The sequence below is a fragment of the Neovison vison genome, chromosome 7, assembly GCF_020171115.1.
Source record: "Neovison vison isolate M4711 chromosome 7, ASM_NN_V1, whole genome shotgun sequence".
In the NCBI taxonomy this organism is placed as follows: Eukaryota; Metazoa; Chordata; class Mammalia; order Carnivora; family Mustelidae; genus Neogale; species Neogale vison.
In genome coordinates, this window is record NC_058097.1 from 96,668,639 (window position 1) to 96,956,996 (window position 288,358).

The 288,358-nt window shown below is 42.2% G+C and overlaps 1 protein-coding gene and 1 pseudogene across 2 annotated transcripts; one reads left to right on the plus strand and one right to left on the minus strand.

Annotated features, from left to right (window-relative positions):
• Nucleotides 1–38,408: 38,408 nt before the first annotated feature.
• CWF19L2 (CWF19 like cell cycle control factor 2) lies at nt 38,409–194,730 on the plus strand. Of its 2 annotated transcripts, none has more exons than XM_044257725.1 (18): nt 38,409–38,531; nt 40,070–40,180; nt 40,938–41,060; nt 53,375–53,485; nt 54,223–54,342; nt 61,023–61,116; nt 68,314–68,429; nt 71,696–72,348; nt 93,079–93,175; nt 94,740–94,832; nt 113,635–113,748; nt 115,612–115,749; nt 146,035–146,247; nt 149,995–150,111; nt 156,902–157,057; nt 159,729–159,809; nt 164,569–164,670; nt 194,345–194,730. In XM_044257725.1, the coding sequence occupies exons 1-18, from the start codon at nt 38,439–38,441 to the stop codon at nt 194,513–194,515; spliced, it is 2,703 nt and encodes a 900-aa protein (XP_044113660.1). In that variant the 5' UTR covers nt 38,409–38,438; the 3' UTR covers nt 194,516–194,730. The 2 variants fall into 2 exon arrangements, with proteins under 2 accessions (XP_044113660.1, XP_044113661.1); XM_044257726.1 differs by lacking the exon at nt 194,345–194,730 and adding an exon at nt 168,602–169,269.
• A 44,639-nt stretch (nt 194,731–239,369) lies between these two features.
• On the minus strand, nt 239,370–239,488 carry LOC122914651 (annotated as a pseudogene).
• Between the last annotated feature and the right edge of the window lie 48,870 nt (nt 239,489–288,358).

The following is a 288,358-nucleotide window of genomic DNA, read 5'->3' on the forward strand; positions in this document are numbered from 1 at the left end:
GAATGATGATGCCTAGACAATTGTATCTCTTGTTAGTGTTAGTGAGATTTGTTTTCAAACATCAGGCTTCCAGAAACTGGGGGTGACCAATAGGTCTTAGGTGAGGCCATGATTATTTTTGTCTTGGAATTTCACTGCAAGATTATAATTGTTCCCTCCAGATGAATTTATAAGGCTCATGATAATGGAAAGAAAAAAAACAGAGGGCCAAAAAGCAGTTTTAGGGGACGCCTGGGTGGCGCAGTTGGTTGGACGACTGCCTTCGGCTCAGGGCGTGATCCTGGAGTCCCGGGATCGAGTCCCACATCAGGCTCCCAGCTCCATGGGGAGTCTGCTTCGCTCTCTGACCTTCTCCTCGCTCATGCTCTCTCTCACACTCTCTCTCTCTCAAATAAATAAATAAAATCTTAAAAAAAAACAAAAAAACAAAAAACAGTTTTAGGGGCGCCTGGGTGGCTCAGTGGGTTGAAGCCTCTGCCTTCGGCTCAGGTCATGATCCCAGGCCTGGAATCGAGCCCCACATCGGGCTCTCTGCTCCGGCAGCGGGCAGTCTGCTTCCCTTCCTCTCCCTCTGCCTGCTTCTCTGCCTACTTGTGATCTCTGTCTGTCAAATAAATAAATAAAATCTTTAAAAATAAATAAATAAATAAATATAAATAAATAAAAAGCAGTTTTAATCTGATAGATATTCTAGGATTTAATGTCACAATTTGAGGTTCAGATCATGCTAATAATTTTTAAACTCTGGATGGCATTGATTTCCAGGGAAGACGCAAATATCAACATTACCTCAAGAAGAGGTAGAAAATAGAAAAGGAATTCAGAACTTGGCTCTTGAATCAGATCTGAAGTTGAACTCTCAATCTGCCTTTTTTTTTTTTTTTTTTTTTTTTTAGCTGTGAGACTCTGGACAAATTCTCTAACTTCTCTATGCTTCAGTGTCTCAGCTGTAAAGTTGGAAGATTTATTATGAAATTAGCTGAAATAATACTTACAGACTCTTACAGTGGTATAAGAACATAGTAAGCATTTGGGAAGAATGTTTATTACCGTTACTCCCAGAGAAAGCCCACAAGAGTTTTAGGTATTGAGTGATATCAAATCTAATTTATTATTATTTTTTTTAATTTATTTGTTTTCAGAAAAACAGTATTCATTATTTTTTCACCACACCCAGTGCTCCATGCAAGCCGTGCCCTCTATAATACCCACCACCTGGTACCCCAACCTCCCACCCCCCTGCCACTTCAAACCCCTCAGACTGTTTTTCAGAGTCCATAGTCTCTCATGGTTCACCTCCCCTTCCAATTTACCCAAATTCCCTACTCCTCTCTAACGCCCCTTGTTCTCCATGCTATTGGTTATACTCCACAAATAAGTGAAACCATATGATAATTGACTCTCTCTGCTTGACTTATTTCACTCAGCATAATCTCTTCCAGTCCCGTCCATGTTGCTACAAAAGTTGGATATTCATCCTTTCTGATGGAGGCATAATATTCCATAGTGTGTATGGACCACATCTTCCTTATCCATTCGTCCGTTGAAGGGCATCTTGGTTCTTTGTATAGTTTGGCGACTGTGGCCATTGCTGCTATAAACATTGGGGTACAGATGGCCCTTCTTTTCACGACATCTGTATCTTTGGGGTAAATACCCAGGAGTGCAATTGCAGGGTCGTAGGGAAGCTCTATTTTTAATTTCTTGAGGAATCTGCACACTGTTCTCCAAAGAGGCTGCACCAACTTGCATTCCCACCAACAGTGTAAGAGGGTTCCCCTTTCTCCACATCCTCTCCAACACATGTTGTTTCCTGTTTTGTTAATTTTGGCCATTCTAACTGGTGTAAGGTGATATCTCAATGTGGTTTTAATTTGAATCTCCCTGAGGGCTAATGATGATGAGCATTTTTTCATGTGTCTGATAGCCATTTGTATTTCTTGATTGGAGAAGTGTCTGTTCATATCTTCTGCCCATTTTTTGATGTGTTTGTCTGTTTCGTGTGGGTTGAGTTTGAGGAGTTCATTATAGATCCTGGATATCAACCTTTTGTCTGTACTGTCATTTGCAAATATCTTCTCCCATTCCGTGGGTTGCCTCTTTGTTTTTTTTTTAATATTTTATTTATTTCTTTGATAGACAGAGATGACAAGTAGGCAGAGAGGCAGGCAGAGAGAGAGAGGAGGAAGCAGGCTCCCTGCTGAGCAGAGAGCCTGATGCGGGGCTCGATCCCAGGACCCTGGGATCATGACCTGAGCCGAAAGCAGAGGCTTTAACCCACTGAGCCACCCAGGCGCCCCGACTCTTTGTTTTTTTGACTGTTTCCTTTGCTGTGCAGAAGCTTTTGATTTTGATGAAGTCCCAGAAGTTTATTTTCGCTTTTGTTTCCTTTGCCTTTGGAGACGTATCTTGAAAGAAGTTGCTGTGGCTGATATCAAAGAGATTACTGCCTATGTTCTCCTCTAAGATTCTGATAGATTCCTGTCTCACGTTGAGGTCTTTTAACCATTTTGAGTTGATCTTTGTGTACGGTGTAAGAGAATGGTCGAGTTTCATTCTTCTACATATAGCTGTCCAGTTTTCCCAGCACCATTTATTGAAGAGACTGTCTTTTTTCCACTGTATATTTTTTCCTGTTTTGTCGAAGATTAATTGACCATAGAGTTGAGGGTCCATATCAGGGCTCTCTACTCTGTTTCACTGGTCTATGTGTCTGTTTTTATGCCAGTACCATGCTGTCTTGGTGATCACAGCTTTGTAATAAAGCTTGAAATCAGGTAAGGTGATGCCGCCAGCTTTATTTTTGTTTTTCAACATTTCCTTAGCGATTCGGGGTCTCTTCTGATTCCATACAAATTTTAGGATTATTTGCTCCAGCTCTTTGAAGAATGCCGGTGGAATTTTGATCGGAATGGCATTAAAAGTATAGATTGCTCTAGGCAGTATAGACATTTTAACAATGTTTATTCTTCCGATCCAAGAGCATGGAATGGTCTTCCATCTTTTTGTGTCTTCTTCAATTTCTTTCATGAGTGTTCTATAGTTCCTCAAGTATAGATCCTTTACCTCTTTAGTTAGGTTTATTCCCAGGTATCTTATGGTTCTTGGTGCTATAGTAAATGGAATCGATTCTCTAATTTCCCTTTCTGTATTTTCATTGTTAGTGTATAAGAAAGCCACTGATTTCTGCACATTAACTTTGTATCCTGCCACGCTGCTGAATTGCTGTATGAGTTCTAGTAGTTTGGGGGTGGAGTCTTTTGGGTTTTCCATATAAAGAATCATGTCATCTGCGAAGAGAGAGAGTTTGACTTCTTCATTACCAATTTGGATACCTTTTATTTCTCTCTGTTGTCTGATTGCTGTTGCTAGGACTTCTAATACTATGTTGAACAAGAGTGGTGAAAGTGGGCATCCTTGTCTTGTTCCTGATCTCAACGGGAAGGCTGCAAGCTTTTTCCCATTGAGGATGATATTTGCTGTGGGTCTTTCATAGATAGATTTGATGAGGTTCAGGAATGTTCCCTCTATCCCTATACTTTGAAGCGTTTTAATCAGGAACGGATGTTGGATTTTGTCAAATGCTTTTTCTGCATCAATTGAGAGGACCATGTGGTTCTTCTCTCTTCTCATATTAATTTGTTGTATCACATTGATTGATTTACGAATGTTGAACCATCCTTGTAGCCCAGGGATGAATCCCACCTGATCATGGTGGATAATCTTTTTAATGTGTTGTTGGATCCTGTTGGCTAGGATCTTGTTGAGAATCTTAGCATCCATATTCATCAGTGATATTGGTCTGAAATTCTCCTTTTTGGTATGGTCCTTGCCTGGTTTGGGGATCAGGGTAATGCTTGCTTCATAGAAAGATTCTGGAAGTTTTCCTTCTGCTTCAATTTTTTGAAACAGCTTCAGGAGAATAGGTGTTATTTCTTCTTGGAAGGTTTGGTAGAATTCCCCAGGGAATCCGTCAGGTCCTGGGCTCTTGTTTTTTGGGAGGTTTTTGATCACTGCTTCAATCTCGTTATTAGATATCGGTCTATTCAGGTTGTTGATTTCTTCCTGGTTCAATTTTGGTAGTTTATATTTTTCCAGGAATGCATCCATTTCATCTAGGTTGCTAAGCTTATTGGCATATAACTGTTCGTAATAACTTCTGATGATTGTTTCTACTTCCTTGGCGTTAGTTGTGATCTCTCCCTTTTCATTCATAATTTTATGAATTTGGGATTTCTCTCTTTTCTTTCGGATTAGTGTAGCCAGTGGCTTATCGATCTTATTGATTCTTTCAAAAAACCAGCTTCTAGTTTCATTGATACGTTCTACTGTATCTCTGGTTTCTCCCTCATTGATCTCAGCTCTAATCTTGATGATTTCCCTTCTTATGTGTGGAGTTGGTTTGATTTGTTGTTGATCCTCCAGTTCTTTAAGGTGTAGAGACAGCTGGTGTGTTCTGGATTTTTCAGTTTTTTTGAGCAAGGCTTGGATGGCTATATATTTTCCCCTTAGGACCGCCTTTGCTGTATCCCATAGGATTTGGACCGAAGTGTCTTCATTCTCATTGGTTTCCATGAATTGTTTCAGTTCTTCTTTGATCTCCTGGTTGATCCAAGCATTCTTAAGCAAGGTGGTCTTTAGCTTCCAGGTGTTTGAGTTCCTTTGGAACTTTTCCTTGTGATTGAGCTCCAGTTTCAAAGCATTGTGATCTGAGAATATGCAGGGAATCATCTCAGTCTTTTGATATCGGCTGAGTCCTGATTTGTGACCCAGTATGTGGTCTCTTCTGGAGAAGGTTCCGTGTGCACTTGAGAAGAATGAGTATTCTGCTGTTTTAGGGTGGAATGTTCTGTATATATCTATGAGGTCCATCTGGTCCAATGTGTCATTCAATGCTCTTATTTCTTTATTGATTTTCTGCTTCAATGATCTGTCTAATTCTGAAAGAGGCATGTTAAGATCTCCTACGATTAGTGTATTCATATCAATATGACTCTTTATCTTGATTAACAGTTTTCTTAAGTAATTGGCTGCTCCCATATTGGGAGCATAAATATTTACAATTGTTAGATCATCTTGGTGGATAGTCCCTTTAAGGAGTATGTAGTGTCCTTCTGTATCTCTGACTACAGTCTTTAGTTTGAAGTCTAATTTATCTGATATGAGAATCGCTACCCCAGCCTTCTTTTGAGTCCCATTGGCATGAAAGATGCTTCTCCACCCCTTCACTTTCAGTCTGCGTGTATCTTTAGGTTCAAAATGGGTCTCTTGTAGACAGCATATGGATGGGTCCTGTCGTTTTATCCAATCTGCAACCCTGTGCCGTTTTTTTTTTTTTTAAAGATTTTATTACCCTGTGCCGTTTTATGGGTGCATTTAGGCCATTCACATTGAGAGTGATTATTGATAGATACGTTTTTATTGACATCGAGTTACCTTTGAAGTCTTTCTTTCTGTAGACTGTCTCTATATTTCTGTTCAATGCTATTCTTGGGATTTTTCCTCTTTTATAGAACCCCCCTTAATATTTCCTGCAATATCGGCTTGGTGGTTGCATAGTCTTTTAAGCCTTGCCGGTCTTGGAAACTCTTTATCTCTCCATCCATTTTGAATGTCAGTCTTGCTGGATAAAGTATTCTTGGCTGCATGTTCTTCTCATTTAGTGCCCTGAATATATCTTGCCAGCCTCTTCTGGCTTGCCAGGTCTCTGTGGACAGGTCTGACGTTATTCTGATGGGCTTCCCTCTGTAAGTAAGGAGCCTCTTTGCCCTGGCGGCTTTCAAGAGATTATACCTACAATTATAATTTCTCAATTTGACTATCAGGTGTCGTGATGTTTTTTTGGAGTGTATAATCTTGGGTGGAGACCGTTCAGCCTCTAGTACATGAACGCTGGTTTCATTCGTGAGATTTGGAAAATTTTCATGAAGGACTTGTTCCAAGATATCTTCTAGGCTTCTTTCTTTCTCCTCCCCTTCAGGAATTCCAATAATTCTTACGTTGGAACGCTTCATGGCATCATTTATTTCCCTGATTCTGCTTTCCTGGGATCTAAGCTGTTTGTTCCAGGCTTCCTCCTGATCCTTTCTCTCTATCTGTTTGTCTTCCAGATCACTAATTCTATCTTCTGTCTCAGTTACCCTAGCTTTGAGAGAGTTTAGATTGGATTGGAACTCATTGAGAGCATTGTGGACCTCCTCCCTGGTAGCTTTAAGCTCCGCCCTAACATTGTGAACATCCTGTCTGGTCGCTTTCAGTTCGGCCCTAATCAATTCTGTTTGGTCATCCATGGCTTTCTCCAACCTAGCTATTGCCTGGATAATTGTTAGCCTGAATTCTCTTTCCGACATATTGTCTATGTTGATAGCCGTTAGCTCTGTTGCAGAAGGTCCATCCTCTGTATTTTTCTTCTGTTGGGCATTCCTCCTCCTAGTCATTTTGGTGGGAGAAGACTGAACAGATGTAGCTGGATGTATCAACTCTGGTGCAGTCAAGGTGCACCCTGGAAAACTTCCTGATCTCCGTCTCAGAGAGAAGCCTCAGTCTGGGTGCAGAAGCTGAATAAATTCCCCCTTGGACGCTGGCAGTGCAGGTTCCAAGTTAAAGACCCTGGGGGCGCAGGATCTTTTGCTCGTCCCCAAAGCCAAGGCAGTGGCGGCTGTCTGGGAGCTCCTGACCGCCAGAGAGGTTCCAAGCAGCGATCGCACACTGAGATTTTGCCGCCCGCCCTGGCTGGGAGCGCCCGGCTTGCGCTCACCTCTTTTCAGAGGCGGCTGTGGGTCGGGCGTGCGTCTGGGGCACTGAGAACAGGGCGCTGGTCCGTAAGCCGCAGGCTGGGCTTTTGCACGCCTCTGTCCAGTGAAGAGTTTCGCGCGCGCGCGGCTTAGACTTTGAAACAATGACGCAGGTCAAGAAGCGCCCCCGGGCCTTAGAAACCCAGGAGAGCTGGAGGGACGTGCGCGCGCATCTCAAGCTTTGTGGTAGGGCTAGCGCGCGTTCTGCAGACCGGCGCAGCTCCCATCCCCTCACAGGAGCCGGAACCCACGCGCTCTGGGGCACGCTGGCGGCTTAGGGACCAGGAGCTGGTTTCTCCGCCGCACTCTCTCTGCCTCCACGCCGGGGAGGCCGTCTGGGACCGGGGACTTAAGCCCCTGTCCCTAGCCGCCCCGATTCCCACAATTTCCCCCCCGCAATCCTTTGCTCTTTTGGAGTGCTTTCAACCAGTCTCCAAGTTAATGCTGGTCCCCAGACGCAGGGCACTCTCGCTCGTGTCGGGGTATACTTTCGCACCGGTCGCCTCTGGTGGCTCCCTCCCCCTTTTATCTTCTGATATCAGTCCGCTGTTCCCATTCCGCTTTACCTGCTCACTGGCGTCTTCTGCCCCTGTAGAGATCCAGACGTGTATAATTCTGATCTCAGGCTGATTTCATGGGTGATCGGAGTTCTTTGGTAGGTAATCAGCTCACTTTGGGGTACCAGCTGAAAAGACGCCTCTTCCTAGTACCCCGCCATCTTGTCCCCCCTCTCAAATCTAATTTATTAAAGATACAATCAAAACCTATGTTTTTACTGATTTTTTTTATCTGCTTTGTTCTTAACAGGTAAAACATATGTATCAAAAGTTCCCTCTATGATTATGAATCTCTCTATTTGTCCTTCTAGGTCTATCAATAATAAGGCAAAAAGTCCCTATGTCCATCAGCAGTAGTGAGTAAATGACGTTCAATTCATTGTTACTGCATGAGTGACGACAATGAATAAACTGTCTTACAAGGTGCATTAAGCTGAGTCAAAGAAGTAATAACGGTATGACTTCTGCAGAGTTCAGGTGTATCTTTTAAGACCGCCTTCACTTCTGACACCAACTGCCAGTTCGGGGGCTCCCACGAGCCCCCTCGGGTTTGAGAATTTGCTAGAAGGGCTCACAGAACTCAACAGAGACTGTTACACTCATGATCATATTTGTTATAGCAAAAGGATACGGATTAAAATCAGCCCAGGGAAGGCGTTCTTGGTGCCAAATACAGGAGCCTTGCGCATGTGGAATTTCCAGCCGCCCTCTCCCAGTGAGATTTCAACAGAGTGACTTCCCCTGGTGGTGATAACTGACAGCACACCCGGGGGGGTTGCCAAGCAGGGAGGAGCTCTGGAGGCTGGGTGTTCAGATGTTTAATTGAGGGCCCAACTACACGGACATGGTTGACCACTCCTGCTGCTGACCTTTTATCGTGAGCTTCTCTGGAGGTCAGGCTGATAAGTGCTTGGCCCCCAGGGAAACAGATACTGATCAGGCAGGACATTGTGAGGGCTTAGAGATCGCTCCCAGGAGCCCAAGGCAAAGGCCAGACCTCTTTTTGCAGTCAAATGCTCTGCCACTGAGCTATACCCCCCAGACCTCTTTTTGAATAAGGTTAACTCTGCTGTACACTTTTCTTCAGGTGAAAGTTTAAAAAAAACCAGCAATATTCTACTTTTAAAAGACTTAGAGGGACGCCTGGGTGGCTCAGTGGGTTAAGTCACTGCCTTCGGCTCAGGTCATGATCCCAGGGTCCTGGGATCGAGTCCCACGTCAGGCTCTCTGCTCAGCGGGGAGCCTGCTTCCTCCCCCCTCTCTCTGCCTGCCTCTCTGTCTGCTTGTGATCTCTGTCTGTCAAATAAATAAATAAAATCTTAAAAAAAAAATAAAAATAAAAGACTTAGAGAACAGTGAACTTTTGAAAAGAGGAGTGAATGGGACTTCTGGGGTGTTCACGGTGTTCTTTCTCAGGGGAGGGCATTGACATGGCGCTTGCTTGGTGTTGACTCACTCACGTACTGAGTGTGTGACAAGACCCTTAACGATCTGTATTCCTTTTTGTGTACTACAGACTTCAAACTTCAAAACAGTTTGGGGGGCGCCTGGGTGACTCAGTCGGTTGAGTGTCAGGCTCTTGATTTTGGCTCAGGTCATGGCATCGAGCCGCGAGTTGGGCTCTGCGCTCACTGCAGAGTCTGCTGGTTCCTCTCCCACTGCTCCTCCCCCCGTTCATGCTCTCCTTTCTCAGGTTTATTTATTTATCTGAGTTAATTTTTTTTAAAGATTTTATTTATTTTATTTGACAGAGAGAGAGAGATCACAAGTAGGCAGAGAGGCAGGCAGAGACAGAGGGGGAAGCAGGCTCCCTGCTGAGCAGAGAGCCCGATGCGGGGCTCGATCCCAGGACCCTGAGATCATGACCTGAGCGGAAGGCATCGGCTTAATCCACTGAGCCACCCAGGCGCCCTGAGTTAATTTTTTTTTCAAGATTTTATTTATTTTTTTGACAGAGATCACAAGTAGGCAGAGAGGCAGGCAGAGAGAGAGGCGGGTAGCAGGCTCCCTGCTGAGCAGAGAGCCCAATGCAGGACTCAATCCCAGGACCCTGGGATCACGACCTGGGCCGAAGGCAGAGACTTTAACCCACTGAGCCACCCAGTGGGTTAAATGTTAAATGTTTTAAATAGATTTTTATGTCAGCTTCTATGAGGTATAAGTTACATATAACATTCACCCATTTTTAGTGTATACTTTGATGAGTTTTGACTCCTTGAAACAGATACTCATGTTATCATTCCCACAATCAAGATAGAGAACATTTCCATCACCACGTAAAGTTCCTTCTTGCCCGTTTGCATTCAGTTCCTTCCTCTTATGGTCAAGACTGATCTGCTTTCCATTGCTCTACTTTTGCCTTTTCTAGAATTTCTGGAATCATAGACTTTTATGTGTGGTTTTTTTTTTTTCCCACTCAAGACAGTACTTTTGAGATTCATCTTTGTTCTTGAGTATATCAGTAGTATGTTCCTTTCATTGCTGAGTAGTAGTCTGCTGTAAAGATTTATCACAGTCTGGTTGTCCATTCATCAGATGATAGGCATTTGGACTATTTCCAGTTCAGAACTTGTGTTTGTTTTGTTTGGTTTTAAGCCTGCTCTGAACGCTTAGGAGTGCATTTTTGTGTCTGTATGTTTTCATTTCTCTTGGGTAAATACCTCAGAGATGAACGAATCCTGGGTTATATAGTAAGTTTATGTTTAACTTGACACCAGCAAACTGTTCTCCAGAGTGGCTGTTCCAGTTTGAAATCGCATGAGCCGTGTTAGAGGGTTCAGTTACTCCACATCCTTGCCAACACTTGTATTATCAGTCGTTTTAGTGTTAGCCATTCTACTCTGTATTTATAATAGTATTTTCTGTATTTTAAATTTGCATTTCCCTAAACACAAGTGATATGGAGTATTTTTATATTATTTGCTATTTGAATATATTCATATGTGAAGTGTTGGTTCAAATCTTCTGTCCCTTTTTAAAAATTGACTTGTCTTCTCTTTAATGAGTTATGTAAGTTACATATATTCTAGATAAAAGTGCTTTATCATACATATACTTTGCAAGTATTTTCTCCAAGTCTGTGGCTTACTTTTTATTTTCTTAGGGTTGTCTTTTGAAGAGCCAGCATATTTTGATGAAACCCAGTTTATCCATAATTTATTAATTTTTATAGATTGTGCTTTTTGTGTTCTATTTAAGAAATTTTTGCCCAACTCAGATCACTAAGATTTTCTCTTATGTTGTCATTTAGAAGTTTCACAGCCTCAGCCCTTACATTTCGGCCTATGATCTATTTCAAATTAATTTTGGTATACATGTCCTGAGGGTTGACTGACTTTTTTGCATGTTGCTATCCAGTTGTTCCAACATCATTTTGAAAAGATTATTTTTTTTCCCAAATGCATTGCTTGACACATTGTGGAAAAACCAGTTGGCCCTATAGATGTGGACATATTTCTGGTTAGTTGTTTGTTTTGTTTTGTTTTGTTCTATCTCTGTCTCTGTTTTTATGCCAGAACCTCAGTGTTTTGGCTATGATAGCTTCGTGAGAAATTTGGGTATCACGTTTCCAACCTTGTTCTTTTATGCACTTAATCACAGCTTCAGAATACACAAAGCAGAGACTGCTGTTAAGTAAGTACAGGAAACATAGACAAATCTATAATTTTAGGTGGAAGTTTCAGTGATCGACAGAACAGGAACTTAGAAAATTAGTAAGCGTAGAGCAGACATGAACAATGCAACCGGCTCACCCTTACTGACATTTATAGAACAATCCAGCCAACAACAGCAGAATATACCAGAGTATTTACTGAGAAAGACCATCTTCTAGGTCATAAAACAAGACTTGATAATTTAAAAGGATTAAAGTCATATAAAATATGCTTTCTGGCCACAGTGGAAATAAGCCATAGATTTCAGCAACAATTTAAAAGGGGAAATAGAAAGTATTTTGAACTGAATGAAAATACAATCATGATATATCAAAATTTGTGCAGAGAAACAACACAGCAGGCCTGACATTGCTCTCCTTAGAAAGACCTACTTAGAAAGTTAGCTGTTGGCTGCTGGTATCTCTGAATTTGGATTTGGTGGTGGGGGGGGAGTTCCCCACTGCCTTAACTGATAAGATCAGCTCCCTGAGACTAAAGTGTTTCTACAAACAATGGTTTGTGCTGAGCACCTGCTTTCCTTCTGGAAGTCTAGAATTTGGGTACAGCCCAGGGAGAGAGTGCCTATGTGACAAGCTCTCAGTAAAAAAATGTGGGCACCGAGTCTCAAGCTTCTGTGGATGGCAGCATTTCGTGCTGGGGGAATCAGGCATGTCCTGTGTGACTTTACTGGGAGAAGACTCTTGGAAGCCTGTGCCTGCTTTCCTCAGGACTTCACCCCATGTGCCTTTCTCATTGCTAACTATGATATATTTTGCTACAATAAATCTTAGCTCTGAGTGCAATGATAGACTCAGTCCTGTGAGTCCTCCTCGAGAATCACTGAACCTGGGGATCCACCTGTATTGACCTGGGGACTCCCAATGCATTGCTGAAGTAGGCTTTAGGGGGAAATGTATAGCACTAAATGCCTATGTTAGAAAAGAAGAAAGGTCTCAAATACAAGAGCCTCAACTTTCTTCTTGTGAAACTAGAAAAAAGAAGAGATACAGATGAAAGGAGGCAATAAAGACGCCCAGGAATCCATGACACAGAAAACAAAACAATAAAGAAAATCAATGAAACCAAAGCATGTTGTTGTTGCCAATAGAATTGATAAACTTCTAGCCAGACCAAGTTGACCAGGGAGAGAATTCCACGAATCTGATAATTGGAAAATTCAATTAATAAACATAACTAAGACAGATTCTCATGAGCCCACTTTTTAAGACTAATAGTGGAAAAATTATTCCATGAATAAGGAATTCCCCACCCAAAACTATTTGCAGTAGGATTACTTCAAATGACAACCCAATTTCATAATGTAATTTTTCCATAATCCATTGAAGAAAACAAGACACTCTATATATATATGAAAGAAATACGATCTTAGCCTCTTCCTAAATATGTTTGAAGATTGCATTTGAGAATTTGAGATTCCAGGTAAAGCAAGTAAGGCATGTTCACTGACCATAGGGATGAAAATTCTTAAACTGTGTTATTTATATCTTTTTGCTACTTTGTTTCTTTATTCCTTGACATTAAAAAAAAAAAAAGGAAGAGAGAGTCTTTCTTTGCCTTATTCCCTTCATTGCTTTCCTGCTTTGGATTAGCGACCGTGGCTGTCCGTCAGGGGTTTACTAAGTGAGTCTATTGTTCTTTAAGTCAGCCCCCTGAATGTTTTCCACGCACAGTGGGCTGAGAATGTATGCCTTCTCTCTGCACTTCCAATGTTTGCTTCTTCTTGATTCCTAGTTTCAGCTGTGTATTTTGTCTTCCTCTGAAGATGAAGAGGAGTATTAGAGGTATAGTCTTGGTGGCCTTCTCCTAAAAGAACCTTCTTTAGTAGACGTCTTGATCTTCCCATAAAAGATTCCCATATAGAAAGAGAGAATGTACAACATGACTTCCAGTTAACGTTTCCAGTTAGGACCCCATCATTTTGAAGAATCATTCTTTAGATAATGAGAGAAAGAATCTAACGTTTTATCAGAGGGTGGGGGGGGGGACCAAGATATAGTGTGACTCATAATTCTTCCCTCTGCTGTTCATTTGTTCCGTTTTGAATGAAACTATCTGGGGGCTTGAGGGTACGGATTATTTGGTTAGAAATATTAACTCCCCACCTGTGGCTTCAAAACCTTACTTGTAGTAGGCAAGATACTCTATTCAAATCAGCACCGGATAACATAGGACAAACGTGTAAGAAATAATACTGGAGCTCTGCTCTGATCTGAATCCTGTTTTCTAAGCTCTGAGAATGATAGCCAGATCTTTGAAAATAGTGTGAAGAGCAGACTGTGGTGGCAACTCTGTGCCTGCTTTCCTTTTTAGGGTCCGCCTTGCTGAACTCTTTTCCCTGGTACCCTTCTGACCCGAGGCAGATTGGGTTAGTGGTTCTGGAAAGAAGAGTGTTTTTAAGGCAGACATGGATTTGAAACTGAACGCTACTGCTTACAGCTGTAGGTCTCAGGGGAGGTATGGATCTGTAGAGAGAGGATGATAACACCCACCTTGCAGGGTGATCGGGTGGCTGGTGTGAGATCACATGTACGATGCTCCGCCATAGACGGTCCGTCAGTGCCAGCTTGTTCCTTCCCCGTCTTCCGCCAGACTGCATCCCCGAGAGCAGAGCTGGGCCTTACCTTTTCTAATCTGTGTGTCTGTGTGTGTGTGTGTGTGTGTGTGTATGGTGGGGGTCAGTCTGACATAGGCGTTAATTAACTAATTAATCCAGTGCAGATTTATTGATCGCTTACTCCGTGCTGGGCGCTTGTTAAGTAGTGGATGCATCCGTGAACTGTAGGAGATCCTGAGCCTGCGGAACCTGAGGTGCAGCTGGAGGGAGACGTCCTGCACGGGAGGTGGGGGTAGGACAATGAGCAGTAAACACAAGTGAGGAAACCGTAGATCGTGTTCTAAAGGGCTGCTTTTTTTCCTCCGTAGAGAAAAGAGGGAGTAGAGTAGAAAAAGAGGTTAAGCGGGGAGGGCCACACGGATTCTGGGTTTTGTTTTGTTTCGTTTTTAAGATTTTAGTTATTTTTAAGTAATCTGTACACACCCAGTGTAGGGCTGGAACTCACGACCCCAAGATCAAGAACTACATGTTCCACAGACTGAGCCAGCGTGGTGCCCTGGGTTCCAGTTTTGTTTTGTTTTGTTTTTCCTTAAAGGGTGGCCAGGGTGGTTGTCTGTGAGAAGGGAGAGGAGCTAACCACGTACTGATCTGGGGAAGAACATTCCAGACAGAGGAAGAGACCCGTGCAAAGGCCCAAGACGCAGGAGCTGCCGGCGGCCCCGTGTGGCTGGAGTAGATGCGGGAGAGCTGCTGGACGTGAGGTCAGAGGGTCATCCGGGCAGCGAGGCAGGCCACGCGGGACGTGCCGGAAGACTTCGGTGTTTCCTCTTGTTGGTTTTGAGCGGACAGGCGACGTGATCTCAGTTCCATGTCAGCTCGTCCGGCTGCCTCGTGGAGATGAGACAGGATGAGGACGGTGGGAGCAGGGAGCCCAGTAGAGGGCGGCGGCCAGAACACGGTGGGAGACGACGACCGGCCTGTCACAGCGGGTAGCAGCGCAGGTGGCGGCCAGCATAATGGGCTCTGGGATGTGCAATCCAAAGGTAGAACCCTCAGCACTGGGGACAGGTTTGCGGCGGGGGGCGGGGGAGCAGGAGACGCTGGCGATGCCCCCACACTCAGGAGAGTTCTCACAGTTCTCTGCATCTGTCCTCCAGATGCGATTTTGCTGTGTCCTTCTCTTCCCCTCCTGGCTCGCAGGCAGCGGTCCATTGTGGTGCCGCCCTGGGCACATCTTCCCGGTAATCCATCTGCAAATAAACCGGCAGGTGCTTTCGGCTCAGACCGTGCACGCTCCGAGCAGCTAGAGTTCAGTCATGAGACAGAAATAGAAAGCAGCGCGAGACTGTGATCACAAATTCCTTTAGGGGCCATTCGCCTGAGATAAACACACACATCCAGGGACTCCAAATTAGTGTAAGCTGGAGAAAGGCGGGTGATTGATGGCCCTTTATTTTTAGCAAATCACTCGAGAGAAAATGCTTCCTCAAGAAGAGCCAGGCGTGTCTGAGCATAACCTCCAAATGCCCTTTGCAGAAGGGGGGAATAAATAGTGATGAAAAGAGGGAGCGAAGGGCTTTATTCTTGCCTTGGCTTCGGTTGGACCTCTATTTACAGGTCCCGAAAAAGCCCTGGAAAGCAAGTGTGAAAGAAAAAGCAGGAGGAGATACTCATCTGAGCGCAGTCTCGTTGCCTTCCCCCTCGCAAAAGCACTTGGAGTTTGTTATTGATTAATGAGAAATGGCGATTAAGCCTCTAATGCAATGTTAAAGAATGTCCATCCTGGCCTTTGTAGTTGCCAGCAAGGAAAATAGGGCCGTTGAGGAAATGAAAGCCTTTAGAAGCTGTTTTAAAGGTCCAGCATAAAAAGCTAGAGAGGTTGTAGAGTTAGGGAAGGAATCCTTCACCTGTGGCCAGTGAATAAGCTTCAGAGTGTTCGTGGGTGACTCACCTGGTATCCAGAACTGTGGGCAGTGCCTGTGGACAGCTTTCTTGGAGCAGGGTCAGGGTCCATATTCCGCCCCACAACCCAAAAGTTAAAATATACAAGCTTTAGATTCTAGGCAGTAGCCTTCCCTTGCTTGTGCTCATGAGATTTAAAGACAGCCCAGAGTCTAAGCACTAGAAATCCTGGTCAACTGGGATGTAAAAGTACTCCCAGGTTGTGTGTGTGTGTGTGTGTGCATGTGCGTTGGGGATTTTATGTTTCTTTGATTCTTACTTGAATGGGCCCTTGGTCCAGCCTTTGGAATACCCGTTTGGGTCCTATGTGGGGAAAAGACTATCAGTAAAAATGAAGTGCACTCATGGTATATTCCTTAGTTTATGATTATGCTGGGGGCAGGAGTAGGAAAGGCATGATAGGTAGTAACCAGGACAGAGGGGCTTTTTCCTACAGAAAACTCCCTTGTCTCTTGGTCACTACACAAAACAAGCCAGACTAGCCCATCTCCTTGTTAAACAGAGCTGTTGAATGCATAGTAGTGGAGGCCCCCCTCTTTCAGGCAGAGACCAGTGGAGACGTGAGTCAGTTCAAGGGAAAAACAAAACTATTTCCCTACAGATTGTGACCAGTTACCAGACTGTATAGTCATGAGCCTGGTGATTCTCTCCGATGTGCTATACCATCCTTGTGACCAGGAGAATGAAGGGCTGGCTGGCTGGGGCCTGGGTTTGGTGCAATTCTCTACACCTAACGCCGCAGCGGGAGGAATGGGATTCCTTGAGTGGCTTAAGCCACCGGGGCCGTCTTGTGTATCTGGGTAGCACTGGTACTGCACCAGCCTCAGGGAGTCTGGCCCGCCCTCACCAGAATGGCCATAGAGGCTGCACTACAAACAAGGAGGGTTTTACGGTTGCTCTAGGTCCTTTCCACAAGAGGGTCCAAATGAAGCCATACAGGTTTGCAGCATTGGCATCATGAGGCAGAAACGAGGTGGTGGCATCTTCTGACCAGAACCGTTACAGCCGTGGGATTAAAGCAATGTCTATGGTGACAGGCAGAGCAATAGGGACTGTCTTGTTCCAAGTAGCAGCCGGAGAGACTTCAGTGCCATGCGGAGCAGTGACGGCTTCAGGAGGAGTGGGGGCAGCAGGGCATCTCCGAGGAGATCTCAGATTTGTGAGGAGACTCTAGAACCCTTAAACAGCTCTGTGCTCACTCTTCTCTGAAATTATAGCGAGATTTGCCCACAAACCAGGGTCCCCAAAGCAGTGGGGAATAATTGGATCCCTGGGGGGCAGGGGCTCAGTGGCTGCATCGAACCACCTAGGCAAGGTGGGCGTGGCTACCGCCAAGGACACCAGGTGGGCTGGCTACCACCAAGGACACCAGGTGGGCGTGGCTACCACCTGGCCTATGGCTCTGGCTGGGGGACTGTGGTGTCCCTGGAAGACAGATGAGAATCCACTAAATTCTTACTAGAATGTTGTAAGCAGTTAGTCTAACTTGAATCACCAACAGAAAGAGTCTCAGCCCCTCACTGCATTCCCAGACACGAGCCAGTTTGCATTCCCAGAACCCCTTGAAGTGTAAGAGGAGGCCCGCACCCCTTGGGGAAGGACGCTGGTCCACTGCTGAAAGGTCATACCCTGAACCTTCCTCTCAGCCTCAGGGTGTGGGAGCGCTCCCGAAATACATTTCCAACTCCCTTCACTTTTTCTCTGGTCACTCTAGCCGAATCCTGGATTGCTTGAGTAGCCAAACATATGCAGTGACTTTAGTCCTTTTAATAACGAGGCGCAAGCTGTGTTTTGGATTCCCAGGCTGCCCTTAAATGCCAAGCTTGGGGAAGCAGGCTCCCTGCTGAGCAGAGAGCCCGATGCGGGACTCGATCCCAGGACTCTGAGATCATGACCTGAGCCGAAGGCAGCGGCTTAACCCACTGAGCCACCCAGGCGCCCCAATATCTTTTCTCTTCTGATTTCCAGAGCCTTTTATCTGGGATGCTCTTGTTTATTCCTTTGTACCTCATCCTAGTAATTTACAAACATGAATGTAGCTCACTAATGATAAGAACATAGCAGGGAACCGGTACGTCTTTGTTGAAAGAAGTAAAGATATTTGAGCTAAATTTTGAGAAGGAACTATTGATAAATTTGATATCTGTTATACTTGTATCCAGTTTAATTCTCTCAAGAAGCTCACAGGTGTGGAAAAAACATCCGGTGTGATAGAGATATAGTAGTAGGATAAGAACTATATGCCATGCCATTAGGTTTTAAAAGAGGATACATTGTTACTTTTTTTTTTTTTTTACTTCTTTCTTAACTTTATTCCATTTCCTTGCTAGCAACCAAATCTATTCTATTCTTGTCTTATGTGCATTGTCACTCTTAGTGCATGATGCGTTTGTGGGTTTGTTTTGCGGGGAGTAATGATTGAGCACCGACTCTGTGCCAGGCACCGTGGCTGGTCCTGGGCCACACACGGGTCAGGGAAGCAGACCTGCGCTGGCCTTCTCAAGTCTTAAAGTTTCGTGAGAAGGACAAGCAATAAACAAGTTAATATGCAAGTCATGTAAGTTACAAATTCTGTAAGTGCTCTAAAGGCATAGCTTGGATTTGCTGCTAATGAATAAAAGCAGGAGGGCTCCTGCAGAATGATGAGACTGCCAAGAAAGTAAATGCATTTTTAATTTAATATCTTAAGTAATATATTCACATGGTTCAGAAGATTTTAAATACTAGAAGGTGTCGTTGCTTCACCACTGAGTACCCTTTCACTGATAACTTTTTTTTATTTAAAAATTTCCGAACCCTTCCCAACACCCTGTCCTCTCTATGCTCCAGTGTCTTCCCATTTCCGGAGGTGGCAAACAGCGTCGACGATGCTTCCTTATGGTACTCATGCCCTTCTCTGACCCCTAACTTTCATGTGAGCTAGACCTTGTGACTTGCTTCTGACAAACAGGACAGTAAGTGTGATGGGATGTCGCTTCCACGATTAGGCCAGAGGAAGTGACTTGCACTTCTGTCCTGCTAGCAGACTCTGTTTCCCTCAGGGCTGGCAGGCTTTGATGATGGAGCGCCGTACAGGAGAGGCCTTGGCAAGGAACTCCAGGCAAATGTTGGCCATCGGGCAGTGAGGAACTTAACCCAGCACCTTTGAGGAACCAGTGCTGCTAACAGCCACAAAACAAGCTTGGAAGCAGATTCTTCCCCATGTGTAGGTTCAGACGAGCCTGCCGATCCTGGGTTGGCATCTTGACGGCATCTTTGTGGGAGACGGTGAGGCAGAGGACCCAGCGAAGCTGAGCCCAGATTCCTGACACCCTGAAACTGAGATCGGAAATGTGTATTGTTTAAAGCTTCTACGTTTGGGGATAGCCAGAGGTAACTAATATGTCTCTTCTTAGCTATTATTAAAAATGTGCATGTATCCGTATACATTCACATATTCTTCCATAACGTAACTGTAGGAACAACTCCAAAGTGTGGGATTGTAGGCTCAAAGAGAAGGTGCATTTGTAAATCCGTTTGCTATTTTCAGTGACCCATCACATTCATACTGATTTATCATTCCACCAGCAATATACGAGAAGAACTCCCCATCTGAATTGGTTATGAAAATGTTGGATTTTGTCCCCTGATAGAGGGACATCATAGCTCTTGGCATTTAGTTTGCATTTCTCTCATGAGTGAGATTGAACACATTTTTGGGGATTAATTTTGTTATTCTCACATACCCAGCACATCATACACAAATATGTTAGTTTTAACCCTTCATTTATAATTTATAATTTTTTATGACTCTAATTTCCTTTTCTTATCTATTTGTGTTAGTATCTCCAGTACAATGTTAAATAATAACATAGTGATTATCTTTGTCTTGTTCTTAACCTGAGTGGAAATGATTCTCGTGATTTCCTTTAAGCATGCTACTTGTTTTGAGGCTGAAATGGCTGAAATTTTATTGAGGTATCAAGTCTAGCCCTATTTTATTGACTTTTGTTTAAATAAGGGTGTCATTAACTTTTTAAAATACTATTTTAACCCCCAAGGACATGAATATAATTATTTTTCCTTAAATCTATAATGTGATAAATAATATTTGTGGATGTTTTGATGTTGAATCATTGAAAATTTTTCAGGGGAACCTCACTTGCTCATGTATGTTTACTTTTAACAGCTTAATATTTTAATCAGGATTTTGGCATTGTTATTCATGAATGAGAATTGTTGGTAGTTTTCTTTGCAGTCTTTGTTGGGTTTTGGTGTCAATGTTACGTTCTTTTCATCGAACTAATACAGAAGTTTTCTTCTCCACCCACCCCTTTCCCTCCACCTCCCTCCTCAAGCTTTGACATGGCGGCATAGCTTGGAGGGATCTCCTTGAGGAGCTGGTCCAACCCTTTTATGAAACACTCTGGGACTTTCCGTTTTGTTTTATTTGTTTTGTTGGGTAGAGATAGCTCTTAAACAAATTCTCTGCTCAGTCTTAACTGACTGAGCCATCCAGGCGTCCCTAGGGCTACTTTTCTTATCATTTCTTACTTTGTGTTTCTGTGCTTTGCCCAGTTAGCACTTGAGTAGTGTGTCCAACTTTCTCTTTAAAGAATTACCTATTGGATTTATTCCTTAATACTGATTTTCTATTTTCTGATTCGCTGATATCCTTCCTTCTGCTTTTCTTTGGGAGACACATGCTTATTCATTTATTTCCATTTTCCTTTTGTATTGATGGAAGTCTTCCATTGTCCTTTAAACTCTTCGTTAGGTTCTGATAATGTCATGTTTCCATCATGGTTAATTTTAAGAAATCTGACAACTTCCATTTGTCAAAGAGTTAATTACATCAAAGACCTTTAAGTTTTCCTGGCACAGTGGAACTTTTCTTTTTTGGATTTTGTAACAAATTTTTTAAAGTTCCCTTATTATTCTCTCCTTACTGCATTTATGATTGGAGAATGACATCTAGGCTGTTTCTACGTCTCACTAATTTATGGAAGCTTGGTTTGCCTCCTAATGTATAGTTAGTTTTTGTCAATGTCTGAGCATCTGAAAAGAAGGTGTTTATTTTAGGGCTATAAAGTTAGATCTTTATCAGTCATATCTGCCTTATTTATCATCTTATTTAAGAACTCTTTTTCTTTACTGTACAAATTTGATGAAAGGCAGCCCTGGTTTCTTTGCACCAAGATGACTAGGAAGTTCAGTATTGTTAACGTGGCCTGTGTAAGGGCAGCTGTCTGTGTTAAGTCAGGCCCCAGCAGACAGCACAGTGACACAATCTAAGTACTAGGGGAAAGTTTACTGAAGGGATGGGTGACAAAAGTGTGGGGCGGATTAGGGTAAACCATCAGAGAAGAAGCACCTGGGGCTGCCAACATCTGGGAGCCATAAGTCTTCCTAGGCCTGAAGTCACAAGACCAGGGTTAGGGATAGTTTTTGGAGCTGGGAGAGGGTGGCTGTGGGAGACGGCTGCCCAACAGCAGCAGTGGCCTAAGATAGAGGAACACAGACTATTGCATCCACAGCCAAACAGCTAGGGAGTCGGGGAATCAATACCTCTACTTCTTCCTTGTCTCTCTCCAGTCTTCCGCCTGTGTCTCTCACTGGCTGAACCCAAGAGGAAGACAGAAAGCAAAGGAGCCCAGGGATGCAGTCCAGGAAAGTCAGCTTCCAGGGGCACAAAGTAGGGGTGAAAAAGCTGTGGAGTGCTTTTCCCCACACCCGACTAACCACTGCCTCCCCTTTGGCTTGAAACCCCCCCCCAATTAACTGTTTTTTTGCTTCTTTTTTGAAGGCACTAAAAGGCCTTGATATTGTTTTGAGAGTGGGGGAAATTCTTTTCAGAGAGAAAGGCACAGCTCTGGGTAATTTGCCAGAACCCTAAGTTTGTCCTTGGTATTATTGTTATAACTGGCCAGACCCTCCTGAGCTTCTTAAGAAACTGGAGGGTTGGGAAGGGCAAGAGACAGAATTGTTTTGAGCTCTAATGCTAAGGGGCGCTCAAGAGAATAGATAGCTTTATTTTATTTTATTAAAGGTTTTTATTTATTTATTTATTTGACAGAGAGAGATCACAAGTAGGCAGAGAGGCAGGCAGAGAGAGAGAGGAGGAAGCAGGCTCCCCGCTGAGCAGAAAGCCTGATGCGGGGCTCGATCCCAGGACCCTGAGATCATGACCTGGGCCGAAGGCAGAGGCTTTAACCCACTGAGCCACCCAGGTGCCCCAGAGAGCTTTATTTTAAAATTCAGTTTAAACTAGAAAAACAAGGACTCACCGGATACAGTGCTATGTCCTTTCTCTACACAATTCTACACAGGTGAGGGAAGATCCCCTCAAGGAATGGAGAATTTCTTGCCTCCAGTTAGAGAATAACCTTTATACAAGTCCTGCTTGAGAAGTGGATAGACCCAAGTAATCTTGGACTCCACAGAGTTCTCACACGGAAGTCAGGGTATTGTTGACATATTTGACTTCCATAAGACGACCAAATGTCAGTCTTTATTCTTGCCTAACCATTAAAAGATGTTTTCTTCAGCATGTCAAGATTTTTGTGAAATGGTATCATTTAAAATACTGAAAACTTTCCCCACAGAAGCAGGTGGTTCTGTTTCTAATCTAGGCAGAGGGTTGTTTTTGTTTTTGTTTCCAGGAAGCCATAGAACATTACCCAAGTCAGCTGAACAGAATGTCAGTGAAGAGTCTCTCATGAGGGAAACTCGGTTTGAAAGCTCTGAGCCAAATGAGCTTCTGCAAAGCCCTTCTGGAATGAGAGAGATTACAAGTGACTTCTGTGCTTCCCAGAGGGGAACTGTAAAGCCAGCACACCTGTCATAATTCAGAGGGAGGAGGTTTGCACTGGTCACCAGGCAGACATCTGGTTTACCCACTCTCTACCCAGGTCTAGAGGACTGACAGATGTGTTTTTTTTATTAATTATTTTTATTAACATATAATGTATTATTTGCCCCAGGGAGACAGGTCTGTGAACCGTCAAGCTTACACATTTCACAGCACTCACCATAGCACATACCCTCCCCAATGTCCATAATCTAACCACCCTCCCCACACCCCTCTTTCCCCCCAGCAAATAAATATATGTATAAATAAATATATATTAAATATATTTATATATAATATATATAAATATATATTAAATATAAATATATATTAAATAAATATAAATATATATGAACCACATCTTTATCCATTCATCTGTTGATGGACGTCTGGGCTCTTTCCATAGTTTGACTATTGTGGTCATTGCTGCGGTGAACATTCAGGAGCACGTGCCCCTTTGGACCACTACATTTGTATCTTTAGGGTAAATACCCAGTAGTGTGATTGCTCCAGAAAGGGTTTCTCTAATATCTTCCATGCCTTTTTTGAGCTAGCACCTTGAGAATCATCATTCTGAGCTCTAGTTCTGACATATTACCAATGTCTGTATTAATTAGGTCCCTAGCCATTGGTAATGCCTCTTCTTTTTTTTGTGGTGAGTTTTCCTGCCTTGTCATTTTATTCAGATAAGAATAAAATACTTATTTTATTATTGAATGAGAGAATAAAATACTAAAAGGGTGGCAAAGACCCCAGAAAAATGTACGCTAACCAAATCAGAAGAGACCCAAAACTGGGGAGAGAAGAAAGGGAAAAAAAAGAAATAAAAAAATAAAAAGTTATACATATATGTATAACTTTTTATTTATATATATATATATATAAATGACTGACTGGAATAGAACAGAGCCACCCAGTTGATTTTGGGTGTATTTTAGTCTCTTAGAAAAAATTACCTCCCAACATTTTAAAGAAAGAAAAACTTATATATTTACAAAATAAGGGTAAACATGATGAAGGGATGGAATATTACTGTAAAGATGAAAACTTTAAAAAATTCTAAGAAAGGAATTGATAAGTTCATTGGGAAAAAAAAAAGAGGAGGGAATGTGCTCAGGCTGGAGACTAGAAGAAACCCATGTGCTAGATTGGGGTATATTTTGATCTATTAGAAGTAATTGTATCCCGGGGCGCCTGGGTGGCTCAGTGGGTTAAGCCGCTGCCTGCTGCCTTCGGCTCAGGTCATAATCTCAGGGTCCTGGGATCGAGTCCCGCATCCGGCTCTCTGCTCAGCAGGGAGCTTGCTTCCCTCTCTCTCTGCCTGCCTCTCCATCTACTTGTGATTTCTCTCTGTCAAATAAATAAATAAATAAAATCTTTAAAAAAAAATAAAAAAAAAAGAAGTAATTGTATCCCAAAATTTTTTAGAAAAAAAAAAAAAGAAAATCTATATGTATATAAAAAAAATAAGGTTAAATACAATGAAGGGATAAAATATGACTATAATAATGAAGGTTTAAAAAGGTATTTTTAAGAAAGGTATTGTTAAGTTAAACTAGTTAAAAAATGCTAAAAGAGGAAAGAGGAAAAGTTAAAAAAATAGAATAAGAAAAAAACAAAATTAAAAAAAGTTTAACTTTGCAAGACTAAAGGATCATGGGGGAAAAGCCACGAATTCTGTGTTGCCTTCCCCTAGCTCTAGAATTCTGCTGTTCTCTTTGATCGGTGAGCTTGGTCTTGGCTGGATGTTCTTGCTGATCTGGGGGAGCGGCCTGTTGACGTGATTCCTAAATGTCTTTGCTGAAGGCGTAATTGCACCGTCCTCGCCAGGGCCAGGCTAAGTAATCTATTCCTTTCGCTCTCGGGAGCTTTTGTTCCCCGATCGCTTTCCTTACCGCTCTGGAGGCCGGGAATGAAGATGGCGGCCGCCCAGTGTCCAGCGGGAGGAGCCGAGAGATCTGCCCCGCTCCTCCGAGAAAAGCAGTCGGTCCCTCCCGTCTCCCTGGTCTCCCACGTCTCCCACTGCGCTCTGAGCTCACCCGGCCTGTGGCAGAGCATTTCTGTCTCTGGCGGAGGGCCCCGTTTGGAGTCTCCAAACCCAGCAGATTCCTGCCACGCGCTCCTTAAGGTGAGTCATCCCAGATCTGCCACTTGTGGGGTCTCTGCTTGAAGAGCAGTGGCCTGAATGTGCCTCGGATCGTGGTTTAAGGTAACCCTGAGCTGAGAGCTCGGCTTTGTCTCTGCCACCAGCTTCCCCACTCTGATCCCTGGCAGCTCTACCACACTCAGACACCCTGGTCTTTCTGTGGCCCCCCCGGAATCTGAGACCACACTGTGCCCTCCAGGGCTCCACCCCCGGCTTAGCCTCTGCAGCGATGTCCCTCCGCGGAACAGACTTCTTAAAGTTCCGATTTTGTGCTCCGCTGCTTGCTGGGAGCCGGCCCCTCCGGCTGCGGTCTGTCTTCCTGTCGCCTCGGAATCACGTCTCCACCCGTCCCACCTTCCAAAAAGTGGTCGATTTTCTGTTCCTAGAATTGCTGGTCTTCTCCTCTTCGCTCTCCTGGTGAGTTTGTAGGTGTTCGGAATGGTTTGATACCTATCTAGCCGAACTCCTGGGATCTGATGTCATTTCAGTCTGCTACTCCTCCGCCATCTTCCCTCTCCTGACAGATGTGGTTTTAAGAAAAAACTTTCACAATTACAGAGAAAATGCTCTTGGGCAAAAAGGCTGTGATCTCTACTGGCCCAAAACTGCTTTTCTCTCAATTAATTCTTAATTATTGTTGAATTATCATTTTACATGGGTAATACGGCCCTTTGGAGGTTTTCTCCACAATCTCCGTATGGTGTGTGTTCACCTAGAGCAATTTTTCTCAGAATGTGACCCCTGAACACCTGTGTGAGAACGATCTGGTGGTGCCCATTGCAAGTACAGTTTCCCGGTCCTGTGCTGGTGGATGAGCCCAAGTCGCCGAGGCTGGGACTCAGGTGTGTGTGCTTTGATGGGCTCCTAGAGTAACATTTGTGTGTTGCGATGGTAATGAGGGTTTGATTCTGCTCCTGTTTTGAATATTTCCAACCCAATCATTAGTCTCAGGATGTGGCTTTGTCATTTACCCACTCTGTGAGCTTGGGGGAAAAACTCACACTCTCTGAGCCAGAGTTTCTTCCTCCATACCTCGGGGAAGATACAGCTTCCATTATACAGTAAATAAAGAAGGTTAGAGGAGAAATTTGTGGAAGAACTTTGTGAACTGCCAAACCTGAAATCAGTTATAATTGATTAGTTATCACATAGGAGATTGTGCGAGTGGAAGGACCCGCGTAAGAATGCAGAGGGAGTCTGAGCTAGTGGAACGGGCAGGACATTCACGGGAAGGGTGGTGGTTTAGCTGCACTTCGAAGAACGGGGGAGGATTTCCATGGGTGTAAATGGGCTAATTACAGAGAGGTGAAAGCAGACGTGTGCACTCCACATTCAGAGTCTGCTTTGGCTTCTCTGCACATCAGGAGCCCTTGGGCAGCCTTTTAGAAGCACAGAGTTCTGAGCCATCCCTGCCCAGGCCAATTAAAGAAGGACCTCTGGGAACTGGGGCTCAGGCACCTCAGGGTTCTAACGGGAGTCCGTATTGAGAAGTGTTATCTAGACCCCATTGTCTGCATGGGGGCGAGGGGAGTGGGCAGCGAGGCTGGAGAGAGGCTGGGGTATGAGATACAAAGGGCTTCACATGCTGGTTAAGGGAAGGGGAACCTACATAATAGGAACAGGGTCCTAGTAGTTTTCTGAGTTGCAAGTGAGGAAGTTAAGGCAACAGTTCAGGAAGCTTATTCTGGTGGATGTGTTGAGATCGGGCTAGGCTGGGAGGAGGGAAGGCAGAACGGGATGCACGGAGACCAGGGAGGTGGCCAGTGGAGGCATCCATGAAGTATGGGAGGGAAAGACAAAATAAAAAAACGAAAGGCAAGATCAGAAAAACGAGTTTCTTCTTTAGGGAAGATGTGCAGCTTCACAGCACAGTGGTGTCTGACAGCCAGATTGAAGGTCAGAGGAAACGTGTGGACACCAATGTCGAGGTAGCTTTGGTACCTTTTCGCTATAATAATTGATCTGTAACCTCCTCCCTCAGGAGGTAAAGAAAATTCTTTTAGCATTCAGACACCTGACGGTTTGCTAGTTTTGTTTTTCCTCCTTCCCTCCAACAGATCAAAGACCTTTTATCTCTTGTGCCTTTTAAATGTTTCACAAGTTTCTTAAACATTGTTCAGGTTTCAGGTACTTATACTTCAGAAAACAGTTGTAAATGTGAAAATTAAAGGTGATTTTAAAGTGTATTTATTAAAATGTGTAAAAACGGGTGCCTGGATGGCTCAGCTGGTTAAGCCTCCGACTCTTGGTTTTGGTTCAGGTCATGATATCAGGGTGTGAGATTGAGCCCCGGCATCAGGCTCCTGGGTGAACAGGGAGTCGGCTTGAGATTCTCTCCCTCTGCCCCTCCCCTCACTTGTGCATGCACTCTCCCCTCTCCCCCAATAAATAAATCTTAATAAATTGTAAAAACTTACTAAGTTTTTCTTTAATAAGAAGCAGAGCAGTCAGAGCTTTTAAGAGTTTCATTTGTCCTTGTGGTATTCACTGAACAACTTATCACAGTGGAGGGAAACACTGATTTGAAAAGTCTTCCTGAATCTTAAAACAGTATGGAAAATTTTTATTTTGCCTAGTTGACTTTGGCAATGAGATGATGAGACAACGCAGTGTTTGGGTAGCAGGAATAGGAAGGAAAGGTTGTGAAAATCCTGTAAAAGAAAATGTAGCCACTACTTTGATGTGGGAGAGCAAGGGCAAAAGAGCACTGCCCTTGCTGGTGTCCCCGAGGGAAGTCCGGAGATCGGAAGGAGACCCTGCCACTTGGGAAAGGTGGATCCAGTGTCACTTGTGTGAGGTGCCAACTTCTGTTCCTTCTTTCCACCTCTCCCTCTTCTGCCTTCTTCAGGCGGGTAGAAGAGACAAAGCCCCAGAGATTACAATTTCATTGCCCTCCTTTTGTTGGGAAAACAGGTGAACATAGGGGAAGGGAAGGAAAAATAAAATAAGACAAAAACAGAGAGAGAGGCAAACCATAAGAGACTCTTAACTCTAGGAAACAAACTGAGGGTTACTTGGGGGAAGGGGGTGGGGATTGGGGTAACTAACTGGGTGACCGGTGTTACGGTCACCCGACGAAGTGAGCACTGGGTGTCATATGCAACTGGTGAATCACCAGATTTTAACCCTGAAACTAATAATAACACTATATGTTAACTAAGTTGAATTTAAATACAAAGTTAAAAACATAAAATAAAATACTTTCATCCCTCAAACCAGATTTCCAAAGAAGTGCTCCTGGGATTATGGTGTCCTGCTTTATTGTACATTTTCACCTAAGCTTGAAATTGCCTTTCCCAGCATGGTCCAACAGAGCTTTTTGTGATGATATAACGTTCTGTATCTATACCATCGAATAGAATAGCCACCACTAGCCACATGTGGCTACTGAGTACTTGAAATGTGACTGGCCCAACTGAGAAACTGAATGTTTAAGTTTTATTTCATTTCAGTTCATTTTAAGAACTATGTGGAGATGGGGCGCCTGGGTGGCTCAGTGGGTTAATCCGCTGCCTTCAGCTCAGGTCATGATCTCAGGGTCCTGGGATCGAGCCCCGCATCGGGCTCTCTGCTCAGCAGGGATCCTGCTTCCTCCTCTCTCTCTCTGCCTGCCTCTCTGCCTGCTTATAATCTCTGTCTATCTAATAGATAAATAAAATCTTAAAAAAGAAAAAAACTACGTGGAGTGAGTGGCTACCATGTTGGACACTGCAGTTCTAGAAGAAGGAAACGATTAAGACATTGTGCCAGCGAATTATTGAAAAGTCCTCTGGCTGCTTCCACTGGACTCAGCATTGGAGAACAATGACAATGTCACTCATGGTGATAGGAACAAGGGGGTGACCAATCGTAATTGTTTTCTACCATTCAGTAAACTTCCGGAGACCAACAGTTGCCAAAGGCCTAAGCGTGTTTATGACCCATGAATGTTGCTTCTTTTTTTTTTTTTTTTAGATTTTATTTATTCATTTGACAGATAGAGATCACAAGTAGGCAGAGAGGCAGGCAGAGAGAGAGAGAGGAAAGCAGGCTCCCCAGAGAGCCTGATGTGAGTCTCGATCCCAGGACCCCGAGATCACGACCTGAGCCGAAGGCAGAGGCTTAACCCACTGAGCCACCCAGGTGCCCCATGAATGTTGCTTCTTAAGCAACAGTTTGGCTCACGTAACACAGGTCTTCTAAATGTGATTATATTTACAGATTGGGGTTACCAGCAGTTAGAGAGAATACGATGTAATACACAACACAGTACAAAATACTCAAACCAGATGACTTTTAGCACAGCTCAAAGTTTTGCTCAGCCCAGTCATGGAAAAACCAGCAGCAAAACAAGATCACTGGCTTCAGGAGTGTGTGAACAACCAAAATACATAGTCCATTATAGAAGAAAAGCTGAAATAGCCTTGCTAAGTCAAGTAAAAAAATTGTTTAGTTTCCTGCAGGGCAATAAATTTTTTTAAAGGTTTTATTTAAGTTCTAGTTAGTTAACATACAGTGTAATGTTAGTTTCAGGTCTACAATGTGGTGATTCAGCACTTGCGTACATCACCCAGTGCTCATCACAACAGGTGGCCTCCTTCATCCCCATCACCTGTTCCCCCATCCCCCCTCCCCCACCTCCCCTCTGGTCACTGTCAGTGTGTGCTCTGGAGTTCAGAGTCTGGTTCTCGGTTTGCCTCTATCTTTTTCCCCCCTTGTGTTCATCTGTTTTGTTTCTTAGATCCCACATATGAATGAAATCACATGGTATTTGTCTTGCTCTGACTGACTGACTTCACTCGGCATAATACTCTTGTTCCATCCACAGATGGAAGTATTTTATTTTACTTTTATTTTAAAAAAATCGTATTCATTTATTTGACAGTGAGAGAGAGCACAAGCAGAGGGAGAAGCAGGCAGAGAGAGAGGGAGAAGCAGGTTCCCCGTAGAGCAAGGGATCCCGATGCGGGGCTCGATCCCAGGATCCTGGGACCATACCCGGAGCCTGAGACAGACACGCAACGATTGAGTCACCCACGTGCTCCAGATGAAAAGGCATCATTAAAAAGCATCATTACCCTATACTGTGCCATTTTGTACCTCTTAACACTTCTGCCCCGTCTTGCCTCCCCCCCACATTGGTGAACACTGCCTTCTGCAGTGACACTTGTGTACGAAAGCGCTTGGCTGTCAGCCTCGACACCAGCTCTTGGTCTGTGCTCTTAACTACCTCAGGTGGGCAGAGGCACCTTGAAGTTCCTTTCAAGGTGCTAAATCCTAACAAGTCGGATGGGGTTTTCAGAGCAGAATTGCAGAATCCCTCCTAATGGGTATGGTTATTCTTACTAAATTCACCCTATGTATTTTCTGGATATACATTGACACAATGGATTGTGCAAGTTTGGGGAACTGTGGGAAATAGTTCCGTAAGAAATTAGGCAAAAGGAAAACAATGCAGACCTTTGGAATTTCCTTTAAGAAGATCAGTCGTGATGGGAAGTAAGCTAGAGCTTGAGGAGAGAGGCAGAAGCTGTGGAGAAGTGACAGTACTTGAGGCTCCTAGCTCTCCTAGGACTGTGTCGCGCTGTGGGCTTCCTGTCCCTTGGAGAGTTGTCTCTTCAGATTACAGCCCTACTGGGGAATGGCCATGTTTACGTAGTGAGATATCTAGCGTGTACTCACTCAGGGCACTCAGGTCATATAAACTAGTGCAAGTGGGGAGTTACAAAAGTGGTTGCAGTGCTGAGTGATGAGGTGACTTGCTGCCCCCCAGACAGGGCCTGCTACTTGAGGTGGAGGGTGCGCTGGTGATCCTCACCGTCTAGGTTTTGGACTCAGGCTTGCAGGTCCGGACACTGAATTTTGCCTGGGAGGCCAGAGTTGGTCGGGAGCAGGTGACTGAGTCTCCATACCCGAGGTCCTAAGAGACTGACCAAGTCCCCTCTACTCCCTGTCTCATGGAAGACTTTTCTTTCTGGAAATTAGACTTCAACATGCTGTATGTTCTTACTTGAATTGGTTATATGTTCTCACTTGAATTTCCAGACACTCCCTTGTCAAACTTCAGGTTCTTAGGTGGCAGAGAGAGTCCTCAAAAGATGCGTGGGGAATCCATAGAATGCCCTGGAAGTGCTGTCCCCTGGATGTGTGCCACGTGACAGCGTGGGACCCACAGCCTGGATAATATCACAGCCATAGTAAGAACTGACAAAACATCGGCAGATCACATTGCTGTGATGATTGAAACGTCCAAGTCTACTCTGCTTTTTCCTCTTGTACAATGGTTGATGCTTGTTCTTAGCGTTTTCATTTTCTAGGCTCCCAAAGACTATTCCCTTTCTATCACGTGGTTTTTCCTCAGCTGTAGTTCACTCCCACTGATGCGGGACCTGTGACCTGCTGTGGTCCGCAATCAAGACTGGGCTAAAATGGAGGTGGAAGTAGAGATGTATTCTCCACTCTCTACCCCTAGTTGCCATTTAACACTCAGATCATCTTTTATCTCAGATGAAAAGGGCTCAGTACTGCGAGAAATGTTTTTTCTTCCTTGATGTTCTGTTAACCTTGCATTTAATACCGCTGCCTTTTCTACTGTGGAAGGCCGTAGAAGATAAGTCAGATTATCCTGGTTTCTTGGGGAACATCCCCTCTCTGAATGGCTCGCCTGGGAAATGCCTTCCTCCTGGGGTCGTTGCAAGGACACGGAGCTAACGCTCATAAGTTGCTTAGCCCAGTTCTTGGCGTGGACCACGCACTCAGCAAATGTGATCTTTGCCCTCTCCCAAAGTCTTGATTAACTCTTTTATTATAAAATTATTTTCAGTATGAGGTAAATAGCCGCAGTGCCTAAACATGTTAACATTGCAACAGAATGTCACTGAGTGTGTTCTCTCCTTTCTTTTCTGCCTGTGTCATTCTTCTATATTTCGTTAGAATAACTGTCCACATAGTCAATGCCTCACTCCAAGTTACACCCCACTTCCACCCCTAATTCCACCATGTGCTCTTGTTACGTGACCTCTAAAGAGGTCATGGCCAGCTCTTCCCAGGTGGATGGGATTTTCCTACAGTAAACATCTAATCTAAATATCTAAGCCAAGACTGACTGGCCTCTGACCCTGAAAAAGCTTTTGTGCTGTCTTCTCCTGTGATTTTAAGGCTCAGCGCTCAGGGAAAGCAGACTCATTTCAATAAAGTGACAAACACAGGATAACCAGCAAAGTACATCTGCTGCTGGGGCGACTAATTCTGTTCCAAAGCATATGTTATTCAGCGCAGTGCTGTGGGCGTATGTCATTACTCCCTCCCATTACTATGGATAATTAAAAGTTGATTGGTATTTAAAACACAATGAACTTGATGCATGGGAAATAGAAATTAATATTTTGTTATTCCATGCCTTTGTTGCTCCTCGCAGGATTAAAAATCTGCTGACTGTAGGCTCAGCCGACCCAGGGCTTGAACTCATGAAAGCCTCATGTGGCAAAACAGTGGAAGTCTGGAGTCCACTGGGATGGGTGAGATCAGTATCTTGACCCCTAGTCCCGCCATGCTGTTGAGTGCAGAGTACATGGGAACAGTAGCAGGTGCTGGGAGAAAGTATAACAGGGGCAGAAGATAGAGTCACTTCCTTGGAGAAAGAGCAGTCTTAAATCACCAAGATCAGGGGAATTAACCAGTTCTGCTCTGAGTAGGGCAAAGGTCAATATCTAAGAGGTTTGGGTCAAGGGGGAGCCGACCGCAAATCTTAGTCATCTGGTAGGGATCGGAATCTTTCAGGTTGGGAGATCCTTTCAACACAGTATGAGGTAATAAGAGCAGGGTCCAGCCCCAGGGAAGAGGCTGGCGGGAGAGGGAGCCCCCTTCAGCCGAGCTGCGGTGCAGAACCAGGTTCCCATCCTAGAATCCAGCCCCAGTTTTACCTCAAGAGAGGAAAACCAGAAACAGAAATACTGGGTGGAACCGAACTTTCAGGAGGGAGACTGCGAGTGTTCACGGCAGTCAGGACACTCAGACGGGGGGGAGAGTGAATATTTTCACAGCAGTTCTACTAAGACATCAGACACTAGTGAAAGAATTCATCATGGTGACATCTCTTCCTTCAAAATCAATTCTTAATTAAGAATTGTTCAATGTGGGCCAGGTGAGGTGAAGCTGACTGGGGTCCACATGGTCTGGTAGAAGCTGGCTGATCTGTCCGGGGCTCAGCAAGAGGAGCAGTGATCTGCCAGTTCTGGAGAAATCCTGGCATGGTGGACTCACTGGGAAGCAGTTTTCCTAGTTTCCTGTAGGACTTGTCAATACGAATGCGGTACGTCTAGTCAGCATCCGTGCCATGAAGATGAGAGGAAAAGAATGGTTTAGCGTGGCACCTGACAAAGATATGATGAAGTCTAAAACAATTATTGCTGACATGCACTGAGCACTCTTCTCAGGCTGAACGTATTCTATGTCTTAATGTTTTAACATGTTTAATTCTCACCGAAGTTCTCTGACGTATGTATCGACATCATTCCCATCAGGTGAAGAACCAACGCAGACAACGTCCCCTGACACAGCTAGTTAAGGGCCAGGGTTCATGTTTAACCCAGGAGACTGGCGTTAGAACCTGAGCATGCAACAGGCAGCTAACTCCACTAAATTATTACAGTTGTGGCTGGAAGACAGGGAGATTTAAGTCTGTTACAGACTTCGACACATTGTTCTAAAAGACTCTTCAACCCTACCTTCATCTGAAGATAGGCAGGCTTGTGTTGAAAAAGAATTAAGATCTTCACGGACGAGAGGCCGTATCATATATCATCCAAACTAGGGACACTTCCAAAAGGAAAAAGCTATTGGTAGCTTCACTATGAAAACTGAGACATATGGTCATCCTTCTTACAGGGTAAGTTTCAATCTTCAAGACCTACAGGGCTCTGGTGAAATCGTAGGTCGCCGTACCCGTTACGCATGAACGCATGTATATTACTGTTGTCTTCTCTAGACGAGCTGTCTGTGTTTGATGGGCGATTTGAAGGATTTTCCGAGGATAGTTTTGACTGTGCCTGCCTTACCCATGGGTGATAGAATGTAATCCCTATACCATAGAGACAGGTTAAGCATTTTCCAACAAGTTCTCTTTATGGAGCAGGTCAGCCAGTTTGTAGAAAAATGTTTTGGAGAGAGTCTGTATGAACTGATAACTTTTGATGTCCTTCAAGCATTAGTATGAATTCCAAACAAATGAAGTTTGTGAAGAGTGTTTTAACACCACAAGTGGATTAATACATTTCTTTAGATAAATTCCTCCATTCACTGAATCCGTTGAGCTGCCGTGTGACAGACTCTTTGCTAGATGCTGGGGATACAGTAGGAAACAAACAGGTTGGCAAAAACAAAGACAAAACAACGCCCAAACTGAACCAGTCAGGATAGTTGTGCGAGGAGGGAAGTGAGAGCATGAATGTACAATAGAGGGGTGTGTGGCGGAGTAATTGGGGAGTAGTGTCCGGATGGGAAAGGAGATTGTGTGGTCAGGGAAGGCGTCCTCAAGGAAGGGACGTTTGATCTGAGACATTGACGACAAGCAAGTGCAAAGGCCATCTGCGGGAAGGGGCCCAGAAACGAGGCTCCAGTGACTATGGCAGGGGGGCTGGGAGGTGTGGGGGGAGAGAAGGGAGGGAGCCATGCAGGTCTCGAGCCCTGGACATGTCTGTCACACACGCAGACACCAGATTTCACCATGCCATCTTCCATTGAGCATTGGCTGTGTTCAGCGAGGAATGGGAGCAGATAATGTTAGGATCTGGCCCGGCCAGGCCTCATGGGGCTGCATAACCTTCCAGAGTGGTGGGCCCTGGCCCTGTTTTTTTTTTCTCCACCATAAAATGACCTTTCAAAGCCCTTCTGACTTCCAGAGTTTCGAGGTCACTGCGTAAACCACCCCGGGACCACAAGAGGATGTTTGGTGGCGGACTCCTTGGATACCGATGGGATGGGGTGACCAGGTGCAGAGAGCCCTCTCATTGGCTCTGCCTTGGCTGGCTACCCTGACGTGAGATGCACCAGCTGCGAGGGGCACAGCCTCCTGGATCCAGCCAGTCAAATCAGACAGCTCCACAAACATGTATTGATGGCTGGCACCGTCTTAGTAAAATCCCTGCTCTAAGAGCACTTACTTTGGGGGAAAACAGGCCATAGATAAATGAATAAATTCTTGTGATAGGATGTTGCGCAGCTGTAAAAAGGAATCAGGAAGAGATCTCCAGGATGTAGTAAAATATTGGATTTGTTGGATCACTTCCGTATAATGTCACTTCATTTGTTTCTCTAGCTCCTGTGTTTTCAATAAACTAGTTATATCTAGAGGTTGGATTGAATTCATGGGCTTTTTTTGGGGGGGTAAAAATGCCTTGTCAGCAGTGTGTTTCCTATTATATCACATCACAAGGCACATAATATCTGGTATGCTTCATTTGTGCCTATAGTTTTAAAACGAAACTAAAGGTTAGCCAAAGCCTCATAAAAATGATTACTGATAGAGAAGTTAAGGGAGCAGTGATTTAAGTAAGACCTCTCTGAGTGTGTCTTGTTGACGCTATATGAATATTTACATAATTTAGAAACCGTAATCTAGGCTGAGGGACAAGTGTTTGCAAATGACCTGAGACAGGCATGTGCCTGGTTTATTCAAGAGAGGTCAAGGTCATTTACTCACTGACCTTGTTTACTTGTGGCTTACTTGTTTACTCTGGTTTACTTGTTTGCCTTCCCTGCTGGACTGTAAGCTTTTGAAGAAAGGACTGGCAGCTTTCATCTTTTTAAGTTTAGCTGTTTACAGTGCCTGCCATACAGTCTATGTTTGATGCATATTTGATGAATAAATGAGCATCAGTGCAGTACTCTTGGGATCTCGTTGCTGTAAAGTCACAAATCTGTAATTTTCATCAGTCTTCTCTGATGAATCAGAGGAAGGTTAGGAAGTTAAAACAGGATAACTGAGGCAAAATAAAAACATCAAATATTGGCAGGCGATTAGAGGTCTTCCGTGTTCGTGGAAACCCACAAACCACACCACTCCTCCAAGTGTAACACTTCACAGCCTGTCCTCCCTCCCTCCCTTCCTTCCTTCCTCTTTAAAAGATTTTATTTGCTTATTTGGCAGAGAGACCAAGCAAGAAGGGAACACAAGCAGGGGGCATCAGAGAGGGAGAAGCAGGTTTCCCCCTAAGCAGGGAGCCCAATGCGGGACTTGACCCCAGGACCCTTTGATCGTGACCTGAGCCGAAGACAAATGGTTAACTACTGAGCCACCAAGGGGCCCCCATGTTTCTTTCCAATTAGATATGCCCCTGTTTTGTTATTGCAACTGTTGAAAGGCAACAATGTAATAAAAGACAAAACATAAATACTTACCTTCTAAATAAGATAAAAGTAAACTAAACTTTTAAAATAAGTAAAATTAGAATTATAGATACATAATAAATCAATACTTTAAAGTAAGCAAATAATTAAGAACCATAATCAATTTAAATACATAAACTCATTTATTTCCTAGATGAGGGTAGAACGAAGATCTCAGTCCTCTGTTGTCTCTATCAATGTGTGTATCTATGTACTTTGTCCCTGTGTGGCTGTGTATTTTAGCGAGGATTCAGGTGGGACCCCCGAGTCATTGCTCTTCCCTCAGCTTATGTCTTCTTATGTTGAGGCACCCAACTGAACACGTGAAATATATGCAGAATAAAGTAAGGGAACATTTTATCGGCCTCTGAGGGGTTGGAGATGCATATTTAGAAGGCCTTGTTAGAGGGGCACCTGGGTGGCTCAGTGGGTTAAGCTGCTGCCTTCGGCTCAGGTCATGATCTCAGGGTCCTGGGATCGAGTCCCGCATCGGGTTCTCTGCTCAGCAGGGAGCCTTCTTCCTCCTCTCTCTCTCTGCCTGCCTCTCCATCTACTTGTGATTTCTCTCTGTCAAATAAATAAATAAAATCTTTAAAAAAAAAAAAGAAGGCCTTGTTAGAGTAAATAAGGAGGTCATGAACAAGTCTTATCTGAATCACTTGGGAAGGATGGTTCTTTACAGTAAGCCATTTCCTGGAACACAAAAGGATGGGCATATTCCTATCCCTGCCCCTAAAACAACTGTTTTCAGGAGCACAGGGCTCAGGTAAAGCTCAAAATTGTCAAAGCCAGCATCTGGGCCCTAGATACAGTCATTAACACCAGAGCATTGCTATTCCCAGGTCCTCTTAATGGACAGAGCTAGGAAGATGGATTATATAGATACAAAGATGCAGATACAGATAAACAGAAATATCTGCATTTCCGTATCTACTTGTGTATATTGAAGACATGAGTTCTTACCTCCAATTCCCATTCAACACCACAGGGTTCATTCGAGTTTGCTTCATTTCCATGTTTGAAACTCCATTCTTCAAAAAGTTTATCAGCCTAGTATATTAACTTCTTTGTGCAATCATCCAGGATATAACCAGCACCTGCTGCCCTCACAGCTCCCTCCTGGCATGGATGTTCTCCTCACCCTGTGCTAGGTTCTCCCACTCAGGCTCCCTCCGCCACGATGCACAGTCCGCCCTTCTTGGGTCCTGATGCCACGGTTCCAGCTGCTCCTCTGCCTCAGGAGCCCCCTTCTCAAACCTTTGTGCTCAGAGCACTCGTCCCCACTGCCCCTGCACACATGCACAGCTTGCTTGCACCCAACAGATGACTTCGGGCTAAATTGTACAGGAAGGGAATGAAAAGCAGAGGAATTGGAAGAGAAAGATGACCTAACAGGTCCAATGCCAATTTGATGTCCTTTCTCTTACAACTGAATCCATCTTCATTCATTCAATTTTTACATAACACACACATACAACATAAACTCATTTAGTTTATAAATGAAACTTTTATTTAATGGAATATATGAACAATTAATAGGTGAAAACGACTTAAAAACACTGCATATTGGGGAACCTGGGTGGCTCAGTGAGTTAAAGCCTCTGCCTTCGGCTCAGGTGATCTCAGGGTCCTGGGATCCAGCCCCGCATCGGGCTCTCTGCTCAGCAGGGACCCTGCTTCCCCATCTCTGTCTGCCTGCCTCCCTGCCTACTTGTGATCTATCAAATAAATAAATAAAATCTTTAAGAAACAAAACAAAAAAACCCCACTGCATATTTTAAGCCATACTGGATAAAATTTTTGTCCTAAGTAACCGATCTTTTAGAGATGAATCTCCATGTAGGATTACTGAGGCCACATTTATTTATATTTACGAAAAATAAATTTAAACAAAAATTAAACAACAACAGCAACAACTGAATCGATCTTTCTGCCTGTATGCTCCAGGTACTTTTTTCTCCCTTTAAAATCCGATAGTTTTACTAGAATAGGTCTCCATGTTGGCTGTCCTGGGATTTTCCCAAGTTCACGGTGCGTACTTTTACTAGTTTAGGCTGCTTTGTCTTTTGAGAAAGTTTTCCCGAATTGTAGCAAAGCACCGGAACTTCAGAGCAATTGGTCTCTCCCTCCCCCCTTCAGGAGATCCCTCCGGCACAGGAATTTCTTGGCTCAGAAGGGCAGTTTGGTGGAAAATTTCGAGACGTAGGGACCGAACTTCGACGAGACTCGAAGTTGTAGATTTTGAAAGGAAACAGAAGAGAATGCCGTTGGTATCGTGCAAAGCGCGCATGAATGTACAGTGACGCTACTCCTGCGGCGGGACAGTCCGGTTTACGAAAGGAGCACAGCACCTCAACTTACTCTGCAAGGTCTCATCAGGACCCTGAAGTTTGCGTCACCGCCGCCAACTTTAAGTGGCTCTCACACTCGCGCATGCTCCGTAGTTGGAGCAGCGCCCCTCCTACCCCCTCCAGGCGGAAGTCCCGTTTTGTTTATTAAATTACGACAGTCGTAAACTGAGACTTCTGTGCCGGCTTCCTAGTTTTACGACAACAAGGATGGCGGCTGCTAGTGGTAGATTTGAAAGTGCAAGGAGTATCGAAGAACGTAAAGAACAGACCAGGATTGCTAGGGCCGAAGTGTTGCGCCAGGTATCTCCGTTCTGGGGCTTTGGAGTCATTTAGAATCGTGGGAGTGGACGGTTCCTGGGAGCCAGGCCTCTGGCTCTCCTTCACCCCCTCTCCTCTCGCCACCTCAGTGTCTCACCTTATCTGGGTGAGGGCAGGGTCTCCCTTTGGGATGCCCGAAAACTCGTGGTTATTTCCTGCCTCCCTAGATGCGTTGGCAGTCTCCAGCTGCACATTCTCTTTTTAGGAGGTCCTGTTTCTTTATCGAGTTTCCTAACTTTTTAAGTTTACCCTTTTTGGTATTTCCATTATTTGATCGTCTGGGCTGCGCACTTTTGAGAGCCTCCGCCACTAACGCGACTCTGCCAGCGCATTTGACAGCCTCAGTCCTCCCTCCTTCTGCATCTGAAATAAGCGTTTCCGTTTTCAGAAACACACGTGAGGCACATTGGAATAGATTGTTCGACCGTTTCCGTCTCTTGTCTTATTATTGATATCGAATCCAGGGTTATTGTAAATCCTTACTGATCCATACAAGGGTTGACGGAAGAGACTCAGAAAATGTAGCCCCTCGAAAAAGGTTAAGAAACGTCGTATTTCTCACCAAGATTGAGATGTATAGAGGCAATTTATAAAGAATGGCGGAAGTGAACTGTATTATCTGACAAGATGTAGGAAGTGTGGCAATCAAGGGGAAAATTTGTAGCTTGAGATCAACATAGGGTACACGTGAAGGTTTTTGTTTTTTTTTTTTGGTTTTAAGACAGAAGAGTTAAATAAATGCAGAAGAAAAGGAGCTGGCGGGGGTGTGTGTGTATAATGACTATACCCAGATTTTAAGGTGAAGAGAGGGCAGTTAGTATTGGACAGATGAAAGATTGGTATTGTCCTATGATTTCAGCATATTTAACCTATATTCATAATAAATATTCTTCATTCTTGCCTTTTTGGTATTTTAGGTAGTTTTTGGAGTGAGTCAGATTTGTAAGTGAAAGGAAATTTTACAGTGGAGATATGCATAGAGTTTGGTAAGGACCAAAACCAGCTTTGGAATTTGGAGAGGGAATGAAAAGGCAGAAGCAACCTCCTGGGAAAAACTCATTTTATTTTACTTTTGTTGAAAGGTGAATATAAATTAGCAATATGATCATTTGTCTTTAGAAAGATAATTCTTCTTGAAGCATTTTGGGGACTGGATAGAAGGATATGGGCATTGCAGATTGTAGGCATGGTCAATCTCTTGACAGTTCTAGAAGTCTCAGGCAGTAGCAGTGGGATGGTGAAGGAAGGAGATTCATGTCCTGTTTAAGGTAGGGAGCTTGGGGGAGGGGGGGTCTGCTATAGGTCCCAGGATTCTACCCTTGATTTACTAGAGATTGGTGATGTGATTGGTAATATGGAAGGAGAGTTTTATTTTGTTTATGGAAGCAAATTCCTGGCAAGGGACAGACAGTGACTGATGAGACCTTATATGAAAGTGGAGAATGGTTTTGTTTTATTTTTTTAATTTCTCATGAAAAGCAATTGGTAAGTTGTTAATTTTTCGTTTTTCATTGTTTCAGGCTAAAGCCAATTTTGAAAAGGAAGAAAGGCGTAAAGAACTTAAACGACTTCGGGGTGAGGATACATGGATGCTACCTGATGTGAATGAGCGAATTGAACAGTTCTCCCAGGTGAATACTAACAGGTTCACTTGATGTAACAGATCTTCTTTTTTTGTATTTATTCAAGTTAATATTGGAATAGCAACTTTATTAGTATTTTCAAAAGTTACAGAATGACTATCACATAGTGGCATTACTGACTGATTTTATCTCTCTGACAGAAATAATATATATATATTTTCAGAAATAATATTTTTTAATATTTTGGACATTGTAACATTGGACAGATTTTGTTACTTGAGTTGACTGGTAGATTAGCAAATTTCTGGCCCACTTGTATCAAGCTTATGGTTCTAAAAAATTATGCATTTTAAAGTTTAATGTCATGGTTTTCTGTTTGAATTCTTATTTTCCATTTCCATAATTTTAATTTATGTTTTCTTGTTATATTTTATATGGCCTAATAATCTTTTATAAATTCTGTTGTGGCCACAGAGGATATATGTTTATGTATGTGTGTGTGTGCATACATTTAGGTAGAAATGTATTTATTTGATTATATCTGTCTGTCAGATGAATCTGCAAATAAAGACTAAAACTTCCCTCATATTTTTCTGAAAAGATACCTCAGCTATACGATTTATTAGCAGTGCATATATTACAGAATTGTGTTAAAGTTTCTTAGAAGATTTTATTTTGTCATGTGTACTGTCTCATTTCATGAAAATGTAGTTTTTGGAATGCAGATTTATTTTCCTCAAAATATTTGTTTTAATGTAAGATAAAACCAATTCCTTTCTTACTTCTTTAAAATGATTATTTATAGGAACACTCTGTTAAGAAAAAGAAGAAAAAAGACAAACACTCAAAAAAAGTAAAGAAAGAGAAGAAAAAAAAGAGTAAGAAACAGAAGTATGAAAAAAGCAATGAGTCAACAGATAGTTCATCAGTAAGTATGTGTTAAACCACAGCAGCTACTTGGGAAAATTGTATTGAAAGGAATAATGTATGGAAATGTAAAAATATATGAGAACTTAAAAAAGTATTACTAGTTAGGTTATGAAAATGCCTGGGAAACAGCTTCTGGGAGGTGTCCAGGAAATACTGGAAATATGGATCATTGGTTACAGAGAAAAGTAGGAGGATGGGAATAACGATATAGCTGTCATTGCTCGGTGAAGCTGTGCCAGTGGATTGTCCAGGGAAGTTACAAAGAAAGAGGAACACCCAATACTGAGGAACCAGACAGAAGTAAAGGCCATCAAGTAGAAGTAGTTGGAAAATTGGAAGAATGCAAGGAAAGAATAGTACTGTAAAAATAAGAGAGTTTTAAGATATTTATGAGTCAAGGATGCCTGGCTGGCTCTGTCGGTTGGGCGTCTGCCTTTGGCTCAGGTCATGATCCCAGGCTCCTTGCTCAGCAGGGAACCTACTTCTCCCTCTGTCTGCTCTGCCTGCTTGTGCTCTCTCTCTGTCTGACAAGTAAATCTATAAAATCTTCAAAAAAAAAAAAAAAGGACATTTGAGAGTTTATTACTCTTATTTTTTAATAGAAATTAACATTTAGTCTTTAAAATAGAACATGTTTTATATATTTATCTCAACAGGAAGAGCATGTGTCTCGGCTGTGTCTCTAGCCAGTTCAGGGATAAAAGGACTCATGGAGGAAGGGTAAACCTTTCACACTGATTTTCCGGAAGAAAGACGTACATGGTTTGGGCGCCTGGGTGGATCAGTTGGTTAAGCCTCTGACTCTTGATTTCGGCTCAGATCATGATCTCAGGATCATGAGATAGAGCCCACAGGCTCCATACTGGGCATAGAGTTTGCTCAAGATTCTATCCCTCTTCCCCTCTTTCTGCTTGCCTGCTCTCCCTTTCTCTTATATAAATCTTGGGGAAAAAAAAAAAAAAGAGGTACACTGTGGTTAGAGAGTGGTGAGCTAGAGATGTTGAGGCATAGTTGGTCTCCTAGGTATGATCTTCAGAGGGTTATATGTGTCGTTGAATCACCAGATTCCGAAGTCTGGTCCTCTTGTACTTCTAGGAACTTAGTTTTTGGCAGTACACCAAGATGATAAATGGCTCAATAAAGCCTCTCTTATATGAGAATGCAGTTTATGAATTCATAGCGAGAATACAACTGGATAGTTTTGTCAAGTAGCCAGCATATTTTTGTAATGGTAGGAATATTTAAGTTATATAGAAAAAAAATTAAGTGTAATTCAGGAGAAAGTCAGTTAGAAAATCTTAAAATATAAAAGAGGCAGAGGCACTGTTTCCACAATTGTGTATTGAGTTCCTGATCCCATTGAGATCCTGAAAAAACTACCCTTTTTCCAAAAAGAAAGTTATATTCAAAGTTGTTCATTTCAGTGGAATTTAGAAAACTCCCTAGAGTTCAGGCAGAGATCACGGGTTAAGAACCTCGGTCCTGTGGGGACAGATATGCTAGGCTGAGTAAACTATGTAATTTGATTAAGGGTCCTTGCTTTCCCTTCTTAGATACAGTGACCTGTTACTTTTTTTGTTCTTTCCTGGAAATACAGTTGACCTTGGAATGGCATGGGTTTGAACTTAATGGATTTTATTTTACTATTTATTTATTTGATAGAGAGAGAGATCGATCACAGGTAGGCAGAGAAGCAGGCAGAGAAAGGGGAAGCAGGTTCCCTGCCGAGCAGAGAGCCCGATGTGGGGCTTGATCCCAGGACCCTGAGATCATGACCTGAGCCAAAGGCAGAGGCTTAACCCACTGAGCCACCCAGGCCCCCCAATCAGATGGATTTTAGATAAATACAGTATAGTACTGTAAATGTATTTTCTCTTTCTAATGATTTTCTTAACATTTTCTTTTCTCTAGCTTACTTTATTGTAAGAATACAGTGTATAATACATACAACATACAAAATACATGTTTATCTTGTTAATGTTATTAGTGAGTTGTCTGGTCAACTTATAGGCTATGAGTAAAGTTTTTTGACTGTATGGGCAGTCAGCGCCCTTAACCACCTTGTTGTTCAAGGGTTATCTGTATGTATGGATTTTTTTTTTTTTTTTAAAGATTTCGTTTATTTATTTGACACACATACAGAGAGAGAGAACAAGCAGGCAGACGGGGAGGGAGAAGCAGGCTCCCGCTGAGCAGAGAGCCTGATGCGGGGCTTGAACCTAGGACCCTGGGATCATGACCTGAGCCAAAGGCAGACATTTAACCCACTGAGCCACCCAGACGCCCCACTTACCTGTTTACATTTTGAAAGTCATTTCGGGGGGACGCCTGGGTGGCTCAGTTGGTTGGACGACTGCCTTCGGCTCAGGTCATGATCCTGGAGTCTGGGATCGGGTCCCGCATCAGGCTCCCAGCTCCACGGGGAGTCTGCTTCTCTCTCTGACCTTCTTCTTACTCATGCTCTCTCTCACTGTCTCTCTCTCAAATAAATAAATTTAAAAAAATCTTAAAAAAAAAAAGAAAGTCGTTTGGGTTGTTTTAGTTTGGGGCTGTTACGAATAACAGTGCTATGAATGTATACAAGTTTTTTTGTGGACACGTTTTTATTTCTGTTGGGAAAATGCCATTATTTTCTGAAGGGGTTGGACTGTTTTATAATCCTGCCAGCTGTGTGTGAGAGTTCTAGTTATTCCCTGTCCTTGCTGCTCCTTGATCTTGTCAGTCTGTGTGCTCTTCAGCCATCCTACTCCGTGTATAGTAATCTCATGTGATGTTTAGATTTTTTGCTTATCAGTGAGCCATTTTGACTTAATTTTTGTTTATGGTATGTAGTAATTGTCTAAGTTAATTTATTTCTATATGGATTTCTAGTTGTTCCAGTATTGTTTGGTGAAATGATAGACCTTTCTCTGTTGAATTACTTGGGCTCCTTTGTTGAGAATTAACTGAGCAGTTATTATTTATTTTTTATTTATTTGTTTTTTTTAAAGATTTTATTTATTTATTTGACAGACAGAGATCACAAGTAGGCAGAAAGGCAGGTAGAGAGAGGAAGGGAAGCAGGCTCCCTGCCGAGCAGAGAGCTGGACGCGGGGCTCGATCCCACGACCCTGGGATCATGACCTGAGCCGAAGGCAGAGGCTTTAACCCACTGAGCCACCCAGGTGCCCTTGAGCAGTTATTTTTGAGTTAATATCTAGACTCTATATTCTAATCCATTGAGCTACACATCTCTCCTTGGCCAGTAAACACACTTTCTTAATTACTTAGCTTAAGGTTAAGTCTTGGAATAGGTAGTGTAAATTTGTTTTTTGAAAATTATTTTGGTTACTCTTAAGTTCTTTGTATTTTAAAAATAAATTTTAGAATTAGCCCATTACTTTAAGTAAAAATGTCTACTGGAATTGTTCTGCATCAACAGATCAATTTTGGAGAATTAATATAATACCTTAAAATAGCCAGTCTTCCCACCCATCATGCGTGTCGTATACTTCTCCATCTATTGAAGTCTTCTTCAGCTTCTCCCATATAGTTTTGGAGTTTTCAGTGGAGATGTTGTCCATATCTTTTGTTATATATATATATATGTATATATATATATATATATATATATTTTTAATTTATTTATTTGACGGACAGATCACAAGTGGGCAGAGAGGCAGGCAGAGAGACAGAGAGAAGGGGAAGCAGGCTCCTGAGCAGAGAGCCCGATGCGGGCTCGATCCCAGGACCCTGGGATCAAGACCTGAGCTGAAGGCAGAGGCTTTAACTCACTGAGCCACCTAGGTGCCCCTGTTATATTTTTTTCTATTTTATTTTCTTGAGTTACTACTGTAAATGAAATCTTTGAAAAATAAATGGCAGTTTCCGTGTATCTGTGACGAGTGTATACATTTACGGTTGGTTTTTGTGTACAGGTTTTTCCTCCTCTCTGCAAGTTTGTTTTATGCCACTTTGCTTATGAAAGTTCAAGTTAATACCTGTTTTTGCTAGCAAAAGAAATCTGAACATGATTTCAGTTTTATGAAACGGTAATTGCTTCTTTATTTTATGCCATTGTGGTTTACACAAGGTTTCATAGGAATGCTCTGCTTTTGGATAGTGGAGAAACCTGTATTTTCTTTGTATCTTTCACCTTGCTAAATTTAAGTACTAGTGTTAGTAGCTTTTTGTTGTTGTTGTTGATTTCTTGAGGGAGGGAGATGAGATGGAGGAGGGAGAGAGACTCTTAAGCAGGCTCCACACTGGGCTTGATCCCACAACCCTGAGATTATCATGATCTGAGCCAAAATCAAGAGTCAGACGCTTAACTGACTGAGCCACCCAGGTGCCCCCTTTTTGTTGATTTCTTAGTACTTTTTTATGGCATATATAAATGACATTTTCCCTCCAATCTCTGTTCCTTTTATTTCATTTGTTATTATTGTTTTATTTCACTAGTTAGGATTTCAGTATTATATTGAATCAAGTGGTAAGAGTGGATATCCTTGCTCCATTTCTTATCTTAGGCGGAAAGCATTTATCTGTCACTTTTAAGCTTGATGTTCCCTGTGGGTTTTTCTTGTATGCCCTTTTCAGAGTGAGGAAATTATCTTCAGTTTTTGTTTTTCTGAGAGTTGGTGTCTTGAATGAACATTGAATTGTGTTAAGTGCTTTTTCTGTGTTTATTAATATGAGCATTGATTGTTCTCCTTTACTCAGTCAACACAATTACATGGGTTGGGTTTTTTAAAAATTTAACTTATTTAATAATTTTTTAAAAGATCATTTATTTATTTGACAGAGATCACAAGTGGGCAGAGAGGCAGGCAGAGAAAAGTGGGGGAAGCACGCTCCCTGCTGAGCAGAGAGCCTGATGTGGGGCTTGATCCCAGGATCCTGAGATCATGACCTGGGCCAAAGACAGAGTCTTATTAACCCACTGAGCCACCCAGGCACCCCTAACTTATTTAATCATTTTTTACATTTTGGTTTTTGAGTGGTATACCACCTTGCTGTCCTGGGTAAAGTTCGTTTGGACATTGTTGTTTATTTATGGTATGTGGTGAATATGGTGTGTGTGGTATCATATATATCATGTTATCTATATATCTGTATTTCTATATCTATATATATATCCCCCCTTGTTGTATTTGCCAACAATTTGTTGAGAACTATTGGGTTTTGGTATAAGGATACTGTGGCCTTGTATATGAGTTAAAATTAATTCTTCTTCTGTTTTCTAGAAGGGTTTATGCAAAATTGGTGAAGATTTTTTTTCCTTAAATCTTTGCTAAAATTTATCAATGAACCTCTTTGTGCCTGGAGTTTTCTTTATGGGGTACTTTTAAAAAATTTATTTATTTCTAAAAATTTTTTAAAAGATTTTATTTATTTGACAGAGAGAAACAGCCAGAGAGAGAACACAAGCAGGGGGAGTGGGAGAGGGAGAAGCAGGATTCCCGCAGAGCAGGGAGCTCACCGCAGGGCTCCATGGCAGGACCCTGGGATCATGACCTGAGCCGAAGGCAGACGCTTAATGACTGAGCCACCAAGGTGCCCTTGTGGGGTGGTTTTTAAATCCCAAATTTAATTTATTTAGTATCTATATTAAGTATTTTCTGTTTATTCTTGAATTAGTGTTGGCAAGTTAAGTTTGCAAGGGATTTTCTTATTTCATCTAAATTGGTGAATTTTTTGTCATAAAGTTGTTTATGATATTTCCTTATTGTCCTTTTAATGTCTGTAGAATCTGGTTGTGTCCCCTCTTTTATTCCTGATTTTGCAATTCCTCTTTTCTCTTTGTTTTCTAGGTCAGTATAGTTTGAGGTTTATCAATTTTTATTAATTTTTTTCAATGAAGTGCCTTTTGGATTTATTGATTTTCTGTTTGTATACTTTCTCTTTCATTGATTTCCACTGTCTTTTTATTATTTCTTTCCTAACACTTACTTTGTGTTTAATTTGCTCTTTTCTTTCTAACATCCTAAGGTAGATATTGATTCTAAATCTTCAATTTTTCTAATGAATATTTAATCTATTAATGTTTCTTTTGGCACTGTTGTATCTCTAATTTTGATGTGTTAGGTTTTCATTGTCATGTTTTTCAAATATTTTCTAATTGATTTTGTTAATTTTTTAACCTGTACATTATATATATTTTAAAATTTCTAGATATTTTTGGATTTTACCAGTTTTTCTTAATTCATTTTTGGGTATGGATTTAATTCTGTTATTGTCATAAAACATACTCTATTTAATTTTGGTTTAAAAAAAAAATTACCAAGGGGCGCCTGGGTGGCTCAGTGGGTTAAGCCTCTACCTTTGGGCTCAGGTCGTGATCCCAGGGTTCTGGGATCAAGCCCCGCATCGGGCCTTCTGTTCAGTGGGGAGCCTGCTTCCCCCCTCCCCCAGCTCCCACCTGCCTCTCTGCCTACTTGTGATCTCTGTCTGTCAAATAAATAAAAAAATCTTAAAAAAAATTGCCAAGAGTTTCAGTTCAAGAAGGCAATGCAGGAAGACTTTTTTTTTTTTTTTTTTTAAGATTTTATTTATTTGACAGAGAGAAACACAGCGAGAGAGAAAACATAAGCAGGGGGAGTGGTAGAGGGGGAAGCAGGCCTCCCGCTGAGCAGGGAGCCCTATATGGGGCCCAGTCCCAGGACTGTGGGATCATGACTTGAGCTCAAGGCAGAATCTTAACGACTGAGGCACCCACGTACCCCAGGAAGACATTTTTCTTAATTTGTTTTTCTTAATCTGTTTTTGGGTGTGAATTTAATCCTATTATTGTCATAAAACTTACTTTATGTAATTTTGGCTTAAAAAATTATCTTTTTTTTTTTTTTAATTTATTTATTTGACAGAGAGAGATCACAAGTAGGCAGAGAGGCAGGCAGAGAGAGAGAGAGGAGGAAGCAGGCTCCCTGCCGAGCAGAGAGCCCGATGCGGGACTCAATCCCAGGACCCTGAGATCATGACCTGAGCCGAAGGCAGCGGCTTAATCCACTGAGCCACCCAGGCGCCCTAAAAAATTATCTTTAAAATAAGGACATAGAATGGTTGAAAATCAAGTTGGGAAAAAAAAAGATGTAGGGGCGCTTGGGTCACTCAGTCAGTTAAGTGTTTGCCTTTGGCTCAGGTCATGATCCTGGAGTCCTGGGATTGAGATCTGCCTTGGGCTTCCTGCTCAGCAGGGAGCCTGCTTACCTCTCTGCCTGCTGTTCCAACTGTTGGTGCTTTTTCTCTGTTTCTTTATGACAAATAAATAAATAAAATCTTTAAAACAAAATTACCGAGAGTTTCAGTTCAAGAAGGCAATATAGGCAAACTCTGAACTTACCTCCTTGGAACACACCAAGTTATACCTGTTTCCCTTCCTTGTGCCTTGGTCTGGGAGGTGTTTCAAGGCAAAATGCTGTAGCATTCACCCCATTTCTTTTCCTTTTCAGGGATCACAACCCTGTATTATTGAGAGTCAATGTTCTGAGAACAGTTCCAAATATTTTCTATTATTCTATTTCTATGTATTTTTAGTCTGATGCCATTTATTTTGTCCTGGCCAGAAGCAGAAGTCCTCAAGTTTCTTTGATACTTACTGCTAACACTTTGCTGTCTTGGTTCTATCTCCCAGATTTTTTTCTTATATGATTAGGGGTGTGGTTATTATGAGGACCACACAGGAGAGGAAGAGTTCTGGAAGCTGTGTTAGGTCAGGAGGCACATTAAGCTTGATGGCGTACGAGTCCTTTAAGATGAGGTGGAGGATTGAAACTAAAATCGGCAAAAGAAACGAGGTCATAGCATATTTGGGAGGGGGAACAGCAATTGTGTGAATTTGTGAGGAAATTGTATACTGGTGAAAATGAAAAACAAAATTAGTAGGAAGAGAATGAAGGCAGGCAAGTTCTACAGAATTGTTTCGGTTTCACTGTTCTGTGACTGAACAATAAGAGTACTAAGTGTATCACGATGCTTCTTTAATTCAGTGCCTGGTATTTAATGCTTGGATTCTGGCTGCTAATTAAAGTTTCTGACTAGGGCTATTGGAAGAGTAGAAAAAGAGGATTTAATTAATTTTAGTGCACCTTTACTGAACCCAACTCTTTATCAGACACTGGTATAGATATAGGGAATATAAAAAAAGAGGTTTTTGTTTTCAAGCCTTTGGGGAACTCATTTTCTAGTTAGATAAATAGATGCATAATTTCAGTATGTAATCTCATGATGCTGAGGCCAAACAATATAGTCATTGGTTAAACAAGATAGTTAACTTTTCTCTCCTATGAAAGAAACCAGGTAGGCAGTCTGGGACTAGTGTGGTCTTCTGGGACTGAGGCTAGTTCTACTGTTTTGCTACTCCATCATCATTACAGCCTTACTTCTTAGTCTAGATAACAAGAGGAGGATGCTCTCTGTTTCATAATTTGACTTCCAGGAAGTCCCACAGAATACCTTTATTTTCATGTCATTGGACAGTTGATCATAAGTCTTCACTTACCAGCAAGGGAGGCATTTATTATGTTAAATAAACATAAACATAATAATAATAATATACAGAATAATAATAATAATAAACAGAACAAATAAAATAGTGTTCTGTTGACAAGTAAGAAGAGGACTTTGTGACAGGGAACCATAGAAGAGGTCAGATGTGTTCTCTTTACATGACTCCTAGGTATATTTAGGGTGGGGTTGGAAAAAGGAAGGGGAGCAGGAATCACTGGAGTCCAGGAAACTAATTTGGTTATTACAGTTGTCTAGGTGAGAGATAAGATGTGATCTCGAATACTTTAAAGGAAGGGGCATGTATTAGTTGGGGCCCTGGGTTGCAGGGAACAGATATCAAACTTAAATTGGCTTATTCAGAAAAAGGGGCAATTCATTATTAGAGTACAAAAGTCTCCTAGGACATGTAGGTATGGGAATGTCGCTGGGTTTTAGGAATGGCTGGAATTAGAGTTTCAAATGCTTTTATCAATCATCTTGCCATCTTCCATGTTTGTTTTTCTCTGAGTTCAGTTTTTTTCTTGGTAACAGATCAGTTTTTTGCTGAATTCTATTCCTCATGACAAAAATAGCTTCTGCCAGTGCATTTTCAGTTCTCTTTAGTTTTAGCAGCCCCATTGAGTCTTGACTTCAAGTTCCTGGACAGTAACTCCGATTGATACGAATTGGGGTCAGATACCTACCTTGAACAAATCAGCCATGGCCAGAGATGGAAGCAGGATTCCCACGGTAGGCATGGTAGGGCTCCCATGGTGTTTGCTGTATGGTATATTTGAGAAATACTTTGGAAATGGAAATAGTAGGTTTAGATGGGAGGGCTAAGTTGATCCTGAGATTGTTGACTTGGGTAAGTAGATGGTTGGTAGTACCATGTAATTGAATTCCGTAGTAGAGGAGGAGGAACAGGTTTCATGGAAGAGATGATGGATTAACTTTTTGTTCTTACTGAGTTTGGCATGGCCTCCAAATATAGTAGGTAGTTGGTTAAATCACTGACTTTGGGTAGACAAATGTGAAAGATATCAGTACAGTTGGTAGTAGTTTGAGTCATGAGAGTGGATTTAAGGGCCAAAGGGGAATGTTTAGAGATTAGAAAATGTAGTGGGCAAAGAATGGAACCCCAAATAACATTGGTATTTAAGGGCTGAGCAAATGAGGAAAAGTCCATGGGAGACGTGAAGAAGAAACCAAGAATGGGAGGAGAACTGGGAAAGGCCATGGAGGTTGAGAAGGTGAGTTACCCAGAGTTGTATTCAGCAGAGGTCTAGGGAGCTAGAGATGGAAACATTCTGCTGCACTGGGCCAAGTGGAAACCAGTGGTAAGCTTTAAAGATGTTTTGGTAGGTTAATGGGAAGATAAGCCACATAGTAGAGTTTGAGAATTGGGTGAGGATGTGCAGACAGAGAGTGTAGACTTCTGTTTTAAGAATTTGGCTTAGAGTAGAAGTTGGAAGATAAATGGTTGGGCCAGAGGGAGACATAAGGGCAGTCAGTGTTCCCCTTCTTCCCTCATTCTCTCTCTCTCTCTCTCACACACACACACAGGATGGGGGAATACTTGAACATATTTCTAGGGCAATAGAGAGCTTTGGTTGAAGCTGTGAGACAAAGAGATGATTGATAGTGCAACCATCCTAGAGGACCAGGAGTCATTGGGGCCAAGATCTGTGGAGGAGGAGCAGCTTTAAAGAGGAAGAGTTAACAGGAGGTAAGGATAGGAACAGGCATAAATAGTTCTGTTGGAAGTTGGGTAGGAAGCTAAAGTGACTTCGTTCTTATTGATCAAGAAGGAGAGAACCATTTGCTGACTGTATGTGGAATGGAATTTGGTAAAAACGTGGGAGAGATCTTTAAGAAGATGATGAGCATCACCTCTCTGCCAGGGTATTAAGCAAGGTCTCTAGGCGAGAGCAGATGTGGTTGCTTTCCTCGTAGAACTTGCTGTGAGATTAATCAGTCACTCAAGTAAATGTAAAACTGATAAATGCTTCAAACGGGGGGGAGGAAGCTAAGGGAGTGGAAGAGAGGGTTGAGCAGGGACCAGGAAGAGGAATACTAGTTGTGATTAAGAGTCTAGCTCAACTGAAGTTGTAAAGGGCATGGTGATTGGGTTTATGCAGGAGTGGAGATGGTTTGCAGCTGTGGAGGGGAAGCAGCTTATGGCCCTGATCAGTGACTTTGAAGGGATGGGTTAGCATTTCAGAGGGTAGAGAAAACCTGTAGTTTCAGAAGAAGGCCTTCGGGGGGTGCCTGGACACTCAGGAGAGCGGAAGACTCGATCTCGTGGTTTGAAGTTCAAGCCCCACGTTGGATGTAGAGATTACTTAAAAATAAAATCTTAAAAAAAAAAAAAAAAAGACTTTCAACAGAATCCTGTGGAACACTAATGTAAACATTTTTTGTTTTCAGCATGATCTTAGCAGATTGGCTCTCCCCCAAGGAATGTGCTAAATCTTTCAGATTGTAGACTCCCTTTATAGTGGATAATACCAAGTGGTAGGAACCAGTTCTCTCAATTGCTTTTTTTAAAAAACAGTTTTTACTTCAAGTCCAGTTAGTTAGCACTTATTGTTATGTTAGTTTGAGGGGTGCAGTTCATTGACTCAAAACTTCCATAGGTCACCCTGTGCTCATCACAACACACGCAGCCCTTTCTGAATTGATTCGACAATGTAAATATGAGTAGGCCAGAAACATATTTATAGTGATTATCTTAAAAATTGTAACTGTATATGTAAATAGCTAGTTCTAATGTTTCTACAAATCCAAATCAAGGCCTGAATGAATGAAGGAATGAATGAAGTCTGCTCTGCATTGGAAAAATGCAGAGTTGGCACTTGAGATGCCAGAGCACAAATGTGTTTACTCCACGTGGATTATACCTTTCACCAGACATATTGTTGTTCTCCAGTTAGGTAATTATCGAGAACTTTGTGACATGAAGGAATATTGTTCTCATTCAGGAAATCCTTTTTCTTCCCTTGGCCTCCAAGTTTCTCTGCTTTGCATTAGCAAGTGTTGTGTACTGGGTGATTTCTAGGATCTTTCCTACACTTACTGTACAGCTCCAAAGAGTAGATGATAGAGCCAGACAGATCTAGATTTCTATTCTGGTTCTCCTTCTTGGATACCATGTAACTTGGGCAAGTTACCTAATTTGGGGAAGCTTTTCTTATCTCTAAAACCAAATAGTATTTTATGTAGGGTAGTTTTAAGGAGTCATCTTGAGAACATATGCGAAAGTACTTATTCCAGTACTTAACATAGAAGGAGTTGATTGATGTATTTGTAGAAAACAGAACCCAGAACTTGGCATAATGCTGAGCACATAGGGGATGTTGGCTAAATACTTTGTAGCTGATTTAATAATCTGGTATTTAAACACAGTAACAAAGTGCTTTACCAGCCTGGCTGTTAACTGAGATCTCTGCATTTTCAGACCCAGGGAAATTTAAAAATTTGAAACTTAGAAGACAAAGTCATTTACTTGAGTGTTGTTTCCCTTGTTCTAGTTAAACAAAGATGTCAGTATTGCTTAATGTTGGTAGGAACCAAAGCTCCGTGTTGAAGTGGGTTCTCTGTTGTCAGTTCTAATCTTTTGTTTTCCCTTTCCCTCAGCATGACAACAGTCGTGGTGTTTCATGGGCTTATCCCAAAAGAGTGGGTTTACATGTTCTTTGTTCATATTTTCAATGTGGCTTTTTAAAGGGGAAGTTGACTGTAAATTTTTTTTCTAGAAATCTGAGTTCACCATTTAACAACATAGAATTTTTATATGCAAGTCTGCAAGTTTGAGAATTTGACTTGTATGCTAAATATTCTTAGAGCTCTGAAGATGAGTGGGTTGAGGCTGTCCCATCCCAGACTTCTGGTGGAGAAAAGGCCTGGAAAGTGAAAGGGGAGAATTCAGAAAGAGAAGACAACCCATCTATCCAGGTAGGTCCACTGGTTTTAAAGAAAGAAGTGTGAACAGCTAAGAATAGATGAATGTTAAAATGACAGATGCTTCAAAAGAAAAATTAGACTTTGAAAACAGTATATACTTTGATGAATAATTCTGGCAGTGACGCTGTTTGCTTAGTCTTCAGACTTCCGTTCTTCTTCGTGAGAAAGGGAGTACTGACCCCTGTTCTGGTCCCACAGAGGGTTTCTTCCCTCTAGTTGTTGCTAGAAAAGCATCATGTTCCTCTCCTGTCCTGAAGCTCTGTACCGTTACGTGTATCTGAGTGAGTAGAGTTCACTCAGTTTTTATTTCTCTTCATCAGATCATGTCATAATTCCCGTTAGCAGTATTTAGAGTTGAAGAGTTCACAGATGTGAGGCTGTTGTTCATTCGCCGCTGTGAGAATGCAGCTTATACGCTGTCGGCCGCAGCGCAGAAAGGTGGAAGGAGCTAGTGTTTGAGTGCCTGTTCCGTGTCAGGCAGCAGACTGTGTGCCTTAAATCTTTTCTCTGCTTTACTCCTTAAAACAGTCCCAGAAGGGAGGAATTTATTCTGTTTTACAGGAGAGAGACTAAGGCGCAGAGGGACTAGAAAACTTGCATCAGGATAGGCAGATGTAGGATTTGAGCCAGGCGCGCATGCCTCCAGTGTGCCTGCTCTTGTTGCCAAGTGTTTATTTTTCACTTCTAATCAATGTAGATTGAAGTAACTTTTTTTTTTTTTTTTAAAGAGAGATGAGTGGATGACGGTTGATTTTATGTCCGTTAAAACTGTGTGCTCATCGTCACTCAGAGCTGACAAGGAGGCTATGAGGAAAATAGAGAGAGAGAAAACCCAAGCCCTGGAACAGGTAAGGTATTGAGAATGCTTTAACTTCTAATTTGCCTTTAATCAGCAATGAGATATTTATATTAATGCGGTTTTACTTGTGAAATATTATATTATCTTTTGCAGTACTTAATAGCATTAGTGGGGACAACTATGAAATGGGGCAGAAGTTCTTAAAGATGCATCTCCTGTAGGAAGCCATTTTAATGCTGAACTAGATTGACAGATCCAGGGCACATATAATTGGATGAATATTGAGTTTGGTTCACAGCTTGGATTCACAAGGGTTTTGGCTTGAACTGTGCTGCCTGTGTGGTCTGAAACTCTTCAAGGTGAGACTTCATCTGAAAATATTCTTGTGTTGAAGTACTTAGTTTTTCAAGTACTTTGAAGTGCTTGGTGGGAGTGAACGCCAATGCTGTCTGGAGGGTCCCATTGTCAGTTTCGGCATCACGGGTTTCCCAGAAGAACTCTTATGATCTAGAATCACAAAATACATGAAAATATAAGGATAGTCCGTCCATGCGTGGCAGTCATCTGAAATAATGAACAGTAGAATCAGACCCAAAGAGCCTTTATCTGTTGGGGTATTTAATAGCTTTATACAGTAACTGGAGGTATGGAAATATTAGTAAGCAATAAAAGATTATTATGAAGGCAGATCTGGGTAAGAGCCAACAAGAACTTATAGAAATAAAAATTCACAATTGGAATTAGAATGAGAAACTCAGTAAATGAGCAAACAACAGATTGAATATAGCTAAAGAGAAAATTAGTGAACAAGAAGATCATCTTTAAGAGTTTACCTTAACACACCATAGAGGGACCAATAAATGAAAAAGGTTAAGAGTGATCATAGTAAGCGTCCTGTGAGCAGTGTTGTTTTCTGTCTGCCACCCCCCATTTAATATTAATTCTGAAAATGGAGATTTGGTACATGGGATTGACTTATTAATTAAGCAGCTGTTCACATGGAGCATTGGAGGGCAGGGATTATGACTAAGTTCTTGACTAAGTTCTGGAACATATCTTTGTCTCTGAGACCTGACACAGTTGGAGTCTTATCTTCAGAGAAGAGAGGGAGAGTAAACGGAGCACTAGTGGGGATGACCAGTGTGTAGGGGAGCTGTGTGAGGTCTGGAAGTTGGGATTACCTAGGCTGGGACAAGCTTGCTTCTGAAATCCTGCCCTGCCATTGGTAGGCATTGATATTTTGGCATGTTAGGGTAACCCTGGGTTGTGGTCTTATGCTTTGTTTGTATCCTGGTCAGGCCTGTTCTCCATGTCAAACTACAGAACAGAGTAAAACCTTGAATACCTTCAATAGATTGAAGTAGTGACCAGATATTCTTAGAAAAACGATTACATAAAAACCATCTTCATTTTCCTAAGAAACAGTAATTATTTGTTCTTATCTCATCACCTTTCCAGCTTTGCATTCCAGGTTTTCTAATTAACATAATCTTTTCTTACAAACTCTTACATGAACTTCTGTGATTCATTGGAGCCGGCATCCATTGATCTGTATACTTTCCTATGGAGTTTTTGTCTTTTGCCTTTGTATCATCCTCTTCATTCCTGCTGGAGTGCTCTTGTTAGTGGTGTGTCTTCTCTGGGGGCCTCAGTCGTCCCATCTGTACTGGAGCGGAGTTCCTGTGTGTGATGAGCTGAGGACGGCCCGTGGAATGAAGAATCGTGTAAGGTATTAGTAAGGTTCAGGCCCTGATTTACTCTTGTGCGGGCAATTTCAGGAAGCTCTTCATTTCTTACCTAGCATCCTATGACGAATGTCAGATTAATCTTTTCAAAGTACAGCTCTGATCATGGTGTTACTCTCTTTAGAAGTCCTTGTGATTCAAGGGAAGGGGATTGTCTTAACCATTTCTGATGTTTCCTTTCTGGTGGAAGAAGCTCCACCAGGGTATTTTGGGTCATGCTTTTTCCTCATTCTGTCCTTGAGGACATGGAGTGAACTTTCTTTTGAAAATTTGGAAGGAATACACTGGGCATACCTGCACTCCCTGCTTATGGACCAGGCTGGCTCCAGAACCCATGTGGGGAGTGAGGGGAGGAGGGGTTGGAACGGCGCTGACTGTACTTGGGGAAGTCTGCCTTGTTGTGCTGTTCAGTTAATAGGCCCATTTGGTTTTTACTGAAAGAAAAAGTCTCTTCCAAATTAGTCTTCATCAGCAATAGAGCTAGTTTTTGTCTTGTATTTCCTTAAGGTTTAGTTGTATTTCTTAACTTGTTCAGAGCTTTCATGGAAAAGAAAGATGCCATATTTACTCTTCTCCTTTAATCCCCCCTTGCCCCCCCACCCCAATGCTGCCATGAATAGAGTCCAAACACATTGGTTTGGATTCGTTTTCTTGGGTAATTCATACTCCAACCAAACTAGTGTAATTACATTCCCTCATGTCTTTGAAAATTCCTGTCTCTGCATCTTTGTTCATCGGGTGCTTTCTAAGGGAATTTCCTTTCTCTTTGTAAGTCTGCATCTTATTTATCCTTCAAGGCCTAACTTGATATGCACTATGAAATTTTTCCTCTTTTACTGAAATAATGGACCTTGCCTTAGAATCATATGTTGAGTCTTGTTATGGAGGTGGGGATAAAATGAAGATAATGGGAAAAAGTCTGATGATGGTTTTTATTTTTTTAATTTCTAATTAATTAATTAATTAATTTTAAAAGATTTTATTTATTTATTTGTTAGAGAGAGAGCGCGCACGAGCACAGGCAGACAAAGTGGTAGGCAGAGGCAGAGGGAGAAGCAGGCTCCCTGCCGAGCAAGGAGCCCGATGTGGGACTCGATCCCAGGACACTGGGATCATGACCTGAGCCGAAGGCAGCCGCTTAACCAACTGAGCCAGGCATCCCTGATGATGGTTTTTAACTGAATCTTCAGTGTGAAGTTTGCTGATTTTATGTCTCTTCTGGTTTTTCAGGATATCATTTCTTTTGTGCTCTAGGCTGGTGTGTTTCAAAATGTAGGTCATGTAATTGATTTATTGCAGTTAACACTTAAAAATATAAAATCAGGGCACCTGGGTGGCTTAGTCGTTAAGTGTCTGCTTTTGGCTCAGGCCATGATCCCAGGATCCTGGGATCGAGCTCCTTGTTGGGCTCCCTGCTCAGCAGGAGCCTGTTCCTCCCTCTCCCACTCCCCCTGCTTGTATTCCTTCTCTTGCTGTCTCTTTCTCTCTCAAATAAGTAAATAAAATCTTAAAAAAAAATATAAGTTATCAGCATATATTACATGTAACAAAGATAAATTTTCTTTCTTTGTACATTTTAAAAAAGATTTTATTTATTTATTTGACAGATGTGGGGGTAGAGAGAGAGACAGACAGATAGACAAGCAGGGGTAGCATCAGACAGAGGGAGAGGGAGAAGCAGGCTGCCTGCTGAGGAAGGAGGCCCATGCAGTACTGGATTCCAGGATCCTGGGATCATAACCTGAGCTGAAGGCTACTGCTTAACTGACTGAGCCACCCAGGCACCGCACATTTTGTTTCCTAAAACCTTTGCTTTGGACACACACACACACAAACATACATGCATGCACGCACACACACACATATGCAAGCACACACATTCAATTTCTCTTTAGTTGAAAGTCACAGAAAGGTTTGTAAACACATGCTCAAGGCTGTGTTTTTGTTGTCTGGGCCTCTTCTGCCCGCACTGTTCTGTAATCTATGGGCGATAGCACGTATCTGTAGACTTAGTCTGTAGACCGTTTATAGAGATGCATATTGGTCTCTCAACCTTCTTTTGCACTCAGGAGGTGTCCCCACTGCAGTCTTTGGGTTCATGTGATGATCTGGCCCCATTCCTGTTTCACTGGGGCGCTGGTAGTGTTGATCATCTTACAGCAGTTGAACTAAGGGCTGTTACTTTCTGCTTGCACAGAGCCCAGTAAGGCCTGTGGTTTCAGGTCACTTTACCATTTTGCATTTCTGTTCTGTTCTGTCCACAAAGATGTTTATCTTGTTCTGAACCGAAGTATGTTTTATATATATTTTATTTTATTTTATTTTATTTGGCAGAGAGAGAGAGAGAGATCACAAGTAGGCAGAGAGGCAGGTAGAGAGAAAGGAAGGGAAGCAGGCTCCCTGCTGAGCAGTGAGCCCGATGCGGGGCTCGACCCCAGGATCCTGAGATCATGACCTGAGCCAAAGGCAGAGGCTTTAACCCACTGAGCCACCCGGGCGCCCTAGTATGTTTTATATTTTGTGTATCTTTTCTGTTTGTCCTGAGCAAGGAGATTGTGATGAATAGAAACTTTATAACCATTTTGACTAGAAACCATTTTGACTAGAATCATTTTGAGTGTGTTTTAGAGATTGATTTATATTGATATAGTTTATTTCTGGTTCATTGCTTTTAATCACTGTGTAGTCTTTAATCACCTAACTATGCCATATGGTAGATGTCCATTTCTTGTGCCAGTCTGTGAACATTGGCATTGTTTGCTGTTTTTCACAATTTATAAACAGTGCTAAATGAAGGTCCTTGTGCGCATTTCCTCGTTCACGTGTGTTTGGACTTCCCCCTAGTGCACATCTAGAAGTGGAATTGCTAAGTTGTAAGATATGCACCTATCTTCTTTTACAAATACTTGCAAAGAGATTTTAACAGCTTATCCTGCCTCAACAGTGTATGTTTCTTTCTTTCTTTTTAAGATTTATTTATTTGGGGGGTGGTGAGGAGGGGCAGAAGGAGAAGGGGAGAGAGCAGGCTCCCTGCTGAGTGTGGAGCCTGACGTGGGGCCCCATCCCAGGACCCTGAGATCATGACCTGAGCCAAAGGCAGACGCTTAACCTACTGAGCTACCCGGGTGCCCCAACCAACAGTGTATGTTTTTTTTACCATACTTAGTATCTGTATGATCAGACTTTTAAATTTCTGTCATGCTAATTAATGAGTGAGAAATGGCATTTCATTGTTTTTATATGCATTTGCCTGATTACTGTGAGAGATCTTTTCTTTTTTTTTTTTTGGTCCATATTTCTTAAAGTATGAATTGCTTATGTGCTTTACTGATTTGTTTTTAGGGTTGTCTTTTTCTTACTGATTGGTGTAGTTGTTTATACATCCAGCTCTTTTACTTTTGTATATTTTCACATAATATCTCACAGTTTGTCTAGACTCTTGTCAAGTATATCTCTTTGAATATCTGCACAAGACCACTGGAAGAAATTCCTTGATTATAGGCCCTTGGAGGTTTTGTGGTAGTCTAACAAGGGAGGTAATGGAATCGTTTTGGTATAAACTAAAAATCAAATCCTTATGGTTTTGCCTATTTTCTACATTAACCTTGAACTTAAATTTTGTACCTTGAAGATTCTGTACTGTTTTGTCAGCTCACGAATATCTTTTAAAAGCTTTTTAAAAAAATTTCTATCCGGGGCGCCTGGGTGGCTCAGTGGGTTGGGCCGCTGCCTTTGGCTCAGGTCATGATCTCAGGGTCCTGGGATCGAGTCCCGCATCGGGCTCTCTGCTCAGCAGGGAGCCTGCTTCCTCCTCTCTCTCTGCCTGCCTCTCTGCCTACTTGTGATCTCTCTCTGTCAAATAAATAAATAAAATCTTAAAAAAAAAAAAATTTCTATCCACCATTTTTGTTTCCAGTGGTAGGGTTGATACATAGTACTAGAAAATAATGTTTAACTCTCTTCAGTCTTCTCCATCTATTTGCTGTATTAGTTTGAAGAAGCATTTTCTGACTTCTGAGGTCAAGGCAGGTGCCCCAGTCTGTGGCTCTCCAGCGTGCTTTGCCGTAGCACTCAGCTGTTTTGGACTTGCTACATTGTCTTTCTCCTGGCTGCAGACCGCCTTTGCTCTGACGGGAAGACCACCTGGCTTACACCTTCGAGCCGCAGTGCCTGGCCCAGTGCCTGGGACACAGGAGGCCCTCGACTGGTGCTAAGGCTGCCATCAGCTCTTTTCTGGTCTGAGCAGATTTCTGCCTCTGATCTTGCTTGTCTTCTTTCTTTCTTCCACTCTGAGTCCACTTGTTCTTCGTGTAGTTCAGAGCCAGTCACTTTCATGATTTACCATTGCCCCAGCATGAAACCCCAGCAGCACTTGGCCCTCATCCCAGATGATTCTACAACCTCATCTCTTATGACTACTCACTCATACATCTAGGTTTTAGGACAGTCTGGATAATCTTAAATTCCTTGAAAGCTTTCTGTTTCCTCCTGGGTTTTTCCAAACATGCTGTTATTCATTCTCTCTGGAGCATTTCTATGCCTTCTTCCCTCACAAAAGAGAATTTGGCTGACTCCTGCTCCTCTTCAGGTCCAAGGCTGCACGTGTTACTTCCTCTAGGAGGTCCCTGATCTGTCAGTGTGAGAGGGGGTTAAATTGTGTGTGGCTTTAGCACTCCACACTTCCTCCTCTGAGCCCTTGTTTGTTGTCCCTGTTCCTCACTATCTCATAAGCTAACAAGAGCTGAGTTAGGCATATTGACTGTTCATTAGATCTTCTGCATCGAGAGCATTTCTGGCTCATAGTAGGCATCAATGTTAATTTAGATGTTACTTTTTTCAAGTTGCAGAAGAGCGTCTCTTAGGAGTGTTTAAAATATTTGTCCAAGGTTACAATTGTTAACTGAGTCTCAAATGTATTATTTATTAACGGATTTTATGGTGAGCTTACTTTTAAATTGTGATCTCTGAAAATGTTTCGTTCTAGTCCAAACTGCTGGAGAGAGAATTGAATCCATACTGGAAAGATGGCGGGACAGGTCTTCCCCCAGAAGACTGTAAGATGTCATCAGTTACCAAAGGTATCTCCGGATTTTGGTTGTAGCCACATAAGCATGTCTTATAACTTGGTATTCCTCAGGAAATGACCAAAGTTAGTAGACTGGCAAGATTTGGTTATTCAAATATTGATGATTTCTGCTTGGTGCTGTAGTTTTGATTATGTCCAGAATTCTCTGTGTTTGTTTCTGTATTTGCCAAACAGCTGTAAGTCTATTGATCTGATGGGGGATCCATACGGTTTCATGTTATGAGTGTCTATGGATTATTATTAAAGGTTCAGATAGCATAATGACAAAGCAGATAAAATATGTGCAGTCTTTTGAGGCCTTATTTAAATTTAGTACCTGGAAGGATTATTTTAACTATATATGTTTGGGAACAAATTGATTAACTGTATATATTTTGTGCTTGATAATGCTTCCATATTTGAGTTTTTTTTTTTTAATTTTTTTTTTTTTTTTTAAAGATTTCATTTATTTATTTGACAGAGAGAGATCACAAGGAGGCAGAGAGGCAGGCAGAGAGAGAGAGGAGGAAGCAGGCTCCCTGCTGAGCAGAGAGCCTGATGCGGGACTTGATCCCAGGACCCTGAGACCATGACCTGAGCCGAAGGCAGCGGCTTAACCCACTGAGCCACCCAGGCGCCCCCATATTTGAGTTTCTGTTTTGGATGGATTAATACAAAGTATGATTCTGTGAGAATATAATAATGCTTTGGTTTGTTACAAATTCTGTAACAAAATGTGAAAAAGCATAAGTCTGAGATTTAATGAAAATAATGCATAAATATTTAACATGTGATTTCATATCTTCAGAAACTCCTACTTTGCCAGCATTCATAAAATTTGTTATTTACTTTAGGATGGTGTTATTTTCCAGCAGATGGAGATAAAATACTTAAGTGTCACATAATCACACTTGATACCATAATTTAAAAAATATTTATATGCCAGTTACATGTTGCAATGACGAGTCCATGAAGAGTTTACTTAACTATAGCTAACGTGGTGCAGAGATCGTAGCGGTGTCCAGTATGGGGCTGTCTTTTTCTTTCAGTGGTTTATCAGAAGATTCTCATGCTTTTTGTTGTGTTCTTTATTTTTATTTTGGCCATTCATAGATATTCTTTTTGTGTTTTACGTGGAGATGTTTCTAAAGCCTATAAGTTTGTTTATAATTTTTCTTTAGCGATTTTGGTTGCTCTTAGTAATTGCAGCATTTTCTTTATTGCCTTTCAGCATAGATAGAAATGTCTTTGCTGGGTTGTAACTTAGTAACTGTAGTCACACAAGAATCTCTTTGAGATACTCTTTTTTGGTAATTTGAAAGCATAAGTTTAGGGCAGTAGGGTAGCTCACTGAACCATTACTATGTTGAGCTGATTTTTTGATCCAGGGTTTTGCTACCATTGTTGTCAGAGGACAGTTAGTAAATTAGCGTGTGGGGAACACTTAGAATTGACCAACTAAACCTTTGGGTGTTTGTAGCCAGTAGCTTCTTGGCTTCTTGAATGTAGAAGACTCAGTGTTGTACTATAGGTAGTATCTTTCAACTGGCCGAAACAGCATCATCTCAGATCTGACAATAAAAATGATCTAATAAAAAGTTTTTAGAGAGCCTTTTTTCTTTTCTCTTTCACAACCTCCCTTTCCCATTATTACTCTTATTTAGAAGGAGGAAGAATGATAGAGCCCGTCTGTCAGAGGTTTAGATCCCAGAGTTGACATTAAGTTTTATTATGATCTGCAGGCTGGACTGCATATGTGGGTAGTGTAGTCATTCTGTGTGGACCAGTGGTAGGGCTGAGCTGGTTAGGCCCCTGACAGTGGTACTACTTGAGTATGAAGGAGCTCTGTAGAGGGGACATAGTGGTAGTGTTAAGGACTCAGAATTTGGACTTAGGCTACTTGGGATTAGTACTTTTGGCATTTCCACTTAGTAGCTTTGTGATTTTGGGAAAGTTGCTTGACCTCTCTGAGTAGTTTACTTGATTTTTTAAACATTTTTATTTACATTCCAGTTAGTTAACATAGTGTAGTCTCAGTTAAAGGTGTACAAGTTAGTGATTCAACACTTCCACACAGTGCCGGGTGCTCGCCGCGGCAGGTCCCTCCTTCATCCCCATCCCCCCACCCCCTGCACCCTCCTTCTGGCCTTCATTGGTGTGTTCTCTGGAGTTAAGAGTTATAGCTCTATTTTTTTTTTATTTCTATTTTACAAGAAGAGTTGAAGTAAATTCTTCAAGTTCATGGTTAGCAAGTATCCAAACCAGCATTTGAATCCAAAGAGTTTGGCCCCAGAGCCTGCTTCCTTCCCAGCACACTCTTCTGTGCCTCTCAAAGATGCAAAGCAAAGTGTACTTTCACCCTTTATTTTGTCAAACATCTATGTCAGATTTTTTTCCAGAGTGAGCATGTAATTTGTATTTGAAAAAATCTATTTAAAGCCAGCCAGCTTAATTTGATGTCAAGTTCAAGCATTTAATTTTCTGCCAAATTGGCACATCAGAGGTTAAGGAAAATAGCTGCATAAGAACATACCCCGACTGAAAACCCCAGGATGGTTCAATATAGTATTAGCTTATTATCTCATTCTTTAGAGATAGAGAATAAGAGTTTTTCTGTTACTCTTTGCTGCCAGAGGTCTCAGCCTTGCTTATGGAAGCAGATTTTGCAACTCAAAAGCGTAAAGCAAATCAGAATTTTCTTGCTTAAAATAGTTTTAATGGGAAATGTCCTTTATGCAGCATTAAATGGAAAGAATGGAAAGAACAGAAAACGTCTGGTAGCTGCATCTGAACCAAGTCCCCTTTTCTGCGTACCACCCTGGGCCATGTCATCTCTTGATTCTGCCCTTTCCAGCCCCTCTGCAGTCTGCTTGCTGCCCCTCGAACCCATCCTCCACAAGACAACCATAATGAGGTTCTCAGAAAGTAAGACCAGTGCTGTCAGAGGCCTCCTCCTCTAAAATTCTTCAACGGTATCCCATGGTTCCTGGGATAAAAACAAATAGCCTTCAGGAGGCCAGGCAGCCCTGCACGCTCTGATCTCTGGCGGCTGGTGCTCTTCTTGCAGGCCTTTGTTTACAGGGCTCACAGGGCCTTTGCACAGGTTCCCCTCCATTACCTAGCTAACTCCTACTTGTCTTTCAGAGTGAGCTTCCTCGGAGGGGCCTTTTCTGACCCCCAGACCAGGGTCGTGAGCTGCTGCATGTGCTGGTAGCTGTGTCCCTTGACTTCCAGTAGTGATTGCACATTTATTTCCATGGTTATTGAAATGCCCATCTCTAATGAGATGATATGCTCTGGGCAGGTAGAGAGTGGCTGTTGCTGCTTACCTTTTATCCCCAGCAGCTAGTACAATACCTTTATTAAGTAAATAATATGATAAGCTACTGAATGAAAGTATGGGGTAAAGCAAAATATGAAAAAACAGCATTTTGATGAATGTTTGATGTTTTATCATCCTTTCATTATTACCTGGTTAAGCCCAGTTTAGAAATGAAAAAAGAAAGACAAATTTTATGCGATCCCATTCAGTTTCTGAATACTGTCTACAGAATATGTATGCACCTGTATTTTAAGGATGTATATTTAAGAAAAGGATGGTTTCTCAGTCTTCACCTAACACTTGCTCCATGTGGGAATAATAGTAGGCAACATTAAATGCTCTTGTATTTTCATAACAGCGTGCATCTTAATATCAGAGCATTCACGGGATATTGCCTCTTAACCTAAATTTACAGTAAAAGATGTTTTCAGAAATAAGTGCTTATGAAATTGACAAACTGCAACAGGGTTTTGAGGCAAATAGCTCTAAAACCTGGACAGAAGGCTCCTTAGTTTCACGTTGTCTAGAAATAGCTTCCCAGGTCATTTAGAAAATCAGCCCAGAGGTAGTCAGAGTAAATGCCATCTCCCATCCATTCCTGAAGGTGATCTCACCGAGGACCGAGGACATGGCCGCTGCTGTTGCAGCTGGCAGTAGGGCTGGACCCTGCTACAGAAGCTTTGATTCTCGATCCGTTTTCTACCCTTTAGAATCTTCCTTCATGAATTTCAGCAAGTAAGCATCAACGTGATCTTTTCCTTCGGCTCTGCAACCTTTCCTGAGAGACGATGACTATCCATCCCAGATGTGTTTACTGTGGCTTTGGTTTTTAAGAGTTAGCACACCATTTTGCCACGGAAAGGCAGAAGTGACCTCTGGAGGCAGTCAGGGCAGCCCAGGTAGAATATGAGTGGAGACCAGTGGGAATCCCGCGGGATGTACAGAATCAAAGGTGGTTGTAAGTGCTAGAAAGGGAGCTTCCCAAACTGTGCCTGCAGCCGGTCCCGGAGCCGGGCATGGCGGCACCATGTGCACTGGACTATGTTTTATTCATGTTTTTACTTCCTGTTATATTCAGCACATTTTCATATTCATAGTAAATATTTGCTAAATATTTGTTAGAGTGAATTTCATGGTGAATGGTGCTGTAAATTATTTTTTATTAGCTTTTAAAATATCTGATGATTTTCCTGTTAAAAATATTTTATTATTGTATCTCTAATGATAAGATTAATAAGACTATTGAAATAGAACATATAATCAACTAAAAATATGTTCTAAAGACTGTGAATTTTACTCATAATTGAATTCACTGAATATTTTTATTGTTTGATTTCCTTGATAAATGTTAACATAAGAGTAAAGGTCTTCCTATTTCTCTGAGATTTTTTTTTCTCTGAACTATGTTAATATATTGGTGATTTTTCTTTGAACTGTGTTAATATATTGGTGATTGTGCAGGAAATCTTCACTCTGCCCATCAGTATCTTAACAGTTTCTAGATAACTCTGAACTTATGTAGCTGGGACATTAACATAGGTATGAGTGACAGTGGGCTTCTCTTTGTATAAATTGAGGATTTAGACTAGCTTCCTTTACTAATTGCCTTGTTAAATTTGAACTCAAAGACTAGATAAAATAAAAAGATAGCAAGAGCAAAATAAACTTGAAAGAAAAGTGAATCATTGAGTTAACTAGAGATCTAGGGTTTTTTTTTTTTTTTAAAGATTTCACTTATTTATTTGACAGACAGAGATCACAAGTAGGCAGAGAGAGAGGAGGAAGCAGGGCTCCCTGCTGAGCAGAAAGCCCAATGTGGAGCTAGATCCCAGGACCCTGAGATCATGACCTGAGCTGAAGGCAGAGGCTTTACTGAGCCACCCAAGCGCCCCTAGAGATCTAGGTTTTGAAGTACAAAGTATTTTAGACCTAAAGAAAGACCCATTGTCTTAGAAGATTCTGAATGCTTAGCATAGACAAATTTTTGAGATTTGAGTGAGACTGGAATTGGAGGAATGAAAAATCTTTTTTTTTCTTTAAACTTTTTATTAAAATTTAACACATGCAAAAAAGTGTAGAAATCATTCACTGTACAGACTGATCATTTCCCCAAAGTGAATATCTATATCATCAGCATACTTTTTAAGAAACACAGTATTATTAGCATCCCAGAAAGCTCCCTGTGGCCCTTTTAGTCAACTGTGCTCTTATCAGAAGGCTGACCACTATTCTGGTTTCTAGCACCAGAGTCAGTGTTTCCTGGAATCAGATAGTAAGTACTCTCTGCTCCCTTTTTGGTGCCTGCTGCTTCTGGTCACATTTTCAGATGCATCCACGTTGTTATGTATAGGTGCAGTCATTGATTTTCATTGCTATATAATAGCCTGTTTTAGGAATATATCATAATTCATGCTATATATCCGTTTTACTGATGGTGAACATCTGGATTATTTTCTAAGCTGGTGTTACTGCAGACTTTTCCGTTATGAAGATTCTTACACATGTCTTTTGTCGTCTGTGTGTGTTTTTGTTGATTTTAGAACTGGAGTGATCCAAAGCAATCCTATTTTTTTTTTTGAAGATTTTTTTTTTATTTATTTGATAGAGATCACAAGTAGGCAGAGAGGCAGGCAGAGAGAGACAGGAGGAGGAGGCTGAGCAGAGAGCCCGATACGGGACTCCATCCCAGGACTCTGAGATCATGACCTGAGCCGAAGAAAGAGGCTTTAACCACTGAGCCACCCAGGTGCCCAAAAAGCAATCCTATTTTTGTACAGGGAAAATCAGGAACAAAGTTTTGACATAAGTAATTGATTAGATTTCTTTATGCATATCGAAAATGTGATATGTGTAGATGGAAATACAAGCGCTTAATAAAGTTTGTTGAAGGCATTCAGATTTTCATAGTTGGGGATCATGACTGCATAGAATAATTTGTTTTTTTTTTTAATTTCTTTTCAGCGTAACAGTATTCATTGGTTTTGCACCACACCCAGTGCTCCATGCAATCCGTGCCCTCTCTAGTACCCACCACCTGGTTTCCCCGACCTCCCCCGCCCCCCCGCCCCTTCAAAACCCTCGGATTGTTTTGATACACATTTCAGTATTACCATCTTTAACTTCCTTATTTGTTCTTCGTGCTGTATCTGAGGTAGCTTTTTCCCTGCTATGTGTGTACTTTTATTCTTTATTTCTGGGAATGCCCTGCTTATTCTTATCTTTGTTTATAGAAGTCCCACTCATTGTTTTAAGCCTGATCTGTAAATTGTTCCCTGACCTCCCATTTAGAAATAATTCATTGCTCTCATTTTTTCTATCATTACTTACACTTAAAAATTTTTTTTTGTTACATATTATCCTTATTGTTACTACTTACATATTCTTACACTCCAACTCCTAGATTGCAGTTTTTTTGAGGATAGCTTCATTTTTGCCTTTCTCAGTCCTTAAAATCTGTACCTTGCATAATAGGTTTATACATAATAAGTTGAGGGCACTGCACCTGGGAGGTGCAGTCAATTAAGCATCCAATTCTTGGTTTTGCCTCAGGTCGTGATCTCGGGGTTGTGAGATGGAGCCCTGCGTCGGGCTCTGTGCTTAGCATGGAGGCTGCTTGAGGTTCTCTCCTCTCTCTTTCTCTGTCCCTCCTGTTTGTCCTCTCTCTCTCTCTCAAATAAATCTTTTTAAAAAAACAAAAACAATAAATAATATGTTGAATTTTATTTTATTTTACTTTTTTAATATGTTGAGTTTTAAATGCCCTTATGTTTCTTATATGTTCTGGGAAAAATATCTCATTTATATTTTAGAAATTATTATAGAAGCAAAAATTTTGATTCTGTTATAACCACATGAAAAGTATGACTGACATTTAATATTGGGATTTAGTTTCAGTAGTAGAAGATGGTGGACTAAGCTGGCTCAGGAAGTCTTACCAAAGAATGAAGGAACAAGCTGAGAAGCAGAATAGAAATTTTGAAGATGTTGTGGCTGAAAGATACGGGGTGAGTACTGGTATCAATGAGATAGGTATTATATTTACACTTCATTGAGACGTAAGTGTCTTTAACTCTGTCAGTGATTTGTGCTCTTTTGAATTAAATGGATGTTAGATCTCTATCATCTGCTGAAGCCATCTTCTACCTTTTTTTAATCATATAAACTTTTGTAGCATATTTTTATTGACATGATAAATATAAAACTTAAGTATGTACAATTTAAGTGTGTGTGTTTAATGTAAAAATAACATTTTCTCATTGTGAGAAAATTTAAATAATGCAGGAAATCCTCAGTGGCATACCTCTTGAGATAACCAGTGTTGGAATTTTGATATATTTTAGAGTTTTTGTTTATTCCAGAGATGTTATATTCCAGAGTTTTCCAATATAACAGTTTTATTAAAAATATATTTTAAATATATATTTTGTAACATATATATTTAATATATAAAAATACATGTTTTATAACATATATTTAAATATATATCCACACACCCACACATACATGCACACACTTTTAAAACAATGGAACCATGATATTTTACATGACGCTTTAGAACCAGCTCCCCCAGAGACACCCAGGTGTTTTTCTTAAGATGAATTACTAAAAACAAAATTGTTAAAGGATATAGACACTTGAAGTGAAATATGTATTGCTGAATTTCTCTACAGAAAGATTAACAAGTTATATTTTCATTACAATGACTTTTCTATCACATGGTTTTCAACAGTAGGATTATCATTCCTTATAATCTGCTACCGTGTTTGATAAACAGATTTTTTTCATTGCTTTTTATACATTTGTTTTCTAGTGAATTGGTATTTTTTCATATATTTTTGGCCATTTATATATATATATGTAAATATATATATATATATTTATTTATTTATTTTAAGATTTTATTTATTTATTTGACAGACAGAGATCACAAGTAGGCAGAGAGGCAGGCGGAGCGGGGTGGGGAAGCAGGCTCCCTGCTGAGCAGAGAGCCTGATGCGGGGCTCGATCCCAAGACCCTGGGATCATGACCTGAGCCGAAGGCAGAGGCTTTAACCCACTGAGCCGCCCAGGCGCCCCATGGCCATTTATATTTTTAAGTGAACTGATTGTTGGCAGTATTTCCCATTTTTCTTTTGGGACATTGGTTTCTTTAAGATCTTTAAATTAGTCTTCACATTTTTCTCTTAGTTTCATAGTTTTTCCTTTTTCTCATTTTTCCTTTGTTTTCCCTTCCACATTTTTCATTTTTCCTTTGTGTATTTGCTGTGGGTAAGTTTTGAATATTGTTACCTAACAAAGTCCATCAGGTTTTCCTTTCCTAACTAATTATTCTTCCTGTAGTTCATTGTAAAACCTTCTTCACCCCAAAATCATAATAATGTATGTCTGTATTTACTTTGAGTACTGGCTCAGTTTTATTTTTATGCATATCTTTAATCTTCCTGGAATTTATATTTGTGTATGTTGTGAATAGGCTTCTAACTTTCCTAAAGACTTCACATAGTTGTGTATATTGACTAAATTAATCTTTTCCCACTGATTTGAAATGACACATTTATTATAAATTCATTATTATTATAAAATAAGTCTGTTCTTCTACTCTCAGATCTCTTCCATTGATTTTTCTGTTGTTTGTGGAATTAGTGTAGTACTCTTAAAATTATTGTAGTTTTCAGTTACTCTTGCAGATAGTAGGTAAGTAGTGAACACCTACTATGTGGCAGGGTAAGTCCTTTTTTTTAGTCACTAAAAAATTAGCTTTTCATTCTTACATTTCTTTGTTGTTAAATCTAGAATCATTTTGTTTAGTTCAGGCTCAGCAGAAACAAACATTTTCCCAGAATTCATCATAAGTTACAGATCTTTTTGGGAATTTTGATTTAAATTTAACTAAATGTATTGGTAAATCAGGTATGATTAATATCTTTATAATGTTGAGTCATCTCATCCTAAAATACTGGATATTTCTCTATTCAGGTTTAATTTATGCTTTTCAGTAAATTTCTCTGTGTAGTTGTTATGCGGGGTCCTTAAGGTTTAAAAAAATTTTCTTCCATTTGTGTATTGAATCTTTTTTCCTTTATGTTCTTGGGCTTTCTGTGGTGTTAACATGCCAATTTTCTAAACTCATGTCATTAAATCTAATTTTTTCATTGGGTCATCCTGGGAAGATAGTTATATACAAATGATGATTACTTTTGCTTTTTTGCCCTCGGTATTATAATATTAGATCTTATTTGTCCTCTTGAAATAGAATCTTAGAACCTTGATAAAAGCACTGGAAGCTAGTTTTCTTGTTTTTCCACTTAAAATGCTGTCAGTGCATTTCAGATGAAGATTATCATCTTTAGCAAGTATTCTTCCATTCAGAGTTTAGTCAGGGGTTCTCTCTTGTTTTTTGCTTTTATTTTTAAATTAGAAATGTAATAACTTTTTTGATCCTTTAAGGTTGATTTGATTTTTTTCTTTTACTTATTTAAGTATTAAGTATTTATTTAGACAGAGATCACAGGTAGGCAGAGAGGCAAGTAGAGAGAGAGGGGAAGCAGGCTCCCTGCTGAGCAGAGAGCCCGATGTGGGGATTATCTCTGCCTAGGCTAAGATAATAACTTCCAGTGTGTCGAAATAATTAATTTCCAGTTAGTTAACATACAGTGTAATATTAATTTCAAGTTACAATAGAGTGATTCAGCACTTGCATACATCACTTGGTGCTCATCACAAGAAGTGTGCTCCTTCATCCCCATTACCCGTGTCCCCCATTCCCCCTACACACATCCTCTCTGGTCACCATCAGTATATTCTCTGTAGTTAAGAGTCTGTTTCTTGTTTTGCCTCTCTCTATCTCTGTTTTCCTTCCTTTGCTCATTTGTTTTGTTTTTTAAATTCCACATATGAGTGAAATCATATGGTATTTGTCTTTCTTTGACTGATCTGTTTCACTTCATAATACTCTCTAGCTCCATTCATGTCATTGTAAATGGCAGGATTTCATTCTTTTTGATGGCCGAGTAATAGTCCAACACACACACACACACACACACACACACACACACACACACACATGAACTTTTTAACATACGAATTGGGAGTAGGCATAGTTAAGCCCTTATCAGTTACGATGATTGTATGGGTCTTTTCTTCTCTCCTTTGTTAGGTTTTTCTTTATTGTGCCACATGACAGTATATCATGGTACAGTGGCATATGGGGGTACAAGTCATTGAACCTTTTTAAATTTTATATATTTTGTTTAATTTCTCTCCTTTGTAGTCAATGGAAATATTTCAGTCGAAATTAGAAGAAGCTGAAAAAACTGCATCCACAAAAGAAGATTGTAAACGAGAACGGTGGAGGAAACCAACATACTCAGATAAAGCACAAAGTAATCAAGAAACTAGAAAATCAGACTTGGTAAAATATAATAAAAATTTAAGGGATAGATATAGTTCAACAGATACTGCAAACGACACCAATAAAGGTAAGTCTAGTGGTGGTGAAAAAGATAATAGGTTTGAAACCTGTAGAAGACAATCCAAACCAAGGCAAAATCAAGAGTTTTCTTCTCTGCAAAATTTGAAACCTAAATTTTTAAGACCCTCTGATGATGAAGAACTCTCATTTCATAGCAAGAACAGAAATTTTGAACCTTCTAGTTCCTCTTCAGCACTGGTTGCTCAGGATTCTGTGCATCGTGGTTTTCAAAAACCCACGGACAACAGTGAAGAAAGTTCTTCATCATGGAGCTGGTCGGACGCAAGAGCAGGAGACAGGACATGTTCATATGCAAGACCATTACAAACTAGGGGCGATGTGGACTGTGGGCACATTTCAGAAGACATGAGAGAAAAATCACCAGATGAAAGCCTGAGAGATGACTCTGTGAAGAAAGAGCATCTGCAGGACACGAAGTCTCCATTTGCCAGGTATTTTGTCATTTGTTTTTTAAACTGATGAATGAATAGTAAATTGCAAAGGATTTAAAGAAATGAGATGTATTTGCAGAGTATCAGCTATTAAGTTGATATGAGTTATGTTCTGTTTCTTAAGTTTTGTGGTTGAGATAAAATATGCACATTTAACAAATCAGTAGCTTTGTTTTATGGGTTGCATTGCATTTCACAGTTTTATTTAACAAATGGAAGAAGTATTTGGTAGCTGTATTAGCTCAAAATTTGTTGCCTTTTTGCGATCTAAAAAATGGAGTTCATAATCCCTTTAAGTGGATATGCTACAGGAAGTATTTTGGTAGACTGTGTTACTGCTACCATATTGCTTTCAGAGGAAATCGCTCCATTGTTAGGTGTAATCTTAATTGTAAATATTGCATGCCGAGTGGAGGTCTGGGAGGTTGAAGGAAAATATGTTGCCATAGCGCACGTATAAAGTGAATAGGCTATATGAAGGATCCTGCGGCGGGGAGCATGAATTATGGTGACTCTTCTTCAGAGAAAGAAATAATCCCCTTTTAACAGTTGACAGGTTTTGAAGATGTTAGCATTTTAAAAGGAAGATATGGATAGGGTAGTGGTTGTATCTGTGGTAATTAGGAAAATAGGTGATATTGATTGGTGTTATCTTGAACCTGTTCATCTTACGTACAGGCTGGGTCAGTAGAGCAGGAGGTTGAGTGGGATCAAACGTAGGAAAAATTGATTTAGCTATGGAGCTGGTCTTATTGGAGATAGCCATAAATGGAAAATAAGAGTTCAAAGAATAATGATCAACGTATACTAGAATGATCATCAAAATATGTTTAAAAATAACACCAAATGAATGGGACGCTAAAGGAAGAGGTTTTAGGAAATATTAGAATTCAGTAGTGGCAGTAATAGGTATCAGCATTGTAGTTTGGGGTCATGAGTCTGGTAAATTGTTTCTGTTAACAATTCTGTTTGATGCCATGGATTATAAAGCACCGTGTATAGCTTTCAGTGGCAGGAAGTTGGCAAAACCTGCACTGAGTGATGGGAGCTCCACTCACATGGGCTCTGGTTCAAGTCAGGGCTTTGTTCCCAGAAAACCAAAGGAGAGATCTAGTTGTATTGACTAGATAAACACGACAGGGATTAGAGAATGTCCAAGACTGTTTACATATGTAATTGCCCAGGCTTTACTCCAGGTACTCTGAAAGGTAGACTATTTCTTGTTGCCACCTGTTGGTAGGATGAGGCTCTTAATTTCTTTTATCGTCAGGGTTGTCCCAATATTTGGGCACTCTGCACGTCTTGACTTCTGTGACTGCAGCTGTATGTGAAATAGTCTTACAGTCAGTATTTCATCTAGTTCCATATTTGTAGGTTGTATTTAAGTTGTAAGCTTCCTGTAGAGCTACTATAATATAGGCACTCACTAGAAGATGTATATATATATATATATATATATATATATATATATATATAATTTATTTATTTTTCAAGACTAATTTATTTTTAGAGATAGAATGCAAGCAGGGAGAGGGGCAGTGGGAGAGAGAGAATCCCAAACAAACTTCCCATTGAGTGCAGAGCCTGATGTAGGGCTCCATCTTACGACCCTGAGATCATGACCTGAGCTGAAATCTAGAGTTGAATGCTTAAGTGTCTGAGACACCCAGACATCCCGGAAGGCAGTTTTTTTGTTAGGTGTGTTATTTTGATGTTTTGCATGGTGTGAAGCTTTCCATGAATTCCATGATTCCCTGGAGAAGGAAAGAACAGTCTAGAAATTGTCTACATATATGTGAAAGAAGAAAAATTCCTCAGCGTCTGTGAGTGTTGTGAAGTAAGAGACCAAGGAAGGATGTAAGAACGCCTATTTTCAGGGACTGGAAAGAGTCAGTGAAGGTTTGTGAGACGCTGTTAGTTTGTGGGAACATTATTGTAGGTATATTTGCTGAATTCTTTATAAAATGTTAGAATTCTAGGGAGCTTTGAACTAGTGAATTTTAGAAGTAGGGGGAAAAATCATAAAACTGCTTTTAGAACTAGAAGAAAGTAGTGTAAATCTTGCATTTTCCAGATGAGGAAACTGAAGCACTTGAGATTGTACCTTGTGGAGTGTTACCATACTTATCAGATTTCGTAAATAAAGGGAAGCATATCCCTGGCAGTATTTGCACAGAATTACACTAAAAAATTTTTTTTGTTTACCTGAAATTCAAGTTTGACTGAGTGCCATATTTTTAGTCTGGCAGTTGTAGGTAACACTTAGCCATTTTCTGGGATTGTGACGTTTTGTGAGAGATAATGCATATAATTATATATAAAAAATGTAATTAGATATTTAAGTTATGGAGCTTCACAATGTATATATTACTCTGAGTCTTCTTCCCCCTCCTGCATCAGTATATCTTAAAGATCTTTTTACTTCGGCTTTTATTTATGTACTTTTTATTTTTATTTATTTTTTTGAAAAGATTTTTATTTATTTATTTGGCAGACAGAGATCACCAGTAGGCACAGAGGCAGGCAGAGAGAGAGGAAGGGAAACGGGCTTCCCGCTGAGCAGAGACCCTGATGTGGGGCTCGATCCCAGGACCCTGGGATCATGACCTGAGCTGAAGGCAGAAGCTTTAACCCACTGAGCCACCCAGGTGCCCGTGTATGTACTTTGCTTTTTTTTTTTTTTTTTAAGTTTTTTTTAAAGATTTTTTTTTTTTTTTTTACTTATTTGACAGAGATCACAAGTAGGCAGAGAGTCAGGCAGAGAGAGAGGGTGAAACAGGCTCTCCGGTGAGCAGAGAGCCCAATGTGGGGCTCAATCCCAGGATCCTGGGATCATGACCTGAGCCGAAGGTAGAGGCTTTAACCCACTGAGCCACCCAGGCGCCCCCAGTGTATGTACTTCTAAAAGGCTCTTTAATATTCTGTTAAAAATGTAGATCGAAGTTAGTGTTTCTCCTTGGTCTCCTGTTGATGGACTTAGGTTGTTTCTAATCTGTCCTGCTTACAGTAATGCTGCAGTGAATAGTTGTATAATGTGTGTCTGTGCACACTAATTAAATCTAGCTGCAAAATAATTTCCAAGCAGTAGAATTTTTATTTATATATTTTGTTATATTAATCAGTTTACTCTTTTATCTGTCAAATATAAGAATGACTTTTCTTTTCCTTGCCAACAGCATTATTGAACTTTTTAATCTTTGTTGGGTACATACTTCAGAAACAGAGTTGTTCCTGATTTCCGTTTCTTAAATGTGGGTGAAGTTTGGCATATTTCTGTAACCTTATTTTTATTTTATTTTTGCTAACTAGTCATTTCTTGTGGTTACTTTTTCAGTTCTCTATGAGAGCTCTTTATAGTTTTCATGAAATACATAGTGTTTTCATCACTGTTAGAGTTGCATTTTCTTCTTTTTCACTTTTTCATCCTTCTTTCATTCATTCTTACTGTCATTAGATACCTCATTCTTTTCCTTTGTCCTGTTTATGCCCTGCAGTTATCTTAAGTAGGCAGAAAACATCCTCTAGAAATGGTCCTTGTGCTCAAGATCTTTAAACGTTTTTATTCTTAGAAATAAAATGTCTTTGTGTATAATTCTGTTTGTTGGAAAATATATCAGCTATGTATTTTCAAGATTTTGAAACTATTTTCAAGATTGCAAACTAGAATAGTTTGCAATATGAACAAAAAATAGTGTGATGTTCTTAATTTAGATTTTAAAAAGTTGATATCAGGAATTAACCTGTCTTATATACTATTTTAGCCTTTGGATATTATTCTTGGCAGAGTTTGCTGTGGTAGCCCAGCAGGACAGGAGAAGGATGGCAGGTTCTGAAGGTTTTGAATATAAGGCATGGGATCCTTGGACGGGGAGAAAATTTGAGAACAAGTGGTAAGAAATGAATAACTAAAAGGAGGAGATCTGGGAACACTGCCAGCAGGCAAAGAATAATTGCAATATCCTCAGGTTTCTGAAATGTTACTGGGGTGAGGCTTTTTTAATTACCTCTTCTTCAACAGTTTTCAGCTGGAGTTGGGTGTGTGCTGTAAAGAAAGATATTTTAATGGGAAAATGGGTTTGCTTTTTAGAAATTAATTATGAAGAGGACTTCTGAAATTTACCAGTAATCCTGGAAAATGAGAAATAGTTGTACTTTTTTCTTTTTATAGGATAATTGCAGATGTCATGGCAATGTTTCTTTCAGAGTATTTGTACATTGTTGTAAATGCTTAGAGAAAGTAAGAAGGAGTCTATTACCGGCTGTTTGCTGCTAGTTAGTGTCTCTGCTGTGGTATTAACAAGATGAAATAATACGTTCTTTGTGTTCACTTCGTTCTTTGTGTGCCCCATGACTCATATGAATGTCTTTATTTGATACCTATTACTGTTCTGTGAAGTGTGTTGGAGATACAAGTGTCAGAGATGTTTGGAATTCTTGTATATCATCTAATTCATCCTTATCTACTTTTTATCTACTAATAAACAATTTAATTCCTGTTAGAAAATGCACCCCCCCAAAAGATGTAGGAGTACAAATTTCATGATGGTGAAAGTTGCTGCTTTTAAAGGTCTCTTGGGATTCCAGTTATCTTCTTTTTTCAAAGATTTTTTTTTTTAAAGATTTGTTATTTATTTATTGTCAGAGAGAGATCACAAGCAGGCAGAGTCACAGGCAGAGGCAGAGAGAGAAGCAGGCTCCCTGCTGGACAAGGAGCCTGATGCGGGACTCGATCCCAGGACCTGGGATCATGACCTGAGCCGAAGGCAGTGGCTTAACCCACTGAGCCACCCAGGTGCCCTGGGATTCCAGTTATCTTCTTAAAACTTGTGAGCTTTGGTTGGAGTTTGGCATATGTCATTATCCTCTTGATTGAATCTTGAAGCTTGCATACTGAGAGCGATGGGAAGAGTAAAGTTCTCAAAAATGGGAAGAGTCAGGTAAAATGACAAAGTTGTGCCTTTGGATAGAAATAGTAGAGGTCTTGGCAATTTAATTAAGAATATTATCATTGAAAAAGAGGATTTATTAGCCAGATTTCATAGACTAAGTTATGATTATGGGTCATATGATGGTAGAGATGGAAAGTATGAGAGAGACGTGTTAAGTGAAGGACCTTCTTTCTCTCTCCTTTTTTTTCTTTTAAGGTACAGACACTTGAATATGTTTATACGTTCATGGAAAAGAGTACTGATGTTAGAAGAGAGATGATAGATGGCATAATTGAGCAAGATCCCAAGGTTACAGTGGATGAATGTAGGATCCAGTGTCCTCCTACAAATAGAAGGATCAGCCTGGGGTGGAAGTGTTAAAGGGGAGGAAGGTGTGGCTGTAGATTGTGAGTGACAGGAGAAAATTACAGAAATTTCTAACAATTTAGGTCAGTGTTTCTCAACATATCATTCCCATAATATTGGTGTTCTTTTTAGTCTGGCATGACAAGAAGTCATGAACCAAAGGAGTGAATGAAGGTAGAAGAGAGGAGGAGCTTGAGTTGGCTTCCATGGCTCAGTGATGAAGCTTTTAATTCTGTGGTCCCTTGAAAGGATTTGGTTGCTTTACTATGCACAATCCCTAGACATTCTTTCTTTTTTTTAAGTTTTTAAAATTTAAAAAAAATTTTATTAACATATAATGTATTATTTGCCCCAGGGGTACGGGTCTGTGAATCATCAGGCTTACACATTTCACAGCATTCATCATAGCACATACCCTCCCCAATGCCCATAACCCAACCACCCTATCCCTGCCCCCCACCCCCCAGCAACCCTAACCCTAAGTTTGTTTTTTGAGATTGAATCTCGTGTGGTTTGTCTCCCTCCTGATCCCATCTTGTTTCACTTTTTCCTTCCCTAACCTCCACAACCCCCTGCCCTGCCTCTCAATATCCTCATATCAGAGAGATCATATGATAATTGTCTTTCTCTGACTTATTTTGCTCAGCGTAATACCCTCTAGTTCCATCCACGTTGTTGCAAATGGCAAGATTTCATTTCTTTTGATGGCTGCATAGTATTCCACCACACACACACACACACACACACACACACACACACACACACATCTTCTTTACCCATTCATCTGTTGATGGACATCTAGGTTCTTTCCATAGTTTGGCTATTGTGGACATTGCTGCTATAAACATTCAGGTGCATGCATCCTTTCCAATTACTACATTTGCATCTTTAGGGTAAATACCCAGTAGTATGATTGCTGGGTCATAGGTAGCTCTATTTTCAACTTTTTGAGGAACCTTCATGTTGTTTTCCAGAGCAGCTGCACCAGGTTGCATTCCCACCAACAGTGTGGGAGGGGTCCCCTTTCTCTGCATCTTTGCCAAAATCTGTCTTTTCCTAACTTGTTAATTTTAGCCATTCTGACTGGCGTGAGGTGGTATCTCATTGTGATTTTGATTTCTATTTCCCTGATGCCCAGTGACGTGAGGCACTTTTTCATGTGTCTTTTGGCCATTTCCCTGAATTCCCTGATGCTGAGTGATGTGGAGCCCTTTTTCATTTGTCTGTTGCCCATCTGGATGTCTTCTTTGCAGAAATGTCTGTTCATGTCCTCTGCCCATTTCTTGATTGGATTATTTGTTCTTTGGGTGTTGAGTTTGATAAGTTTGTTATAGATTTTGGATACTAGCCCTTTATCTTATATGTCATTTGTGAATATCTTCTCCCCTTCTGTCGGTTGTCTTTTGGTTTTGTTAACTGTTTCCTTTGCTGTGCAAAAGCTTTTGATCTTGATGAAGTCCCAATAGTTCATTTTTGCCCTTGCTTCCCTTGCCTTTGGTGATGTGTCTAGGAAAAAGTTGCTGTGGCTGAGGTCAGAGAGGTTGCTGCCAGTGTTGTCCTCAAGGATTTTAATGGATTCCTGTTTCATATTGAGGTCTTTCATCCATTTGGAGTCTATTTTTGTATGTGGTGTAGGAAAGTGGTCCAGTTTCATTTTTCTGCATGTGGCTGTCCAATTTTCCCAGTACCATTTGTTGAAGAGACTGTCTTTTTTCTATAGGACATTCTTTCCTGCTTTGTTGAAGATTAGTTGACCGTAGAGTTGAGGGTCTATTTCTGGGCTCTCTATTCTGTTCCAGTGATCTTTGTGTCTGTTTTTGTGCCAGTACCATACTGTCTTGATGATTACAGCTTTGTAATAGAGCTTGAAGTCTGGAATTGTGATGCCAACAACTTTGGCTTTCTTTTTCAACATTCCTCTGGCTATTCAGGGTCTTTTCTAGTTTCATATAAATTTTAGGATTATTTGTTCCATTTATTTGATGTATGGTATTTTGATAGGGATTGCATTAAATGTGTAGATTGATTTAGGTAGCATAGATGTTTTCACATATTTGTTCTTCCAATCCATGAGCATGGCATGTTTTTCCATTTCTTTGTGTCTTCTTCAATTTCTTTCATGAGTACTTTATAGTTTTCTGGGTACAGATTCTTTGCCTCTTTGGTTAGATTTATTCCTAGGTATCTTATGGTTTTGCATGTAGTTGTAAATTGGATTGACTCCTTAATTTCTCTTTCTTCTGTCTTGTTTTGGTGTATAGAAATGCAGCTGATTTCTGTGCATTGATTTTATATCTTCACACTTTACTGAATTCCTGTATGAGTTCTAGCAGTTTTGTAGTGGAGTCTTTTGGGTTTTTCACTTAAAGTATCATCATCTGCAGAGTGAGAGTTTGACTTCTTTGCCAGTTCCGATACCTTTAATTTCTTTTTGTTGTCTGATTGCCAAGGCTAGGACTTCTAGTACTATGTTGAATAGCAGTGGTGATAGTGGATATCCCTGCCGTGTTCCTGACCTTAGGGGAAAAGCTCCCAGTTTTTCCTCTTTGAGAATGATATTCACTGTGGGTTTTCATAGATAGCTCTGATGATATTGAGGTATGTACCCTCTGTCCCTACACTTTGAAGAGTTTTGATCAAGAGTGGATGCTGTACTTTGTCAAATACTCTTTCAGCATCTTTTGAGAGTATCATATGGTTCTTGTTCTTTCTTTTATTAATGTATTGTATCACATTGATTGATTTGTGGATGTTGAACCAACCTTGCAGCCCAGGAATAAATCTCACTTCGTCATGGTGAATAATCCTTTTAATGTACTGTTGGTTCCTACTGGCTAGTATTTTGGTGACCATTTTCACATCCTGTGTTTATCAAGGATATTGATGAGGGTCTGTAATTCTCCTTTTTGATTGGGTCTTTGGTTTTAGGATCAAGGTAATGCTGGCCTCATAAGTTGAATTTGGAAGTTTTCCTTCCATTTCTGTTGTTTGGAATAGTTTCAGGAGAATAGGTATTAATTCTTCTTTAAATGTTTGGTAGAATTCACCCAGGAAGCCGTCTGTCTGGCTCTGGGCTCTTGTTTTTGGGAGATTTTTGATGACTGCTTCAATCTCCTTACTGGTTATGGGTCTGTTCAGGTTTTCTATTTTTTCCTGGTTCAGTTTTGGTAATTTATGTCTCCAGGAATGCATCCATTTCTTCCAGATTTTCAAATTTAGTGGTGTATAGTTGCTCATAATATGTTCTTATAATTGTTTGTATTTCTTTGGTGTTGGTTGTGATCTCTCCCCTTTCATTCATGATTTTAGTAATTTGGATTCTTTCTCTTTTCTTTTTGGTAAGTCTGGCCAGGGGTTTATCAACCTTAATTCTTTCAAAGAACCAGCTCCTAGTTTTGTTGATCTGTTCTACTGCTTTGGTTTCTATTTCATTGATTTCTGCTCTGATCTTTATTATTTCTCTTCTCCTGCTTGGTTTAGGGTTCTTTGCTGTTCTTTCTTCAGCTTCTTTAGGTGTAGGGTTAGGTTGTGTACCTGAGACCTTTCTTGTTTCTTGAGAAAGGCTTGTATCGCTATATACTTTACTCTCAGGACTGCCTTTGCTGGGTCCCACAGATTTTTGAACAGTTGTTTTCATTTTCATTTGTTCCCATGAATTTTTTCAATTCTTCTTTAATTTCCTGGTTGACGCATTCATTCTTCAGTAGAGTGCTCTTTAGCCTCCATATATTTGAGTTCTTTTCCAACTTTCTTCTTGTGATTTAACTCTAGCTTCAGAGCATTGTGGTCTGAAAATATGCAGGGAATGATCCCAGTCTTTTGGTACCAGTTGAGACCTGATTTCTGACCCAGGATGTAATCTATTCTGTAGAACGTTTCATGTGCACTAGAGAAGAATGTGTATTCTGCTGCCTTGGAGTGGAATGTTCTGAATATATGTGATTGTCATCTGGGCCAGTGTGTCATTTAACGCTTTTATTTCCTTATTGATCTTTTCTTAGATGATCTCTGTCCATTTCAGTGAGGGGGAGGTGTTAAAGTGTTAAAGTCCCCTACTATTATATTATTGTTGATAATATATGTTGATTTTTATTTATTTATTTTTAGAAGATTTTATTTATTTATTGGACAGACAGAGATCATAAGTAGGCAGAGAGGCAGGCAGAGAGAGAGGAGGAGGCAGGCTCCCCACGGAACAGAGAGCCCGATGTGGGGCTCAATCCCAGGACCCTGGGATCACGACCTGAGCCGAAGGCAGAGGCTTTAACCCACTGAACCACCCAGGCGCCCCTTTTATTTTGTTTTTAATTGTTCTATATAATTGACTGCTCCCATGTTAGGGGCATAGATATTTAAAATTGTTAGATCTTCTTGTTGGACCCTTTAAGTATGATATAATGTCCTTCCTTATCTCATATAGTCTTTGGCTTAAAATCTGATTTATTTGATATAAGGATTGCCACCCCAGCTTTCTTTTGATATTCATTAGCATGATAAATTGTTTTCCACCCCCTCACTTTAAATCTGGAGGTGTCTTTGGGTTTAAAATGAGTTTCTTGTAGACAGCATATTGATGGGTCTTGTTTTTTAATCCATGCTGATACTCTGTGTCTTTGATGGGGCAATTAGTCAATTTACATTGAGGGTAACTATTGAAAGATATGAATTTAGTGCCATTGTATTGCTTGTAAGGTGACTTTTACTGTATATTGTCTCTGTTCCTTTCTGGTCTACTACTTTTAGGCTCTCTCTTTGCTTAGAGGACCCCTTTCAGTATTTCCTGAGGGGCTGGTTTGGTGTTTGCAAATTCTTTTAATTTTTGTTTGTCCTGGAATCTTTTTATCTCTCCATCTATTTTCAGTGGCAGCCTAGTTGGATATAGTATTCTTAGCTGCATATTTTTGTTGTTTAGTGCTCTGAATATATCATTCCAGTCTTTTTCTGGCCTGCCAGGTCTCTGTGGATAAGTCTACTGCCAATCTAATATTTCTACAATTGTATGTTACAGACCTCTTGTCCTGAGCTGCTTTCAGGATTTTCTCTTTGTCACTAGGACTTGTAAGTTTTACTATTAGATGACAGGACATGGACCTATTTTTACTGATTTTGAGGGGGTTCTCTGTGCTTTCTGGGTTTTGATGCTTGTTCCCTTTGCCATATTAGGGAAATGTTCTACTGTAATTTGCTCCAGTGTACCTTCTGCCCCCCCATCTTCTTCTGGAATCCCAATTACTCTAATATTTTTTTCATTTTATGGTATCACTTACCTCTCAGAATTCTCCTCTAATGGTCCAGAGTTGTTTGTCTGTCTTTTGCAGCTTCTTTATTCTCCATCATTTGGTTTTCTGTATCACTAATTCTCTCTTCTACCTCATTTATCCTAGCAGTAAGAGCCTCCATTTTTGATTGCACCTCATTACTAGTTTTTTAAAATTTCAGCTTGGTTAGATTTTAGTTCTTTTATTTCTCCAGAAAGGGATTCTCTAATATCTTCCATGTCTTTTTCGAGCCCAGCTAGCATTTTGATAATTGTTATTCTGAACTCTAGTTCTGACATAATACCAGTGTCCATAATGATTAGGTCCCTAGCTGTCAGTACTGCCTCTGTTCTTTTATGGGGGTGAGTTTTTCCACCTTTTCATTTTATCCAGATAAGAATATATGAATGAGAGAATAAAATACTAAAAGTGTGGCAAAGACCCCAGAAAAATATATGCTAACCAAATCAGAAGAGACCCGAAACTGGGCAGGGGGGTGGGTGGGAAGGAAATGGGGAAAAGATAAGATTAAAAAAACAAAACATATATATATCTCAGAGTGGTGAATAGAACAGAGCCACCCACTTGATTTTGCATGTGTTCTGGTGTCTTAGAAGAAACTACTTCGCAAAATTTAAAAAGAAGAAAAACATATATATATACACAAATAAGGGTAAACACAATGAAGGGATGGAATATGACTATAAAGATGAAAATTAGGAAAGATTCTAAGATAGGAATTGATAAGATAAGTTGGTTGGAAAAAGGAAAAAAAAAAAAAAAGAAAATGTAATCAGGCTGGAGACTAGAACAAAGCCATGCACTAGATTTAGAATATATTATGATCTATTAGAAGAAATCATATCCCGAAGTTTTAAAGAAAAAAACCTATATGTATACAAAAAATAAGGTTAAATACAGTGAAGGGGTAAAATATGCCTCTAACAATGAAAATTTAAAAAGATTTTTTAAAAAAAGGTATTGGTAAGATAAAATAGTTAAAAAATTTTAAAAGAGGAAAGAGGAAAAGTTTAAAAATAGAATAAGAAAAAAATAAAATTGAAAAAATTTAATTTTCAAGACTCAAGGATCTTGGGAAAAAAGCTGTGAATTCTATTTGTTGCATTCCTGCCTCTGGAGTTCTGCTGTTCTCATTTATCGGTGAGCTTGGTCTTGGCTGGATGTTCTTGTTGATCTCCTGAGGGAGGGGCCTGTTGCCGTGATTCTCACATGTCTTTGCCTGAGGCGGAACTGCACGGCCCTTGCCAGGGGCCAGGCTAAGCAATCTGTTGAGGTTTGCACTTGATAGCCTTTGTTCCCTGAACACTTTCCATAGAGCTCTGGAGGACGGGAATGAAGATGGTGGCTGCCCAGTCCCCGGCCTGGAGGAGCCAAGAGCTCAGGCCTCACTCCTCAGTGCACCTCAGAGAAAAGCAGTCAGTCCGTCTGTCTCCCTTCTGTCCAGCCGCACTCTAAGCTCGCTCGGCCTGTGACCGAGCATTTCTGTCTCAGACATATAGCTTCGTTTGGAGTGTCCAAACCCAGCAGATTCCTGCCGAGCACTCTCATGCCTCTCCTCCCATAGGAGGAAGGGAGGGGGTTTCTCTCTGGATCTGCCACTTGTGGGGTCCCTGCTCGAAGAGCAGTGGTCTGATTGTGCCTTGGATCACAGTTTAAGGTAACCCTGAGCTGAGAGCTCCCTCCTCAGCTCTGTCTACAGCAGCTTCCCAGCTCTGATACTTGGCAGCTCTGCCACACTCAGATACCCCTGTTCTTTCTGTGACCCTGTGGGTCCTGAGACCACACTGTCCCCACGAGGCCTCCAACCCTGCTTAGCCTCTGGAGTGACGTTCCTCAGTGGAGCAGACTTCTAGAAGTTCTGATTTTGTGCTCCGCTGCTCCACTGCTTGCTGGGAGCTGGCCCCTCCTCCCACGGTCTATCTTCTTGTTGCTTTGGATTCACTTCTCCGCATGTCCTGCCTTCCAGAAAGTGGTCGATTTTCTGTTCCTAGAGTTGCTGCTCTTCTTCTCTTTGATCTCCTGGTGACTTGTAGGTATTCAGAATGGTTTGTTAACTATCTGGCTGAACTCCTGGGACCCGATGATATTTCGGTCTCCTGCTCCTCCACTATCTTGCTTCCTTCTCTCACTCTCTCCTCTCTCTTTAAAGTTTATTTATTTATGTAAGTAATCTTTACACCCATTGTGGGGCTTGAACTCATGACCCTGAGATCCAGAGTTGCATACTCCTCCAGCAGAGCACCCTTCTTTCTTTTCTTGACAAGATTTCACCATTGGATTTTGAGCATAGTGAATTGAGTACTAATTGGTGGGTTTTTCTCTGACCTAGTGATTGGCTCTTAGAGGCAAAAGGTACTAAACATTATTGAGCACCAGGTTATGTGTTATGTTTGGAATTTTATTCTCTTACTGCAATTACTATAATTTTATTCACTATCACATTTAATCCTAATAATGTGAATGTAGTTATTTTTTTAATTCAATTAGCCAACATGTATTATGGACTTAGTTTCAGATGCAGTGTTCAGGAATTCATCAGTTGCATGTAACACCCAGTGCTCATCACATCACGTGTCCTCCTTAATGCTCATCACCCAATTATCCTATTCCTCCCACTCACCTTCCCTCCAGAAACCCTGTTTCTTTCCTATAGTTAAGAGTTGTAATGGTAGGTATTAATCAGTTTTTTGGTTTTATAACCTCAGGGAGGTTAAAATACTTGCCTGATCTCATAAAGCTAGTAAATGACAGAGTCTGCATTCAAACTCCTGTCAGTCTACTTCCCGCATTCTTCTTCTCATGATGCCAAGAGGGATTTCTCATTCTTGCAAGGTTATGATTGGCATTTTAAAGAAAGACCTTCTAATGCATTATGAAAAGTTTGCATTAGGAACTCTTAGAATTTTATTAGTATTCTGTTTTTAAGTATTTATACTTTCATTTTTATTCCTACTAGTAGATAGGTATCCATTGACATATTGACACATGATATGGTAGTTTATTAACATCCCTAAGGAAATGGACTGATAGATGGTTTTTGGCTTTCTTCTTTTTCTTTAAGATCTATTTATTTATGAGAGAGAGAGAGCACAGGAGCGGGAGAGAAAGAGGGAAAGAGAGTCTCAAGTAGACTCCATGCTGAGCATGGTGCCTGTTGTGGGGCTCCACCTCATCACCCTGAGATCAGAACCTGAGCTGAAACCAAAAGTCACATGTTTATCTGACCATGCCACCCAGGCACTCCCGGCCTTTATTCTTCCAATTCCAGAAATCTGTGGTTGCTTGCAAGATAGCTTGTTTTCTGAATGTTTCAACTCAGTGTATCACATTTCAAAATGTGTGTACAAGTTATGTGTCTAGATTACAGTAAACATCTATTGGGTTAACAAATAAAGGTTTGGAGAAATAGTAAGGAAACCAACTCCTTATTCAGTTTACCTTTCCTGCATTCTTTATTTTCTCAGTTGGCTGGAGTGGAGATGAAAAATGGATGAACTAGAAATAGCTTTGTTGGAAAGAAAAATGTGGTCAAATAAACACTTGGCAGCAGGAAAGGAAGAAAAGGGGGAGGGAATACTAGCCAGGAAGTTTTATGCTTTGGAAGCTGGGAGGTTTAAGAGGTGGACCCTGGGATAAACTGGCTTCAGGGGGGAATAATTGTACTGATAGCTTTTTAGAAAGGACAGGAAGTGTGGTTATTTAAGTTTGTTATGCATTATACATACATATAAAAATATAATATTTATAATTCCTACATAAAGGACAGAAATAGTAAGTTTTCAAAGCAGAGAATTTGGGGGGATTAACTGAATAGGAAAGAACACAAGTTGAGAAAAGGAAGTCAAGCTTTTTACTGAAATATGATTGGGTTGCCTGAAATTTTAAAAATTACATTTACAATGCAATAAAAATGATGTGTACCTTACAATTTAATTTGGAAAGTTACTGAAAAATATTTTCCATACGAAAAAGTACAACTAACAATACAAGCAATGCCTCAACATATAGAGGCATATAAAGGATGCTAATGTTCTCCTGCTTTATGAATGCAGTGTCCCTATTATTCTTCTGAATTGGTTTTTAGAATGTAGACTGAGTCAGAGAAAGACAAGTACCTTATGATTTCAGTCGTATGTGGAATTTAGGAAACAAAACCGATGAGTGTGTGGGAAGGGAGAAAAAGAGAGAGAGGGAGAGGGAGACAAACCATCAGAAACTCTTGAGGATGGAGAATAGAGGGTGGACCGAGGCGGTGGGTGGGTGGGGTGCGATGAGCTAGAGGGGTGATGGGGCGCTGATGATGATGATGAGCGCCCGGTGGTACATGTACGTGATGAGTCACTGAATTCTGTTCCTGAAAGCAATAGTACACTATATGTTAACTAACTAGAATTTAAATAAAAATTTGGAAGAAAAAATGTATTACATTTCAAAAATACAAGTAAGAGAGTAAAGTTACTTCACAGTGTCTGTCGTGGGAAAGTGCTCAATAAACATCAATGTATAAAAAAATAATAATATAAAACGACTGAAAGAACTTGAGGGGAACAAAAACATGTTTCTTTCTAATGGTGCTTCACCTGCAATATTTTAGGTTTCTTATTCTGAGCACCAGGGTGGTGGTCTTTTCTTCCCTGAAGAAATGGTTTGTACAGAATTTCTGCAGATATTAATGTCCTTTTAAAAGAGAAACCTTTCAAATTTTTTTTTTAAACCTCAAATGCTCTCTACAGTCAGATTTATATTTCTTTACCCCAAAGAATTTGCTACTTAAAAGTAATTGGTTGGACATGCCTGGGTGGCTCAGTGGGTTAAGCCTCTGCTTACGGCTCAAGTCATGATCTCAGGGTCCTGGGATCGAGCCCCACATCGGACTCTCTGTTCTGTGGGGAGCCTGCTTCCCCCTCTCTCTCTGCCTGCCTCTCTGCCTACTTGTGGTCTCTCTCTGTCAAATAAATAAATAAAATCTTAAAAAAAAAAAAGCAATTGGTTGATAGGTCAAGTTTTTTTCTTTTTTTAAGAGATTTTATTTATTTATTTGACAGAGAGAGACCACAAGTAGGCAGAGAGGCAGGCAGAGAGAGAGGGGGAAGCAGGCTCCCCACAGAACAGAGAGTCCGATGTGGGGCTCGATCCCAGGACCCTGGGACCGTGACCCGAGCCGAAGGCAGAGGCTTTAATCCACTGAGCCACCCAGGCTCCCTGATAGGTCAAGTTTTGATTTGAAGGTCTGTTTATTTATTTTGCTATTATTTGCTCAGAATTTATGTTGAAAACTCAAGTTAATCTCAGTAGAGTTTGATGATATCCAGCAATTCAGGAAAATTAGTAGTATCATAGCCACATCCTTTATATCCTTTTTGCTCTTGTATCTGACAGTCTTACCTTTTAATTCAGATGGTTAGATCATTTATATATAATTTATATGTGAGATTATGACAGGTTTTTCAGCTTAAAATTTTCTTTTATCATTCCTCTTTAAGAGTTTTGGAAAACAACTTTGAGGTGTAATTGACATGTTTAAACTACATATATAAAAAATGTATAATTTGGTAAATTTTGGAGTTTGTATAGTCTTGTGAAACCATCACCCCTCAGAGTTTATAATTCTTCTTTCCCACCTCTTCTCACACCCTTACCAAAGCCCCTAGACTTCCACTTATCTGCTCTCTTTAATTATAGAATAGTTTGCATTTTCTAGAATTTTGTGTAAGTGGGATCATATGTTATGCACTCTTTTTTTGGTCTGGCTTTCACTCTGCATGAGTATTTGAGCTTCATCCATGTTGTTGCGTGTAACAATAATTTATTCTTTTTTGGTATAACACGGTTTTTCCATTCACCTGTTGCTGGACATTTAGAATGTTTCCAGGTTTAAGCTATCATGCATAAAGCTGCTTTGAACATTCATGTACAAGTCTTTGTTATAAGTATGCTTCCTTTTCTCTTGGGTGAATACCTAGGAGAGGAGTGGGTAGATCATATAGTAATAATAACTTTAAATTTTTTTTTTAAAGATTATTTATTTATTTATTTGACAGACAGAGATCACAAGTAGGCAGAGAGGCAGGCAGAAAGAGAGGGAGGAAGCAGGCTCCCTGCTGAGCAGAGAGCCCGACGCGGGGCTCGATCCCAGGACCCTGAGATCATGACCCGAGCCGAAAGCAGAGGCTTTAACCCACTGAGCCACCCAGGCGCCCCATAACTTTAAATTTTTAAGAAACTGTGAAGTGGTTTTTTTGAGTTGTATCATTTGACATCCCCACTAACAGTGTATGAGACTTTTAGTTGCTCTGCATCCTTACAAGAACTTGGAATGGTCAGTCGCTTAAATTTTCTGCTATTCAGGTGAATATGTAGCAGTATCTCATGGTTTTAATTTGTATTTCCCTAATGACAAATGATGTTAAGCATTTTTTCATGTGCTTATTTGCCATCCAAATATCTTTTTGTTAAGTCTTGGTAGAATATGTAGTGATTTTGCTTCTCTCATTTCTTTATTGGTAATATGTTCTCCCTAATTAGTTCAGCTAGAGGGTTACCAGTTTCACTAATTGTCCTAATCAGCTTTGGTTTCATTGAATTTCTTTATTTTTCTGTTTTTTATTTATTTCCACTCTGATTTTTATTATTGCTTATATTCTGTTTATTTGGGTTTAATTTGCTCTTCTTTTTCTACTTTTTTAAGTGGTAAGCTGAGATCATGGAATTGAGATATTTTTTACTTTTCTAATATAAGCATTTAGAGTTAATAAATTTCTCCCTAAGTCATATGTGAGTAGCATCCTATAAATCCTGATATATTATTTTTTATTCAGTTTGAAATACTTTTTAATTTCTCCTTGATTTTGTTTTTAACCATGGAGTATTTGCACATAGGCTTTTTACTTTCCAAATAGCTGAGGATTATCCAGAGTTCTTTGTTAATGATATCATGGGGGTTAGAGAACATAGTTTGTATGACTTAAATCCCTTTAAGTTTATTGAGACTCGTGTATGGCTCAGAATATGGTCTGTCTCTGTAAATGTTGCTGTGTGCTAGGAAAGAATGTGTATTCTGTTGTTGGGTAGAGTATTCTCTGATTGTTCATTAGGTCATGTTAGTTGTTAGTGTTATTCATGCCTCCCATATCCTTGAAGAATATATTTATTCCATCGGATATTGAGAGTAGGGTCTTCAGATCTGTAACCGTAATTGTAAATTAGTCTGTTTCTGTTCGTAATTTTATCAGTTTTTGCTTTATGTATTTTGAAGCTCTCTTATGTGCATAAACATTTAGGGATTCTTCTTTACTCTTGATAGATTGACCTCCTTTTCATCTGAAATGAAAAAGCTTTCTTTGTCCCTGGTAATATTTATTGCTCTGTAATATAATTTGTTTGATTTTAAAGAAGCGACTTCACCTTTTGACTACTGTTAACACAGTGTATCTTTTCCCATCCTTTTATGACATATTTATGTCTTTATAGTATGTTTCTTATTGTTGAGTTTTGCTCTTTTATCTGACAGTCTTACCTTTTAATTCAGATGGTTAGATCATTTATATATAATGTGATATAGTAAGGTTTAAATCTGTAATCTTAATATTTGTGTGTTTTTTTTGTTGTTAATTTTGTGTGTGTGTATGTGTGTGTGTGTGTGTTACGTTAGTCTCCATACAGCACATCATTAGGTTTTGATGTAGTGTTCCCTGATTCATTGTTTGTGTATAACACCCAGTGCTCCGTGCCCTCAGTATCAAGGAGGCATTGCATGGAGCACTGGGTATTTTTTTCCCACTTGTCCTATCTGTTCTTTGCTTTCTTTTCCTCTTTTACTGACTTATTTTAGATTGCATATTTTTATGATTCTATTTCATTTCTTATAATTTTTTTGGTGTTATTTTAGTGGTTTCTTTAGATTTGATAGTATACATCTTAAACTTGTCCAGCGCCACAGCTGTATGGTATAAGAACTTTACAGTAGTTCATTACATTTATCCCCCCCGTTCTTTCTGTTAGCGTTGTCATATATTTCACTTACACTTGTTATGAACCTCTCATATATTGTTATTATTTTGTTTAAATAGTTATTTTAAAGAGATCTGTGTAATAAGAGAAAGTATTATATATTTACTCCCATAGTCATCACTTCTGTTGCTCTTCCTTCCTTTGGGTTGATCCATATTTCAGTCTGGTATAATTTTTCTTCTTCCTGAGGCTTTTCTTTGACATTCTTTCAGCTTTTTGTGTGAAAGAGCCTTCATTTCACTTTGTTTTTGAAAGATATATTCACTTCATGTAGAATTCTCAGTTGACAATTTAAAGTGCCTTAGGGCTGTTGCTGCTCTCTTCTTGCTTGGATTGTTTCTGATGAGAAATCGGCTGTCACACTTACCTTTGTTCCTGTGTGCCTCAGTGTGTCTCTCTTTTCTCCCCACTATGGCTGCTTTAAAAGTGTTCTCTTTATCACTAGTTTTGAGCAATTTGATTATGATGTACCCTGATGTAGGTTTTTGTGTGTGTGGGTGTGTGTGCGTGTGTGTGTGTGTGTGTGCGCGCGCGCACGCATGTACCCTTGGGAGTCCCTGAGATTCTTGGTTAAGATTTTTAGTTTTTAGTAAATTAGGAACATTTGACCTTTGTGTCTTCTGTCTCCCATTTCTTCCTTTCAGGGTCTCCAGTGACATGAACTTCCAGAAGGGTATTTAGGTTGTCTTATAGCTCTGAAGCTCTTTTTATTTTTAGAAATTCTTTTTCTCTCTTTTCTTTCATTTTGCATGGTTTCTAAGGTTTCAAGTTCACAAAATTCTTTCTTTGCAGTTTAATCTTCCATGAACCCTATCTAGTGTATTTTTATCTCAGACATTATAGTTTTCAACTGATATATCTTAGTTGTTTGTAACTTTTCAAACGTATGGAATACATGTTAAAATGATAACATTTACTGTTCTTATCTGTTATTTCTTATATCTGAGTCAGTTCTGGTCGATTTTGATTGAGAGCTTTCCCTCCTAATTGTGGGTCTTACTTTTCTATGTCTGCATGTCTGGTCATCTTTGATTGGATACTAGATGTCATGAATTTTACCTTGTTGAGTGCTGAATCTTTAAATTCTTGTAAATATTCTTGAGCTTTGTGCTGAGGTGATGTGGTTAAGTTAGTTAGAAACTGTTGGCTCCTTTAGACTCTTGGATTTAACGTTGTTTCAGTGGGCTTAAATCATCATTTAGTCTGGAGTTTATTATTTACTAGTAATGAAGCACAACCCTTAAAACTCTACTCAGTGCTTTCTGAATCATGAATTTTCTTAGTCTGGGTAATGAGACCAGGCACTGTTCCCAGGAATGCTGAATCTATTCCTCTTACCTTTGGGATGGATGCTTTCTCTGACTCCCGAGTAGTTTCTTGCTGAATACTGAAGGGGAACTCTCCAGACTCTTCTGCAATTCTCTCACTGTGCCACTTTCTTCTCTCTCTGGGTTCCTTGGAGTTCTAGAGTCTTAGCCATGTCTCTTTTGCTAAGGAGTCCCTCAGGCTTGGCCTACATTTCCCTTTTTTCCCTGCAGTAATGTTTCATAAAGAGGTAAGCTGGGACAACTTCCTATATGCCAGGACTCTAAACTTGGCTGGAAATTTCTCTTCTCTTCAGGGTATTGGTTTGGCATATGATCTTAGTTTATGTTGCTTGAGTTATTCAGGGTTTATTTTGCAAAAAGAACATATGGTCATTGTTTTTATTCTTTGACTGCAGTTAAATATGTCATTTCCTAGTTACAGTTTCTTAGATTATTGGTAATTTATCACACCAAATGAGAATTACCCCAGCCATGTAGAATTATGGCCTGATTCTAATGTTTTAATTTTGTTTGTTTCCTTTTTAAAATGAGTATGTAAATATTAGTAAAGAAGAGTTGACATACTATTTATCTCATTGTTGCTGGGACTTTGGTCAGTTATTATAACTGCCATCAGCCATTGTGGCATTATAACAGAGAACCTTAAGCTGTTGATTTTTGGTGAATCACTGAAGCTTTGTTTTTTGGTTGTTTGTTTTATTTTGTTTTATCTGTCGGTCCTTATTATTTTGTTGAGGTCAATTTAAATAATATTTGAGTCTTGATGCTCTTACTTGTAGTGTCCCTATATTTCATATGCTCTTAATCTGTCTTGTTCAGAGGTCCTTCTGAGGATGATTCTGTATACATCTTGAGTGTTGATGAGAAGAATAAATTGGGAGCCAGGATTATCAAGGCTGAGATGGTGGGAAATATGGTAAGTCTTCTGTATTGTTCTTAGGAGAATAGCAATTAGCTCTTTAACTTCTTACAAATAATTTTGGAAGTTTCTTTGCAATGCGAATGTAGCATAGTAGGAAAAATAACTGTTGCTTATTGATTCTTTAAAGAAATTCTTGAACGTTTCTAAAAACAGTTCTGCCCATTCTAAATAAAGTGCTTACTTTTCCTGTCAGATTTTTGAAAATTAAGATCCTAGGGAACAAAATGTTTTTAAAATTTCCTTTCTACTCTGCAATTTGAGTGTAGCAAATTTGAGGGAGACAAAAGCGTCACTGTCTTCTTTCCCTGTTTTAGTCACATTATTAAGCGTGTGTATTGCCCTCTTAGATTCCTTTACTTAAGAACCTAACAAATGAGCTTCTAAAAAGATGGTTAATTCATTTTTCCAAATCGTAATGGGATATGTTAGCTGCTTTGTATCGGTTAGCTCATTTAATTTCTGTAATAGTGTTATTATGATGGAAGACTGATTTACTTCAGAATTCAGTAGAGGATGGGGATGATTTGGTGAGAGCTACACCTGTCTCTGTTTATCAATTATTTTGGTGTGAGAGTGTCACATTTCTGACGCGCTAGTACGTGTTACGTCGCGCATGGCAGAAAAGCGAAGCCGGCAGCTTTGTGTGTCTTGACAGAATTGATTCCCTCATCTGAATGTACTCCTCTCAGACCCAAACTCTGGTGAGCTTTAAGTATTGTGCTGTCAGTATGACACCGTCCAATAAATAAAAGGTGGTCAAACAAGATACTTCTATTTTTATGAGTTTGTGTATCTTGCATATGCTGCTCTTTCTCTTTGAATCTGGTCTTTGGTAACACTGAATTTCAGCTCAACCCAGAGATTGGTAAGAGAGACAAACCAACAACAACAGTAATAATAGCAGAAAATAAAGTTCGAGTTTTGAAAGCACAAAAGAATTAATTTGAAATAATGAAAGAGAACTCACCAAGTTAGGAAGTTAATTTATGTTAAAAGAAGTGTTCCTTTGGTCATGGAACCACTGCAGTGGAGAATACTGTTCTTTGCTTGTCACATACTTATGTTTGTTTAATTTATTTCTTCATGTGTCAGTTGTTTTATATAAATGTCTATAGACTTCCTAGAGTAAAAATGAAATATATTTGGGGTTCTTATTCAAATTACCCAACAGTAAAGAAGGTAATATTTTTAAACCTTGTTAAGGATTTCTTGTTACAGTAACTGAAATTTTGAGTGTTGGATGTTTATAATATTAAAGGAATTATAAAAATTTCATTCTTCAGGTTATGTGTTTTCTCTATGCCCATCTCTCCCCTAGAATATTTACCTTCAAAGCGTAAACAAACGGAACAGGTATTTGGGAAGTGTGGAACTGAGATAAATTCATTAAATTTGTTAAAAAGCAATGTACGAGGCTGTGAGTTGGTAACCGAACTTCGGTTATGGCCACATGGGTGTTCACTGTGCTCTTTTCCCTTTTGTTGTATAAATTTGAAGTATTTTACACTGAGGATTAAGCTATATGTGACACCAATTTTTCTTGTTTTTCCTTTTAAAGGAATTAGCAGAACGACTTAAAGCTCAGCTTGAAAAGGCAAATAAATTCAAAGAAACTGTAACAGAGAGATCATCAAAAGGATCTGCGGTGGAGGTAAGTAACGCAAGTTTGTTTGTAGGCGCGTCATCACTGTGTATACCGCTGCTACCTGGTAGTGGTCATACTTTCATGTGAAATGTTTCTGTATCTGTGTCAGTGTGTTCATCTGTGTGTTTGCCTGTTTTGAAATGGATTTTCATAGGTATTGTCTCATGTTCCACCACTGTGTCCTGGTGGAAAAAAGCCTAAGCCAGAGACACCTGGTTTTATTTTGGACACTGCCATTTACTGATGCTTTGACTTCACAGAAAACACACTGGTCCTTAAATACTTCCTCTAGAGAATGAGAGACTTGAATTTGGTATCTGTTTCATATAAAACAAGTTATTTTGTTCAAGGATTCATTCATCCATCTTTAAGTGAACAGAACCGATCAAAGCACCTGCCCACACGATGTCTCGTTTGGGAGGGGAGAAGCAACAGAGGATACACATAATAAATTCTCTAGCTTTTTAGAAAGGTAGTCACCCAGTGGAAGGCCAGTGGGGGTCTAGAGTACCCAGTGTGCTGGTGGCTTTGAGGACACAGTCTTAATTGTGGTTGAAAAAGTGACATTGATGCAAAGATTGGAAGTATGACAGCGAATCTGTGTATCTGGGTGAAGAGCGCCCCGGGGCATGAGGAGCAGAGGGTTCCGGACGATGGGAACATGCGTGATGTGTAGGAGGAACAGCAAGGAGCCCAGCGCTCCCGGAGTGGAACAGATGAAAGATGGGGAAATAGAAGATCCAGGTTGGAGAGGCCATGGAAGGCCAGATCATATGAAGCCGAAAGTCAGGGTAAGGAAGTGGGTTTTATTTTCAGTGAGAGAGCTTTGAAGGCTTTCCAGCAGAAGATCTATTTTGGCAGGACTGTCCTGCCTTCTTTGTTGAGCATAGACCGAGGGAGCATAAGAGCAGAAGCTGGAATCAAGAAAGGCTCCGGCAATAATCTCATAAAGAGTGGTAATGGCTTTGTCCAAGATAGTAGCCCCAGAGATGGTTAGAAGTAGTTACGTCCTTATATGCATAAATGTTTCCTGTATGTGCTTTGAAAGGAAGAGTGGACAGGATTTTTATAGTGGTTTAGATGGAAGGGCTGTATGAGATACAGAGGGAAGGCAAAGTGACTTCAAAGTTTTTAGCCCGAGCAGCTGGGAGACTAGAGTGGTTGTTCTTGGAGGTATAGAAAGAGGGGGAGTCTGTTTTGGGGTGAAGAGCAATTCTATTTTAGATATATTGAGTTTGGATGTCTTTACAAGTGGAGATGTCAGGGAGACAGGTTGATGTTGGGAATCGGGAGAAGCCTGGCTGGAGATAGAAATTGGGGAGCTCTTGACATTAGAAACAGTATTTAAATCCATGATTCTGCATGAAATTGGCACAGGAGGAAGATAGGAAAAGGTGAAGGGCTGAATTGGGTGTATTACAGTGTTGAGAGGATTATAATGAGGTTTATAAGTGATTTTTAAAGGGTTGCTCTCAGAGATTAATTTATACAGTTTAATGTCTGCGTGTGAGGAGATGAGAATGTGTGAAGTCAAGTTGCATAGGGTTTTCTGCAAGCTGACGTTACTGATGGTTTAGATCACAGTAGAGAGTATGTATGTGAAATGGGCTGTTTTGATGATGTGCTAGCTCATGTTTTTAAAAAGTGTTTAACTTAGGATTTCTTACACAGATTAGAATGCTAAGAGTGAGACGCTACGCGTAGAACTGGGGGACTCGTGGAGGGTAGCTGAGCCCGAGGGCACGGTACTGTCTTCCACACTTCTGCCACACTTAGGTTTCCCTGCCTCCTTGTGGTCATGGTGCTTCTCTCATCTAGCACTTCTGTGTGGTTTCTTTGTGCTAATTCTGTCTAATACTTGCTCTTCCTGTGGTGTGGCCTTCCACAGACCAGCCCTGTCGTCTGGCCTCACTGCCAAGGCTCTCAGACGTGACGTACGTGTCTCTGACGCTTACACGTGCGGTTAATGATCTGTGCCACATACCCCCTCTTGAGGCTGGCCCACTCTTCAGTTTGTTTTGCTTCCTTCTGAAGCCTTTTCTCTCCTCCTCTCAGAAAGTTGTAACCTATTCTTGTTTTGAAACTTCGAAGACCTTTAAAATATTCTCTCTGGGTTTTATCTTTTCACCTGGTAATATTTGTATTCTCGTCATCATCCTGTAATCTATACCTGTTTCTTTCCTGACACTTGTCACTTTGTATGAAGGGGTTCCAAGGCTGTAGCTGGACTTCAGAGGATTCTTGAAATTGAAAGCAATTCGAATGAGAGAATTGAAGCAGATCTTCTAAATAACTTTTTCTCCTGGAGGTTTAAGGCTATCGTACAGTAACTGACAGACTACATCTCATCCCTTGAGCACGTAACTTTAGAACATTACTGATGTCTATGATTTTTAGCTCCTCCTAGCTTTTGAGCAGTGGACCTCATAACCCAATGGGGTAGGACTGAAAGTTGTATTCCAGTAGTACAAAGTGGACTTTCCGTTTGTAAACTCTTTAGGAAACTGAATAGCCTTGAAGGTTCATCTAGAAAGATTTTTATTCTTGGGATTCTTTGACCTTTTTGACAAAGAAAAATTTCTGTCCTCTCTGCAGAGGTGGTACACTTGCACATTTTGTTCAACTTTTACCAGACACACATGCAAAACAAGCTGTTATGTACAATTCAGAGAGAATTTCTGCTGCCAGGAAAGTCATTGATTCTCTCAAGGCCAGGATCTTGACTTAACTGCCTCTCAGAGTACTTCTGTTCAGAAATGAGAGTAGTATACAAAGTTGTTTGCTACCCTCCAGAAATTTCCTGACTTACTACAGGAAAATCTTGAGATGCTTCTTATGAAAACTTTCCTCCTTGAGAGAAAATCCCGTTCCTAGACGTGTTGAACAGAGAGGAGTGCGTTCATTCGGAGTTTGTGCTAGCAATGTTAGGTCTCTGAACAAGGCAAATCTCTCAATTCAGCAATCTATGGATGTTGCTTTGGCTTTAGTAAAAAAAAAAACCGATCAGCACTTGTAATTATTAGTTTGCTTATTTCTCTTCCCTTTTGGAGAGTGAACTACTTAGTGTTTAGGAGAAGTGTTTCTCTCAGTTCATATCTTGTGCCTTGAGTAGTGCATGACACATTGTAGACAACCAGGAAATACTTGGAGTGTTTATTGTGTGAATGCCTTCAATATATTTTAGCACTTAGAGTTTTCTGCTGTAAATCTTTTTAAAATGTTTTTTAAAAAATTTATTTATTTGACAGAGATCACAAGTAGGTAGTGAGGCAAGCAGAGAGAGAGAGAGGAAGAGAAACAGGCTCCCTGCTGAGCAGAGAGCCCGATGCGGGCTCCGTCACCAGTACCCTGGGATCATGACCCAAGCTGAAGGCAGAGGCTTTAACCTACTGAGCCACCCAGGCGCCCCTCTACTGTGAATCTTAAAAATGATCCGTGAACTCTGGCATCCTCTGGTCTGGCCTTCCCACGAGTGTACTTCCTTATTGAAACAATCCCACTGCATAGTGTTTCCAACTTGTGGTTGGACCCTGGGCAATGATTCTGGAAAACTACCCATTCTCTCTGTCAGGACAGATTGAATCCTAATTCTTTTTTTTTAAGGTTTTATTCATTTATTTGAGAGAGAGAGAGAGCACATGCAGGAGAAGGGGGAGGGTCATGGGGAGAAGCAGATTCCCCACTGAGCAGGGGAGCCCCGACGTGGGGCTCCATCCCAGGACTCTGGGATCATGACCTGAGCCGAAGGCAGATGTTTAACCAACTGAGCCACCCAGGCACCCCTGAATCCTAATTCTTTAATGTAATAGATCCTAAACTGCTTTTCCGTAACTTCTACCTGTTAATCGGCCACAATAATCTAAGGGAATTCAGCTCCGAATTCAGCTTACTGTTTGTGCCACTACAAATAGTGGCATGATGAACTAGGGATAGTGAACTAGTTACTGGTGTGATGATGCAGCGGCTGTCACATTTTGCTTGCATGGCTGGCAAAAAAGAGAAATATGTTTTTATACTCCCTGGGCACCTCTGTGGGGGGGTTTCATAGACATTCTCCTATAAGAAACTGAGGAATTAATGGAAGGCTTTGGAAAAACATTAACTAATGAATAATTAAAGAAACAGACTCATTTGTAGCATTTCGTAATAAAGTCAGGTCCACTATTGCCAATAGTAGTTTCACCATGCTTGACCTTAACACTGTCTTTTCACTCTGATTCTTGAATGCATTGTGAGGACCCTGTAGTACAGTTGCTGTGATTCCCAGAGTATGTGGACGCCTACACTGTTTTACTCTGTTTGGCATCCCTATCTCTGCAGCTGATCCTCATAAGCATAGAAAAAGAGAAAGAAAATTACAACATTGAAATAATTGTCGTATTGATTGTTTGCCTTTCATTTTTAAGCAGTGAGTTGGGCCTTTATTCAACAAATACTTTTCGGTTCCTTCTTTGCAGAAGTCACTTAGGTTCTCAGTTTTCTAAGTCGAGTATTTTTTAAATCTAAATATACATTTTAGCCTTGCTTTATGCCACTGCTTGGCGTGTTAGGTTACCGTAGGTGTGCTTCCTGGGTGGTGTAGCCTTTCCTGCCAAGAAGAGGAGCACAGAGATGTTCTCTCCCTTTGGTCATTTAGCTAGTTTCTTCCCTAGCAAGCAAAACAGGTCCCTGGCTCTCCCTATTTTGTATACCGTTCTACTTCTTTCCTTACCATCCCCGAAGTATCTCATTTCTGTCGTCTGCAATTAGAAATATTACCTGTGCTACTAGAAGGTTTCTTTCTTTAAATAAACTATTTCTTTTTTTTTTTTAAAGATTTTATTTGTTTATTTGACAGACAGAGATCACAGATAGACAGAGAGGCAGGCAGAGAGAGAGAGAGGGAAGCAGGCTCCCTGCTGAGCAGAGAGCCCGATGGAGCCCGATGCGGGACTCGATCCCAGGACCCTGAGATCATGACCTGAGCCGAAGGCAGCTGCTTAACCCATTGAGCCACCCAGGTGCCCAAATAAACTATTTCTAAGCAGTCAACATTTTCAGCTAAATTAAAGCCAAACAATTTTATAGATGATACATAAATACAAACATATTTTATAGTAACATGGAATCTTACATCTGTTCACTCTGATTGTATCTTGCATCAAATTCTTGATGAAATAGTGTCGGTGTTACCTGAATAAATATTTCTAACTCTGTTGTTTGCTTTTCTTATCTGTCCCATCAACTCTGTATGCCTGTCAGTTCTTTGTCACCGTCATCGGGACCTCCGAGTGGCTTTCCTTCCAGGCCCACTGCCTTTGCACAAAGCATTTCCTTTGCACAGAATATTCTTCTATTTCCTCAGTTACCACCTGTTCATCCTTTAGATCTTAACTCAGACATCACACTTTCCTTTGGAAAGCATTCTCTGCGTAAAGAAAACTTACGAATAAGGTCAGTTATACGAATATGTAATTACCACCATGATGGCACTCCCGAGGAGAGGTATGGGAAGGTGGGGACCACGAAGAGGGCCCCGTGCAATCTGGGCATCCAGAGACTGTTTTGAGGCTGTAGCCATTGCTTTTGGATCTTATTACCATGTTTGTAACTTTGCCAAAGGAAAAGCTTTTCTCTTTATGACAACTCTCCATAAGACTTATTTCAGAGCCACAGCAGTCATCTCCAGCATGGCTGCTTAGTATTATCCTGGGCGTGAGTGATGACCCGCCACTCTAGTCACCGAATAGGAAACATCTGCTTGAATGACTTGTTGGCCATATTTAATCGTTAATGACATCTGGGGTAGGATTTTTTTTTTATTGTTTTGCGAAGAATATTCTCTCAAATGTAATAATTTAGGACAACTTGTAATTATCTTGGATAGTTGTGATTGTATATGTATCGTGTTGAATTTTGGTGTGAAGAATTCTCTTGTGGACTCTTTCACATTGTGAATCAGGACCCTCCAGTGGTGACTGAAGCTATCACTAGTTAGTTGTTTCCTTGGAGAGAGAAGAAGGACCCAGGAGCAACCTCTTTCGTCCGTCAGTTCCCCTCTGTTCTTCAGATGCCCATCAGTCCACTATCATCAGGTTCCATTTCTTTCTCTGTTATATAATGAAATTTAAGGGAAAAATGAAATGCTACTGCATATGGGCAAAGGTGAGTCCCAAGACGTCCATGTTCTCCTGAAGGGATTCATTCTAATACATTATTTTCTGGAATTCTGGGGGGAGGGCTTGGAAGAATGAGGTCACGAATTGATACTGGATATTTGCAATTTAAGGGTACAATTTTAAGTGAAACAAATCAACCCCAAAGTAATTTTATCCTTATATGTATTTAAAAATTACCTTGCCTGTATTGTAGTATGCATAACATGTTAGTTACAAGAAGTCACATTTAATGTGTTTTTAGGAAAGCTAAAAAGAAAGGTTTTTTTTGTTTTTGTTTTTTTGTTTTAAGTGCTGTTTTCTCATTTGGGAGTGATCATTTTATTGAGGGGTTTCACGGAAAGGTTAAAGAGCTCATAGGCCAGTGAGATCAGATGTACTTGGCCCAGCTGTGATCTCCCCAGCTTTATAGTTGCTGAAAACAAAATGCAATTTTCAGTTCTGTAGTGCAAAGTAAGTACACACATACCGAACATGTTCTGAGTAGAATAATTGTAGTAGACAGTTGCTAATAAAGATTTATGAGGAAGAGAAAGTAAAATTAGTTGAGTGGAACTAAACACACTCAAAAAAGGAAACAAAACAAAACACTTGAAATTATATCATACTGAATCATAGAAGTTTATGGTATTTGTTCCATTCCTGTCTACCCAGAAATACCCAGTATATCATCCGTGTGTAATTCTCCGAATTAAGTCTAAATATTAAGTGATAAAATATACTTTGGTTTAGAAATCTGTGCCATTGGAGCATTATAGGATATATATTTTTTAAGATTTTATTTATTTATTTGACAGAGATCACCCGTAGGCAGAGAGGCAGGCAAAGAGAGGGGAGGAAGCAGGATCCCTGCTGAGCAGAGAGCCCGATGCGATGCGGGGCTCGATCCCAGGACCCCAGGATCGGGATTGTAACCTGAGCCGAAGGCAGAGGCTTTAACCCATTGAGCCACCCGGGCACCCCAAGGATATGTTTAATAAAGAATTATTACCTTAAGGAAACCACTTTGCTTCTAATTCCTTTAATAATATTTTTTACTTAGGTTCTGTTTCTAAGGTTATTTCATTAAATTTCAAGATACAATTTTATTTTTCAGGACCGTGGTATTAATTGATGTGTATAGTTTTACAACTGCTGCCGATATTAATAGTAATAGGTGATATTTTTCGAGGGCACGCTATATGCCAGGACATGTTTTAATCATTTATTTATGGAAATTTATTTAGTTCTCATTAAAATTCTATGAAGTCATTAATCTTCATTTTTTGAATAAATTGAATGCAGGATAACGAGGGTCTCAGTTAAGTTTTAGTTTGGTGGCAAGAAATGAGGTCAGGTATGTGTGTGCAATTTACAATTATTTTAAGTAAATAAAAATTATTTAAAATAATTCCGTTGACATAGATTGATCAACTGATTTTTGAAATATAAAAAGAAAATCTTACCTGGGTGTTGAAACTGATTTCACATGTGACAGTCATGCAAGCTCAAACACAAAAATTTAAGGTTCCTGGAAATGCTCACACAATTAAATAGAAAATTCCCTTTACAATAGCATATGGGCTTTGAAAATAAAGTATGTGTTTCTTTTTAATCTTAGGTGACTTTTAATGATAATATGTAACCTTTGTAGAAATGTGGAAAATGCAAAAAAACATAAAGGAGAAAGTAAATCACCCTAAATCCTACCACTCAGGGATTATACACTGATAATATATTTTAAAGTATTTCCCTCCAGATTTCCTTCCTTCCTTCCTTCCCCCCTCTCTCCCTCCCTCCCTTCCATCCATCTTTCCTTCCTTCCTTCCTAATAACATGTTAAATATTTTTGCACAATGACAAAGCAATGCAAAAGAGACCAAAAAATCAGCATTTAAAAAATATTTTTGATGTTTCAAGTCTCTGTCCATTGTAACTATGAAAGCACATGCACAATTTTACATAATTACAGCCATTTTTTATTCTGCTTTTCTCTACTCATTCTGTCAGTGGATGTGATGCATAAACAATGAATCTTGGAACACTGAAAAAAGAAAATAAAGTTAAAAAAATACAAAAAACAAGACAAAACCCAGCATTTTTCCATGCTGCACAGTTATTTATTATTAAATGAAATTGTAATCCTATCAGCATATTTTGTGTCCCAATAATACAATTTCTAAAATTTATTTTTAGGAAGGGAAACTGAAGAAATTCACAATGACCCACTTCTCTCTGCAAATTTGCCTGCAAAAAAAAAAAAAAAAAAAAATCACATTTCTCTTAGCAGTTATTTAAAACTTTTGCCATTCTTCCCAGATTCCCTCTTCTAGTCTCAGCATTCACTTTGCTTCCTACTTGATGATTGGGAAAATAGAGATTTTAAGGTTGAATGTTTTCAGTGTCTGTCTATTGTCCCTGTCTGCAGCTGTCATCTGGCAGTGGGAATAGTGTTTTCATTTCCTCGAAGGACAAGGTTTTTTTTTTGTTTTGTTTTGTTTTTAAGATTTTGTCTATTTATTTGACAGACAGAGATCACATACAGTAGACAGAGGCAGGGGGTAAGCAGGCTCCCCGCTGAGCAGAGAGCCGGATGCGGGGCTCGATCCCAGGACCCTGGGATCATGACCTGAGCTGAAGGCAGAGGCTTTAACCCACTGAGCCACCTGGACGCCCCAAAGGACATGTTCTTAACCAGTACTCTGATCTCATTCTTTTTCTAGCCTCTAGAACCAGTTTTCCCTGTCTCTTGTATGGAATCTTCAATTTCTCTGTTGGCTGCTTTCTCACTACTTGCAAGTACACTTAAGTTGCTATGTCTGTAAAACAAACAAATAAACAACTTTCTATTTTCTTAGCAACTTGACTATCCTCCTCTGGCAAACCAGGGGCGAAGGAGCAGGGATGAGGGTGCCAAGGTGAGGGGGAGACAGCGTGATCTGAGGACGGCACCTGGTTCTGAATGGCTGCGGAGTGAGGTGTGAGTGCGGGAGGAGGAAGGGCTCGGATAGGTAGGCAAGGATCAAACCTTTGTTCTCATCATGGCTGTATTTCTTAGTTTCATGGTTCCACTTAACATCTCTTGTTGGATGATTGGTAACTTCAGCTCTGCACTCTATGCTGAGCTTTGAACTGGTGTTTTCAGTTGTCTGCCTGACTTTTAAGGGTATCCTTTAACTTCAGAGTGTATAAAACCATCCCTTTTACATACATAATTTCTTCTTCTCTTTTTAAAAAAACTTTAAAATTTAAATTCAGTTTAATTAACATATGCAGAATTATTAGTTTCAGAGGTAGAGATCAGTGATTCATCAGTTGCATGTGACCCCCAGTGCTCATCATGTCACGTGCCCTCCTTCATGCCCATTACCCAGGACCCCATCCTCCCCACCACCCCCGCCTCCAGCAACCCTTAGTTTGTTCCTTAGGGTTAAGAGTCTCTTATGGTTTGTCTCCTTCTCTGTTTTTCTCTTATTTTATTTTTCCTTCCCTTTCCCTGTGTTCATCTGTTTTGTTTCTTAAGTTCCACATATGAGTGAAATCATATGGTATTTGTCTTTCTCTGACTGATTATTTCACTTAGCATAATACCTTCTAGTTCCATCCAGGTTGTTGGAAATGGCAAGATTTCATTTTTTGATGGCTGAGTAATATTCCATGATATATATATACCACGTCTTCTTTATCCATTCTTCTGCTCATGGACATCTAGGTTCTTGCCATAGTTTGGCTATTGTGGACATTGCTGCTGTAAACATTGGGGTGCATGTGCCCCTTTGGTTCATTACATTTATATCTTTAGGGTAAATACCCAGTAGTGCAATTGCTGGGTCATAGGGTAGCTCTATTTTCAACTTTTTGAGGAACCTTCATGCTGTTTTCCAGAGTGGTTGCACCAGCTTGCATTCCCACCAACAATGGAGGAGGGTTCCCCTTTCTCCGCATCCTCACCAGCCTCTGTCCTTTCCTGACTGGTTGATTTTAGCCATTCTGACTGGTCTGAGGTGGTATCTCACTGTGGTTCTGATTTGTATTTCCCTGATGCCGAGTGATGTGGAGCACTTTTCATGTGTCTGTTGGCCATCTGGATGTCTTCACTGGAGCAATGTCTGTTCATGTTGTAAGTTTCCTTCTCTTACTTGCATGCTCATCCCACTGTTTTTCTGAGTTAAAAACCCTGGAAAAGTCCCTACTTCCTTCTCCCAGCAGTGCACTCCAGTTCCACCGAGTAGTATTGTCTTACTGGCCTTCCCTCCTGCACATACCTCGTCCTGTCACTGCTCTAGGTCAGCACCCTGTTGTCTCTTGCTTAGAGAGTCACATCCTGTGTACTCTCCTCCCTTTGCTCACCAGTGTCCTTTAAATGGCCACCAGGTTTCATCTAAGTGCAGTGTGGGAGAGTTGGAAGAATCCTGCATTTGGGCAGTAAAAACCTCAGGTCATGTCTGTTCTTATTTGCTCCTTTAGCCAAGGTGGTTGTCTAGAGGCAAGAGCCTTTGAAATATTTTTGAGAAGTTTAAAATGTTATATAAATTTAAAATTTGTCTGGAACATGAGCATGCCTTTACTTAGGAATCTTTCATCAGTGCTGGGTATTCGTACTTTGTTGGGGTTGTTTCCTTCGCTTCTTAACCCTTTACCATTTTACCTTTCTTTCCAAAGATCCAGTTCACTTGTACCCAAGAACACATCTCTTTCTCCATCCTGTGTGACCTGGTCCCACTGGGTTTATATTTTATCTTACTTAATAGTCCACTATAGATTTTTGTATGAACTCCCTGTCTCCTCTTTCTCCCCCTCTCCCTGCCATTTAATTGATGAATTCCTTAACACCTGGAACTGTATCTTGTTCATCGTATTAGACACATTCATGCTGTTGGATTTTATAATGACAGAAGTGGTTCTGAGTGGTAGGAGTTCATTGATCAAATGGAATGAAATGAAACAATATTTTTCAAAAATGAAAAGTCTGCAGTGTCTTTGATTTAATTTTATGCCAATTATGGAGCTATCTTTTCTGATTGCCCACAGTTTCATCCCGAAGTATCATAAATATATTAAATCAACAGTTACAGTTGGGCTTGGTTGTTGAATTCTTAATCAAGTACTCAGCCCTTCTCAGGAGGTGTGCAGACTTTCATTTTGGTGAAAGAAATTTTTTGTAATTGAAAACCATATCACCAGTTACAGGAGCATTGCCAGCTTACCTTTTCTTTTAGAAAGTCAGTGTTTACCAAATATCAATTTTATTAACTCATTTTATTAGAGAAATGGAGTAATAGAAATAGCATGTGGGATTTTTTTTTGTCTTTTTTTTCCTTCAGTGTTCCAAGATTCATTGTTTCTGTACCGCATCCAGTGCTCCATGCAGTCCGTGCCTGCCTTAGTACCCACCAGCGGGTTCACCCATTCCCCCCACCCCACCCCTCCAAAACCCTCAGTTTGTTTCTCCGAGTCCACAGTCTCTCATGGGGATTTTAAAGTCAAAGATTGAGAGTTGAGGCTGGAGCTTCATCGTTTACTGTATGTGATCCTTAGCATCCTTCCTAGTAAAATGGGGCTTAATAATACCTGTGTTGTAAGGTTTTTGAAATTAAATGAGATGTATTTCAGATCATTATAAAATTATACAAAATTAATTTCTATTTGCAAAAGTTGTCTCTGTTTGCTTTTAAATAGGAAAAATATAAGACAATTTTTAGATTTCATTGCAGCTGATGTATTAACTAACCTATGTTGTCCTTAAATGTATGTATTTCATAAGTCTCAAAATAACAAACGTTTTATTTTATATCTTTTTTTTAAAGATTTTATTTATTTATTTGACAGAGAGAGATCACAGTAGGCAGAGAGACAGGCAGAGAGAGGGAGGAGGAAGCAGGGTCCCTGCTGAGCAGAGAGCCCAATGCGGGGCTCAATTCCAGGACCCCGGGATCATGACCTGAGCCGAAGGCAGAGGCTTAACCCACTGAGCCACCCAGGCGCCCCTTTTATTTTATATCTTAAAGAACTCTATTATTTTAGTGTGGAAAGATTCCAGAATGTCTGTTAACATTTAAAACATTTCTTAATCCCCTTTCTTCCTCTCATCCCTCCCCACCTTGGCAAATGCTGAAAGAATCCTGGTTAAAAATAAAACGTAAAGTCACGTGTTTTTTCATGGGTAGCTTCATATGTAGGACTACAGAGAAGCTATGATGAAAGGCGGAAAGGACACTGAAGAATTGAATTGCCTTTCATATTATGCCAGTGCCAGATATTATACTGGTTCTAGAAAATATCTTTTAACAAAATTAAAATTGTTCGTAGTTAAATGTGTTTCCAAATAATCCACTTTTGAAATTGTGATGTAAACTGTAGTCTAGCATTAGTTTTTACCTAGAGTTTTTTAAATAATGATCCTTTACAGTAATCTTTAATTTTCTCAAGCTTGTACACATTTAGAATCCATCCTACCAGCAGCTTTATGGCAAAGAGTTTAGGCAGGTCCTTATAATACTAATTAATGGTATTTCAATTATTATGCCAATAAATAATGTGCTTTTATTCTGATCCTAGAGTATGCTCTAGAACAATCCCAGTATTGACGGCGGGGGAGGGGGCTTGAGGAGCTGAAAGGCTGTGGTCCTGGCGTACATTTTCCGTTTGTGCTGGGCCATCTCTTCTGTTCTGAATTGCAATGTTGATGTGGAGTTTCCCAGGGGTCCCCACAACCTAACATGTTTGGAAAATCATGGGGCAGCATTTCCGAGTGCTCCGACCCGAGGTTAGTGCTTTGAGGCCTTCACTCTGTACGAAAACAGCAATCACAGACCAAATAAAAAAGAGAAGTGGAAGAGATGTAATAGGCCCAAAAGTAAAGATACACTTCCCTGAACTGAACGGAATTATGAACCAGTGAGGATCCGGGATTGTAGGGATCTAAGTCCAAAGAGAGGCAGAGCAGCCGGGAACTGAGTTCCTCTGAGGCGATGGGAATGAAATTCCCTCACGCAGCCTCTCCCTGCCTCATCCCAGTTTGCGGGCTCCCTGAGAAAAGAGTCTGGAAGAGGCCGTGAGTACTTAGGGCTGTAGCTCCTAGGCAGTTATGAGGCTGGGAGGTGTTTTAGATGGAAGAAGCAGACATGGTCTTGCAGTCGTGACTTGGACGATGTGAAACAGCGCCAGGCTCACAGGGCGAGACCAGGAATCCTCATGGACTGAGTGGAGACACTGCCAAAGCTACCATTCACTGAAGGCTGAGAGGAGGTGAAGAGGCAGGAGGGAGGAGACAGACCCTCCCGGTCAAGCTTGCACACTCGTGCGCCAGAAAACATAGGAAAAAATAATTGGGATGTAAACACTCATTGCCAGTGAATTGAAAATGCCGGCACAGTCTCAGAGGGACTGTAAGCATGTTTAGTAGCTTTGGTTCTGAAAACGGAATAATATTCTAAAGAAAAGGTGAAACAATGGTAGATGAATATGAAGAATAATAGTATCCTAGAAATTTTAGAGATGGGGGGGTAAATCCTAGGTAGGACTCCATCAGATCAAGAAAGGGTTAGAGACATGAAAGAGAATTGAAAAGCTTAAGCTCATATTTATTGATCACTCACTTTATTCCTAGGCATTGTTTTAAATAACATATATGTATTAATTTGATCCTGAAAATACCTCGGCTATTTTGTTTATTTTTATGAATACGGAAATGGTTCTGTGATGGGGCGGTGTAGGCACCTGGGCACTCTGGCCCCAGAACTCACCCTAGCATGCCGGGCGCCAGGAACCCGGTGCAGAAGAGAGAGAAAACATGTTGAAGAGTAGGTAATGAAATTACTGAAGTATAAACTAAAAGTGAACAAATACCTTTGAGCCAGGACATACGTGTCGGTGGATGGAAAGCAGCCCTGTGTCGAGTCCCCTCACTACCTCGGCTGGGAACTTGCGTGTAGCAAATAGCCTGCTCTCCATGGACATAATTAGAGATACAGTAGGGGTTGTTTAAAAATCATTAAAATACTGTGAACTATCATAACTGCTTATTTGTTGACATTTTAAGATAGAAACATGTTCTGTGGCCTTCAGTGATGACAGACTTACAGAATGCCAACTGGTGGGAAAATCTGATGTAGTGGAAGACTTTTCCTTTATGTGAAAGGTGCCACAAATGGCTTTCAGGCAAATCTTTAGAATGTTTAAACACCAGCTTTGAAGCAAAGCAATGTAGGCTTTTTCCTTTCCTTTTCTTTTTAATCGGTGTGTTATACCCAAATAATGCTGGAAGGCCAGTGGGAAAGGAAGGCAATGTCTTGAGCCCTTCTCAGACCGCCATCTCTGTCCTGAAGGCACCCACTTTTAATTCTGGGATCCTTCTTCTGGCTTTGTTGTTTCATGTATTTTTCCTGTATTGTCTGGTTTTTAACCATGCCAGGTTATACTTGGGTTTTCATGGTGGACGTTGTGGCCAGCAATGGACGTCAGGCCTATGTTAACAAAATGGAAGGGCCCTGGGTCCCCATTCTCTCCCCTCCCTGTTACCACCGGGATCTGTTGGTGATGCTATCCAGCAGTTGCAAGTTTTTATCCTGCTTGTGCTCAGGTAATAGAGCATTAAATGATTTTGAATTAGTTTTATCACCTGAAGAATAACATAGATCAAGGGTGGCAGACTTTGTCTCTACAGACCCAGTAGTAAACATAGGCTTCGTGGGCTTTCCAGTGTGTGTCACAGCAACTCAGAGACCTGGCCTCGAAGCTGTCGTCGGGTAAAAGCAGCCACAGACCACAGGAGACAAGCGAGCATGGCTCTGTTCCGGTCCAACGTTGTGGACATGGAAATGAAAATTGCATTTAATTTTATTCCTCATGAAATATGGCATTCTTTTGATTTTTCCCTCAGGTATTTAATAGTTTAAAACCCTCTTTCGCTTGTGGGCCAGACAAGCAGAGGCAGCAGGCTAGATTTGGCCTGCAGGCCTTCGTGTGCGGATCCTGTTGTAGGTCCTTAAATAAGACCCACGTTCTGGACTAATGGAATAGCATAGGTGGAAATTGCTCCTATTTCTGTCTCAGGGACCCAAAGTGGGAAAAGGGGGTGTTCCTCGGCATGCCCCAGGAACAGGATGTAGAAAAGCACGGAGAAGAGGAGCGTAGCTGGGAGTTTGGTGGGCTGGTGGTGGGAGAGGAGTTAGTCTGTCCGAGGCACCAGTTCATTAGTCCCGTCTATCAGGCCCATTGGTTTTCACCGCGGAACTGGGTACGGTAGATACTGGCTAGCACCTAGCTTGGTCTTGCGCCTGGAAAAGTGGCAAAGACAGAGAATTGTAGATAGACAAATACTGAAAAGATTATGGTCTAGCAATACAAACATGCCTAAAATTATTTAGGAAGTAAAAAATGACAGTAAGTTTACGAAAACCGTGAACAGCTAGAGAAAAAGTGAATTTGAAGAAGGCTATAGTATTTGAATTTGAAGGCCTTACATAGTATGTTAAGGTGCTTGGCCTTTATCTCACTGTCTAGTACAGTGTTTCTCAGACTGTGCTAGAGGATCAGAGCAGTTTTGTTTGTTTGTTTTCTTAAAGATTTTATTTATTTGACAGACGGAGCTCACGAGTAGGCAGAGAAACAGGCAGAGAGAGAGGAGGAAGCAGGACCCTGGGATCAAGACCTGAGCCGAAGGCAGAGGCCTTAACCCATTGAGCCATCCAGGCACCCCGATCAGAGTGTTTTTTTATGTCAGAGTGGGTCTTTTTTTTTTTTTGGAATGAGAGAAAATATTTGCAAATGACAGTACAGACAAAAGGTTGATACCCAAGATCTATAAAGAACTTCTCAAACTCAGCACACACAAAACAGATAATCATATCAAAAAATGGGCAGAAGATATGAACAGACACTTCTCCAATGAAGACATACAAATGGCTATCAGACACATGAAAAAATGTTCATCATCACTAGCCATTAGGAAGATTCAAATTAAAACCACATTGAGATATCACCTTACACCAGTTAGAATGGCCAAAATTAGCAAGACAGGAAACAATGTGTGTTGGAGAGGTTGTGGAGAAAGGGGAAACCTCTTATACTATTGGTGGGAATGCAAGTTGGTGCAGCCTCTTTGGAGAACAGTGTGGAGATTCCACAAAAAATTAAAAATAGAGCTTCCCTATGACCCTGCAATTGCACTACTGGGTATTTACCCCAAAGATACAGATGTAGTGAAAAGAGTGGGTTTTTTGTTCTTTTTTTGTTTGTTTGATTTTTGCTTTTGGATTTTCCAGCCCATCATGAACTAATAGTTTTTTTTTAAATATTTTTATTTATTTATTTGACAGAGAGAGAGATCACAAGCAGGCAGAGAGGCAGGCAGAGAGAGGGAGGGGGAAGCAGGCTCCCTGCTGAGCAGAGAACCCGATGCGGAACTCGATCCCAGGACCTTGGGATCATGACCTGAGCCGAAAGCAGCGGCTTAACCCACTGAGCCACCCAGGCGCCCCATGAACTAATAGTTTTGTAAAACACAATGAAAATTCTAGAAAAAGGAAATAAAGGTATTCTAAAATATAGGTCAAAATTTTAAGTTAGATTGAACCAACATAATTACTGTTGAAGATTGCTGTAAAAGTTTGTAAACACTGGGGCACCTGGGTGGCTCAGTGGGTTGAGCCGCTGCCTTTGGCTCAGGTCATGATCTCAGGATCCTGGGATCTAGCCCCGCATCGGGCTCTCTGCTAAGCGGGGAGCCTGCTTCCTCCTCTCTCTCTGCCTGCCTCTCTGCCTGCTTGTGATCTCCGTCTGTCAAGTAAATAAATAAAATCTTTAAAAAAAAAAAAAGTTTGTAAACACTTGGTTTTTGTACCTAATTCATTATGGACTGATGACAAATATATCATGGCGGGTAATTCTCAGACTGGCACTGGTGTGGGCTATACTTTGAAAGGTACTGATCTCTCCTGAGTAATATGGGGTCCCTGCAAGTTTTTCAGTGAAGAGTGACATAATTACATTTGTGTTTAGCATAATGAATCTTTTGTCAGTACGAGTGACAGTTATGCAGGCTAGAAACCAAGGAACCCTGGAGTCATCAGTACTTGGAGTATAGCTTGAGATGGAGGAGAGGTGAAGTTGACTCTATGCTAACTAATGCATGTAGAGAATAATTCACTCAGTACATTGGCTGTACGCTTCTTGTTGGCAGGGACTATACTTCTTTTAGTAACTACATAAGTTAGGTACTTTTTAGAGTATTTAATGGATGAATGGGTCAGAGAGAGGTAAAGCAGAACCAGGAATGAGTAGAGCATTTAGAAAACTGGAATAAGAAGAGTTTCAGGCTGAAAATATAATAAATGGAATCAAAAACTTCCAGTAAAGGAAGATAATGATTGATAAGTATGTATTAGATTTAGTAATTTGAAAGTCCTTAGGGAGATCAGCTTTAGCAATCTGATAAACTTAGATAAAAAATAAAGTGTTGCCCATCTCTGTTACCCAGTAAGAGAACAATGAGAGATACCCTTTAAAATATGACATATTAACTGTTAACTAATTGAAAAAGGAAAGTAGTGATAATAGTATTGTGTGTGACTGTAAGATCAATAATTGAAATCTATTTTTTTATTCCATCTCAACAGGGGAACCAAATCTCTATTAAATGGAGTTGAAATTGATTTTTAATAATTTATTCTGATATGAGAAGAAAGCTGAAGTGTGAATAATTTGCTTGGATTTGTTTCAAACTGCTTTTTAATAAAGTAGATATCTAATATTTTTTGTGATTCTTTGTTAGAACCTTTCCAATAACATTCATTTTCCTCATAGGATAAAGTGTAATCTTATTCTGTATTGTAGCAGGCATGTATTTGGCCAACAGTTTGTAGGAAAAAGATCATGGATTGAAAGCAAGTCGCTTTCAATATAATTTCTGAAAAATCATAGAAGTGGAAAGCATTTTAGGGCTATTAATGGAATGAATAGAAGTTGTGTGGAGCATCATTATAGCAGCTAAGTTAGCAAGTTTGTTGTTTCCATTTTGTTGCTTTATTTCTTTTTGTTTTCTTCTTCTTCTTCTTCTTCTTTTTTTTTAAAGAGCGTGTGTGTGCTTGAGCAGTGGTGAGGTGGGAGTAGGGGAAGGGCAGAGGAAGAGAGAGAATCTTTATCAGGCTCCAAACCCAGCATGGAGCCTGACTCTGGACTTGATCTCATGACCCTGAGATCGTGACCTGAGCTAACATCAAGAGTCAGGCACTTAACCCAGTGAGCTACCCAAGCACCCCTCATTGCTTTATTTCTTATACTCAGGGTTTAGTAGCATCTTTAAATTGAAGAAACATGGGTTAAACATGACATATGCTGCATAAATTATGGGCACTCCCATACAATGCCTGTATAAATATTGGTACTTAGTCATCTTTTAATAGTGTCTAGATGGAAATGTTACTCTAAGTTTGCTTCTGTGATTGCTTTAAAAAAAAAATAACAAAATGAACTTTGGATCCCCTTCCCACCTTTTCTCTGAAGAGATCATGATCATTTTCCATTACATGGGTAATGGATTTCCAGGAGACTAAAGATAATCTGTAATTACCTGTGAAAGCTAGAGTCCTTTTTATGCTTTTTTTTATTACTAAATTTAAATATCCAGTACTTTCCACAATAATTTCAAAAGTTATCTCTAAATCTTTCCATAGAAGGAAGACCAAGAAGTGATCCTGGTCAAAACAGATCAGTCTGGGCGAGTGTGGCCTGTGCATACACCAGGAAAACCTCTGGACTCTAAAGCAGGAAGAAGGAAGAGACAGATGGTATGCTTAACATAGGTCTTTGTGTATTAATTCAGAATTCCTCTCTCCCCATTGGCTTTCTTTGCGTCAGACTACTTCAGAATATTTTCTGAAATGTAGGTTTATAATACAAACATTAGAAGGTAGAAAATTATATTATTACTTTTATTCCTGGATATATCCCTTTGCATTTTACAAAATGCAGTCTGATTCAGTTATGGTTTTCCAATAACTGTGAATGAACATCGAATGTTTAAGGCAATTTTAATTTTTTTGGAGGGGAGGGGTGTAGGGAGAGAGAGAGAGAATCTGAAGCAGGAGGTATGTTCAGACCGGAGTCTGATGTGGGGCTCCATCTTACATCCCTAAGATCATAACCTGAGCCGAAATCAAGTCATATGCTTAACTGACAGAGCCACCCAGGCGCCCTGGGAGTTTTAATTTTGTGTACATCTTTTTGCCATTGTTTCTAGCTTCTTTTTACATATTTAACGTAGCTCTTAGGGAAAATCTTGTGCTAGCTAATTTGAGCTATAGTGATGGGGTATCAGTACACAGTAATGTCTTAATTATGTAGTTGCTGTGATCCTTTATAAGCCTTATTTTCTTTTCCATCTCCCAGCTCTATCAGTTAGTTTTTAGCACTACCTTGAGGCTCTTGAGATGGTAAAACCAATATATTCAGTTTTCCCAAGTTAGAATTTTTGTTTTGTATTTGGAATGTCATACATCATACAATGTATTTGGGCCCACAGAAGATTTGTTCATTCATAATTTTTTGTCAGATGTTTATTTTTTGCCTGTTGAGTGCCTACGCTGCTGGGAATAGTAATTCGTTCAGCAAATAGAGTGGATGGATCCTTCTTCTGATGAAATGGGAGGAATTTGGCATTTGGAATGGGACAGGACAATAGTAAAAGGTTGGATTCCACAAAAGGATGGATCCTTCTTCTGATGAAATGGGAGGAATTTGGCGTTTGGAATGGGACAGGACAATAGTAAAAGGTTGGATTCCACAAAAGGACAGAACTGGCTAGGGAGTCACAGATGTGATGCCAGATGACAAAGGTGCCTTCAGAGCTTCCTCCAACTGAGCAGTGTAGGTACAGGGATAAAGAGGGCAGAAGCCACATTCATTCGGGGTTGAGCTTTATCTTTTGAGTGTAATGAAAGGATGAGAGAGGGCCAGAAAGCAAAGGTCTGGAGCCAGGGAGCTACTGAAGTCATGGAATATGAGGTTTAGGCTAGTGATTTCGGGAACAGTAATGTTGGGAAGAAATACTGAAAATCTGGTTCCAAAGATCTCAGAGAGGTTGAAGAACAGGTTTTATTTCGATGAGGGAATGTGAGAATAAGGGAACGTAAGGGAGATTGGACTTGAGAAGAAATAAATAGCACTTTTCTTTTCCACATGTCAGTATGGAACCAGCTGCTGGGAAAACCCAGGACTGATTTAGATGAGAATCAGAATATTAGCTTTGTTTCTGGTAGAGCTGTATGAAATGGATTTGCTAATATTTTGTTTTCAGTATGCTTACTTGATCTCTGGATGACGACAGATTTCCCTCCATGGGGCTAGGAATTGTTACTACAAGAAGAGCAAACAGGAGAGAAAAAGGGATAAAGCATTTCTGGCTTTTCCCTCTCCCCAGAAATCAGATAGTGTCATACTTCCATCCTGGAGAAGAGAAGAGCAATGGGACAGAAACAGGGAGTGGTACTCTAATGGAAATCCTTCTGACAGGAAGCACATAGAATAGGGATAAACTGGAAGGAAAGATTGTGGTATGTAGTGGGGGTTTTACATTTAATATCAGATTTACAGATAATTAAAAATACTTCAGAGTCCCATGTTTTCATGAAATAATGTTCATTTTCTCATAGGCTTCAACTCATGAAGAAAAAGAAAGGGTTAGATACTTTCATGATGATGATAATCTCAGCCTAAATGATTTGGTCAAGAATGAAAAGATGGGAACAGCAGAAAATCAAAACAAGCTTTTTATGAAGATGGCATCTAAGGTAAGACCATTCATAGAATACCTTCCAATTTTGAGAAGCTGGTTACACCCATCTAGCAATGATCTATTTTTCAGAGAGCTGATTCTTTCTCCTTGTGATTTATTTTATTAAACCAAGTCCTTTATAAGACATACCAGGAACATACATTTTGAAATTGACTGGGAAATACGTATTTGGAATTTATCTTGCTTTTAAATAGAGACTCTGGTTTGGCTTTTTATGTATACCATGACAAAATTGTGTATTTGAGCTATCATTTAAGGGAAAGCTTCGGGCCAGAGTTTCGTGTTAATGTTCTTTCACTTCTTCATAGTTATATCACAAGGAGCATATTTGAAGTAACATAGATCACAGAGGAAACATCTTAGAATGATGTCATATCTATTTATTTGAAAACTTTATATTTATATTTCATATTTATATGAAAATGTGTGTTAGTACCTCATTATGGTTAGCAGGAGTAGTTTCTATTTCGAATAGCGTTCTTGGTTGCAGTCCCTTCCAAACAGTACCACTGGCTTTTTTATGAAAGGACCTATCTGAACTCAGCTGTGTAAGGGTTGACTGTGCTGGGGTTGCAGCTCACCGTCTGGATTTGCAGACCGAGCTTTTCTAGAGTGCAGCTGTCCACATTTGTTTACCTGTTGTCTAAGGTGTTTTCACCCTACAGTGGCTGAGTTGAGTAGTTGTGATGGAAACCATATGGCCCACAAAGCTGAAATATTTGGAGTAATTTGCCTATGCCTGCTTTGGGATACCAGTGGTTACTTTTTGGAGATGGGAGTTTGAACTCACTGTCTGACATATAGGGGCAAGATTTTTTTTTACTGTATGCATTTTTAGACCTTTTTTTCAAACTGTGTGAATATATTGCCTGGTGAAAATTTTAATGAAAACTAGAATAAAGATACACAAGCTGTCTGTGTGTATGTGTATGTTAGGAGAAGTAAAACAAACTTGAGTTTAAATAGACATGATCATTCTTCCCATCACCAAGAATTATATGGGATCTTAAATTTAACCCATAGGATCATTTTACTTCTCTTTATTTGGAGAGAAAGACTAGAAGTCTCTTAGGGTCTGGAAATTCAATGCAGAAAGAAGGATGTATTTTTTAAAAAATATTTTATTTATTTATCTGACAGAGAGATAGAGAGAGAGCATAGGTAGGCAGAGCGGCAGCCAGAGAGAAAGGGGGGAAGCAGGGAGCCTGATGCAGGGCTGGATCCCAGGACCCTGGGATCATGACCTGAGCTGAAGGCAGATGCTTAACAACTGAGCCAACCAGGCACCCTCAGAAGGATGTATTTTTATGAAGGTTCTTTTTAGAAATAGGACACACCATTTTATGTGCAACTCGGAGTTATTTCATTTTATTGATCAGAATGTAGTCAGTTTAGGTTGATATACAAGATTAAAAAAACCTTGTTGTAAATTGTAGTAGTCATGTACTACTTCATGTGTTCACTGGACACCTAATTTTTGCTAGATGGATATAATTCTTGGCGCTGTGAGCAGGGAGCCAGTTAAGTCAAAGTTCTTCCCCTCAAGGTAGTGGATGAGATAGAAAGTGAACAAATGCATGATATAAAATATTATATAACATAAATATCATACAAAATAGAAAATCTTGCTGTAGGAAGTAAAGCAAAATGGAAGGAGGTAGGCTGGTGTTTCGGCGGAGTGTTGGCGGGAGGCCTCTCTGGAGGTGCGGTTCCGCAGCCTGTGAACAGAGTCAGGGAGCGGTCCATGCGCGGAAGAAACAGCAAACGCAGAGGATCTGAAGCGGAGGTGAGCTTGAGGAGCAGGAGAAGACAACGGGGACGCGTGAGACTGGGACAGCGGGAAGGGACAGGGGAGTAGAAGAAGAGGTGGAAGACGTAGCAGGACGCACGTCTTGTGAGGTCTCACAGGCCACGGTGTGGGAGCTTGTGGCTTTGTGTAAGTGGTGGCTGCTGTAAGCGATCTGGAAGGTTCGGTCTGGGACAGTGTCACGATCTGGTTTATGTTCTGTAGTTGTGCCCCAGTTCTCGTATACCCTGTTCTGTTTTTCTGTCTTCGTTCTCTTTGCTTTCTGGCTGGGGACGTTTCTCTTGTCATCCTCAGGCTCTGAGCTTCCTTCCTCAGCCGTGTCTGGTCTGCTCATAAGGCCGTCAGGAGCACGCTTCATTTCTGCTGGGTTTGGTCTCTGCAAGTTCTTCGTGCTGCCTCAGATCCCATCTCCCTGCTCAGGTCATTCCTCTGTTACTGATGAGCCGACACTCCGGGCCTGTGGGCTTCACCAGCGCTTCTGGTTTCCTGCCTGGCTTCGTGGGGAGGGGCTGGCTGGGGTGGGCTGCAGTGCCGTGTCCCTTGCTTCGGTGGGCCAGGCTGTGAGGAAACCCCCGCGGGTGACGCTCCGGCCGAACCGTCCCTCCTGAGGGCCGACCTTGTTAGGAAGAGCAGAGCGCTCTCCTGCCTGTCGCCGTGCCGTGCGTCTGGTCTTCTGTCTCTGGTCTTCGCTGTGAGGACCTGGTTGAGCGCCTAGAGGTCAGACTCACAGAACTGTGGGACTTTCTCTAGGACCAGGTGCCACGGAGTGTTTACCTTTGGGACTTGTCTGCACTGTCCACACTGAGCCTCGGCCCGAGGTCAGTCACAGGTTAGGTTTTCCTGCCCAGGCGCTGCTTCCCACACAGATTGACTGTGATTCTCTGTACCCACCTGGCTGTCTCCCTGATTTTGGGGTGGTCGTTTCTTGAGAGATTTAAGAAGAGTTGTTGATTTTTTTATTTTGTTCTGCTTTGTACAGAGTGGCAGCTTCTCAGCCCTTTGAATGGCAGATTGGAACCTGCTGGTTTTAGAAAGTATTTTTCTGGCGGCTCTTTTGAGAAGATAGTGTAGAGGCAGGAGTGGAAGTAAGGGAGCACTTTAGGAGGGGCATTGCTCTCATTCACATTGAGCCTTGGATTAGGGCGATAAACTGCTGAGCAGTGTAGGATTTGGGGCAGTGATGATGCTATTGATTGAAATAGAAAACCTTGCGGGGGACACTTTCACTGGAGGGAGGATATCAAGTATACTGTGACAGGCGTGTGGAATATGAAATGCCCATTAGCTACTCACATGGTGGTAAGGAGTGACTGCCATGGGGCTCTGGTAGATGTTGGCTCTCTCACATAGATTTGGGTGCTGTTCAATTTAAATGTATTTAGGGGCACCTGGGTGGCTCAGTCGGTTGAGCATCTGCCTTCGACTCAGGTCATGATCCCAGGGTCCTGGGATCAAGCCCCACATCAGACTCCTTGCTCAGTGGGGAGCCTGCTCCTCCATCTGCCTCTGCCCCTCCCCCTGCTTGTATTCTCTCTCTCTCTCTCTCTAAAATGAATAAATAAAAAAGCTTTAAAAAACATATTTAAAGCTACGGGACTTAAGAAATTATTAATGATGTGGGTCTGAAGACTGAGCTCTTGAGCACTGTCTGGAAGGGGACAAAAAGGTTCAACAGATGAGATTGAGAAGGAGCAGTCAGTGAGGCAGAGGGAAGACCGAGGTTGTGGAGTTTCAGAAACGAGAGAAGACAGGAAGGAGCTTGTCAGTGACTGTCTCAGTTGCTTTTGAGAGGCTGAGGAAGATCTTTGAGAATGGACAAGTGACCATCGGATTCGGCATTGTGGAGATTTCTGGCGACACTCTTAGGTGTGGTTTCCTTGATCTGGTAGGGAGGAAAGCGTGATTATCATGGTTCAAGAGTGAGTGTGAGGACAGTCCGCGAGGAGCTGGCCTTACAGAGGAGCTGGGTGCCGCCCGCCATCATGGCGGGAGGCGGGGAGGTTTGCAAGTGTGGTGGCGGCACATGGACTAGTTCTCCTCTAACTCCTTCTCCTCATTTATTGAGAAGACTAGGGTTCTCAGCCAGAGTGATGGCGAAGAAGGGCTGTTAGAGGTTTGAGAAGAAAATGTGGAAAGCTTTTTGAGGGAACCAGTGTGTGAAATAAAGTAGGACTTTCAGGCAGCACTGAAGGTCCATTTGAAGTTTACGGTTATAAATTTAAAACTACACATGTCAGTGTATTTTTCTTCTACCGTGTTTGGATAGAGATTTAGTTTCACTGAATCATGACGTTTTGTATTTTTCTTATTTCACTGCCATGATTTATTGCTTTAAGGGTGCCAGTGGTAGAGCTTGTTTATGTTTTTCTTTTGCCCTGTTTGTGTATTATAGGATCTTTCCGTAATTTTTGTATTGTATAGTGTTGTTTTCAGTATTAACTGATTTGCCAATGATTGTGATCCCTAAACATTTAACATCTTTGAGTTTTTTTAAATTCACATTTACTAAGGTAGACCATCATAATAGATATAGAAATTTACCAGTGGGATGTCACCAAAATGGCAGAGTAATAGATTTCAGCGTTCATTTCCTCACAGAAACCAACAATCAGGTAGCCAACCATGACTAAAGAGAGCTCTAGAGTCTACTTAAGAAACTTTAATAACATAGTGAAACCAGAAAAACCCCAGAGAATGACTGCATACAAAGGGGAAGAGGAAAGCTTCATTTTTGTCTGGATTCTCCTGTTCCCAAGCTGGCATCGCTCAGCTCTTAGAGGGAACTCCACAGCTAGCATGAGTTCCTCTTGCAGGGAAGAGGAGAGCAGGGTGCCTGGACAACTTCCCTCACATTTTGGGGCTCCACATGAAGGGGGGCCCACTTCAGTTTCTTTGCACCCAGAGACCAGCAAAGCTGACATGTAGAGACAGCTTGGAACCAGGAAGAAATGTAGGGGCCGCTGGTAACAGCCACACTGTGGAGTGATCATGGTTCCCAGTGGTCTGCTCAGCACACAGAACAGTGTTTACCACTGAAGAGAGCAGTGAATGGTCCATAGCCACTGCAGAAAGCTTGCAGGTTTGACCAGCTTTAACTCCACAGATAGGCACATTCAGCTGTCTTGGTCCCATCCTGCTCCCTGTCCTGTCCCCAGTCACCTCCCTTGAAGCCTGGGAACTACACCAACAGCTTGCCCAGGCTTCTGCAGCTGCGTGAATACAAGATAGAGCTTAGACCCTGGTGACTGGCCCCTACCACCACATGCACATTGGTGGTTAACCCTGTCACATGTGTATTTGCACATGGCCAACCAGACAAAATGGCCTACCATCTGTCACGTCACAAGCCTCCACTGCCATGCCTGTGCCTCAGGGGAGACTCTGTCGCTATAGGAGAGTGTGACCGTGGCCTGGGTCCATGCAGCTGCTTCTGGGCCTGGATCAGGGACTACCTTCTGTCATTGCCCTGTATCACTCTGCTCCCCTGCAGCTGGTCCCACTTTGCACACATCCTCCTTGACCCCTACCACTGGCATCCACTGCCAGGCACCCATGGCAGGACCCAATAACCATGACAGTTTCTGCCAAAAACTGTGTTCCTGTAGTGTACCCCACCCTTGCCACCTGTAGCTGGCCCCCACAAGTCACTCTGGCAACTTACTTTCTCAGCCCTGGCCTCGATCTGCTGCCGAGGACCCCAACAGCCCTTGCAGCCTCTGTGGACCCCCAGAACCTGCCAAGGAGCACACAGTGGTTGACACTGTGGACCCCAGTAACTCAGGCCAGTGAGCCACTACACTCCCTTAGACCTGTTGGCACCACGTGCCCTCACACTTGGCACCCTGCACCTTTAGACCCGAGGTTACTGCATGCTCCAGCATTCCCCCATGTGCAGGTGGACATTTTCTCTTACTGAAGTCCATAAAGTCAGAAGAGGGGACCACTTCTTCAAGGGCACAGGCATCTACCCAAGGTTACAGGGATCATAAATAATGAGGGCAGCATGATTCTAACAAAGAGATGCCATAGCTATCCAGTAACTGGCCCCAAAGAAGAGAGGATACAGGCATTACCTGATGAAGAATTGGAAGTAATTGCCTTAAACATGCTCAGAGAACTCTGAGAACACTGATAGGCAATTGAATGAAATCAGGAAAACAATACAGGAACAAAACAGGAAGGTCCACAAAGAAACAGAACATAAAAATAAACCAAACAGCAATTGGTAGCCAAAGACTACAATGAGTGAACTATAAAGGTCAATAAAGAGCTTCACCAGCAGACTAGACCAAACAGAAGAAAGAATCCATGAGCTCAAAGAGAAATCATTTGAAATCGTCCAGTCAGGGAAGCAAAAAGAAAAAGAGTGGAAAGGAATGAAGAAGCCTTTGGGTCTTATGGGACACCATTAACAAAAATAATCTGTGCCTCTTTGGAGTCCCAAAGGAGAAGACAGAGAAAGTAAGGGATAGAAAGCTAATATTTAAAGGGATAATGACTGAGAACTTCCCAAACCTGGGGAGAGATTTGGACATCTAAGTTTGTGAAGCTAATAGGTCATCCCAAGATTTCAGTCTACAATGATCTTTTCCAAGACAGAATATAATAAAATGTAAATTGAAGGAAAAAAAAGATTTTTAAAAGCAAACAGAAAAAAGATTCTCTCCTACAAGGGAGCCCCTTTAAGTATTACAGTGGATTTCTCAGCAGAGATCTTTCAGATCAGGAGAGAGTAGAATATGTTAAAAGTACTGAAAGAAAGAAACTTCCAACCAAGAGTATTTTACCCAGTAAAGTTGTCTTTCAGAAATAATGGTGAGATAAAAAGTTCCCTAAACAAATCAAACCTGAGGGAGTTTGTCCTCACTAGACCTGCTTATTGGAAAGGCTGCTAATTAGTGACATGAAAACATAGGAAAATGCCCAACAAATTAGGAAAGGTAAGAATATAGTCAGATTCAGAATACTTTACTACTGTTATTTAGTGATATGTTAACCACTTAACTCTAGCGTAAAAGTTGAAGGACAAAAGCCTTAAAAATAGCGACAGCTACAATAATTTGTCAATAGATACACAATATAAAAAGTAAAGTGTGACATCGAAAACATTCAGGGGTTGAGGGAATAGAAGGGTAGAGTTTTTCTTTGAGGTAGAAGTTGTTACCAACTTAAAATGGACTTAAACCTGTAAGATGTTTCTAGTAAGCCTTAGAGTAACCATGAATCGAAGCCTATACTGGAAAAGATGAAGGGAACCAAAGTATGCCTCCGTGGAAAATCATCCATTCACAAAGGAAGACAGCAAGAGTAGAAACAAGGAAAAAGGAACTGCCAAACAGCCAAAACCCATTCACAAGATGATCGTTCTAAGCTCTTACCTGTCAACAGTTACTCTAAATGTAATGGGCTAAATGCTCCCATAAGAAGGCATCGAGTGGCCAAATGGATAAGGAACCATACCCAACTACATGCTTCCCAACACAGATAGGTTCAAAGTGAAGGTATGGGAAAAAATATTCCATGCAAATGGGAACCGTAAGAAGCAGGGGTAACTATACTTACATCAGACAAAATAGACTTGAAGTAAAAAACTGTAACTAGAGCCAGATACGATCATTATATAATGATAAAGGAGTCAACTCATCAAGAGGAAATAATAATTAAAAATACACATGTACCTTGGGCGCCTGGGTGGCTCAGTGTGTTAAGCCGCTACCTTCGGCTCAGGTCGTGATCTCAGGGTCCTGGGATCGAGTCCTGTATCAGGCTCTCTGCTCAGCAGGGAGCCTGCTTCCTCCTCTCTCTCTCTGTCTGCCTCTCTGCCTACTTGTGATCTCTGTCTGTGTGTCAAATAAATAAATAAAATCTTAAAAAAAAATACACACGTACCCAACATCAGAACCCTTGAATATGTCAAGCATGTCTGAAGAGAGTGATAGACAGTAGTTCACTAATACTAGAGGACTCCATTCAGTACCTCACTTTAATCAATGAACAGATTATCCAGACAGAAAAAAAGCAATAAGGAAACTTACTGGACTTGAAGTACATTTTAGACTAAATGGACCTCAACATATATAGAACATTTCATCCAACAGCAAGGGAATACATGTTCTTCTCAAGCACACATGGAACACGTTCCAGGATGGAGCATATGTTGTTCAGTCACAAATTTTCGTCTTACCAAATTGAAAAATACGGAAATCCTGCCAAATACCTTTTGAGACCACAGTGGTATGAAACTGGAAATCAGTAACAAGAAGAAAATTGGGAAATTCACAGACATGTAAAAATGAACCATTGCACTCCTGAACAACATGTGGGTCAAAGAGATTATCAAAGGGAAAATAAAAAAATACATTGAAGCAAGTGATAGTCTAAACAGAACATACTGTAACTTATGGGATGTAGCAGAAAGTGCTAAGAAGGAGTTTATAGTGCTAAACATCTGTAGTTAGAAAAAATAAGTATCAGATTATAAATAACTTGACTTTTATACCTCAAGGAACTAAAAGAAGAGAGGAAGGAAATAACAAAGATCAGAGCAGAAATAAATGAAATAAAGAATAGAAACACAAAAGATCAAGAAAACTAAGAGTTGGGTTTTTTGAAAAGATAAACAAAATTGATAAACTGTTAGCTAGATTTACCAAGAAAAAAGAAAGAAGACTCAAATAAATAAAATTATAAATGAAAGAGGAGACATTTCAGCTGATACCACAGAAATGTACAAGATGATAAATACTGGTATAAATAGTTATATGCCAGCAAATTGGGCAACCTGGATAATATGGATAAATTCTTAGAAATAAGCAACCTACCATGTCTGAATCATGAAGAAACAAAAAAGTCTGAGCAGATCAATAACAAGTAAGGAGATTGATTCAGCAATCAAAAACCTTCCAAAAAAACGAAAGCCCAGGACCAGAAAGAAAAGTAAGAAGTAAAACTGTCTGTATTTGCTGATGACATGATATTATATAGAGAAAACCCTAAAGATTCTACCATAAATGTGTTAGAACTAATCAACAAATTCAATAAAGTTTTAGAATATAAAATCAACATACAAATCAGTTGCATTTTTATACACAAATAATGAACTATCACTAAAAGCATTTTACAGATTTCAACATTCTTTCATGATAAAAACTCTCAAGAAATTGAGTACAGAAGGAACTTACTTCCACATAATAAAGATCATGTTATAAGAAACCTACAGCCAGCATCATACTTAACAGTGAAAAGTGGGAAGTTTTCCTTTTAAGATCAGGAATAAGACAAGGATGCTCACTCTCAGTACCCCTGTTTGACATGGTAGTGGCAATCCTAGCCAGAACAGTTAGGTGAGGAAAAGAAATAGAAGGCATCCAAAGAAGAGAGGAAGAATTAGAGTTTTCTCCACTGATTATGTGATCATGTATTTAAAAAATCCAAAGGACTCTCCCAAAAAACTGTTAAAACTAATAAACAATTCAGTAAAGTTTCAGGATGCAACATCAGTATACAAAAATCAGTTGCATTTGCATAAACTAACAATGAACTATCTGAAAAAGAAGTAAAACAGTTTTGTTTACAGTAGCATGAAGAGCAGTATACTTGGGAATAAATTTAACCAAGGAGGTAAAAGGTCTGTGTGGTGAAAACTATGACATTGATGGAAGAAATTGAAGACAGAAATAACTAGAAAGACATCCTATGTACATGGATTGGAATGGTTAATGTTAAAAGTTCTGTACAGCTCAAAACCATCTATAGATTTACTCTCTATCAAAAGTCCATTGCCATTTTCCACAGAACTTGTAAAAACAATTCTAAGATTGTATGAAATCATAGAAGACCCCAAGTAGCCATAGCAATTTTGAGAAAATAGAAAATTAGAGGCATTCCCTGATTTCAAACTATATTAGAAAGCAATAGTAATTTAAATAGTGTGGCACTGATGTAAAAAGAGTCACAGACCAATGGAACAGAACTGAGAGCCTAGAAATAAACTCTCAACATGATGTGGTCCGCTTGCATTTGACAAGGGAGCCAAGAATACTCAGTGGGGAAAGAATATTCTCTTCAGTGAATGGTGCTAAGAAAACTGTATGTCTACATTCAAAAGAATGAAATTGGACATCTCTTTTGCACTTTCCACAAAAATTAACTTGAAATGGATTAAGGACTTAAATGTTAAAATTCAAACCATACCAAAAAAAAGGGCGGGGGGAACAAGCTCCTTGACATAGGTCTTGGCAATGATTTTTTCAGATGTGACAAACCAACAGCACGAAGAACAACAAAAAACCAGCAAGTGGAACTACACCAAACTAAAAAGCTAAAAACCTTCTGCAGAGCAAATGGAAGAACAAAATGAAAAGGCAGCCTACGGAATGGGAGATAGTATTTACAAACAGTCTCTCTGATGAGGGGTTGATACCCAAAATATAAAGAGCTCATACAACTCACTAGGCAAAACCCAAACAATCCAATTTAAAATGGACAGCGGACTTGAACAGACAAAATTTTTCTAAAGACGACACTTAAATATCTGAGAGGCACATGAAAAGATGCTCACCATCACTCATCCTCAGGGAAATACCAATCAAAACCACAATGAGATACCATCTTCCACCTGTTGGAATGGCTGTCAGTGAAAAGAGAAGAGATACAGGTTGTGATGAGCTCTGGGTGTTGCATGTAAGTGATGAATCACTAAATCTTGCACCTGAAACCAACATTACCCTGTATGTTAACTAACTGGAATCTAAATAAAAAATAAAGGAAAGGGAGGAAGAAATAAATATTGGTGAGGGTTTGGAGAAAAAGGAGCCTAGGTGCACTGTGGGCAGGAATGTGAACTGGTACAACCACTGTGGAAATCAGTAATCAAAAATAGCCTCAAAAATTTAAAAATAGAGGAGGAGCTTCAAAAAATTAAAAAATAGAACTACTCTTCTTTCATCAAGAGACAAAAAGCTCATCTATGTTTCTTTTGTTAGTTGAAAGCCATTAGTCCAGGATAGAGATTGGCCAATTTTTTCTGTATAGGACCAGATAGTAAATATTTTCAGCTTTCTGTTGCAACTCCCAGCCCTGCTGTCCCAGCAACTGTAGGCCATAGAGAAATGAATGATACGGCTCTGTTCCAACAAAACTTGATTTACAAGAACAAGTGGCTGGCCTGGTTTGGCTTGTGGGCCTTGGCTTGTCAGTCACTGGTCTAGGATCTCTCAATGATACATGTTTTCGTGGCAACTCTCTTTGAATTTGGGTACTTTCCATACTTAGTAGTTACCCTGAAAATGGATCTTTAAAGACCCTGGGAGAAGGAGCCCTTCAGGAATGGTTGGTGTAAGTTAAGATCCCGTTTATTTGTTTATTCACCTACAGATACTAATCGATGGCATTCACTGTGTGAGGTGTTGTACTGTGGAGACACTGCACATTAGGAAGACATGGTCCTTGCCTGTAGGGAGCTCATAGGCCGGTGAGGAAAATGAAGCATTCAATAATTATGAGAAATGAATTCAGTAATTACAGATGTGTAAATTACTGTGAAGGACATGTAGAAGGTCTTTCAAAGAAATACCAAGGTGTCATAACCTAAATTGGGAAGACAAAGTATTTCAGGTTTGACAGCAGTTTTGATACTCCTTCTGGTCAGTTACTGTCCATCCATCCTTTAATTGTACTTCTGAAATTCAGATTACGTTCACTTTCTTTTGTATTTTACCATTAGATCTTTAGGAGTATTTTTTCTTATAACCAGGTTAAGAATGGTATCTGGAGCCAGATAAAAACTTGATTTTATTCTTGTGTTTGGATAGGACGTTTATGGTTTTTAGGGTTTTTTTAAAAATGGTTTCTGTATTTTTTAGTTTTCTTGAGTACTTACTACATAATTAATGAAAAAAAAAAAGGAACAATCACAAATCCTGACAAAGGCAATGTATGTGCAGTTCCTAGAGTATGGATGGTTATTTGTGTATTATTGTGTATTAGAAGATAGTAAGTATGCGGTTAACTTCCTTTTTGGAAGTTTCTTCCTTCAGAATCACAGAACTAAAGGATATGTGATTCTGGGGAGGGACTGTCCTAATCTTGCTCATCTTTTCCTGAAGAGGAACCTAGGACACTATGAGAATTAATTTGCCCCGTTGCAGGCCTTAGCGACCTGTCTGATTTTATAAGCAAATGATTGCAGACACCAGCACCAGAAGTCTCAGTGTCCAGCTTCAGTCTGGCTTTTTTTCATGAAACAGTATGGCCTTCCAAATGACTCCGGTTAATGGATAGTTGTTGGTTGTTGCCTAAATTTAATTGTCTTGTACAATTTCCGTGTGTCACTTATTGGCATTTGTGAATAAGTGGTGTGTGCTTTGCTCTTTCTTAAAATACATCCTATTGACTTCCAACATTCTTTAAATATAAACTTTTCCATTTAAAATCTAAGACGTCAGTGTTTCCTTGGCAACATAAACTTAGGCACATCTTCATGAAATCTCTGTACATCTTTTCTCATTAATTTTGTTAGCGCCGTGGGCAGTAATTTTATACTTTTTGTTCAGATAGCGTATTAAAAATGGACTGGAGAGGTGGGAAATAGAAGGTACATGAGAAGACTGAGAACAGAGAGAAAGACTCAGTAGTTAGGGTTTTATCTTATATTGTAAGAAAATAAAATGATTTTATTGTTTAATAAAAGATGCTGTGTTTCCATTGATAATTTTATTTTTTTCTGAATTTGCAACCTGCAGGCTTGATACATTTTTAGATGGGAGTGGTCTTTAAAATACAAAGTACATATTTCCATAATATATAGTAGAACTTAAAACCCTTTTTAAAAAATGTCCAGTAAACTGTAATAGTAATACCGAATCTTGAGAGCTGGGTGACAGAGCTTTGTTAAAACAAGTTTAGAAGGTGAGGAATGTCCGAATTGCTGCCTCACTGGAGGACCTGCTGCTCCCGGCGCTTGTGGTGGCAGCTCCCATCCTCTTTGACTTTCACTGATGGGGATGAAAGTGGCTTCACACAAGGCTAATCCATGAGTGTGAAGGGATGTGTATTGTCCTACGACCTCTTCTACAGAAAATTTGGGATTTGGGCATCATGAAATGATAGAAGTGATATATTGTTTTGGTATATAACCAAATAAATTTCGGTGTATGTGGTCTTTGTGGTTTTCCAAAAGATGTAGGCTTGCGTCCAGTCCGTGCTGGAGTCTGTGCTGTTTTCCGAGCATCACTTAGGGGTGGGAACACCAGAAAAGTAATTGATTCAGCTTCCTTTAGTTCAAGTCCCATTAATTTTTTTTTTTAAGTCTTACTTTACAGAGAGAAACATAGAGAGAAAGGAAACACAAGCAGGGGCAGAAGCAGGCTCCCCACTGAGCAGGGAGCCCGATGTGGAGCTCAATCCCAGGACCCTGGGATCATGACCTGAGCCGAAGACAGACACTTAAAGACTGAGCCACTCAGGCGCCTAACATAAAATTTAACACTGTAACCATTTTTTAAAAAATATTTTATTTATTTATTTGACAGAGAGAAATCACAAGTAGATGGAGAGGCAGGCAGAGAGAGAGAGAGAGAGAGAGGGAAGCAGGCTCCCCGCTGAGCAGAGAGCCCGATGCGGGACTCGATCCCAGGACCCTGAGATCATGACCTGAGCCGAAGGCAGCAGCCCAACCCACTGAGCCACCCAGGCACCCACACTGTAACCATTTTTCAAGTATAGAGTTCAGTGACGTAAAACACATTCACACTGTTGCACACACACCACCACCATACATTTCCAGAACTTCTCCATCATCCCAAGCAGAAGTCCTACACTCATGAAACTAGCTCCCTTTCCCACCCCTGTATCTCCGTCAGCCCTCAGTAACCTCCGTTCTGTTGTTTTCCTCTATCAGTGTGCCTGTTCTAGGTACCTCATGTAACCAGAATCACACACTCTTCTTCCTTTCGTGTCTGGCTTACTTCGCTTAGCATGATGTTTTAAAAGTTTGTCCATGTTGTAGCTTGTATCAGAATTCCATTCCTTGTTAAGGCTGGAATAGAATTCCGTTATATGTATAGACCACTTAAAAAAAAAAAATCTCTTCTCGCACGTGGGCAGCTCAGTTGGTTAAGTGTCAGCCTTCAGCTCGGCTCATGAACCTGGCTGGGGTCCTGAATTGATTCCCGTGTAGGGGGGAGTCGGCTTCTCCCTCTGTTTCTCTTAGCGCCCCCCCACCTCTGCTCTCCCATTCTCTCAAATAAATAATAAATAAAATCTTTAAAACATGAAGAAATAACCAAAGAAATCTATTCATCTGTTGGTGCATAACTGGGTTGTTTGCATTTTTTGGCTCTTAGGAGTAACGCTGCTGTGGACGGGGGAACGAGTATCTCTTGAGTCCCTGCGCTCCCTTCCCCTGGGGATATGTCTGGATGCGGACTTGCTGGGCCATATGTTAGGTCTGTGTCGACCTTTCCGGGGAACGACCATACTAGTGTCGGTGGTGGCTGCTCCATTTACGTTCCCAGCAGCCGTGCACAAGGGCCCCAGTTTCTCTACATTCTCACCAATTCTTATTTTCTGTCTTTTCGTTGTTCATTTGTTTTTCAGCAGCAGCCATCCCAGTGGGCGTGAGGTGGTAGCTCCTTGTGGTCAGGTCCTCGTTCTTGACCGTGGTGAGATTTTATGAGACCTGCAGGCAGTGCTCCCAGATTTTGACCTACTAAGTTTGAATTGTTGGTCTTTGGGTAAACTGGGTCAGTACTTTATCCATTTTTCTTTCTAAAGAAAAATCGTCTAAAATTATATGAAATTTATATTTCATCAATTTCTTTTTCCAGTGACTCTAAGGGCTTGGAGTTTGAAGGGTAGTTTCATGGTTTTGATCAAAATTTTGATTACAGATTTGTCATCAAATTTGAAACGCCTTGCAAGAATTAGACTGCAGTCTATTTTTCTTGTTGAAAATCTCTGTCCTAATGCAACAGTAATTAAGTAGATTTGTTGCGAACCATTGTTTTTGCATAATGATGCTAAAAAAAGCTTTTAGTTTTCAGTTTTCATGTAATTTTTGAGTATCTGATTTTTTTTAAATATTTATTTATTTATTTATTTGATAGAGAGAGAGAGATCACAAATAGGCAGAGAGGCAGGCAGAGAGAGAGGGAGGAGGAAGCAGGCTCCCTGCTGAGCAGGGAGCCCGATGCGGGACTCGATCCCAGGACCCTGAGATCATGACCTGAGCCAAAGGCAGCGGCTTAACCCACTGAGCCACCCAGGCGCCCGAGTATCTGATTTTTTATAAGATGCTATTTTCTATAGTTTAGGGTTTTTTTCCTAAAACATCAAAGTGGCAACGCAAATTAGTTTTCATGGTTAGAAAACATTTACCATTTTTTTTTCCAATTTATTTATTTTCAGAAAAACAGTATTCATTATTTTTTCACAACACCCAGTGCTCCATGCAAGCTGTGCCCTCTATAATACCCACCACCTGGTACCCCAACCTCCCACCCCCCCGCCACTTCAAACCCCTCAGATTGTTTTTCAGAGTCTATAATCTCTCATGGTTCATCTCCCCTTCCAAATTACCCAAAAGCACATACCCTCCCCAATGTCCATAACCCTACCCCCCTTCTCCCAACCCCCCTCCCCCCAGCAACCCACAGTTTGTTTCGTGAGATTAAGAGTCACTTATGGTTTGTCTCCCTCCCTATCCCATCTTGTTTCATGGATTCTTCTCCTACCCACTTAAGCCCCCATGTTGCATCACCACTTCCTCATATCAGGGAGATCATATGATATTTGTCTTTCTCCGCTTGACTTATTTCGCTAAGCATGATACGCTCTAGTTCCATCCATGTTGTCGCAAATGGCAAGATTTCGTTTCTTTTGATGGCTGCATAGTATTCCATTGTGTATATATACCCCATCTTCTTGATCCATTCATCTGTTGATGGACATCTAGGTTCTTTCCATAGTTTGGCTATTGTGGACATTGCTGCTATAAACATTCGGGTGCACGTGCCCCTTTGGATCACTACGTTTGTATCTTTAGGGTAAATTCCCAGTAGTGCAATTGCTGGGTCATAGGGCAGTTCTATTTTCAACATTTTGAGGAACCTCCATGCTGTTTTCCAGACATTTACCATTTTTATACACTGAATATTTAGTTCATTAATTCACTGACATCTTTAGTTTCTAGGTTTGAATTTGGAACCTATTTGCTTGATTAAACAGAATCTAAGTAATAATCCCATTTAACTCCCAATTCATGTGGACAGTGGTTACTGTTACGGAATCCAGAAGGACTTCTCTTGCTGCAGTGAAGTCATCATGATCCCTCTGGACCTGGGTTTCTCTGCCGTGCTGGCGCTGTAGAGTATTGGGTTGGCCAGCTCTGTTGTGGGAGGACCGTTGGTCTATTGTAGCATGCCGAGCAGCGCCCCTGACCTCTACCCAGTAAGATGTCTGTAGATCCACACCCACCCCATGTTTCGGCAACCAAAAGTGTCTCTGTAGACATTGCCTAATGTCCCCCCGTGAGAAAGTCACCCCCAGCTGAGAACCCTGCTCTGGGAGAGCCTGGGAGGGGATAACAACGCGGCTATTTTGTGAGGACCTGGTCTGTGTTAGGCCCTTTGTGTTCAGTGATGCTTGCGATTGTCTGACGGCGTCGTCGTTGTTAACCCCGTACGGCAGACAGACCGTGGTGCTGCAGAGATACTCCGTAGCCTGCGTACGATCACCTGTCCCTTTCCTGAACCCGGTTCACCTTTCCCTGTCGTCAGTACCGAGCGCTGCTGTCGCGCCGAGGTCAGAGAGCGAGCAGTCATCAGCCGTCCCTCTCCCTCCCGCCCTTTCCACGTCGGATCTGTTACCCGCCTGGTGAGTCTGCTTCTCTGCAGTCCCTTCCTTCTCAGTCTGTGGAGAAAGCGTCCTAACTGGATCACTGCCTGGCGTTCCTTCTAGTCTTCTACCTTTTCTTTCTTAATTCCACCTCACAGAAGCCATCGTGGTTTTTTTCTCAGTGTGTGTCTGATCTTTTGGCCTCGATGTGGGAACATTTCAGATGGGTTTTGGTCGCTGTTAGATTCCTTCACGGGGTCTCACGACACCTGGAATGGTCCAGTCTCTGCCTCTCCGGCCGCATCTCGGGTCTCGCTCTCTCACCGCGCTTCTGCGGGTTCGGCCCGTGCTCACGTCCATCCGGTTCCTCCAGTGGACGGAGCTTCCTCCGGCCGCCGCCCTTGGCCCGCACTGCCTTTGCCGGGCGTCGCTTCCTTTCCCCCTTCCACTGGACTCTTCCCGTCCGCACGTATCTCACTGCTCTTCCAGGGAAGGCTGTTTCACCGCTGTGATTGTGTCAGCCCCTCTCGGGAGCTCAGATTGCCGTCACAACTCGAACTTGACCTTCTAGTGAACATTCCTTTAGTTATTGTCTGTCTTTCCTATATTATTCCATGTTATTGGGATCGTGTTTGCTTTTGCTGGCTTTCCTACCTTAACTGTTACAATTTTTGGTACACAATGATAGGATCTGCTAAATATTTACTGTCTAGAATTGCATACTTAAGACTTGAAATCAAGTGCAAAAATCTCTTTTTCACCACTATCCTAAATTGCATAGGAAATTCATTTATTTTTCTGTTCTCATTAATGCCTGTTGTTTTGATTTTGCAACAATATTATTTTAAAAACAAGCACAGTCTTTCGTCTCTTATCATTGCTGTCCTTTTTTATCATCAAACTTTTCTACTCTGTTCTGGTAGAGACCACATTTGAGAAAATTTCATAGTGGGCCCAAAACTGAGCCACAGAGAAATTGCGGTTTAGGTTTTATCAGAGAAGAGCTGTGGTCACAATGATAGTCGAATGCTGGGGCTGATTTCCTGAAACGAGTGGCTAATTTGTAGTGCATAGGATCAAGAATTAAATATATATCTTTTTAAATTTCAAAAATAGAGATGATATTTTGGGAAGCTCAAATGCTTAAAAGATAGTATGATGAGCCTGTATTAACTATTAAATTGACTGAATAAAATTAGCAAAGTTTTAATGGCATCTTCTAAAAGAATAAATGTGTCTGTATTCCATGCCTTAATTTGAATATCAAATACCTAGAATTAGAAATAAGCCCATGCCATATTGGAGGAGAATTTTGAGTTCAGCCTGTATTTCCTACCATTGTTCTCTTCTGACAAAGACTTTAAGGGAGGGATCAGGATGTTTATACCTCCTGGCATAATATGCATGACCTAATAGAATTTTTAGGTGGAAACACTGGAAAACTAAACTTAAAATTATGACTGTGGATATTGTTAAAAAAAAAAAAAAGGAACAAACCTTGTTAAATAGTTTTCTTAAAGGTGATTTACAGACTAAAATAAAACAAAGCACATTTTCTGTGTTTCTCAGTAGTTTAAATTATCTATATAGCAAAAGAAGGATGGCAGAATTAATTAAAATATCCCCTGATATTTTAGACATGGAAATATTTTAATGAAAAAAGCTAACATTAAAGTTTATTTTTATTAGGTAGTAAGAGAATGTGAAATTAAAAACTGTCCCGGATTTTGGTTATTGGTAGGTCAAATCTCTAATGCTTCTTATGGCATTAGAAATAGCTCCTTTAATTTTCAATGTTTAAGATGAGGTTTTCTTGGGGTGCCTGGGTGGCTCAGTGGGTTAGGCCACTGCCTTCAGCTCAGGTCATGATCGCAGGGTCCTGGGATCGAGTCCCGCATCGGGCTTTCTGCTCAGTGGGGAGCCTGCTTCCTCCTCTGTCTCTCTGCCTGCCTCTCTGCCTACTTGTGATTTCTCTCTGTCAAATAAATAAATAAATTATTTTAAAAAAAAAAGATGAGGTTTTCTTAACAGCATGAGTGATTTTTTTCTCTTTCTTTAGGGTGTGATAATTTGCATGTATGTTTATTTTCTTCCTCCAAGAACACAATCACTTATGAAAGACTGACTCATTTTTGTCCCACAAAAGCTTTAATCTCTAATAAGTTAGCTTTTAATTCTCAGAATTAAGGAACAAAAACAACAAGTAAGAAATCAAGATAAGGGCTTAAATAATCTGGGAGTGAATGATTTGTTGTTTTACTTCACAAGATTTTAATGTGGTTTTAATGGAATTCCACTGGTTTTTCTAGTCTTGTTCTTTTTTTCTATTTTAAGAGGCTTTGTTAGATAAATTCTGATCCATTCTGCCTATCTGTTTAGCTGCTGACTTCTAGAGTTGCCGTGGTACGTATTTCAACAGGAGAGCGGTTTTTGGAAATAGAGTTTGTCGGCTGAGTTGCTGTATTCATTTGAGATTTTTCTCTCAACTGAAACAGAAACTTGATTCTATCATCAGTAGGCAGTGCATCAAAAGAGTGTTGACTTTGTTGTGAATAACCAAAACACGAATATACTTCTAGTCATTTCATGAAGTTAAGACTTGAAGGTTAGTGTTCTTTAAGGTGAACTAGGTGATAATAATATTGGTTCTTTATGAACTATAAGTGTTTTAATTGTGACAGAGGTAGGTAATGTGGCACTTCACATAGGATGAGTGAATGTATGAGGTGAAGGCCAAAATCACATTCAGTTGTCTTTTTTTAAGAAAAATATTTTATTTATTTATTTGTGAAAGAGAGAGCATGAGCAGGGGGAGGGGAGGGGCAGGGAAAATCTCAAGCCGACTCCCTGCTGATCCCCATTCCCAGGACCCTGAGATCATGACCTGAGCTGAAGTCGGATGCTTAACTGCCTGAGCCACCTGGGCATCCCTGTGTTGTTTTACTTAACGTGTCATTTGTTATTTTTTGTCTTTACCAATTGGCTTTGGTTTCACTTGAAAAATAATTTCTTGTTAGTATTTTGGTTTTAAATAACCTTAATGTTGAAAATGCAGAGAATTGTTACTCTTATTTTCCTCTTGTAACAAATTATTGTGACTATTTTAGATTCCTAATAATGCAGTGTATGAATGGTAATTGGTAGTAGAAGAAACAGGATTCAGAAACTTTTTTCTAGCCTGGATGTCATTTACCAGAGAATATGAGACAAGCATATGAATCTTTTTTTCTGTATTTTGTCATGGTTTTGAAAGGCATTTTGTGTCTCTTCTCTTGATGCTGCTAATCAGATGTTTCTAGATTGTAGGCTAGCTTTTTTATTTTTACTCTAGATTTAACAACATTTATTGATTATCTGGAGAAGGTGTCTCTGAAGTCCCACTTTTATATTATATATAATTCTAATGTACTTGGTTATCCAGTTTTAGACCAGAATTATAATAAAAGTAGAGAATTAGAAGTGAGGAAACAGACTACCGTAAGAAGAAATGCTTATAGCAATGAGAACTGACAGCTAGCTTAATCTAGAGAACAAAGAATGAGATGGAAAAATGGAGAGAAATAACTAAAAAAGCATGGACGTCTTGGTTGATGTAGCTAGCCTGGAAGCAAGCAGCCCTCTAGAGGGTCATTTGTGAATTATGATACATTATACTAACTGTCCCAATAACTATCCTGTATTATCAAGAAGAGATTAAATTAAGTTCCATATATTGTGTTTTAAAAGGCAGAAAAGTTTAAAATACTCTTTGGGAAATTTCCTTTCAAAATAACTGCAATAAGAAATGTTTTTATACTTAAATGGAAAGCCCTTCACTGAGTGGAAATTAAGCTGTTCAGAAAAACTTACTCTACCAGTTTATATTAATCGTTGTATTCTAAACATCAGTCATAATATGACATCGCTCACATTATTATCAACCATCAATCACTCTCTAATAAAATCCTGATTTCTTTCTTTTTTTCCCTTGACAGTTCGTTCAGGAGGTTTAGCTTTGACACTGATGGAAGGTGATAGGTGTTCCAAAGGAATGTTTAAAATAGAAGAAGCTTTGGCATGCTCAAACACTTACATTCCGATTTGGAAGAGTGGTTAGCAAGGGAAAGAAAAAGACAAATGACGAGAGCGAAGAGGAAGAAGTCACAAGTGCCATATTTAAGCATACTTTGGAGCCCACCGTATCTGGAGTATAAGAAGTGGGGTTGGGGTCCAGTGTATGGACAGCAGGGCTGGTTTACACAGAAGCACATGTGCCCTCCCAGTGCAGCAGGAGGGAAGAATTATGAGCCAGGCATTTGCTTCCAGGGTTTGTAGGTTTGGTGATAGGAAGATGAGCAAGTTCTTGTCTGATTTCTGAGCTCATCTGCTGAGAGTGAGAGGAAAATTGAGGCGTGTTCAAGGCTTGATGATGATCTTCTGAAATAGTCACGGTGGAAAATAGGAGGTTTTAAAAATTGTGTTGTTGAGCCACTTCAACCTATGAGTTCATAGTGGAACCAGTTGCAAAATTTAATGACTTTTCTATAACATGGCAGCCAGGGGATAGAACCAAGGAAGGAAGATGGTTGATTACATTCAGATTGGACTATACCAAAATAATACTATTGGATTTGGTCCCTAGAGGTAGTCAACTAGAGCAGAAAAGGAATAGTTTTGTTTTATTATGACATTAACTTTCAACCACCATATTATATATGAATTTCATATACTGTTATATACTGTTTTTGCACAGTGGTTAGTGATATTCAAAAAGTAATATTATTCTTGGAACATTCTTGAGAAAATGTACAAGCAGAGCCTTTGAACAAAAGCAGCTTGTTACTGCTATTTATAGCAGTAGTATAGTATTTATAGAAGGTTAAATCTGTATCAGTCACTTTCAGTCAGAGAAACAGAACTAATGGAAGACACAGACACAGGCTTCTTACAGGGATCTGCACTTACGCAATTGTGGGAGCTAGGGAAGCCGTCTTTTTAAGGCTGTGTGTTTGCGTCTTTAAGTCTAAGGCAGGCACTTGGGAAGGGAAAAGGAATGTCAAGAGAGGGGGAGCAAGAACAAGCGGAACCGAGCTTGAGCTGGGCTCCCGAGGATGGATGGGTCACACGTGTCCGTGGCCCATCCATCCGTGCCTGTGGCCCTGTAGTGTGGAGCTAATAAACACGCACATCTGACCCAGAGCTCGGAGAAGCTCAAAGAGGGTGGAGGGCGTGGGGGAGATGTTGCAGAGCCCACTGCTCTGCGGCGTGGAAGGTGACCGAGCAGGGAGGTGGACCTGGCGGGTTCTAAAATGGCAGCTACTTCAGGTCTGTTTGCCGCGTCTCCTGTAACCATCTCTCCCTTCGCCCACCCTAAACAGAAACACGCAGGAAAGGTGGCAAATGTCCGTCAGAGTAGTCACGTTGACAGTAACCACAACCCGTGTCTTTTTACCTTGGCATGTGTCAAACTGTGTTTAATCTCCAAATAAAGAAAATAACAAAGGAGTCATGCTTCTGTCTGGCATGGTACAACTGTCCCAGTTTCCAACCAAAACCTGCTAACCCTTTCCTACAGAGAATACACCTACTTGTAACGTTTATGGTGGATGGTAAAGAGATGAGAGAGGGAAAGAGAAGAAGAAATTCTGGTTGATACTTTAATGTATTTTCACATACTATCTGTATCAAAGTACTGAAGAGATATTTTAACTCTTATGAAACTGGTTATGCGGTTTTAGCTAGCGTTCATCGCTGCTTTTCTGTGCTACCTGCTCCATAGTCCTTATTCCCACAGCAGCACCCTTGCTGCTCATGGTTCCTCGCCTGGCAGGGTGGACCCAAACTGTCATTTATTCGTGGTCCTGCCTTACTTCGACTGTAATGCTAGGCTGTGAGACCCCTGAGAGGTGGCCTGAAAGGTCCAGGTGCACGGCCCCTGCTTCCGTGCTGCAGTACCCACCCAGCCTGCCCTTAGGCAGAATCGGTCACTACAGCCAGTGCAGGGACGGCCTTCTTTGCCTTTGGTGCAGTGGACTGGGGAGCCAGAGCAGCCAGGTGGCGGTCTCTGTTTCAAGGGCAGTGAGTCATTGTTGTGTCCTTTGGCAGAAGGATTCCTCCCTTTCGAACTAAGACCTGTACACCAGTAGGGCCTAAAGTCACGGGATGGGAAGCCTAAGTTTTGCTAGTGTATCAATCACAGTAATAATGAGATGGGTCACTCCTGTTTTCCCCTAGATTCCTAGACCTGGGAATCCTGGCAATGGGGAGAGATAGCATTACAGTTTTATTGTTGATTTAGAGCACACGGTTCATTCTGGAAGACATGGCTCAAGCCCCAGCAGGTGCCAGACTGCATTTCTCATGAAGTCTTCAAAAGGGCAGTGTACTGTTCTGGTCAGCTAGCTGCCGTGGGATGACGGGGAACATGATGAATTAAATGGGGTGAGACCATTGCCTGGTGCTCATCGTTGCCCCATGAGTGCAGTGGGCCTGGACCTGTGCATTCAGTGGGCGTGGACCCAGGGCCACGTTGTATTTGCTATGAAATTACTTCCTCGGGCAGAGAAATGCGTGTGATACCTTGATGATCTATGTCCAGAGATGGTAGTTCTGGAAGAAGTATTGCATGCAAGAAAGGTGATCCATCCATGTCCAGAGCAGGCGTCCACTTCAGTGAGAACATGGGGCTTCCCCTTCCGTGACGGAAGCAGCCCCTGTGCCCAGCCTGGCTGCAGAGCCGGCTGCTCCTCATAAGGTGTGGGGCCAGTCAGGGGCTCAGTGTGCTCTTTGTTGTGGGCAGTTGGGTCTTCAGCAGTGGCTACAGCCAGGTGATCGTGTTGCTGAGGCCCCACATACTTTCTGTCCCCTCCGGACCACCCTGTTCATAACCTCATTTGGACAGAGGTGGAAGGGCTGGTGGTAGACATGTTTTTGCCAGCACCACACATGTCTTTGTGCTCTGTATCAGTTCGGAGAGACTTGTCCACATACTTCTTCCCCAGACCTCCTGGCTGCTGTTCTCTGATTGTGTTCTGTCCAGGTCCCTGACCTTCCAGCCAAACCATTAGACATTGTTCACTAAGCAGATTACACCCGTAGCTGCTGAAGCAGGCAGACCTGGTGAAAAGAACAGCCAGACGCACTGCTCAGCATTCTTCTTACTGAGGGGATTTCCTTCCAGCACCGTCCTTCTGGGCCATCCCAGGGTGGGGCCCAGGTCCCGCAACTGTGCACTTTTGGCTGGGGTCTGTGTACTGTGCAGATCCATCTGTTTACTTTAAGAATGTTAATATATGGTCTATACTTAAAATTTTCTAGGTTTTTTTTTTTAAATCTAAAATATGACCAGGGTTTTTATGTTGCATCTGTTGTGATGTCTCCCCAGTGTGGGACTCCCTAAGACTACCCGCACTTTTGACAGTAGTACACGTTCCAGGGTCCCCAGGGCAACCCTTCGGTGGCCTGGGTAACAGAATTCACCAAAAGCCACCATATCCACAGTAAAGGTTTATTACAGTGAAGGAATATAGATGCAAAGTCAGCCAAGGGAAGAGGCACACGGTGCTGAGTCTAGGAAGTACCAGGCGTGAAGCTTCCACTTGTCCTCTCCTAGTGAGTGGCGGCCCCACTGACATCTCCCCGCAGTGATGTGTGAAGACACTCAGGGCATTGCCAATGAGCGACGCTTCCCTGAGCCTCAACAGCAGGGTTTTTGTTGGGGTTTGGTCCTGTAGTCATGGGTTATGGCCGTGAGGATGGCCTCAGTTTCCAGTCATTCCTGTGGCGGAGCCGATGCTGCATGGCCCAGGCGTGCACAAGTCACATCGTTAGCGGAGACTCTCTGGCGTGACCCTGGGCCCCAGGTCAACAAAGCCACTCTTACCAGGCAGGACATTCCAAGGGTTTCAAGATCTAGGGGCAGAAGGCAAGGGCCAGATCTTCTTTGGGTAACATTAATTTTTTATTTAACAGCTTTCTTGAGATAGGATTCATGTGGTATATAATTCACCCATTTACAGCGTACAGTCCAGTGGTTTTTAGCAGATTTACAGACGTGGGCAACCATCGCCACAGTCGATCTTAGAGCATTTCTGTCACCTCACAAAGGAAACCTCTAACCTTTAGCTATCACCTGCTAACTTTGCAGCCCCCTTCCGTCCCCACCCTGAACAGGCCCAGATCTGTTTTCTACCTCTGCAGATTTCCCGGATCTCGGTATTTCATGTGTAGGATCCTGATTTTCTGTGACTGGCGTCTTGCACGTAGCGTGGTGTTTTTTCAGGTTCCTGTTTTAGCAGGTGTCAGTGTTTTCGTTTCTGATTCGTTGCCTCCTGCCTCTCTCTTGGACAGATTTTACACGTTGTTGATCCATTCATCAGTTGATGGGCATTCGGATTGTGTCCCTCTTTTGCCTGTTATGAATAATGCTGCTCTCGAGATTTATGTCAAGTTTTTGTTAGACATATGTTTTCACTTCTCTTTGGTATATACCTGGAGGTGGAATTCTCTGGTCACATGGTAATCCATATGTGTAATTGTTTATTTATTAGTTTACATTCATCTGAGGAACCACCAGACTGTTTTCCAAAGAAACTGTCCCCTCTCACATTTCCCACCAACAGTGTATGAAGTTTCTGATTTCTCTGCATCCTTGTCAACACTTGTTAGTATCTGACTCTTGAGCTCCAGTCATCTTGTGAGCCCCAAGCAGTAACATCGTTGTAGTTTTGATTTGTATTTCCCTGTGCTGACTGGCCATTTGTGTACCTTCCCTGGGGAAATGTCTGCTCAGAACCTTTGCCTCGTTTTGGATAAAGTTGCTTAGTTTTTGTTTTTCCGGTTTTTTGTGCTATTATTGAGTTGTAGGAGTTCCTTAGATATTTTGGATATGTGATTTGCAAGGATTTCTTCCTGTTCTCTAGGCTGCCTTTTCACTCTGTTGACAGTGTCCCTTGGTGCACCAAAGTTTTTATAAGTTTGATGAAGTCCAGCTTATCTATTCTTTCTTTGTTACCTGTGCTTTTGTTGTCTTAATCAAGAAGTCATTACCAAATTTAATGTCAGGAACCTTTTCCTCTATGATTTCTTCCAAGAGCTTTAGAGTTTTAGTTCTTAAAACTGTTCTTAAAATAGGTCTGTGACCTGTTTTGAGTTAATTTTTATATAGGCTATAAATTAAGGGTCCAACTTTCTTTTCTTTTTTTTTTTCCTTTCATTTTTTTGGGGGGGTATGTGAATATCCAGTTTTTCCAGCACCATTTGTTTAAGGGACGTCATTTCTCCTGTCAGTGGTCTTGGCACCCTTGTTGAGAGTATTCCGACCATATATGGGAGGGCTTATTTCTAAGCTCTCTCTTCTATTCCTTTAAAAAAAATTAAGATTTTATTTGTTTAAGATAGAGCACAAGCAGGGGAAGTGGGCCAGCAGAGGGAGAGGGAGAAGCAGGCTCCCTGCTGAGCAGGGAGCCCAATGTGGGACTCGATCCCAGGACCCTGGGATCATGACCTGAGCCAAATGCAGACACTTAACCGACTGAGCCACCCAGGCGCCCCTCTGTCTTCTGTTCCATTGGTCTGTTACACTGTTTTGGTTATTGTGGCTTTGCAGTAAGTTTTAAAATCAGGAAGTGTGAGACCTCTACCTTTGTTCATTTTCAGGATTATTTTGTCGGTTTGTAGACCCTTGAGTTCTATCCCATAGGAATTTTAAGATGGATTTTTCTATTTCTACAGAAAACATTATTGGGATTTTGAAAGGCTTTTTGTTGAATCTGGAGATCACTTTTGATATCTTCCTTTTCTTCTTTGATGTTTTTAATGTCATTACCACATTTTTCTGATTTGTTCGAAAAATAAATTCTTGGAGTTTTGAAATACGATGTGTGAACTCGAGCTTGTACCATCCCATCAGCTTTCTCTGGGACTCCATCTAAATGAAGAAGAGTCTTATTTTCATACTTCTCTTTTCTTTCTTCACCTCCTTTCTGCCAGAAAATGTTTTGCTTTTCCACTTTGTATACTTAGTTCATCATTTTCTGTTAACATTCTATCCATTAAAAATTTTTTGTTGTTGTCAGATAGAAGAAGGTGGTGGTGTGAAGCTCACAGAAGATGTGTACATGATTAATCAATTAAAAGCATTTTGGATCAAAGCCCAAATAGAAGATAATGGGAAAAATTCAGATAATTGGAGGTCATAGGAGGAGGGGATTGTAGTTGTAGAAAAGAATCAATTTTGTATTGTGTTGAAGAATTGTGCAGATTTAAGAGACGAGACTGTACTCTCTATTCAAAAATATGCATCAGAGGGCGCCTGGGTGGCTCAGTGGGTTAAGCCGCTGCCTTCGGCTCAGGTCATGATCTCGGGGTCCTGGGATCGAGTCCCGCATCGGGCTCTCTGCTCGGCAGGGAGCCTGCTTCCCTCTCTCTCTCTCTGCCTGCCTCTCCATCTACTTGTGATTTCTCTCTGTCAGATAAATAAATAAAATCTTTAAAAAAAAAAATGCATCAGAGAAGTTTGGCAACATCCATGGAGCGTAGATTTAAGAAGCACTGTCTTCCCTATACAAAGGGTTTGATTTGAATTGAATATATACTCTGATCACTCGTGAGCTGGTTTTTAATAACATTGTTTTATAACACTACGTCTCATGTGGCATGGGTGCATGTAGAAGTATGTATTCTGCTCCTGCTAATACACTTCAGCCAAGAGAAGGACCTACCAGGTGTCTGTGTTGTCTCTGGTGAGTACCTTCACTCAGTTGGGGGTCTTTATTTCTAGGTGAAAGTTAAGGTTTCTTCTCATTCTCTGTGCTGCTTCTACACCATATTTAAAATATACCCTTTCTGTCTTTTAAAGATGGATTTCTTAAGTGAGAGGCTTATAATATGTCATACACTCTTCATTTTTACAGCCAGATAACTTGTTGGATTCCTGCTTCTATCACTTAATAGCTGCGTGATTTTGATGAAGTTTTTAGTGTCTCTTAAGACTCATTTTTTAGGGCGCCTGGGTGGCTCAGTAGGTTAAGCCGCTGCCTTCGGCTCAGGTCATGATCTCAGGGTCCTGGGATCGAGTCCCGCATCAGGCTCTCTGCTCAGCAGGGAGCCTGCTTCCTCCTCTCTCTCTCTGCCCGACTCTCTGCCTACTTGTGATCTCTCTCTGTCAAATAAATAAATAAAATCTTTAAAAAAAAAAGACTCATTTTTTAAATCTTACATGTGAGGATGACAGTTCCTATGTTGTAGGGATGTTTGGATGAGGGGGAGTACTTAAGGTTTCTTTTAGTACCGTACCTAGCACATGTTTGGTACTCTATGAAAATAATTAGTAACTAGTTCTGAGAATTTTCAAAATGTATTATGTTGTAATTGAAAAAAAAGCCTGAAGTTAAAATAATTGTAAACCAGGGCAGTTCACATAAATAAACAACCTGAAAGAATAGAGAGATGCATGCAAGTTTCAGTACAGAGAAATAGAAGAAGATAAAAAATAAGTTCTAGTAAAGACAAGGAAGCTAAAGTGCTTGGAAAAGACCCCTTACTACTAATAATTATAACCTAGTTTCTAATTTTTACTTGGTTCTATCAATAATGACATTTTAGAAGTATTCTGTTTACATTCTATTTTATTTTCTATTCTTATTCTTTTTTTTTTTTTTTTTTTTTTTTACTTTCTTAAGGTGGATGTTGATATTAGTGATTTGAGGCCTTTCCTGTTTTCTGATATAGATGTTTGGTGCTGTAACTGTCCCTCTAAGGACCACTTCAGCAACATCCCACAAATTCACCTGTATTTTATTGTACTTCAAAATAGTTTCTGATTTTCTTACTTATTTATTTGGTGGATACATGGGTTGTTTGGAACTGGGCTATTTAATTTCCAAATACTTGGCAGTTTTCCAAATGTATTTCTGCTGGGGTTTCTAATTTAATTCCATTGTATTCAGTGTACATACTTTATGTCACTGGACTCCTTTTAAATTTTTAGGACTTGTGTTAGGACCACAGATTCATCTCTTGGTAAATATTCTCTCTGCACTTGAGAAGAATGTGTATTCTGCTGATATTGGACTTTCTGTCAGTGTCAGGTTAAATTGGTTCATAGTTTGCTCAGGTCTTCAATATGCCTATTGATTTTCTCCTGCCTGGTTCTATTAATTATTGAGAGAGGGGTATTTAAATCTCTCACTACATTTGTGGATTTGTGTATTTCTTCTGCAGTTCTATCAAGTTTTTGCTTCATATATTTTTAAACTCAGTAATTAGGTGAATAAATTTCAGTATTGTTACGTCCACTTGATGGTATGACCCTTTTATCATTGTGAAATGACCTTTTATGTCCATAATATTCTTTACATTCAATTCTGCTTTCTCTGACATAAATACAGCCATTCTAGTGCTTTCCAAATCTTTTTAAATGTTTGGTAAAACCTAAGCATCTTGCTTTTGCTTCATATTTGATGATAAAAAAGAGAAGAGAGTTCTCTTTTGGTCTAAGTACCAAAGTACTTAGAACTTAGTCTAGTAGAAGGAAACACAGTTCATGAGCAATTATGATATAGTGTGGTCATTGTGAAACTAATGGTAGTGCCATATCAGTGGTCTTGGGAGATCCAGGAAGGTTCTTTTTTGGGGCAACAACTAAATTGAAGCCTCAGATTGAGAAAGCAGTGGGAATGGAATGGCACAGTTGGGGCAGAATTGGTCAGAGAGCAGTGTGTATGAAGCCTGAAGGTGTTAGTGTTTTAGGGGACTGAAAATAGGATGATGATCAGAGCATAAAGTTAGGGATGTGATCATATGTGACCAGAAAGGTCATCAGTGCCAGACTATGAAGAAGATTGTAATTGTAATGGTGGCTCTAGTTACTAATAGAGTTACCAATACTAGTAATAGTAATGGAGTTCTTCCTGTGTGTCAGGCATGTGTTGTGAGGATTCAGCAAGATAACCTACTAGGTAGATAGTATGGTTATAACCGTTGTGAAATGAGGAAGCAAAGCATGCAGGGAGCACAAAGATTAAATAACTTGCCCAGGGCTAAGACAGAGATGAGCCAGAACTTTGCTATGTTCATTCTGACTAGAGAGACCCAGCTTTTAACCATCATGCTTGTCTGTCTATAATTCAGTAGCCAAACCTGAGTCTGAACTTGCTCCTATTCACAAGGGAGAGCTCTCTGAGGATATAAACAAAATAAGTCAATAAAATTTGTGTTTTAAGAGCATCACCCTGGCTATAGCTGATGTTGGTGGAGGTGTGGAGAAGCCACCTGGAGATAGAGTTGAAAATGTTTATGTTCTTTACAGAGCATATGCTGATTTTTAAAATGAAAGTCGTTCTTAACCTCTTCGTAGTTCAGTTTCCTCATCTATTAAATGGAAGCAATAATGGTCTCATTCTCATGGGACTAAAAAAACAGTCACATTGCGTAAAATTGTACATGGTAGATACTTGGTAAACTTGACCTGTGATGATGATGTTGTTGACTATTGATTGACCTTGAAAAGCAAGCTAAAAATTTTAATCATGTTTTTCTTCTTCTTCTTTTTACTTTAAAAGTTTTACCCTAGAACTCACAGATAGGACTTCAGTAGCAGCAGTACAATAATATGTTAACCACTGCCTTTTCCTCACTACTGTTATTTTGGTTTTTCAGTTTATGGGAAAAACAGATGGAGACTATTACACTCTAGATGACATGTTTGTCTCCAAAGCAGCTGAGAGAGAACATTCTGGTGAAGAGGAAGAGAACCAGAGGAGGAAAGCAATTGCCGAGCACCAGCATCTTGCTGCACAAATGGAAAAATGTCTGTATTGTTTTGACAGCTCTCAGTTTCCCAAGCACCTTATTGTGGCCATAGGTGTTAAGGTAAGAAGTAGAACGTTTATTGCCCCGAGGAAGCAATGGAGTGCCTTGTGCAGATTGGCCTCTTTCTTGAGACTCTCACAGGATTCCAGTCTCTCTGCTTCTCTTCTTCTGTGTTTCGTATACTTTTCTTCTCTAACTTCCCATGATTCTTAGAATCTTCCTTAGAGCGAGTATGAATATTTAGGTGACAGGAAGCTCACATTCTGTGTGATTCTGCCCTTCAGAGAGGCAGTGTTGGGTCATGCCTGAGGCTCTGCACTCGGGAGCCCGCCGGCCTGGACTCAGCTTCCGGCTCGGCATTTACCAGCTGTGTGACCTCATTGTCACGGTCGGCACTTGATTCTTAGTATTAAAATCACTTCAGAAATACTCATTCTAAAGTGGTTTCTGCTCCTTCCCTTACTTGCTTATAGAACCTATTTGTTTCTTTATAGAATATCTCATAATTGTAAAATGTTCACTGTATTTTACTTGGTTATCGAGTCCCTCTCCTAATAGTCTGTAAGTTCCATGAGGACAAAGGTCAGTCTTAGTCGTGTACACTAAGCACGTATCCCATTGTTCACCAGACATATATCCCGTTGTATGTCAAGAATATGTTTGTAGTCACTTATTTCAATAAATATTTGGTGACTTAATTCTTATAAGTAAGTCATTACTGTGTATGTGATATGGTCATTAGTTGCTGGGTGAGTGTCAACTCCCCTGTACTTGTGGAGCTCGTGTTGTAGTAAAATAGGGCAGAAAATAAAGTAATCCTTGTCCTCATTGAAGGACGTGTTGTCCTAAAGCAAATAAAGTGGGGAAATGGATAAAATGATAGGATTTTTTGAGACAGTGGTCTAGAAGGCCTATTTGAGGAGGTGTTTTAGTAAAGCTCTGAAAGACAGAAGGAGCAAGCACCATGAAGCTGGGAGTGACCCCTGTTTTAGGAAGGGAGATCAGTGAGTGAAGAGCCCTGAGTTCAGAATGTGCTCGGCATTCACGGAGCGGGGAGGCCAGCGTAGCTGGAATGGAGACGGGGGTGGGGGGAAGCTGAGTGAATGAGAGCTGGTTCAGGAACCGAGAGCTTGGGCCCTGTCCATACGCGTGTTTGTGTATTAATTTGTTTCTCACGTACATGAGATACACCTTAGGAATCCAAAGAACTGGTGTTGGCTTTTCCATTCCAACGCTAGTGTTTAATATTTGTATAAGACTGTCAACTTATCAGTTTGTATTTTCATTTCTTTATTTCCTTACCCTTCTTCTAATTCTTTCTTTCCTTCCAGACTTTATCAGAAAGGTAAAAGTAAAAATCCCATTTAAAATTTATTCAATTAAAAAAACCCTACCGGGGACGCCTGGGTGGCTCAGTTGGTTGGACGACTGCCTTCAGCTCAGGGCGTGATCCTGGAGTCCTGGGATCGAGTCCCACATCAGGCTCCCAGCTCCATGGGGAGTCTGCTTTGCTCTCTGACCTTCTCCTCGCTCATGCTCTCTCTCACTGTTTCTCTCTCTCAAATAAATAAATAAAATCTTTAAAAAAAAAAAAAAACCCCTACCGTAACCAGTTACTTGTATTTGTTTGAATTATTTTCCAGACCTTTACATAAACAGTAAAACTTTTGTAATTACAACTTTATGAATATTTCATTCCTCTTCAGTCTGATCCCCACCTTTTATAGGCATAGGAACAGATCAAACATAAAGTAACCCTTCAGTGTTTTCTGCTGTGCTTGGGGAGAAGTTTGGAGTTTTTCCAGGGGGTTCTTTAGTCCCCAGTGCTGGGGACAGGCTGCATGCGGGGAGGCACAGAGGTGCCAAGTGTACGGACCTGTCCTGGGCTTCCTGTGTAGGGGAAGTAGGCATTTCTCAGTCCACCCATGAAACTGGCCAGTGAACAGACGTTTTCTGTTTCTTACGACCTGCCTTTCCCCGTACTCCTTGGTGGTCCTCTTCTGTGGTCAGGTTATCCACCTTTCCAAGCTGTTTTTTCTAATGGTATTAAATCCTTCTCTTTGCCTGAATGTCCCAAGAGTTGGCTGATCTGTTTGTCTCCTTGTGGGTTCATCTTTGCCCTTTGGTTTCATTTAAAAAACCACTTGAGCCTCTCCTTTCTCTACCTATGCTTTATTTGTGCTATCTTTGCTCTAGAAATTACCATCAACATTTTGCCTTTTGTCTTCAAATATTTTATTTTATTATTTATAAAAGATTTTATTTATTTATTTGACAGACAGAGATCACAAGTAGGCAGAGAGAGAGGAAGGGAAGCAGCCTCCCTGCTGAGCAGAGAGCCTGATGTGGGATTCGATCCCAGGATGCTGAGATCATGACCTGAGCCGAAAGCAGAGGCTTTAACCCACTGAGCCACCCAGGCGCCCCTGTCTTAGAATATTTTAATCTAGAAATATTTGAAATACCGATTAGAAGGAATTTCTTCTGTGTCCTACAATATGTGACTAACAGTTCATTTAATTTATCTGAATAAACAATAGCAAATTATTTCTTTAGTTATTACCCAAGTTAATCATATATGATTTTGAGTTTCTAAGGAATTACTTTGCCATTAAGTTGAAACAATAAATAGTATTTCAGAGCAATTCAGTAATTCTCCCTCACCCTGAATGTCTAATATTTAAAATTAATGTCTCAGTACAAATATGTTAATGAAGCAGTGTTTGTTCTCATTGGAGTCACAGAGTTAGAAATAACTTTTGATCATCAGCTCTCCTCCCTTCTCTCCTTTTTAAAAAATAAAAGTCATCTATCCACCTTAACACTGATTTTTTTAAAGTAGGATTTGTTTTTTAAAACAGTTTCAGATTCACAGAAAAATTAAGAAGAAAGTAGAGTTCCATATACACCATGTTCAGTTTCCTCTCTTGTTAACACCAGACAGCAGTAAGCAGTTTACAAGTTGTAAATTTGTTACAGTTAATGAATCAGTACTGATGTTGGCTTTAATTTTGAATGTGGTTATGGTTTTACTATCAGTTTAGATAAATTTCTGTATCTACTCCTACTTTGTCCTCTCAGCAAAGCTTTAAAGCTTTGCATTATTTTGTTAAATAATATTGTCTGCCATATAAAATATTTCTCACCAAAACCAAGCAAAAAATGATAGAACGTAAGACCAAGCCCCTTTGCAGAATATTATTTATGTTCCTCATGAGCACTGCTCACTGCATACATACTAACTGACCTTTTTGTTTTGTTAAAGACAGTTTGTGTGTAGTGAAAAAACAGCACCAGTTTGTAGGTAATACATGTATTTAAGTAGATAGAACTTAACAGAGCAGTGAAGCCCTTCGGAGCACATTTCCTTTCTGTCTTAGTTGAATTCATTCTCTTTGCTCAGCCAGTGACAGAAGGAATGCCTAGTTTATAGGAACCAGTTAGACTTCTCTATCATCACCACCCCACGTATTTTTTCATTCTTGCCCAAAACTGTGTTGTTTCAAGAAGCAAAAAGCTTTCTCACATCAAGGATAAAGTGTCATTCATTTTGCCTTGGGGTAAACTCTGATATCCGTATAACAGTTAAAATTGAGACTTGTGCTGTAAATTTCCATTTGTTAAAATCTATCTTCATGGCCTTTAAAAGTTTAGGAAAATGTCCTCTATTTTTAAAAATATTGAAAGAAAATACATTGCTTGTAAACAAATAGACCTTACGAAACGTTAGCCGTGTTTCCCAGGGCTCATTTGTCACAACAGAAAGTCTGTAGGGTAACGTTTCACTTCGCCATGTGTTCCCCGTAGGTGTATTTATGTTTGCCCAGCTTCCGGTCGCTCACCGAGGGCCACTGCCTTGTCGTCCCTCTGCAGCATCACAGAGCAGCTACCTTATTGGATGAAGACATCTGGGAGGAAATTCAGGTCAGCCTGATCATGCTTACCCTAGGAATGCTCCTGAGCAATCTTTACAGACTGCTTTTGTAAATTTCAGTGGGTTTTCTAGACCTTTGTCCAGTGATTTTCCTTTCTGAACTTTTACACACTAGTACACATTTCCCTAGTTATGTATACCTGTGGGCCATGGTGCTTTCACTACTCACTACCTTTTAATTTTATTTCCCTTATGTACTCCATGTTTTGAAAGCTTTTCTAAAAAAAAATTTTTTTTGAGGTATCATTGATGTATAACATATTCGTTTCAGGGATACAACTGAAAGTTTCTGCATACTAAGTAAACTGTGACGAATTAGTATTTTTACTTAAAAATATCAAGGTAAGATTTCTAATCCATGCGTTCGTGGAACATGAGATGATGATTCTTAGCACAGTGAGCTGATAGATTATAGCCGTAAGGAAAGATGTTTTCAAATAATAAAAATAAATTTTGGAAGTCAGAGGTTCATATCCAGCATTGGCCATATTTTCCTATAATGGAATTGGCCTCTGCTTCTGTGATTTTCGCTATCAGCCTTTATTGCTACACTTTTCCCTTTATAACCTCGCCCAGCTTTTGAATTCAAGGATTGTGTGTGTGTGTGTGTGTCTGATTCTGTAAGAAAGTGAAAGGCACAACATGGGTGAAATTGCTCCTGAGTTATTTCAAGACCTCATAATGACCAAAAAAGAAAAGAAAGAAAACTCTTGTTTTTCTAATACTTGACAGTTGAACAGGGGTTAGAGGGACCCTTAGTTAGAAACTGTGAAAATTTTAAGACTTCAGAAGAGACTGCATACTTTGTCTTTGTGTCATGCTGACAATGCTGAAAGAGGAGATATTTTGACTGCCTTTTATGAAATTCAGTCTCCTACTCCTTTTAAGTTTATGCTGTGAAAGGTGAAGGGCAGACTGTTTTAATGCATCTGTGGCCAAGTATGGGCGAGAATGTGGACAAATATATCTGATGTGAAAAAAATTTTTTTTCTAGTGATGGATGCCAATGCAGTAAATAATTTAAAATGGAAAGTATGCAAATTTGGTTTTCTGGATTATTTTGAGACTTTTCTGGAATGTCTTTTAAAAATTTATACATGCTAAACTGATTTAACTTAGAGCAAAATACAGTGCCAAAAAGATTTTAAATAATACAGGAATCTGGTCTGTGTGTTTTATATTTCTGTAAGAAATTAAGCTACTTGATGGAAAACATTGAGGTGGGTAAAGAAGGATTTTATTCAGTTCAGTAGTTGTTGAGTACAGAAATACAAGATAATCCATGTGTTATGAGAAATGCGTGCATAAAATCATTAATTCTGCCCAAAGGTATGGTGTATTCTTATACAGGTGACATTATAATTTAGTGGATTTTGTGAGCCATATGCTTTATGGAAAATTGAATGAGGGAGTAAAAGCCAAGTTCTTTAATACAAATAACAGCGTTATGGTTCTTTTCTTGTGATAAAAGAAGAAATTCTTGCCAGTTATTAGTATAAGATAGTGAGCAAATAAAGATCTGATTCGAGCTTATTTAGAGAAATGTAGTTTCTTTGTTCTTATTTTCAAATATGTATAAGAATATCTATAAAAATTCAAATTGGGGCAACTGACTGGCTTCTGTCAGTGGAGTTTGTGACTCTTAATCTTGGGGTTTTGAGTTCAAGCCCCACACTGAGTGAGAGATTAATTAAAAATTAAATAACTTTAAAAAATTTTAAGATTAATTAAGTCTGTTAAATATCCTATGGTTATTCCAGCCTTCTAGAGAATATATAACAAAAATTACTTGACTTAGGAAAAAATAAGGTTTACAAATGACGGAGCAACTCCTTTTAGGTGATTTTTAGCTCCATCCTCTAGTAGCATTTAAATTTAATTTTGGATCTTATTTAATAAAAAATGCAAAGATAAGTTTCAGCACAGCATGTGGGAATAATCACAGATTCTGACTGAATAAGAGCCAATTTTTTAGTTTCATTAAATATGCATAGTGAAACCTAGGTCCCCTTTAAAGTTATTCTCACCCATCTGACAGGTATGTTTGAGCCTATGTTACAGTCAGACACCGTAGGCCCATTTTTTAAGTCCCTCAGAAGAGCGGTGTGGTGGCGAGATCACTATGTACAGTGGGCCTCACTGTGGAAAGGTGTGATGGGGCCATTTCACTGGGAAACCTCCAGTACTAGACCGTTAGGTGTCTTCATGGGGCGATCAGACTTCCAAGAGATCACTCTTTCTGGCTCTTAGCAAGTGCAGCCCAAAGAGCCTGCTAGTGTTCTGGCAGCTGAGTTGGGGAAGAAGGCTGGGGTGGTAGAATTTGAACCCTAAGTAACATCTCCTGTGATGCCCCTGTTTTCAGACTGTAAACTCCCAGCTATGTTGGGTTTTCCCAGCCCAGCAACCTTATCGTATACCTTCTCCAAAGAATAACCTTGTAGTGTTCTGCCAGTGTCCAGGAACATAGTATTAATCGCTTTTTTCCAAAGACCTCATCCATGCCGTTTGCTTTTTGCTACACCTTCACTCTACTTCTGCAGCTACTTGGTGCTGCCAATTCCTGAGCCTTCCGAGGCTTCTGCAGTGCAGTGTGGCCGCCTCCTCTGTCCTCTCCCTGCTAACCTGCCACGCACCACACGCCACCCAGGGTGAACCAGCTTCCCAGGGTTTAGGTCAGATATTTTGGGGTCATCTGAGTTTTGGTGATTCTTCTCTCATTCTTTCTGTTCTGGTAAGTTTGGACTGTTTTAAAAATTACTTCAATGTCATTTTGAGTGGTTGCTCTGTGAAGGTTATAGAGTTAAATATATACGTTGTATGCTGTCTCATAATATTTATCTTGGGATAACTTTATCTTTAGACATGTTCTATTTAGAAAACTTGAATAAATTATAGTATTAATATTACATGATCAATTCAAAATAGCTTTGATATTTTTAAGTAAAATAATTTTCATTTCAAAATTTTGTACTTATATTTACCTGAATTGTTGTAATGCGGCAAAATAAGAATCGCAACACTCTGTAGTATATAGTTTACTTAAAATATATTGTAAGATATTTTAGTCCAGATGTGTTTAACTAAATGAAGAATGGCAGTTGGGCGAATAGTCACAGTTTAGAAATGTGGAAAATAGTGATTACCCAATGGATAGAGTTTTTTCCTACAAGAAATATGGGAAGTTTATGTCATCCCTGTATCAAGGGGTAGCTATATCTCTCTGAAGCATAAAATAGTTTTGGTATCTTATAATAATGAACTAAAAGTTTCTTCAGTGTTTGGTTGTCATATAACTTAAGGAATGAATATCATTTCAACATGTGTAGTGTATGTGTTATATTGAGCTTTGGGAAAATTCTGCTTTAGAGGAGTGGATAACCTCAGTTTATATCGTTAAACTCATATTTTTAAATTAAAGGTTTTATATGCAGAGAGAAGTACTTCAGTGTGTGTGTGCCCTCCCCAAAAGTGTTTGCATGATGTTTATATATAATATTGAGCAATTCTTGTATCACTGCTAACTTAGGTCTTTTGAGTTTTCATTTTTAATTCATGACCTCTGGAGTCTGTCTTCTTCACTGTTACCCAGAGAGTATCCAGAACGAGCATCCAAACAGTTAAAGCAGGAGAGGGCTGTGAGCAAACATTGTTGCTGCTACTGCTTTTTATCCATTTTCTACCTTCTTCAAAAAAGCTTAGTTTTAAAATATGTAGTTCTAATCTAGTGGTGATTTTCCTTTGTCTTTTTTTTTTGAAAGATTTTATTTATTTATTAGAGAGTGAGACAGCATGAGCGGTGTGGGGAGCAGAGGGAGAGGGAGAAGCAAGACTCCCCACTGAGCAGGGAGCCAACGCTACGCTTGATCCCAGGGCCCTGAGTTCATGACCTGAGCCACCCAGGTGCCCCGATTTTCCTTTTCCTAACATGTAAGATTATCTTACCACAAAACTTAGTAATGAAATAAATAACAATTAATTGAATATATTCATAATAAGAATTCAGAAACATAGTAACAAAATAGAGACAACCTAAAAAACCTATGTTATAGAACCAGTTGTATATTCCCATTAGGTTTTGTGTTTTAATTTTTTTTGCGCATGTGATACAAGGCCTATGAAGGTAACCGTTGGGACATACAGTTGAGTGGAGGGAAGAATGTGGTTAACGTTCTTCACTGCTGTTGCAAACAAAACCTAATTCACAGTGTTGGAGACAACAAGGGTGCATTTCTTTCTTTCTTTCTTTTTTTTTTTTTTAAGAATTTTTTATTCGAGAAAGAGAGTGAGAGAGAGAGAGAGAGTACAAGAATACAGAGTGGCGGGGCAGAGCAGGGAGAGCATCCCCCCACGCAGCAGACTTCCTGCTAAGCAGGGAGTCCAATGCAGAGCTCGATCCTGGGACCCTGAGATCATCATCTGAGCTGAAGGCAGACGCCCAACTGACTGAGCCACCCAGGCACCCCAAAAGTTAATTTCTTATGTCTTATTCCCGTGTGGGTTAGGCAGTTCTCCAAGGCAGATTGCCTGTAGACATTCAGTCAGGTATCCACACTCCTTCCATGATAAGGCTCTTTTGTGGTGGAGTCCTTCTCTTTCAGCTCCTTGGATGAAAGAAAATGAATACAAAGGCACACTACCCCTTAACTGTTTCAAGTGACATATAAGCCACTTGTCATGCAAGTGGCACTACCATTTCTATATGCATTCCATTGCCCAGAATTAAATATGTCCCCACCCAAGTCCCAGGGAGGCTGGGAAATAATTCATCTTTTTTTCTCTTAGGAAGAGGAAAGTGAAATAGTTTAATGAAAACAGCTTTTGGGGGAAGGGTTTTTTTTTATCTGCAGAAATCAAATTAGAGCTTTGGCATTTGCAAAATTTGAATAATTAATTTTACCATGTAGATATCCAGGTCAATAGTTTATATATTTTTAATTTTTTATCATAATTTAACCTCATTTGTGTGTGCAATGTCTCCATTAATTTAATTTTATCTAGTACCAATGTCAGAGAATTTTTAAAAGGGGAAACAATCATCTTTAGTCATTTATAATGATTTATCTCATGGTCACCTTATAATGAGATTATAGGTGGAAAGTCTACAATCCCGTAGGCTATTAGCCAAGGCTTTGGGGTTTACCAACAAATGGAGTGTCTGCAGTAAAGAGACTGTGTTGGACTTCTCTGTAGCTGTGGTCAGAAACAAAAAGCAAATCCTGTGTCCGTTGCTTATTAGATGTCTTTCTAGTTGACATCAGGTTACAGTTACTTGATTTCTTTTTTTTTCTACTTAAAATGAATATAAAACAGAAAAGCAATGAATGATCAGTAATAAGTAATTATGGGAGACCTGAAAGAATCCCAGAACTCCGGTCCCCTATGCAGCCAGAAACCATCGCCTCTCACCGTTCTGGGTGTCAGCAGAGGCCGGGTGGGGAGTCTACGCACCCGTCTCCACGTGGCTGTCCTGGACAGTGTCTGAATGACAGCCTGGTTGAATCTCTGGGGAGTCATGCTGAGTGAAGAAAAGCAACCTCAAAAGATGTTGTGATTGCATTTATGGAACACTGGAAATGCTAGGGTTACAGAAGCAGAGAGCCCACTGCCGGCAGCTGCTGTGATGGGAGAGAATGTGGCCGTGAGCAGGCGGTGGGAGGGATCCTCACGGGGCTGGGGTTGCTCTGCCTCTTAACTGTATCCACGTCGATATCCTGGTTGTGATACTGGATTGCGGTTTTGTAATGTATTACCATTGGGGGAAACTGGGTTAAAGGTATATGGGATCTCTCTGTATTTTCTTCAATGTGATCTACGACCATAATTTTAAAATTTTTAATATTTGAAAGTTACAAATCAGCTCACAAATTTAAGTAAAAAATGCTTCTTCCTCCTCCTTAGGCAAATATAGTAGCACTTTACAAACATATGACACTCCACAAGGCCACGTTTGAATTTAGGATTCTTAGACATTTTGGTGGTGGTGGGGAGTTGACTTCTGGCTCCTAGTCTTCAGCCTGGCCCCCTGTCTTCCCCTGCTGAAGCCCCTGGCTTCATCCTGCTCTACACAGGCTGTCCCGTGAATCCGTGTGGATGTCCCAGACTGCACGTCTGGGCTCCACAAACAACTGTCCCCCAGGCTTACGAGTGTGAAATAAGTAAGGAAATAAGCAAGTAGAAGATAGCAACAAGGAGGGATGTTATAACAATGTTGAGTTCTTTGGGAAAAGAAAACAATCTTACTTTTCAACTTTAGCATGTTAGACTTTCATACATTTGCTAGGACACGTTCTCTGTGAAAATAGGGGACCACTTGAATGTGCAAGGTTACCTGTGAAGGGTCAGCAGACATACATGGGAACCAGCAGAGAGAGATGCTGTGAGCCCAGGCAGACGATTGGCAAGAAATTCCACGCCTACCTTCCAGGAGTACCTTTTTTGGCTTGTGGATGTTTTCTTCTGATTTTGCTGTCAGTTCTGCATATTTTACTACTTGAGTTTGTTTTTCTCTCTTCCTTTACTTATTTTAGTTTATTGGAACCATTTCCAATATATACATAAAACTGTGCAGAGTAGTTCCAATTCTTAAAGAAATGTTGCTTAAATATGTGAAATTATGTAGTAGATTTAGAAAGTAAAGTAGCTATAAGGTAACAGTACAGAATTTAACTGTTGTTTGCTACTTATTTTTTATTTCAAAGGGATTGAGTTTACCTTTTACTGTTTTCATGGTTTGTATTTTTTTCAAGTGCTTTATTTACGTAGCCATGTTCCTTCCTTCAGATGTTCAGAAAATCATTGGTAAAGATGTTTGAAGATAAAGGACTGGACTGCATCTTTTTGGAAACATACATGGGCATGAAGAAGCATGGTCATATGGTTTATGAGTGCATTCCTCTTCCAAAGGAAGTGGGCGAGATGGCTCCCATCTATTTTAAGGTATTTGGGGATGGTCTTTGCATGCATACTTTTCTGCTACCTTGCTGTTTTACGAATACGGTTACCTTTTTTCTTGTATTTTTTTTCCTATGTACTTCTATCAAATTCCATCTAAGGAAATGAAGTAAAGCACACACAAAAAAATTCTGCTGTATTACAAAATTCTGTGGAGAGACATTTAGAACTTTGACCTTTAAAAAGCATGCTTATTGGGCGCCTGCGTGGATCAGTGGGTTAAAGACTCTGCCTTCGGCTCAGGTTATGATCCCGGGGTCCTGGGATCGAGTCCCACATCAGGCTCTCTGCTCCGCAGGGAGCCTGCTTCTTCCTCTCTCTCTGCCTGCCTCTCTGCCTACTTGTGATCTCTGTCTAATAAATAAATAAAATCTTTAAAAAAAATGCTTATTTATAAGTATGAATAAACTGTCACGTGGTCATTTATAGTTTCTATTTTAATTTCTCATTTCTCAAATGAAAAATCAGGGTTTTCCACTGAAGTACTCTCAAGTCAAAATTATCGTCCTAATTCTAGAAAACCTACTGAAATTCACAAGACCTAACAATAGTTACATACAAATAGTACAGGTTACAGTTGCTGAAATAAATTACTGCTCTTTTAGTATTTAATACCTCATTGTGCTATTTGTCAGAAGAAACCAGTGTCCAACCTTGACGTACATTTTTTGGACATACAGTTACTAGAGTTTTTAATCAGTTAAGTGTCATTGTAATATTCAGGCAGCTTTTACTGAAAGCATGGTTTGCTACTGAGCTGAATGCAGTGTGACTTACAGACGAGCATAAATGCTTATGTGCAGAGCCATGTGTGAATTAATAACACGTGCAGTGAACAAAGGGGGTCATGTTTGCGAAGTGCTATAGAAAGACGTTCCAATGCAACTTTTAGACAATACAGGATGGTCAAGTTCATTAATATGGACTGTACATCCCAATAAGAAAGATTATAAAACCTATTAAGGTTAATGAGACAATGAAAGTCTCCTTTCTCTATAGAGATTTTTTTCCCCAAGATTTATTGACTTACTTGAGGGAGAGGGGACGCAGCATGCATGAGAGGGGGAGAGGGAGAAAGAATCGTCAAGCAGACTCCCCGCTGAGCACAGAGCCTGACACAGGTCCTGATCCCAGGACACCGAGATCATAACCTGAGCTGAAATCAAGTCAGCTTCCTAAGCGACTGAGCCACCCAGGTGCCCCAAGATATTTTTTTAAGTCGGCTCCACACTTAGTGTGGAGCCCAATGGGGGGCTTTAACTCATGACCTCAAGTTCAAGACCTGAGCTGAGATCAAGAGTTGGACACTTAACTGACTGAGCCACCCAGGTACCACTCTCTAGAGATTTTTAAAAACAACTGGCTCTTGGATTTTAAGGATTATACTGTTAAAATAGAATAAGCTGGTTAATCCCCAAACCCAGGCTAGTTCTATGTTAAACAGAATCAAGTGGGAAAGAGGTTATTATACTTTTCTTAAGTTTGTTTTTTGTTTTTTTTTCAATAATTCCTCAGGAGAGTCTTAGGTGATTGTGACTGTCGGCATTGAGGTAATAGGGCAGGATGTGAAACAGCCACTGTCAGCTCCTGTTGGGTGACAGAGATGTCATCAGTCAGTAGGAGGCTGGGTCACTTCTACACAGAACCCCCTGCCTGATCAGTAAAGATGGATTTACTTGATCTGGCTTCAGTTTTATATTGAATATGCTACCGTCTAGTGTCAACACAAGCACCAGCCCATGACTGTTAAATACGGAACAGCAGTATAGCTGATGTTTTGAAATTGGGCTTATTTGAATGTTAATTGTAGGTTTAATATTTGCTTCATTAATAATGATTACTGTACAAAAATGAGAGTATTTTGTACTCATTATCCCGGCTTTTCTACTAAATATTTCTTTTCCATAAATACTAGTTCTGTTGCTTAGCATAGAAAGTCTTATAATGCCATTTCTGTGTATTTTTTTCTTTCCCTGCATTTTTACTGCTTTGTTATGGGGCCAGAGATAGTTCAAGTGCTTGGTTGCCACAGAGCGTATAAATCACTCTTGATATTTGGAAAAGGGCAGTCAAACTAAACAAGTTTATTTGAATAGATTTTTATGAATGAGCTAAGGAAGTTGTGAACTTTAATATGTGCAAACTTACGTTCAATATTAAACTGCTTAGTCTTAAAAGGATTGTGTTTGTCATGTAAAGTTGGGCTTGAAGTTAGTACAAGAATTAAGAATGAGTAAAATAATTATCTTGGCTAAAGAAAGGACTTTCAAAAAATCAAGATGGTCCAATTTTATTTTATTTTATTTTTTTAAGATTTTATTTATTTATTTGACAGACCGAGATCACAAGTAGGCAGAGAGGCAGGCAGAGAGAGAGAGAGGGTGAAACAGGCTCCCCGCTGAGCAGAGAGCCCGATGCGGGGCTCAATCCCAGGACCCTGAGATCATGACCTGAGCTGAAGGCAGAGACTTTAACCCACTGAGCCACCAGGCACCCCAAGAAGGTCCAATTTTAAATAACAAAGCCTTAACCATTCAAAATAATGAACTATCATTATAATATTCTTTGATTAATTCACTATATTACTTTACTTTTAAACTATCTCTTTGTATTTGCTTATAAACTACTTTTTCATTGTTAAATGTCTTTTTCTTAGAAAGCCATAATGGAGTCTGACGAAGAATGGTCTATGAATAAGAAATTGATCGATCTGTCTTCAAAAGACATCAGAAAGTCTGTAAGTGTCCCCCCCCCCGCCTTGTATAAGAAATGATCCTGGTACTTAGGATCTTAGGATCTTCATTAATTTTCACATGATATTTGAGAAAGAGGCCATTTGGCTGAGTGACCAAAGGTGAAGGAGTTCTAAGAATAAGAGATTATTTTCATCCTACTTCGTCTAGCAAATGCTCATTTATTCAAATGTTTCTGTGTTATGTGTTCCTGACCTCCTGGCCTGTCCCCGTGTAGTGCCTGTAACTGGCGATGACAGCATCACACTCAGCCGGAGGAGCTTCCGTCCTGGGCTTTGCAGCCCCCGTGGGACATGTGTGAGAGGGGCCTTCTTGTCGCTCGAATTACAATGAGGGAAATATTCTCCTATAGGCTCCTCTTCATTTTCTTTTTTCCTTTGTACAGAGACTCCCTGGTAGGTTCCTGTAAAACAGTGGTTGAGTTAGATTATGGCTTCATTATTCTTTGGTGAAGTTTCCTAACCACGTTTCCCAGTTAGTCTTGATTTGCTAGACTATCTCTTAGACATTCTACGCTTGAGTTGAATATTCCGGCAATGACCTCTCTCTTTTCTAGAAATACAAATGCAGTAGAACAGAACTGTGGATTCCTTGGTGTTCTTCTATTCATGAAGTTATTTATTGTACAGTTGCTAGTTGAGTGGCAGCTACTTACCAGGCACTCCTATAAGCAGTGGAACAGAACAGAGAGGACTGCGGACCCAGGGGGGCTTCGGGTCCGGGGTGGGAGGAGGGGCACTCCAGCCTGTACTGTTGTCCCGCTGCTGAGTGTGTGAATGACGTTGTGTTGAGCACAGCTGCACCACTTGGTTCTGTGTTGTTTTGGAAGCTTTCATGCCACGAGGGCGGAGCTGAGTGTTGCAACAGAGACCATATAATCTGCAAAGTCCAGAATATTTTATTTAAATTAAAACTTTTTTTTAAAGATTTTATTTATTTATTTGACGAGAGAGAGATCGCAAGTAGACAGAGGCAGGCAGAGAGAAGGGAGGAAGCAGCCTCCCCACTGAGCAGAGAGCCCAATGTGGGGCTCCATCCCAGGACCCTGAGATCATGACCTGAACCGAAGGCAGAGGCTTAACCCTCTGAGCCACCCAGGTGCCCCTAAATTAAAACTTTAATAAGTTTTTTTTTTAAATATGCTTACCCATGTTCTAGTAGATGACACTAGCCCATTTTCCTTCTGTTTCTCCTTTTGGAAAGCCAAACTCCTGATATAAATTAACTAAGGATTTATTACATTTATTGTATCTTAGTTAGAAGATAGAAATTTCATTGTATTACTGAAGATAGTTTTAATTCAAAGGTAAAACATTGTCTCCAGCCTTCTTCTCTCTACTTGCTGTTGAAATTTAAGAACAAAACAAAAACCATTCCTCCCAAACATCCTCTTTGTTTGTTTTCTGTGACTCTGTCGAAAAAGGTATCTGACGTAGGCATATTTGTTGTGCCCGAGTTTTTCACTTCTCACATCATCTCCATTGCCATTAAATATTCTTTTATAACCTGATGTTAATGGTGTTTGAAAATATTTCCAAGTAGAAATTATAGAAGAAATGTATTATTCTCCATTCATTACTCTGTATATGCAGTTTTCTTACGGGTAAACCATCTACTACCTATTCTAGATATTAGAACATGCACAGGACTTGGGTTAACTACCTCGAGGGCTTTAATATTAACTTAACCAATATGGAAAATGAGAAACCGGTCTTTGTAGCATTGGTGGTTGTGCATTCTACTTTAAAGCTTTGCGAAAATACCAACAGCTGCCTTTTCTAAGTCACCACCTAGTATCTGCGAGTCACAGCAGAGAGGGAATGAGCCAGATAACCTCTTAGCTTTAGGATTTGGCAATTATGTGGCTGGAACTGTGAAGAGAACTTGCATATTAGGAATAATTCCAAAGGAGGTCACTTTTTAAGTTAACGAGCTTTCCACTGTCTTTTGAAAATGATGAAAGTGTTTCTGAGCACAAATCTTGACTTACTTTAATGTTATTTTTATTCTGGAAGAACCTCATTATACTTATTTTTCAAGCTCTGTGTCCTTGGTAGTCTCATAAGTGTTTATCTGCTTCATGGGGTGGCGTGATTCACACCACCCCCCCAGGTAGGTCCTTAGCTTCTAGCAGAGATTTCCATACTGGTAATTCATTCTGATTCTTTTTTGACTTATATTTGGTGAGGTTAGCCTTTCTTTTTAATGCCCCCTTTTTTTTTTTCTTTTCTGGATCTTAATTTCTTTGCTTGCATGAAGTTTGTGTGAAGTTCATCGGAACAAACAAGGGAAATCTGTGTGTTTGTTGCAGAACAGCTGCGTGTTCCTAACTAACTTGTTAAGAAAGGTATTCATTTTTCACAGGGCTAATTTATTATTTCCTGTGAATTCTTCCTGAACTTTTAAGTAGTATGATTTTAAGTTTAATTTTGTAATAACTAATTGAAAAGCACACTTAGGGATTTTTAAAACTGAGGAAGGTCCATGTCAAGGAAACTTCGGGTTTACCCAGAGACCTTCAAACTCAAGGACAGTTATAGGAAGTTAGGAGTGAGATCTGGAGTATAAAAGGGGAAAATTCAAATATTACTGGTGGTTTTGTTGTTTTGTTTGTTTTTTACCATCAATGTTTTGCCATAATTCTGTCAGTATCTTTCACAGCCGTTCTGGCAGGGCGTCAGGTTTTCCCTTCTGTGGCCTGCGGGGAGAGAACAGAGAGGCCCCTGGCAGCTCCTGTTCCTCATGTACCAGTAGGAAAAGCCCGGTAGTCACATCACAGGCTGTTGAGACTCTTGGTGTGTAAGTTCATTTCCTACTGGTAATGTCACAAATTACCACAGACTTAGTGTTTTAAATGAATGCATATTTATTATCTTATAATTCTGGAGGTCCCAAATAGGAAATGGGTTTCATTGGACTAAAATCAAGGCATTAGCAGGCCTGCATTCCTTCTGGAAGCCACAGGGAAGAATCCGTTTCCTTCCCTTCTCCAGGTCTTAGAAGGCTTCTACATTGCATGACATGTGGTTCCTACCTTCATCTTCAAATCCAGCAGTGTGGGATTTTCCAGGCTTTCTCTGACAGTGACTCTCCTGACTCTTTCTTACAAGTATCCTTGTGATTGCATTGGGCCCATGTGGACCCATTTCAGGATATCTCCTCCTTTCAGTATCCATAAGTTGACTGCACCTAGGAAGTCTCTCTGCCATATGAGGTGATCCATTCATGGCAAATAGGGGATTAGAACACTGACATATTTTAGGGCCATTATTCTGCCAAATACAGCGTGATGCAAGCGGAAGACATGGGCAGCGTCATCACAGATCGCTTCCTCAAGTTCTCTCTTTCCCTGGAAGTACTGTCAATTAGTTGATGTAGTTCTGTATCATTGTAGCCATTCCCACTCATGACGCACACGTGGTGGCCTTCTTCAGATGACAGAAATATTCTCCCGGAGTCTTCTGTCCTTTTTTCTTTGACCACCATGTTTGGACAAAGCACTGTTGTTTGGAAGACAGAAGAGGCTGTAGTGTTTGAAGAACCTTCTCTTTGCCATGCATTGGGTTAGGCCCTTTACGTGCCTTCTCCTAGTTCATCCTTCCAGTTGTCATGAGAGTCAGAAATGTTAAATTACTTCCCTGGGGTTTACAGAGGTCTAAGAAGCAGAGCTGTGGTCGACTCCTTGACTTTGTCTTTTGACTTTGTTTTTTCTTTTCTAGGTCATACATGTTTATCGTATATTAAAAATGTAAAAATACAAAGAAAAAGCAAAGGCACAAAATAGCTACCCACTTCTCTGCATTTTATGTTATAAACTATTTTGTAAACTGATTTTTTTCTTATGCTTTTCCTGTAACATGAACAACTCTTTCTAAGCCCTAATTTTAACTGCTTTATATTATTTCATGATGACCACTGTCTTTTCACCATACTGTATTATCTCCTTCCAAGTCATGCCTTCTCAAGGACACAATATAGAATACATACAGTTAAATAGATGTGTGATTCAGTGTCAAAAATGCGTAAGTGCCAGCTGTATATTAGGATCACGACCCACTTGCATAATGTGTAGTGACAGAATTAGGGCTTGGAGGGAAAACTTGCAAGGAGACCCATCTACTTAATTGATAAAGCCAGAAATTATGGACTTTTTCCAATCAAGGTAGAGTTCAAACTGAGTGTGTGTGTGTAAGTGTGTGTGTGTATAGTAAGGAGAGAAGAAAAGATAATAGTTAATCCTGGATAAACTTTGAAATGAGGTTGATGAACTATTGTTAAACCCATTTTTTCAGTTAATCAAAAAAATGTGATTGGGTTTAGTTTACCTTTGGTAAATCAGTAGTAGTAAAGTCTCAGATTATAAGCAAAACTCTATGTATATGGGTATGCCTCTCCCTGTTCTGCATTGTGAGGGAAATACAAGAAACCATGTCCTTATTCTCTTTGTAGTCTAAGGAAAACGTTGGTACCTTTTCTTTCCTGTTTTCCCCAAAGACAGGAAAATAGTTGGTTTTGATTATAATTGCTGGATGTTATGGAGAGCTGTCTGGCTGAGAGGTTACCAAATGAAATGTTTCACTTTGAAAGTTAGGTCATTGCCCAAGTATTTCTAGAGTTGGAAATTTATTATATACATTTGTCTTAGAAGGGTGCTTAATTACTGTCACGTCTCAGAGCAGGAGCAGGGACTCAGGAACTTCCTGAGCCAGACTGTGCTCATATGTGATTTATCTGTTTGTTTAGGTGCCCAGAGGCTTACCTTACTTCGCTGTGGATTTTGGCCTCCAAGGAGGGTTTGCCCATGTCATTGAAGATCAGCACAAATTCCCTCATTACTTCGGAAAGGTATGCTCACGGCTTGAATAAAATCCCAGAGGTTAGCAGTTTGGTAACACTTTTCTTTCAAAGGGAACTCGAAACCTTGGGCACAATATAGAGTGAAGATGGGGAGTACTGTTTCCAGTACTGATGAGGGAGCTGGAGGCTGGCTGAGGAGGGAGCAGGGGCTGGTGCCTTGCACCCCCTCTCCACCCACTCCCCTTGGTAATATGTATGACATTTCACAGGCACCCCTGACTGCCCTGAAAGAAGAACAAATGTTTATATTGCAGAGATCACAGTCTTGTAAGGCAGAAGTCTCCCTTTGTTTGCAAATGTCCTTGAGATTTGCAACAAAGAAGTTACCTTACAAAACAGAAGAGGCTTAGACCTACTGTTCCTAAAAGAGGGTGGCCTTTGTGCTGCTCTCAGAGAAGAATGCTGTTTTTTTTGCCGACCAGACTGGAGTAGTAACAGAAACTCTAGACAAATTGAAGGAAAGGCTAGATAAGCGTAAAAGAGACTTTGAATCTCAACAGTCTTGGTATGAAGGAGTTTGGAATCGTTCACCCTGGTTTACTTCCCTAATAACCTCCTTAATAGGACCTTTAATGCTCTTAATGTTAATTCTAACATTTGGGCCATACATCATTAACAGAATAACCCAATTCGTAAAGGATAGATTGTCGCTTGTCCAAACCATGGTATTAACCCAACAATATCATGCAATAGGGCAGCGGGAGATTAGCCCCTAGTAAAGTAAAAGATTTTACTCGGGCCAAAAAGAAAATGGGGGAATGAAAAGGGTTTTCTCCCTCCCTTTCCCCCTCCTTCCCCCTTCTCTTTGCTTAGCCAACACCCCCTTCTCCCACTCCCTTAAACATTCCTCCCATGTTGTAAAAAGTGATAAGATACTACAAGGAATGTTGAAAGGTCAGTCTACATGCTAATAAGGGATTGTAGTCTGGCCAATGCCGATGGTCAGTCTACATGCTAATGAAGGATTGAAATCTAGCCAATACTGTCTGTTTCCCTTTTGTTAACGACCAATGAAAGTAACTTCCCACTATGTAAATGAAGGATGCTGAGCGAACCAATCAGGGGTATTCCCGCGCGCCAAGTATGCCTTTACATTCAAACCAGCCAATGAAAACTTTGTAACCATGCTTCCACTTCTGTACGTATGCTTTCGCTTCCCCAAACCCCATAAAAAGGCCCTGAACTAAGGGCTGGCGCGCGAGTCCTCCTAAGACTTGACCGCCCGCAGGTACCTGTGTCTACTCAATAAACCTCGTGCTGTTTGCATCTGACCAGTGGACTCGGCTCAGTTTTTGGGTCCGGGGGTCTCCTCCTGAGAAGGGGTCCATTCCGGGGTGCTTGGAGCCCCGGGGGGATCTTTCAGTACTATATAATATATAGAGAGAGTGAAGATGGGGAGTACTACATCCAGTTTTTAGAGGAAGAAGCTAGAAACTATTAAGAAAAGTATCCCAGAATATTCCTAACAGTCAGGATTGTCACTGGGCAATCCAGCATTTACGGACACGGTCCGAGAGCTGGTGGCTGCTTTCCTGTGGAGTGAGCCAGCCTTGTACGGGGACGGGGGACGACCGTCCACGCTCACAGCGAGCTGCTGGTGAGCCGCGTCCTGTTCGGAGCGTTCCATTCTGGAGCTGCTGTCGCTCTGGTCACCTCACGGATGAAGAGGCTGAGCTTCAGACAGAGCCAGGGGTGCAAGCTCCTCTAGTTCGTGGTTGCAGTTGACCCCTCACGCATCGTGAAGCACCTTGTGGTCTGAGAAAAATATACACGTCGTCTCCTCCGTATCCAGGGGCCCGGGCCGGTGTGTGAGGGTCGCTCTAGACTGCCAGTACTTGTCAGGGCACCGTGCCCTGCGGGGTGCAGCCCGTACGTTCAGGGCCTGCTGAGTATCTGGGACGTGTGTAAGTTTGTATCAGGGACTGAATGGAGATCATGTGACCGCTGGAGGAGTAATACAGTCTGAGCAAATCATAGTTCCAGAAGTGCCTTTTTAATCAAGCGTAGCTCAGGCCTTTCTGCTCATGTTTTCCAGAAATTATTGTCTCCACTGGTCCCTTTGTTTGTTTGCCAGTGAAGAAGGTTTCCTTTTCCATGAAGCTTTTTCTGAATTACCCAAAAATAGACTCCTCTGTTTTTGAGTCTCCATATAGTCTGCTTTGGTGTTTACCTCATCTGCTTTCTAAGATAGTTCTGTGCATAGTTTGGCTTTTCTTCCTCAGCCCCACGTTCTGGGCTCAGTTCTCAGAAGGCACGTAGCTGTATGCCAGTTCTCGTGGTATCCCTGTGGTACTTGGTACTCACTTGAACACGGTAGGTCCTCCTGGTAAACAGTGTTAAGATGTTGTCCAAGATCTCACCACACAGCCCTGTAGGAGACCAAACGTGCAGAATTTAACCGTGAGTCCAGCATTTTCCTGTGTCGCCCTCTATGCGTTACATGTCTCCCCCACTCCCTTGTGTGCATGGATACTCACAAGCTTAAGTCGCGTTTATTTCTGTAGCTAACAGCGCAGGAGGAGAATCATGAGGAAATCATGCAGGATAATAAGCAGACTAATGAAAATCCATTTCTCACAGGGCCTTGGAATGTGACTTTTAAATGAAGGTGATTTATAATTTTTCATTCTTAGTTTATTTAGATTAGTATTAAAGTATGATTTTGTTTCCTGATAAAAAAATCTCCAGCTAATAGTGGAAGAGGGCGCCTGGGTGGCTCAGTTGGTTAAGCAACTGACTTCAGCTCAGGTCGTGATCCCGGAGTCCTGGGATCGAGCCCCACATCGGACTCCCAGCTCCATGGGGAGTCTGCTCCTCCCTCTGACTTTCTCCCCTCTCATGCTCATTCTCTCTCTCAAATAAATAAATAAAATCTTTTAAAAAAAATAGTGGAAGAAGCTTGCTTATCAATATACAGGGTGGCAGAGAGAACCTGAGCCTGAGCTTGGTCTGTGGTCCAATAGCACAGTTCACAGTTACTGCGTGTTGACCTTTCCCAGAAGAGCTCGGAAGGACCAAAATAAGCAGATTCCACCTTCTCTTTCTGCCCTGTGCTCCTCTCTGGCGGATGTACTAACAGGCAACAAAATGGACACATTACATGACAGGAGACACAGCTAGCACTCCTAGAATTAGATGGTTTGCGTCGTTAGGACTAATTGAAAACGAGGATTTTTTTCCTCCCAAGTTTTTATTTAAATTCCAGCTAATTAACATACAGTGCAAAATTAGTTTCAGCTGTAGAATTCAGTGACTCAGCACCTGCATACGACACCCGACACCCGCTGCTCAGCACCACAGGTGCGCTCCTTCATCCCCATCACCTGTGTCCCCCACCTCCCTGCCACCTCCCCATCAGCTGGTTCTTTCTAGTTAAGAGTCTGTTTCTTGGTTTACTTCTCTGTTTTTCCCCCCGTGTTCATTTGTGTCTTAAATTCCACATCTGAGTGAAATCGTACGGTATTTGTCTCTCTCTGACTGACTTATTTCCCTAAGCATTATACTCTCCGGTTCTATCCATGTTGTTGCGAGTGGCAAGATTTCATTCTTTTTATGGCTGAGTAATATTCCACTGTGTGTGTGTGTGTGTGTGTGTATAGACTGCATCTTTTTTACCCATTCCTTAGTCGGTGGACGCTTGGGCTGCTGTGATCATCAGGGCACATGTGCCCCTTTGAATCTGTAATTTTGCATCTTTTGGGTAAATACCTAGGTGCTATTGCTGGTTTGTAGGGTATTTCTATTTTTAGCTTTCTGAGGAACCTCCATACTGGAAAATAAGATTTTTTTTTTACCTGAAACTAATATTTATGTAAAATTTGAACATCCTCACAGAGAACTACTGTTTAGTAGCAGAATAAACAGAAATAGTTTCCTTCTGTTTTCAGACCTGCGTCTGTATTTTCTCCTTCTTTACAAGGAAATCATTGGTGGGATGCTGGATATAGAACCAAGACTCTGGAGGAAAGGGATCCGGGAAAGCTTTGAGGATCAGAGGAAGAAAGCCCTGCAGTTTGCTCAGTGGTGGAAACCATTCGACTTCACCAAAAGTAAAAAATGTTGAGTCATACCTTTCATTTTTTAAATTTCTTCTTCAGATTCCTTTCAGTTTTATTTCCATTGTCTCTAACTACACTACTGACCTTACGGCCAGAGGAGAAAAAGTCACACTCTGGGTCTCAGACACCCACGCATCACTGGGTCGTGTTTCCTGCCTGCCTTGTCCCGCAGACTGCACTGTAGTGACTGGGCAGGGGGCCCCGCCCACGTTCCTTTTCTGTACCTGCTACGTCTTGTGTTCTGAACTGTGCAGTCGAAGACGTGGAAAGACTTTTCTGAACAATTATCTGGGAGTTGTAGCAGATCGTTGGTTCAGAGGGTAGTGGGTCTACTTCAAGGTTGTGAAGACTATTGTCTGAATTCTCTTGAATATTTTAAACCAAATTGGCGTATTCGGCAGTAATTGCAATTTCTTTTCACAGCATCTTATAGAAAGGCTCTTGCTCTTCTACCAGTCGTCACGGCTTTTCTGTTTTATTAAAAGAAAAAGAATGTCCCAGGAATAATAAAGAATTCAGTGAAGCATAATGTGTTCATGATTTGTTTTTATTTCTGGATTTTTAAATAGTGTCTTTGAATTTGGGGAATTTTAAAAGGTAATTGTTCCAAATAACACAATTGTTTGGGTTTTGAAAGTTAAAAATGTAAGCCAAGCCGTCGCTTTGGGGTTGTATTATTACAAAATCGTAAGTAACGAGAGTATTCTAAATGTCCGGAGCCCTGTCTGTTGCCCTGCACTTGATCTGAGCTGCTTCATTTTTCCTTTGTTCTCATACTTGGCGTCAGGAGGAAGCCATGTACTCATAAAATATGACCATGCTGGAAGAGTGCGCCTATTTTTTTTAATATGGAAGATATTTCTGTTGTGACTGGTTTTCAAAGATCCTGGGTTTTGGAGCTGACCGTTGACATCTGGTCATGAAATGTTGATGACCTAGAATCAGTGTGGTGCATAGTGCGGAGTAAATGCTAACTCTCTGCGGGTCTTTTCAATGTTGGCATCAGGCTCTTTCCTGGGTGTGTTAAAAAATGTTTATGTCCCAACTGTAGTTTTAAAATTTCACGTGTAAGTTGAAGTTTAATGGTTTCCATTTCTCAATATTTGCAAGTTGAATTTAATTATAATTATCAAATAGATAGTTAATAGTGTTGTCTTTACTGCTGTTTCCAGATTCTTGAGCTTTACTGCAGGGCCTTAGAGGAATGTATCACGTTTATTTATTTAATCTGTGAGTTAACAGTTGTTTGCAAGGCACTTTGTTTTGTGCTGGTAGCGCAGGAATGATAAGTACTTCCCCTCCTTTATGGTATAGTCTAGTGGAGAAGGAGAAACATACATAAATAATGTCAGCACAAGAGAAGTTAGGGTTCACAGCACTTACCAAAGCACATACCCTCCCCAATGTCCATAACCCAACTACACTCTCCCTACCCCCCATCTCCCAGCAATCGTTAGTTTATTTTCTGAGATTAAGAGTCTCTTATAGTTTGTTTTCCTCTCTGGTTTGTCTTGTTTCAATTTTTCCTCTCTTCCCCTATGATCCTATTGTTTCTTTTCTTTTTTTTTTATTTAAAAGAAACAAACTTCATGATTCTTTAATTTTTTTTTATTATGTTAGTCACCATACAGTTTTTCATACAGTGTTCCATGATTCATTGTTTGTGTAAAACACCCAGTGCTTCATGTAATCTGCATTCTCCTTAATACCCATCACCGGGCTCACCCATCTCTCCACCCCGCTCTCTTCTAAAACCCTCAGTTTTTAAATTCCACGTATCAGTGAGATCGTAAGAAAATTGTCTTTGTCTGACTTATTTCGCTCAGTGTATAATACCCTCTAGTTCCATCTACATCGTTGAAAATGGCAAGATCTCGTTTCTTTGGATGGCTGCATAGTATTCCATCGTATATGTACCACATCTTCTTTATCCATTCATCTGCCTATGGACATCGGGGTCTTTCCGTAGTTTGGCTACTGTGGACATTGCTGCTTTAAACATTGGGGTTCATGTGCCTCTTCTATCACTACATTTGTATGGCTAACTAATCTTTGACAAAGCAAAAAAGAACATCCAGTGGAAGAAAGGCAGTCTTCAACAAGTGGGGTTGGGAAAATTGGATAGCCACATGCAGAAAAATGAAACTGGACCATTTCCTTATACCACACACAAAAACAGACTCCAAATGAATGAAAGACCTCAATGTGAGACAGGAATCCATCAAAATCCATGAGGAAAACACAGACAGCAACTTTTTCGACCTCAGCTGCAGCAACTTCTTTCAAAACATGTTTCCAGGGGCACCTGGGTAACTCAGTGGGTTAAGCCTCTGCCTTTGGCTCAAGTCATGATCTCAGGGTCCTGGGATTGACCCCCACATCGGGCTCTCTGCTCAGCAGGGAGCCTGCTTCCTCCTCTCTCTGCCTGCCTCTCTGCCTACTTGTGATCTCTGTCAAATAAATAAATAAAATCTTAAAAAAAAAAACAAAAACATGTCTCCAAAGGCAAGGGAAACAAAAGGGAAAATGAACTTCTGCGACTTCATCAAGATAAAGAGCTTCTACATAGCAAAGGAAAGTGTCGACAAAATCAAAAGACAATGGGCAGAATGGGAGGAAATATTTGCAAATGATATATCAGATAAAGGGCGAGTATCCAAAATCTATAAAGAACTTACCAAACTCAACACCCAAAGAACAAATAATCCGATCAGGAAATGGGCAGAAGACAAGAACAGGCGCTTCTCCAAAGAAGACATCCAAATGGCCAACAGACACATGAAAAAATGCCCACATCACTTGGCATCAGGGAAATACAAATCAAAACCACAGAGAGATACCACCTCACACCAGTCAAAATGGCTAAAATTAACAAGTCCGGAAACAATAGATGCTGGTGAGGATATGGACAAAGGGGAGCCTCTTACACTGTTGGTAGGAATGCAAGCTGGTGCAACCACTCCGGAGAACAGTATGGAGGTTCTTCAGGAAGTTGAAAATAGGGGCGCCTGGGTGGCTCAGTCATTAAGCATTTGCCTTCAGCTCAGGTCATGGTCTCAGGGTCCTGGGATCGAGCCCCACATCAGGCTCCCTGCTCAGCGGGGAGCCTGCTGCTGCTTCTCCCACTCCCCTGCTTGTGTTCTCTCTTTCACTGTCTCTGTCAAATAAATAAACGAACTTTTTTTAAAAAGTTGAAAACAGAGCTACCCTATGACCCAGCATTGCACTACCAGGTATTTCCCCCAAAGCATGAGAAGTCCTAATGCAGGGTATGTGCCAAATGTAGCGGAGTGCAGTGCTGAGGGACTGTTTCACATCTCCTGGCTGAGTGGGGGACTTTGCTTCCTATTTTACTGAGAAAACAGAACCACATCAAAGAGATTTCCAACCACATCTCTCCACATACCTGCATCTGTGCCTGTGTACTCTACTTTTCCTCGGGCAACATAAATTATTTTGTTGTTCTTATCTAGGTCTGGTCCACTCATTTATGTTCTGGATTTCATTCCTTCACACCTACTCAGTTGGCCCTACTCTCCCTGTGTTATTAGACTATTCCCTCTCTGGAAGATTATTCCTTTTAAAATAAAAAAATATTTTACAACCACAAACTATGGCATCATATCCCCCCTAGCCATATTTCTTCTCCACTCAACAGCAGAATTCATTTCAATGATATCTGTGTCTTCTCCTTCCATTCTCCTCCTGTTCTCAGTTAGACTTCCTCCTCCCCATTCTACTAAGACATCCTCCGTGAATCTTCCCTACGTGCAGATCATGTGATGACTGCTCTGTGTTCCCCTGGGTCTGTCAGCAACGCTGATGCACTTGAGGCACCTCCTTGTTTCTAGAGCACTGTCTCTTATTTCTCCTGCTTCCTGACTGGTGGCCTCCTACCAGCCTTCTTCACTGGTTCATCTTCATTTTCTCAGCCGCTAAGTGTGGAAATGCCCATCCTCAATTCTTTTCTCTATACACCGTCTCTCTCTCAAGGTAATGCCATCATTAAAATGGTCTTAGACACCATTTTTAGGTTAGTTCATTTATCCAACAAATATTTGTTTTCTGTATGCCAGTTACTGTCCTGCATACAAGTAATACATTAATAAATAAAACAGAAATTCCTTCTTTGAGGAGTTTACATCGTGTCAGGGAAGATAGACAGTAAACATTAGATATGCTAAATAAATTATCCAGAAACCGTCAGAAGTGATAAGTTCTATGGAGAAAGGAAAAGTGGAACAGGGCAAGTAAAATATCTCCCAAATTTACATCTTCAGTTTGGACCTCTTCAGTGAGCTCTAGAATTCTATATCTAAATATCAAGTTGACCTCTACTGTATGTTATCTGTAAGAAGGATTTGCAAATTCAACTCCCGATTTTCCTCCTGTTCCAGTTACTTATAACAACTACTTTATTGTATCTTGTGGTTTTAGAGGTGAGGAATTGGATTAGGACTTAGCGGGATGGTTCGCCTCTGTTTCAGGGTATTGTGCTCGCTTCGGCAGCACATATACTAAAAAAAAAAAACAGGGTATTTGTGAGGCCTCAGCTGGAGTGGCTCAGACATCTGGAGATGACTGGGGACCGTATGTGTAGGGCCTCTGCTCTTCGTACAGTGTGTGCTGGAGCTCGAGTAGTCGAAGTGGTCCTTCGCTCCCAAGCCTGGTGCCTGGACTAGAATCACTGGAAGAACTTGGGACAGGCTGCTGATACCCTCTTCTCATCCAGCAATTTAGTGTAGTTGGGCTTCCTATAAGGCTTCTGATTTCTGTCCCAAAGGATGATTCCAAGACACAAGAGGTAGAAGGTGCCACTGTCTTAGGCCCTGGGACTGGAAATCAGCACAGCTTCATTTGGCTGTATTTTGTTTGTCACAGCTGTCACATAGCCCATCTGCCATCTTGTTAGGACAAGAAGGGTCCTAACTCTTACTCTTGGTGGGAGTAGTGTGGTCACCTTTAATCCACCATATTCTACCCTCTGGCTTCTCTCACATTAAAAATATATTCAGATCCTCCTCCCAAGGAAGTCTCATCCCAGTAGGGCACTAGGCTTAGGCTCAAGATTCAGGATCCCATCTACCCAAGGCTCAGACAGAGATGAGGCTCCTCAGGGCTTCATTCTGAAGAGTCATGAATTTAAGATACAAGTGTTCTGCACCCCTTACACACACACACACACACACACACACACCCCAAACACTGTAGTAAGAAGCAGACAATAACTAGTAGACACATGATGGAGAATTTGAGGCACACTGCAGTCACTGTTCACTTGTTCTAAAATTAGGTCACGCAGTTTGTTGCCAGTTGCTTGATAAGGGCCATGGTCCTGCTTCTTGGGTGGCAGGGGTGGAGGGGTGGATTCCATGGGGCTCTTTGCTCTGCCCTGTATACTCTTGGTTCAATGCTGAGTCAGCCTTTCTTTTTCATGAAGAGCTGAAGACTGATGGTTCCAGTGAAGACAAAGTAACCACATTATCTTCCTGCCTGAAATGACCAGAAAGCAGACAATAAACCTGAAATAATGGTTTTTAAGACCTGGCTATCAGGTACGAAAGTATAACGATCCCAAAGTGACGGGAAACAAGTGAGACGAATTCCGTGATGGCCCTGTGCTGTTGCTCCGAGAGAGATCTCATCTTATGGTACAAGGTGTGGGACTCTAGGCAGAGCTTATGGAACAAACCAGGCAGAGCATTGAGGAAGTAGAGCTGTGAGTCTGGGGGGACCAAGACAGCAGGGCAGGTTATGAGAGGAGATCATGTGCACGCATGAAGGCTCCCTGAGGCCAGGCAAATACGGCACACCCAACAGGATTCAAAGTCACATCCCCGACGAGCAGGAACAGATGGTTTCAAGACTGACCAGGATGGGCAAGCACCCATAGTGGTAGTGTGGAGCATAGAATAATTATCTCAAGCCATAGTCCTGACCCAGCCTTGACAGAACAATCTTTTTTTTTTTCCTTTTTTTTTTCTTTTTCCAATTTATTTATTTTCAGAAAAACAGTATTCATTATTTTTTCACCACACCCAGTGCTCCATGCAAGCCGTGCCCTCTATAATACCCACCACCTGGTACCCCAACCTCCCACCCCTCCACCACTTCAAACCCCTCAGATTGTTTTTCAGAGTCCATAGTCTCTCATGGTTCACCACCCCTTCCAATTTACCCAAAAGCACATACCCTCCCCAATGTCCATAACCCTACTCCCCTTCTCCCAACCCTCCTCCCCCCAGCAACCCACAGTTTGTTTCGTGAGATTAAGAGTCACTTATGGTTTGTCTCCCTCCCTATCCCATCTTTTTCATGGATTCTTCTCCTACCCACTTAAGCCCCCATGTTGCATCACTACTTCCTCATATCAGGGAGATCATATGATAGTTGTCTTTCTCCGCTTGGCTTATTTCGCTAAGCATGATATGCTCTAGTTCCATCCATGTTGTCGCAAATGGCAAGATTTCGTTTCTTTTGATGGCTGCATAGTATTCCATTGTGTATATATACCACATCTTCTTTATCCATTCATCTGTTGATGGACATCTAGGTTCTTTCCATAGTTTGGCTATTGTGGACATTGCTGCTATAAACATTCGGGTGCACGTGCCCCTTTGGATCACTACGTTTGTATCTTTAGGGTAAATTCCCAGTAGTGCAATTGCTGGGTCATAGGGCAGTTCTATTTTCAACATTTTGAGGAACCTCCATGCTGTTTTCCAGAGTGGTTGCACCAGCTTGCATTCCCACCAACAGTGTAGGAGGGTTCCCCTTTCTCCGCATCCTCGCCAGCATCTGTCATTTCCTGACCTGTTGATTTTAGCCATTCTGACTGGTGTGAGGTGATATCTCATTGTGGTTTTGATTTGTATTTCCCTGATGCCAAGTGATATGGAGCACTTTTTCATGTGTCTGTTGGCCATCTGGATGTCTTCTTTGCAGAAACGTCTGTTCATGTCCTCTGCCCATTTCTTGATTGGATTATTTGTTCTTTGGGTGTTGAGTTTGTTAAGTTCTTTATAGATTTCGGACACTAGTCCTTTATCTGATATGTCGTTTGCAAATATCTTCTCCCATTCTGTCAGTTGTCTTTTGATTTTGTTAACTGTTTCCTTTGCTGTGCAAAAGCTTTTGATCTTGATGAAATCCCAACAGTTCATTTTTGCCTTTGCTTCCCTTGCCTTTGGCGATGTTCCTAGGAAGATGTTGCTGCGGCTGAGGTCGAAGAGGTTGCTGCCTGTGTTCTCCTAAAGGATTTTTGATGGATTCCTTTCTCACATTGAGGTCCTTCATCCATTTTGAGTTTATTTTTGTATGTGGTGTAAGGAAATGGTCCAATTTCATTTTTCTGCACGTGGTTGTCCAATTTTCCCAACACCATTTATTAAAGAGGCTGTCTTTTTTCCATTGGACATTCTTTCCTGCTTTGTCAAAGATTAGTTGACCTTAGAGTTGAGGGTCTATTTCTGGGCTCTCTATTCTGTTCCATTGATCTATGTGTCTGTTTTTGTGTCAGTACCATGCTGTCTTGATGATGACAGCTTTGTAATAAAGCTTGAAGTCCGGAATTGTGATGCCACCAACTTTGGCTTTCTTTTTCAATATCCCTTTGGCTATTCGTGGTCTTTTCTGGTTCCATATAAATTTTAAAATTATTTGTTCCATTTCTTTGAAAAAGATGGATGGTACTTTGATGGGAATTGCATTAAATGTCTAGATTGCTTTAGGTAGCATAGACATTTTCACAATATTTATTCTTCCGATCCAGGAGCATGGTACATTTTTCCATTTCTTTGTGTCTTCCTCAATTTCTTTCATGAGTACTTTATAGTTTTCTGAGTATAGATTCTTAGCCTCTTTGGTTAGGTTTATTCCTAGGTATCTTATGGTTTGGGGTGCAATTGTAAATGGGATTGACTCCTTAATTTCTCTTTCTTCTGTCTTGTTGTTGGTGTAGAGAAATGCAACTGATTTCTGTGCATTGATCTTATATCCTGACACTTTACTGAATTCCTATACAAGTTCAAGCAGTTTTGGAGTGGAGTCTTTTGGGTTTTCCACATAGAGTATCATATCATCTGCGAAGAGTGATAATTTGACTTCTTCTTTGCCGATTTGGATGCCTTTAATTTCCTTTTGTTGTCTGATTGCTGAGGCTAGGACTTCTAGTACTATGTTGAATAGCAGTGGTGATAATGGACATCCCTGCCGTGTTCCTGACCTTAGTGGAAAAGCTTTCAGTTTTTCTCCATTGAGGATGATATTTGCTGTGGGTCTTTCATAGATAGATTTGATGAGGTTCAGGAATGTTCCCTCTATCCCTAGACTTTCAAGCATTTTAATCAGGAATGGATGCTGGATTTTGTCAGATGCTTTTTCTGCATCAATTGAGAGGACCATGTGGTTCTTCTCTCTTCTCATATTAATTTGTTGTATCACATTGATTGATTTGCGAATGTTGAACCATCCTTGTAGCCCAGGGATGAATCCCACCTGATCATGGTGGATAATCTTTTTAATGTGCTGTTGGATCCTGTTGGCTAGGATCTTGTTGAGAATCTTAGCATCCATATTCATCAGTGATATTGGTCTGAAATTCTCCTTTTTGGTAAGGTCCTTGCCTGGTTTGGGGATCAGGGTAATGCTGGCTTCATAGAAAGAGTCTGGAAGTTTTCCTTCTGCTTCAATTTTTTGAAACAGCTTCAGGAGAATAGGTGTTATTTCTTCTTGGAAGGTTTGGTAGAATTCCCCAGGGAATCTGTCAGGTCCTGGGCTCTTGTTTTTTGGGAGGTTTTTGATCGCTGATTCAATCTCATTATTAGATATCGGTCTATTCAGGTTGTCGATTTCTTCCTGGTTCAATTTTGGTAGTTTATATTTTTCCAGGAATGCATCCATTTCATCTAGGTTGCTAAGCTTATTGGCATATAACTGTTGATAATAACTTCTGATGATTGTTTCTACTTCCTTGGTGTTAGTTGTGATCTCTCCCCTTTCATTCATAATTTTATGAATTTGGGCTTTCTCTCTTTTCTTTTGGATTAGTGTAGCCAGTGGTTTATCGATCTTATTGATTCTTTCAAAAAACCAGCTTCTAGTTTCATTGATACGTTCTACTGTATCTCTGGTTTCTCCCTCATTGATCTCAGCTCTAATCTTGATAATTTCTCTTCTTATGTGTGGAGTTGGTTTGATTTGTTGTTGATCCTCTAGATCTTTAAGGTGTAGAGACTTAGCTGTTTCTTTTTTAAAATCATCTTGTTTTTGAGTTTTAGAATTCAGATTTTTGTCAAGTTTCTCAAGAAGCAATTTATAGAAAGTCCTTTCTTTCGTGTGAACTTTCTTCTAAGTATGTTCTTTGTAGTTTGCTTGCCTTGTTCCAATTCATTCATAGTTTAATTCTTTCACTTACGTTTTGCCATAGTGTGTATACAGAGTGGCCAGGGTGTTTCTTTTCCTCTTGCTCATACTCGGGTTCATGCTTCATAATGATGGCTGTGGTCTTATTTGTACATAGATACTCAGAAGTGTAGTTTATTTATTGTGAATTGTGCATTTCAGCATTAAATGGGGGCAACTATAGGCCCCTGAAGCATCTCTTGTAGTACTGTAGCCAACCTATTAATAACACCTATTTTGGACCTTATAAGCAATGAATAAACACTGTTTAAAAGGATAGAGTTACAAATTTTTTGAATTTATTTTTAAATATTAGAGCACGCATATGATGGTGGAGGGGGCAGAGAAAGAGAGAGAATCCTTAAGCGGACTCCCTACTGATTAGAGAGTCTGACTCGGGACTCAATCCCAGAACCCTGAGTTCATGACCTCAGCTAAAGGCAGAAATTCAACCTGCTGAACCCCCCAGGCACCCCACCCTTGTGTGTTAAATCTCCAGGGTCCTTGTAATTCTTGGTCCTTTGGATACCACTTATAATATGAAGGTAGAACTCTGGTTCTGAATTTATTTATATTCTCTGCTTTGAACATGAATTAATGTTATTACTTGTAGAATATATAGAGATCATATATGACACTGGCTCATTCATCTGTTTGGTGTTGCTTTAATAATTAATTCCGATGTGGCCACTGGGTTGCCTGTTGTGACAGCTACTTAGTGCTCTTTAAAGGAACTCAGTAAAAGAAATACTGTTTTAAAATGACAGCTGTGAAAACAATTTTTTACGTGTTAATGTAGTGTTAGGTTTAAAAAGGCAACACTACATAGTATGTGAAAAGTCATTTAAGAGGGTGTAAAAAAGGGAGAACTTTTCTCAAATGGAACTATTAGGTGTCCTTTTAAAAACCTGTCAACAATAATGTAAACGGGAGAAATGAAAAATTAGAGTAGCATCACGTCAGCGTGGCTGGATAGCACTTAAATCAGTAGGACTCTGCTCCGGATGAGGTAGGACGTTGCTGCAGCCTAGCATCTCAACATGTTCCAGTTGACACGTAGTAAAAAAGGAACCTTACTCTTTTTTCAAACACTAGAATCTGAAGTTTTTCTGTTTGTGTATGAATCTCTTTTGAATTCCTGATGTTCCTTTGCTTATTTTTGTTTCACTTTTAAGACAGAACATATCAGAATCCCTGTTTGTGTTTTTATTGTGGCCTCATGAATTATGTCATTTTTCCTGGAAATTATAAAGATAATACAAAAGGAGGACTATGAAATTAGTCATTACCAAGATGACATCCCAGTGGTTGAATTTGGTTAAACAGATAATTCCTAGAGTACTTTCCTATTAAGATAAAAGCATTTGCTCTTCCAAAAGAAGTTTTAGATATCTTCCTGGATATTATAACACAGTCAGTAAGCCAGATGTAAGTGGTATACTTCTCTGAACTCAACTAATTAATTTTATCTGTTTCTTTTACCCTCACATTTTTCTTAGGACTCTTGTTAGATGAATGACATTTCACAAATAGCTTGGGGATGATGGTAGGGACAATGATAGAGTTCTTCAACCTTGCTGAATGCTATAAATAGCATCAAAACAATTAGAATGCAAAACCAAAGACCCACAGAAACCATCTTCAAAACAGAGTATTCCCCTAGCCCCCAATTATAATCAGCTTGTAGGGACAATATGCAGTCAGTAGTACCTGCATGATATCAGCGTCTGGACTAAAGGAAGTGGAGGGGAAACAAGCAGGCTAGTAACATCCCCAGGCATAAAAGAACCCCTAGATTGCCAAAAAGTGCTTCCTACAGAGCATGACCGTTTCGTCTGAAAAGAGCAGCAGAAACTGGGAACAGAATCCCAGTTGTGGGTGCATGTAATGGCATCTGATGGCTCTGAAGTTAAACAAAATAAAATACAATAAGATCCTCTGGCTTTTCCCTCCCTTTGAAAGTAGAGGCTGACTTTCTTCATCCCAAACAGTAAGTGACAGAACATTATCTCAGTTAAATCCCATGCAAGGTTGTTAGAAGGTAAGAGAGAGTAGGAGCCAAACAATATTCCTACAGCCATTGGGAGTTCACAGACAGACCTGTCCCCAAACCGATGAAAACTGTAACTCAGTAGTTCAAAATGAGCTTAAAAATTTAAGAAAATGGTAGAATGGGGAAGAAACAGCAGCATGTATTAGGACAGAAAGAAATAGCAGAAATGAAGTGAGAGAGGAATGGAGGATTTTTCCTTCCCCCCGCCTTTTTTTTTTTCAATTTAAAAACAACATGTAGTGTATTATTAGTTTCAGAAGTAGAACTCAGTGATTCATCAATTTCATATAACACCCAGTGCCCATGCCCATCACATGCCCTCCTTAATGTCCATCACCCATTTCCCCCATCCCCCACCACTTTTCCCTCCAGGAACCCTCAGTTTGTTTCCTATGATTAAGAGCCTTTTATGGTTTGTCTCCTCTGATTTTGTCTTGTTTCATTTTTTTCTCTCTTCCCCTGTGATCCTGTTTTGTTTCTTAAATCTCACATATCAATGAGATCATATGGTAATTATCTTTCTCTGATTGATTTATTTCACTTAGTATAATACCCTCTAGTTCCACCCACATTGTTGCCAATGGCAAGATTTCAATTTTTTTGATGGCTGAGTGGTCTTCCATTTTGTGTGTGTGTGTGTGTGTGTGTGTGTGTGTGTGTGTACACACACATCTCACATTCATTTGTTGGTGGACATTTGGGCTCTTTCCATAGTTTGGCTATTGTGGACATTGCTGCTGTGAACATTGGGGTGCAGGTGTCCCTTCAGATCTCACTGCATTTGTGTCTTTGGGGTAAATCCCTAGTAGTACAATTGCTGGGTTGTAGGGTAGCTCCATTTTCAACTTTTTGAGGGACCTCCCTACTGTAGAAAGGAAGATTTCAGTGAGAGCTGCTAACACCTACAAAGGATTCAGGATTCGGAAATCGAAGACAAACCCAGGAAAAAAACAAACTAACAGATTACAACTTAATAGGAGGATACAATGTAAAGAGGAAAGTTTAAAAAAAAAAAAAACACATTTTAAAGCCTGAAGAGAATACGATGGATAGCACATAGGCTGAACTTCAACATAAATACAGTAAAAAACTTTGAAGAAGAAAATCAATAAAATGAATAGAAAAAAAGAACAAGGCCCAGATAATCTCATGAAGGATTTTATTACCCCTTTAAAGATTCAATGATCCTAATGCCTCTTAAGGTGAAAGGGGTCAAAGGTGATAGTGTAGGAAAATTCAGAACTCTTTTCCTCCCATGGACTTACAAAACTCAAAGCACCATATGGATTATTTCTCTCTTGAAAAGATCTTAAAATTAGGTGAACTGCTTCTCCACAGCAAGGGATAAAAGGACCTCATTGAAACAGATAGAGGCAGAGTCTTATAACACCCACCCCCCAACTTATTGATATAAAAAGGGATCTCCACAGACATGTGCTTCTCCTGAAGTTGGTATTCACACCATGTTCACAAGATGGTTGGTGTTCCACATCGGCACCCTGATCTCTGGGACTTGAGCACTGGAAAGAGGAGCACCTTGAAAGTCTGGCTTGAAAAACCAACAGGGCTGATGTCTGGGCCTCCTAAAGTTCTAGAAGAAACTGAGATTCCCCTCTTGGAGTTTGCATGCAGTCCAGTTTGCCCCCAGACCTAGCAAACAAACAGCAGTTGGAAATTTCCTAGACTATATGTGAGAGCTATCCATTTGCTGGTCAGAGGGCATTGGCTGGAGGGGCAGTTGAGATTTTTTCCAGAAACAGAGATGCATGTGGATGCCTTAGTTGCACTGTCTACATAGCTTGCTAGTGCAGATTGGCGAGCTTGGACACAGCATCTTCCCACCACTTTGCTGGGATGGATTGGGGTGAGAAGTTCTTGCTCAGGCCGGAGAGTACAGGTGATTGTAGTGTTCTCCGATTTTATGGCTGGAGTGGGCAAGCACAAGTGGTCATGGAGTGCTCTCACGTCCTGGTGAAAGGCTGGAGGCGTGGGCAGTTAGGACAGTCTGCTAACCTCTGGCTGCAGCTGCTGAACAGGAGTGGCCACAGCGTTCTTAGCACACACACTGTGCACACTTACAAGGCACTCTCCCATTGTGTTTCTGAAACACACAGGCATACGCAGTCAAGACATTTTCACACTACCTTCCTGAGACCAGCGAGTGTGCCCTGCCACTTCCACTGTCCAGCTGCCTCCCAGTTCTTGGCCATCCCACCTCCAGGGCACTGCACAGACAGCAGACTGACACAGCCTCAGTCTTCCTAAGAAAAGTGCCCATTTACTTAGCCTGGAGCTTCAGCCTGAGGGACAGGCTCCAGGTTCTCCACACATCTGGAGCCTAAGGAGGTGCTCCCAGGAACCATAAGCAGGGAGACACAGTCCTTGTGTACCCCTTTGGCCTCACTACACGTTAACAAGACTTCCCAGAAAGAAGGTTATACACTCATATGGAGCCCCAATTTTTGCAGTTGTCACTCAGAGGACACCTTCAGATCTCTGGTTTAGAGGCCAGAGAGACTAGGATATATATATATAACTAGGTGGTAAATTAGATGGTAAATGAGATAAATGAGATTCTTCCCCTTGGATCACTGATCACAGATCTTGGCACACCCTCAACAATGGGGGCATATCAAGAATAAACCAAGCAGTTTAGACCACTACAAAGGCTTGAGAGACAACCAAGAACTAGGAGAAGTTCGAATGAGAGGGATTATCACCTTCACAAAATGAGCATTCAGGCTGAGAGAGGTTGCTATCTTACTGAATGCACAGAAACACAAGAGAGTCAAGCAAAATGGGGATACAAATAGGTTTCAAATGTAAGAACAAGACAAAACATCAGAAGAAGATCACAGTGATACGGAGATAAATAACTCACCTGATAAAGAATTCAAAGTATTGGTCATAAAGATGCTCACCAACCTCAGGAGAAAAAGAATGAACATAGTGAGAGCTTCAGTGGAGAGATTAAAAACATAATAAGGTACCGAACAGAAGGCACAGAGTGGAAGTATACAATAACCGAGTGGGAGAGTACACTAGACACGTTCCAGAGCAGACTGGGTGAAACAGAAGGATGGATCAGTGAAGTAGAGGGACAGGAGTGGAACTCACTCACAGCAACTGAAAGAAAAATTATTTTATTTTATTTTAGTAAAGTGATAGAAGTTTATTGACTGGAGATAAAGAAAAAGCTCTCAAGAGTGACAGGGGTCCTGACAGGGTTCCCCAGAAAAATAATTAATAAAGATAACTTGAGGGACCTCTGGAACAACATCAAGCAGACTTACGTTTTCATGTAGGGATTGCAGGAGACAAGAGAGAGAATGAGGCAGAAAACTTACTTGAAGAATTCATGACTGCATATTTCTCTAAACTAGGGAAGGAAACAAACATTCAGGTCCAGGAAGCCAAGAGTTCTAATTAAGAACCCAAAGACAGCTACACCAAGACCATTACAATTAAAAGGTCAAATTTAAAGAGAAAATCTTAAAAGCAGCAAGAGTAAAGTAGATTGTTACACACAAGGGAGCCCATAAGGGTTTCAGCAGATTTCTCAGAAATGGCAGGTCAGAAGGGAGTGGCATGACATCTTCAAAGTTCTGAAAGGAAAAAACTTCCCACTAAGGATTCTGGACCTACCATGGTTATCATTCAGATTTGAAGGAGAGAGTAACAGTTTTCTAGACAAGCAAAAGCTGAAGGAGTTCAGCACTACTAAACCAGTTTTATAAGAAATATAAAAGGGATTTTTTTAAGCTTTGAAAAGAAATGGCAGTAATTAACAAAGCATGCAAAAGTAAAAGTCATGGGGCTCCTGCGTATCTCAGTTATTTAAGCATCTGCCTTCAGCTCGGGTTATGTTCCTGGAGTCCTGGGATTGAGCCTGGGATTGTCCCTCTCCCTGGCCCCTCCCCACTGCTCATGCTCAGAGTCTCTCTCTCTCAAATAAGTACATAAAATCTTTAAAAGAAAAAAAGTAAAAATCTCACTGTCAAATGTAAATATATAGTAAAGGTAGTAAATTAATGACTTATAAAGCTACCAAGAAGGCAAAATGACAAAAGTAGTAAAATTAACTAAAACTACAGTAATTAAGGGATATATGAAATAAAAACAATATAAAAAGTGACATCAAAAAAGGTAAAATAGTGGAAGTAAGAATGTAGTTTTGGGGATGTGTTCAAATTTAGGTTACTATTAACTTAGACTATTATAAAGTAGGATAATATATGTGAATCTTAGGATAACCACAAAACAAAAACTTACAGTAAATACACAAAAGAAAATGAGTAAAGTATCTAAGCATAATGCTAAAGAAAGTGATCAGATGACAAGGGAAGACAGGAAGAAAGAGAAGACAGGAACAGAGAGAAAGTACAAAAACAGCCTGGGGGGGAAAAATGAACAAGATGGTAATAAGTATATACCTAGTAATAACTACTTTAAATGTAAATAGACTAAATTCTTCAATAAATAGACATAGAGTGGCTGAGTGAATTAAAAAAGTAAAAGAAAAAATGATTTGTAAACTGCCTACAGGAGACTCACGCAACCTGAATAAACCAAGGACACATATACATATTGTAAGTGAAGGTGTGGGATGCCTGGGTGGCTCACTGGGTTAAGCCTCTGCCTTTTGCTCAGGTCATGATCTCAGGGTCCTGAGATCGAGTTCCCCATCGGGCTTTCTGCTCAGCAGGGAACCTGCTTCTCCTCTCTCTGCCTGCCTACTTGTGATCTCTCTCTGTCAAATAAATAAATAAAATCTTAAAAAAAAAAAAAAGAAAGTGAAGGTGGACTCTGAGAAACAAATTGAGGGGTTGGGAAGTGGGGGGATTGGGAGGATGGGGTGAGCATGGTGGTGGGTATTAAGGAGGGCACATATTGCATGGAGCACTGGGTGTGGTACATAAACAATGAATCTTGGAACACTAAAAAATAAAATTAAAAAAAGAAAGTGAAGGGATGGGAAAAGATACTCTATGCAATTGGAAATGGAGAGAAAGCTGGATAACTCTAATCATGTCAGACAAAACAGACTTTAAAACAAAAACTATAACAATAGACAAGGAGGAACTATATAATAATAAAGAGGTCAATCCAGCAAGAAGATACAACATTTCTTTTTTTTTTTTTAAGATTTTATTTATTTATCAGAGAGGGGGAGAGAGCGAGCACAGGCAGACAGAATGGCAGGCAGAGGCAGAGGGAGAAGCAGGCTCCCCGCTGAGCAAGGAGCCCGATGTGGGACTCGATCCCAGGACGCTGGGATCATGACCTGAGCCGAAGGCAGCTGCTCAACCAACTGAGCCACCCAGGCGTCCCAAGATACAACATTTCTAAATATATATGCACCCAACAGAGAAGCACCAAAATATATAAAACAAATGTTAAAAGCTTGAAGGGGGAAATTGACAGCAATACAATAGTAGTAGGGAATTTTGACACCCCATTTACATTAATGGATAGATCATCCAGACAGAAAATTAATAAGGAAACATTGGCCTTAGCAGAGTAGACCAGATGGACTTAATAAATACATACAGAACACTATATCCCCAAACAGCCAAATACACATTCTTCTCAAGTGCTCATAGAGCATTCTCCAGGACTGATCCCATGTTAGACCACAAAACAAGTCTCAATAAATTCAAGAAGACAGATTATATCAAGCATCTTTTCTGACCACAGTGGTGTGAAACTGAAATCAGTTACAAGAAGAAAATGGGAAAAACGACAAATAGAAAGAGATTAAACTATTTACTGAAAACTACTAAGTCCTAGACAAAATCAAAGGAGAACTTAAAAGATACTTAGAGACAAATGAAAAAGTAATATGAAAAATCAGTGGGAGAATAGCAAAAGTTGTCCTCAAAGGGAAGTTTATAGCAATAAAGGCCTATCTCAAGGAAGAAGAGAAATCTCAGTTTAACTTTAGGCCCGAGGAACTAGAAAAAAGACAACAAATCCAAAAGGTAGTGGAAGGAAGGAAATAATAAAGATCAGAGTGGATATATATGAAATAGAGACTAAAAGACAATAGGAAAGATAAGTGAAATTAAGGGCTGGTTCTTCATCTGGAAGCTAAGGATACATCCAGACTGAAAGTGAAGGGATGGGGAAGCATCTTTCATGCCAATGGGCCTCAAAAGAAAGCTGGGGTAGGGATTCTCATATCAGTTAAATTAGGTTTTAAACTAAAGACTGTAGTCAGAGATAAAGAAGGACACTACATCATTCTTAAAGGGTCTGTCCACCAAGAAGATCTAACAACTGTAAATATTTGTGCCCCCAGTACAGGAGCAGCCAACTACATAAGACAGCTGTCAATCAAGATAAAGAGTCATATTGATATGAATACATTAATAGGGGATTTTTAACATGGTGCTCTCAGTAACAGATCATCCAAGCAGAAAATCAATAAAAAAACAAGAGCGTTGAATGACATATTGGACCAGATGGACTTCATCTGATACATACAGAACATTCCACCCTAAAACAACAGAATAGTCATTCTTCTCGAGTGCACATGGAACTTTCTCCAGAATAGACCACATACTGGGTCACACATCAGGGCTCAACTGATATCAAAAGATTGAGATTATTCCCTGCATATTCTCAGATCACGATGCTTTGAAACTGGAACTCAACCACAAGAAGTTTGCAAGGAATTCAAACACTTGGAAGCTAAAGACTACCCTGCTTAAGAATGTTTGCATTAGGGGTGCCTGGGTGACTCAGTGGGTTAGGCCTCTGCCTTTGGCTCAGGTCATGATCTCAGGGTCCTGGGGTCAAGCCCTGTGTCAGGTTCCCTGCTCAGCATGGAGCCTGCTTCCCCCTCTCCCTCTGCCTGCTGTTCTGTCTATTTGTGCTCTCTCTCTATCTCTGTCAAATAAAAAAAATTAAATCTTAAAAAAAAAAAGAATGTTTGGATTAACCAGGAAATCAAAGAAGAGCTTAAACAATTCATGGAAACCAATGAGAATAAAGACACTTTGGTCCAAAACCTGTGGGAGACGGCAAAGGCTGTATAGGGGGGAATACATAGCCATCCAAGCCTCCCTGAAAAAAATTGAAAAATCTGGAACACCAGCTTTCCTTACACTTTAAAGAACTGGAGAATCAACAACAAATTAAGCCAACCCCACACACAGGAAGGGAAATGATCAAGATTAGAGCAGAGATCAATGAGTTAGAAACTAGAGATACAGTAGAATACATCAATGAAACTAGAAGCTATTTTTTTAAAAAAAACAATAAGATCAATAAACCATTGGCCAAACTAATCCAAAAGAAGAGAGAGGACCCAAATTAATAAAATTATGAATGAAAAGGGAGAGATCATGACTAACACCAGGGAAATAGAAACGATCATCAGAAATTATTATCAACAGTTATATGCCAGTTAAGCAACCTAGACAGAATGGATGCATTCCTGGAAACCTATAAACTTCCAAAACTGAATCAGGAAGAAATTGACAACCTGAATAGACCAATATCTAGTAACCAGATTGAAGCAGTGAAAAACAAAACAAAACAAAAGAAAACAAAAACACCTCCCAAAAAGCAAGAGCAGAGGACCTGATGGATTCCCTGGAGATTTCCACCAAACATTCAAAGAAGAAACAATACCTATTCTCCTGAAGCTGTTTTAAAAGAAACAGAAGGAAAACTTCCAGACTCTGTTTATGAAACCAGCATTACCCTGATCCCCAAACCAGGCGAAGACCCCATCAAAAAGGAAAATTTCAGACCAATATCCCTGATGAATATGGATGCCAAGATTCTCAACAAGATCCTAGCTAATAGGATCCAACAGTACATTAAAAAGATTATTTACCATGACCAGGTAGGATTTATCAATGGGATGCAAGGGTGGTTCAACATTCACAAATCAATCAATGTGATAGGACAAATCAATAAAAGAAGAGAGAAGAACCACATGGTCCTCTCAATTGATGCAGAAAAAGCATTTGACAAGATACAGCATCCGTTCCTGATTAAAACGATTCAAAGTATAGGGACAGAGGGAACATCCCTCAAAATAAAATCTATGAAAAATCCACAGCGAATATCATCCTCAGTGGGGAAAAGCTGACAGCCTTCCCTTTGAGATCAGGAACACTGCAAGGATGCCTACTCTCGATACTGTTGTTCAACATATTACCAGAAGTCCTAGCAACAGCAATCAGACAACAAAAAGAAATAAAAGGTATACAAATTGGCAAAGAAGAAGTCAAACTCTCTCTCTTTGCAGATGACATGATACTTTATATGGAAAACCCAAGAGACTCCACCTCCAAACTACTAGAACTCATACAGCAATTCAGTAATGTAGCAGGATACAAAATCGATGTACAGAAATCAGTTGCTTTCTTATACACAAACAATAAAAAAAATAGAAAGAGAAATTAGAGAATGGATTCCATTTACTATAGCACCAAGAACCATAAGATACCTGGGAATAAAGCTTACCAAAGAGGTAAAGGATCTGTACTTGAGGAACTACAGAACACTCATGAAAGAAGTTGAAGAAGACACAAAAAGATGGAAAAGCATTGCATGCTCATGGATCAGAAGAATAAAATTGTTAAAATGTCTATAGTGCCTAGAGCAATCTACACTTTCAATGCCATCCCGATCAAAATTCCACCAGCATTTTTCAAAGCACTGGAACAAACAATCCTAAAATTTGTATGGAACCAGAAGAGACCCTGAATTGCTAAGGAAATGTAGAAGAAGAAAAACAAAGTTGGGGCATCACGTTGCCTGATTTCAAGCTTTACTACAAAGCTGTGATCGCCAAGACAGCATGGTACTGGCACAAAAACAGACACATAGACAAGTGGAACAGAGTAGAGAGCCGAGATATGGACCTGCAACTCTATGATCAAATAATCTGGGGCAAAGCAGGAAAAAATATACAGTGGGAAAAAGAAAGTCTCTTCAATAAATGGTGCTGGGCAAATTGGATAGCTATGTGTAGAAGAATGAAACTCAACCATTCTCTCACATCACACACAAAGATAAACTCAAAATAGATAAAAAACTTCAATGTGAGGCAGGAGTCTATCAAAATCCTAGAGGAAAAACATAGGCAGTAACCTCTTTGACATTGGCCACAGCAACTTCTTTCAAGGCATGTCTCCAAAGGCAAAGGAAACAAAAGCAAAAATGACCTTTGGGATTTCATCAGGATAAAAAGCTTATGCACAGCAAAGGAAACAGTCAACAAAACAAAGAACAACCAATGGAATGGGAGAAGATATTCACAAATGACACTACAAAAAAGGGCTGATATCCAAGATCTATAAAGAACTCCTCAAACTCAACACACACAAAACAGATAATCATGTCAAAAAATGAGCAGAAGACATGAACAGCACTTCTTCAAAGAAGACACACAAATGGCTAAAGGCATATGAAAAAATGTTCATCATCATTAACCATCAGGGATATTCAAATCAAAACCACATTGAGATACCACCTTAAACCAGTTAGAATGGCCAGAATTAACAAGACAGTAAACAACGAGTGTTGGAAAGGGGAATCCTCTTAGACTGTTGGTAGGAATGAAAGTTGGTGCAGCCCCTTTGGAAAACTGTGGAGATTCCTCAAGAAATTAAAAATAGAGTTACCCTATGACCCTGCAATTGAACTACTGGGTATTTACCCCAAGGATACAGATGTAGTAAAAAGAAGGGCCACCTGTACCCCAATGTTCATAGCAGCAATGGCCACAATTGCTAAACTATGAAAATAACCAAGATGCCCTTCAACAGATGAATGGATACAGAAGATATGGTCCACATATACTATAGAGTGTTATGCCTCCATCAGAAAGAATGAATACCCAACTTTTGTATCAACATGGATGGGACTGGAGGAGATGATGCTGAGTGAAATAAGTCAAGCAGAGAGAGTCAATTATCATATGGTTTCACTTACTCATGGAGCATAAGGAATAACACGGAAGACATTGGGAGATGGAGCGGAGAAGTGAGTTGGGAGAAATCGGTGGGGGAGACAAACCATGAGAGACTGTGGACTCAGAAACAAACTGAGGGGGGTTTTTTTCATGTTTTTTTTAATTTATTTTTTATTTTCAGCATAACAGTATTCATTATTTTTGCACCACACCCAGTGCTCCATGCAATCCGTGCGCTCTATAATACCCACCACCTGGAACCCCGACCTCCCATCCCCAGCCCCTTCAAAACCCTCAGATTGTTTTTAAACTGAGGGTTTTTGAGGAGGAGGTGAGGGGTGGGGTGAGCCTGTTGGGTATTATGGAGGGCACATATTGTATGGAGCACTGGGTGTGGTGCATAAACAATGAATTTTGGAACACTGAAAAAAATAAAATTTTAAAAAAAGAACTGGTTCTTCGAAAAAAGTAAACAAAATGATCAAACCTTCAGCTAGACGCACCAAGAAAAAAAAAAGAGGACTCAAATAAAGTCAAAAATAAAGAGAAGTTAGTAACTAATAACCACAGAAATACAAAGGATCCTAAGACACTGTTATAAACAATTATATGCCAACAAAATTGGACAGCCTCGGAGAAATAGATAAATTCCTAGAAATGTAAAGTCTTTCAAGACTGAAATATGATGAAATAGAAAATCTGAGTAGATGAATTACTAGTAAGGAGATTGAATCATTATTTTAACAACTCCCAACAAACTAGATGGCTTCTCTGGTGAATTCCACCAAACATTCAAGGAAGGTTTAATGCCATTCTTCCCAAACTATTCCCAAAAACTGAAGAGGAGGGATTGCATCCAAACTCATTTTATCAGGCTTGTATGACCCTGTTAGCAAAACCAGATAAAGACTGTGGGAAATAAAGCAAAGCAAAACAGAAGGGGGTAGAGAGAGAGAAAGAGAAAGAAGAGAATTAATTACAAGTCAGTATCTCTGATGAAGATAGAATCAAAAATCCTTAACAAAATATTAGCAACTGAATTAACAATGTGTTAAAACATGCTAAAAATATTACTCCATGATCACATAGGATTTATTGCAGGGATCTAGGATGGTTCAATATCCAATCAATGGGAAACACTGAATCAACATAATGAAAGATAAAAATCATGTAATCGTCTCAGTAGATGACAAAGAAGCATTTGTCAAAATTCAACATCTATTTATGATTTAAAAAAAACCTCTCCATAAAGTGGGTGAATGGGAAACATACTTCAAAGTAATTAATACCATATATGATAAACCCACAGCTGGAAGCTTTTCCTAAGATCAGAAACAAGACAAGGATGCCCACCATTTCCACTTTTAATCAACATAGTATTGGAAGTCCTAGGCACAGCAGTTAGGCAAGAAAAAGGCATACAAATTTAAAAGAGAAGGAAACTGTCCCTATTTGCAGATGACATGATACCATATATAAAATTCCCTAGAGACTCCACCAAAAATTGTTAGAAGTAATATATTAATTCAGTAAAGTAGCAGGATTCAACATTAATGTACAGAAATCTGTGGTTTCTGTACAGTAGTAACAAATCAGAAAGAAATCAAGAAAACAACCTCATTTACAATTGCATTGAAAAGAGTAAAATACCTAGGGATAACTTTAACTAAGAAGGTAAAAAATCTGCATATGGAAAACTATAAAACCCTGATGAAAGAAATTGAAGAAAGACACAAATAAAAAGATCTTCCATGTTCATGGACTGGAAGAATGAATACTGTTAAAATGTCCAAACAATCCAAGGCAATCTACAGATTCAGCATAATTCGTGTCAAAATTCCAGTGGCATTTTTTTTTTACAGAACTAGAACAAATAATTTTAAAATTTGTATGGAACCACAAAAGACTTCAAATAGCCAAAACCATTCTCAATAAAGAAAAAGCTAGAGATATCATGCTCCCTGAATCCAAAGCTATCCTACAAAGCTGTAGTAATCAAAATAATTTTGTATTGGTATATAAACAGACATAGATGCATGGTATAGAATAGAGAGCCTAGAAATAAACCTATGCATATATGGTGAATTAATTTATGAGATGGGAGGCAAGAATATATAAAGGGGAAAGAGACTGTCTCTTTATTAAGTGGTTCTGGGAAAACTAGACATTTATATGCCCCAAAATTAAACTGGACCACTATCTTAGAACATACACCGAAATCAACTCAAAATGGGTTAAAGACTTGAATTTAAGATCTGAAAGCATAAAATTCCCAGAAGAAAACATAGGTGGTAAGCTCCTTGACATTGGTTTTAGCAATTTCTTTTTTTTTTTTTTTTTGGATCTGACCCTTAAAGCAAGGGAAACAAAAGTGAAAGGAAACAAATGGTACAACATCAAACCAAAAAGTTTCTGCACATTGAGGAACCATCAATAAAATGAAAAGGCAACCTGTTGAATGGGAGGCAGTATTTTCAAATTATATCTCTGATAGGGGATTGTTATACAAAAGATATAAAGAACTCATACAACTCAGTACAAACAAAAACCAAGTAATCTGATTAAAATGGGCAGATGAGCTGAATAGACATTTTTCTAAAGAAGACATACAGATGGCCAACAGACATATGAAAAGATACTCAACATCACTAATCATCAGGGAAGTGCAAGCAGATGACAATGAGCTATCTCCTTACACCAGTCAGACTGGCTTCTTTATATATATATATATATATATATATATATATATATATATATATATATATATATAAAGAGTGTTGATGAAGATGTGGAGAAAAGGGAACACTTACGCATTGTTGGTGGGAGTATAAATTGGTGCAGCCACTATGAAAAACAGTATAGAGGTTCCTTAAAAAACTAAAAATAGAGCTACCATGCAACCCAGCAATTGCACTTCCGGGTATCTACCCAAGAAAATGAAAATACAGAGTCAAAAAGCCCTACGTACCCTGCATTCGTTGCAGCATTATTTACCATAGCTAAAATAGGGAAACAACCTAAGTGTCCATTAGTGGATGGATGGATGGGTAAAAGAAAATGTGGTGTATATAGAGATACATGCAATGCAATACTAATTATCATAAAAAAGAATGAATTCTTAGCATTTGCTACAGCATGAATGGACCTTGAGGGGCTTCATTCACTTTTTGCTTTATTCACATTGACTTCTGGTTTTTTTGTTTGTTTGTTTCTGTGTCTGTATTTTTGTTTTGTTTTGTTTTATATTTTTCAGTGTTCCAAGATTCATTGTTTACGTACCACACCCAGTGCCCCATGCAATACGTGCCCTCCATGCTACCCACCACCAGACATAAGCATGAGAGACTGTGGACTCTGAGAGACATTTGGTTTCAATGGGCTTCTTAGCCTCATCACATGCAGGAAGTTGTAATGATGTTGACTTCAACCCCATGATTTCCAGAATATTATTTGAAGAATTTTGGCCTGATATTAGTTCCAGATAATTAATATCCATCATAGGTACAGGTTGAGAAACTTGCTGTTTCTTCTAATCTGCAAACAAACAAACAAAAAAAATAGTGGCCTTGCTAGTAATACTGTAGAGTATCTTCAAATAAGTCAGTAATCTGTCAGCAAACACTGTGAGATGCATAAATTTAATGTAGAAATAACCAAGAAACATGCAAAAAAGCCTAAAATGCTATTTGTTGTGAGTGCAAATACAAACACAGATAATACTGGTAGGGGCAAGGGTGAAAGCTAATACCCAACAAAATCATCTCTGTGTGGTATACATGCACCCTCTATAAAGATAGGCTTCAATGTCAATCATTTGACCAAAGCTTGCTTGCCTTTTTTTAAAAGATTTTATTTTTTATTTACTTATGTATTTATTTAAGAGAGACAGAGAAAATATCAGGCAGACTCTGTGTTGAGCAGGGAGCCTGATGTGGGGCTCCATCTCATGACCCTGAGATCATGACCTGAGCTGAAGGCAAGGGTTGGAGGCTTAACCGACTGAGCCACTCAGGTGCCCCTGACCAACGCTTTCTGTGGATGGTAGTGGCAGACTAGGAAATTTGAGCCAGCTTTCATATAGGAAAACTAAAATTTCTGGAAAAAATGTGAATCCACCTGCTTACAGGTATGAAAGAGCTCACCAGGTCGTAGAGTCCAGGAGAGGGGAGCATCTGGAGAAGTCCAATGTTTGTTTGCCTTTGGGGTTAATTGCAGATTCGAGAGGCCAAACCCCAGGACACCTGCAGCATTTTATTTGTTGAGGCCATCCCAGATCTGCCTGAGTGCAAGTGGGGAGAAGTAGACTTCAGCTTTTGCGGCTGGAGTGGCAAGCTACTAGAAGAGCATGCAGAATGGAAAGACTGCGAATTCGTTTCTGGAAAATAACAACCTGGTATAGGAGGTAAGTAGTTTAAGTGTTCAGGGTCTTTGCATTGAGAAGGACAATAGCACCCGTTAACAGTGGACTTCAGTGGCGCGGCTGCTAAGGAAGCACTGGAAGAACAGGTTAAGAAGGGTGTAGCACTACGCGGCTCGTGGACAGGGATATGGAAGCACAAAGGAAAACCAAAAAAAAAGAGAAAGAAAACATAGAACACATAACTCAATTAAAATTGGAAGGGGAGATGAACCATGAGAGACTATGGACTCTGAAAAACAGCCTGAGGGTTTTGAAGGGGTGGGGGGGTGGGAGGTTGGGGGAACCAGGTAGTGGGTTTTGGGGAGGGCATGGATTGCAGAGCACTGGGTGTGGTGCATAAACAATGAATTCTGTTACGCTGAAAAGAAATTTTAAAAGAACACCAATTTTTGAATTTTTACATTAAATAAAATTATGATAATCATTAAAAAAAAAAACCTATGGTAAAATGGCACATTTAAATCCAGATACACCAGCAAGAAAGATTGTCCATCTGTATTTAAAAAGACTACCACCGGGACGCCTGGGTGGCGCAGTTGGTTGGACGACTGCCTTCGGCTCAGGGCGTGATCCTGGAGTCCCGGGATCGAGTCCCACATCAGGCTCCCAGCTCCATGGCGAGTCTGCTTCGCTCTCTGATCTTCTCCTCGCTCATGCTCTCTCTCACTGTCTCTCTCAAATAAATAAATAAAAATCTTTAAAAAAAAATAAAATAAAAAGACTACCACCAAATTTGACCAATTTTCTGTGAAATGTGGGGCTAAGAAAGGTCACGGTTCGTGCTTGGCAATCTGGTCTCCTTCCTTTTCTCATGGTTGATTAAGTAAGAGTAGAGTCAAATCATAACATATTTGCTGAGTACTTTAAACAACATACTTGGGTGGAGTGGAACTGTGAAAAAGTTAAATGGGCTTTTTGTCTTCAAGGAGATTAAAGTTTTAAAGTGTTAAATTATGAAAAGCTCAGTCATGTTAAAATTTTAAATTATACTTTAGAACAACTAAAGAACTTGCATGTCATGTCAAAAGGATCTCAAAGGAATGAAAGGTAGTTAGGACAGGACAATTTTAGAAGAGTGTGGGTTTTACTGAGTCCATGGAAAATATTTAGTGAGAGTCTCTAGGATGTAATTTTCTTGTTGGATAGAATAGGATGAGCAAAGTGCAAATGGAAAATATACAAGACATGTTTGGAGGTTAGCAAGTGAACCAGCTGTGTCTGCAAAAGTCATTTGGGGAACTCTCAGGAGATGAGAATCCCCTGAAAGATTTGGGACACATTTTGGAAATCTCGTAAGTCTGAGTAATTACAGTTTCCTCCTATCAGTACTGTGGCATTAGTACAGATTTTAAGAAAGATGGTAACCTACTTGAAGTATTGTTTGAGGAAATTAATCTGATATAAAATGTAGGGAGGTCATTTAGAAGGGCTCCCAGTCATCCTTGTTACCAGCAGAATAGGGGCTGGAATCAGTTGCAGCTTTGGTCAAACATTTCACAGGCATATCAGTGTAGAGATGAAGGAATGGACAATGCTACTGACATGCCACAAAGGAGGAGTTCTCAGACTCTTTCACAGACACTGATCTGTGTGCCTTTGATACGTGCATCATTTTCTCTGCCAGATAGAAATAAATCAGAGCTGGCTTCTGTCATCCCATAGTATTCATAAGGAGTAGTAGTTCAATGAAATGGAATCACTAATATTCTTCCTTCCTTTTACCATTTGTATTTTTGCATCGTTAAAATGGGTGAATTTACAGTAGTTGAGAGAAGATCCATGACCTAGTGCCTTCATCACCATGGTAGAGTCGACCTTTGGACAGAAAAGGTCACTCCTTACCTGAGTTAAACAGAAACTCTTGGTCCCTTAAAAATCTTTATAAAAACTGATGAAAATTTGGAATATCTCTGCAGTAATTTTCAACTATCACAGTCTCTACTAGTAAAAAAGGGCCTTTATTTCTTGATGATTTATTGATATCTCTGGGCTCCAGAATGATCATTTAGGATAGGTTTCTGTGAAATACACAGTCACAGAATTTATTGCATCGTTAATGCCCTTTAAAAGTCTTCCCTTTCAAATTGGCAGTCTCCATTAAGAAACATTTTAATGATAAACAGTAAGACATGCTAGCCTTCCTATTAGTTATCTTCTATGTACTGAATGTTAGGGAGTTGATCATCACTTACACAACAATCACATTTCATTATACTTAACTACCCCGTGGTTTACCTCCATGTTAGACTGGCCCCTGGATGCATTACACAAGTCAATAATTGCATATAGTTATATGTATTTTGGGTTTTTAAATGAAAGCAATGACAGCAGGGAAAATGCAGCCCATTTCAATTTATTTAGATTTTTCCACTACTATGGGAAGTTCTATCTGGAAGCATTATTAAGAGCATGGACTCTGGAGTAGTGTGGACATGTGTTAATAATTGTGTGGCCTTGTGCACATTGTTGTACTTACTAGGAGGCAGGCATGGTTCAAGAAGATGGAAACTTTAAGGTGATTCGAGTTTCATGAAAGTAGAGGTAAAGCAAGAATATCAGAAAGTCGTGGATTTTAGACCAGTTTACGTGTATCCTGTGTGCAGGCAAGTGCCTGGTTACAAAGACAGGGTTGTGAATACTGGTCCTCCCTTTCCACATGTCCCTGTTGGCTTTTCTGCGGCAGACCTGATACTGTGCAGTGATAATCTGGTAGAATATCAAATCGCCTTGGTGACTGGAGTTTGGCTAAACACAGAGTCTTTTTTTTTTTAATTTATTTTTTATTTTCAGCATAACAGTATTCATTATTTTTGTACCACACCAAGTGCTCCATGCAATCCGTGCCTTCTCTAATACCCACCACCTGGTACCCCGACCTCCTACCCCCTGCCCCTTCAAACCCCTCAGATTGTTTTTCAGAGTCCATAGTCTCTCATGGTTCACCTCCCTTTCCAATTCCCCCCAACTCCCTTCTCCAGAGTCTTATTTGTCTTATAGTGGGAGTTCACACTATTCTGTGTATGTATCCTCCTCAACATACAACTGGGCTTTCACTGCAGAATAGCAGTTTCTCAAGTTCTAATAAAATTTCCCATGCTTACTTGAATTTAACAAATTAATCATCTCTCTCTCTTTTTAAATATAACTCAAGGGAATGAGGAACAAGGCATTGTTGAGATGTATTATTAGCTGGCATAATTTTTTGGAATTTCTGTACAACGACACAAGGTGTTCATAATACTCAAAGGATCCTGCTTTTCTAGTAAGTAGGAAGTAAACTGCTCATTTTTAGACCTTAAGTATTTCAAGCTATTATGGTCTGCTAAGATTCATCTTTAAATACTCTAAATGAGAATCAAATGGGCCAAATCAGCAAATCAGTGATCGAGGAATTTGAGGCCCACAGTAGCATATGGCATTCTATTAAAAGACAAAAGCTATTTTTTCCAAAGGGTTTACTATAATTTAATCTTAGGAATTATTCTTTGAATGCCTTTCTCTAGTAAGGCATATCCTCTGAATAGATTTTACATGGCAATGATGACTCTTGGCTCATCTGGCTACTGACTTACCTGGCAGTTGGATTTGAAGTGTGCCTGGGCCCAAAAGGAGCTACACACGCAGAAATGCAAACTATTTGGGGCAGTCGGGTGGCTTAGTCAGTTTCAGTGTCTGGCTCTTGATTTTGGCTCAGGTCATGATCCCAGTGTTGTGAGATGGAGCCCAGTGTTGGGCTCCACGCTGAGCAGGGAGCCTGCTTAATGTTCCCCCTCTCCCGCTTCCCCTCCCCCACCCTCTCTTACCTGTACGCTTAGTCTCTCTGAAAAAACAAAACAATACAAAGTGTTCAAAAATGGTTTCTGGTGAATAGAGTTCATTTAGTCGGAGCCAAGAAAACGTGAAATAATTGGAAGTGCTTCTCTAAATTTTATCTACCATATCTACTTAAAAACCTTCCTTTTTGAACAAACGTTTTACTTTTTAAATGCATGGTAATTGAACACAGTTGTATGGAATATTGTTAAAGTCATTTACTGGCAACATCTTAAGGGCTGAACTTCTGGAATCTTCGTAACAGGAAGGTAAAAGTAGTGAGGAGTGGGATTGCTTGCTTTTTTGTGCTGAGCATTTGGTTTCCCTCTCCAGAAGAGTTTCTCCAGGAGCCACAATTTTTAAAACTCACCTATTTCACTGGAAAAATCTGGTTGATATTTCCTTAACCAAATGATCAAACTAAGCATTTCCACCATGATGGGATAAAATGGCTTCCTTTCCTCCAGTGGGTACATGGAAATGCTTACAACATCATCCCTGTCATAGTCAGCAAAAAAAAAAAAAAAAAGTTTGACTTGAATCTCCTTGTAAGGAAACAGTCCATATTTTGAGACACCCAAAAATGTGTGCTTCCTGGTTGAAACCTGGAGAAGAAAAAGGAAATAAGAAAACTCCAAAGGAACAATTGGCACAATTTGATTGGAGAAATTGGCAAAGTTTGAATAGGGACTGTATCTTAGATGCTAATTCTTCATTAATGTTACATTTCCTGAGTGTAATCATTGCATTGCATTATGTAGGTGAATGCTTTGTTCCTTGGAGATGCTGCTGAAATATTTAGGATGAAGTGTCAGAGTCTGTCAGCAGCTCTCAAGCGGTTGAGGGGGGAAATATGTATATAGAGAGATAAACTAAATGAGGCAAAATGTTACAACTGGTGAATCTAAGGGAATAGCAAACAGGTATTTAATGTAGTATTCTTGTAACTCTTTTAAATGTGTGAAAATTTTCAAAATAAAAATTTGTATGTCTCTATGTAAAACAGGTGTACAATCAGAGAGAAAGTTAGATGGGATAAATGAGATAGAGCGAGTCCAGTTGTTACCAATCGTATCAGATGCAATTCTCATTTTCATAATCAGTATTTTTTTTCTTTTTTTTTTTTGTAAAGATTTTATCTATTCATTTGACAGAGAGAGGTCACAAGTAGGCAGAGAGGCAGGCAGAGAGAGAGAAAGGGAAGCAGGCTCCCTGCTGAGCAGAGAGCCCTATGCAGGACTCAATCCCAGGACCCTGAGATTATGACCTGAGCTGAAGTTAGCGGCTTAACCCACTGAGCCACCCAGGTGCCCCCATAATCAGTATTTTTTAATACCATCTTTACTATCCAGATGAAATCCATAGATAATATAACCCACCTAATATAAAATTTCAGAAATCGATAGAATGACCTTCTGTAACATAGAAGAATGTGTATTCTGTTGCTTTGGGATGAAATATTCTGAATATATCTGTGATGTCCATCTGGTCCAGTGTGTCATTTAAGGCCTTTATTTCCTTGCTGATCTTTTGCTTGGATGATCTGTCCATTTCAGTGAGGGGAGTGTTAAAGTCCCCTACTATTATTGTATTATTGTTGATGTGTTTCTTTGATTTTGTTATTAATTGGTTTATATAGTTGGCTGCTCCGACGTTGGGGGCATAGATATTTAAAATTGTTAGATCTTCTTGTTGGACAGACCCTTTTAGTATGATATAGTGTCCTTCCTCATCTCTTATTATAGTCTTTGGCTTAAAATCTAATTGATCTGATATAAGGATTGCCACTCCTGCTTTCTTCTGATGTCCATTAGCATGGTAAATTCTTTTCCACCCCCTCACTTTAAGTCTGGAGGTGTCTTCGGGCTTAAAATGGGTTTCTTGTAGGCAACATATAGATGGGTTTTGTTTCTTTATCCATTCTGATACCCTATGTCTTTTGATTGGGGCATTTAGCCCATTAACATTCAGGGTAACTATTGAGAGATATGAATTTAGTGCCATTGTATTGCCTGTAAGGTGCCTGTTACTGTGTATTGTCTCTGTTCCTTTCTGATCTACCACTTGTAGGCTCTCTCTTTGCTTAGAGGACCCCTTTCAATATTTCCTGTAAAGCTGGTTTGGTGTTTGCAAATTCTTTCAGTTTTTGTTTGTCCTGGAAGCTTTTAATCTCTCCTTCTATTTTCAATGATAGCCTAGCCGGATATAGTATTCTTGGCTGCATGTTTTTCTCGTTTAGTGCTCTGAAAATATCATGCCAGCTCTTTCTGGCCTGCCAGGTCTCTGTGGATAAGTCAGCTGCCAATCTAATATTTTTACCATTGTGTGTTACAGACTTCTTTTCCCGGGCTGCTTTCAGGGTTTTCTCTTTGTCACTAAGGCTTGTTTTACTATTAGGTGACGGGGTGTGGGCCTATTCTTATTGATTTTGAGGGGTGTTCTCTGAACCTCCTGAATTTTGATGCTTGTTCCCTTTGCCATATTGGGGAAATTCTCCCCAATAATTCTCTCCAGTATACCTTCTGCTCCCCTCTTTCTTCTTTTTCTGGAATCCCAATTATTCTAATGTTGTTTCGTCTTATGGTGTCACTTATCTCTCCAATTCTCCCCTCATGGTCCAGTAGCTGTTTGTCCCTCTTTTGTTCAGCTTCTTTATTCTCTGTCATTTGGTCTTCTATATCACTAATTCTTTCTTCTGCCTCATTTATCCTAGCAGTGAGAGCCTCCATTTTTTATTGCACCTCATTAATAGCTTTTTTTATTTCAGCTTGGTTAGATTTTAGTTCTTTTATTTCTCCAGAAAGGGCTTTTATATCTCCGGAGAGGGTTTCTCTAATATCTTCCATGCCTTTTTCGAGCCTGGCTAGAACCTTGAGAATTGTCATTCTGAACTCTAGATCTGACATATTGCCAATGTCTGTATTGATTAGGTCCCTAGCCTTCAGTACTGCCTCTTGTTTGGTTTTTTTGTGGTGAATTTTTCCGCCTTGTCATTTTGTCCAGATAAGAGTATATGAAGGAGCAAGTAAAATACTAAAAGAGTGGCAACAACCCCGGGAAAATACGCTTTAACCAAATCAGAAGAGATCCCAAATCATGAGGGGGGAGAAAGGGGATAAAAAGAGGTTCAAAAAGAAAGAAAGAAAAAGAAAAAAAAAAAGAATTAAAAAAAAGAAAATGAATAAAGAAAAGTATAAAAAAGAAAAAATATATATTAGATAAACTAGTTTAAAAACGTTAAAAAAAGAAAAGGGTAAAAGTTAAAAAAAATTTTAGCGGAAGAAGAGGTAAAAAATGAAAAAAAAATTAAATTAACTGCAAGACTAAAAAATCACAGGCAGAAAGCTGTGAGTTCCATGCTTTGCTTTCTCCTCCTCTGGAATTCTGCTCTCCTTGGTATTGAAACCGCACTCCTTGGTAGGTGAACTTGGTCTTGCCTGGATTTCTTGTTGATCTTCTGGGGGAGGGGCCTGTTGTAGTGATTCTCAAGGGTCTTTGCCCCAGGCGGAATTGCACTGCCTTACCAGGGACCGGGCTGAGTGATCCGCTCGGCTTTGCTTTCAGGAGCTTTTGTTCCCTGAGCACTTTCCGTAGAGTTCCGGAGGACGGGAATACAAATGGCGGCCTCCTGGTCTCCGGCCTGGAGGAGCCGAGAGCCCGGGGCCCCGCTCCCCAGTGCGCCCTCAGCGAACAGCTCCCAGTAACTCGCGTCTGCCTAACCTCCGGCCGCGCTCCGAGCTCACCGAGCTTGCGACTGGTTCAAGGCAACACCGAGCTGCGAGCTTCCTGTCGGCTCTGTCTCTGCAGCCGGCTTTCCCGTTCCAATATCCGCAAGCTCTGCGACACAAAGACACAAAGACACCCCCGATCCTTCTGTGACCCTGCGGGATCAGAGGCCACGCTGGTTTAGTCTCTGGAGCGATGTCCCTCAGCGGAACATACTTTTAAAAGTCCCGATTTTGTGCTCCGTTGCTCCGCTTGCCGGGAGTCAGCCCCTCCCCCCGGGGTCTATCTTCCCGTCGCTTTGGATTCACTTCTCTGCCAGTCCTACCTTTCAGAAAGTGGTTGTTTTTCTCTTTCTAGAATTGCTGTTCTTCTTCTCTTCAATCTGCCGATGGATTTGCAGCTGTTTGCAATCTTTAGATAAGCTATGTAGCTGATCTCCTGCTAGCTGAAGTAGCCCGCTACTTCTCCGCCATCTTGACTCCTCCCCACGACCTTCTGTAACATAAAAGAGAACCTTTGTCCACCTAGATTTCCAGAATTTCCCTTAGGGGGTGGTACTGCCCCTGATGTGAACACCTGGGTTCACTGTTTGCTACTGTAGCAGGGGGATTATCCTGAGACATCACTGTGACTAAAATACGACTGTGTCTGTTTGCTGAGTGGAATGAAGGCCCAGGAAGCATCAATCTGTATTACATTTATTTGCCTGAAGATAAGGAGGAGAATTCTTGGGTGCCTGAGATAGAGGGGCAGTATGGAAAGTTCTGTAAGGGTATCTGTTGTCTCACTTGGTTCCTGTAGATTTTGTTTAAGCTCCATGGCGGAATAAATTTCTAGGTAAAAGCTAAAAAAGCTGGTTTTTATTGTTTGTTTGTTTGTTTTGTACAGTTCGTTAGGAAGCTGTCAACGTGAGCATGTATTTGTGTTTCCATATGTTGACCACAGAGCCGAATGCATTTTGTTTCCCTTGGTCCCTTAAAATTTATGCAATGGAGGAACTTTCTCCTATAACCCTGGGTGAAACTTGGACTGGCTTATAGCTCTCCTGATTAGTATTAGGTAACTAATATTTAGCAGCAAGTAACTCTTAGTTGCCCTGATTCCATAGTTTGAAATGCTCAACCCAATATAGTTGAAAACTCTTCATTGTAAGGCACAGACTTCTGTTCACAGTTAGGGCCTACAATGGGTGGGCCCCTACCCTCTCTGAGAGGGGAATGGTCAACTTCTCCTTGACCTTCCTCCCCTCCTTCACTAGCTGCTTTTCCTACTGATTCCTCCTGATAGAGTTGGAATTTGCACTGGGAAAGAGGAACAGAGGGTAGGTAGTTTCAGTGAATAGGTCTCAAGGTGACTTTGGGCTTTTTGAGTCTTGCGGATGTAGAAAGTTGACTGTCCTAAGACTGCATTGATGGCATTTTGAAGGGTCCCTTGCTGGACTGTACTAACTGTTAAATTGTGTAATGAACTCTGTTCCTTCATTGTCACTTGCCTGTGAGCCCTAGTTTTCTGGCAGGCTTCAGGCTGGCTCTCTCTCCCACTGGGGCCCACATTTGGTCTGTGGAAAACATTTATGAATTCGTTTTCTCATAAAAGTGGGAGGACAGGGTAATCCCAAACAACTGCTTTTATGTTGTTCCCACCATTGGAGTGCCCAGCTGGTCATACTGAAGTGAATGAGACCCCATTAAGTTTTTTCAGGCAGGTGTCAACTTTGGAAAATACCTGTCAAGTTTCCTGAGTGATCCCACTGAAAGTCCTCTCAGGCTAGAGGTGAAGATATAGAGTTGCACTTTGCCTCTCCCCTTTGGGGAATGGGTAGTTCTCACAATACTCTGTTGCTCTCTCTAAATATTTTCACAAATCTCTTTCTACTGGTTGGTACCTTGTGACATATCCGCTTTGGAATTTTGTATCTGTTTTATGATGGAACCTTCGCTGAAACTCCCAGTTGAACATTCCATTCTTCTTGGGTCCCCAGGTAATAGTGCAGTGGGACAAGCAGGCTAGATGTGGGAGAGTCAAGTTTAAATTTGACCTCTGATTCCACCACTTGTTTTGTGATCTTGGGCAAGTTACTTAACCTGTTAGTAAAATAAAGGTAATATGTGCTAATGGGATTGTTGTAGGAAGGGAATGACATACTCTGCATAAGTCATTTAAGCTGGGGCACAGTGAGTGCTCAATAACTCATGTACTTATGATTGGTGTCCTTTCCATTTCTGTGTAGAACAAAGAGCTGCTCTGATAGCTTCAGAGTTGGCAGATTTGAGAACATCAGAAGATATTTCCTTGAAATGTTTATTATCATTCTTATGGGAGTATTCAGAACTGTAGCAATGATGAGGCACCTTCTATGGCTTCATGGGTGGCAGATATCAGTGGGGTCTGGAGTAGTAGAGGTGGTAAACTGGGCTATCCCAGCATATGACTGAAAAAGTGATAAATTGATGGTTTTTTGGGAAAGATTTTCTTTATTTGACAGATAGAGAGATCACAGGTAGGCAGAGAGGCAGACAGAGCAAGAGGGGGAAGCAGGTTCCCTGCTGAGACCCTGCGATCACGACCTGAACTGAAGGCAGAGGCTTAACCCACTGAGCCAAACAGGTGTCCCAAAGCTAGATTTTTTAAGAGAAAACATTGATTCAGTAATTTCAGAGGCTTCACAAACCATTTTCATACACAAAAGGCTTTTAAGTGATTCATTCCCATACTTTCATAACAAATATTACCTCAAAAATTTTTTCAGGTTGAGCAAGAAATGCACACACAAAAAATAGACAATGGGGGGTGCCTGACTGGCTCAGTTGGTAGAATGTGTGACTCTTGATCTTGGAATCTGGGGTTCAAACCCCATGTTGGGTGTAGAGATTACTTTAAAAAATAATTAGTGAAAGGCTTAATGCAAAATATTATAAGGCAATGAAATTGTGAAAGTTAGAGGTTATGTCTAAGTAACTTTTTGAATTTTGTTTTTGAAACTTATGACATTAATTAAATATTTTTCTATTAGAAAATACAGAATGCTGTATAATATAAACTATTATTTACCTGATTAAAATCTGAGCTGTTTGAAATAAAAATTACAGAGTAGGAGAATGAGAAAAGGGAGGAAATAAATCAACTTAAAATGATAATCTGGCACCAATAAATAGATAAATAATGAAATAAAATTATTAATGTGGTGTTCACAGACTTTCTGCTCTCCCCCAGCCCACACAGGAAATTCTTATTTTCCTTGCCAGATTTCTACTTGCCCTTTAACTGCCAAATTATCTCCTGTATTTCGATGACACACAGTGAGGGGGCAGGCAGTGAAGAACGGGTCCAGTGAACCTGAAATAGGATGGAGAAGTGTGGGAGACATCAGAAATTTCTTAGGATGCTTCTCCCTCTGACTTTCTCCCCTCTTGTGCTCTCTCTCACTCTGTCTCTCTCAAATAGATAAATAAAATCTTTAAAAAGGGGAGGGGGCACCTGGGTGGCTCAGTGTATTAAAGCCTCTGCCTTTGGCTCAAGTCATTATCTCAGGGTCCTGGGATGGAGCCCGGCATCGGGCTCTCTGCTCAGCAGGGGCCTGCTTCCCTCCTCTCTCTGCCTGCCTCTCTGCCTACTTGTGATGTCTATCTGTCAAATAAATAAGTAAAATATTTAAAAAAAATGATGTGTTCATGAGGGTTATGCATCAGAACCTCTTCATATCCTTCAACAGATGAAAGTAGAGAAAATTCAATCCCCTTTTCGAGAGTGTTGAACTGAGAACACAGTTACCATTCTAAAGAACTGTGCTTTGTCTTACTGCCCAGAGCATGAACCACAAAGGTCATCATTTCCATACGGTTGCTCTTGGAACTTTTGTCTAACATCATGCACTGAGAGTCAGTACTCAGCTGAACCTTAGAGTGACATCATTGCTTTGTTACCTGAGTTGAGAGCACATTTTTATACCCAGCTCAAGACACATTATTACCATGGCTAAAAGACTTTATGTTAATGGTAGAAAGGTGGGGAGTTGTGACAGAAACTTAGATAGCTCTAGACACATCCTCATGGACATGCTGAAATTTGAGTTGTCAATGATCATTTACTTGGGAATGGATGTGCCAGCTCCAGAACTAAACTTATATAGTGCTCTGTGAGTTCACTGAATTTAGAAAGTCTAAAGGAATCCTTTAAGAAACTGTAATGAAAACTATGTTTTATCCCAATGTCCACAGCTATCCAGTTTCTGAAGCAAGTAGACCTCTGCAGGTCCTCAGAGAAAGCCAGAGCCAAATGTGAGTAACTCCAGCCTTAGCTGACCAGATCCTTGTGCCAAAACTAGGCCCATGGGGACACAGTGATGGCCATATAGGCTGGTTTTAGAAACACTGGTAGGTTATATTTGCCAGAAATAGAGAGTGATATGCCAAAGACTGAAGAAACGGACTTAGCGTTATGGTTAGAAAAAGTTCAAGGATGAACAGGATCAGCATGAGAAGGGTGTCTCCACTGTGAGATTTCTTATGGTTATCAAGAGCTGGCCTTATGTGTGGTCAGCTTCAGAGACGATGACCATTGAGTGGTGTTTGTTAAACTCTGTGGTCCAGAGTTGGGGCCATACTGGACCTTCGCTGCAGTAGGGTTACACTCTTTCATTTGGGATATGGATGGAGAAATGTATGTTCAAAGATTTTCTTTTCTTTTCTTTTTCTTTTTTTTTTTAAGATTTTATTTATTCATTTGCCAGAGAGAGAGAGAGAGAGTACAAGCAGGGACAGCAGCAGCAGGCAGAGGTAGGAACAGACTCCCCACTGAGCAGGGAGCCCAGAGTGGGGCTTGATCTCAGGACCCTGGGATCATGACCTGAGTCGAAGGCAGATGCTTAACCAACTGGGCCAGCCAGGCATCATCAAAGACTTTCTAAACATTAAGATAATTATGAGATAAAATTAGTAGTGGAGACTCTCCTACTAGCTCCATCAGAATATTCCCAGGGTAAACTTTGGTGTGGGTTCAGTTGATTGTCGGTGAAAATTAATACCTGCAGGGATCATCATGAGAAGAAACCAGAGAATGAATCCAAGATTCATAATAAATAAAGGCCAAGAAGGCAGAACCCACATAAGAAGACTCAGTGTGGAGTTAAGCAATAGGATGTTCTTGCTCCCTCACCTCTGCGGGGGCTGGTCAACTGCACACGTTGGCACTAGGTGATGACCTCTGCATGGAAGAGTGTGGAAAACGAGGAATTTTTTTTGTGAAGAGTCATGTTTAAAATGTTATGTGGTGTCCATTCTAATTTGCATTAATGCTTCCACCTATTTAATATATATCAACAGAAATTGCACTGTGAAATCCTAAAAATAGAATTTCAAAATGAAATCCTGAAATTTCTTTTTTTTATATAAATTTATTTATTTATTTATTTATTTTTTAAGATTTTATTTATTTATTTGTCAGAGAGAGAAGGAGAGAGAGCGAGCACAGGCAGACAGAGAGGCAGGCAGAGGCAGAGGGAGAAGCAGGCTCCCTGCCAAGCAAGGAGCCTGATGTGGGACTCGATCCCAGGACGCTGGGATCATGACCTGAGCCGAAGGCAGCTGCTTAACCAACTGAGCCACCCAGGCGTCCCTAAATTTTTTTTAATTTTTTTATAAATATATATTTTTATCCCCAGGGGTACAGGTCTGTGAATCACCAGGTTTACACACTTCCCAGCACTCACCAAAGCACATACCCTCCCCAATGTCCATAACCCCACCCCCTTCTCCCAACCCCCCTCCCCAGCAACCCTCGAAATCCTGAAATTTCTAAAAAATGAGTGCAGCCCCCAGTTCTGTTGTAGTCCCTACACACACAAGCTTTAGTTAGCTGTAAGAATCTGCGACAAGTCTCTCTGAGCCTTAGTTTCTTCCTCTGTGAGCTGGAGATAATAATGCCCATCTCACACGTGGTGGTTAATACACACACACACAGGCATTTATAGACACACATATATGTATAACACATCTTACACAATAAAGTGCTGAGGGAATGGTATTCTAATGGTGCTCCTGTTGTATTGGATATTTGTGGACATAATAGCAGTGACGACATTGACCATACACTAAAGGAGAGCTCAAAAATAGCAAATATTACATTTCATCTGAAAAAACAAGATTGGGGGGCACCTGGGTGGCTCAGTGGGTTAAAGCCTCTGCCTTCAGCTCAGGGCATGATCTCTAGATCCTGGGATCGAGCCCCGTTTCAGGCTCTCTGCTCAGTGGGGAGCCTGCTTCTTCCTCTCTCTCTGCCTGCCTCTCTGCCTACTTGTGATCTCTCTCTCTCTATTCAAATAAATAAATAAAATCTTAAAAAAAAAAAAAAGAACAAATAAGATTGGGGGATGGCATGAGTGTGAGTGTGAGTATGAGGGACCGGTGTGGATGAATGAGGCTTCTGGTGTGTTGGAGATACAACAACGCAAACTTGGACAAGCTGGGCCTGGAACGGGACCTTAGAGGCAGGTGTTGTCCACTGAGTCACGAATGCCAGGATGTGGGGAGGAGTCGGAAACTGAAGACAGAAGACCGTATTCGGTCAAGAAGTGTCCACGTAGAGAAAAGAGAGAGATGGCGGACTGGAGCTTCATGGCGCTCCCTGGTGGCACACGTTGGCCCTTCCCTCCCAGCACCCACGTCTCTGGCTTGGACTTTGGGCTCCCTCAAATTTTGGCCAACTCACAGGTGGAATCTCACAGGAATCCCTGGACGTGTATCCTGGACGTCCAGGGCGTCCCGGACGTGAATCCCTGGATGTCCAGAATGTATTCTGGACGTGAATTTTTCCTAAATCTAGTTTCTGTGTTTAGTCTAGCAAGGTATTCTTCAGTTTCTGTGAGGTACAACGCAACTTCACATCTCTCCATGTGGCCGTGTGTGTCCTTGTTATGCATGGACAGAACGCACGTGTGTGTGCAGACGTAAGACATGTGAACACCCACATATGTACTATTCTGTCATTTCTGGTATTTCTGGCATTTCTGGTGAAAGAGTGTGGGATGTGTCCGGTTCACATCTGGAAACGGGGAGTACTTCAGTGAAGGTCTTTCTGTTACGCTGTGGTCACAGCAGAAGCAAAATGGGGTGTCAGGGCCAAGGATAAAGCAGGGAACAAGGAGCAGATGCCTCACAGTGCGCAGTGCTCAGCAGTATTGTTGCAGTAAACGGGTGGTTCCGTTCTGAAAAGTGGCATTTTATAGTTGTAAAGAGCCATAAAATGTGAAGTTTTTTAAAGAATTGTCCACTTGCTATAGGACTCTGGGTACAAGTTTGCATTTTCATTTAATGATTCTGCTTTTTGGGGGAGAGAGTGGTTGAACCTGACAGATCTATTTTCCCGAGTGGCTGAGGTTAAGAGGAAAAGCTCTCAGTCCTGCCGTGAGATCTCAGCAGAGTGAGCTGTGTCGCTTGTCCAGTTTGTCTCACGCTGTGAACTTTCTTCCACCTTTCTTTGTTAGAAAAGGCAACCAAATCTTTTAATTTTGCAGCATTTTTAAATGAGTTCCCTCCAGATCCATACCAAAGCAACAGAGGAAATCGTACATGTTTTGCAAAAGAAATAGAAGTAAAAACGCTATGAAAGTATGGCTTAAACTGATCTAACTTCAGGCTTTCAAAGTCTGTATCTCTAGAAAGACTTCCATTCTTCTCTCCTCCCCTCCCACATGCCTTCTCACCTCAGGTAATAATAAGTCCTGTAAGTTTCCAGCCCTCATTGCTGTAAAGCTTCTTAACATGACTGTATGACAAAGGACTATCCCAGCACTACTGGTTTAAACATCTGCGCTCTACGTGCGTAAATACTAAGGCAGCTGGTGGGAGTTCAAGAGCTCACGGTGGTGTTTTGGCTCAGAAAGCGAGGTCTGAAACCCACTGACCCTGCTCAGATAAGAGGCACGACCGTCATCATCAACATTAACACTTAGTGAGTGCTTCCTGCGTGTTATGGCCCATGCCAAGCATTTTCATGTGGTATTTCTTTTTTTAATAATTTATTTATTTATTTGAAAGGACAGCGATAGTGAGAGAGAGCATGAACGGGAAGGAGGGGGAGAAGCAGACTCCCCACTGAGCAGGGAGCCCGATGCGGGGCTTGATCCCGGGACCCCTTCATAGGGTCATGAGCTGCGCCAACATTCAAGTTCGTGCCACTCTGCACTGGGAGACCGTGTCTTCTCTCTGTATGTTCTTGAATATTATTGTATGTTGCTGCATATTATTGGAGTTGTGGGCTATTCCTCCCACCCCGGAAAAGAACAGCATAATTCTTAATCCTAGAGGACAGAAAAGTGAGTTGTGGTAACATGTTTCCACCTAGAATCTGGAGGGAATTTGTATTATCTTGGGATGTTCTGATTGGAAGTGAAAATGATGCCATCCACCCTTTTCCTAATAGGCAGGGTGCTGGTTAGTGTTTCAGCATTTTCTAGCAGCCTTCGAAGCTGTCACTCAGAAGAAAGACTATACTTTGGGTGTAAAAGCTATAATGAGTTCCTGTAATAAATTCTCTTGTGGGTTTATTTGGGACAAACCTAATATAAGTTCGGTTCTCTGTTGTTAACGGACAAAGTCTAGAACATCTCTCATGTTTGTTTTCCTAACAATGACAAATGCTAGGATTTTTAATTTACACACTTCACTTCAGCAGAGTTCTTGGTGTAAGACTCTTGAACCTTAAGGGGCGCCTGGGTGGCTCAGTCTGTTAAATGTTTGCCTTTGGCTTAGGCTGTGATCCCAGGGTCCTGGGATAAGTCCCACATCAGGCTCCCTGCTCAGCGGGGAGTCAACTTCTCCTTCTCCCTCTGTTCCTTCCCCCTTTCCCAGGTTGTGCTCTGACTCACAGGTGTGCGCCCTCTCTTCCTCCCAGAAAAATAAACAAAATCTTTAAAACAAAACAAAAAACTAAAAAAAAAAAAAAAAAAAGACTCTTGCACCTTGAGTTGACTAGAGGCATGCGGCAAGTGTGTTCTTATAACTCTTCCGCTTACATTTCCCAGTTAGCTATCTGAATTTTGGAGTTTTTTGCCTTTCATGTTAAGCAAAATGTCTACACAGTGCTCCAACAGCATTCATTGTCTTTTGAAACTAAGAATAGGCAATAAATAGCCTGGCATTTTAATTAGACACTTGCCTCCATGTGCCTTTCAGCAACCATCTAGCAGCACTGAAGAATAGGCGGCGGTCTGGTCAGACTTCAGACATCCCCATCTCTGACTGCGTTGCAACAGACACCGCCAGCATGCAGAACGAGAAAGATTTCGTTCCTTTTTTCTTAAGCCATTCCTTGCTCTTCTTCCCTACAGCAACTCCCACCCACGCAGTGGTTTTCTGTCCCTTCAGCTGTGTACTGAGGCTCGTCAGCAGACTACCTGCGATCTTAACACACAGTCATTGTCTACAACGTTGCTCTTAGAAAAGGAGAAAATGGCATTCCAATTAGCCCAGCCTCTCCCTCTTTCTTGTCTCCCACACCTGCAGGTGGGTGCTCAGGGGTCTGGGTTTGGACTGCCCGCCAAGGAAACTGGGACAGGCGATGCTAGCCTGTCTTGGAGCAGGGCGCTGGATAGAGGAATTCACAGGCCAATGCCTTGGGCCAACCTCTGTCGAACCTGGGCAGACAGTTAATTGGACTGTTGATCTAAGAAGGCTAAGCTGAGTCGGAGACTCAGGGTGGGATACAATAGTGGGAAAACCAGCAAGACCAGGGAAACAAGGTAATCGCTAGAGAGTTTGAATGAAGCAAGTGGGTGGGGGGGGCAGATTCAGGGTTACTGAGCCCTTGCTGGGATAGGGTTATATTAATTAGGGAGATAGTCAAGATGTGATTCCCGTCCTCAGATAAGCTCAGATAACCAGTCAACTGCAATTTGGGGTGGCATATGTAAGAACAGAGGTATGCACAAGGTACTGTGAAGGAAATTAAACTACTTGAGGTTGATGGGAAAAGGAAGATAGGGACTATACAACAGGGAAGAAGATGTGGGAACTGAGCTTTAAGCATGAATGAGATTTAAATAAGCAGAAAACAAGAGAGAACATTCCAGAAAGGGACAACCTAATGCAAATTCACCAAGTTGTCCACTTCCATTTGCTGTAGGACAGGATTTCAAAATGGCAGTAACCCAAGGTGAGAAGGAGAAATGATACTGGTGAGGTAAGGAGCCAGGATGTAATGGGACCTCCATTCTGTATTCATAAGTTATTCCAGACTCACAATTCAGATTTTAAGGCAGGGTAGAGAGAGGATCAGATTTGTTTAGAAAAACCACTCTGGCACCCGTGTGGAGGATGCCTCAGAAGGACCTGACATAAGAGAGGGGGGTTAATTTATAGGCCTTTGCAATGTAGTCTGTTCAAGAGATGAAAAGGACCTGACCCAAGGAAGGGGCAGTAGTAGGTAAAAGATATATTTGAGAAACTTCAGAAATAGAATTTTGAAAACAGATCAGAGATGGGTACCAGATTTTAGAGTGGTGGAAGGAACACAGGAAGAGAGAGAAAAGGGGACAGGGGAGATAAACCAAACGACTTTGATTTTAGATTTTCTGAATTCTGAGAGCTCTAGAACATTCAGGAAGAGAGTTCCAAAAACAGAATAGACTCCAGGAGAGTAGTAATCCTGTAGATGGCTCACCTAGATTCACATGAGTTCAATTTACATGATAGAACATGAGATTAATTTGCAAGAGATATGAATATGCATGAGATGCAAATATACGAGCTAAACTTAAATGAGGTACATCACCTGGATTTACACAACACGTGGAGCATTACACACTCATGGATGGTAGCTGAAACTGTGGCCTGGATCAGCTTACCCAGGCTGAAGTGGAATAAATCTGGACTTGTAATGTAGAGCACGGTGACTGTGGTTAAGACTGTATTGTATATTGGAGAGTTGCTAAGCTCTCATTACTAGGGGGGAAAAGCTTGTATCTACGAGAGGTGATCGGTATTAACTAGGGGTGATCATTTTATAATTTGTACTACCTATATCAAATTATTTCATTGTATACTTTAAGCTACACCATGTTATATACCAATTACATCTCAATGAAACTGGAAAAAATAAAAAAGCAAAGCCCAAGGACAAAGCCATGGAGAGCACTAATTCAAGGGGACATTAGGGGATCTTGTTTTAAAAGCAGATTGCTGTGGAAATTTAGACCAGTGGCGTTCAGTACTGCCGAACGTACTCGGGAGTAAGTGAAGGGTGCCCAGTGTTGTAGGTTTGACAGCAGTGATCGTCGAGCCTCCCTGTGGAGGGTCAGTTTTGGGTTGGGGGTGAATGAGGGGTGAAGAAATTGAGACCGTGACTATTCCATTTTTCTAGAAGCTTGACTTTGAAGGGAAAGAAAAAAAAGATTTTTAATAACTAGATGAGATAGGCAAGTCATGGATTATCTTGATATGATGGATGGTCAGCGAAAGGTCTGGGAGGTAGTGATTTGCCCAGGGTCGGCCATGGGTCAGGAACAGAAACAAAATGAAATCCCCGGTCTTTGGATTCTGAATTCAGACTTCCTTCTTCTCGCCCACCCGAGTGATTGTAAGATCATCCTGTGTAGTGGACATGACCATCATCAGTCAGTGTAAACGAGACCGTGGCGTATCTCCTCCAAAAGCTAAGTGTTATGTTGGAGAAGGGGTAGGGAAAGGGAAGAATTATTTTCCCTGTTTGCCCGAACTCGTGAAATGTGCACAGGAAAATTTCATTTTAAGCCTCATTTGGCCTGTTTCCTCGGCTGGCTGTGAATGTTCCGACAGCCAACTCCTGTTTTCCTCCTTAGCTATGGCCCTGACAGCCTGGTGCGCCTACTGTGATTTTAATTCGTTACCCGACCAAGGATGATAAAAAATAAATTGCATTCCCAAGTACACCCGTATTGCAGGTCAATTACTTAACTGCCTGAAATCCTTTGTCATTTGGTCAACATGCATCAGATAGACTCTTTCCTCCTCGATCGAAGCTATGCATATAATTGAGGGTTTTCTTTGTGGAGATTAAGGCAACCGTCCTTGCAGTGATCCACAGGCTATTGGAATCGGAACAGCCATCTGCAGTGACAGGGATTATGTAATATTCCTTGTCTTCGTGTAAAGATAAGCCTCCCTCCCATGCAAGATTGAGGAAACCAGGTTCTATTCTCAACTCAAACACTCTGAACTTGAGTCAGCAACCCTTAGCCCCCCTCACCAAGGACATAGAGTCCTAGAAGCAGAATCGGAAGCAGCGCTTTGCAATGCTTGGAGTCTAAGCTCACCTGGAGGGTGGTATCCATCTTAGAACGGATTAAGTCAGTAGAGTGTACTCACAAGCCTTGTCAATGAGCCTGGCCTATGAATGGACTTTTTGTCCTAGTAATTCAAACCCAAATATCTGTTCCTAAGTAGATTTGCGTCCTCCTCTAAGAAGCAGCAAGTTAAAGAATGGTATTTCATGAAATAGATGGGAAGCTTCTTAAGAGTGGGAATCCTCTGGTGCGTGGGTGGCTCAGTGGGTTGGGCCGCTGCCTTCAGCTCAGGTCATGATCTCAAGGTCCTGAGATTGAGCCCCGCATTGGGCTCTCTGCTCAGCAAGAACCCTATTTCCACTTTCTCTCTCTGCCTGCCTCTCTGCCTGCTTGTGATCTCTCCCTCTCTGTCAAATAAATAAATAAAATCTTCAAAAAAAAATCTTCCCAATCTTCAGAGTGGGAATCCTGTCTCATACTTATTTCATAAGAGTTAAAGTAAAATCAGTATGTGTAATAATTGTTACATCCCATAGATTAATAAGTGTTATGAGCTGATACGTACTATTCAGCATATAACCATGCCCAGTGAATGACTGCCGATTGATTTCATCCCATTCTAAATACCTTAGCAAATTAACTGCAGATTTTAAGTTGAATTAATGCCCTCTCTGGAATACTAATGACTCCAGAGAAAGCTGCCCGCGGGGTTTGTTGACTGCCGAGCTATTCTGAGTTTGATACATCTGGGAAGAACCAGCAAAAAGATGGCAGTTTCCCTTCGACATTTTCCTTCTTTTTTTTTTTTTTTTTTTTTTTTTGCCTGTTAGTTGGACCGCCTATCTAGTGACATCGATCACCATGGGAGGAATAGGTTTATATAAAGTAGATATTTGTGGACTTTGTTTGACTCCATTATTAAATGGCTTTATAAAAATAAGAACTTAGCAATGGCAATGTCTTCTCCTCCTCTTCACTCTGAAATTCATGCCTAGTCTGTCTTCTCCCATCCCTTTGCATCCCTGCAAATTAGGGGGAAGTGTACCTGAGATTAAAAAGCCCTAAGTGGGGGCAGGGCACCTGGGGGGCTCAGTCAGTTAAGCCTCAGACTCATGATTTCCCATCAGGTCCTGATCTTGGGTAGTGAGATTGAGCCCCGAGTCCAGCTCCACACTGAGTGTGGTATCTGCTTATGACTCTCTCTCTCCGCCCCTACCCCCACTCATACACACACACTCTCAACTAAATAAATAAATAAAATCTTAAAAAAAACCCAAAAAGCCCTAAGTGGAGCCCATTGAGAGTTGGTGATTTTTTTTTTTTTTTAATGAGAGCGTAGGTTTTTTCTTGAGCCAGGAGTCCTTCCTGCATCCTCTGTTCTGTGTGAAGTATGCCCTGGGCTTGACAGGGTCACAGCCCAGCCTGCTGGCCCAACTGAGGCTTTGGCGGAGCAAACAGACCTAAAGTTCAAGTGGATGTGGGACAGGAGCCCCCTCTGGAGAGGAGCCCATTGGCTGCTCTCAGAGTGAAAGCCCCTCAGTGTCCTTCCTAAGTTCCTAACTGGGTTACAGCTCTGCTGAAAACTCCGTAAGCCGCACATCCAGACAAGGAATACTGATTGACCAAGCATACTCACAGATCTCACTGGGTGGCGTGGCTTGAATCCTGATTTCCATTTATTGCTAAGGAAATGCAGGAAAGCTGTAGCTTTGAATCAGTGGCAGCTTTTGCCATCTGTAATAGTGAAGGGTACTGCTATTTTAATGAATAAATCCAAATGATGATATTCAAACCTTAGTTTGGCCAGTAGGGCTCGGAGCCTAGCACTGTACCTGACATATACTAAGTGCTCAAAAAATACCCATCCGTTGAATAAAGAGTGAATATCTTGCTCACTCTACCATCCCTCCCTCCTACCCCCCCACCCCCTCCCACCACCCCCATGCCAGATTTTTAACCTGGGAAGAAATTAATGCACTTGAGTGTCATCCTCATGACTTTTGTGACTCTTTATACAAATTTATTTTGAGGGGGCTCTACCTAGTCAAAAAGTATTAAAAGATGGAAGTATTCATTCTACTTATTCCCCAGTCTGTATAATTAGTTCATAAGTAAATTCAATACATGGAGCAAAGGTAGAAAAGAATTTTTATTTATTTTTCATCTTTCAAATTTATTTTTTAAGACTATTTATTTATTTATTTGAGAGAGAGAGGGTGAACCAAGCAGGGGGAGGGGCAGAGGGAGAAGCAGACACCCCAGTGAGCAGGGAGCCCAATATGGGGCTCGATCCCAGGACCTTGGGATTGTGACCTGAGCTGAAGGCAGATGCTTAACTGACTGAGCCACCCAGATGCCCCAGAAAAGAATTTTTAATACTGTTTTAAATCATGCAGACCTGGGATCTGTATATATTGATGTATAAATTGTGGTTAAATTATGGTATATTTCTCTTATGGAGTGCTAAACTGCTGTTAAAAATGATGATTTAGAGCTGTGTCTATTGACATGGATTAATGTTCATGATATTTTGTTATAAGGAAGAGGCAGTTTGATTATAATCCTTTATGACGTGGCATAAGTGTTATTTCTTGGACTGTTCCTTCCTTGTGATCACCTCTTACCCCACTGTGTCTCCTCAGGGTGAATGCCAGTTTCCTTCTCATTATTCTTTTAACCAGTGCTTATTGAGCACCAACTGTGTGCCTTGTGCGAGTCTCCATTCTTGCCCTGGTATGTTTTAGTGGTCTGTTTGTGGGTCTGCTTTCCCCACTGAAATGGGAGTTCCTTGAAAGAGGACATGGTTTTGTCTTTGATTCCAGAGACATTTTGGTATTTGATAAGTGCAGACTAAGGGAATGAGAGGAAAAAGGAAACTAAGTAACAGAAAGTGAGAACACCACCAACATAAAAAAAGAGCATGCTGTTAGAGAAAAGAGGTTTCTAGGGAAAAATGGATATGACACACCATGAGAACCCTGTTGAATCACTTGGATTTCTGTAATCCAGAAGAAATGGTTGTGACTCCTTATAAGTGGATATATGTTATAATATGTCCATAACTAATATGTATAATTACATATGCGTGTATTCCCCACTGTTCCCAGTACACGTATATGATGTATTCAGCATGTAAATTCAAATGTGCATATGAAAATGTGTGTATGTATGTAACTTCCATGTTTATGGGGCTTTCTTTTCAACACACTATAGCCTCACCAACCATTTCCCCCTCTGTCACTAGATTGCCTGGCCAAGAAAAAGAAAGGCATTAGAGCCTAATATTCTTAACATTTTGAAGTCTTTCTGGAATTGTTGAAGATAAATATATTTATTTCGTGGAAACTTATTACCTCCGCATGTCATGTCTTGTCTGCTGTCTCAGGATTTCAAAGTCAGGAACAAATCAGTCTCCACGTAGTGATAATCTAAATCCAGAAAACTGCCCAAGGGGGCAGCAGTGATTTACCCATACGGCTTACTGAAAAAATTCAGACACCTGGACTAACATTGCCTCTCTGTTCCTTCAACTGCCTTTTCCACTCTCTGAGTCCTCATTCTTGATCTGAGGAGGGATATGTGAGGGGGAAGGCTGCCTTTGGGAAGTGTGATGCCATATCCAAGGAACCGGTATTTTTCCCCCCAAGACCTTCTGTGTAGAGACACTGCGTGGTGGCATCTGTCCCTGTGGTGAAGGGAGTAAGGTCCTGGTAGAAATGCTTGTGAAGATGAGGGAGGTGACGGGAAGAAAGGGAGACGGATGGTTTCCCCTAACTGGGGCTTTGCCTACTCTCCTCTGGGGGGGCTCTGCTAGTTTGTCTCTGTGTTACCACAGCATGGGGGAAAGAGAAAGGAGGAGGGCATCCCCCTGGCGAGGGGACTGCCGGACAAAGATGGGGCCGAAGCTGCTTCTCTGCCTGGACGCCTGCAGGCTGAGTCCCACGTGGACTTACGGTGCCCCAGGTGTGTCCGCATCCCCAGATGAGGCCTGGAGCCGCTGCGGGGGAGGGGCCCCTCCCTCACTGAGCAGGGCAGGTGGCACAGACCACCCGCCCACAGCCCACATTCTGGATCCTAGAAAAGTGGCCCTGGATGCCTGTCGAGAGAGCTGAGAACTTTCTCAGCCAAGGAAGATGACATGACAGTTCTTTCTCTTCCTCTTCGCTACCCTGACTGAGAAGTGGGCATGTAGGGAACGAGGTGAGAGGCAGGCGTGATCCATCCTCCACAAGGTGAATTGGAAGTAGGACTGGGGAGGGGACCTCGTCCAGGAAGAGCTTTGAATCCAGTGGGAAATTGAAGTTCAAACATTAATAGGGCCGATTCCTAGACATTTTTGAAATGTCTCCCCTGAGACAGTTTTGGAAGGCAAAGTGACTAAAGTGTTGCAGAACCTAGTCAGGAGGAAAGACGGGTCTGACCCAGTATCACTGGGAGGCAACTGTAAGGAAAACGGTTTCTCTTTTTAATCCCAGTCATTGAGACCCCTCACCAGTAAACTGGCTACACCATCTGATGTCCCATCCCCTGGGAAGCCGCCCTGATTTTTGGAGGGAGCCAGTCTTTTCCTGAGCTGATCTTAGCAACAGTTGCTCGTGGGTGACAAGCTCTGCTTTTCAGGGGACTGTATTAAAAAGGTGCTCATTAGCCATTGATATCTAATGTGAATGTTTTTTTGTTTTTTTTTTTTAAGATTTTTATTTATTTATTGAGAGAGAGGCAGTGAGGGCAGTGAGAGAGAGCATGAGCAAGGAGAAGGTCAGAAGGAGAAGCAGACTCCCCATGGAGCTGGGAGCCTGATGCGGGACACGATCCCAGGACTCCAGGATCATGACCTGAGCCGAGGGCAGTCGTCCAACCGACTGAGCCACCCAGGCGTCCCTGTTTTTTTGTTTTTAATGTGAATTTTTTTTAGTGTAACTTTGTTTAGGGGGGGATGGGCAGAGGGAGAGAGAGAATCCCAAGCAGGCTCCATGCCCAGCACAGAGCCCGATGCGAGGCTCAATCTCACGATCGTGAGATCGTGACCTGAACCACCCAGGCACCCCCACTTAGAGCTCTTTTTGTTTCAGGAAACTCTGGAGGTTGTTTCTGGATGATGCAACACATGCCTGTTCTTCTCACACATTCCAGAGACGTCAGTCAGAGCTGTGCATGGTGCTCCCAGCACGCTCAGCAAAGGCACAGGGAACGTGGCTGCCACTGGGTTGACAGGACAGTTTCCAAAACGGTGAGTTTTTGAGAGCTTCTGTCAGGCAGATGGAGCTGAGGGTAGGGCTCATGGGCAAAGAGTGCTCTGAAGCCTTCCCTTCTCCCTCGCCTCTCTCCTCCGCCAGACCATGTAGATCCCTGCTCTTTCCTGTAGTGAAGAAAGTAACATGAAAATGACCTCATACCATACCAGCTTTCGTTTGGGCCGAACTGAGAAAGGCACCAGGAGAAAGCAGCTTCCTCCTTCCCTAAGACCCACTGCAGCTTTCCTCTCTACTCCTGGATGAAGTCTTAGGTAAATCCTCTGGCCCTGTCAAGTCATTTTCAGGTATTCACGAGTAATTCCATTTTTCAGGTATAAAAAGAGCAGACAGTCTAATACGGAACTTTGTGTCTCTGGCCAGACTGGGACGCCGGCAGGAGAGAGACCATGGGGATGCTTTAGTTCTGTTCCACATCCCCCCTCTCTGCCCCGCCTGCACCCTGGATTTGCTAACTTGTGTCCGAGCCGCCGCATCTGGAGCAGGAAAGAAGAGAGAGGAAAGGAGCAGAGTAAAACAAAACCACGACAGAAACCCTTACCATGAGCTGGTGTCAGGTTCGTCTCAATCAATTGTGCAGGGACGGGCGATAGGTAAGAATATGTTCTAAGGAACACTAGGAAGGAAATTATGGGGGGTCTGGAGGCAACTAGGGCTGGAGGAGAGTAGTAAGGGGACCTAATATGGGGGTTGGGGCATCAGAAAATGCTTCTCTGGGGAAATTCTGTGATGGCTCAGATCTGGGTTGGGGGAACACCATAGAGTGTCCCAGCCAGAGGGACTGTATCAGTTTTGTTGACCTCTCTAACAAATACCCAGCTTGGAAGCTTAAAACAGTAGCCGTTCTTTCATCATTTGGAAGCCGAGTCTGGAATCGTATTGGCAGGGCTGTCTTCTTCCCTCCACAGATTCGAGGGGGAGAATCCTTCCTTTTTCTCTTCCATCTTCTGGTGGCTCCAGGCCTTCCTTAGCTGTGGTTCTATCACTCCAGTCTCTGCCTCTATCTCTCACCATCCTCTCCTTTTCTTACTTGTCTGTCTCAGAGGGATGCTTATCGTTGGATTTAGGGCTCACTCAGATCATCCAGGATGATCTCCTCTCATGATTCTCAATTCTATCTGCAAAGGCCCTTTTTCCAAATAAGGTCACATTCATAGGTTCCAGAAGTTAGGTCATGGACACATCCTTTTTTTTTTTTTTTTTTTAATTTTACTTATTTATTTGACAGGGATCACCAGTAGGCAGAGAGGCAGGCAGAGAGAGAGGGGGAAGCAGGCTCCCCGCTGAGCAGAGAGCCCGATGTGGGGCTCGATCCCAGGACCCTGAGATCATGATGGGAGCCAAAGGCAGAGGCTTAACCCACTGAGCCACCCAGATGCCCCATGGACACATCCTTTTGGGGGAAACCAATCAACCCACTACAGGGCCAAGTCCACGGGGTTCTCATCCCTGTTCTCTCAGGGTGGCCCATCTCTGTGTCACTCCCTTAACATGCCAAGTGTCATTAGAATTGCTGTCTTCGGATTTGGAGCAGATCTGTGCCTCTGGAGTAGACTTTGATGGGGACAAGGACTTTGTCTTTGTTGGTTTTGCATCCCACCTCCACCTCCAGCATCTAATACATGGACTTAAAACACTTGAACTCAGCTTCAGATTCACCATCCTGTCCATTGCAACTATTGGAGGACAAAGCAGTAGAAACAACAATTGGAATCTAAAATTAATAAGTGTCACAAGTGAATGAGATTGCTCATCTGTAGGAATCTTTTCGGAAGGAGATAGTTTGGATGAGTGTTTCTGATAAGACTAGGGAGCTCTTAGCTCCCAGCCAGGGACCTCAGGGGCTCCCCCAGGCCCCCCAAAAGAAGCCATTAATTTAGAATGTGACTCACGAAAGATAGGCGGTTATCTTAGAAAGAGTGACATGCCTATCTGGAGGGTACGTTGTAGCGACAGAAGTCTTTGGAAGCTGCTAACGAACATGGAAAAAGCAAGTGTTTGGGAAGAATCTGTGATTGCTAATCTGTCACTGTCAGAAACAGAGAGACACCGTGTGTGGTGGACGTGCGTTTTCCACACACATTCAAGCCACCTACCTGGCGGGCTTGGGGCAGCGTCCAGAACTCGGGCAGGTTTCTTCGTTTGGGGTCACACCCTTCTGGCGACAAGTTGGTATCCCAGGTAACGTGACAGCTGGAGTTGAGGTGAGGGTCAGGGGCGGAGGAAGAGCTGTGCCCTGAGCAGTGGGCGTGAGTGCACCAGTCACCAGGAAGGTCCACTTTCCATCCAAACTGAGCTGGCCCTCATGGTGAGGTCTTGTGCCGGCGTGTAACTGACCTCAGGAGAGCACAGCAAGCAGAACTGGCCGCCCCGCGGACCAGATCCTCATCTCTCAATTGTCCCTCTGAGAGGAGGCCCAGCTCTGGGCATCCCACCTCCCTCCTGTCTGCCCCTAAGGTTTGTGGTTCAGGAGGCGGGGGAGGCGGGGAGCAGGGGAGGGTTGGGGGAAGCAGCAGCCCTCGGGAAGGGTCTAGCGGGATGACAGACCCTGCTGCTGAGGAAAGCAGGCATCGGGTGTGGCAGAAGGAAAGAGAAGTGCCTCGGGAACATGGATGCAGTGTTGTAAATAGAAGGATGTACGGAGCTAAGGTTTCTGAAGTTGCTTGAATGACAACATTCCTTCCTACAAGCACAGATGTCCTCCGCAGAAAAATCCAGACCAGAACGAGATGGCGACCCGGAGGCCAGACTCACAGATAAGCATAGCAGTCGGCCTGATCGCCAGGATGGCTTGAATTTTCCTATGCTAGATGCCTTAGCTCTGCTGGGCCCTAGCAGCAATAAGGAAACGCTCCTGGGTTTACAGTTACATTTCATCCTCTTAAAAAGCCTGGGAGGAACATGAGGAGAAGGAAGGAAGACGCGTTGGGCTCCATCCCAGCCCCTCGGCCTGGAAGCAGATGCATGTTCGACTGCAGACTTTGTTTTTTCCCCCAATTAGTCTCCAAATGAGTAACTCACAATTTCCATTTGCATGGTTCATTTTGTTTCCCAGGGAAGTAAATGATTATTTCTTAGTTCCAAGAATGTCTTTTCAAGGACGCCAGAGACCAGTAGCATTCTCATCCATTAAAGTGAAAAACTTTTGCTTACAGTAGTAAAACCAAACCTTTTAGATTGGGATTCCAAGTCACTTGTCTTTCCCCTCCCAGCAGCCCTGGGGTGTATAGATAGGTTGGTCCCATGTCTCTTGGGAAGACAGGAGGGGCGGCCAAGGGTCTCCATCTCTGAGGACATCTCACCCACAGGCTGTCACCCCACAGACCTGTGAGGGGGTCTGGTGTGCTGAGCTCTGCTCATCGAGGAAGAGGCCAGGTTGGTTGGATGCCCACTTTCTGGAACTCGGATGGGGGAGTGGGGAGACAATCGGGCAGTCAGTAACAGACCCTGAAGAGGATGAGAAATGGGATAGAAGAGGGTGATCTGGGGCCACCTGGGTGGCTCAGTTGGTTAAGCATCTGCCTTTGGCTCAGGTCATGATCCTAGGGTCTTGGAATCGAGCCCCAATGTCAGGCTCCCTGCTCAGTAGAGAGCCTGTTTCTCCCTTTCCTTCTGCCTGCTGCTCTGCCTACATGTGCTCTCTCTCTGTCAAATAAATCACTAAATTCTTTAAACCAAAAAGAAAGAAAGAAAGAAAGAAAGAGAGGGGCTGATCTGAGGACCATGATGGGCTTTAAGTAAGCCCAAGTTGCTACTAAAAGTTATTATATAGAAAAATATATATATACAGAGTGGAAGACAAGAAAGCCAGTTGGAAGGTGGAAAAAGCCACGGGTGAAGAAGAGTTGAATTATGTTAGCGGCAAAGCATTAGCCTGAAGATTCAGGAGGGGCTGGGGGACGTCTTTCATCCTAGACCATCTTCCGTATGTAGAGGCCAACAAGTCCTCTGCCTGAGGTCTTGTCACTTCTCCTGGTCCCACCTTTCCAGGTCCATTCCTGTTGAAGAGCTCTGCATTTAAGGTTGTCCCTTGGGCTCCGATGTTCTTCGTGTTTGTTCATTTGTGACCAAGAGTGGGATTTAGCAGCCTGGGTACCCAGGGTGTTCATGGGCAGAACGGGTTCCGTGGAAGTTTCCAAAGAGCGCAGGACTGCTCTTCCGTCTCTCCGCTCATGCCTTCCCTGGGGCCTCCTCTGCTGGCTGCCTTTATCCTTGCGCTGATGACAGCGTGGCTCCCCGGAGTTCCTGGGGGGCACGTGCTTCTGCTGGAGGGGATTTCCCTTTCCTCCAGTTGCTGAAATGAGTCCCTGGTGCTCACGCGGATTTGACAACTTGGGTCCTGGACCAGTACCTGTGACTGGGGATGGGCCGGTGCCTCCTTCGCTCCCTGGGAATTGCGGTAACTGCTCTCTCCGCTCCAGTCCCATTCGTTGCAGGCTCTGACTGGCCTGACACCATCAGTGAGTCCAGGGCAGTGACAACAAGTCGAAAGTTCGTCCTCTTGTCCTTGTGTGATCTGACCCGTGCCTGTTTCCTGGGTCGTGTCTTGGCCCTTGTCCCTCGCTTTGCGCTCTATCCACACTGACTTCGGTTCCTCCCAAGGTCTGAAATCTTTCCCACCTCAAGGGCATCACCCAGGCCACTGGGTCACGGTCTGATTGGAACTTTGTTTACCCACTCTTGCCTCCAGCTATCAGTGACATAAAGTTACAATTGAAAACAAGGGCAGTGTTTGAAGGAAAAGAGGATGGAGAGAAAATAAGCGGGGAGGGGACCTAATTTAGGTTGGAGAGGGGCAGGAAGGAGCTTTCAGAAAGGTCCTTCTAAGCTGATAAATGAAGGGCGAGCACCTCCCATTCGTTCCATATCTGTTTCTCCTGCTCGGCCGGCTGTGCTCTGTGACAGCAAGGCCCACCCTTAGCTGGTTCACGGCCTTCCCTATAGTGCACAGGATGCTGCTGGCCGGTGCACATGCAAAGTGTGTGTATGATTGCCTGATACTCTGAACACCTCCTGAGGTCAGTGTTGTTCCCATATATCAGTGAGAACAGCACAGAACGGTAAGGCTGCTGGCCCGGTGGCAGCTGGACTTTGGTCTAGGAGGTGGCCTGGCCAGGGTTAGAAGCAAGGCCAGGGCTCTTCCCTCCTCCCTCCGGGGTCCCTTATAGGGAAGCTACAGGTGGGTCTGTGCTCTAGGTCCAAGAGGCTAAGAACACTCCGGCCTCTCATCAGACTAGACACTGTTCCCATCATGTCCTGAATGTTCCCACTCCCGCCTCTCTGCCCCGTTTTGTTCCACTGGACACTTCCCCTCTTGCTGCGTCTGTCCAGATCTTACTCACTGCTCAGAGCTGCCTCAGATATGCCTTTTAGGCTCTGTTGGCCCTTTTGCTGTGATGCTACCATCTACTTTGTGTTCGGGTTATTTATAACTGTCTCTCTCCTGTCTTACTTCCCTCCTTGAGAGGGGACATATCCTCTCTGTGTCTGCAATCCTTAGAGCACTTAGCACAGTGCCTTACGTACAGCCGGCACTCGTTACAAGTGATAAAGCTTGAGTCTGAAGCCTTCCGTCGCGCTGTCTTCTGTAGACGCCTTTCTAAGACCGTGCGCATCATGGCGCCTCCCTGCTTACGAATGTGGACTAGAAAACCCCCCGTGACCTCCGGACGTGCCGCTCTGCTGACCAGGCAAGTCATTTAAGCTCTCAAGGTTTCTTATTTTTGTTTTTAAAGCTTGGAACCTATGAGATAGTATATGTAAATAGAAATATAAAGCTACTGTGAAGTTTGACCACTGCCTCTTGAGGGTCCTGGAGCTGTTGGCTCGTCAAACACGTTGATAAATCAAGTTCTTGTTCCGACTGGCTCCTCACAGTGTTTTCCTCGCTCCTGCTCTTCAGCATCTAAGTGAATGTGTGGCTAATGGTGAAATAAGTATGGGGGAAATAATAGTAATAATAATAATAATAATAAAGAATTCCATTCTTTTTTTAAAATTTTATTTATTTATTTGAGAGAGAGATCACAAGCAGGCAGAGAGAAAGGAGAAAGTGGGCTCCCCACTGAGCAGAGAGCCTGATGCGGGGCTCTATCCCAGGACCCTGAGATCATGACCTGGGCCAAAGGCAGAGGCTTAACCTACTGAGCCACCCAGGCGCCCCGAGAATTCCATTCTTAACACTATAATAATCTTATACCAAATTCTCTCATGATCCAATTATTCCATTCTTGGTCATTAGGTTATAAACCAAGAAGCCAGACTAGATGGAGCCAGACCACCCATTTCTCAAGCTTGTCTGTTGGCAGAAAGCCCAACACGCGTGCGCACACACACTCACACACGCACACACACACACACACCCATCATCACCATCATCATCAACAACATCGTTATCATCATTAGGAATGGTCAGGGTGAATTCCTGGTGACCAGTTGCTCAGGAAGTAGGCTAGGGCTCTGCCGTGGCGGACTGTATTCTCTGTGGCTTTCTTCCTCTGGGGACCTCTGTGCCTCAGGGATGGCAAGGCTGTGGCCCAGAAAGAGGCTTTCCTTTGCCTCTGCAAAAAGCAGTCTCCTTTCACTGGCCGCACGTGATGCCTGACTGGAAAGTGTCCTGACTGTAGTCATGTCATCACGCTGGAAGCAGCTGTGAACATCATCAACCCTATAAAGGCAGTGTGATGACATGTATCACACTGACGCCCCGTGGGGAACCATCTGACCAGTTCTATTCATGAACAGAAATAAAGCTGTGCAGATTACTGCCATTCATTTTACGGGCCTTTGTTGTACTTGGCCATCAGAAAAGAAAGAAATCCCAAGTGAAACTTCCTGTAATATTGAGTTGGAATGACTCATACCCTTGCCTAACTGTTATTAAGCTTTTTGGTGGAATTCTCTCTGGTCCCAGTAGAAGTTTATAGAACCTTCACCCTCAAATGCAATAAACCTGTCACCAAGAGGGACGCACTTTGCCCCAGAGGGCACAGCCTGACGTTGGAACACTTGTAATACGCATAGGACTGATATTCTACAGAAGAGGCAAGGGGCTGGAGGTCATTCCAGTGTCAGCTCTGGCGAGCACAGAGGCCACTGTCTAAGGGGAGGCCTGGCCTAGAGTGCAGTGAAGGACGGGGAGGGATGGAAGTCAAGGCTGACCTCGCCTATAGCGCAGTGAAGGACGGGGAGGGGTGGAAGTCAAGGCTGACCTCGCAGTGCTTCCCCACCCCACACCTGGAGGTGCCTGCGAACTGTTATGCACTCACTTATCCAGTCTGCCCTTTCCCCTGCGCCTCCCCCAGACTTTATCACCAATGGGCTGGATACCCCAAAGAACATTTTATTAGGGGAGTTTTGACAGATATACCCCTGGAAGCTAATAAATGATAACTGTAAATCTTATCTCAAAAGTACTACCTACTCATTGTAGGACATTTATTTGATAGAGATAAACAAAAAGAAAAGAAATTAAAGTCATCTGGTGACTCTACCACCCATCAGAAACGCCGTCTGCATATCCGTTAGGTCCCCGCTCTGCACAGTCATATGATTTCTTTTTAAAACATAGGCAGATCCGATCCATATGGTTTTGAAACCTGCTGTTCACATGATACAGCATGAACATATTTCCCATTACTTGGAATCATAAAAAATTGTAATGCATGCGAGAGTATTCCATTTTTAGCAATGCATAACTGTGTACCTTGGAAACCATCTATTATTAAGCAGTTAGGTTGTTTTAAACTTCCATGTAAGTAATGGAAATCATTATTTAAAACCTTTTTCCAGTTGGATCAGGATAGTAACATTTTTAAAATTTGAATTTATTTTAAACCATGAGATTGTACAGATTGTCATGTTTTTGTAGCCACTTAAATGTTTCTTTTGTGACTTCCCCATTTACTATATTTATATTGATGTGTTCATTTTTTGAATTGATTTCTAGAGATTTATACTCTGATAAAGATATCTGTATTTTACACACAAACACACATATATTATATCTGCCTATTGTAACTATTATAAATATTGCAATTTATATTCTGTTATTTACTTATTTATTTATTAATATATATTGTATAATTTATTAATATATATTGTATTATTTGTTTCAGGTCTGGGATTCATCAGTCTTACACAATTCACAATACTCTCCATAGCATATGCCCTCCCCAATGTCCGTCACTCATCCACCCTATCACAAACCAAAAGAGACTCTAAATCTCTAAAAGAGATTTAGAGTCTCTTTTGGTTTGTCTCCCTCTCTGGTTTCATCTTGTTTCATTTTTCCCTCGCTTCTCCTATGATCTGTCTTGTTTCTCAAATTCCTCATATCAGTGAGATCATATGATAATTGATTTGTTTCACTTAGCATAATACCCTCTAGTTCCATCTGCCTTGTTGAAAATGGCAAGATTTCGGGTTTTTTGATGGCTGTATAATATCACATTGTATATATATACCACATCTTCTTCATCCATTCATCTCTTTGTGGACATCTGGGCTCTTTCCATAGTTCAGCTATTGTAGACATGGCTGCTGTACACATCAGGGTGCAGGTGCCCCTTTGGATCATTACATTTGTATCTTTAGGGTAAATACCCAGTAGTGCAATTGCTGAGTTACAGGGTAGCTCTATTTTCAGCTTCTTGAGGAACATCCATGCTGTTCTCCAGAGTGGCTGCACCAGCTTGCATTCCCACCAACAGTGTAGGAGGGTTCCCCTTTCTCTGCATCCTCGCCAACACCTGTTGTTTCCTGACCAATTTTAGCCATTCTGACTGGTGTGAGGTGGTATCTCACTGTGGTTTTGATTTATATTTCCCTGTGGCCAAGTGATGTTGAGCATTTTTTTCATGTGTCTATTGGCCATTTGGATGTCTTCTTTGGAGAAGTATCTGATCATGTCTTCTGCCCATTTCTTGATTGGATTATTTTTCTTTGGGTATTGAGTTGGATAAGTTCTTTCTAGATTTTGGATACTAGCCCTTTATCTGATAAGTCATTTGGAAATATCTTCTCTCATTCTCTTGGTTGTCTTTTGGTTTTTTTTGATTGTTTCCTTTGCTGTGCAGAAACTTTTGATCTTGATAAACTCCCAGTAGTTCATTTTCACTTTTGTTTCCCTTGCCTTTGGCGATGTTTCTAGGAAGAAGTTGGTGCGGCTGAGGTCGAAGAGGTTGCTGCCTGTGTTGTGTTGTCCTCAAGGATTTTGATGGATTCATGTCTCACATTGAGGTCTTTCATCCACTTGGAGTCTATTTTTGTGTGTGATGTAAGGAAATGGTCCAGTTTCATTCTTTAGCATGTGGCTATCCAATTTCCCCAACACCATTTGTTGAAGAGACTGTCTTTTTTCTATTGGACATTCTTTCCTGGTTTGTTGAAGATTAGTTGACCATAGAGTTAAAGGTCCATTTCTGGGCTCTCTGTTCTATTCCATTGACCTATGTGTCTGTTTTGTGGCAGTATCATACCATTTTGATGATTACAGATTTGTAATAGAGCTTAAGTCTGGAATTGTGATACCACCAACTTTGCTTTTCTTTCTCAACATACCTCTAGCTATTCGGGGGCTTTTCTGGTTCCATATAGATTTTAAGATTATTTGTTCCATTTCTGTGGAAAAAGCTGGTAGGGATTGCATTAAACATGTAGATTGCTCTAGGTAGCATAGACATTTTCACAATATTTGTTCTTCCAATCCATGAGCATGGAACACTTTTCCATTTCTTTGTGTCTTCTTCAATTTCTTTCATGAGTACTTCATAGTTATCTGAGTACAGGTTCTTTGCCTCTTTGGTTAGGTTTATTCCTATGTATCTTATGGTTTTGGGTACAGTTGGATATGGAATTGACTTCTTAATTTCTCTTTCTTTTGTCCTGCTGTTGTTGTATAGAAATGCAACTGATTTCTGTGCATTGATTTTGTATCCTGACACTTTACTGAATTCCTGTATGTGTTCTAGCAGTTTTGGAGTGGAGTCTTTTGGGTTTTCCACATAAAGTATCATATCGTCTACAAAGAGTGAGAGTTTGACGACTTCTTTGCCAATTCAGGTGCCTTTTATTTCTTTTTGTTATCTGATTGCTGATGCTAGGACTTCTAGTACTATGTTGAATAGCAGTAGGGATAGTGGACAGCCCTACCATGTTCCTGACTTTAGAGGAAAGGCTCTCAGTATTTCCCCATTGAGAGTGATATTCACTGTGGGTTTTTCATAGATCGCTTTGATGATATTGAGGTATGTATCTTCTATCCCTTGAAGAGTTATGATCAAGAATGGATGCTGTTCTTTGTCAAATGCTTTTCAGCATCTGTTGAGAGTATCATATGGTTCTTGTTTTTTCCTTTATTAATGTATTATTATACATTGATTGATTTGTGGATGTTGAACCAACCTTGCAGCCCAGGAATAAATCCCACTTAGTTGTGGCGAATAATCCTTTTAATATACTATTAGATTCTATTGGCTAGCATTTTGGTGTTCTGTGTTCATCAGGGATATTGGTCTGTAATTCTCCTTTTTGATGGGGTCTTTGTCTGGGTTTGGGATCAAGGTAATGCTGCTCTCATAAAATGAGATTGGAAGTTTTCCTTCCATTTCTATTTTTTGGAAGGGAGAATAGTATTAATTCCTTTTTATTTTTTTATTTTTTTCCAATTTATTTATTTTCAGAAAAACAGTATTCATTATTTTTTCACCACACACAGTGCTCCATGCAAGCCGTGCCCTCTATAATACCCACCACCTTGTACCCCAACCTCCCACCCCCCCGCCACTTCAAACCCCTCAGATTGTTTTTCAGAGTCCATAGTCTCTCATGGTTCACCTCCCCTTCCAATTTACCCAAATTCCCTTCTCCTCTCTAACGCCCCTTGTCCTCCATGCTATTTGTTATGCTCCACAAATAAGTGAAACCATATGATAATTGACTCTCTCTGCTTGACTTATTTCACTCAGCATAATCTCTTCCAGTCCCGTCCATGTTGCTACAAAAGTTGGGTATTCATCCTTTCTGATGGAGGCATAATACTCCATAGTGTATATGGACCACATCTTCCTTATCCATTCATCCGTTGAAGGGCATCTTGGTTCTTTCCATAGTTTGGCGACCGTGGCCATTGCTGCTATAAACATTGGGGTACAGATGGCCCTTCTTTTCACGACATCTGTGTCTTTGGGGTAAATACCCAGGAGTGCAATTGCAGGGTCATAGGGAAGCTCTATTTTTAATTTCTTAAGGAATCTCCACACTGTTCTCCAAAGAGGCTGCACCAACTTGCATTCCCACCAACAGTGTAAGAGGGTTCCCCTTTCTCCACATCCTCTCCAACACATGTTTCCTGTTTTGTTAATTTTGGCCATTCTAACTGGTGTGATATCTCAATGTGGTTTTAATTTGAATCTCCCTGAGGGCTAATGATGATGAACATTTTTTCATGTGTCTGATAGTCATTTGTATGTCTTGATTGGAGAAGTGTCTGTTCATATCTTCTGCCCATTTTTTGATGTGTTTGCCTGTTTCGTGTGTGTTGAGTTTGAGGAGTTCATTATAGATCCTGGATATCAACCTTTTGTCTGTACTGTCATTTGCAAATATCTTCTCCCATTCCGTGGGTTGCCTCTTTGATTTTTTGACTGTTTCCTTTGCTGTACAGAAGCTTTTGATCTTGATGAAGTCCCAAAAGTTTATTTTCGCTTTTGTTTCCTTTGCCTTTGGAGACATATCTTGAAAGAAGTTGCTGTGGCTGATATCAAAGAGATTACTGCCTATGTTCTCCTGTAGGATTCTGATAGATTCCTGTCTCACGTTGAGGTCTTTTATCCATTTTGAGTTGATCTTTGTGTACGGTGTAAGAGAATGGTCGAGTTTCATTCTTCTACATATAGCTGTCCAGTTTTCCCAGCACCATTTATTGAAGAGACTGTCTTTTTTCCACTGTATATTTTTTCCTGTTTTGTCGAAGATTAATTGACCATAGAGTTGAGGGTCCATATCTGGGCTCTCTACTCTGTTCCACTGGTCTATGTGTCTGTTTTTATGCCAGTACCATGCTGTCTTGGTGATCACAGCTTTGTAATAAAGCTTGAAATCAGGTAAGGTGATGCTGCCAGCTTTATTTTTGTTTTTCAACATTTCCTTAGCGATTCGGGGTCTCTTCTGATTCCACACAAATTTTAGGATTATTTGCTCCATCTCTTTGAAGAATGCCGGTGGAATTTTGATCGGAATGGCATTAAAAGTATAGATTGCTCTAGGTAGTATAGACATTTTAACAATGTTTATTCTTCCGATCCAAGAGCATGGAATGGTCTTCCATCTATTTGTGTCTTCTTCAGTTTCTTTCATGACTGTTCTGTAGTTCCTCGAGTACAGATCCTTTACCTCTTTGGTTAGGTTTATTCCGAGGTATCTTATGGTTCTTGGTGCTATAGTAAATGGAATCGATTCTCTAATTTCCCTTTCTGTATTTTCATTGTTAGTGTATAAGAAAGCCACTGATTTCTGCACATTGACTTTGTATCCTGCCACGTTGCTGAATTGCTGTATGAGTTCTAGTAGTTTGGGGGTGGAGTCTTTTGGGTTTTCCATATAAAGAATCATGTCATCTGCGAAGAGAGAGAGTTTGACTTCTTCATTACCAATTTGGATACCTTTTATTTCTCTCTGTTGTCTGATTGCTGTTGCTAGGACTCTTAATACTATGTTGAACAAGAGTGGTGAAAGTGGGCATCCTTGTCTTGTTCCTGATCTCAATGGGAAGGCTGCAGGCTTTTTCCCATTGAGGATGATATTTGCTGTGGGTCTTTCATAGATAGATTTGATGAGATTCAGGAATGTTCCCTCTATCCCTATACTTTGAAGTGTTTTAATCAGGAACGGATGCTGGATTTTGTCAAATGCTTTTTCTGCATCAATTGAGAGGACCATGTGGTTCTTCTCTCTTCTCATCTTAATTTGTTGTATCACATTGATTGATTTGCGAATGTTGAACCATCCTTGTAGCCCAGGGATGAATCCCACCTGATCATGGTGGATAATCTTTTTAATGTGCTGTTGGATCCTGTTGGCTAGGATCTTGTTGAGAATCTTAGCATCCATATTCATCAGTGATATTGGTCTAAAATTCTCCTTTTTGGTAAGGTCCTTGCCTGGTTTGGGGATCAGGGTAATGCTGGCTTCATAGAAAGAGTCTGGAAGTTTTCCTTCTGCTTCAATTTTTTGAAACAGCTTCAGGAGAATTGGCATTATTTCTTCTTTGAAGGTTTGGTAGAATTCCCCAGGGAATCCGTCAGGTCCTGGGCTCTTGTTTTTTGGGAGTTTTTGATCGCTGATTCAATCTCGTTATTAGATATCGGTCTATTCAGGTTGTCGATTTCTTCCTGGTTCAATTTTGGTAGTTTATATTTTTCCAGGAATGCATCCATTTCATCTAGGTTGCTAAGCTTATTGGCATATAACTGTTGATAATAACTTCTGATGATTATTTCTACTTCCTTGGTGTTAGTTGTGATCTCTCCCTTTTCATTCATAATTTTATGAATTTGGGCTTTCTCTCTTTTCTTTTGGATTAGTGTGGCCAGTGGCTTATCGATCTTATTGATTCTTTCAAAAAACCAGCTTCTAGTTTCATTGATACGTTCTACTGTATCTTCTTTTTTAAATGTATGGTAGAATTCCTCTGGGAAGCCATATGACCCAGGGCTCTCTTTTGTTGGGAGATTTTTGATGACTGCTTCAATCTCCTTACTGGTTATGGGTCTGTTCAGGTTTAAAACATAAAATGTTTTATATAATGGCTGCTCCCATGTTATGGGCATAGATATTTAAAATTATTAGATCCCATGTTATGGGATTTATTATTAGATGCCCATGTTATGGGCATAGATATTTAAAATTATATATATATATATATAATTTTTTATATAATGGCTGCTCCTATATATATATATGTATATATATACATTATATCTATAAATAAATATATATATATAATGTTTTATGTAATGGCTGCTCCCATGTTATGGGCATAGATATTTAAAATTATCAGATCTTGTTGGACAGACCCTTTAACTATGATTTAGTATCTTTCCTCATCTTATTATAGTCCTTGGCTTAGAATCTAATTTGTCTGATATAAGGATTGCCATTCCAGCTTTCTTTTGATGTCCATTAGCATGATAAATTGTTTCCCATCCCCTCACTTTAAATCTGGAGGTCTAAATGAGTTTCTTTCAGATAGCATATAGATGAGTCTTGTTTGTCTTGGGTTTGTTTTGTTTTGTTTTGTTTTAATCCATTCTGATACATGTTGTCTTTTGATTGGAGCATTTAGCCTATTTACATTTAAGGTAACTATTGAAAGATATGAGGTTAGTGCCATTTTATTGCCTGTAAGGTGACTGGTACTGTATATTGTCTCTGTTCATTTCTGTTCTGTTCAGTTATGTTTTTTTAGGCTCTCTCTTTGCTTAGAGGACCTCTTTCAATATTTCCTGTAAGGCTGGTTTGGTGTCTGCAAATTCTTTTAGTTCTTGTCTGTCCTGTAGTCTTTTTTATCTCTCCTTCTATTTTCATTGACAGCCTAGCTGGATATATGCATATTTTTCTCATTTAGTACTCTGGATATATCATACCAGTCCCTTCTGGCCTGCCAGGTCTCTGTGGATAGATCTGTTGCCATTCTAATATTTCTACCATTTTATGCTATAGACCTCTTGTCCCAAGCTGCTTTCAGGATTTTATCTTTGTCACTGAGACTTGTAAGTTTTATTATTAGATGATGGGTGTTGACCCATTTTTATTGATTTTTGAGGGGGTTCTCTGTGCCTCCTGGATTTTGATGTTTGTTCCATTTGCCAAATTAGGGAAATTCTTTGCTATAATTTGCTCCAATATACCTTCTGCCCCTCTCTCTCTTTCTTCTTCTTCTGGGACCCCAATTATTCTAATATTGTTTAGTCTTATGGTATCACTTATCTCTTGAATTCTCACCTCATGTTCCAGTAGATGTTTATCTCTCTTTTTCTCAGCTTCTTTATTCTCCATCATTTGGTCTTCTGTATCACTAATTCTCTCTTCTGCCTCATTTATCCTAGGTGTAAGAGCCTCCATTTTTTATTGCACTACATTAATGGCTTTTTAAATTTTCAACTTGGTTAGATTTTAGTTCTTTTATTTCTCCAGGAAGAGATTTTATTTCTCCAGAAAGGGATTCTCTAGTATCTTCCATGCTTTTTTTTGAGCCAGCTAGCACCTTTGATCATCATTCTAAAGTCTAGTTCTGACATCTTACTAATGTCAGTATTGATTAGGTCCCTAGCAGTCAGTAGTGCTTCTTTTTTTTTATTTTTTTTTTTTGAGGTGAGTTTTTCCACTTTGTCATTTTATCTAGAGAAGAACAGATGAATGCCAGAACAAAATGCTAAGAGTAGCAACAACCCCAGAAAAATATACACTAACAAAATCGGAAGAGACCTGAAACGAGAGAAGAAAGGGAAAAAAAGTATGATCAGGCTGGTGACTAGAACAGAGCCACACACTTGAGTTTGGGTATAGTTTGGTCTGTTAGAAGAAACTTTCTCCAAATTTTTTTTTTTTAAATATTTATTTATTTATTTATTTGACAGACAGAGATCACAAGTAGGCAGAGAGGCAGGCAGAGAGAGGAGGAAACGGGCTCCCTGCAAAGCGGAGAGCCCGATGTGGGGCTCAATCCCAGGACCCTGGGACCATGACTTGAGCCGCAGGCAGAGGCTTTAATCCACTGAGCCACCCAGGCGCCCCTGCCTCCAAAAATTTTAAAGAAAGAAAAACATATATATACAAAAATAAGAGTAAACACGATGAAGGGATGAAATATAACTGTAAAGATGAAAATTTAAAAAAAAGATTTTTAAAAAAGAAATTGATAACAAGTTGATGGAAAAAAGAAAAAAAAAGGAGAGAATGTGATCAGGCTGGAGACTAGAACAAAGCCATATGCTAGATTTAGGGTATATTTTAGCCTGTTAGAAGAAACTTTGTACCACAATTTTAAAGAAAGAAAAACTGATATGTATACAAAAAAATAAGGTTACAATGAAGGGATAGAATATAAGTATAACAATGAAAATTTTTAAAGATTTTTAACCCACTGATCCACCCAGGCACCCCATTTTTAAAGATTTTTAAAAAGGTATTTATAAGATAAAATAGTTAAAACAGGTTAAAATAGGAAAGAGGAAAAATAGGAAAAAAATGAAAATTGAAAAAATTTAACATTGCAAGTGTTAGGGTCCGTGATCAAAGGAACGAGACTGATACAAAGCGAAGGTCAAGCAAAGCTTTATTTCGCGCCAAGCATCATGAATCGCACTGACCGGTCAGGGCTTTCTTTTATAAAAGATGACAACTTTGACCCCGGCGAGCCTACTCCCAATGAGGTTGCTGACATCTAGGTCGTTTCTCACTGTGTCACTGCTGAGGGTCCTGGAGTGCGGGGCAGGGCCGCTGGCACCGCAGGCGTCAAGGGACCGCTGACAACTGGACCGCAGATGTCTCAGGACCGCAGGCGTCGAGGGACCGCTGGCAACTGGACCGCAGATGTCTCAGGACCGCAGGCGTCGAGGGACCGCTGACAACTGGACCGCAGATGTCTCAGGACCGCAGGCGTCGAGGGAACGCTGACAACTGGACCGCAGATGTCTCAGGACCGCAGGCGTCGAGGGACCGCTGGCAACTGGACCGCAGATGTCTCAGGACCGCAGGCGTCGAGGGACCGCTGGCAACTGGACCGCAGATGTCTCAGGACCGCAGGCGTCGAGGGACCGCTGGCAACTGGACCGCAGATGTCTCAGGACCGCAGGCGTCGAGGGACCGCTGGCAACTGGACCGCAGATGTCTCAGGACCGCAGGCGTCGAGGGACCGCTGGCAACTGGACCGCAGATGTCTCAGGACCGCAGGCGTCGAGGGAACGCTGGCAACTGGACCGCAGATGTCTCAGGACCGCAGGCGTCGAGGGAACGCTGACAACTGGACCGCAGATGTCTCAGGACCGCAGGCGTCGAGGGAACGCTGGCAACTGGACCGCAGATGTCTCAGGACCGCAGGCGTCGAGGGACCGCTGGCAACTGGACCGCAGATGTCTCAGGACCGCAGGCGTCGAGGGACCGCTGGCAACTGGACCGCAGATGTCTCAGGACCGCAGGCGTCGAGGGACCGCTGGCAACTGGACCGCAGATGTCTCAGGACCGCAGGCGTCGAGGGAACGCTGGCAACTGGACCGCAGATGTCTCAGGACCGCAGGCGTCGAGGGACCGCTGGCAACTGGACCGCAGATGTCTCAGGACCGCAGGCGTCGAGGGACCGCTGACAACTGGACCGCAGACGACTGGACTGCTGGGCCCCCGGAGGCTGGAAGCTGCAGGCGGCAGTGCTCGGGGCCGCCGCCGGAGGATGGAAGCTGCAGGCGGCGGTGCTCGGGGCCGCCGCTGGAGGCTGCAGGCGGCGGCGCTCGGGGCCGCCGCCGGAGGATGGAAGCTGCAGGCGGCAGTGCTCGGGGCCGCCGCCGGAGGATGGAAGCTGCAGGCGGCGGCGCTCGGGGCCGCCGCCGGAGGCTGCAGGCGGCGGCGCTCGGGGCCGCCGCCGGAGGCTAGACCGCCGGAAGCTGGAAGCTGCAGGCGGCTCGAGGCTGCAGGCGGCGGCTTGGGGCCCGGGGGAGACTGGAGACTGCAAACATGGTTGTAGCTCTTACAAGAGCTGTTACAGCTCTTCTATTCACCGTTGACTTCACCGCTCTCCGCCGACTTCACCGCTCTCCGCCGACTTCCACCGCTCTCCGCACCGCTTCACCGCTCCTGTAGCAGCCCCCGGCCCTCCTGCAGGAGCCCCCCGGCCCTCCTGCAGGAGCCCCCCGGCCCTCCTGCAGGAGCCCCCCGGCCCTCCTGCAGGAGCCCCCCGGCCCTCCTGCAGGAGCCCCCCGGCCCTCCTGCAGGAGCCCCCCGGCCCTCCTGCAGGAGCCCCCCGGCCCTCCTGCAGGAGCCCCCCGGCCCTCCTGCAGGAGCCCCCCGGCCCTCCTGCAGGAGCCCCCGGCCCTCCTGCAGGAGCCCCGTCTTGGCAGCCTGGCAGAGCAACCTTTATGGGGGTGGTTGAGCCCCGCCCCTACACAGGTGGCCAATTGAATTTCAACCTTCCCAGTGGATATACATACGGCTTACTGATTGGATGTCTCCACGCAGTCTGCCCCACCCTTACATTCAGGGTCCACAAGCAAGTTCCTCTGGGAGGGGCAGACCCTTACATTCCCCCCTTTTCTTTGGAGATTAGTCAAATCCTTGACTTTTCAGATGGTTCTACCTTATATTGAACATATAAGACTAACATTTTATCGCCCCAATTTTCTTTAGTATAGCAACAATACACTCACAGTTTCTTTAGTCTTAGTCTATGGTCAGCAGGGTCTTTTGGCTGCATTTCCCATTTCTGGAGGGCATCCTTACTCTCAGCTCGTTTGACATGACCCGCATGAACCCAGGCCCTGATGCCTTCCACTTTTACTGCCGTGGGGGTGGTTAGGATAACAGTAAATGGTCCCTTCCAACGAGGCTCCAAATTCCCCACTTGATAGCGACGTATCCAAACCAAGTCCCCGGGTTGGTAAGGATGTGGTTCCACCGTCTCTGTTCCAGTATAGGCAGTTTGGATCCCTTCTTTTTAAGACAGACTGTAATGCCTGCAGTGACTGGGGTATAGACTGATCAGTCATTTCTGCTAGGGCAACCTCCTGTAACCTAGGACAGAGCTCCCAAACATTATTTTAAATGGGGTCACCTTGTTTATTACATCGTGCCCTGAGAGTAAAATGAAGGAGATTTTCTATCCACCGCCAGCCTCCAGAATTAACTTTGTCAAGGTCTTTTCGAGAGTCTGGTTCATTCTCCTTGCTCAGAGCTCTGGGGCCAGTAGGCACACTGTAGTTTCCAGTTAGTGCCTGTGGCCTCGGCCATCTGTAGTGCCTTGGTGAATGCAATCCGCTTTGCTTTTCCACCGAGATCCTATGTGGCAGGGCTGACATCCAGCATACCTCTTTTCCACTGACCATGTAACTACTCCCTTCTGTGAACAGAGTCATTTCTGCATCCGGGAGGGGAGTGTCTCTGAGATCCGGCCTTATTCCTGTGACTTGGGTTAAGACCTCCCCACAGTCGTGTGGTCAGCTAGCTCTTCTGGCAGCAGTGTGGCTGGATTTAGCACTGCTGGGGGTCGGAAGGCCACTTTTGGTTCATTGAGGAGAAGGGCCTGATACCCCGTTACCCGGGTGTTCGTCATCCATCGGTCTGGTGGAGTCCGGAGAAGGCCCTTGATAACGTGGGTGGTGGTCAATATGAGATTTTGACCCAGAGTCAATTTGCATGCATCCTTGACTAGGAGGGCCATGGCAGCAATTATGCAGAAGCAAAGGGGGAACCCAGCTGCTACTGGATCTAGTTTCTTGCTAAGATAGACCACTGGCCTTCACCATACCCTAGAGTCTGAGTCAAAACTTCTTTAGTCAGCCCTGCCTTCACATACAAGTGGAAGGGCTTGGTAACATCTGGGATGACCAATGCTGGGACACACAGTAAGGCTCTTTGTAATTCCCGAAATGCTCCTTCTGCCTCAGCTGTCCACACTCTACCATAGTGAGTCCTCCCTTAGCCAGTTCGTAGAGAGGTTGTGCCATCTCCGTGAAGGTAGCATCCACAGCCTGCAGTAGCCCACCGTCCCAAGAAATTCCCTCTTGGAGATCAAAGCAACCGGTATTCCCTGGCAGTCTTCCATCCAAGTACTAACCAGGCCCGACCCTTCTTAGCTTCCAAGATCAGACGAGATCTGGCGCCTTCAGGGTGGTATGGCCGTAGACAATCATAAGGTTCTTACCCGATATTCTCAGATGAGTGTACGTGACACCCTATATAACATGGAACCGTCCTCCCCTTGCTGGAGGAAGCTGAACTTTCTCATACCCTACTGTTACCTTAATTTGTCCAGGCTTGGTTAGCTACCATATCTCTCTCGTTCATAGTTACATTGGCCCCCGGCCTTCTTGGGCTACTGATTCCTTGTGGTCATACCCATTCTGTACAAAGGAGGAGGTAGTGGAGGGTTTCTAAGTGCTTGAGACAGAATGATGTTTCAGACAGATGGACATGTTGTTCAAAGATGCAGAGGCTGCAGAGAGCCAGCATATTCAGAAACGTGCCAGCAGCTGCACGTGTATCAATCGGGTCAGGTCCCTGGCAGTCTCCGATGGCCAAGATTTGAAGCCTTGACTCCCGAGCTCCTCCCATAGGCCCTTGTGTGACCCATCGAGTCCAGACATCAGAGAAGAGGGACGAGCAGCTCACGGAGCTTCAGAGAGTTTTCTTCCTCTTGGAAGATGGCTTCCTAGACTCAAAGTGGACCCTCAGGCTCTCGTTTTTCTAGGGCTGAGAGCCAACACAGAGGTGCTAAGCAGAGTCCAAATTCATTGCACAGAATTTCCCCTGTTCCATCTCTCAGATTCTGGGTGGAGGAGCCCAGAGAGAACAGCTGTGATCTGCTCTGCCATTAGAGCAGGGCTGTCCCTGGATGCTGTCCTGCTCGTGTCCCTCGTGGGAACTTAGGAGCGTCTTATTTAAGGTCTGTCTGTATAAACCCTGGACTGGGCTACTCCACGGAGTAGATGACCGTTATGCCATATGAAGCCCTGCAAGATTTAGGGTGCAGTCCATTCAGACTCCATAGTGGAAGCGGTGGAGCCATAGAGACACAGTCAGGCATTTTCCAGATTCAAACAGGTTGGACATCCTCCCCTTTTGGTATCCCTGGCTAATGGGAGGTGATCAGTCTCCCCTTCCATTCTTTTACGAATGGATTTAGCTCTGACAGTGGCCTTAGGGCTGTTTATCTCTCTTTTACATATCTCCTACTTTTTACATACAGAGTTGCTTTTCTCATTTCCATCAGTCTTAATTACACTTAACAGAATTTTGTACTCTTAGAAATACCTTAACCTCTACTTAAGACTAAATATAAACCAATGGTGAGTTGTTACAACAGAATTCTTTAGATGGCAAATTTATCAATCAGTTAAGCACAGAATGTGTTCACCAGCAGATTTCAAAAGTACAAACCCAGTACCAGCAAACAGCGCCCTAGCATTTCATCCCATTTGGTTAGGATCTAGATGTCCAACAAATTTAACTCCATTTGCCATTCAAGCAACCCTTCACAGTTTCAGGTTATCAGAGACTTCGGAAGCCACTTTAACAATTACTCATTAAACCCTTGAAACAGACAGTTAACCATCAGCCCAGCCATCCCTTCGCCAACAGACCTCATGTTCCACCTGGGCCCATTCCACTTCAGATGCCATGCTTTCCCTGCCAGCAAGGGGGAGGGGCCAGGCAGTCCACGTCGGGCCAGAGAAGGCAAGGAATTCCCCGAAACAAAAGAAGTTTCGGCAGCTGCTTGGGAATACTCCTTAAAGTCTCTGTCTCGAGGTTGGTTCATCCCACAGTACCAGTTCTGCTTACCAAAAGTGGCCCACTAGGCACTTATTTTCCATGCCCGGCTCTAATGAGCATCAGCATTGGACACCTTAACCCGGCATTTGACTAACTCCAGGTAGCTCGTTATAGCCCTTAACACACAAAATGAGTGAGGGAGAAGCCCCACATCTATTATGAGGAACAGAGAGATGAAAGCTAGCGTCCCCTTACTCTGTGCTTGCCACATTCCTTCAACCATAACAAAACACAATAGACAACAACAACAACAACAACAACAACAAAAAACCAAAAACAAACAAATAACCACAACCCCAGTGGCCCTCGTCCAGAGCCTGCTGCTGGGGGGGGGCTTCCTTTCCTGAGCTCCATGAGCTTTTTCATATTCTCCTATTATCTTGTTATTTACCTTTCTATTTGTTGTTCCTTTAGAGTTTCTATAACCTTTAAATGGTTTATTGAAATGTATACTTTAAGTATGAATTGTGTCCAATCAAGTTCTGGACATTTTCACCATCCTAAATGAAACCCCATTCAAACATTGGTCACTCACATCTCTTGGCAACCTATCTTAAGTAATTATTAATTTACTTTCTTTTCCTATAGATCTGAGTTTTCTGGACATTTCACATATAAACAGGATCATACATGTAGTCTTTTATCACTGGCTTCTTTAATTTGGCCTAATGTTTTCAAGGGTCATCGATATTATAGCATATATCAGTTGCCTTATAGAGTACAATATAGGTTTCTGATCCTTTTAAAATTTTGTATATTGTATGAGGTAGAAGTTTAACTTCATCCTTTAAAACAGGTGCTTACTGCTATAATTTCCCTTTAAGTACTGTTTTAATGGCATTCCATAAGCTTTGGTGTGTTGTTTTTGTTTTTGTATAGCTCAATGGATTTCCTAATCGGATTTTTCTCTTTGTCCTCCTGACCAAATTTATGGAGTGCATTGATTTCTATGCACTTTTAATTTACCCAGAGCTTGCCACTGGTGGGGGCTATCTTTATCCCCAACCGTCTAAGGGGACTTGAACCCCTCAACTGTCAAAGGGAAGGCAGGGGACTCGAACCCCCAACCGCCCAGGGGGACTCGACCCCCCCGACGGCGCAGGGGGACTCGAACCCCCCGACCGCCCAGGGGGACTCGAACCCCCGACCACGCAGGGGGACTCGAACCCCCCGACCGCCCAGGGGGACTAGAACCCCCTGTCGATCTATCAGCAGAGGGATGGGGCGTCCCCGCATCCACTCCAGCCCTGGGGAGCATGGCTGCGTCCAGCTTCTCCCCGGTGGGCTATACCCTGGAGCTCCAACCAGACAGACGGATAGGATCCCAATACCTCGGAACCCAATACTTCGAAACCCAATACTTCGAAACCCAATACTTCGAAACCCAATACTTCGAAACCCAATACCTCGAAACCCAATACCTCCGGAGGCTTTCCCTAAAAATTCTGATGCTGGCTCAGTTCTCGTCGTTTGATCCCGGACGAGCCCCCAAATGTTAGGGTCCGTGATCAAAGGAACGAGACTGATACAAAGCGAAGGTCAAGCAAAGCTTTATTTCGCGCCAAGCATCATGAATCGCACTGACCGGTCAGGGCTTTCTTTTATAAAAGATGACAACTTTGACCCCGGCGAGCCTACTCCCAATGAGGTTGCTGACATCTAGGTCGTTTCTCACTGTGTCACTGCTGAGGGTCCTGGAGTGCGGGGCAGGGCCGCTGGCACCGCAGGCGTCAAGGGACCGCTGACAACTGGACCGCAGATGTCTCAGGACCGCAGGCGTCGAGGGACCGCTGGCAACTGGACCGCAGATGTCTCAGGACCGCAGGCGTCGAGGGACCGCTGACAACTGGACCGCAGATGTCTCAGGACCGCAGGCGTCGAGGGACCGCTGGCAACTGGACCGCAGATGTCTCAGGACCGCAGGCGTCGAGGGACCGCTGGCAACTGGACCGCAGATGTCTCAGGACCGCAGGCGTCGAGGGAACGCTGACAACTGGACCGCAGATGTCTCAGGACCGCAGGCGTCGAGGGACCGCTGGCAACTGGACCGCAGATGTCTCAGGACCGCAGGCGTCGAGGGACCGCTGGCAACTGGACCGCAGATGTCTCAGGACCGCAGGCGTCGAGGGACCGCTGGCAACTGGACCGCAGATGTCTCAGGACCGCAGGCGTCGAGGGACCGCTGGCAACTGGACCGCAGATGTCTCAGGACCGCAGGCGTCGAGGGACCGCTGGCAACTGGACCGCAGATGTCTCAGGACCGCAGGCGTCGAGGGACCGCTGGCAACTGGACCGCAGATGTCTCAGGACCGCAGGCGTCGAGGGAACGCTGGCAACTGGACCGCAGATGTCTCAGGACCGCAGGCGTCGAGGGACCGCTGGCAACTGGACCGCAGATGTCTCAGGACCGCAGGCGTCGAGGGAACGCTGGCAACTGGACCGCAGATGTCTCAGGACCGCAGGCGTCGAGGGAACGCTGACAACTGGACCGCAGATGTCTCAGGACCGCAGGCGTCGAGGGAACGCTGGCAACTGGACCGCAGATGTCTCAGGACCGCAGGCGTCGAGGGAACGCTGACAACTGGACCGCAGATGTCTCAGGACCGCAGGCGTCGAGGGACCGCTGGCAACTGGACCGCAGATGTCTCAGGACCGCAGGCGTCGAGGGAACGCTGGCAACTGGACCGCAGATGTCTCAGGACCGCAGGCGTCGAGGGACCGCTGACAACTGGACCGCAGATGTCTCAGGACCGCAGGCGTCGAGGGACCGCTGACAACTGGACCGCAGACGACTGGACTGCTGGGCCCCCGGAGGCTGGAAGCTGCAGGCGGCAGTGCTCGGGGCCGCCGCCGGAGGATGGAAGCTGCAGGCGGCGGTGCTCGGGGCCGCCGCTGGAGGCTGCAGGCGGCGGCGCCCGGGGCCGCCGCCGGAGGATGGAAGCTGCAGGCGGCGGCGCTCGGGGCCGCCGCCGGAGGATGGAAGCTGCAGGCGGCGGCGCTCGGGGCCGCCGCCGGAGGATGGAAGCTGCAGGCGGCGGCGCTCGGGGCCGCCGCCGGAGGATGGAAGCTGCAGGCGGCGGTGCTCGGGGCCGCCGCCGGAGGCTGGAGGCTGGAGGCTGGAGGCGGCAGGCGGCGGCGCTCGGGGCCGCTGCCGGAGGCTGGAGGCTGGAGGCTGCAGGCTGCAGGCGGCGGCGCTCGGGGCCGCCGCCGGAGGCTGGAAGCTGCAGGCGGCGGCGCTCGGGGCCGCCGCCGGAGGCTGCAGGCTGCAGGCGGCGGCGCTCGGGGCCGCCGCCGGAGGCTGGAAGCTGCAGGCGGCGGCGCTCGGGGCCGCCGCCGGAGGCTGGAAGCTGCAGGCGGCGGCGCTCGGGGCCGCCGCCGGAGGATGGAAGCTGCAGGCGGCGGCGCTCGGGGCCGCCGCCGGAGGCTGGAAGCTGCAGGCGGCGGCGCTCGGGGCCGCCGCCGGAGGATGGAAGCTGCAGGCGGCAGTGCTCGGGGCCGCCGCCGGAGGATGGAAGCTGCAGGCGGCGGCGCTCGGGCCGCCGCCGCAGGCTAGACCGCCGGAAGCTGGAAGCTGCAGGCGGCTCGAGGCTGCAGGCGGCGGCTTGGGGCCCGGGGGAGACTGGAGACTGCAAACATGGTTGTAGCTCTTACAAGAGCTGTTACAGCTCTTCTATTCACCGTTGACTCCCCTGCTCTCCGCCGACTTCACCCGCTCTCCGCCGACTTCCACTGCTCTCCGCACCGCTTCACCGCTCTCCGCCGACTTCACCGCTCTCCGCGGACTTCACCGCTCTCCGCCGACTTCCACCGCTCTCCGCACCGCTTCACCGCTCCTGTAGCAGCCCCCGGCCCTCCTGCAGGAGGCCCCCGGCCCTCCTGCAGGAGCCCCCCGGCCCTCCTGCAGGAGCCCCCCGGCCCTCCTGCAGGAGCCCCCCGGCCCTCCTGCAGGAGCCCCCTCTTGGCAGCCTGGCAGAGCAACCTTTATGGGGGTGGTTGAGCCCCGCCCCTACACAGGTGGCCAATTGAATTTCAACCTTCCCAGTGGATATACATACGGCTTACTGATTGGATGTCTCCACGCAGTCTGCCCCACCCTTACATTCAGGGTCCACAAGCAAGTTCCTCTGGGAGGGGCAGACCCTTACAGCAAGACTAGAGAGTCATGGGGGAAAAAGCCATGAATTCTATATGTTGCTGTCCCATATCTCTGGAGTTCAGCAGTTCTGTTGGTAAACTTGGTCTTGGCTGGATGTCCTTGCTGATCTTCTGCGGGAGGGAGTCTGTTGCTGTGATTCTCAAGTGTCTTTGCCTCAGGCGGAATTGCTCCGCCCTTGCCAGACCTCAGCTCTGAGGTTTTGGTCTCGGGAGCTTTTGTTCCGTGATCGCTTTCCGTACCGCTTTGGAGGACGGGAATGAAGATGGCGGCCGCCCAGTGTCCTGCCAGAGGAGTGGAGAGCTCAGGCCCCACTCCTCAGTGCGCCTCAGACAAAAGCAGTTGGTCCCTCCCGTCTCCTTGGTCTCCGGCTCGCTCTGAGCTCACCCGGCCTGTGACCAAGCATCTCTGTCTCTGGCGCACGGCCCCGTTTAGAGTCTCCAAACCCAGCAGATTCCTGCCACGCGCTCCTTAAGGTGAGTCATCCGGATCTGCCACTTGTGAGGTCCCTGCTTGAAGAGCAGTGGCCCAACTGTGCCTCAGATCATGGTTTAAGGTAACCCCCAGCCGAGAGCCCCCCTCGGCCCGTCTCTGCAGCGGCTTCCCTGCTCTGATCCCGGGAAGCTCTGCCACACTCAGACACCCCCCAGTCTTTCTGTGATCCCGCGGGTCCTGAGACCACACTGTCCCCGTGAGAGCTCCACCCCTGCTTAGCCTCTAGAGCGCTGTCCCTCTGATGAGCGGACTTGCAGAAGTTCCCATTTTGTGCTCTACTGCTCCGCCACTTGCCCGGGAGCCGGCCCCTCCCCCCATGGTCTCTCTTCCCGTCTGTCACCTCAGAATCACGTCTTTGCACGTCCTCCCTCCCAGATAGTGGTTGCTTTTCTGTTCCTAGAATTGCTGCTATTCTTCTCTTCGGTCTCCGTTCTTTTTGTGAGGACATGAGATGGCTAAGTGCCTGTGTGATGACGTAAAGTGACATGAATGGTGCAGGCATCGTGACATGGTGTTAGGCGACTGTTGAGCTAATAATTCATCCGAGAAAGGTTCATGTGCTTCTGGATTCCTGTTGACCTCCTGTTGGTTGTACTTTTTTTTTTTTTTCGGGTGAAGTACGCTCAATCTGTATTATGCTGGGTGTGCGCAGAATACAGATAGAGTAAAAGGCACCTGCTTCTTGGCCCAGATCCACAGGTCCGGCCCGAGACATCTGAGAGTAGAGCTATACTTTGTTTTTTAATTTTACTTTGGGAGATTAAAAAAGAGCTATTGAAAATTTAAAAATTAGGTAAAACTATCAACCTTTCTTTTTTCGGCTTTCTTAAGGTATAATTGACAAAATTATAACATTTTCCTTATGTTGTTTTTTACTTTTGTGAAATGCTTAGAAAGCCTTCAATAATCAAAATTATTTAAATATTCACCTTTAGTTTGTTCTTAGTTCAGTTGAAGTTCGCTTTTTTAAAAATTTAATTCCATCTAGAATTTATTTAGTGATGTGTGTGGTAGGTTTTTTACTGCATTTTATTGCATTGCATCCTAGATGTTCCAACACTGTTAACTGCATAATTCTGCATTCTCCACATTATTTGAAATTCTTCGTTTATCATATATTACATTTTATATACAAGTTTCTATTTTATTTATTTATATACAAGTTCCATTTTACTTGTTATTTGTGGAACTGGTTGGTTGTTGCTAAGAGCCATGATACATTGAAGAGAAAAAAACAATAAACCCAGCTCAATTAATTGCCAATTTAAGGCCCCATATGAAAGCCAGAGACCTCTGGGATAGCTTTTCGCTATTTCCCTGCAACTGAGGCCAAGACAGCTCAAGTCCAGGCCTGAGACCTAATCGTAAAATGGGCAGAACTTCACAGAGGTTGAATGTGCCCTAGCAATTTGTTCACCCCAAAGTCAAGGCTCTTGTCAGAAGGAGCCCCTAGGACTGGAGTTGGGGTCTTCTGAGAACCAGAAACCCCCAGGTTCTGGGAAACTTCCAGGCCAGCAGAAGTGGTCTCCCACCTTCCACTGAAGATGGCAGCTTCGCCCCGTTCCCTGTGACCAGGGCTGAGCCACAGCCAGGAACTGCGCACCATCCTTGGGGTCTGCACCCACCTCCCAGCTTAGCCACCGGACCTCACCTGGGGGCTGCCGGGGGAAAGCAGGGCCCTGCTTGTTTGGGAGAGAGATTATTCCCCAAAGGGGCAGCAAGATGAGCATGGCTAGAAGCAGGGAGTGCTAGAAAGCTGGATAAGAGAGAGTGTGGAAATGGGAATTCTTTGGTTATGGGCAGGGAATATCCCACGTGGAGGGTGGACAGGCCCCTAGCTGCCATGATAGCTCTTCACGAGCAGGAGGCGCTGACGACCTCTATGTCATGGTTTGAGCTAGTTTGAGTGATTTCGAGCTGGAAGCATCTAGAGAACAGCCCAGAGTGGGCCCTCAGACATGCTGACTCAGTTCTGATCCTCAACACCCAGCAACACTGCGTCGGGTTGGGTAGCTTCCCCTTACAAAGTCAGACTCATCAGGAGCGCATGGGTTTGACTCTGTACTTGGCTGCTGACATTGGACCTCAGGCAAGGTCTTTGTCTCCTCTGAGTTTCATCATCTGTAAAACAATAATAGCTGTTTCGCAGAGTCTTAATGAAGCTTATTATTGCTGTCAAAGGAAGGCGGAGATAAGATAGATGTTGTCCCTAGTGCAGCCTGCAGAGGTCCATGTCATCTTAGCCTCAGTATTTTTAAAAGTGACTTTTTTTTGGTCCAGAAAAGTAATAATTGCTTACTTAAAAATTCTAAAAACTATTGGAAAAGATAAAAATTACTCACAATCCCACTAGGCTGATCAAGCAACACATGGTTGGCCTTCTAGGGAAGTGGTGTCCCTAGAGCAGAGAACCAGAGCTGTTTGTCCAGCTCTGTCTTCATAACTTTTCCAACATTGACCCAGTCTCCTCATCTCCCCAAGCCATGGGGAGTGCCGACTTCCACAGGAGGAAAGAGAGAGCCTCCTCCCTAATCATGGAGGGCAGGCGTTTGGCAATTTCACATCTCTGGAGGCCTAAAGAGAGTTTTTTTTCTGGAGTGTTTCCTGTAGACGAGTCCAGGGGAACAGTATCCCTTTTATGCAATTCAGAATAATTCATAGGTGTCCAAAGGCGACACTATATGCTGGGGCTCACTGCATTAATTTTCAGGCAGGCAGATGAAGTAATCTTTTTTTTTTTTTTTTTTTTTTTTTTTTTTTTTTTTTTTTTCTAACTGATACGCCAGGAGAATGCAAGCAATGCCTCCTATTTAATTCTGTTGGAACAATCTGATGCAGGAGGACACACATCCTGATCCTGCATTGTCTGCCTCTGAATGAGAATCCTTGGTGATTTCAAAAGGCAATTCAATTAGAGGTTGTTCCAGATTTTTAAAGCATAGAAACCAGCAAGTGCAGATGCACGGGGAAGAGTCTTTCTGGAGGCAGATGACTGCTTCCATGAAAGAGCTGAAGGATCTGTTATTTGCCAAGGGGGTCACAGCTCCAGTGAATGGATGGGGACCTTTTCCAGAGTAAAGACCTACTTACTGTCCCATACATGATGAAGTCAGTACAGAGCCAGCCCAAAGAGCCCAAGAAGTCTTACACCAGAACACTCTCCAAATCAGATATTATTTCCTCGCATGCCTAGATGGCCCTCACTTGCACCAATGTTCCTTTTCCTTAGCAACCTTACAGAGCAGAAGTTAACACCCACACTCCCTGGGAACTTCTGTTCCTCCCACATGCTATTGTCACTGCTCTGCCCTGGAATGTTCTTCTTTCCCATCTTTGCCTCCCCAGATCCTCCCTAACCCTCGAGCTTCGTCTTCAGGGTGACGATCATGGAGTGGGGAGGCTGTCTCAAGCCTTTCAGATGAGGTCGGATCTTCTGTTTTTTTTTTTTTTTTTTTAATTTAAATTCAATTAACCAACATAAAGGACATCATTTGTTTTTGATGTAGTGTTCAAGTTTTCATTAGTTGCATATAATACCCAGTGCTCATCGCATCATGTGCCCTTCTTAATGCCCATCACCTGCTGATCCCATCCCCCTACCCCTTCCCTTCTGTAATCCTCAGTCTGTTTCCCAGAGTCCAGAGTCTCTTATGATTTGTCTCCCTCTCTGATTTCTTCCCATTCAGTTTTCCCTCCCTTCCCCTGTGGTCCTCCATTCTATTCTTATGTTCCACTTATGAGTGAAATCATGTGATAATTGACTTTTTCCGATTGATTTATTTCACTTAGTGTAATCCTCTCCAGTTCCATCCATGTTGGTGTAAAAGATAGGTAGACATCCTTTCTGATGGCTGAGTAATATTCCATTGTGTATATGAACCACATCTTTATCCATTCATCTGTTGAAGAATATCTTGGCTTCTTCCACAGTTTGGCTATTGTGGACATTGCTGCTATGAACATTGAGGTGCAGGTGCCCCTTCTTTTCACTACATACATGTCTTTCAGGTAAATATCCAGTACTACAATTGTTTGGTTGTAGGGTTGGGTAGCTCTGTTTTTAACATCTTGGGGAACCTCCATGCTATTTTCCAGAGTGGCTGCACCACCTTGCATTTCTACAAACAGTGTAAGAGGGATCTCCTTTCTCTGCATCCTCACCAACATTTGTTGTTTCCTGACTTGTTAATTTTAGCCTTTCTGACTGGTGTAACCTGGAATCTCATTGTGATTTTGATTTGTATTTTCCTGATGCTGAGTGAAGTGGATCATTTTTTTCATGTGTCTGTTGGCCATTTGTATATCTTCTTTGGAGAAGTATGCCTTCATGTCTTCTGCCCATTTCTTGATGGATGATTTGGTTTTTTTGGGTGTTGAGTTTGATACATTCTTTATAGATCTCAAATACCAACCTTTTATCTGTTGTGTCATTTGCAGATATCTTCTCCCATTCCATCTGTCAGTTGCCTTTTAGTTTTGTTGATGGATCTTCTGTTTTATACTAGCAGAACTTCCTCCTAAACTTCCTGTTTGGTAGCATGGTTACACATTTCACGACCTCCCTCAGCAGGAGATTCTCTTGTTAAAAATGTACATACTCTAGGGAAGGACTCTGTAGCCCAGGAAGAACTGTTTTGAAATTTAAAGCAGAAACAATTGATGTTGAGCTGCAAGGTTTGGTTTTCTGCTATTAGCAAAAGTGGGATCTTGGAAACTAAGCAAAGTCCGACGATTAAAAAAGAAAGTAAGTTATATTTTTGCAGATCAAAGCCCATCATTATGTGAAAAAATTGCTCCCTTTAAAATCTGCATATTTACATAAGTCTGATGTTGGGTATCCAGGAAATGGGTTCTTGTCTTGGCTTTGTTTTTCCTACAGGTGTGCAGAGGACTTTGACACTCAGTGAGAGAACTGGGTCAGGCTGCTTGTTCAGAGTGAATGGCAAGATTAAGTCAGAATTTGGCTTTTCTTTATCCTGAGGCTTTGGAAAGAGAGAGAGGCAATACTTTTTATGGGATTTAGAAACATGATATAAGAATTCTTTTCCTAGATATCTGTTGTATTCATCAGTTTTAAGAAAACCTATTACACTAAAATAAAAAGAAAGAAAGAAAAAAAAGGCAGACTCTAATAGGAACAGAAAAAGGCAGAGGGTTTGCAGTGTGAATTAGAAGATAATTCTTGACAGCACAAAATCAGTTCTTTTCTTTAAGTTCTCGTTTATGGATCATTAGCCACTTGGCAAGAGTGATTGGGGGAAGACAAACTAGCCGCTAAAGCACCAAGGACAAATAGGCATTTGAAGATCAATCACAAATGAGAGAGAGCCTCTCGGTAATTGCCGTCCATCGGGAAAATATAATTCAATTTACAAAGTTATTGATTTAAATTCTTCTTTTGGAGAGTGGCAAGAGGGTGACCTTCTAGTACAATCACATATTTCTTACTTTGAAATTTCACCCAAAAATGTAGGAAACGCTCTCTCTATGGTAGCCTAGGGATCTGGCACCATCTCCCCGACTTGCTGCGTAACCATCCCGTGATTGGTGTCATCCTGGAGAATATGTGGTTATACGATGGTCATATTTATTATAATCAAGGTTTTTGCTTCTGTTCTGGTTTTTTGTTTTTTGTTTTTCTCTCCATTGCTTTTCAGTAGTATTTCTGCAGCTTGGAGCTTGTCAACCTCTTGGGTTTCAGCTCTGTCATCATGAATGTGATTCCTACCCGTCCCATGTCTGACACTGTTTTCTCTTTGCCCGTGGGGTTACAGTGAGGTGCAGTTTGTGTTAAAATTGTGGTCTGATACCCAGTGGAATAGCATTTTACCCTAAAAACCCAAGAGCTGCCTTGCTATGCACTCTCCCTTCCCTCTCCTCTGCCACGCTCTCCCTACCCCCAAATGTTGACTAACCCCACTAAGCTCTAGGCATTCGTCTCTGCCCAGGAGATACACGCTCCCCTTGAGTGGTGTGGGGTGGGGGTGGGAGTTGGGGGGAGCTCACGTAGAGACCTCAGTGTGTTTGGAAGCCAGAGGAAGGAGCCTGAAGAAGGGAGAGACCAAAGGGAGGAGAAAGGAGGGTATTAGTGGGAAAAGGCTTGAAGGAGGGGATGGAGCCGGGAGAGGAAAGGGAGGGGACAGAAGTGTCTAGAACACAGATAACTGTGTTGCCTTTAAATAGGGGTGAGTTTTCCTTTGTGAGGAGGTAGTCAGATAAGAGGGTAGATGTTTGTCTGGCCATTTTAATACAGCCGGTCAGACATGGTGATTCTCACAAAGTTAGAAGACGTGTTGAGAAATCTCCAAGTGAGGGCCTCCCGTGGGGTTGGGGCTGGGCACGGGGCCATGCACCAGCCACCATTACTGCGTGAGCATTTCCGCTCCCACTGCCGCACGGGGACAGTGGAACTTGGGGCCTCAGCTTTGACACACGTAGTGTACAGGGGAGCCCCAAGCCAATGAAATGATTTTGGCTCTTTGTTCTGAGGCTCCATGGTCTTATCTCACGTGGGAGGTAAAGAGTTTGAAGAAATAAAGGAAGTTTGAAATCTCATTTGGCAAAATGTCGCCAGTGAAATGTGACTCTTTTCAGTCCTAATTATTCCCACTCAGTGAAACTTCCCTGCGGAAGTTTGAGGAGGAGCATAAAGATGCTTCATTACATCGCTCACCAGGCGCGCCGGCTCCCGGGCACTGGCCCCGCGTGGAGAGCCGCGGGAGTGGCGCGCGGGTCCTCCGTGGGAAGAGGAAGCAGGTAGCACCAGACTTGCTAACCCAGCCGTGTAATGCATATTGTGAATCCATCCGAGGCATGACAAAATGTGCCTACATTTTTCCCCCCTGGAGAAAAAACCGGAAGCTACTAAATGAGAAAAGCATGCAAATGCAGATAGATCTGAAAATCTGAACCACAGTGCTCATCAAAGGCAGAACTCTGATGGCGGGGATGTTTATTTTGGGGGTGTCTCCCATCTCCGTTTTTGGTCCCTTTTTCCTTGCTGGGCCTTCCCCCCTCCCTTACTCCACATCTCTTGTCCCGATACTGACACTTGCTGCCCCTGATCCAGACGCCACGATGGCCATGATGACATATTCTCCACAAAACTTACATCCCGTGGCTTAACAAGAGATTTGCAAATGTGTTTATGTGACAGCCATACAAATTATAATTAATTCTAGAAAGACTTGTAAATATATAAATTCTAATTCAAAATGACCTCCTGGGGCACCTGGGTGGCTTAGTGGGTTAAGCCTCTGCCTTCAGCTCAGGTCATGATCTCAGGGTCCTGGGATGGAGCCCCATGTCCCCCTCTCTGCTCAGCAGGGAGCCTGCTTCACCCTCTCTCTCTCTCTCTGCCTCCTTGTGACCTCTGTCTGTCAAATAAATAAATAAATAAACAAACAAACAAAATTACTCCCTTCTCATCCCCCTCCCCCCAACCAGGGACATTCCTTCTCTTCAGGCCAGTAGTCTCACCTAAAATTGACTTGATGAAATAATGTGCTCTTGAGTGGTCCTGGCTGAAATGCCTGTGTGGGTATTAGTAGTTTTTGTGTTTGTGTGTGTGTCCAGAATCTCTTTGGTCTTTTGGAGAATCTTTCCTTTTAGTCACTCGCTTCTCTATCCCCACAGTCACAGGACATAGATGGGAGTCTATTTTCTGATTATTCTACATCCCTGGTGATAGGTCCAGGGATCGGTTCTGGGATAAAACCTAATCTAAATAGGCCAGAGTCCTCTCCTAGGAATTTTTTTTTGTTTTCTTAAATTTTTTTTAACAGTATAATAATAGCTCTTTCTTCTCTGATATGTGGGCGTCAGAAGGTAGAAGGCAATAACAGCCAGCATCCGGGTCTTTTCTTTTAGGGACTGTTGAAGATGAAAAGCTGCCGCAGTTGAGGAAGATGGTCCTACAGGCGCCGAGCCTCTGCCTTTTTTTTGTCATGGGCCAAGTTCGGCCTTTGCCCCTCAGTTGGCTCTTACTAGTCAAGAAATACCTGCTCCTCCTTCTCCTCCTCTGTTCTCCTCACTTTGTTCTTAGATATTGGAAACCGCTCTAATACCATTCTGTAACGAGTTAATTCCAGCTGAGGCCTCTCAACTTCCACCCACCCCCTCCACTGCCTCTCACCAAAAAGGCGACTTTTGCCTAAAATCTTTTTGGGCCCTGGCAGGTTCATGAGCTGGGCCGTAGTGTCCAGCCACTTCCTGCGTACTCTGAAGGAACCTGGAAAGAGAGGAAGTGAACCCGCATGAGGCTGTGCTCCTCACAGGCTACCCTGTGGTCTGGTCTCCTGAACACCCATGTGCCTGCTTTGGTGCCAAAACTCAAGTGACATTCGCCTGGGAAAGATCTGTGTGCTGTCAGAGAGGATGGGACTATGGGCCGGCCATGCCACGGATTTCTTTAGAGCCAATGAAGCTTTTAAGCTGAGCAGAGTAATTTATTTTTTCTTTTCCCAAAAGGAACCTCAGCTGGCCAGTTGTCCAGAAAATTCTCAAGTTTGGGGCCAAGGTTCCTGGGAACCACAGAGTCCCTTTTTGCCTTGGTGTCATTGAAGCTGACCTCTCCAAGTTCCCAGCTTGGGTCCTGGAGTGGGTGGCAGACAGCTCGCTGCTAAACAGATCTACTTGGAGCTGTGGTTGAAATCGTGAAGAGAGTTGGTGAGCGTGCTCCTTGGTCTTCCCGCCTGATAGCCTGTTGGCTGTGGCTGGCTTTGAAATGTCCTTAGGGAGTCTGTGGTGACAACAAGGGAAAGGATTTCTGCGTTCGTTCACGGTGGGAACGAGCCTCATGGAGCATAATGAAGAGTCCCCAGAGCGTCCTCTGAAGCTCTCCGTCAAGAAGGTTCATGGCTGTGGTGATGTTCTCTAGAAGCAGTATAGGTGCGATCAGAGCTCTCTGTGGGTGTAAAGTGATCACGTCCCAGTATCCGGCATGGTGTTCCCAAGGGAATAACGGCAATGTGACTTTCCTAAGCACCTGCCACGTGCCCGGTGCTCCTCTAACCATGTCACATGTACTTACTTCATTTAACTGTCACACCAGGTCTATTAGTACGCACCCTTATCACCTCCACTTTATGGATGGAGAAAATGAAGCACAGAGAACTGAAATACACGCCCAAGGTTACGATGGTAGCTTGTCCCTGATGTCTTGACTCTTTCCTGGCCACTGTGACTCGCTCTTGACCAACAAATGGGGCCCAAGTGAGGTCACATGAACTCCAAGGATAGTTTCTAAGTAGCCTTACAGATTCTGTTCCATTTGGGGGGAACACTTGCTCCTGGGATCTCCCTTTTGTAACCATGAAAGCTAATAATAAAGTATGATTTTTTTCAATCACAAAGTTTTGGGGTGGTTTATTATACAACAGTCAATAACCAGAACACTTATAGGGCAGGTGAATGGCAGAGCTGGGGTTGAAACCCAGGCAGATACAAGTGTGTAAGTCACCATAGCGGATTTGGAGAGAAGACACACAGATAAACACACACACACACACACACAGTGGAATGTTTTATGCATGGGATTTTGAGGCATGTGGACATGAGTTTGAACCTCAGCTTCACCACCTTCTAGTTTTGTGACCTTGAACAACTTCCCACCAGTTGGTGTCTGATGATGGTGAGGGTCAGGTCCTCAAGTCAGAGCACAGAGTCAGTCACCTCTGAAAGCTCTTCCTGTTCTGTTAGCACAAACTCAGGTGTCTTTGGGTGGCCACGCACTCCTTCACACCAGATCTTTTCTTTTTGAGATACCGTTTAACATGGGAAACAAAGACTCACTGAATGAGATGTCCGGAGCCATGGGCACTATTAAAAGTAAGTATTTTGTTTTATATCATGACTGAAGGTACACATAGTTGGATTCATTTAAGCTAAATGTGTTTAGGAAGAGCCTCCACCCTACTTTTCTGTGCCTCAGTTTCCTTATGTAATATGGGGATTAAATGAACTGCACAGGGGTCATGCGGCATTAAATTGAGACATTGTAAGAAGAATGTCTGACACTTGCTTAATTCAGGGTAGAGGATCACTTGGGTGCTTTCAAGACCTGGCAGGCTGCCTCACCACTTACTAGGTTCCTGTGGGGAGAAACATAGACTAGTGATACCAAAACAGATTTTTAAGGGACTGAAGAAATCAGTTCACTTCACTAAACCTTAGGTCACTTTGTCTTTTGTACCTCAGAGATCGACACGTTCACATGTGCAGTGTTTCCCACTGTCTGGTGGATGAATCAAGACTGTGAGACGATCATCGCATAAGCCAAGACCATACTTGTACACTGATCATGTAGGAAGTAGCGTGTTCCCTGAGGGTCCAATTGTAACAAAGGTGGTGGTATTTTTCAACGTTATGCTCGATGCTTCATAATTAACCTGGAGAAAACTCTGTGACAGGAATCTCTGCAAACTCTCTTGTGTGAAAAGCAGTGGAAAGAGGAGATGGGGGAAGTATGTATGTCTAAGGTCCTAGTTCCAGATTGCCGTACCTCTGGTTGCCAGAGCACTTGTTTGCTAGAATCCATCTGTCGCGTCTTCTGCTGAGTAATAAACCACCCCATACGCTCCTAACTTAAATAGCAATCATGCATTACCACTCACGGTTTCTGCGGTCAAGAATTCAGATGAAGTACAATGGGGATGACTCGCCCTGCTTCACGTGTCCGAGGACTCAGCTGGAATACTGAAAGGCTGGGAGAAGATTCATCTGCGTCTCCGGCACTCAGATGTCTGACAGCAGATGCTGGCTGTTGACTGGGGTCCTAGCCAGAGCTGAAAGCTGTGTCAGCTGGATCACCTACGTGTGGCCTGTGGTTCCTCACAACATGGCGGCTGGGTCCCAAGGGCAAGCATTCGAGAGAAACAGAGACAGAGACACGGACAGATGAAAGTTATAACTGCCTCCTCAGATCTAACTTTAGAAGCCAAACAGCATCACTTCTGCCATATTTGATCAGTTACGATCAGCCCAAATTCAAGGGGAACGGGCAGGGTGGTAGAGATCAGTCCTGCTTCTCAGTGAGGAGGTGCCAGTCTCAGTGTGCAGGAAGAGTGCTTGGAATGGGATGTGTGTCTAGTCTTTGGAAAACACAGTCTCCCTCCCCAAATATGAAGTGAGATTTTTGGGAGGTCCCACAGAAGTACCCTCATGCCTTATCTGATCCAGGGTCTGTCCTGGAACTCTAGGGCTGGATGGCTAAATGGTTGAGGCCACAGTAGCTGAAGCTATGGAAAGGGCCAGGTCTCTCCAATCCTGAGCTTCAGCAACAAGTGGAATGTATGAAAGATCGTGTTCAACTCAGGGAACAGTACGTTCAGTATTCAGTACTCTGGAAGAGCATTTCAGTGGCCAAGAGCATTGGAAGATGCCCCCCACCCCCGGGTTTCTCACAACATCTGAGCTCCTGCTGTTTCAGGGCCACAAAGGATGCCCGATGGGATCACAACACAGGAGAGGATCTAAATTTGGCCCATCCGAAAGCATGGGGAGGAGTCAAAGGACTCGCTCAGGTGGAAGTCAGACGTGAAATATTCGACATTTCGCTTCATTTTAATTTTCTGTTGGCAGCAGTCACCCAAGGGTACTCCTCGCTTTTTAGCCACCTGTGCCTGAGAAGCGTGCTTTAGTGTTATCATTAAATTCTCCTTGGAAACGGCCATTTTAAAAAATCAAGTGAGATTGTCTATAAGGTAAGGCAAAGGTAGGGTTGTGAGTCGAACAGAGACATGTTTGAATCCTGACTCTGCTATGCATTATCTGTGTGATCTTGGGTTAGTTCTTTTTTAAAAAAAAAAAGATTTATTTCTTTATCTTAAAGAGAAAGAGTGGGGCAGGGGTGGGTTGGGAAGGGGCAGAGGGAAAGGGAGAGGGAGGTGGGGAGACTGAGTGATGGAGAGCTTCCTGGGCACGTGGCTAGGGCTGAGCCCATGTAAACACACTTACTGTCTCACCCACTCACATTGTCTTGCCTCCTCCGGCTGTCAGCATCACTACGAAATGGACCTCCTATCTGAAAGATGAGAGGGCTCTGTACCAGTTGGCTCGAGCTGTTAGCAGTTTTTAGCAGCCTGATCTTCACTGGGCATTGTCCCTGCTACTGCCTTAAGAGAGCGTTCCTTGAAGGGGTGGGATGTCGGGAAATCAGCTGCTTCTGGTAATGATGATGATGCGATCACGTGAACCAGTGTGAGTTTTGTAGTTTCTCAGTGCGATGCATGTCACTTTATTTTCCCCAGTTAAATTTATTCCTGCTAGTCATTTAGTTGTTCGTGCATTTATGATGCTGAGAAAAATTATCCAAAAGTTGGAAGTGAGGAAGGAAACAAAGGAGCACCTGGCATTGACAAGGTAGCCTGGCATTTGCGGTGAGGCCACAGGACTCCTAGTAGGTATAACTGATCTCAGAATTTCAACTTTGGACAAGGTTGCTCATAGTTAAAGGAGACCAAGGTTACTCTGATAAAGTAAGACAGAACAAGACTTTTCTTTTTTCTTTTAAAGCACTGTGCTACTCACAAAATAGCAACATTTTTAAATTTTATTTATTTATTTTTGGCCAAAATGGGTGTCTGCTGCTTCTTTACAGATTACAACTCTATCCTTGTTCTAGTTTCCCTCCCTGTAGATAAGATGTGGTGAGACCCCCCAATCACAGACTTGCCCCTGCTTTCTGACAGCAACCAATCCAGGGCCAACCCCGACTTTCTTAGATCCTCATGCCTCAACCCAAACCCAAATCCTGCAAAGGATTCTTTCTCATGTCCTCCTACTGGGACACCCCACCGTCCCCTGTGGTGAGCATTCTCCCTCAGTGCAACAAGAAATAAACCAGCTTGTTCAACTGTAGATGTGCTTTTGGTGGACTTCGGCTGAAGGGTCCTGATAGAATTGGGGCACAAAGATGACAGTGTGACGTGGATCTCTGAATATCTTTTGACTCTCTAGGAGAGTCAACTCTGCGCAATTCATCAAACAGTTCTACAAATTTAAGAACGTGTGTCAATTTTAGATGATTTTTTCCCATTTCTCTGTAGAAAAAATAGCCCTGAAGGTTCCGGTTCTTTGTGCTGAAGGATATTGACCAGCTTTGTCGTTAACACAGCATGCTAATTTCCGCATCCCTTTCTTTTCACTTACAGTAACAATCTTAGCTTCTCAAATTCTCTTCAAATCCATGTTTTTATTGTCTTGGTAGAGGCATTCATGCTCACTCTCCGTTTGTATGAAAATGATGTTTCTAACATCTTGAGACACTTACTTTGAGAGTTTGGACAATAAAATGAAATGCTGAAATGTTGAGATCTCTTGGGGGTGCAAACCCCACGTTTCTTGTGCCTCACCTATTAACACAGGCTGTGAGCAGAGGTGTGAAGTGGGGAGGGAAGGGGGCATTGAGGGTGGTGAAGCAGCGGAGTTGATTTTTGACGATTTTAAGTGCTCCCTGATCCCATGCAGCAACCCTACACCATCGTTCCTGTGTGCCCAGTCCGTAGGTCCTGCCTCCAGCACCAAGGCTGGATGTCTTACAGTCTGTTACTAAATCACACTTGGACTTTTCTTCTTTGCTCTGAATAATGTAGGAACTCATCAAATGTGGATCCACATTTACACATCTGGGACAGTGTGCTGAGGTTTTAAAAAATGATTATATAAATGATGTGACTCTCACAGTGATCCTTGACCAAAAGCAATAAAATTTGAGATGACTCGAGAATGAGACGACTTAGAGCTTTATTCCCAAAGGACAGGGTACCTTCCTAGCTTCTTAGTATGTAGAACAGCATTGAGAATAAAAGCGCCATGGTTTCCCAGTAGAAAGTAGATGAATGTACACGTAGAAAACAGAGCTTTGAAGCACATAACCGCGTCCTGGAAAGGGTCACTTAAGAAATGTTTTATATCCAGTCACTGCGGTGAAGCTAGCAGTCCTGTGCTCAGGCTGACCTGCAGACACCCAGCGTGCAGGCTGGCGTCCCGGTCACTGAGACTCCCTCTTCCTTTCCTGGGAGCGGCTCCTCTGAAACTCTTCCCCAGGGGTTAGCATTGTGGAATTTCAGAGCCGGACTTCTCATCGAGGAGCCTTCGTGATACCTAGGACAGGAACCCGGAAGACTTGGGCCCTAGGGCTACCAAAAACAAGTTGAAGTTCTTTTTTTTGTGTGTGAGATCTTTTCTTCTTTTTTCCCTCGTTGCAGTGGGACTGGGACAGATGACCTCATTGTAAATCAGGCTGTAGCACTCTGTATCTTGTCTAATTTGCCTGAGTCCCGGAGATAACCTGAGACCAGCTTCTGATAGCCATGAGAGACATTGTTATTTGCCTTTTTGTTGATTTAACACATGCTGTTTGGACCTTACTAAGTATCAGGCTTTGGGCTAGGCAATGGGAACTCGCTGGTAACCGAGATCAGCGGTTTATGGCCCTCTTGGAGATGAGCGGGGAAATAACGAAGTGGTCCAAGGCATCAACCCAACTCTAGAGATGGGTTACCTGGGCTCATACACCAATTTCGCCCCTCCTGTTTCATGACCTCCTGTTCTATCATGCCGTCTGTGTGTGTTTTAGACCATTCGGGCCCCTATAACAGAATACCACATACCGGGTGACTTACAAACAACAGAAACATTTGTGTCTCACAGATCAAGCCAGTAGCAGATGTGGCGCCTGGTGAGGACGCTCTGACTAGTTCATACACACGGTGTCGCCGCCTTCTCACTCTGTCGCCATAGGTGTAGGGGCAAGAGAACTCTCTGGGGTCTTTTTTTTTTTTTTCCCCAATTTATTTATTTTCAGAAAAACAGTATTCATTATTTTTTCACCACACCCAGTGCTCCATGCAAGCTGTGCCCTCTATAATACCCACCACCTGGTACCCCAACCTCCCACCCCCCCCCGCCACTTCAAACCCCTTGGGGTCTTTTTTATTAGAGCATGAATCCCTCTTTTATATATTCGTTAGCTGTCTTCTGCAGTTTTTATAAGGACTCCCCTCTCATGAGTTAACCCCCCCCAAAATCCCCTCGCCCAGTACCACCACACTGGGAGCTAGGATTTCACCCTGTGAATTTCAAGGTGAGTTGTTGAGGGGCATGCGGCATCATTGTGGGGGGGCGGGGAGTGACACTGCTGGCCTGGGTGGGGGGAGGGCCAGAGTGGTGGCACAGGTCCGGAAAATCGCCTGAGGGCTCTACGCCTCAAGTAAGACTTTTTCAATGGATCTTTCCTTTGCCCTCTGTGATGGCCTCTCCTTTCCCTCTCTTTCCAGTTAGAAGGGGCTACGCACAGACTTAGGGAAGATCATTTCCGCCCCGCATGTGCGCTCTTCCCCCGGCAGCAGATGCTCCGCGGGCTCACTTGTCCACAGACACCTCTGCATCGATTCAACGGTCTGATTAGCGTCCTGTTATTCAAGGTGGATTTTTAAGAACCACAACTGAAATATTTCATGGGGGTGTTCTTTGTTCATCAGTTTCTTTAACAAGGAGTTGTGATTATAACAAGTTTTATTCAAAACACTTTAAGCAGAGCCAAATCAAGAGCAGGTCAAGGAGGCAATTTTTAAGGGAGACTAAAGTATCTCTACAAGCCGAGCAGACCACACAGGATGGTTGTTTATTCAGAACATTTTCCAGGTGCGTAGGGGACATTGTGGGCAGTCATTCTTTGTTAAGCTGCGCGCTCGTGATGGTTAATTTTATATGCTGACTTGACTGGGCCCATGGGGTGCCCAGATAGTGGGTCGAGTGTTGCTCTGTGTGTTTCTGTGGGGGTGTCTAGGGATGACGTTATCATTTAGAACAATGGGTGGATGTTGGTCTGACGCCGGCGCGAGTCCGCGGAGGGCAGGGAGAGTGAGGGCCACTGCACCGGCCGGGTCGGCCCGGGTTTAACCAGCCGGGCGCTTACTCCTGAGGCTCGTGTTGGGCAGCCGCAAGAGGCCCCAACCCTAACCCTAACCCTAACCCGGAACCCGACAGTTGACAGAGGGCTTACCAGGGTTCAGTCTCCTGTACTGCAGGGACGGTCTCAGCACAACCTCCCTCTCTCGAGACGATTCCTTGACAAGAGCTCCAGCTGTGGGAATGGCGGGCAGAAGGTGCGTTCCAAAAATGGGGGCAGGTGAGGAGCCTCCGACTGCCCCGTTCTCTCTGGGGTCAGCCAGCGGTCATGCCCTCAATGACCTTCTCCCAAGTGCACAAGAGCACATTGCTCTCCCAATCAGCTGAAGGCCTGAGCACGGCAGGAAGGCCTTCCGTGAGTCAGACTGCTTCCCAGCCTCATGACCTTCACACTGGGGCACTGGCCTTTTTCCCTGCCTTTGTACTTGAACTGAAATGTTGACCCTTGCTGGGTCTCCAGCGTGCTGGCCTCTGCGTGGGAACTCAGCCATCAGCTCTCTGCTCCTCGGGCCTTTGGATTCGGACTGGAACTGAACCATCGGTCCTCCTGGGTCTGCGCCTGCTGACTCTCCTGTAGGTTTGAGACTTGTCGCCCCATAATCACGTGAGTCAATCCTGAACTCTCTCTCTGTCTGTATGCACATGTATGTATGTCTCCCCTGAGAACCCTGGCCGAAGCAATTATTGCTTGGCCGCAGGTGACAGAGCATCTGCCGAGGATGGGGGGCCCCATGTGAGCTGGGGCCGGGCCAGGGTGCTTGGTGGAACAGAGGGAGGATGGGGCTTCTTGCTCCACTTTTGTCGGTTCAGATGCCTTTGACAAAAGTTAGAGAAAGCTGTTCTCCAACTATGGTAACCAGTAATGAAGTCCCCTCACGTGGCCTGAAGTCCGGGACTGGGGCAGGCTTTGCAGCTGGTGGATTTAGCAGCACGGGTGTGGCGTCCAGAACCTGGATTATTTTCTGCATCTTCCATCCACCATGCACAGACCTGGTGCCACTCTGAGCCAGTCCCAATGCAGTAGTAATAGGGGCCGCTAGTAACAGCGCAGGAAGGCTCTGTGCTTCCTCATTCAGAGAGCGAGAGGGTGGGTGTGCGGGAGAGAAAGGGGCAAAACAGACAAACCACCATGATAGACAGTCATTTTCTGGACCAATTTAGGCCCCAAGCCTGCCCCCGGAGCTTTAGCTGACGCTGCAGAAGGGCCCTGAGCTGATGGCCTACGGCCACGTTCCTGGGGTTACCGTGATCGGCATAGGCCCATGGATTTCACAGAAGGGACACCGTTCACGTCAGGGGAACTTGGAGATGTGTAGTGAAGTCTTGCGGTTGCCCTAATGATTGGGGCGCTTTGGCATTTAGTAGGAAGATGGTAAACGATGACAAACACCCTGGAAGTTCGGGACTGTTTCTCACAGTAAAACCGTTTCCTATTCCAAGTGGTTTCAAATGTCCTGAAACACGCAGTCTACTCTAAATATAACTATTGGTGGTATTTTTAGTCCATGAGATGAGCAATTTTTAGTAAAAATTACTTGAAATATGAAAAAACCGCACAGGTTTTTATGGAAAGAGGATTAAATGACGTAAAACACCAGCTAGGATGGGGTGACACGTGGCAGACAAATACTTTCACTGAGAACTGCTGAAAATGGTAAAAGGAAGGAAAACCATGTGTTCAGGGGCCCTGGAGAGTCACTGAGGAAGTGAGGCTCCGAAGTCTGGATCCCAGAGACCAGGTAGGTGGACGCTGTGCCGCCGCTTCTGCCCTCCCAGCATCTCCCGGCTCTCGGCTTGGGGGCCAGCGGCTGGGAGTCTGGGCAGAAGGTGAAGCCTCCATCATCACCGTTAAACAAGGAACCTCTGGCTTCCCTTTGTAACCGTAGCTGGCATGGACGTGAGCGTGTCGTTTTCTTTCTTTGGTCCTCAGGGGCACTCACGAGCCTCCCGCCAACAGCCTTCTGCTCCACGTGGCCGTGGGTGAATGGGACGGGTGACTGGGGGGCACAGGCTGCTGCGGGACACTGGCTGCTGTGACCCCCTTACCCACTGACGCACTAAACTTCCAGATTTGGTTCCCAGAATGGGTCAGATGAAGCATCCACATTGCAGAGCTTCATCTCAGGGAGAGGTTGCGAAGAAGAGGCGGCCGGTGCGTGAGGATTATCTCAGCGACGGGGGAGGAGCCGGGGTATTTCTGCATCAGCTCCCACGTGCTGTTCATGGGGAGATGCTTGTGGGGGTGATCATCTCCCATCCCTTCTGGACTGCCATGGGTACATGGGATCCTTCTGCCATTCCAGAAAAGCCCCTCACACAGAGAGAAGGGGACGAAACCAGTTAGAAATTGTCTACACCATAGTGAAGTGGCACAGACAAGGTTTGCAATGCCTAGGGGGCTGGTGCGCAGTGGTCACTTAGGCTCAGACTGTAAGATTTGGGAGGAGGGGAAGAAAACGGTGAGAATAGTCTGTAAAAGTTTTTGGAGGAGAATAATAGTTTTGAAGTGGAATAAAGCTGCTTCCGTGCGCTCTTCTCCTAGAAAAAGAACAAAAACAACACAAAATTTAAGACAAATCAAGGATAACAAGAAATAGGAGCATTGTATCTCCAAATCAGCCTATGAGGATGAGAGACCGGTGGAGGGGCGGTTAAGGAGCTGGGTGGAGGGGCGGTTAAGGAGCTGGGAGGCGGGGCGGAAGTCAAGCCCAGGTCCAGACAGAGAGGACACAGATGGGAGTAAGCCAATCTACTCAGCTGATCCCCAGAAAGCCTCATCACTGGGTACGCTGGGGGCCAGAAACGTGGGAGGCTAAAGGTACGGAATGAGTTAGAAGTGGTTCTTGGAAAATCGTGCAGAGAATGAGGCTCCTCACTCTGCCTCCTCTTGCTTAGCCGAGCTCCAGGATTCCAGGCGGACAGGGGCAAGGCATCAGACCTAAAATTGAGGATTCTGTTAAAATGCAAGAACAGAAAGATAAGGCTCCAGCCTTTTTCCCTAGGCAACTCTGGAACATGAAGAACAAATTCCAAAAAATAGTAAAAAAGTAAAAAATAGAAGAAATGATAAGCTATAGCTATTCGTAAGTAAGTTTTAGGAAGAGATAGCCAGAAACAGGAAAGAACTCTTAAAAATTAAAAAAGTAACATGTAAAACTTGAACAGATAATTGGAAATGAGATTTTCAGAGTCAAAGAATAGACAGTAAGTCATAAGAGTTAAGGAAATTTAAGAAGCAATTCAACATGGGACAAGTACGGGTTGCAGGAGGGAAAGACAGAGTCACAGGGATAAGGCCAGGAGACCTGAGAGTTTCCCAGAAAGAGGAGTAAAAGAAGAGGTGATAGCAAAGCTGAAGGATAAGCCCAGGCGCTCCAGCATCATCATGGGGGGTTCCAGAAGATGAGCCGGAGGGAAGAAAGGGGCCCATGTAGTCATATTAAAACTTCCGTAAAGCTGAAACACGGGAATTTGTCAGTGGAAAATGCCTGCCGAGTTCTCAGCATGATGAAAGCAGAGGTCTCACACGGGGGCCCAACGTCGTGCAATTTTACAATGTAGGAGATGAAAGGAGATTTCAGAAGCTTCCAGAGAGACAACAGGAGCACATACAGAGGACTGGGAATCGGAATAGCAATGCTTGACACTGGAAGATGGTGGAAAAGGTTTTCAACGTTGGGAAGGAACATCATTGTTCAACATGGAACTCGTAACAGAGCGAAATGATCGGTCTGGTCCACAGTAGAATAAAAAGATTTCAGGCACATGCGATTTCAAAAATATGTCTCCCAAGAGCTCTATTTCAAGAAGATCTTGGTAGAAGCGCTCTATTCCATGGAAGGCTAACGTGAGAGAGAGGAGGACGATGGACCCTGGAAACAGAGAATCCAGCACGGGAGAGAGGCAAGGAGGTGTCCAAGTGGACACAGGGCTCGGGGCCAGCCAGTCCAGACTAGATCCGGAAGAGGGAGGAGTCCAGGAAGAACATCTCCAGAGAGGAAATGGACTCAGTAGATGACCTGACAGGTTTGAGCAAGAGGGAATTTGTATGGAGCAGTATTTTTATGGAGTTTTAAGAGGACGTGGAAAGAAAATTAAGAAATGAAGAAAATTAGAGATCATTATTAACCCCAGGGTTGGGGGGGACACTTGTACAAGAAAAGAACTGTAATTCTAGTTTGCTACTTGGCTCAGCATAAAGCAAATAGTGACTAAAATTGGTGACTCGGAAATACTGACGATGTAGCGAGAGGACTCGTTCTCTCGTCCTGTCGGAGCAAGTCAGGAGATGCTGTCAGCGCGAGACCCGCGCTGAGTCCGTTATGCAGGGCTGCGGAGGTCACGAGAGGGGTAAGTGCCGGGGGCGATGGCGTCTGCGGGCGAGATCCTGCTGTCTTCAGCCCCGGCCCGGGCTGCATTATTCACCCGCATTATTGCCTCCGTAGACGGAGGAGCGGATGATGAGTTCAGTGCAGACGCGGAGAGCGGAGCCGCCCCTGCGCGCGACCAGCCTGACGAGCAGGAGGGCAACAGCTGGAGGGGAGAGCAGAGCTGGGCGCGGATAGTGAGGCGGCTGGAGCCGAGGCAGAAGCAACTCTCCGTCCGAGTCTTTGGGACACGAACGAGAGCCTAACACAGTTGAACAGATGGAAAGTCTCCCCGAATCGGAGGCGTCTCTGGCCACGGCCCCTGGCGCTGGATGACGCGGGGTCCACGCGGTGGCCGGTGGAGGGGGTGCGGCCCTGTGGCGGGCTCTCCACCGCGCACCGCTCTTCGCGGGGAGATCGCTTCCCGGGGCGGGCCCTGCAATGAGGCTTCGGTGTCCTCCGAGCTGACTTAGCGTCTCCTAGCAGGTCTCCAGCAGGACAGGGCCGCGGAGACGGGATCTGGAATGAACCTGCTTGTCACGTTTATCTTAAAGGCTTTGAAGGAATTTTTTCTTTCCTGGGCACAGCGTCCTTGGACATGGTTAGAAGATTCTGGAGGGAGGACCCATGTGAGGGCAGGAAAGGAAAGGGAGAAACTTGTTGCTTCCCAGCCTGTGTCCTCTGTCTGTCACACAGGGTTGTGTGGTTGTGTCCCATGCTGTCCTTCCCCACTTTAAAAACAGCAGAATCCTCTACCCCTTTACCTTCTCATGTGCTAGACAAGACTGGATACCTTGTTTGAGTAGAAGCATGCAAATGCTTAAGGGAAAGCAGCTTCTCATATATCAGACCTTGAATCCATGGCAAATAGACAAAGAACCAATAACAGGAAATTGGTATTTTCTTGCCATATATATATATATATATATATATATATATATAATCCCCCCCCACCATCAATAGGAGCAAAATCTTTTACCAAATCTATGCTGCTTTCTTGATTTCTAAGAATCTTGTGGCAGAAAGGGCTTTTGTTAGTCTAGTGAACCGGTTTGCTGGGGGATCACAGAAGGCCTCCTAAGCTCTTTGGACTTGAGACTGTTTATTTATAAATGAGGATGTTAGATATAAGTTGTCGCTTAAGATTCCTTCCTTAAATTTAGTGATTTAATAACATGAAGATGCAGAGACTATGATTTCTGTGGCATAAATTTTCCAAAGATTATGTCCTAAAGGTATGAACTTGAACTTCTAGGTGTGATAAATCTAGTATGTTGCTTTTTAATCCTTGGCAAGCAGGGAAACAGAGTCAGTTATGCATTGGAGTTAACTGGTTTTCGTGGCAAAATACTCAGTTCTGCTTTGTAATAATTCCTGTGACCCAGACCTGGGCCCCGCTAACCTCATCCAAACATGGCTAAGAAATACTGACCCTTAGTCCATGGGTTGAAAAGAGGGGCCTACAAATAAGAGAAAAAGAAAAGAGAGGCCTCTTCTCCCTTGACAGCAACTTACTTTGACGCTCGTGAACAATAAGAACTTTTATTAAAATTTTGGTTTTAAGTGTCAGTAGATATACTTATCCTAGTGGATGTAGATGCCTAGTTGAAGGATACTTTTCCTTCAGTCTTGAATATAATAAACATTGGTTAAACATCTGCTGTGTTCTGGGTGTCGCTGTGAATTTCCAGAAGAGACTGAGTCTGCACCATCATCTTGAGACTACCTAGAAATATAGAGGACACATGCCAGGCAAGACACAGGGAAATTGAACACTCTTTTGCAGAATGTCTAAAAATAGTTTATCAACTCACATGCAGGACAGTCCCCATGGCTCAGAGTGTCCACTTTATAAAAGCAAAAAGCCAATTACAAAAATCAGATATTCCCTTGAGAATTTTAAAGATGGCCGCTCACTCAATAAGCCAACTAGCCTTCATCAAACCCTTTTTCCCTACCACCCTGGCACTTTCTCATTTTATCTTCAATCTGGATACAATTATTATTTCTACTTTACACATTAGGGAACCCAGATGTGTAACTGCTGTGTATCAAGGTTAAGTATCTGGTCCAAGACCACCCTCGTTAGTGGTGGAGCTGGGAGTTGAAGCTGGATCTTTTTTGCTGTCACACCAGTCTGGGTTTTGTCCCCAAGTCTCTGCTGGTTATCGTCCCATGCAGCTCAGTAGGATCGCAATGAACTGTTGTGGCCAACTGTCACCAGAAACAGAGGATGGTCTCTGGTACTCAAACAACTGTATGCACAACGATCCGTGTCCTTGTCAGCCGTGTCATCCGTTAATCAACAAATGACAGCTCGGGTGCTGCTCACTTCTTTTCACCGCCTGTCCTGAGCTTTCGTTATCCGCAAGAACCCCGTGCCCCCTCAGCGAACGCCGCAATCACGGGGTCCCCCCTTCACTTCGCAGGGGTAACCGGCTCCGGCTGAAGGATGCTTCAGTTGTATGGGGACTCTTTCTAGTCCTCAGATCTTTAGGGCTGTGGACCAGAGATAAGCTAAAAAAATATGTGTAAACTACTTTGTCGTTAGGGTTAATGTCCAGCTGATACTCTTCTTTCCACAACTCCCTGTCTGTGTGATGCTCTCAAGACACTGCTATGCGAAGCAAAAATCAGATGTGAGAGCCCTGTTCTTTTGTTGTACCCAGACGGTTTCTAGTTTCCAAACACATAGCTGATAAGAATTAATATCGGTACTCAAATTTGTATAGTTTTCTGTACGGCTTATAAAGTAAATCATGAAATCATTACAAGTCCCCTCTGAGGTAGGGATCATCCCCAGTTTTTTGGAGATGAAACAAAGGCTCTGAGAAGTCATATCATTAATTATTTATTTATTTGGCAATCTGCAGAATTGCCCAGTGTCAGGATCACGGGACTTGGAAATAGACCAAGCTCTTAATTAAATTTCTGGCCAGTTTGCTAGCTATGTGATGCCTTCCAAGTTTTCTAGCCCCTGTGAAACTTCAGTTTTCCTATCTGTGCTTTGGGGCTGATCCAAGCACCCACTCATAGGAATGTGGTGAGAAATTAAATATGGTAATTCATGTAAAACATTGAACACGGTATTTGGAACGTAGCATTGCTCAATAAAAATGGTGGCCGATGTTGTTGTTGTATTAGTATTGCTGCTTTTTCATCTGCATTCTGGGCATTGTGCTAGGAGCTGGAGATGGAACAGGAAAAGACATAGTCTAGAAAGCGTGCATAAATATTCACCGCTAGTAGGTAGAAGACACAAGACGATGTTTTCTGTTTCTTAATCCTTAACCCAATTTCTTAATCCTTAAACCAGTTTCATTTTAAGTGCATTAATCTCTTTGCAGTGAAGAAAAAGTGAAAAATTCAAAGAAATGCAAAAAAAAGCTAGTTAAGAAAATGCTGCTATCTCATCAGCTGTTCAAGGTAAAAATGTTGTCCCCGGGTTCCGGGCAGAATCCCTTTTCCTTGAAGTGGAGGCCATCGTGATTCCCAGCATGTGAACCTGCCGTGGGGTTTTTTGACCCTGCGGCTGGCTGAGCCTCCCCCACAGAGTCATCCAGATTCCAGTGTCCTCAGCAGATGTTGAAATCCTGATGGAAACAAATTTATCAATGATGATTGCAAAGACTATCATCCCAAGGAAGATACCGTGTTGCAGAGGGGCTTGTTTAACAGGCTTCCAGAGTAGGTATGGTTTCCATAGAAACAAGCCTAAATCCTTCCTTTCATGCAATCCTGGAGGTCTCCGTAGACCTTAAAAATATGTCCGGAACCGTCAAAGCGCTGCTGCTGCTGAGAAAGCAGCATTTGTGGTCCGTCAAGCTGTCCCCGCCTGGCCCCACACACTGGAAAGTTCAGTTAGGATACCGACTCTGACAAAGAAAACCCATCTTCCTCAAATGTTCTACTTGACGTGTCACTGCGCGTTTAATAGGCCAGTAAGCCAAAGAGTTAAATCCGGACCTCTCTTCTACACGGGACACGCAGCTTCTAGAAGAGGAGGTCTCTGCAGATCCACCTGCCACAGGTTCCTCATCACTGACTTGTCAGTTTCATAGTAATTATACCGTGTCCTCACCCTGCAGGCCAGGTCCTATCGCTCAGTTTTCATTCCCTGGAAAGAGACGGCAGACCCTGGAGAATTTTAACCATCACACTCCCGGCAAGCTCTTGGACGCGATTCATTCAAAATTCTTTCATTGTGAATCAACATCAAGATATTGACTGACTTTTTTTTTCCCCTATTCAGAACTGGGCGGTTCTCTATTGATACGAGCATATGCAAACCTGAGGAATCACTTCCATAAAAGGTGATTTGTGCCAGAAAGCTTCATGGGAAGCCTACCAGATCACAGTCCCAGCAGGTCTGTGACACAGATGAGTCACTCTGTATTCTAATAAGTGAAACACTGTAGTGATACCAGGTCCTGATGGGTTTACAGCTATCCGGTAGGGCCACTTCGCCTCCAAACTGAGAAAGTCAGCTGTCTGGGGGCGGTGCAGTGTTACACTCTCAGGCTGACTGGGAAGAGGGACCTTAGCTAACAAAGGATCACTAGCCACTGAGCAAACAGTGACATTTAACAAGAGTAAACTTTTCCTACTGTCTTCTTCAACTCCCAAAGGTATTCAGCGTGGCGTGATTGTAAACGGGATCACTGCAGTGCTGCGTGCCCACCACCGTCAGGACTTCCCGTTTCTTCCTCATCCCCACCCACCCTTTCCACTTTATGTACAATACGTTCACCACCAACAACACAAATTATTTTTAAAAGGCAACGTGAAAATTCTGTAAACTGGACCCAGCTCCAAACACATTAGTACCATGAGTAGTGCCTTCCCGAAACACATACCTGAGTTTAGCTGCTCAAGAAAGTTGACAGCCACCACTCCATTCTTAAAGATTCCATTTATTTATTTGAGAGGCAGAGATCACAAGTAGGCAGAGAGGCAGGCAGAGAGAGAGAAGGAAGCAGGCTTCCTGCTGAGCAAAGAATCCGATGCGGGGCTCGATCCCAAGACCCTGGGATCATGACCTGAGCCGAAGGCAGAGGCTTTAACCCACTGAGCCACCCAGGCGCCCCGCCATCACCCATTCTTAAATATGACTCCCTCCCCCAAGTCAAAGATGGTTTTTCCTGAACAGGAGTCTCAGGACTTAGACAAACCATTGCTATCTTCAGTTCGTTTGTGCTTGACGATTAGCCAAGAGATCCCTGACCAAAGATTTTGAAAAGTGGTGTTAGGGTAAGGAATATGTGTCTAGGGCTCGGGGAGTGGCTCCAGGTCTTAGATGGTGCAAACTCACACGCTGTGGAGGGGTGTGGTGGGGTAACAGGATTCAAGATGGGCAGGGATTGTTCCCCTAAATTCTCCATGTTTCAGTCTTCATGTGCAGCTTTCTGTTTCCTGGGGGTTTCCTTCCTCCTTGGACTAGCTCTGATCGGGAGGAAGTGTTGGGGGTTTGTACGGCGGCAATTCTCCCTGACGTTGCTGGGGCTGGGGTCTTTGGAATGAGGATTGTGGCTGCACTGAGTGCATTTGTGTTCCTGATGGTCTGTACGTTCCCAGGGAGGCTCTGAAATAGAGAAGTAAGTTCAAGGGATGAAAAAAAAATCACGCTTCAGTATTGTTTTTAAACCAAGGTGGAGTGGAGGGTCCATTGGAAATGTTCAATTCCTGTGGAGAAGCAATAGTAAATTCTTATGGTGTGATTATGGTGGTAAGCCCAGCTCTTATGGTAACCAAAGCAGACATATAAGGCAGGTAGAGCAGTAATCAACTAGAGAAGGCAGAAATGTTAATATATTGTTGCCGCGTGATTTTCAAGTTTATTTGTGCAATAGCCACTTCTGGACTAGGCCAATGACCTATTTGTGAACCATTTTTCCCCTTTATTAATTTTTTCTCCTTACATTTGGCTGGTTGTTAGTGTCCCATCACACGAATGTTATTCCTCCCCCTCTTTTTTTTCTTTCCCTGTTTATAAAGGCAGCACATACTTCTTGCCAAAAGATGTAGTGAAATTCAGTAAGTTACAAAGAAGAAAGTAAAGGCTGCCCATGATCTGACTACTAATGGCTATTTACTTCTTTGGTGTGCATTTTCTCAGAACTTGTACATATATATTCATATAAGTGGACACATTTTTTTTTAAAGACAAAAGTGAGGACCATACTTTTTTGCAACCATTTCTCACTTAATATCTAAGTGGGGTTGGGACGCCTGGGTGGCTCAGTTGGTTAAGCAGCTGCCTTCGGCTCAGGTCATGATCCCCAGCGTCCTGGGATTGAGTCCCACATCGGGCTCCTTGCTCCGCAGGGAGCCTGCTTCTCCCTCTGACTCTGCCTTCCACTCTGTCTGCCTGTGCTCTCACTCGCTCTCTCTCTGGCAAATAAATAAAAAAAATCTTAAAAAAAAATCTAAGTAGGGTTTTATATCAGTGAGTAACGGCATACATATTTCGATGGATAAATACTATTCCATTCATTTAATCATTCACGAACAAGTAATTATTGCACCCCAGGACAGTTCTGAGACACGGTGATGGACAAGAATGAAAAGTCTCTAACTCAGTTTAACTACTCTCTTAGCAATGGCCGATCAGATCATTCCACCATCTTTAAATGGACTTTGGTTCTTGCCTGGAACACTTGACAACCGGCAAAGGAATTGAGGGGAAGGTAAATTTAATTTGGAAAGCTCATTCAGTATTTTAAGGTATTGAGCAAAACCTCTAGAAAAGCATTTGCTACCGTTCAAAACATTCAAATAAAATCCTTCTTCTTTCTATCCATTCCAACAATAATAGCAACAGTAGGCACTTACTAAATGCAGCCTAAATTCATTCCACTGATAGCTTTAGCCCTCACAATAATGCTAGGAAGGAGACGAAGTTACCAGTTGCATTATTATCCCCACTCCGCAGCTGAAGGAAAAGCAGAGCAGTGGATGCCCGAGATCACAAAACAAATAAAGAGAAGGAAGGGGGTTTGAGTCTGATGGCCTGACTCCAGAAGCTTTCCTGTAAGCTCTTATTAACACTGAGCTCAGTGCCCAACTGTATTACTGAAGGATTGCTCATGTGGTGGTTGTATATCATGTCTGACTCCTGGACAGGAGCGTGAGCTTCTCGGGGGCTGAGCCCATGCCATTTTCACATGACCAGTCTGTCAGGGATGTTGAGCAAACTGAAGAATGCAGGATTGCATGCGCGGGTGCTGTCCTGGAAATGTAACATAACTCCAAAGGGGATAAGATTGGGTTGGACACTAGGTGTTCAGAAAATCTAATGAAAGTGCAAGCTTCTCATCAAAGCAATCCGTTCCACGAGTCAGAAGCATCTCTATTCCAGGATGAGATGTGACCAGTGTCACACATACCTTTCCACTCTGGTGTGTACAACTTGAGGAAAAAAATTCTAGATGCAGCATCATCTGGCTGTCTGCATGTTCCATGGGTGTCCGTTGTCTAGATGTTTGATGAAAGGCCTGTATTTGGAAGTAGTCAATGTTTCATGTCATGCTGGCAGCCCAGTCTTTATGCATGAACTTTAACTTCTCATCCTGAGATTTTTCCCTTCACAATTAATGCTATTTTTAAAAAGATTTTATTTATTTGACAGACAGAGATCACAAGTAGGCAGAGAGGCAGGCAGAGAGAGAGGGAAGTAGGCTCCCTGCTGAGCAGAGAGCCCGATGCAGGACTCCATCCCAGGACCCTGGGACCATGACCTGGGCCAAAAGCAGAGGCTTTAACCCACTGAGCCACCCAGGCGCCCAATTAACGCTATTTTTAAGACTTGCTCAGGGCTAACTGATGAGACCTGTTTAGAAGTTAGAGCAAAAGCTGCAGCTTTCGGGTGGTGTTGGGTGTCTTCTTTTGGGATGGGGCCTCTACCCAAAGATGGCAGAGAAACCTCAGCCCCAGCTGCTGTTCTGGGCAGCAGGCCAAGGAGACAGGTGCTTCTTCACAGAGCCCCAACCAAATCCGTGGGAGGACTTTGTTGCCCCAGACCTGGGGGGCTGCTGCTGGCATTGCAGAGATCTGAGCCACAGACGCTAGACAGTCTGCTCTGTATGGGAAGCTGGCACAGCAGAGATTTGTCCCATGGATCATTTGATTTAAATATTATAAAGGTGTTGTTATATGTGACCCCTTCTATTCACCTCTGGATGGCATCTGTACACAGACTGTCTTTGAATTTTTTGCTTAGAGAGTTAAGGGGCTTTAGAGAATATTTGTTTTAAAAGGGGAGCATTGGGTCTCTAAGGGTCAGACCATACATCTCCAGAGTAAAAGTGTTCTGGACCATTGCAGGATTTCATTTCTCATAGAATTCTGTTTTTTAGAAATGGAATTCCAGGTGAAGTTTAGTAGGGCAAGATGTTTTGTAAATATCCAGAGAGCATTCTTGAGCTAATGCTTGGACTGAGTCTCACCCGTGTCAAGTCTCTGCTTCCCCATGGCCATCCTTCTCTTCGCTCTCTCCCTAGTGAATGTGCAATGTGACAGCATTTGGGGAGGGAGGGTTTTCTAAATGCAACAAGAAGGACATGGATTGTGTAGTCCAGAAGCCTCCTGGCCTTGTGCCTGACGTGCTCAGATCTTTTCTTGAGGAAGATAAATCTGGCAGCAGGATTTTCAGATAAGAAAAATCACAGCTCCCAGACTGGGTCACTCACTCTGGAGGCAAGTAAAATTAAATAACATTTGTCTTGTTTCCTTATACTTACTGATCCTTCTTTTCCCCTCTGATGATGCTTCCAGATTCTCAAGACTCTTTCATCTGCTCTCCTGAGATCTCAGAGCAGAGGAACCCCCCACAGGGAGTCTGTGGGTAAAGCAGTTGAACAGATGATTACCTAGGTCTTGGTCTCCCCTCACCTTCTCAACCTGCCCTGGAAGGTGAAGGCAAGCTTGTGTCTTTGCTTTTGGGGCTAACTCCTCTTTGGGGTGTGACTTCCTGGTGTCTTGAAGTCTGAGTCTGGTGTCTTGGAGTCTGGCTTCTTGTATAGCTCGTGATTTCAGGATCTTCCCTATTGCCCTATTAGACTCTTAGAAATCATTCTCATTCTGAGAAATTCAGTCTGAGCCTCACCTTAGAGCACCTCTGCCTCTTTCCGTCCTGGAAAAGCCATGCATGTCCTATCTTCTGGGTGGAGGCAGCTGGGTTGATAGGGAACAGACTCCATCTGGCTCCCCGCCGCGGGATAGTTTCAGTAAGCTGTAAGCGGGGTGCACTGGAGCCGGAGGGCGGGGCCCACGCGGGCTGCACCCCTGACTCACATCCGAGGCTGCGCTTCTCCACACGCTTTACGGTGTTCGGTGCCTCCTTTGTCCCCTCATGTTTACAGGAAGGTACACTTCGTTTACAAACACGTTTCACATACGCATTCCTGTGAATTTTTGTGGTAGCATTTGTATTTTTGCAGGCAAATGTGGAGGTGAGAACATGATGACGGTGAGCGCAGAGCCGGCGAGGAGAGGAGCCGAAGGGCCCCCGAGACAGCTGGGATTCCAGTGTGGAGGGAAACCCATGTCCCACCAGTGATGTCCCACCGATGTCCGCATGAGCTCTTCTGCCAGGCTAAAACAAATCTCAAGCGCCCCCCCCCAGCCCCCCGCCTCTTGTCCTTCAAGTTTCAAGGTGTTAGTGAGGTACGGTCTGGGAAAGGAAAGTCTGCCTCTCCTTCCGCCGGTTCTTGTGTCAGAGCCAGAGACACACACTCTTTTTAGGATCGAGGCACAGAGCTCTGTAAATACGACCTAAAGCCTGATTTTGCATCGAGTTGTCTCAAGTATTCTCAGATTATTTCATCCTAAGTAACTCAGTCTTGCAAAAAGTGTCAAGTTTGGAGCTAGGATATTAAAAAAAAAAAATCTGTCTTCCTCAAGAAATGCAGCTTAGAATTTTTGCTTTGGGAGGATAATTTCCTAGTGGAAATTTCCTGCCCAGCCCTCTGTCCTAATTTCACTTCCTTGAGCTGTTTTTCCTCCTGTAGGCTACCAGCTCAGCAGGCGAGTTCAGGTCTCCCTGGAACATAAGAAACTTAAGATCCAAAGAATCTTTTGACAGTTGATGAGCAGAAGGTACAAATCCAGAAGAGTTCTAGTTCTGCATGTGGCCTAAACATTCTTGTGGGCCCTTGGGAAAATCAGTTTCTGTCTGAGGAACTGGAAATTGAGGCTAACAGTGCCTCTCTGATCCCGGAGGACCAGGCAGGGAACAAGAGCAGAGGTGTGCACTTAGGTACCGGTTCGTGGGTGTGCCGCCCCCAGCCCAGGATGGGGACCCCGTTTTCTTTCTTTCTTTTTTTTTTTTTAAACATTTTTTTTTTTTTAAAGATTTATTTATTTGACAGACAGAGATCAGAAGTTGGCGAGAGGCAGGCAGAGAGAGAGGAGGAAACAGGCTTCCCACAGAGCAGAGAGCCCGATGTGGGGCTCGATCCCAGGAGCCTGGGATCATGACCCGAGCCGAAGGCAGCGGCTTAATCCACTGAGCCACCCAGGCGCCCCGGGACCCCGTTTTCTCATCTGGGTTAATGCACATCGGAAAGCGCAGGTTGTCCTCGGATTGGGAAGTCTGTGCTCTCTGTGACCATGCCTTTGTCCTCTCGAGTTTTCTTTGCTTTTCACTCTCTCATTAACCTTCCTGTTGAGAAAATCCCAACTTGCCATGTTTCACTAGGCTAAGAGGAAAGGAATTTTTCTACTTGCATCTCCCAAGTCAGCTACAACCCACATTCTGAGAGATTGTTGGAGGCACCTGGGGGGTGCTCAGTTGGTGAAGTGTCTGCCTTCAGCTCAGTCATGATCCGGGTCCTGGGGTTGAGCTCTCTGCTCAGCAGGGAGTCTGCTTCTCCCTCTCCCTCTGCCTCTCTCCGCCGCTCCCGCTCTATCTCTGACTCACGTAAATAAATCAAAAAAGAAAGAAATTCTTGCGATTCATTTACAAACTCTTTTCTTGAGTGTTCAAGCAGTTCTCTATTCCATTCTCCCGCACCGTCATTCCCTCAGCCCTCACCACCGTCTTACTCCTTTTCCTGGATTTGGGTTAGAATCACAGTCTACTCACCTTGGATAATCTCTTCGTTGTAAAATGTAATGACCCCTTTGTAATGGAAAAGCAAAATGGGAATATTCTGCGGGGGATGGGGAAGGGTGATTTTCTCCCCAGTTTCTGCCACCCTGAAGAATGGTGTGCAGATAATTCGAGAACCCTGTGGGGGTAGGCTTACACCCCTTCTTCTGAAGTCGGTGGACAAGATGGCACATTTCATTTCCCTTGGTATTAGCATCCCAGCGGGACTAGAAAGCTCTGGTCATTAGTCAGCGAAGCGATTCTCTAGTGTCCTGGGGAAGCAGCTTCTCTTCTGTCATCAGTTTGTGATAATCCAGTGGTTGGGCAGACGGGATTTCTCGTGTCTGGTTTCGCTATACATTGCAGAAATGTTCCTCTGCCCTTCTCATGATGTGGTGGATGGTTCCACACAGAACGAGTGGCTTTGGTGGGCCACGCTTCCCAAAATAGAAGAGGAAGTCTGTTTACCGATAAGAGAGCAGCGAGAAAAACTCCAGTTGGCTTTGTCCCATGTTCATGAAGAGACCTGGCATTGTCCCGACCTCCTCTGGGTCCTTTTTTTTTTTTTTTTTTTTTGATTTGCAAGAAATGGTGGAAAAGAAACCTGTGACACACACTCGCACAAACAGCAGTAGGAAAGGCAAGAAAAATCCTGCTGGACAGAACAGCAAGCCCCATGGGGTTCCGCATACCTGGCTTCAGGTTGGCAGAGTCTGTCGGCTCCCCTTCTGCCATCTGTCACTGCTGTTTTGGTGACATTGCGCAGCCCATGGTAGCCAGAGAGGCTGGTCGGGATGTTACCTTGTGTGAGGCCAGAGGAGTTGGCCCAACCACTCGGGACTTAGCAAGGTGCTTCTCGTTCTCGGGAGATCTCCCCCTTCCTGATCGGAGCTCTGCGGGATTCCCCCGGAAGCCAGACTTTGTTTTTAAGCATTTTGGCTTCAGCCAGAGCAGCTCTCTTAGTCTGTGTTTTATATAAACTGGCATCTGATAAAATATTTGGTTTGAAACCTGCCCATCTCCCACTGCTTTTAGGAATGAACGTATCTTTACAAACAGCCCAGAACTTAATTTGTTTTCTGAAAATCAAACACATTCTGGAAGGGAACTCGTTATTTCAAGATAACCTCTTTAATTTATTCTTCTGAGAAGCAGAGTCGTTTTGTAAGCTTAATGATGATTGCTAATTTTTTGTTTCCCTAAAAATCCAGATCTTTCTTTCTACGTTAAATTTGCCTGAAGGCTGGTGTGTACATCCAGATACAACAGAGCCATGATGCAAATCTCCCGCTTCCGTCCCTCCCCTCAGTCTTCACATTTGTCTACAGCTCCAGGCTTTTCTGAAACGCTGACATGTCTCCTCCGTCTCCTCACGCCCACATTTCTGCAGGGTCCAGCTAGAAATCCGCTTCTTTAATGAGTATCTCCCACTGATAGACATCTTTTCTTCCTTTGCCTCTTAAATTTTGTTTTACTCTGGGTAGTATGTATGTGAGTGGAAGCCCTGATTTGTGGCTCCTTGGATGCTGTGTTGTTATTTATTACCCAACATCTCCACCCACACAGGAGAGAGGACAACATCGTCCTCAGAGACAGGGGAGTTAGTCGTCAGCAAGTGCAGACCCTGCAGTCCCTCTCTGCCTTGAAAGACGACCTCCTTGGCTTACCAGCTGGGTGGCTTTGGACAAGCTTCTCCCTGGGCGTTAGTTATTATTCTAGCTGCAACTTGGAGCTAATAATAACCTATTTGGTTGTCATGAGGATTAAATTCAATTATAGGTGTCAAAGACTTAGAGCCCTCGGCACAGTGTCAGCTCTCAAAAATATGTTAAATATTTTTATTCCCCCAAAGCTCCACTCGGGGAGGTAGACATTGTGTCTGTCTTGCCAGGGAAAAGCCGGGAGCTGAAGGTTAAAGAAGTGGGCCACATTTACATTAATCGGTGGTAGGGTCGGCCGGGCGACACACATCTCTCATCCCAGAGCTTCAGCTAACGACATTGCTTCAAATTTATGTGGAATCACCTCTGCCCTCCTGCCTCCTCACATCCTTTCCGTACCGCCTATTAACAGCTAGCTTAGAGGCAGCGAATGGATAAAGGTCAGTAAATACATGTTAATTAAATGAAGTCGTGAATGTGAAAGCATCCGGCAAAGTGCTTGAAACTTTTTCTTTCAGACACTATGAAGCGCCCCGGCTGGGAAGGGCCACCCCAGCAGTGTGCACGGTGCATGCTCCGCGCGCCCCCCACGGTTAGCAGTGTGGTGGGAACACTGCGCGTGCTTCAGGGCGAGATCCGAGGCCAGAATGTCGAATTCAAGGGATAGGTGGGTCGGTGGTTTTCAAGTATTTTTTTTAATCATGGAATCTTCTTGTTGTTGTTGTTACATTACATCTGTCCTGTAAGTCCACTTAATAATACAATAGGTCAAGGTGAAGTTCTTCTGGTTGGAACTGAATGGAGGGACCATGTCATCTCTGGCCTAGGTCTCCCGCTTCATTCTTGGAGGCACCACCTCAGAATCTTCAGGGGTTTCCAGACTTAATTCTACCTTTTTTTTTTTTTCCTCTTTTACTGTGAGGTAAACAGGGTTAAGCGAGGTAAAGTTGTTGGTCCCGGGGAAATCATGTGCAAACTCAAGAACTTGATTCTCTTCTGTCATTCTGCCTCGAGGAGACACGTGTCACCTCTTCTGCTTTTCCTTGTCTACATTCTTGTGACCATTTCTGACTGTTGGCTTAAATGGAAAACAAAAGCTACCTCTCTCATGACCCAAGTAAGAATTTACAAAGGCAGCCGCCACCCACGCATGTCAGAAGCCAAGCGCCTTGAGTGGTGTGGAGGCAGCGAATCACCAGTACCAGTTATCAAAGGAGACCATGTTCTTAAAGTTGTTCATTTGATTTTTTTTTCCTTTTCTTTTCTTTCTTTCTTTTTTTTTTTTTTTAGATTTTATTTATTTATTTGACAGAGAGAGATCACAGTAGACAGAGAGGCAGGCAGAGAGAGAGAGAGGGAAGCAGGCTCCCCGCTGAGTAGGGAGCCCGATGCGGGACTCGATCCCAGGACCCTGAGATCATGACCTGAGCCGAAGGCAGAGGCTTTAACCCACTGAGCCACCCAGGTGCCCCCTTTTTTTCCTTTTCAAATGACAAAGCATTCAAGGTCTTGAAACGTGAGCTTGTGGGAATAATAAGGAAGGTGACTGAAACACCCCAGTTTTTAGTGGTCGAGTTCTGAGGCTTGTACTTCTCATGAATTCCCTCTTTTTGGTGTCACAGCTGGGAGGGATTTATGGATACTCAGCATCTTGAAGGGGTATAATAGGGACATACCTTGGAGGTAGCTGGGGTTTAGTTCCAGATCGCTACAATGGAGCAGCTAGTGCGGCAAAGTGTGTCGAATGAATGTGTTGTCCCGCTGCATGTAGAAGTTACTCGTTCTAGTACATGTCAGTAACATTATGTCTAAGAAAACCCCAATGTACATGCCTTAATTTTAAAATACTTTATTGAGGGGCACCTGGGTGGCTCTGTCAGTGAAGCATCTGCCTTGGGCTAAATAAAAATACTTAATTGCTAAACAAATGCTACCCAGGACCTGAGCTTTGAGTGAGTTGCAGTCTTCTTGCTGAGGGAGGGCCCTGCCTCGGGGCCAGTGGCTAACTGATTAGAGTGGCTGTTGCCAAAGGTTGGGGGTGGCTGTGGCAATTTCTCAAAGTAAGACAGCAGTAACGTTTGCTCGTGGATCGACTCCCTTTCGTGAGTGATCGCCGTGTGCCACGTTATGCTATTTGATGGCATTTTACCCACCATAGAGCTTCTTTCAAAGTTGGAATCAGTCCTCTCACACCCTGATGCTGCCTGGTCAACCAGCTTTGTCGTGTTCTAAATCCTTCTGCCTTGTCAACTATGTTTGTCATGTTCTAAATCCTTCCTTGTCGTCTACAAAGAGCCTAGCATTGGGGATTTCACGATGAAGAGAATCACGCACCTGGCCCTGAAAGAGCCCCATCTCAGGTGATCTCTGTGCCAATCTCCAAGTTTTGTTCACTGGAGACTGGGTGTAGGGTCATGATTCGAGCGGACGAGGGTACAGGCTCTGAAGAGAGTACGTGGGCTCGAGCTGCGTTGGAGCCACTGTGAGAAGAAGAGGGATCTTCAGTCAGAGGACTGTGCTCATCCCTTACCGACGGCGTGACTTTGAGAAAGACCTAGCTCCTCTGGGCCTTAGTTTCATTGCCTGTAAAGTGGAACTAATACTAATACTATTTTTATAAGGTACCCTGGAGACGATTCAGATTATGAATAGGAAAGCGCCTTCTAAACCGTTTTAATTCGGATGCCAGGTGGGACTTTTTCAGGCTTTGCTTTCCAGCAGCTCCTCCAAGCTTCTCCGAGCTGTAGCACTGACCCAGATGTGTAGTGAAATGTAACAGAATGCCTTTGTGAATTCCTCCCTAAAGAATTTACCAGCACCTGTGTTCCATGTGGTTACGGGGAAGGGTCGCATCACACCCTCAACAACATCTGGCCATTTTATTGTTTTTTTTTGTCCTGTCCTGGGTTTCTTCTAGGAGCTCCAACTCCTTTGACTTCTATTACACAAAACAACTTTTTTCATTTGGGGAAGCACGCCAGCTCTCGGGTCCTGGGGTTCAGCTCTTTTCCCATGCACTTTTCAGTAAGTTTTTCCAGCAAGGTGTCTTTCTTCCTCAGACGAATGTAACCCGCAACACTACAAAGTATTAGAACACATTTTAGTATCTTGTGGTATTATAATTTTTTTTCTTTTTTTTTTTTAAAGATTTTATTTATTTGACAGAGAGAGAGAAATCACGAGAAGGCAGAGAAGCAGGCAGAGAGAGAGAGGGGAGGAAGCAGGCTTCCTGCAGAGCAGAGAGCCTGACGTGGGGCTCAATCCCAGGACCCTGAGATTATGACCTGAGCCAAAGGCAGAGGCTTTAACCCACTGAGCCACCCAGGTGCCCCTATTATAATTTTTAATGTAACAAAAACATAACATAAAATTTACCACCTTTACCATGTTCAGCAGTTTATTTTATTTTATTTTTTCAATTTATTTATTTTTAGAAGTTTTGAGTATATTATTGTGAAACACATCGCCATAACTTTTCATCTTGCAGCAAAACTCTATACCCATAAAACTATAACTCTTCTTTCCTCTCTCCCTACCACAATTATTTTTTAAAAATATTTCAGTATAAGAGCAACATTTGGAATTTCTTTGTAAATAAGAATGATGTGACCAAGCAGGTATGTTAAATGAATTTGAGGAAGGTGGAAAAATGTGTCCAGTCGTAATTTGGATGAATGCATGAGTACGCAGTGAAAGAAGTGTTTGATTACTCTCGGCTTGGTCAGTGCTGTGCCAAAGAGAAGTGTAATCTGAGATCAAGTGTATCCATTAACACAAGTAATCCTGAATGCATGAATTAAACCAGAACCAAATTTCCATCTTACATCCAACTTATAAGTGAATTATGGTAGAATTTCCAGGTTCACGTTTCTCTTTTCTCTAGAGGCAGGTGACCTCTTGCAGAAATCAAATGATCTTAGGATTTAGGGGATGATAATTTTCTTAGTTGCAAGACATAGAAGTTTACCTCAGTCTCTTAATTAAAAAGGAGAGCTTGAGTATCTCGGAAGGTCATTTCTGTGAAACAGCTAAGATGTGCTCTAGCAGCCGTACTTTACATGGCCTCTGAGGAGAGAAATTTCCTCTCAGCCTCTGTGAGTGTTCGTAGAGGATCACCACTGACTATGCTGTGTCCTGCCCCGGGACAGTCATTATTTCCAGGAACGACACTATAGTTGGACAGCCCAGGTCGTGGTGGAAGGGACAGCCCTTCATGATAGTGAGGGAGACAGGGACAGTTGGTCTTCCTGTCAGGGGAGGACTAGGTAGTTCCTTAAATAAAAAGGAATGAAAAAAAGGGAGGAGGTAGTAATGTGTAGGCAGGATCCGCAGTGGGAGCCTGTAAGATTTTTTAAAAAATTTGAGTCATTCAGAGGGTTATAGAGGACACAGCCATGGCCCAAATCCTTGGAAATTACACTCCTGTTCCCACTCTACTCACGCAGTCCCTAGTTTGCTATGTGTGTGGAAGTCACGTAGCCCTATGTGCGTTCTTTTCTCGTGTATGAGTTTTCAAAGATCATTATTTTAAAGGATGAGGGTAATGATTATTATTATCATGCACAGGATGACTTTTCTATTTCAAACACAGAATCTCTGGCAACGTTTCTTTCATTTGGGGAAGCCCTGGTTCCGTGGTGTACCGTTCAATGGAGATTTTAGTAGGTAAAATCATCCCCTGAGTCCTCTGCATCTGTGAGGGAGGTTCTCTAGATCTGGAAAGGAGAATACCTTTCGTTTGTGGCTACAGCCACATCCTGAAGAACTTCCTAAAATATCCCCAAGACCTCCCCATCAGGCCCAGTCTGATTCTGAGGTCGTGTTCGTGACCCCTCCCACCTGCCCCAAACCCAGTAGCGAGAGCTTCGGCGGGTGTATTAAATTAGGCCCTGTTAGGCTTTTGCCTCTCTGCTTGTTGATTGTGCTTTATATTGTCAGGCCCGACTCTGACAACTAAATTCAGCTTTACAGTTCTCTCTGCTCCAGAGTGTCCATTAGAAATTCAAGATTAGTTACCTGAGGGACCAATTAATTCAATTTGGAGCTCCAAACTGCTCAGGCCATTTGCATGTGGTTTCATCTAAAGCGAAGTGGTTATGGGCTGCTTCTAGCCGCCCGGATACAGACCAGGGAAAGTCAATTTGGTAGCAAGCATGGCAGGATACTGTGTATATCTGCCAAGGTGAGTGGAAGAATGTATCCACTGGGTATGCTTGGGCACAATCACAAAGATACAAACGGGGATTTTCACCAGAACATTGTTCTTAAAAGTCAAAGATTGGAAACAATTTAACAATTTAAATTTCCAGTGGTAGAGGAGATGCTCCTTAAATTATTTATTGTCGTGTTCACCAGACAAAATCCTGAAAGCAATTAAGTAAAAAAGTAAAAATGAGGAAATAGATGTATATTTAAATATACATGAGTATAAAATGGGATTGAGTTATTGATCATTCATTGACATAGATAATATGGTGCTATGCATGATACAGCTTTGTTTTTGTGTACACGGTTTCTTTGTGTAAGTTGTTCAGAGGAATGAGGTGAGAATTTGGTGCTGCTATAGCGTTGCGGTCAGGGGTGCAGGAATTTCGGATTTCTCCTGTTCCGATGGGGTGTCTTTCTCAGGGGTTACCAACCAAGCCAAGGCTACTCAGGGAGCAACAGGAGATGATATTGTTTCCTAATAACTGGATAAGCATTTCATCCACCCTGGGAACTCAGTGTAGAAAGATCGATAGAAGAACAAGGAGAAAATACTTGAATCCAGAGATCTTTAAATGAGGTTTCCTGGATGAAAGATGGCTAGGTCTGTAGAGCCTGTTTGGCCTTAATTTAGTTATAGATGGGACACACACACACACGACCTTCGTAATCCTTGGTGTTCTCATCACAGAATCATAGAAGGAGGTGAGCCAAAAGGGAGAGCTTAGGGTCTGTAAGGCCTGATAATTCAGCCCATTAGTTAAATATAGCACAATGGCTCTGTGTGTGTGTGTGTGTGTGTGTGTGTAGATATATAGATATATAGATATTTTTTCAAACAGTCTCTTTTCTCTTCTAGCCTGTGAGATTCTGATGGGGCATGACTTAGGGTTGTCTCTCTGGCAATTGCTCTACTATCTGTCCACTAGCAAGTGTTCAGCCAACACTAGTGAGTGTTTCACTAGCTGGCTACAGCGGATGCAACTGCACAAATTGCAGAGCTCCACAGACTCACTAGTAGGAGCTGAAGCTATACCCAAGGGACAGGCAAGCTTCTTCCAGTGATGTGACTGTGTAGGCGAAGTGTCCTCTTCAGGAACTGGCTCACTGACTTGCTCAGATGGCATCGTCCTGGGCTTAGTTATATGGAGAAGTTTTCAGGTAAAATCTCTACTTTCTAAGAACTTGTAGTCTAGGGAGCCAGAAATGAAATTGCCATTGCATGTTGTTTATAAAGGAGGAAGCAGTTTTGTTCTGGGTTGAATACCATGCTTGGCATTTCTGTGGGCTAGAGGAGGAAATGAGAGAACATAACCCCAATGTTAAAAAGCCATTATGATTATTAAGTAAAAACAAACAAACCTTACATGCATTGCTTTGCTTTTTTTCTTTGTAATTCACTGAACTATACAAAAATAATTTTGGATTTTTGTGATAACAACAATAATGATTATAGTTAGCACTTGTTGTCAATGATTTTATTTATTTATTTTGTTTATTTAAGTGCATTACATATCTATAGGCTCCTGGGTGACTCAGTCGGTTAAATGACTGCCTTCATTCAGGTCGTGATACCATGGTCCTGAGATCAAATCCCAAGTCAGGCTCTCTGCTTAGGGGGGAATCATGCTTCTCCCTCTCCCTCTGCCTGCTGCTACCCCTGCTTGTACTCTCTCTCTCTGACAAATAAACAAATAAATAAAATCTAAGTGAATTACATGTCTTGTCTTACTTAGTCCCCCCCCCCAGTAATACTGAGGCAAATACTGTTATTATCCCCATGTGATAGATGTGTCTCCAGAGTTTTCCAAACAATGCAATTCATTTATTTTAATTATGTTATATATTTATTTTTAAAAGATTTTATTTATTTATTTGAGAGAGAGAGAGAGCACAAGCAGGGGGAGTGGGAGAGGGAGAAGCAGGCTCCCCCTGAGCAGGGAGTCCGGTACGGGGCTATATTCCAAGACCCTGGTATCATGACCTGAGCTGAAGGGAGACCCTTAACCTACTGGGCCACCCAGGTGCCCCATTTTAATTATTTTAATTGACAAAATAATAAAATCATATTTCAGAATTCTGTAAAAAAAAAAAGGATAAAATGTCTCATTGTATTCCAAATCCAGCATATTAAAATACTATCACTAAGTGCTTTACTCAGTTTTTCTTTCTCCAGTTGAACAGTATGACCTTGTAGCTAAGCCCCATGAGGAGTTCAGAAGGGGACATTTCTTGGAGGAAATGACATTAAGTCAGTCCTTGAAAGATTTTTTTAAAAGCCAAGTTAATGTTTCTTAAAAGACATTTGATTTTCAGCTTTAAAAGCAGTCTATAATTGTGCACTTCTTTGTTCCTCATTGCTAACTGCAGAGGGCAAAGGGTTTTGTGCAGGGAATCACTATTCCTGCATAGGCTGTAATGTTTATTATTTCCCGAGGTTGTCCATCATCACTGAGAATCATCACTGAGAACATCACGGGACATTAGTTCCACAAATAAGGATCTTTCTCATGAATCTTCCCTAATTCATCTTATTACATACCTAAAAATTAAGGCAAAACAGGTAGGAAGTGTGTGTTTAGTGACTGTCAGGAGAAGGAAGTAAAAAAAACAACCAAACAACCCATTGAAATACATACTAATTCTATGACGAGTGATCAGTGGAAATTCTGACGCATTGTGGTGAAGTGCTATTTTCTCCAGACTTTTTTTTAAATTATTAAGGATGTACACATTTTTCAACAGCCTTGGAAATGAATGGGAAGAGTGTAGGGTAGTTTAGCATTTGAGGTGAGTTTATGAAATGAAAAACTGATTTGATGCAGTTGAGAAAAACTTCCCAAGGTTATGCATGCTGACCCTTTGCAGGAGGCGGTTGTGTCTCATTTTCTGTGTCGTCTTCTTGCTCAGGTATGAAAGGGGTATGCTAGTCAGGCCGTTTATCCCCATACTACACAGGAAGTATTTTACCACTATCCCTGTGTTTCTCCTCCCTCTCTAACCCTGGGTCTACTGCAGCTTCCAGGACACACCAGGGGAGAGGAAGAGGTGCATTAATCCTTGCATCCTGGGATATGTATTCAATTATCTAGCATGGACAGTCTAATAGCAAAGGAGAATATTTCAGCAGAGCCACAAGGGATAAATGCTTTCCATACCCCATAAATTGGATTAGGGATATTTGTTATGTTTCTAACTTTAGATTTGAAATAAACCATCTAATTTTCCAAATGTCCAATGATGAGACACTTGAAGCCACACAGTTTACCATGTTTGTAAACTTCAGCAGATCCCAATTCAACCATGAATGTAAAAAATAGGCCCAAAAAGCAAAATAATTAGGCTTATGAAATATTCTACAACATCAAAAAAGAAGGGGTATTAACCTGAAGGTTCAAAGGCAAGGAAGACGTCTCAGAATTGCTTATGATTAGAAATAGAAGAGTATCAGGGCACCTGTGTGGCTTGGTTGGTTAATAATTTACATTCAGTTCAGGTCATGATCCCAGGGTTCTGGGATTGAAACCTGTGTCTGGCCCCCTGCTCAGCAAGGAGTCTGCTTCTCCCTCTCCCTCTGCCCCTTCCCCCAACTGTGCTCTCTCTCTCTCTCTCAAATAAATAAAATCTTAAGAGTAGAGAAATAGAAGAATATTTAGATAATCTTCCCACCCCCTATTTTGGGGGGAGGGACAGAGAAGGGTAGGGAGGGGCAGAGGGAGAGGTAGAGAGAGAATCTTAAGCACCTTCCACACCCAGTGTGGAGGCTGACACAGCACTTGGTCTCACATCCCTGAGATCATGATCTGAGCCAAAATCAAGAGTTGGAACCTTACTGAGCCACCCAAGTGCCCCATAGATAATCTATTCAGTGCTCTCAATGAAAGGTTGGAAGTTACAATCTTTGAGAAGCATGAGTAACTAATAAAAGAAAATGATCTGGGATAAAGGACACCATGAAATGGAAGGTGGTAGTTACGAGAAAAAGAATGCAAGGAGTTTCAATACATACAATCACAAACAAATGATCTGTAGGAAGCAGAATTGACACTCTAGAAAATTTAATCACTGAGGTGAAGAAAAACTTTCAAAGTTTCACAGACTATGGTAGAAAGGAAATATAAAAGAAAACAAAACAATAGCAGAAGTTGATAAATGGAGAGTTTAAAAATTTTAAATGATACAAAATAAGATCAAGATATATAGATCACAAACATTAATACATACTAAAATAGATATGGGGTTTCTTGTTATATCTAAAGAGATAACTGTTTTATATGTAATATTAAAGGTAATATATTTATAATGAGGCATGATAGAAGAAGAAATTTTTAATTTCAAGAGTA

What these genes read in the sequence shown, in the direction of transcription:
- CWF19L2 (XM_044257725.1), top strand. Translation starts at nt 38,439, where the DNA reads ATGGCGGCTGCTAGTGGTAGATTTGAAAGTGCAAGGAGTATCGAAGAA. An exon ending in TTGTGGCTGAAAGATACGGG is followed by an intron (nt 68,430 to 71,695) that starts GTGAGTACTGGT and finishes TCTCCTTTGTAG; the next exon opens with TCAATGGAAATATTTCAGTC. An exon ending in CAAAAGGATCTGCGGTGGAG is followed by an intron (nt 94,833 to 113,634) that starts GTAAGTAACGCA and finishes ATCTTTCCATAG; the next exon opens with AAGGAAGACCAAGAAGTGAT.